This window comes from Acipenser ruthenus, chromosome 7, assembly GCF_902713425.1.
Source record: "Acipenser ruthenus chromosome 7, fAciRut3.2 maternal haplotype, whole genome shotgun sequence".
Lineage (NCBI taxonomy): Eukaryota > Metazoa > Chordata > Actinopteri > Acipenseriformes > Acipenseridae > Acipenser > Acipenser ruthenus.
In genome coordinates, this window is record NC_081195.1 from 26,508,240 (window position 1) to 26,787,805 (window position 279,566).

At 41.4% G+C, this 279,566-nt stretch overlaps 4 protein-coding genes and 1 long non-coding RNA gene across 7 annotated transcripts; 3 read left to right on the forward strand and 2 right to left on the reverse strand.

Moving 5' to 3' along the window:
- Positions 1-2,087: 2,087 nt before the first annotated feature.
- Positions 2,088-11,424, reverse strand: LOC131737576 (WD repeat-containing protein 87-like). The gene is made up of 6 exons (XM_059027830.1): positions 11,383-11,424; positions 10,528-10,701; positions 8,551-9,693; positions 6,713-8,190; positions 3,377-3,585; positions 2,088-3,019 (listed from the first exon to the last, which is right to left on the reverse strand). The coding sequence occupies exons 1-6, from the start codon at positions 11,422-11,424 to the stop codon at positions 2,088-2,090; spliced, it is 3,978 nt and encodes a 1,325-aa protein (XP_058883813.1).
- Positions 11,425-21,137: 9,713 nt separating this feature from the next.
- On the forward strand, positions 21,138-146,472 carry LOC117415563 (signal-induced proliferation-associated 1-like protein 3). The gene is given in 29 exon segments (XM_059026718.1): positions 21,138-21,391; positions 59,061-59,123; positions 85,327-85,949; positions 85,952-86,080; positions 86,082-86,422; positions 86,424-86,640; positions 86,642-86,706; positions 86,708-87,111; positions 88,011-88,087; positions 88,089-88,142; positions 89,866-90,055; positions 90,988-90,991; positions 91,896-92,065; positions 93,100-93,203; positions 97,290-97,447; positions 97,637-98,213; positions 101,402-101,676; positions 108,383-108,625; positions 109,623-109,772; positions 112,602-112,726; positions 115,257-115,369; positions 117,118-117,563; positions 121,002-121,196; positions 127,104-127,266; positions 131,927-132,113; positions 132,699-132,845; positions 135,769-135,901; positions 138,845-138,926; positions 139,663-146,472. Coding segments are annotated over 27 exon segments (5,226 nt in total). The 5' UTR covers positions 21,138-21,391; positions 59,061-59,123; positions 85,327-85,616; the 3' UTR covers positions 139,807-146,472.
- A 15,873-nt stretch (positions 146,473-162,345) lies between these two features.
- On the forward strand, positions 162,346-167,834 carry LOC117415148 (uncharacterized). Its single transcript, XR_004546380.3, has 4 exons — positions 162,346-162,875; positions 163,386-163,582; positions 164,216-164,291; positions 165,118-167,834. It is a non-coding gene; the product is annotated as an uncharacterized LOC117415148 (long non-coding RNA).
- Positions 167,835-167,919: 85 nt separating this feature from the next.
- LOC117415168 (zinc finger protein neuro-d4-like) lies at positions 167,920-250,497 on the reverse strand. Of its 3 annotated transcripts, none has more exons than XM_034025169.3 (12): positions 250,388-250,497; positions 234,867-234,896; positions 232,481-232,641; positions 231,370-231,477; positions 223,768-223,895; positions 216,195-216,284; positions 215,741-215,819; positions 213,465-213,596; positions 192,606-192,725; positions 182,430-182,542; positions 177,689-177,770; positions 167,920-175,976 (listed from the first exon to the last, which is right to left on the reverse strand). In XM_034025169.3, exons 1-12 carry the CDS (start codon positions 250,495-250,497, stop codon positions 175,906-175,908), a joined length of 1,224 nt encoding a protein of 407 aa, XP_033881060.1. In that variant the 3' UTR covers positions 167,920-175,905. The 3 variants fall into 3 exon arrangements, with proteins under 3 accessions (XP_033881060.1, XP_058882702.1, XP_033881061.1); XM_059026719.1 differs by having other exon boundaries at positions 231,385-231,477; positions 250,388-250,483; XM_034025170.3 differs by lacking the exon at positions 192,606-192,725.
- Positions 250,498-260,491: 9,994 nt separating this feature from the next.
- LOC117414729 (zinc finger FYVE domain-containing protein 1-like) lies at positions 260,492-274,984 on the forward strand. Its single transcript, XM_034024503.3, has 11 exons — positions 260,492-260,763; positions 264,335-264,839; positions 265,942-266,159; positions 266,382-266,488; positions 266,951-267,059; positions 267,937-268,034; positions 269,160-269,277; positions 270,621-270,791; positions 271,122-271,305; positions 273,213-273,311; positions 274,016-274,984. The coding sequence occupies exons 1-11, from the start codon at positions 260,644-260,646 to the stop codon at positions 274,246-274,248; spliced, it is 1,962 nt and encodes a 653-aa protein (XP_033880394.1). The 5' UTR covers positions 260,492-260,643; the 3' UTR covers positions 274,249-274,984.
- The last annotated feature ends 4,582 nt before the right edge of the window (positions 274,985-279,566 follow it).

Here is a 279,566-nt window from a genome sequence, read left to right on the forward strand (position 1 = left end):
TAGAATTAATTTTACTTTAGAATTTGGTATTGTTGCATCATTTGTGAATTAAAAAAAAAAAAGTTCCACCATTTTTACACTGGGCAGTCAGTAGATATGTTTAGTTCAAATCCCTCATTTTTTCTGCTTTGTGCACTGCCAAGACAAGAATCTAAATATATCAGTGACTTTTGATGAACAAGGACTACAGTAAATATATATTTTTTAAATAGTTAAAAATCTTTTAAATAGTAAAAATTGTATTATTTAAGATGGAAAGGTGACATACTCAGAAGGAAACTACAACTTGCAGAATACACTTCACCAAACAGGGTCTAATTACAATAAGCAGGCCAATAAATAGCCTAATTAGGTGCTAAAATCAATTAGGGAGTTTCTTTCTCCAGGCAGCTGATCGTGACAAGGGGTTTCAGAGGTTTTATACAGTATAATATTGACAGGTGTTAAACCTCCCATTGTCAGCCATCTGTCACAGGAAGGCTAAGATATTCACTGGCTGTTGTTCTTGTTGAGATGCTGACAGGTGCATATGATGAGCACACAAAGAGCTTCCATCTGTGGGTACACAGGGAAGCTTAGAGGACGCGGTGGATTAAGCAGGAGGAGGTCATGGTTTTGTGTTTGTCAAAGGTACAGCTAGTCAAAAGCTATTTGGGCAGCTTAACCCTTTGAAGACTTTTTGTTCGTCATCACTGAGGAAAAACACGAAATTACTGTGCAAATTTACACTGTAAAAAAAAGGGCAGCTCCGTTGCTTCAGTTTTATTTGAGTTTCTGTGTTCAGTTTTATTTGAGTTTTGTTAGATGTTTCCCAGCATTTAGTCCATGGTGATGTTTTATTCTATAACTTTTATAAATATTCTATAACATATTCTATAACTTATTATATATTTTATTATTATATAAATGTCACTAAAGCTCAGTTTTGTTTTGTTTTTAAATCGATCTTCCTGCAGTGATTTAGAGGACAGACCTCAAACCCTGGTACACTAGAGCAGACATTTTGAATAGAGCTTTGAAATAGACATGTGTAAAAAGTTGGATGTTAATGAACAGAAAAATGACAGGTACTTTATTTAAACAGTTGTAGCAACACGTAGGGACGTATAACGTTATATTTCTTGGAGCCTCGCTACTTACTCTTTAATATCATATTGTTCTGTTTAATTCTTAATTGTTGTTTCTGTTTAGATCATGCCAGTAACTATTCCAGCAAAACTGGTTTTGGAAATTCAGAAGTGAGGTGGGGGAAGCATATAAGCGTTGCTCTGTACACTAATGCCCAAAGTTGAAGCATTGCACAATGAAGCCTGTGTAATACTGACATGCTTCCCCAGTCTTGAGATTTTCAGAAGATTTTTAATTTGCTAGTAGTGAAACTCTGAAAATATAAAGGTTATTTCGACTGTACAAAACCAAAGGGCCTCAGGCTTTAGAGTTCTGAGTTTTTAAAAGAGCACAACAACTATAACTAAACAATGGAGACACTGCAAGTTTGGAATTCCAGTGAAAGCGTACATACAGAATATGAGCTTCCGTTATACATGGCAGAAAACTCTATCTCGTGGATATTCTCAATAACAGAGTATCATTTTTTGCAAAGCCAACAAGTGAGAGCAGTGGTAAAATGTTATTATTTAAGATGGAAAGGTGACAAACCTAGGAAGGAAACTACAACTCCCAGAATACACCACCAAGCACTCAACAGTTTTACCTGTACAGGTACTGTACACACAAGGGAAAGTTTTTTTTTTATTTTAAATATAGGTTACACTGTGATGTGTTAAGATTTGTATTGGCATTGTCATCATCATAATTTAATTTAGTTTCAAGTCTTTTGAGTTATGAATTATTTTTTACATGAGATACAACTGCAGACATTGCTAGGATTGCATTTGTAAGGCTTCACAGTCCTCGTGTTGTTGTCTGTGTGATCCAGTTTTACACCCTAAGATGAATGATGCAGTAAAGACCTTGAATACTGGACCATTGCCATAACTACAAATTGAGTCATATTCTGGATATAAAACCAGTAATTACCACTGTTGAATCTCTGATAAAAAAAAACAACAAAAACAACACAAGTTTCAGTGATTTGTCAATGTGAAATTCATTTTTGGGATATCCCTGGGCGGAGTTTTCAGGCCGGTGGTCCAATCAAGCTCTAGCATTCCGTATCCGCAGTCCCCGTCCGGGGTCGCGGTCTGGAAGCTTTGTTGCCAGGACAGCGGGAACTCGAGGTGGAAGCGAGACTCCGGCCTGGCATTGGGGTCCCGCACCAGGATCCTGTGCAGGACTCTCTGCCCTGGAGCAACATCTCTGATCTGGCCAAGCACACTCACCACCTCCTGTTTTTTTTTAGTTGAGACCGCAGTGGAACACTGAGAGGAAACATTTCCTCTCCTCATCGGAGACTTCAGACCATACATAGAGACCAGCTCATAGAGACTTTCCCGCCATGAACTTGGGCTGGTGTTGCATGTCGTGGGGTCAATCTTGATAAAAACAGAGGCCTGTCCGGCTTTATCCAAGGCGGCTTTCCGAATTGAGGGAAAATCAGTGACTGATTGACTGCTGATGAATGGCCTGCGAGTTGCTTTGGGTTCGCTCTGTTTCTTTAATGCAGAGTCAGACACCTGCATGGGCTCCAAAACAGACATCTGCTGGCCTGCTTCTGGTGACACTTTTCCGGAGAGTCCTTTATGCAGCTCATGGGGTTTCGCCTTTGAGATGTACATGTGGATTGCCATTGAGTCCATGAGTTTGCTTCCCTTCCTTTGTAACGGGGGCAGTCTCACTCTTGAACTAGATTCTATCGCCTTCAGTGATCTCTGTTTCTTTTTCTTTTTCCCTTGCTCACTACCTCTTCCTGTCGCTGTCCCTCTCCCTCTCCTTGTCTCACTTGTCCCCAGTGTGTATTTGGGCTTGGAGATGCCATCTCCATAATCTGTGTCATCCTGTTGGGGCACAAAGTCTGGCCTCTCTTGTGGAAAGTTCATCAAGCTGAGGGGGCCAGGCACTATATAGTGTGGAGACATGAAAAATAGATTAAGGTTTTGAAGATATGGCAGCAGTCTTTCTTCAAAAGATGTGCAAGATAATGTTTTGTAAATAGAACCCAGTACAACTTATAAAAAACACTGAAAGCAAAGCCTGATTTAAAAGAACAGCACTATAACACTGAAAACAAAACTACAGTGCAGACTTACTCACAAAGACACTGAGACACATATTGTAGACCAATGAATAACTGTGTTCTTAACTTCCCAGTTGCAGTCTGGGATAAACAAACCATGACTAGTTTTGATCCAACTTGCACCTACATCTTAATAAAGTGCCTTTTCCCTGTACTGTAGTAGTAGGTAGGGAAGCATACCTTGGCCACAAATGCTTGTGTCTCCATCCAGGTCCCCTGTATAGGACAGCCCTTGTGCTTGTGTAGGGAGGGAATCTGCTTCCGGTAATCTCTCTACTTCTGTGGACCGGGACGTGTCCTTCAGGACTGGGCCCCCCGGCCCCTTCAGCGTCAGGTCCTCCTGGAGTTTTTCCTCCAGCTCCTGAAGGAGCCGAATGGAAAACCCTGCCCTGGAAATGAGGACGATTCCCTGATTAGCTGCCTAGAAAGTTTAAATTTGACACAACCAAATAAAGGAACACTTTAAGCACTAGAATTGCATAATGTTTCCTTTTTGTATCTGTTTATTATCCCATCATACAGTATGTGTTCCTAATCATCATTCGATACTGTTTCTACACACATTGATATTTGGCATGTTTAATAAAGTCATCAGCATTTTTTTTACCTCTAAGCAAACCTGATTTGTGTAAAGATTGATTGGCTGAATGGCCTCTTGTTCGTAAATGTCCTACCATCTTAGTTGAAAGTAATTTCATTGATTATATACTTTTCTGTAGAACATTATCTTTTAGGGTTTCAATCTTATAATAGCCTGGCTATTTTACAGCTTGTTTTTTTCTTTCATTCCTAACAACCCCTTTGCCTAGGGCAAACTGGACTATGAAGCACTGCATCAGAGTAAGGATCCACAATCAAAACACAGCTATATTAGTCAGAGCACAAGCTCACTTGTTACAATAGATTTTTTAGAAAGATGTACAAACTATATCAAATTACAAAGCATTTGGCTCCAGTGCAAAGTTATTAAAGGTGAAAGTAAAAAAGTGAGCGAAACCATCAAACATCAAGAGCAAAACACTTACATTGAAATAACAAATGCAAAATTGACAAGGGTCACCATTCAAAAAAATAAATTAGAATTTCCAAGCACTTCCCATTTCTGGTTACTAGATTCTAAATCCACACTGAGCATCAATATTCAAGAAATATAATTTCAATGCACCACACTATCATTTTGCAAACAGTATTTGGCAAAGTAATGTGAATGCAGCTGGTTTGTATGCACTTACGAGTCCCACTACTGTCACTCTACAAACATTTAAGTTGTACGGTAATCTTAAATGTTATATTATATCTTTATTTATCAAAGTTAACCTTTGTGAAGAGCCCACTGGACTAGCAAAACAAAATGGTTTTATTTTGTGAATATAAAGGAATACAAAAGAAACTTAAATTCAGCGACAAACGTTTGGACTAGAACGTCTGGTTTCGCCCTGTAGTGCAAGATCAGCACTAAACAATCTCTCTGAATCCAGACAGAAGACTATTTCAAGATTTTGAAAAAAGACTTCTAATTGAAACGTTTCTTGTAATATTTCTAAATTCAGCGCTGTTCAATAGTCAGTTGATAGCATCAACTACGACACTCAAGGACATGTGTATTTACTTAACAACACATAACAACAGCAAAGTGAGAGTGACTTTGTGTTATTCTTCAGAATACAGTTTGGCATGCTTGAACTAGATGCAGGTGAAACGTTATTGAAATAATTTGAAAACTCTTGTCTGGAAAGCTTGGATCCTGCTTGCTGGCGTTGCAAGTTATTTTTTGCACTTCTAACGAAGTGAAATCCCCTCCGTTACATAACAGCCACGAATGCTATGTTCTAAACATTGTTGGAGTGTTTGTGTGCTGCAGGGGTTAAAGGTGGGCGTGTGCATGACTAGAGGGAGCGTGCATAATGTTAGTGTATTGAACTATTATTGTTTATGTACTGGTTTTAACCTGGCTGTGAATAGTTATATATTTATATTGGATTATTTTAAGGGGGAGAAGCTAGGAGTGTTGAATGTGTTGTATGCGCTCTGTGTGCTGCCATTGCTGGTAGTGTCACGTGAGCTGTTCAGTGTGTTGATATGTCAATAAATCCTGTTTGCCTGCGGGAGGCATATCAACTTCAACCTCATCTCCGGCCTGTCACTCAGCAGCGAGCGCACGCACCCACACGGCAGATGGCTACTCTGTCACAAGCATTAATACCCTTATCTTTCTAAACAAAGGATTTAGGGGAGCTCCCTAATAAAAGCTGAATCTTAAAACAATAATTGTGTGAATATAGTAATTGTTACAGCTGTGTACAATGGTATTTAAAACAGGATTAATTCATCTTACTTTTTATATATCCGCCCTGACTCTGATCCCACCACAGTCAGATATGTGACGGATTACTGTATTTGCAATACTCCTGTGTCACTGACCTCTTATTTAAGTGCAACATCTAGCACTGGTCGCTCACAGCACTGAGTGCTCATTACAGACATTCTATCCACAGGTTGAGTCCATGGACACACCTTGCCACCCATGATAATTAGTCTGAATCTCATTTTCAGTAGCACACTTTTGGGGATTTTCAAACCAGAGTTGCTGAGTACAGCATCTCTTGAACAAATACAAGGAATAGAAAGATCTTTTATGAATAAATTCATAAACAAAAGGGTCAGTCCACATAAAGATTAAAATTCCTTGAACTAGCACTTTTTTTAGAAAATGCAAAATTTGTGTTTGTGTGTTGAGAGGACTAAAACCAGATTACAGCAATACGTATTAGAAAATAATTTGGTGCGATCAGCCAATTAGCTTCCAGCTTTAGCAGGCTTCTAACAGACAGTAGCTGTGATGTTAGTACATCAGCTGTGATTCAAATCCAGTTCTTCCGTTTTCACTTTCCAGCTTCACACATCAGCGTAGATCAGTAATTGATTAGTTGCTGCTCATCTTAAATCTGAGCTATTATAGGCTCAGAATATGCTCTGCAACCTATCTCTTGTGTTTCAACAACAGTAAGCCGCTCCAACCCCATGGACTGCTCGCTGTGCCATCCACTCATCTGACTCGTTTCAATTCACTGACTTGAAACATATTTATTTTCTTGCAATATAAATGTTCTTCTTTCACTAAACTAGATTGTATTCAGACCCCAGCGATAATAGTCTATAATATGTTTATATGGTCAGTATGTTTTTATTTAAGAAAAACTATAGTACCCTCTTAAGTAGAAAACATAATTACAACCCTAACGACCACAAAAACACATGTAATATGTGAGGTACATTGAGGAGAACTTCTAGTCAGAGTTTCTTTTACTGTACTATTACTACATATTCTTCCATTTTAGATTTTTTACAGGTATGGATGAGGTCCCGTTTACCCTAAACGTGTGCAGGTGTTTCTATTTTGAGGTCTAACCTCTAAAGACACACAAACAGTGATATAGATAGTTAGAGACAGGGAGATAGGTAGAGAAGGTAGATCGGTAGAGAAGAGACAGGCAGAGACGCTAAGACTGTACTTACGGGAATCCTTGGAGCAGCTTTTCCAGCCTGTACAGCAAGGTCTCTTTGCTTTGGATTGTGGTCAGCTTCTTCAGCAGTGCCCTGACCAGTGTTCTCACTGGGGCATCGTGGTCCATCAAGCCCTGGGCAAGATTGGGCACCATGTTCTCAGCAAGGTAATTCAGTTGATCGAGGGTCTTCCAAGCCTCCAGCTTCTTCCAATTGCTCCTCTCGTCAGTGGTGTCTGCCAGAAGCCTTTTGATGATATCATCTTTGGAGTTCTTTAGGATAGTGTAAGTCTGTGTAATACTGAGCAAAGCATCGGTGCAAAAGCAATACACTGTGGATGAATCAGTATGCATTGTCAGCAAAATAGCTTGAATGACATTATCTACGTCTATGACAAAGGGCTTGTGGGAGAGCCAGTCGCTTAAGGCTATTCTTGTAAGCAGGTCTAGTTCTTTCTTTTCTGCGTACTCCTGACACATATCATCACTGTAGATGGTTTCATGATCATCCTCTGCTTGTGCTTCATCGTATTCATCCAAATACTCTTTCAAAAAAATGGTTCTAGATGAACCATACTCAATGTCAGCTTCTTTAAAACGCGCCATGAGTTGGCTGGGGTCGTATTTTTGTTTGTCAGTGCCAGGAAGACTGGTTGGATATTTATATTTTTCTATCCAAGCCCTGATCACTGAATTGGGAATGTAACCATCAGGAGCGACAGGCCATTTTCTGAAGTAGGGCGCAAACTCTTTATCCCAGGTGCGAGGCTTGCTTTCAGAAATCACTATTTCCTTGTATTCCAGATCTTGGTGATCTTTGATGGGCGTATCTGCGCTGAATTCCTCTTCCTTTGATGTGTCTTCTGGTTGTCCATGAAGATGTTCTGAAGCTGGGTACACCTTTTCAGCTTCTATCCTGGGAGGCTTTTCCATTTTATTATCCACCTCTTGCCTTAACGTAGCTGGCAGGAGTTCTGCGGTCAGTTCCTTTCTGGATCTTTTCAAATATTTCCCAGGCACTACTTGTACCCGTGGACTCACAGGGAATTTCTTCTCGACTAACGATGTGTCAGGGTCCTCTGTGCAGGACTTTTTTGAGTCTAAGTAATACTTTGGAACTAAGACAACATCAAGATGCTTGAGTGACTGGGGCTTGAAAGGCAAGGGGTCTTCAATGGCATCGTCCTGTACTTCCTTACATATCAGTGTCTTCAGGTAGTCACCTGTAAGGTACTTGAAGCAGGGTATGTAATAGGTATTGCTGTTAGAATTGGCGAGTAGGTCTCCCCTTTGGTTAGCGAAGCAAACATAGCTCAGATGACCTTGTAACTTCAGCTCAGCCAGCATGTTCCCTCTCAGGTCCCATATTTTTATCGACCCCTCTGTGCCTCCAGTCACAATGACCTTCAGAGCAGCGCAGTAGTCAATCGATGACACTTGAAGCGTGTGGGTCTCCTCTGTCTCCAGGCACTCACAGGGGCTGCCTGTTATCTTGAAAAGCATGAGAGTGTTTTTCCCTGATATTGTGCAAACATGACCGGGGATCAGCCTGATGTAAAGGTGCTTGCAGCTGCAGGCTATGCTGGTGGATGGAATCAGATCTATATGATTGTCTTTTCTGCTGATAAACCACAGGCTGATGCAGTCATCGGTCCCATAGGAACACAACTGGGCTGATGCATTCCTTTCAACCTGATCAGTAGAAAGGCTACTCATTTGTAAAATCTTACCATCGTGAGCCTTTTTTCCATGCATTGAAAAAGTCCTTGGCAAGAGGAGCATTATCTTACCACTTTGGTGGCCGCTAAAAATCAGACAAGGACTGCTATGTTTGCTTTGAGTTATCCTCACAGCTTGTAGGCACAAGACCCCTTCCGCTTGATCTTGGGACGTTATCAAAAAATATTTGGCAGGAGTCGGGCACATGGAGGTGTCCAGTACAAGCATCTCTGATGATCCGGTGGCAATAAACATTTCTTCCCGCTGTGGGTCGTAGGCATAGTCTGTGGCCTTCTCTAAGATCAGAAAAGGCCAGGAGAGGAATATGAGCTCTCCCGTCACAGGAGATAGGAAGCGCACTATACCATCTTTAGTGATGGCTAGCATCCTGGCCTTAGTAGGAGTGCACTGGACTCGATACATCTTCTGCAGGGGGCAGTCAGTGGCATTAAATAGCTGGTAGAAGGTCCTTAGGTTCCAAATGGAGAAGGAATAGGGCATGTGGCAGAGGAATAAGTCATCATCTATGGACTGGAGCTGCAAGATCTCATCATCCATAATCAGCCTCTGAAGCAGCTCCCCGGAGAAATTCCACTCCTTGACTGAGCGGTCTGTGGATGCCGTCAGGAAAGAGTGAACTTTGGGACGTATGAGCAGGCTGGTGATGGCCCCTGAGTGAGCTTTGAACTCCTGCAAGAGGTTTCGGTTTTCCCGACTCCAGATCTGAACGTACCCAGAAGCGTCCCCAGTGTACAGGTACCTCTGGACCCAGTACGGGGAGCAGCACTTCAGTGTGCCGTAGCTGGATCCCTGGAACGGTTTGGTCTCAACTTTCTTCCAGTAGTCAAAGGCAAGTATTCTGTTTCCACAGAGAGCAAACATAGAGTTGGACTGTCTCTCGGTGATCAGGTAATTCACAAACTCACCCCTCTCTAGGGAGCAGGAACTCCAGTCAAGAACTTTAGAAATGGCAATAAACGAGTGCTGCTCCTGTTTGAAAGACCAGAAGACTATATGTCCGATACAGCCAGTGATGAGCTCCTCTGTCTCCTCATTGTAATGCATGCTGATCACAGAGCTTGGGCACTGGACGCAGGTCAGAAATGTTAGATCTTGCACTATATCCCCGTACAGTCGGAGAGTTATATCATCGCAGTAAGCAACAAACAGCCGATGGCTTGTTATGAACACAAGTTTTTCAATATAGAAGTCCATCTCCATCGGGAAAGTCTTGTACTTGACCAGTTGCTCATCATTTTGAAGCCACACTTTTATCTGTAATTAAGATTGACAAGAACAGTTAGCACACATTGTTATATTGTAAAATGTTGTTGTGCAACATTTTAGGTTAATAGATTGGATTTTGTCATATGAACCAATTTTGGAGACTTACTGCCTTATTTTCAAAGCATTTCTTCCATTTTTTAAATTAGGCTAAATCATGTTAATGGTACAAAATGAGATAGTAAACACACATAGAGTGCTTAAAATGATTTGAAATACATAGATTCATTGTTTGGCTTTAGTTTTTTTTAAAGACTGGAGTAAACATGTTGAAAACATGGCCCTTAAAAAGATTTATGTATAGCTATTTTCATAATTTTACTTTAATCTCCTGCTATTACATTCAAAACAAAAAGAACATCCAACAGAAATGTATTTGCTACTGAAATCTCACGCCACCCGGCTTCTTGACCGAAACCAGAAATCCAGCATGATGACTGGAGAGAGAGGGGTGCTGACTGGAGATGAGACGTTTCTATATAACATACTTATGTATTAACAGCAAGGCAAACGTTGCACAAACTCTGAGGGGTACAACTAGCAATCTACAGACAGTATCGAACTGTCAGAGTTCATGCAACGGAACACAGCACTACAGCCTAGCGTTAGATCATAATAATCCTGCATGCATATATTTTTTGTCAAATGTCAAAAATATTGCAGTGGCTACTTTTGTATATTTTTATACCCATACACCTATAAACGAAACGTAAAGTCGCCGTAAATGAAACAAGAAGAAACAGTGTGACCTAGAGAAGCACACTGGTGCCAAAGTCTCTTGAAGTGTAAGGGCGGGGTACTAATCCTCTGTGGAGCCGTGTGTACCTCGTGTTGCTCTAGCGTGTACCCCCACTGAAACGCTACGATGATGTTGTTCAGCTGGGTCTTGTAGAAAGTAAGGGTCCGCATGTAGTTTGGGGCGCTGCTGATGCTGAACATCGATTCCGGGCTGGAGTCCAGGTAGACCACGCCTCCCTCCTCATCAGCACTCCCGCCTTCCTGACAACAACAAGACAGACATGGTGCTGCAGCCACACTGTAGACTACTCTGGCATGCAAAAACATGAAAAAATACAGTCGCAGACAAAAGTACTGGCACCCTACACTTAATCATTCAAGAAAACATGTTTAATGCAAGCATTTAGTGAACATTAGCCACTAATTAACATGACAAAGACCGGAATACACCATTTCTAGTAGTTTAACAAACAATCTTTATTAAAAAAAATAAATCACTAAGCCATTTGAAATATTTCTTCATGATGAAAGTATTGTAAAAATGCAACATAGCTAATTTAAAAATACATTAATTGATTGAAAACCATTTTGCAATAATTAAGCTGTATTATAAAGTCAATGGCCAGAAACAGGAGGTCATTATTTCCAACATCCGTTGAAGAAGAACGTTTCGGCTACACAGCAGATGATGGTCAAGAAACAGGAGTTGGATTCGAGTTTGAGAAAAGCACTCATAGCAAACTAAACTACAACAAGGACATGGCTACAGAACAGTATCGAAGAAATAAGGGGGACCAAAATCCACAATCACAGCCATAATCAAGAAGTATTGCCGAACAAATTCTCTGAAACGCTTGAAAGAAATGGAGGGCCAAAGAAAATGAGGTAGTAAATAGCTTCATATGTCATTTTAATTTTTTTTTTTCTTTTTATTGCCCTTACTGTTTCATGATATTTGTGGTTCTGTGTTCTGTTGATCCCCATATTGACTCAATCTGTCTTTGAGCTGCTTTGTGTCAGCGATAGAGCCCGTCGATGAAGGCTCTACCAAGGTCAACTACCACAGGGTAGAGCCTTCATTGAGAGGGCACACTCACTATTAGAAAATGATTTTTCTCATTATTTTCTTTACAAAAATATATATTTAAAACCTAGATTTACCTTGAACTTGTAATGATTTGTCAGGTACCCTTCAACTGACAAAAGCTTTAGGAAACTAGTCCCAAAAATGTTCATAAATGATCACACACATAATTAGAAAAAAAAAACTTTATATAAACAAAAAACGCTTTTACTTGTCTGAGCTGCTTATAGTTTCGAGCTGACAGGTTGTGATTGGCTGATTGGCTGATTGGCAGTTGCAGGTAGAGGATTGGTTGCTTTGGTCAATGCAAAGTATTGATTGGCTGGTTTTGGTAGATTATAAAATACATTTGGACCAATTGGGTCTTTGTTTAGTATCTCCTGTACGAATAGATGTGAACTGAGCTTTCATTACCACAAGTCAAAATTAAGAAGTCGGTACCCAGCGTAAAGGAATAACTGCTAGGCAGTGACCTGAGGGCATCAGATAATTCAAGGGCATTTGCCAAGCACTCCCACCTTTCACTTCCAGAGCTCGGCAACTCTACGAAATCAAGCCACTCTGACCCTAACCCAACTCAACCCTAACCTTAAGCAACCCCAACCTAAAACCTAACCTCAAACTCAATACCTAACCCTAAACCTAACCATTAAGAATCATCTGATGCCCTCAGGACACTTTCTTGTGGCTATTCCGTTGTGCTGCAGCCGGCACTTGCGCTGATTGATTTTAAATTTGATTCACAGGTGATGCGCTGGCGTTCCAGCGGGCCTCTACTGTCTATTCAGGCCCATAGAGCTGGAAGCTGATTGGCTGATGATACTGAATTGTTTCTCAGACTACCTGCTTACTAAATATCATGGTATGGCTAAATAGATACTATTTTGCTGATCAAATACAAATTATTTTCACAAGCCAGCTGAAGCTGAACCCAAAAATGTACAAAACTACTACACAGCTCATATTTTCAATTCAGCCTTTATTCAAATATTCAATTAATGCACACATGTAGAGTAACAGATTATTAATTAAGAGTTGTGAATGTATTAACCATTCACAGTGTGACCCTGAGCAAGTCACTTCACCTCCTTGTGCTCCATCCTGCGGATATGAGATGTTAAATCAATGTCCTATTGGAAGTGACTCTGCATATAATGCGCAGTTCACAGCCTACCTCTGTAAAGCGCTTTGTGATGGTGGTCCAATATGGAAGGCGCCATATAAAAATAAAGATGTTTTTGTTTTGTTTTATTTACTCCAAAAATGTTTTTCAGTATGGGAGACAGATACAACTTCAAATGTGATGCGATACTGAATTAAGTGATTATTATTATGGGTAGTCATAGCAGCAGCAGTCATTAGCATTAATAGTATTATCTCGGTGAATAAAAAGTATACAACATTGAATCTTTTATGTATATATATATTTACCTCAGAGATGCGTAGCTTTTGTATTAATTGAGGATAAAGGTCTTTCCATTCTGGAATAATCCTTTTCAACGAAGACATTCCTAGCCACGCTTATCAGGCAAAACCAAAAAACGTATTCGCGAAGTTACCAGTGGTTATTTGACTGCGCCATACTGTGAATCCATTTCCAGTTTGTTTGCCCAGTACAACAGCGTTCCACTTACCGCGCGCACTCACGCGTTCTTTGCGTGGAAACGAAAACAGAACCCGAAATGGGCGAAAGCAGCACGTGCACGTAACAATCGGGCGTCAAGAACCAACCAGAAAACGGACAGCCCCGGAGCGCGTGTGAAAGTACTGTAGGTGAAATTAAATGGGTTACAATGGAAACAAATACTAGAGAGATTGAGCCGTCCTCATCTTTATATAGTGGACCAGAAACGGACTGAATTATTATTATTATTATTATTATTATTATTATTATTATTATTATTATTATTATTATTATTATGCTACTAACAAAAACAGTTTACAGGTACTGGACAAATAATAACAACTCTTGCCATAAAACGCGGAGGGAGCAAGTTTTTTTTTATTATTATTTTTTTTTTTACATTTTTCTTGTGGGATGCATATAATTAGAATTTCTGTTTTTCTGTTTCTATTAATTTCATTTTTCGGTGCTTTTTTATAGCTATTTTCGAGTTTTATGTAAATGGTTTTTTTTTTCGTCGTTTTCGCTTTTTACTGTATGAAATTATTGTTTTCGGCTACTTTTGTTTTTTGTGTCACAATAGACCTATGTATAGTAATGTAATGTTGTTGAAGCTGACACCCTGGGATCCTTCAAGAAGCTGCTTGATGAGATTCTTTGATCAATAAGCTACTAACAACCAAACGAGCAAGAATGGCCTCCTCTCGTTTGTAACCTTTCTTATCTTTCTTATGTTAACTCGACAGGACTTGCACACTTATAAGTACCTTCTTTCCTTTGCTGTCTTCCACAACGAAATCCCTATGGTCACGGGCACATTCTTCTGCGGTTTTTGTGTGTTTAGGCTTTTTTTTTTTACATTTCGCCACCATTTTCAATTCTGTTTTAAATCCCACGAGCGCGTAAATACCACCTATAGGGCTGTAATATAAATCTTGCGAGGAGGAACATCACGTTTTAAATCTCCCATTACATTATCTCGACTGGCCCTCAATAATGTTGAACACCTGATCTGTACTGTTGAAACAGAAATAGATCACCGGTGCGATCTTACATCAAACATGTCAGACCTGCTGTCTTTCCCATCGTAACTGAAACCCCAGGCAGGCGGACAAGGCAACTGAGACACAGGAGATGCTGAGGTAGACAATCACCTGACAACTGTACTAATTCTATCCCTTTGCTATATTTTCACAGTACACCATTGCATCAGTGGTCTCGTTTGATACAAAGATAACGCCGCTTGTGTGTTAATCCACCTCTACATTTGCCAATTTTTGCAATGTTATTTACATCCGTTCAAAATAAAACGGACACACAGTGTATGTATTTCATTAATATCTCATTGGTAGAGTCATCGTTGTCAAAATATACACAGTTTACATTAGTGACATTTTTTTTTAAATGGTTTCCATTTTGCTCCAAAGTAATAAAGGGTAGTTTTAACCCATATGCTGTAGAATTGTGAACAAAACTTGTGGGCAAAAATTGGGCAAACATATTTATGCCTATGTAACGGGCAGTGTGTGTGACTCTTTAGCATAGTGGTTGAAATGCTCGGTTGCCATCGCCGATTCGTGTCTAGTCTCCTGTCACACATATTTCTAATATTATTAAAATAAAAATAACACCATGTCCATAATTAGCATTATAACGAGAGCAACTACAACTATCTACTCAAAGGCACAATTTAGAATTGCATTGTCCTCTGCAATACTGGAAAGATGAAAACACACTAAATATTAATATATGGTGATATTTCTAAGAACTATGCGAGAAAAAAAAAACCCTTAAATATAATCAAATTTGGAAGCGAGTTATAGAAATTAAATCTATCTATCTGTCTATCTATCTATCTATTTTTATATACATACATACATACATACATACATATAGATAGATAGATAGACAGACATATATATATATATATATATATATATATATATATATATATATATATATATATATATATATATATATATATATTCCAGGAAACCGTTTATTAATGGATGGAAAATTTCAGTTAAAAAGGAATAAAGATACTGTAATTCCTACAGTTACATAAACCAACCACAAGAGGGCGCCCAGCACCAGTTCTGTCTGTACATATTAATATTTAAACAAAAAACACATTTACAATTTGGTTTTCACTTTTTGCCAACCTCATTTAATTGGTTTATTGATAAAAAAAAAAAAAAAAGTGTTTAAACGTAACATAACTAATGGTCATTGCCCTCAGTATAAAATGTAGATTCTGTCTTATGTAGACATTGTTTTTGTAGTAAAGTGTACTAATAAGTTCCTTTTGCAGCCAGCTGTATGGGTACTATTGTTTATCAGCTGACTTAATTGGGCCCTACTGAACAGGGAGCTCCTGTTGTGGTGCCAGTGTGTGACAATAAACAGTCTTTGTGTGCCACCGTCTGTCTGGCACACACTGCCCGGACTGCATGCTCTTTCACGTGTGGGGAGAGGGTTTGGTGCTCCAGGCGTGTGTCGGTTTGGGAGTGATCAGGGTGTGGTCATTATCCATACACAGCGGCACACTGGTTTCTGTCAGGCTTATATTAAAGCTGAGTGATACAAATGAATGATTTATTGTTTCACCTTTAATGGAACGATCACAGGGGTCATTTCTCCTACTCTGCATGCATCTCCAGGGTTCAGGGTGTTCAGCATTATGAGAGGTGATAAATATTAACAGCTGGTATTGTTTAAAGGTGGCACTCACATTAAAACATGGATGCAAAGTAGGAAAAATTGCCTTAAAATCCGCAAAATTTCACAATTGGGCATTTCATAGGATTTGACACACATGGAAATAAGAATGTGGCAGGAGATAAGTTCATTTCAAATCTATCCTGCGGTAGTCCCATTAAAGGTGACGTCACTGTAGGCAAAATGCCCACCTTAGTCTTTGCACTGAATGTAGACAGCAACAGTCTCCATAGCTTCTGAAACTTCATTTTCAGCTTTCACTGCTCAAGGCTTCTCCATGACTGCTTAATAAGAGCAGTTTACCAGGAGTTAGATATGAGCGTTAATCCCAGGGCAATTAGACACTTGAAAGGCACAAGGCAGCCTCCCCCCCAGCAAATGAGGATATCAGGATAAGCAGGATATCAAAGGGGCATCGCAGGGGAGTTTTAATGACTTCTTCCTCTTGCGCTGGGCTTAAAAAATAAAGAAGAAAGAAAAGCACAACTCAAAATCGAGTTGTATTCTTGTAAAATTGTGCACTGTGCACCCGAGATTAAAGAAAGTGCAAGCAAGGTAAATATTGAAGCAGCAGTGTGGAGTAGTGGTTAGGGGCTCTGGACTCTTGGCCGGAGGGGTGTGGGTTCAATCCCTGGTGGGTGACACTGCTGCTGTACCCTTGAGCAAGGTACTTTATTTAGATTGCTCCAGTAAAAACCCAACTGTGTAAATGGGTAATTGTATGTAAAAATAATGTGATATCTTGTAACAATTGTAAGTCGCCCTGGATAAGGGTGTCTGCTAAGAGTTAAATAATAATAATAACTGGGTCAGATTTACAAAGCTTTTTGCTCCAGCTTCTTGTGAGAAACAAACTTAGATGCATATTTAAGAAAAGAAAAAGAAAAACAGGTGGAAACTTTTAAAAAGCTCTGTGAATTTGTTCTTTTTGATAATATCCATATTATAATGTTATTTGCAGTTACAGTTAGCAATTACTTAAACAACAAATGTAACTCGTTACAGTTACAGATAGTTACTTCTCAGGCACATTTACATTTTAAAGAAATATATTTTCCGGTTTGGTCAGAGTGCAGCTCGAAATATTCTTTGAAGATCCAGCCATCGAACCCACTCGTTCCCTCCTCTGCACAATTTACCACAGAGCTGCGTAACTTTATAAACGTTCACTGCAGTAAATCTGCAGTTGTCCCATGCGTTACCTGTGGTTATACTTTGCTTTCACTATAGTTTAGCTTGGTTTGCCACATCTTTTAATATGCTTTACCTTACATCTCTGAGCTTTTCAATGCTTACTTATGCTTAACTATGCTTTTTAACAGCTTTATCACACTTTACTATGCTTTTACTAACAGAAAGTGTCTTTATAAAAGTAAGAGCCAGCGCCAGCTTTACACATGTCTAAGAGCAGCACATGTAACATATCAAAAAATAAAGGAAACACAGTAACTGCATAATATTAGTAAGATGTATTGAAAACGATCACAAGAGCCATACTAAGATGAGGTGATAGAAAAAAAGTCATTCGAATCTATACTTGTTCTTAAATATTAAGCATTGAGCGTCAGCACCTCGTTGTTTATCTGCAGCTTTGCAGTTTAACTTGAGCAGGGTTTGTGCTGAAGGTGAAACAGCTTAGCAGCTTAGGCAGTCTGACCCCTTGAGCCAGCCTGCTCCTACATTAACTACATGTTCAGAACAGCTGGATGTGCAGCGTGGCCATATGGAATCTATAAACAGCAGTCTGATAATGAGCTGGGAGTCACTGACCTTCACACCTCTCTGTGGCTGCCCCGGGCATGTTGCTGCTACACGTGGCATCCAGCTTGAGTCTGATCAGGAGGGTGCTTCCCTGGTACAGGAGCAGCTTGAGTCTGATCAGGAGGGTGCTTCCCTGGTGCAGGAGCTCCTCAAGTCTGATCAGGAGGGTGCTTCCCTAGTACAGGAGCAGCTTGAGTCTGATCAGGAGGGTGCTTCCCTGGTACAGGAGCAGCTTGAGTCTGATCAGGAGGGTGCTTCCCTGGTACAGGAGCAGCTTGAGTCTGATCATGAGGGTGCTTCCCTGGTACAGGAGCAGCTTGAGTCTGATCAGGAGGGTGCTTCCCTGGTACAGCAGCTGCTTGAGTCTGATCAGGAGGGTGCTTCCCTGGTACAGGAGCAGCTTGAGTCTGATCAGGAGGGTGCTTCCCTGGTACAGCAGCAGCTCGAGTCTGATCAGTATCTCAAAGCGCTGTACAATACAAAGCAAAGAAAATCACAATAAAATACATTCGGGATCCCAAGGCGTGTCACATACACAAAACTGCCTACAATTAGACCATTCAATTAAAAAACAGCAATTCAAAAGAGATTAAAAAACAAACATGGTTTTAATTGTAATAAATAAATAAATAATACAAAAAATTGTATCAATAAAACAATTTTAAAATGTTTTTAAAAAATGTAATACAATTTGAATTTTAAAACAGGACAAAAAGAAAATGCATTTTAGATTGTAAAATAGCAACACTAAGATAGAAAAACTATTTTATAAAAAAATGTGTTATTGAAGAATATAGATAGATAGATAGATAGATAGATAGATAGATAGATAGATAGATAGATAGATAGATATAACAAAATATACTGTATTTGTTTATCTAACAAAACACATTTTATGTACAAAAATGTTTACTAGATTATATTGACAAATGCATTTCTAATATATATTGATCTATTCCATTTATGTGGCAAAATTCTTTATGAGGGTTATAGTTTGAACTGTATTCTGAATTTAAGTAAAATAAATAAATAAAGGAATTCAGATAAGTTCCTTGATTTTAGTGATTTGATTAATATGTGTTGAGTGTCTGCTGCCTCATTGTAAATTGTTTAATAATACTAGCTACCAAACATACATTTTTAAAAATTATCCCCCAAAAGTGAATCGTATCCATGAAGTATCCAATTGCTTCCCATTCACCCTTTAAAATCCTCAGAGAATTATACTGAGTGTGTGACTAGATTACCAGCACCACAGGTCTTCCTAAATCCACATAAAACATGGGCGGCTTTTACAAGATTCTCAATGCTTACTATTCAAATTTATTTTTAAATTCATTTGTGTTTTAATGTTCTTACTCAATGGCAAAAAAGTTACAACCCTACTACAGTTATTAGGCATATTATATAGAAAGAATATATATGAGATTTAATGAAAAACTAAAATCTTTTAAATAACGGCTTTTGTATATAAATCTGAAAAATCGATCCCAAATATATGAAATATAGTTTCATTACTGTAAAGCAGGCTAGTATATTATCTGAGAGCCTCTAGTGCTTGCAAATGGTAACACAATATTTTATCTCAATGATTACCCATACACAGAAAGTCATTATGTTTTGGTTAATAAGAAAAATTGCCACCCCCCCAACTAACATCGATTCCACTCCTATAATGAGAATGTCACAAACAGAGATTCAGCTTGGTATTCTGTGACCTTGACCTGGGGGTCAAAAGTCAAAGGTTGATTCCCACAATCTTTGTATATGTTGTAGTCCATCTGTGTGACAATGACTTCCATAACCTACATAGTTTGAGTTATGGAGCGTGAAAGATGCATGGACGGACAGAAAGCATCATTTTTAAATTCTGCGCCTCACTTTGCAGGCTGTAGATAAATACCACCTAGAACACTGTGCAGTATTTCTTACATCCACTAGGGGCAGAGTGCTACAAGGAGACAGGCTACACTCTTACACTGTACCAGCTGAGAGAGAAGACATGTCTGAGAGCTTAGTAGAAACCACTGGGGTGATAACTGGAAATGAAAATGAAGTGCACAGTGATTGCAAACAAGAGGGACACCCTGATAGAGATACAGTAGTTTGTGAGCATTGTGAGAATCGCCTCAGGTTTAATGTACACGAGAGGGTGCTGCAGGGTTTGCAGCGTTAATAGTGCCGCTCTTGGACTCAAACTAGCTTCATGTGAATCTCCTAAGTGCATCCAGTCAACTTCAAATAAAGCAGCATTCTCAAAGCAGAGCGTAATTACACAGGGAATACAGCGTCAGTCACACTCCATACACGGATGATAATTGCTGCCACCAGATCTTCCTGTGACTGCAGATCTCTTCACCCAGTGGTTTTACTGCATTTTGGGTAGAAGTGCTTTTCACTGGCATGACAAAGCCATTGTCAATCTAATTTTAGATTAAAAAAGAAAAGAGTAGAATCGAACTGACAGCTGCAGTGTCTTGCGACCTTGCTGTAGTATTCCAATGCATTCTCTGGTGTTGCCTGTAGTGCTTTCTACATTCTATATAGGGCAGCAGTGTGGAGTAGTGGTTAGGGATCTGGACTCTTGACCAGAGGGTCGTGGGTTCAATCCCAGGTGGGGGACACTGCTGTTGTACCCTTGAGCAAGGTACTTCACCTCGATTGCTCCAGTAAAAACCCAACTGTATAAATGGGTAATTGTATGTAAAAATAATATGATAACCTGTAACAATTGTAAGTCGTCCTGGATAAGGGCGTCTGATAAGAAATAAATAATAATAATTACAGTACTCCCAAAAAGAAAAGTGGACAGCTTTCTGGACAAGAGGTCCTCCGTGCTCTCTTGATCAGAAACCTTACTTTGGATGTAGGCAAAATAATTTGACAATACGTTTATTAAAATAACTGACTCTGGGATTTGTTTGAAACCATTTTAATATCACTTAAAGTCATTGTAGCTAGCTAAATAATTCCATTAATCGTAGCCATTTTGCACTTCCATGAGCTACACAGGCCTCAGTTGTGCAGTTTTAAAATAAGCGCGGTCGAGCACACATTTTAAAACCTGATCTGTGGTGCTGCTGTAGGTTACAGGAGGCTCTCGGTCTCTCTGCCTTATTCCTGGGTTACCTGTGTGTCCTTGCACTCCCAGGGTCATTTCACCTCAGCAGTGTTATCTGGATCATGTTACTGGCTGAAAGCTTGTCAGTCAACAGGGGAAGCAGCTGACTGGTTATTGACAGGAAAGAACCCAGTGAAGTGGTGGGGCCATTTCTCCAGGTGAAATGACTCAGGATTGCAAGTGTCTTGTATGGATGTTATAAACTCGTACAGGTAACAAGCACAGGTTTGCTGTCAAAACAATAATCCTTAAACTGTATTAAAACATTACATTGCAGTAAAATATTTCATAGAACCAACCAAATAGGACAGCCATCAAAGTTACGCTGAACTCACTCTCCTCTATTTAGTTTCATAAACCCTTGACGGTGCAAGGACATTCATGTGTTCCTGTGCCTATGAAGTGATGCAAAGAGCGAGAATGACGCCCCCTCGCGGTCAGCGCAGTGTGCAGGTTGGCGACGCAGGCGCAGTGTGACCGGGCTGGCTTGTTGGGGAGAGGAGACTAGCTTGCTCGAGAGAGACCAGGCGTGTGCGTTGCGGAGTATAAGTCAAATTTAACTGGAGGAATCGGAATTCTATACAGCACAATTGACCTACACTACACCGACTTTCATATTTTATAACTATGGGAAACGAAACAGGTAAGAAGTGAGACATCGGAGCTCTTTTAAACTTGATAAATGTAGCTTTTTAACTGATACAGTAGCACAGCCAGTATAATTACTACTTACAGTAACACTGTTAATCCGTGAATATGTTTTAAGATCGGACGTTTCTTTCACGTTAAGCTTGGCACAAAGTAATTGCATGTTTGCATAATCGTTTCTTTGTGGTGTTGTTTTTATTAGTTTCATTCGATTCAAATTGTCGGTGCTTTTTATGTGTGTTTTTTTTATTTTATTTTATTATTATAATGATATATAAAAGCCCTTCCTGGTCTGTTTTAGCACAGTGCGCAGCCTCCAGCTTTGCACGGCACTGTGGGGTTTGCAGTTTTCCAAAGGTAGGTTGAACGTTGCATTCGATTAGGCGAGCCCCCTAACAATACTAGTACAAGAAGTGATCATTGCATTGGCTTGCCATATGTCACTCCAAGTAGTAATGTAAATAACGACTTGGAGGATCGCAGTGGGATTGTGTCCAGTTGGACAACAGTTTGCTCAGTATCACCTCGTGTTCGAGAAAGTTGTGCATTCACCGCTGGAGACTCCAGGAATACTTTCCAGTTGGAACTGATACAGCAGCGTACGCCGAACTGACAACACAGAAGCAGGATTTTAGTATTTAATGTGGTTGATATACCAACACAGGCAATCGGCTGAATGGCTAGGTATTAATTCAGCTGGTACTAGTTTGTTACACGTTATGTTAACACTGTAAAGAACCGATAAAAAATACATTGTAAGCGCTGTGAATTTTAAAGCATGGCTTTTAATTGCAGGGATTGAAAATAAAAAATGTTGTGAAATTATGTCGTAATTTAGTTGGAAAAAAAAAAAAAACTACGACCTCCCTCCACAAACAAACACAGCTGTCATCATCAAACTGCAAGTCAAGCGTTGAGAGGTTCGAGGTTCAATAACTGTACCTGGCTTTTTCTATCAGTGTTTACATGTGCCATGGGAAAATTGGTCTTTTCTTTTCCTGGCGAATTTCTCTTTGCTTACCGGTATTGTGTGTTAATTTTTTTTCGGTTTGTTTGGGGGTAAATCTATTTCCTAAACAAACTGTATGCAGCTAAATTATCTTTTGAGTCTACAGTATAAGACATTTTAACAGGATTGAAACGGTACATACACGTATAACAGAGTTAAACTTTTATTTAAGCCCGTATTCAAATGATCGTCACAGGGTGTTAACAATTACATAATAATAATTAAAAAAAAAATTTTGAAAGAGTTCCTTAATTTGTTTACGTTCCGTATTTGAGCTGCCGCGAGGCATTGTCTGCCCCTCAATTTCCTGTTGGAAACCTGTGTGCCCTGAACCGGAACTGCCTTTCAGTACACAAACGGGACAGCCAGCAAGGTCTGTGTCATGAAATAATGAGTGGACTAGTATTGTGTCAGGTGGCTGATGTGTATTAACGGGTGTTACGTTTAATTTAAGGTGAAACCTGTTTGGAGTATTGACAGCCACATATCCCATAGCGAGAACTCCAATAAAATCTAAATAGATGACTAAAATGTTAATGTATGAGCCTGCACTGGAAAAGAAACATGAGTGCTAAACACACACACTGTAAAGTCACTTTAACCACTGTGTAAACACACATATGTAACATGCGTATTTACAGTAATGTCCAAACCTTCACACAACATTTTAAATTACGACTCATAATGTGTACTTTGTGGGTAGAGTCAGACCGAGGCACTTGAAAATATCGAGTGATTTATTTGAAAATGATTAAATAATTTGGTTTTCCCAGGCAACACTTAAAAAGTACATCAAATATGATGCATAGAGACACATAATAGCCAGCACAATTCTTATTAAAAAATGCCAACATTAGCAATTTGTTTGTTGCCACGTACGATAGGCTACGCATGCCTGTGTCTAATTCCAGTGCAGTGTCTATGCCCCCATGGTAATTCTATCAGCCCTGTACTTTAATGACCAGATTAGATTGTTAGAACTTGCTTCAGATTCCAGAGTTTGCAGCTGTATTGACTGTGCTGGGGGTGGGACTTGAGTTTCTCTTTCTTTTGGGACAGAAAGCTGTTGGTTTAGCTAGAAAATATATATCTACTGATTTCATTACCATAATGAACAAGCCCCTGGCTAAAGAGTGAAGTGTTGGCAGAATGTGAATGATGGGGTATTTCGAGGTCACTAACGCAAGGGGAAATGCAGATGGCTTTTACTGCAGTTTGATTATAACTTTGAGTCCATATGTTAGTGTCTAATTCAGTGTTAGCCAGCACCAGCGCTTGGTGATTAGGTATTCCCTAGTGGTGTAACAATTCAAGTATCGATGAATCATGATACCATCTTTGCAATATGTATCATATCGTAATTGAGGTGTATGGGGTTGCTATCATGATACAAGACCACAGCACAGCTCATTGTAGTTCACTGAAGGCTCTTGAATGAAGGATGTTTAATGCTTGGTATGAACACATACTCTGTATGCATCATACAATTAGGCCATCAGGACTATTGTGCTACATATTGTATTGCAGCATTCCAGCCCTAGTGTTAACATACACATATTATAATCCTGTCCTAGGTGCTGGGTGCATGCTTCAGCTAGCTTTGCTAACTAGCTGTTCACTCAACCTTTACAGTGAACTCGGAGATACCCACCACTGAACTCGTTCAGTATGCCATTAACTTGCTTTGCTGTTCCGAGTTTATAGTACTACATTCTGTGTTGGATACTAAATGGCTGGATCTACTGTAGACGTGCACATTTCCTAAATGTTAGTTTTACCCTTGTGTTCGTGTGTGTCTAGATTGTGAAGTTTTATGTAGTTTTTTTTTTAAATGTTTTTTCCCTTACAAATGTTAATTGCAGTGTAGTTTTGCAATTTTCCCATGATTATACTATGCATTTCCCACAGTGTACCCTGGTTTGCCATGTTGTTTTTTTTTTTAAATGTGCTTTACCATACCCCTCTGGGCTTTACAATGCCTTCACTGTGCTTTATTACACTTTGCCTTGCTTTTACTGTTGTAAATGTTTATAAGGGGGTTGCTGTAGTTATCATTCAATGTGGAAGCGCTAGTTTGTGATATTCCTATTGATAATTTAGTTTTAGAAATGTGTCTCTGTGTTTAGCATCATTGTGCAAAACTGCACTGCTGGGAACGTTTCTGTAAAGATACACTAATAGTGGGTAGGTCTATCTTGTTAGCAGCACCTCCTGATGAAAGGAAGGTTCAATAAAAGATGCTCTTCTGCAGCAGTGCCTGTGGACATGACAGGAAGACGTTAACGCATTGGCTCGTTCACTTGCCTGCAAGAAATGCTGGCTGTGAGCGAACGACAGCTGGGTAGCAGGGAGCTCCGAAAGGCAGACGTTGGGGGCAGGAAGGCCTGTCAGATAACAGCCGAAATGATTCCCTTCATGTGGGGAGGAGCTGTGCAATGCTGAGAGAGAGAGAGGGGAAGAGAGGGTGCTGACAGATTCATTGCTGTCCTTAGCCCTTGTCAGCCACCCCATTAAGAGAACAGATTGGAGCCAGGTTCTGTGCTACAGCCGGCTTCACTGTGAGAAGAGGATTGTACCCACCGTGGAGATGTAGGGGGTGAAGTCACACAGAGAACACGAGGAGGTGGAATCACACAGATAACACAGAGGAGGCGGAGTCATACAGAGGAGGCAGTCACACAGAGAACCCGAGGAGGCGGAGTCACACAGAGAACCCGAGGAGGCGGAGTCACACAGAGAACCCGAGGAGGCGGAGTCACACAGAGAACACGAGGCGGAGTCACAGAGAACACAAGGAGGCGGAGTCACACAGGACACGAGGAGGCGGAGTCACACAGAGAACATGAGGAGACAGAGTCACACAGAGAACTCGGAGGCGGAGTCACACAGGACACGAGGAGGCGGCGTCACATAGAGAACGTGAGGAGACGGAGTCACACAGAGAACTCGGAGGCGGAGTCACACAGAGAACTCGGAGGCGGAGTCACACAGAGAACTCGGAGGCGGAGTCACATAGAGAACGTGAGGAGGTGGAGTCACATAGAGAATGTGATGCCTCGGTCCTCCTTCACAGCAGCAACAGCACATGGTCACACTCTCTGTTACCACAGGGTGTCATATAGTCAAGTGCAGGAGGGTCGGGGGTTAGATTCAGTTTAATAATGTTGAAACTGAAAGGTTAAACACGTTAAAGATTTACATTTTGAATGTGTCTCACCACTCAGATAACCCATAAGCACCCAATGTAGGGTTCGTGTCTTTGTCAGGTCTGTGTACACTGTATAGATACTGCTGTATACACACACCAGCCCTATTTAACGTACAAGTCTGATAACGATTCAACATCTAGATCGCGTTAAAACTGAACTGTCTGCACCCCTACCAGAGGGCTCCAGATATTTGAAATGAGTTTGTCAGGTCAGACCTCACAGCCGGTAGTGGTGCTGAATTTGGAAAGAGGGAAGCTCTTTGTTAAAACATAGCATTCAGATCTTTATCTCCTTTACCCAGCAGGTAAGTGGAATACCTTCCATTGGTATGATCTGCACCAGAGCAGGCATTGTTCACCTGGTATATGATATGCTGTTGAATCAACAGTGCTCACTAACTCAGCAGCATTGGTGGAATTCCTTTTTAGAGCTTGCATGTCTACTTCATGTATCGTTTCATATGCCAGGTCACCTGCTAGAAAAGGGATGCGTTTCCTCTCCAGAGACAGACTTACTCTTAGTTTTGCTAATCTTTTAAGCTGCAGATCATTCCTCAGACCACAGCACATGAAGAACACTTGCAGAGGCTGTCCAGCTCACCCCTGTGTTAAACTCGGGTGGGTTTAGTGTTGTGCTTGATTACCCTAAAGCCACACTCGCTGTGCTGTCAGAGAGGCACTGGGCACGGTGTACACGTCCATGTTTATTTGCATGTCCTTATTTACATCAGTGCTCAAATCTGTGTTTTACGACCTTTCATTAAAGCTACACTGACTTTTTTTAATCTCATCGCTGCGATCCTCTTACAGAAGTTTTGTAAAAGTATATGTTTGTGTGATATGGAAAATCAAATGATATTTGTTTACATTTTAAATATTAAAGCACCACCAGTCCCTGTAGAATTCTGTGGAGCGATTTGAGGGGTGTGATTACTACATTACATATTATTTTTGGCAGTTGGAAGCCATCGGAATAACAATAATGCTTAACCCTGGGTACAAAGGTTTTGCCATACAGGAAACACAGTAGAGAAATTCACAGGGTCACACCTCCAGGAAGATGATGTGTTCAGAGTACAGCAGCACTAATAGTAAGAGAATGCATATGACACACTCAGCAGTCGTAGGGCAGCAGTGTGGAGTAGTGGTTAGGGCTCTGGACTCTTGACCAGAGGGTCGTGGGTTCAATCTCAGGTGGGGGACACTGCTGCTGTACCCTTGAGCAAGGTACTTTACCTAGATTGCTCCAGTAAACTGTATAAATGGGTAGTTGTACGTAAAAAAATAATGTGATATCTGTATAATGTGAAATAATGTATAATGTGATATCTTGTAACAATTGTAAGTCGACCTGGATAAGGGCATCCGCTAAGAAATAAATAATAATAATAATAATAATAATAATAGTGAGACAGTGCATGTGACACTCTCAGTTCCCTTCTGCTCATATCTCGGTAGCTATCGATGAATGTTGAGTTTGTTATTGGATTGACAAAAGCAGGGCGGACATTAACTAATTGAAACAATGTATCAGAGACCTTTGCTATGGGCTACTATTCTTAATGCTCTGACTAAGCCATGCTTAAAGGTCAGTGATATTGTCAATTTCCATTAACAATAAAAATGTTTGTTTTCACTACTGAATTTTCTGTTGTTTAACCATAGCCTCACAGTACTATGCCACCATTGTTTAAAGAACGTGTGAACCCTCTTAAAACGATCCCAGTCCCAGTCATTCTCTTGAAACGCCCTTCTGCAGCAGCAGTACAGCACAGCCCACATATTGCACAGTCTCTGTTTGTTTTTGTAGGACTCACCAGACAAGAAGGGACCGTGAGAAATTGTAAAAGTCAAAAAAAAAAAAAAAAAAATTAAGCAGCCTAAAAACTTGATTTACACTTTATTTTATCAGTGGTTTATTAATCGAATCAAAATAAATAATGCTCAGGTCTGCACAGGTTTACAGTTTTAAATGCTAAGCAATTTTTTTTTTACTCTATTAAAGACACATCAGATTCCTCTGTGTTCAAATCATAATAAATTCAAATCACATTTAACATTTCATGTGGTGGTTATTGCAGCTGAGGGGAACAGTTTATGCAATGCTGTCCTTTGAATTGACTCAAAAAAAATACAGCAAGGAGTTCATTGTATTGCTGTGAAGTCTAAAATGAATGAGAAAAAAAAAATGGATTCAACTGTTGGTGCCCAGACCGCGCTTGTGTTTTGTGAGAAGCAGTAGGTGTTTGGCACAGTTTGCTGGCTTGGGCAGTGTTTGAAATTGGGACTTGTTCAACCTGAAAACATAACCATCTGCTAGTGTGTGTGTGTGTGTGTGTGTGTGTGTGTTATTATTTTTTATTTATTTAAAACCACATTTTTTTCTCTAATGAAAACTGTTTCAGTAAAAAAAAAAGCTGTGAAAATGTGGGTTGTTTTGACAGCGACTTTTAAGTAGTGACTTTTAAAGTATTTGTCGTTTTCTCAGAGTAAGCAGAAATCAAACAGAAGCCCTGTGAAACGTTTCTCAGACAAACAGGATCTGAAAAGGCATTTTTCCTTGGATTGTTTTTGAACCTTTTTGTTTGTTTGTTTTCAGTTTTGAAGCCTTTCTCCTGAGCTAAATTAACACAATCTTTTCCTAAAAAGAAAACACAAAATAGATTTTTTAAAAAAAGATAAAAAAAAATACCAGCAGGCTATTTAAAGTGTACATAAGGACCTTTTTATTTGATTGTGTTACATGTTCCCATGTGTTGCTACAACTGTTTGCGTAAGGTGTGTGCATTGTTTCAATTGTTTTTTTTTTTGACATTTTGACCACTTTTTTTGAAACTTTTAAATTGCATTCCCTGCTCAAGATGGCTTCCCATGTACCTGCATGGATCTCTCAGAACTACATTTCCCATCACCCTCCTGCTCACATATGTAACTGAGATGGATTTATCAGTGAGCAGGAGGATGATGGGAAATGTAGTTCTGAGTGGTCAATTAATACTTTGCATATGCCTCTTAATGATTCTTTTCCATAAACATTCAATTTAAGCAGGGCAAAGAAAACATGGATCCTGTGATATGGGTGTACTGTATTTGTAAACAATTGCATTGTGACTGCTGCACAGTGTAACTTGATGTGACTTTTTAATCTTCCATGCCGGGACCCAGCCCAGTCCGCAGCAGATCTCTGTGTCTGCCTGCTCCGGGAGCCTGAATGCTGGCCTCCCTCGAGTCTGTAATGGGTTAACTCAGGGCTGACACCATTTCCACTATCAATGGCCTACACTGCACCAAGGGGGCTTCAGATTGGAACATTGGAACTGGAATTGGAATTCTGTTTAGTTTTTCAGCACAGCGCCAGTCTCTGCATTTCGGGTTCCATGGCTGTTCTCTCGGTGTACCCGTATTATTATTGTTTGCCCTTTTGATTTGATTGAAGCAGTTTGGAGCGTGTGTCTCATTCCTACCCCAGGTGTTCTGTGTGGTCCAGGCTCTCCCAGGCATATCAAGCAGATGCTGCAGTCTGACTCATCCGTGCTTTCTGCTGTGCACACAGCCCCAAGACGACACAGAACAACCAAAGAAAAGAGTATAACTGCTAACTAGGGAGGAAGTCGCAGTGGATGGGACTACAAACATGATTTCAGGAGTTCCAGGACAACGCAGGAGCAAATGTTAATGTGTTTCTTGTAAACACTGCAGGGGGGTCTGGAACACTTAATATTCGTGATTATGGGGGCGCATTTATAGCTGGACTTGCTGAGAATATTGTTTTGTAGCAGGGATTTGAACACATGTCAGAAGTAAACTGGGAACAGCAGAAATTGAAGTTTTCTGGGTGGCCTTTCTTATAATTGTATAAAAACCTAAATGCCGAGTCTGACGCATTAACTGTCTGGAGGGAAAAAATGAAGTGGGCTTGCACTCTGCTTTGTGAGAAAATAATTTAATTTCAAAAACCTGTTTAGAAAGACAGTCAAGATGGATTGCGTTTTCCGATTGGTGCTGTTTTCAATTTAGAGGCTTTCTTGAGTGCGGGGAGTCGTTTACTCTGGTAGAGGCTGTAGTTGAAGCAGCTCTGAACACAGGGCTTTGTAGAGCAATGCAATTATAGTTCTGCTGTCTTGGTTGTTAGCAGTGGTTAACGGTTAAGGTGTTTCACGTTTCTTTTCTCCAGCAGTTCAGTAACATTACAGTCATAGCGTTTGGATGTGCGAAGCAGTAATCAGACTGATCTTCCTTCCCCATTAACAACACAGAAGCTGTGTTTGTATTTCTCCAAACACAGCAGTCTGTTGGAGCCGTGTGGTTTTGTTGTCAAGCAAGGTAGGAAAGAAGCTTGTCTACCAACAACAAACCAACACAGAACCAAACCTGGAGAGAAACGGTCAGCCGTGTCTGCTTTCTATAAACGACAATAGAGTGCTGGGCCAGCGGATATGCGTTTAAGATTAAGACAAGAATTCCAATCGCCGTTCATCTGCAAAACGTTATCAAAGCCCTGATATGTGAAAAATATCCCAGAAGTAAGAAAGACCTTACTTTACCCTTCAATTAACTAAAAAAACAAAGGATGACGTACTTTAGTTGCGGTTAAAAATAATTGTGTGTATTTCAGGTGATTATTTTTTTAGTAATCCTGCCAGTTTAATTCTCTTTTTACATTCCACATAACAAAAACTAGGATTGCAACATATAAAAAAAACAAAACGTTGATGGCTATACAAGACATTTCTTTTGCAAGTTGGGCCAATGTTGGAAAACGTGAAGCATTGTGCCTACTCTGTATCATCTAGCAGCAGACAGAACCGGACCCCGATTGACTCGCTCCTGAATCTGAAGCAGCACCGGCAACTTCACATGCCTGTAGAGATCACTATTTGGCAGCTAGTGCGTGCTCAGCCTAATCTGGACTCTAAAATGTGTTTTCTCAGCCAGAAGTAAATAGGGGCTGAAGATCGCACAGTGTACAGTGTGTCACACCGTTATATATCTGGTGAACCGCTTATCCAATTGTCATGAAGCCTGTTAATTTGCTTAAGTTATTGAGTGTATCAGATTCTGGGGATGTATGTAGGTGTTTGTTGGACTATTCATCCAGGTCTGCATATATCTGGAGAATTGTTGGACGACAACGCAGCTCTGGGCAACTTACAGGCAGGCCCGCAGGTGCCCGGTTAGACTACAGGGGTCGCTGGTGCGCAGTGAACCGAGGACACCCTGGCCGACCTAAGCATTCCCCTCACCCCCCGGGCAGCGCTCAGCCAATTGTGCGCCGCCCCCTGGGAGCTCCCGTCTACGGTCGGCAATAGAATAGCCTGGACTCGAACCGTCGAACTCCAGGCTATAGGGCGCATCCTGCACTGCACTCAGAGTGCCTTTACCAGATGTGCCACTCGGAAGCCCCGGGAATTGCTTATTAAACGATTCTTCTTCTATACTATTGTTTCTGATATATGTCAGCTTTTTGATTACACTGTTTTGATTGTACGGCGTGGCGGGGCACAGTGTATTCCTGTGTTTCCAGGCTGGTTTCTGCTTCCCGGAGAGCGGTCCAGCAGTTGATCTTGCACCTGGCTGTGGCTGGAATGATACCAGGGAGAAGGGTGCTGCTTACCTGTTAAAGAAAGGAAACCCTTTTCTTTACAGTAGAATGTGTTTTATTTATTATCAGTGTCATGTATGCATTGGTTTGCATGGTATCTGTTTGATTCAGTCATGTATACATGTTGCTGAATGAACAAATACAAACACGGTCATTTTTACCACCAGGTACATTTCAAGCAGTGTTTGTACAATATCGAACGTTTGTCCCAGTGCATACTGGAAGCAGTATTCGGATATCATTTCCATCCCCGTGATTCATGCCATCTGTCACTGTCAGGAGGGCTCTGATTGCATTGCGAGTGACCAGAATTTGGCTTTCATTAAAGTGATGAATGTGAAGTTCTGTGGGCAGGTAGCTGGCGCAGTGCATAAAGGACTGGGGGGTCTGATACTGCACTGGGGGCAGACTAAACTGCATCCTCAGCAACTTTCCTGAGCGCCAACATTCATCACGAACACCGCATGTATGTAAACCCAGAATGCAAAGCTTGCTCTTTAGCTCAAAGGAGAAGGCATGCCAGAGTTTGCGTTATGGTAATTTGTACGACTCAACCAGTAATGAATATGCTTGTTCTTGTAACCAGCTCACAATGCAAGCCCCATGCCTCTCTGAAATCCTGCCTGCCTTTCTCAGCCTGATTGGGGCTGTGAGTTTATGCACGGTGGGGTTATGTAATGCCTGTGGTACAGTCTCTCTCTGTAGTCTGCTTGTGTTCTCAGGGAAAGAATGAGAAACAGCCAGGCAGCACAGCACCATGTGACTGCCACAGCTCTGCAGGCATGTTTCCAGTGTAGCTGGCTGCTCTCTCATTCACAAAGTACTAGTCTTTGAAGGAAATCAGCAGTCTTATATTTTCACAACTTGATACCCATTCAGACTGGAAGTTTAACCCTGTGGTGCCAACTGCGTGGTCCAGATAGCAGACAGAAGTAAGCCGATGTTTTCTGTTTTTCTTTTTGTTTCATTTTCAACACCTTTGTGTGTCCTTTTCGGGTTTTATCTAATTTTACTGACTAATCCAGGTACTAATTGTCAGAGGTGCTCTCAGAAATGCCCTACTGGCATATCAGACAGGTAGTAATCAACTATAATCGATGCGTTGAATACTGTGTTCTTCATCAGCAAGGAGAAAGAATACATGCCTTAAGAAAATGTTACTAAAATGCTCGGCAAAAATATGTAGACTGTTCACGAAAGCCTTCAAATACAAATATGCATGTGATAGTTACCCATTCACAGTGGAAACCAGAGGGGCTGTGTTGGAGTTATCCCCCCCCCCCAATGTTTTACTGCTTGGGGAGAGTTTGCAGGCACCTGTTTGTTAGGCTCAAGATTAAATGGGGAGGGGGTGGTCTGTTGCAAAACCCAACCATGAAAAAGTCATTGAGGAATAGTACAGTAATTGCACTAAAATGTAAAGAATCTCTGAATTGCATTTCTTATCTCTGTGCCTGAAGACATGGTTCTTAGTACAAATCAGCCTTTGTTTTGGTATTTTCAAGCCAACATGTTGGACCTGTAGTTTGAGATGCCCTTCAGTGCCTCAGGGCTTCCTGCTAACTCTTCGGAGCACAGTGCAGTGTGATGCGAGGCCTGATCCACTGTGCTGGGCGCTGTGTTCCTCCCATCGCATAGTGTTTGTCTGGCATGGCCTTGTTAGACAAGAATAGCACGTTTTATTTTGGGAGACTGTAATTATGTGGTAGGGAAATTGTCTAAAAGGAAATTTTCGTCAATACCATATTTTCTGAGTGAGTCACCAGTACTTGGTGACTCAGCAGCAGAGTGACTCCCTTTTCTAACATGTTGAAACATACCATGCAACCATTATCAACCCGAAAACCACCCGATACTCATGATCTTCTATCACTAGAATACAACCAGACTCAATGAAATACAGATGCACATGCTGATTGAGTGAGTGTTTGGTATTATTAATCCTACTTCTTTGGTAAGAAGTCAGTGTCAGGTTAATCTATTCTGTCTGTGCTGTAAATTGTATGTAGGGTCTCTGCTTGCTGTTAGAAGTCAAAGTGAAGCTCATAATGATTTCTGTTATAATAAAAGAACCATAGACACACTACGTATGAACTATTTATAAATCGCAGAAAAAAAACAGTTTGCACTGCGGAACTACTATGAAACATAAAAAAGTGTGTTTTTTTTCATATGTTCAGTTACATCGATCCGCAAGATCTATACAGTGGGATTTTGAAAAATTCTTAACAGTTGGTTTGTCGTTAGTAATTTCTAATTCGGTGGGACTGGATCGCTTCTAACTCCCGTTGTGCTACTGCAGTCTAAAGTTCAGAAGGGAATGGTTGTTACACAGCAGAGTCCAGACTAGTTTCATCTTCTTCTGATAAACCTACATTACAGGGCTTATCTTCCACTTCCTCTGCCTTGGTAAGCATTGTTACCTGCTCTACAAGCAGAAGAGCCTTTAGCAATACACCAGAACAAAACCAAACTGCAAAGATGTTGTTTCTATCCGCAAGCGTATAACAAATAAAGGACTGTCTGCTTGTATTTGCAGTACAATGTCTGCTTCAAGTAAAGTTTACTAACACCAAATACAGTAATACCTGCTTGGGTAATCTGCCTATGGATTTTTAAAGCAGGTAAACAAGTTAGTCTGGTGACAGGTTTATTGCTAACAAGCCTCAATGTGTTTAGATTTGTTTCAATTACTTCCTCCAATTGTTTGGCCAACTTCAGTATTTAATAAGCTATTGGGACAGACATCTTGATCTGCTAGTTTGCTGTATTGACGGCTCTTGGCACAGCAGTTTCATACACCTGCCTCCGCGGGTGAGCTTTCTTTCAGCTCTTTGTTCTCGAGTGGAATGGGCAGGGTGCTCTGACCCTTCAGAGTACAGTAGATTAGTCCACAGCAGGAAATCACACAACCCAGGACCAGCTGGACGTCAAGTGGCGACAGACAGGGCAGGAGACCCAGAGAGAGTGGCGAGGAATGGGCTACCAAGCCACGATGCTGATGCTGAGTTAATGAGTTCCTTTAAGATCTGACTTGACTGTTTTTGGATCAATCATCTATGAAGAAGAGGACAAGCATTGATCAAATGGGCTCTTGCTAGAAAATGTTCTTTAATGGTCACAATCTGACACCTTGACCGACAGCTGGGGCCAGGATTGAATGGCAGAGAGGGGTGGATGTTCAGATGAGGATTGTTCAGGTGCATTGTCGGGGGTCATTGATATTGTCCCTCCCTTTACGAGCGCTAGAATTTTCTTATATTGCTCAGCAACTGAGCTCTCGATGACAAGATCATAGTCTAGTTTATTCCCCCTCGCCCTATCACAGCAAGCCTGGGCAAAGCTTCTTTCTGCTGGGGGGAGAATTCCTGCTTTGCCTTGATGCTGAATAGTTTTTTTTTTAGCCTGTTGCTGAATTAAATGCCATAAAATGTGATGTGCTCTCCACTGTCTGAGCTGCTTTGGTTCACTTGGCCTGCTGTTCGCTTGGCTAATCAATTACAGCACGAAAGCACATTCAGTGACCTTGGGGCTGGATCCATTTTCAAATCAGCAGTCTTACACAATCCGATTTCATTTTGAGTTGAATCCTAATTTGTTTTGATGTCTCCTCAGCACAGTCTTTCCCATTGTACTCTACTCTATCAGGAAGCAGCCGATGTTGACACCCCAGTTTATTTATTCCCCGATGATGATGCATTCTAATTAGTGCTGGGACGACCACAGGATTTTCATGTTTGGATATTCGTTCATAATTTGAATATTCGTTCATATTTGCTCAGAACGCAGGCAGAGACAGCATAGAAGCAGCGGCAGGGGGCGTGGCCCCTGTGTGTGTGCCTTTATTTTACAGCAAGACGTTACAATATGTAACAGGAGTAAAGAATATGTTGTGTAGGACTTACTTTACCCCAGTGAATTAACTACAAAACAAAGGAGGCCAAATAGCAATTCAAGTTAAACGTTGCTGTGTTTGTTCCTCAAATATATAGTACATTAAGTTGACAATGCATTTTATTTATTTTTTACTTTTTTTTAATTCCTTACCATTGCCGTTTCTTCGCAGTAAACAGCGGCCATCGACACATTTTCATAAAGTAATAACATGAGTTTTACTTGTGCTGAACAAGCTACAAAACACTTCAAATAAAACAAACATGGACATGGCGTTGTAAAATGGAAGGGGGAAAAAACCATTTTGGTTCTTGTTTATTACATTCCACATAACAGAAAGTCACAACAAAAAATATAATATATACAATCTATATCAAAATACAATCTATATTTCCAGCAAGTTGAACACTGTTTAAGCGAGGTCCCATGAGATTCTGACTCGCTGTAAAGCAGCACAATGCTTTTTTTTGGTTTGCTTACTTTTTGCTGTCTAAAACTTTTAAATAGAGGCTCAAGAGCTGCTGTGTTGATCCTGTGTATTTTTTTGTATTATTTTTTTTATATATATTACTCGCATCACACAGAGCTCTTTTTCATTTGCCATTTTTGAATGGCAACTTCTGGTGAGGTGGTAAATAAGTGTGAGGTACTTTTGTTATTTTGTAGCGAATACGAACACATGATTTTAGTATGAGGATACATGTCAAAAAATATTCGTTAGAACATTCGGATATTTGTCCCAGCGCTACTCCTATATACTGTAACATACGTTTTGTTGAAATGGACCATACGCATTGAGACTGTATATTAACTCTTTCAACACTTTATAGAACAATTTACTGCACATTTGTTTGAAGGGCAGGGCCAGCTTCATTTTGTCCGATTGATGAATAGTGTCACAGACATGGAGCAGCATAGTGGATTGGAGATGAAAGGTGTCAGTCAGAGGTCATTATACATCTCCTTTTTAGAAATGTTTTGCTGTACTTTTCATACAGTATAAAGACAATAACACAGGGTTTATAAAGGCAACCTCTTACCCAGCTCTGATTCACTATCATGAAAAATGTCTGAGGGGGCAAAAGTAACCAGCTTTTAAATTCTGTTTGTCCTCCTGAGCTGAACAATACAGCCTAGTTTGAGTGTCATAATAACCTCCTGCTGTTGCAAGTGGTGCTGGACGACAAACTGTTTGGTTAGTAGTGAGAAGCAGAGTTAAGAGTTCAAGCTGCTTTTGTAATAACAGAAATGATTGCCATCAAGCTTTCTCTGTGATGATGCACAGAAGGCTACACTGTGGAAGGATGTGATATTCTAAACCAACAGAATCATGTTTTAGTATAAAATGAACCCGATTGCGGGAGACTGCAGCTTTAAGTCAACGAATGAGAAACATCTCATCCTCTCGCTGTGCCTCAGGGAATGCTGGACCTTGTGCCGGATTCTGAGAATTGCTTTGGAAGTCTTGCATTCCACAGCTTTGTTGTTCATTAGTCTCCATTTCATTTTTACCTGAGCAGCATGAAAGGCTTTCTGTTTAACCCCAACAGCTTCCTTGGTGTGCTTGGCTGGCTGCAGTCACTTGATTTATAAGCGCTATTCATTATGTTAGTACATTCTGCTAACAAAATGTGGAGTTTTAGCAATGGGTAACTCATCTCAAGTGGACCGAAACCTGGAGAGTTTCCTCCATTTGTGGTTGATACAAAAACATTTTTTTTCTTCTACATTTTACTGTGTTGAACTGGGGAGACAACCTTTATGACAAGTACGTTTTTTAGTGATTCTACTGTGACCCCCCCCCCCCCTTTATTCTGGAAATGCATGTACATTTTAATTCTTCTTAAGCAGATAGTCTTTCATAACATTACCAAATATTCACTGCAATTGACCGTAATGTGTATTGCACTACAGTGTTGAGCATTGCTGGTAGGCAATGTGCCTGGTGCACTAGCCTGCCTCTTTCTAGAGTGCCCAGACTCTGCATGATGAATGGCACCCTGCACGCCCTGCTTCTTCTGGTTTAGTTTGTTTGTTTAGTCTTTGCACCGCCGTGCACACTCAGTTTCCAGGCCCTGGTTGTTGTTGTTGCGTGTGGTTTGGAGAAAAGCCTTCCTTCTGTGTGTTCTGCAGCAGAGCGTGACGTAGATCAGATTCATTTGATTATGGAGCCCAAGCAATCAGTTTTGTTCTTTTATAGGCTTGCAGCTGTGTGGAGACTGAAACAGGCAGACACAATCTCTGATAACATATGATCATTCAACTTTTTTATCTCCTGAATTTTGTGCCCCAGTAAACACCTGGGTTTGTCGAGTATTCCGGATATGCCTTTTCCCATCAGCCACTGGGGCTCAATACTGTAGGACATTGAGCTGATAGTCTCTTCTAGAGGAAGCTAGACGTGTGTTAAACTAGAACATAAGAACATTTACAAACGAGAGGAGGCCATTGGGACCATCTGTGCTTGACCGGTACCTACTGTAGTGATTCCCGTTATTCAGCATCAACAGCATGACTAGGCAGCCCATTCCAGCCCCCCTCACCACTCTCTGTGTGAAGAAGAGTCTCCTTCAACAACATGACTAGGCAGCCCATTCCAGCCCCCCTCACCACTCTCTGTGTGAAGAAGAGTCTCCTTCAACAACATGACTAGGCAGCCCATTCCATACCCTTGCCACTCTCTGTGTGAAGAACTGTCTCCTTCCCTCTGTTCTAAGTCTGTCTCTAATTAATTTCCAGCAGTGTCCTCTGGTCCTGGTTTCTGTGCTGCGCCAGGCTAGGTTTAACACCTATTAATATTTTTAAGACATCAATAAAGTCCTCCTAATTCCTCTTGACTCAGGAACAAAAACAGAAGCCACAATAGAGGGCTTCAGGGTTATTTTACAATGAGAGAAGTTGTTGAGGGAAGTGCAAAATGTATAATGGATCCAGCTTAGGATGCACATGCAACACTTCTATTGTATGTCTTTATTCAAGTTAAAAAGTTATTACTTTATGAAAATGTGTCAATGGCCACTTTGCTTATTGTGAAGACACAACACTGGCAGGGATTATATAAAAATGCATTGTCTAGTTAATTAACTGTTTTTGCCTGAAATACACACTACTGGATATGATCCTTTGTATTGTAGTTCACTCACTGGGGTAAAATGAGGCTTTTACAACCTGTATCCAGGTGTCTGTGTGGGTTGTGACGTTAAGAGGCTATTTACAGTATCATTTCAAAGTAGAATTTGCTTTGAGCTCTTTCAGCTGTTATCCGTGGTGCTGTCTAATGTTTAAAGAAGCTGACGGGGAGTTTTGAGGAAGCCACTTTAAAGCTGGTCATTAAAATGAATGCTGTTTCTGATCCCTGCAGTACTTCATTGCATCCTCAGGCACGGTATGATTGCCACTCACATCGTCTGCTGTGTCTGGTTCAGAGTGTGCTCTAACGGGAAGGTGCGTTGAGTCTAGTGTTAGATTTAGCCTCCTCATCAAAGATCAAACAGGCCTACACTCTTCACACAGCTCGGCAGCTTTGAGCTGATATATTGCAGTGTTTGGATTGAATGCTTTGAATACAGGAGCAGAGCAGGAATTAGAGACCGCCCAGCTTGCATCATAAATCATTTTGATAATCAGTTTAATTGTAAAATTCTCCTCCAGGGTCACACATATAAAAGCATTCATGTTACAAGACAGTACAGAGTGTGCACAGTTAATCCACATCATCTTCATAACGTGATGAAACTTTCATTATAACCCTTTTTTAGTCATTAACATGTTATAGAAATTACCACAGTAGAGAAAATTAACTGATTTATATTGTTAAAAAACACTAGGCTCACATGCTCATGGAAATGAGGTAAAAGAAGCTCAGTCTACAGTAGGGACCAACTCACACGAGTCAAAAGTCAAACTAGCATTCAGAAATTGTGTAATTAAACTGTAGTGCTGAAACAGTGCTCCATGTTTAATATGACATACCAAATATATTTCATCCATAACTTCAAACACTCACACATAAGGGAAGCCTTATATGAAACTAAGGGGTTGAATTGATCGACCTAAGTCGGAGTAAGCCACATCTGAATCTGTTTGGAGCAGTGCATTGCCAGGGAATCCACCTGGACTGCATTAATGTTATTGTCAAGGGTAAGCCCGGGATACCCAGGGACAGATGTCTGATGCAGTCCTGGGTGATTCACCAGCATCGGGGGTATTATATATATATATATATATATATATATATATATATATATATAATATCAGATCAAACGCAGCGGTCCTGTGAAATGCTAGGGAATGAATCTGCTGTACGAAGATTTTAACATTTAGAACAAGTTAAACACATATTTATCCCTCCACTGAAAGGTAAAGTGTACTTCATTATTGTCACTAACATGAAAGAAATCTAGGAGTGGCCCAAAACAAGGGAGTATTCATTCAAAGGTTTGTCCTGTTAGATCAAACGTAGCGTGAAAATATAAATAGATTGCTTGAATCGTAATGCAGTTGCTTTTGTGGTTTTATCAGTTTATCAGTGTAACCAACTACTTTGTGCAGAAAAACAAAGAGTTTCTGTGAAAAGACAGATTTATCTTTTTATCTGCTGAGCTTTTAAAGGAATTCTTTGTATCCCAAGTGCTGTTGCATTTTGTAGCGTGTATCATCCCTTGATCCCATGTGCTCTTTATTATTGAATACTCTGTCAGCACTTGTGGATATTTTATAAAGTCAACAGCATATTTTACCTCTGAGTCAATGCACAACTAAGGGCTTGTATACAAATGACCAGCAGGGATACACTGAGGGTGATCACCTGTTATTTCTGCATTACAATTCTGTAACTGTTTCAGGGGGGAAGAAATTACCGGTGCACTTCCTAGTGGCATTGTTTTAATACAGACCTCCAGAAACACCCTGAAAGGATAAATATGCTTCCTGTAACAGTAACAAAATGACATCTAAGAACATGGAACTCCCTCTGTCCAGGCTGTCCACTTACTTTCTAGCTGTGTCTGTTGGTCCTGGTTTCTGTGCGCAGTGTTGCTAGCTGACAGCCAAGTCTCTCTTAGTTCCTCTGTGGTGTAGGCTAAACTGATTCAGTTCCCTCATTCATAACCGCTCATTGCTGGATCATTAATCATCTGCGGGCTGCTCTGAGAGTGTTGCTGTCCTTTTTGATGATTTCACATAGAAGCATGCTTCTGTGTAATTCATCTCCACTACCTGGCTGTGTCCTTTCTTTCAACAACAGCTGTGCTTGAGGGGGACTTGTACAGCAAAAAAAAAAACACCAGTTAATCAATGATGTGGATTAGAAGCAGTCCTTTAGAAATCGCTGCGATGAGGGCTCCCCCAGTGGGGGTTTGATTGGGCTGAGTGTATCGTTATGCAGTCTAGGGCTTTCCCTGCCCCCACTTTCATACTACTGGCCAGTCCCTTCAGCAAGTTGCACACTCAAGCAAATCTGCAAACTGTGGCTAAATAGCAGTAACGATCTCAAACCACAAGGACCTCAAATGTGAAAATATAGGAAATGATCAAGTACGAAATGACAGCAACACATTCCTTATGTGGAAGTTGTGGTTTTTGGCTTGTGTGGTAGTGGAAGGCAGGACATAGAGGTTAGGCAGTACTTTGATACTGGTTCACAAAAAAGGTTATTGGTGAGATTCTGGGCTTATTTGTGTTTATATCCAACTTTATAATCTATTCAAACATAAAAAAATGAGGGGTACTATAATGATTTGTTGTGTGTTGATGAATCATGATATTTTCTTTACATAATATATTGCATAGTAATAGAGATTTGTATGGATTGCATTATAAATCCATGTTCAGCCCAGCACTACACTTTAAAAAAAAAAAAAAAATCTAACAAAATGTAAGAAATCTACTTTTGTTTGAGAACCACAGTATATGTTTAAGAAGTATATGGAAGAAGTATAATTGAATCCAAAAAACGTTGGCTTTTCTAAACTTTTTTTCAGTATTTAAGTGTAGCTAAAATACATTCCTTGACGTTGATCTGCTATGGAAGAATGCAATGACACTGTAAAATCAATTACAGTAGAGAAATATTTGACAGAATAGAAATTGATTATCCGTGGATTACATTAGATATAGTTTTGATCAGAAATGTTTGCAAACAGGTTCTACAGTATATAACATTAATATAAAGATCAGAACTTTTATTTCATTCTCTTTTAAAGAAGAATAGTGCTCGATTCTGATGAAACGAGTGCAATCGCAGACTCAGTGGTTAAAGTCAAACGCGTCTGTCCAGTAGGGCGTGGCTTCTCCAAAAGTGATTCTGATCAACATAAAAACCCAGCGCAGGCGTGTTTAGTGGCGCAGTGACAGCGCCCAGCCAATCAGAGTAGGTTGGGGAATCTGCTATCCAATCAGGGCCAGGCAACAATCCCTTTAAGAGACAGAATGCGCTCATGGAATATTTCCCAGGGCCAACCGTCTTGGTCTTATTGTATTACTCTTGCTCTTATTGTATTACTTGTACTGTAACACTTGAAATGTATTTGCTTACGATTGTAAGTCACCCTGGATAAGGGCGTCAGCTAAGAAATAAATAATAATAATAATAATAATAATTTGTGTATGTTTCAGTATTTAAGATACCGTTGGGTCCTAACATTTATTAGCAAAATAAATAATAAAAAAAAAAGTTTTAGTAGTTAAAAATAATCTAGTTATGTGTTAATCCTGCTTGTGCTGTTTGTTCAGTTATTTGTTCACAGTGTGTGTTCATAAAGTCAAAGCCTCCTTCTCCTGCTTTTAGAAGAGATGCGACGTGCCTGTGTTGTTACTGTGATGTGCCTAAATGAAGTTGCTGATACTAATCAGACTGCGTGCAGGTGTTTGATTTCAACTCGTCATTCAAAACAGAGACTAATTGCTATAGTATTGTGGTTACTGTATTGCCACTGATAGCAAACACTTTCTCGATTTTTTTTTTTTTTTTTTTAATCTTTATTTGCTGTGCTAAATTTAAACAAATAGATAGGACAGCGAGGAAGCAAAATATTTTGTAATTCAAATTTACTTATTTAAAATAACTTTGGCGGAAATATCTCTTCTTAACAACTCTACTGTTGAGCAGAGACATTTCTGGCAAATAAAAAATAAATAAGTAAATTTGGTCCTGTAACCATCTAGCAGGGAGACTCGTGTCCAATTACACCCTGTGGTCTTTCCTGGGTTCAGACTGGTTTGAGTTTGTTTGTATATAAAACAGGTCACGTTAATGTCCCTGTGTTGTCACTAATCGGACTGAGCAGACTGAAATACTCCATTCAATGCAGAATTCCAGTATATAATCTAGGTCTACTCGGAAAGAGAATCTGTTGACTGCCGCATGATTTAGGAAGCAGTCCACACAGGTCCTCAGACAGCACTGAAAACCAGGAAGGATGTTGCTTATTTGACCTCTGAACCCTTTGATGAGGCAGGGCTTAAAGTGTCCAATGAACATGAATCTTCATTCAACCTGTGCTTGTTCTGCAGGTCACAATGTCAAACAGCACTGTAACAGACTGGTTTGCCTGCGCAATTACTGTCTTTAATGTCAATGATTAGCAGACCCTACTAACCCTGTCATTAATGGTGGTGGTTTATGGCAGTGTCAGGGCTTGCAGTTTGAGCTTTACAGAAATAACAGGACAGGCTGGAGGCGTTGAGACTGAACTGCTCCCTCACCCCCCAAGAGAAAGGGTGCTCCCTGCAGTCCAGGGCAGGCTTGAGGCATGGAGACTGAACTGCTCCCTCCATCACTCCTAAGAGAAAGGGTGCTCCCTCCAGTCCAGGGCTGGCTTGAGGCATGGAGACTAAATTGCTACCTCCCTCACCTCCTAAAGAAAGGGTGCTCCCTCTAGTCCAGGGCAGGCTTGAGGCATGGAGACTGAACTGCTCCCTCCCTCCCTCACCCCCCTAAGAGAAAGGGGGCTCCTCCAGTCCTGGGCAGGCTTGAGGCATGGGGACTGAACTGCTCCCTCCCTCACCCCTAAGAGAAAGGGTGCTCCCTGCAGTCCAGGGCGGGCATGAGGCATTGCAGGGCAGTTTGTGTATGCTCTCATTGCCACTGCTTGCTCTTGCCCTTGCTCTGTGTATAAATTAGGACAGCAGTTCTTTCTCAGTCTCCATTGCTGCCAAGCCTGCAGTTTGTGCTGCACAGGAGAGTTCTTAATGACTGAGAACGGCTTGGATTCCACACCACCGTTTCCAATTCCATTTCTCGTGCCAGCAAGAAAACAGAAATGGATTTGAGTCCCTGTGAAATATGGCAGGCTAGTGCAGTACAGTGTTGGAGGAGTGCAACTGAACAGCCATATAAACTGGTCTCTTGAGACTAATCTATAACACATTCACAGACCTGGGGTCTGCTATATTATTAATGGTGCTTAACTTTCCATTTGTACCCTTAATTTGCAAGCCATTAGTGCACTGACTTGATCTTTGAGCCTAATCAGACACCACTGCACATAAGAATTCACCGACAGTCCACTATTGATCCAGTTACTTTGCTCACGCTCGCATTTACAACATGTGCTGTGTGAACTTGAAAGCAGGTCATTGAAAGCAATCATGCTGAAACATTGCTAAGTACTTTACATAATTGTTTCTACATGAAAGGCAAGTTTCTTTCAGGGATGAAAGCAGTGGTTGAATTACACGATTTGGCAGAAACGTGACATTAAGGCAAGCCACGTGATGTAGTCGGTTCATAGAATTCTGCCTCTGGATTTGAATCTAGCTTGAAGTCTCTTTTACTGACCTTATAAAAGTCTGCCGCTGATATTACTGCAGTTTTACCCCATGCTTTTCCCAGGGTTATACTATGCATTTGCCATAGATTGTCCTGGTTTGCCATGTTTATTAATATACTTTACCATACCGCTATCCTTTACCATGCTTTCACTGTGCTTTCTTACACTGTGCTCTAAGTAAACTTTTAGCCAGAATACAACATAAGGCCAGTAATGGAAGTATGTTTTAATGCCTTTAAACAGTAAGTATGTTTTAATGCCTTTAAACAGTAAGTATGTTTTAATGCCTTTAAACAGTAAGTCCAAACTGCTGTGTTGACAGCAGTTAATCACAGTGTAAAATAATTTTATTTGGCTCGGTTTCCAGTTCATTTTGCCAAACCCAGTTACAGGACTTACTGTATAATTTGTTTGACAAACAAGTAATCAGACAAAGTAAACATCCAAGTAGTTTGGGAAAAAAAAGCCTTTCAGTTTTCTAGGTTACTGGTCGTGGAACAAACTGAAACTTACTTTCTTGATACTTTTAAGGAGTTAAAACTAAAAATTGACACCTATGTAGCTGAGACATGTTTTTGTTCTGGACGGTGATCCTAAATAGTTTCTTGTAATCAGGTCTCCCTTGGAAAAATATTTTAGTCTCAACGGGACTTTCCTGGTTAAATAAATAAACTTCAATAAAGTAATAATGAGAAATGAACTATTAACCAATTAATCAATTATTGAACGCCATAGATTCTGTTTGGCGTTAAATATTTCTTGATCGAATAGTCACACTGCTGCCCATTGGAGCCTCATGCTTCACACCGGGGCTGCCATCAGGGAGTCCAGCACAGTGCCTGTTTTTAAATCAAAACTGAGAACAAATTTCTTTTAGTTTCGTGCTTCCAGCATGTTAAGTGTATTGAGAAGGCCATGACGGTTACGTGCACGATACAAATCAAAGACTACTGTTGTATTACTAGCACATGTGTGTCTACATTTTCTTTCTTCTTGCTTTTTAATAATAACGTTGTCCTAATGCATCTGTTATATTTATTCTAATATTAATATGTGTGTGTGTTTTCCTTCTTGCTTTTTGAATACTAAAGTATTCCCAAAGCTTTGGTTATTGTTGATTTGAATGCCTGTTAGATATTGGATTAGGAAATGCGTTTGCTGATTCATTAACGGTAATTTGTCTGACTTCTGTGGCAGAGTGGCTGATTGCTAAAGCCCGTGTGCTGCACACAGATCAGTTACCCAGAGCTATCCGCTTGCAGGCTGGAAATGCAGCTGCAGTGAGAATGCTTGGGCTGGGAGGGGTGTCAGATACAGGGCAGTGATGCTGGCCATGCAGGGCACTGTTTCTTATGGGTCTGCCTTGAATGCTGGTATTCAGGAGACCAGGAGTAAAGTGAAACTTGTGTGAGTTGATTCAATGAGACTCCATAAATATTCATCAGCTGTTTTCTTCCTCTCCATGTTTCTATTTCTGGGTTCTGTCAGTTGGTCCTGGAGGGCCGCTGTCCCTCCTGGTTTTTGTTCTAACTATACACTAAATTGATTAATTGGACCAATTAAGCTTCTAATAAGCACTTAATTGGTCCAATTAAGTAATTTAGGGTACAGCTGGAACAAAAACCAGGAGGGACAGCAGCCCTCCAGGACCAGGGTTGAGTAGCCCTGTTCTAGGTAGTGTCCAGTCTGTGTGAAGAGAGAGAGGCTGTCAGTTGTAGTGTGTAAAAGCATTTTGTTTGTGTGTGTTTAAGATTTATTTTGTTTAATCGGTAAACAGCTTAGCTGTCCAACGTGCTAGTCAGGGATTGGAAAAAAAGCAGTTAGTACTTAACATGTGTGAGTTAGGTTTTTGTTTTTGTTTTTGTTTTGTCTTCATTTCTTTTATTTCTATAAATAACAAAATTGCACATAAGTAAAAATATTTCACACATGCTAAAAAGCTTAAACAAGATTTTTTTTTGCCAATTTCAAAGACAGTTTTCTTTTTGTGCACTTTTTTTTTTAAACACGATTTTATCTCGGTGAGAAAGCGCGGTAAAAACATGCAGTCCCGTACACACTGTTAATTCATAGTGCTGTGATGTTAATAAAGCAACCACAATATAGTTTAACGACTCCCTCTGAGATACGATATTTTCTCATATCCGATGGACCCATGAAGTCGGATATGGCAGTTCTGCTGTAATCTGTGTTCACTAGATCTGCTGGCTCTTGTTTTCATAAAGACACTTGCTCTGATCTGACCTGGGTTCTATATGTCTATGGCAGGCAACTATAACACAAAGGCAGCCCCCTGAACTCGGATTCGTAACACAGACAATAGCAAAAAGTTACTGCAAAAAGAACCACTCTCTAAGGAGACAGTAAAAAACAAAATAACTGTACATGGGAAGTTACTTCCTCGTGAACTTTTTGGTAAGTTGTGATGTGAGTTTGAGAGGTTCATTTGAGAGCTGGTGTTCAGAATGGGCCATTGTAGAGTCTGATGTTTTCAGAACTTTCGTTTTTGCAGACAGTGTCCTAAACCACGAGCTTTGATAGCAACAGTCAGCAGACGCTATGGCTGCGGAAGGGAGCCTCCACTTTCCCTTTGTATACTCTGCAAACCGCTATAATGCAAGGCTTGCCACCGGTGTACTGTTTCCAGTGAATACCTATAGCAGCAGCAGCAGGGTTTGAAGGGAGAATGTAACATTTAAGGGCTATGCACACCAGACGTGAATGAAGCGAGCGAGTGAATAAAAAATAATTAAACCTATTGATTTAAATGGAGCAATGCACACCGCAGCCGTAGCGAGCAGTGCGAGCGAATTTAGAAATACATTTGTTTTAGTTCTATTTGGGCCACAAGCTATATGCGTCGCAATGGACCAATCAGAAATAAGGTCAAAGGTAGCGCCTGTGAGACTGTGACTGTCTCGCTCATGCAGAGATTACCACAATGAGAGAATGCAGCAGTGTGGAGGAGTGGTTAGGGCTCTGGACTCTTGACTGGAGGGTCATGGGTTCAATCCCAGGGGGGGGGGGACACTGCTGCTGTACCCTTGAGCAAGGTACTTTACCTAGATTGCTCCAGTAAAAACCCAACTGTATAAATGGGTAATTATATGTAAAAATAATGTGATATTTTGTAACAATTGTAAGTCGCCCTGGATAAGGGCGTCTGCTAAGAAATAAATAATAATAATAATAATAATAATAATAATAATAATAATAATAATAATAATAATAATAATAATAATAGTAATAATAGTAATAATAATAATAATAATAATTTAAAAAAAAATGGACATCAATGAGAATTTAATTATTAAAGTTGAAAAATATAATGTTCTTTATGATGCCAGTGTCCGTGGCTATAAAGACAATAAAAGAACGCCACATGGCAAGAAATAGCAGAACAATTGGAAATTAATGGCACGTCATCTCTTTATTTCACTTTAATTGTAGTCAGAGTGAAGGGGAGCACCACACACTGGTTTTGTATTTCTGGAAAATGATGTTCCTTTGTTTTAATAATGTTGACCAATAATAACAATCACATGAGGTCTTTAACAAGCCGGTGGTATTTCCTGAACTGTTTCCTTTTTTTAGTGAGTGGTGTACATCATACTCTGTTTCTTTGTGTTTTATTCATTTTATTTCGTCTCCACAAAAGGAGACAGTCTTTTCTTTTCATGACTAGCTGCAGTTTTTTTTTTTGTACTCTTTATTCACCTCACGTTCGTTCGTTCGTGTCCGGTGTACGTGCTTTATTCACCTCGCGTTCGTTCGTTCGTGTCCGGTGTGCGTGCTTTATTCACCTCGCGTTCGCTCGTTCGTGTCCGGTGTGCGTGCTTTATTCACCTCGCGTTCGCTCGTTCGTGTCCGGTGTACGTGCTTTATTCACCTCGCGTTCGTTCGTTCGTGTCCGGTGTACGTGCTTTATTCACCTCGCGTTCGTTCGTTCGTGTCCGGTGTGCGTGCTTTATTCACCTCGCGTTCGCTCGTTCGTGTCCGGTGTGCGTGCTTTATTCACCTCGCGTTCGCTCGTTCGTGTCCGGTGTGCGTGCTTTATTCACCTCGCGTTCGTTCGTTCGTGTCCGGTGTGCGTGCTTTATTCACCTCGCGTTCGCTCGTTCGTGTCCCGGTGTGCGTGCTTTATTCACCTCGCGTTCGCTCGTTCGTGTCCCGGTGTGCGTGCTTTATTCACCTCGCGTTCGTTCGTTCGTGTCCGGTGTGCGTGCTTTATTCACCTTGCGTTCGCTCGTTCGTGTCCGGTGTGCGTGCTTTATTCACCTCGCGTTCGTTCGTTCGTGTCCGGTGTGCGTGCTTTATTCACCTCGCGTTCGCTCGTTCGTGTCCGGTGTGCGTGCTTTATTCACCTCGCGTTCGCTCGTTCGTGTCCCGGTGTGCGTGCTTTATTCACCTCGCGTTCGTTCGTTCGTTCGTGTCCGGTGTGCGTGCTTTATTCACCTTGCGTTCGTTCGTTCGTGTCCGGTGTGCGTGCTTTATTCACCTCGCGTTCGCTCGTTCGTGTCCGGTGTGCGTGCTTTATTCACCTCGCGTTCGTTCGTTCGTTCGTGTCCGGTGTGCGTGCTTTATTCACCTCGCGTTCGTTCGTTCGTGTCCGGTGTGCGTGCTTTATTCACCTTGCGTTCGCTCGTTCGTGTCCGGTGTGCGTGCTTTATTCACCTTGCGTTCGCTCGTTCGTGTCCGGTGTGCGTGCTTTATTCACCTCGCGTTCGTTCGTTCGTGTCCGGTGTGCGTGCTTTATTCACCTCGCGTTCGTTCGTTCGTGTCCGGTGTGCGTGCTTTATTCACCTTGCGTTCGCTCGTTCGTGTCCGGTGTGCGTGCTTTATTCACCTTGCGTTCGCTCGTTCGTGTCCGGTGTGCGTGCTTTATTCACCTTGCGTTCGTTCGTTCGTGTCCGGTGTGCGTGCTTTATTCACCTCGCGTTCGTTCGTTCGTTCGTGTCCGGTGTGCGTGCTTTATTCACCTCGCGTTCGTTCGTTCGTGTCCGGTGTGCGTGCTTTATTCACCTCGCGTTCGCTCGTTCGTGTCCGGTGTGCGTGCTTTATTCACCTCGCGTTCGTTCGTTCGTTCGTGTCCGGTGTGCGTGCTTTATTCACCTTGCGTTCGTTCGTTCGTGTCCGGTGTGCGTGCTTTATTCACCTCGCGTTCGCTCGTTCGTGTCCGGTGTGCGTGCTTTATTCACCTCGCGTTCGTTCGTTCGTTCGTGTCCGGTGTGCGTGCTTTATTCACCTCGCGTTCGTTCGTTCGTTCGTGTCCGGTGTGCGTGCTTTATTCACCTCGCGTTCGCTCGTTCGTGTCCGGTGTGCGTGCTTTATTCACCTCGCGTTCGTTCGTTCGTTCGTGTCCGGTGTGCGTGCTTTATTCACCTCGCGTTCGCTCGTTCGTGTCCGGTGTGCGTGCTTTATTCACCTCGCGTTCGTTCGTTCGTTCGTGTCCGGTGTGCGTGCTTTATTCACCTCGCGTTCGTTCGTTCGTGTCCCGGTGTGCGTGCTTTATTCACCTCGCGTTCGTTCGTTCGTGTCCGGTGTGCGTGCTTTATTCACCTCGCGTTCGCTCGTTCGTGTCCCGGTGTGCGTGCTTTATTCACCTCGCGTTCGTTCGTTCGTGTCCGGTGTGCGTGCTTTATTCACCTCGCGTTCGCTCGTTCGTGTCCGGTGTGCGTGCTTTATTCACCTCGCGTTCGCTCGTGTCCCGGTGTGCGTGCTTTATTCACCTCGTGTTCGTTCGTTCGTGTCCGGTGTGCGTGCTTTATTCACCTCGCGTTCGTTCGTTCGTGTCCGGTGTGCGTGCTTTATTCACCTCGCGTTCGTTCGTTCGTGTCCGGTGTGCGTGCTTTATTCACCTCGCGTTCGTTCGTTCGTGTCCGGTGTGCGTGCTTTATTCACCTCGTGTTCGTTCGTTCGTGTCCGGTGTGCGTGCTTTATTCACCTCGCGTTCGTTCGTTCGTGTCCGGTGTGCGTGCTTTATTCACCTCGCGTTCGTTCGTTCGTGTCCGGTGTGCGTGCTTTATTCACCTCGCGTTCGCTCGTTCGTGTCCGGTGTGCGTGCTTTATTCACCTCGCGTTCGCTCGTTCGTGTCCGGTGTGCGTGCTTTATTCACCTCGCGTTCGCTCGTTCGTGTCCCGGTGTGCGTGCTTTATTCACCTCGCGTTCGTTCGTTCGCGTCCGGTGTGCATAGCCCTTAACATTCACAGAGGGGACAGAACACTTGTAGTACCACCTGCACGGTGTATTTGCATATCGCTGTGAATGAGCCTGTCATTGAGAGGCAGGATTCATGAACTGCACAAAGTCAAATGCTAATTACCATCAGGGCCATCTGTTGCAGTGTTCACTGATAGATGAACAGCGTGTGTTGAGGGAGGCCATCAGCACAAAGAGCATAAAGTCAAATGTTAAGATGTTAAGACTTAAACACATTATCATTTTTTTATTTTTTTTTAATATATACTGACATTGCTATGAACTGTTTAAGAATGTGACCCCCCCCCCCCCCCCCATGCGTATTATAAGGTTGTGGTTGTTGCAAAACACCACACAAGAAGATCATTGTACCATTGGTACAATGTGGTGCAGTAATGGATGCAGGATGAAGCTTGCCTTTTGGTCTCTTCACTTTGCTTTTATATTATCTGTCTGTCTGTCTGTCTGTCTGTCTGTCTGTCTGTCTGTATCTCAAGTGAAATAAACACAGGACCTCAAAAGGCAAGAAGCACTCAGTAGAATGTGTGTTACTTACTGCAGATGTCATTCATACATTGGTTTCCTTTGTCTTGGATCGGACTGCTATTAGTGTGCGTGTCCATTGATGCCTCTTTTCCACTGTACCTCCTCGCAGAGGCCACACCGAGCCCTCACGGTGCGGTTAAGGGGGCCCTGGGTTGTTTTTCCACTGCAGAGCCAAGCCGTGCTACTGACGTCACACACAACGAAAGACATTTATTAATTATTGCTATTAATTATCTCAGTTTGCCAAAAGATGTGCAAGCAAATGGTGTTCAAAAACTAATAGACCAACGGTCCAGCTGTATCTTGTATCGCTATATTTTGTAAATATATTTAGGAATTTCTTTATAATCCACAAAAATATGATTTAAAAAAAAAATAAAAAATCTGCGCGAGCGCAACGAGAGCTGTGGTTGTATGTAAGGTACAGCTGCACAGGATTTTGTTTGACTATTTTTGTAAATAAGTTTAGAATTGTTTTATTTTCTGCATTTTTTTTCTTTATATTAATTTAATGTAGTTCATGCAGTTGCACTTTCTTCAAGCAGCAATGCTTTCTTTCCTAAGCCTGTTATTAAAGTAAAACCGGTCATGGTTTAGAATAAACTGGTTCTACAGCCTGATCTTCGCAAGCTCCGATACTGAGAATAACGACACGTGACCCGGAACGCAACAACACATCCTATCCTTGCCGACTCTCTTCATGCCCATCTGTGGCGGAGTGTCCCGCCCCTATTTATTATTATTTGTATTTTTGTTTGCGGCGCGGGTAAAAGCGCCGCGTCTTTTATTGTTATATTTAAAAACCTCGTGAGGATGCATGGCTGATCAGCTACTGATTATTTAACTAGCTGACAGTCATGCATCCTTACCAAACGCGTGCAGACTCTGGCCGGGGGATAATAAGATAATTACCAACTAGTTAAATCCCTCGGCCAGAGTATATAAACCAGCAGCACTCTGCACTCGGGGTGTGGAGTGTTCGAGAGTGGAGAACGGGAGAGAGAGAGGAAGAAAACAATTGCTAAAACGTGCTGGAGTATCCAGCACGAAACTTACTTGTTTGTTTATTCGTTCGGCCCTCGTGCCCTTTTGTTTGGTGTTTTGTTAAATCTTTTGTTTTTGTTTTGTTTATTAAATACGCTGAGTGCACCAGCACTCAGCTTCAACCGCCCATCCACTGTTTTGGTTTGAGTTACTTCCTGGTCCGTGACGTCATCCACATCACCACTGCGAGCCAGACTGCCACATATGGTGTCCTGCGTGGGACAAACAACGCCTCCACCGTCGTGGGAGGACTGCTTGCCCCTCCCACCTCCACCAGCAGAGGGAGAATGCCTGCTGGTTCTGCCTCAACCGCCGTGGGAGGACTGCTTGCCCCTCCCACCTCCACCAGCAGAGGGTGAATGCCTGCTGGTTCCGCCTCCACCGTCGTGGGAGGACTGCTTGCCCCTCCCACCTCCACCAGCAGAGGGTGAATGCCTGCTGGTTCTGCCTCAACCGCCGTGGGAGGACTGCTTGCCCCTCCCACCTCCACCAGCAGAGGGTGAATGCCTGCTGGTTCCGCCTCCACCGTCGTGGGAGGACTGCTTGCCCCTCCCACCTCCACCAGCAGAGGATGAATGCCTGCTGGTTCTGCCTCAACCGTCGTGGGAGGACTGCTTGCCCCTCCCACCTCCACCAGCAGAGGATGAATGCCTGCTGGTTCTGCCTCAACCGTCGTGGGAGGACTGCTTGCCCCTCCCACCTCCACCAGCAGAGGATGAATACCTGCTGGTTCCGCCTCAGCCGCCGTGGGAGGACTGCTTGCCACTCCCAGCTCCACCAGCAGAGGGTGAATACCTGCTGGTTCCGTCTCAGCCGCCGTGGGAGGACTGCTTTCCCCTCCCACCTCCACCAGCAGAGGGTGAATACCTGCTGGTTCCACATCCACCGTCATGGGAAGGACTGCTCCTGCCCTGCCTCGCACCACCCAGGGATGCCTGCTTCGCATCGCCTGGGGCTGCCTGTTGCTCCGCATCACCTGGAGAGCCACCAGCTACAGAGAACGAGGGAGAAGTGGAGCTCCCGCTGCCGCCTCCATGGCCAGGGGCTCCCCTCCCGAGTTCACCTCCCGAGGGTCCGCTGCCGCTGCAGTCGCCTGGGGTCGCCAGGGATCCTGCTTCGCCTGGGGTCACTACACTGTGGTCGGAGCCCCACGGAGGGGAGCTGCCGGCCATGAAGAAAGGGGGGGAGGTCAGGAGACCAGCTCCCCCAGCCGCACTTTCGCGGCCGGAGATCATGTGGTCAGAGCCCCACGGAGGGGAACTGCTGGCCGTGAAGAGGAGGGGGGAGGTCAGGAGACCAGCTCCCCCAGCCGCACTTTCGCGGCAGGAGTTTGGGTGGTCAGAGCCCCACGGAGGGGAACTGCTGGCCATGAAGAGGAAGGGGAAGGTCAGGAGACCAGCTCCCCCAGCCGCACTTTCGCGGCCGGAGATCATGTGGTCAGAGCCCCACGGAGGGGAACTGCTGGCCGTGAAGAGGAGGGGGGAGGTCAGGAGACCAGCTCCCCCAGCCGCACTTTCGCGGCAGGAAATACTGTGGCTGGAGCCCCATGAAGGGCAGCTGCCAGCCATGAAGAAGGGGGGGGAGGTCAGGAGACCAGCTTCCCCCGCAGCAATTTCGCTGCAGGAGAAAGGGTGGCCAGAGCCCCACGGAGGGGAGCTGTCGGCCATGAAGAAGGGGGGGCAGGTCTGGAGACCACCCCCAAAATTTTTTTGGCCAGAGGAGCCGGCCGGTGCGCGGGCCATTGGAACGCTACGGCTGTTTGGGTGGGAGGAGGACATCCCACCGTGGCCGCCACCTTTGGTCCGCTGCTGCCCCTGTTCCTGCGCCGGGACTGCTAACCGGGACTTTGGGGACTAAGGGGGGAGGTGGCCGAAAAGGCCATGTGTGCTGCGCACAAGGGGGGGCATGTGTGGCGGAGTGTCCCGCCCCTATTTATTATTATTTGTATTTTTGTTTGCGGCGCGGGTAAAAGCGCCGCGTCTTTTATTGTTATATTTAAAAACCTCGTGAGGATGCATGGCTGATCAGCTACTGATTATTTAACTAGCTGACAGTCATGCATCCTTACCAAACGCGTGCAGACTCTGGCCGGGGGATAATAAGATAATTACCAACTAGTTAAATCCCTCGGCCAGAGTATATAAACCAGCAGCACTCTGCACTCGGGGTGTGGAGTGTTCGAGAGTGGAGAACGGGAGAGAGAGAGGAAGAAAACAATTGCTAAAACGTGCTGGAGTATCCAGCACGAAACTTACTTGTTTGTTTATTCGTTCGGCCCTCGTGCCCTTTTGTTTGGTGTTTTGTTAAATCTTTTGTTTTTGTTTTGTTTATTAAATACGCTGAGTGCACCAGCACTCAGCTTCAACCGCCCATCCACTGTTTTGGTTTGAGTTACTTCCTGGTCCGTGACGTCATCCACATCACCACTGCGAGCCAGACTGCCACACCATCTCTCTGCTGCTGCTGCTGCACTGCATACCTGAAGATAGCAAGTCAGGAATGAAACCTTAGTTAGAAAAAACAGACAAAAAATAGGGGTGTTTTGGATGGGTTTGGTTTTAAGAGCTTTGAAGACTGCTTGGAGTATCACCACCTGGGATTTCATCAGCATGTACTGGAATGGTCTCTGAACGGGACAGAGTGAATCCGAACTGTAAATCTACCTCCCGACCTGGGAGGGCGCTGAGTAAGGTTGGTGGTACGCCTTCACAGGGCTGGGCCGACTCAATGGCAGGACGGAACCGGAAGTCGGACGTCTTGGTGAAAGGCTGCTGAACGGCTCTATTGTGATCAGCTGTGTTGCGATTGGCTAGAGTGTGGCGACGTGCTGATCACAGGGAGGAGTTTGGCAGTACAAAGGGGACGCAGCTGTGTGAGTAAGGCTCCTTGCGCTGACGTTACCAAAGCAGAGTGCTGTGTTTGTGTGAGCAGACGGAGACGGGTTCGGAAGCTGAAGCTACGGAGCCAGCACGACCACCTGGAGCACCTGGAGCACCTGCACTGCCACCTGTCGCAGCACTCACAGCAATTGCCTTACACACCCCTACAGCACGTGTGTGTACTTTAGAACTTTATTTATTGTTTAGTGTTTTATTGGTTTTGGGAACTCAAACTAACTGCAGTTCCCCAGTGCCATTGCTGGGAAGAGGGGAGTGTTATATTTAATTAAGGATTTTTGTAAATACACCTTTTGTTATGGACATTAGATCATTACCCGCACCACTCACGTCCTGCCATGGTCTTATCAAGTTTATTAGTGATTCATTCATCAATATATCAATGTGTTTTTATCAGACAGTTACTGTCTTTTGTATAGTACCAGTGAAATGTGAAAACATTTTTGACTACTGTACAGACTTGTTGGCTAGAAATCTTTACATTTGTCATTTTACTCAGCCACCCTTAAAGTGTTGGTTTGCTGTAACCTGATTCAGGGTAGATCAGGTAGGTAGGTAGGGTTTTTTTACAATGTTTTTCAAGTTTGCTGGTACAAAGATCATGTTTTCTGTATCAGGTCTCCAAAGTAGGGTTGTGTATTAAACGTTATTGTATTAAAAACATGAGAATAACTATAGGGTGCATGTGAATGTATTATGGACCGTGTTTCATTTAGTATTTTTATTTGAACCTAGTTTTTATGCACTTAACTTTGTTTCTCGTGCTGGAAATTGATGTTTAAAGCTAGTAGGGGATAGTAGTGTAACCCACATCTCAAAGATCACCTGCAAGGAACTGGGGGAGGCTCAGGGCTGAAGGGCAGGGTTAGTGGACAAGTTCATGCAGAAAGTAACCTACAGTATATCCTATAGATTCTTCATACACTTTTGCAAAACATTTGCAATGTTAATGCTTTTGTGCTAACTACAGTAATTATTTTTGTACGAGAAGGCTAAAATGCGGCCCAAAACAGAACCTTAAGCCTCCATTGGTTCTCTCTTGTATTAAGCACAGCTTTCCAGTTTTAAATAAGGAACATCACATTACAATAAATAATAATAATAACGAAGTTGTTTTTATAAGCACTGTAGGAAGTGTTTAAAACTGCTGCCAGAGACTTCCAGGGAAGTGTAACGCTTTCCTAGAGATTAATACAAATGTATTTTGTTAATGTTGATATTGACAGACCTACCATTTTCATATACCACAGAGAGAAAGTGCTAGTGACTACATTACACCAATTCTACACCGCTATAAACCTTGCCAGTGCTCTTAACTTAGCAGTGAGTGTGTGTCTGTATGTGGAGGCACAGTGAGAGAATGCAGCAGTGTGGAGTAGTGGTTCGGGCTCTGGACTCTTGACCGGAGCGTTGTGGGTTCAATCCCAGGTGGGGGACACTACTGCTGTACCCTTGAGCAAGGTACTTTACCTAGATTGCTCCAGTAAAAACCCAACTGTATAAATGGGTATGTAAAAATAATGTGTAAAAAATAATGTAATTGTATGTAAAAATAATGTGGTATCCTGTAACAATTGTAAGTCGCCCTGAATAAGGGCGTCTGCTAAGAAATAAATAATAATGATAAAGCACTGGCTGAGACGGAAGCTTTACTTTTGTTTTTGCAGTCACTGCTTCCAAAATACTGCTGGTACTAAAGTTTGAGTGCAATTTCAATCAAACCCTGGGGGTTTATAGATAATGCAGGGATTGGAAATGGATAGGCTGGATCCTGAGGGGACAGGAGCAGGGCTCAGCTGGTCGCCATGGCGACAGTGTTGAGATTAAGAGGACTTGGTATTTGGGATTGCGCTTAATGACAGGTTTTAGGTCCTTGGGGAGGATCAACAGCACTGCGAGTCGGAGCAGGAGGGTGACAGGAAATGAAAACGCACCCTTTATCATACAGGGATCCAACTGGGGAACTGAACTTCTAGAAGTATAAGACTAGTTTGTGTGTGTGTGTAAAGGAATATTAAAATACATTTTAAAATATTAAGATGTCATATAAGTAAAAAAGAGAAGATAGATGTAGAGATACTGTAGTCATTTTCCTAATCGAATATTGGACAGGTTATAATTGCCAATAACTGATGCATCGAGAACACTTTAGCATTGAAAAGCAAAATGTGCAGACTCTTCCCAATGTAATAATGCATTGACAACATGTTGTTATCAAAGCAAGACGCACAAAACAATAGGCTCAGCATGAAAGCCTTCTAATACAACTGCAAACATGCCCATGCTTATAATGTCATATATCAGCGAGGCCACCAGGGCGACCAATCGATTTAAATACGATAAATAATCATTCTTATTATCAGAAGTGAGTTCGTTGCGATGTTTGCGTACGTGCGTCCGTCCGTGTGACCTAGCTGTGAGCTTTTCAACTCCTCGGGCTGAAATTCTTTGTTGCATCTCCCTCTTTCATCAGCCTTGTTTTCATTGCCGTGTGAAGAGTCTTCTCAGCCCTTTGCTGACCGTCTCCAGGCCATGTTGCTCTTGCTGCTGGCTGCCACTATCACAGCACATTTCCGTCTTTTAGCATTGGGATGTTTCAAGTAGCGTTTTAAAAAAAGATGTGTTTAAGGCAACTTCTGTATCCTATTTCTTTTTCAAACTGGATGATTGCTACACTATGAATGTATTTGATGTGTGGTTGATTTACTCCCCTGTCCACTGGCCCCTGCAGTTTCCTAGCATCACTTTTAAACAGATCTAATGCATTAACTCCCAGCACCTCCTTTCCTAAGTGAATGCTGTATGGCACGCTGGAACAAGAAATCAAAGCACATGGGCTTGTGAAGCATTCCACAGCAGCTCTGCATTAAAGTGATTGCAGCTTACAAAAAACTCCTGAGTGAAACTTGGAACCTAAAAGGTACAGGTGAACAATGTGTCTACCCTTCAAAGAGACACCACCCCCCCACAAAGGTACTGCATCAGTTTTACACAACCCCAGATGATGCACAGTACAGTATCCTACTCAAGAGAACTTGACTCAAGAGAACTTTACTTCATCAAAGCCTTGACAGGTGTCAGTCTATTTAGAAGCCTGGTAATGGAAGATGATGAATTGTGTGCAGTTGGAATGCCTTGTCCAGCAGTTGTCTTGCAGGAGTTGTAAGATAACCGTATCTGTAATGGCCTGATGTCTTACAATAGTAATGCCAGAAGTCCAGGTCTGTGGACAGCACAGTGCTGTATGTGTTGGTGTGTAGGAGAGTCCAGGTCTGTGGACACTGCAGTGCTGGGTGTGTGAAGGAGAGTCCAGGTCTGTGGACAGCACAGTGCTGGATGTGTTGGTGTGTAGGAGAGACCGGATCTGTGGACAGCACAGTGCTGTATGTGTTGGTGTGTAGGAGAGTACAGGTCTGTGGACAGCACAGTGTTGGATGTGCGTTGTGTGTTATTTTAACAGTCTGAAGGCAGGTGCCAATGTGTCAGGTCAGCTCTCGTCACGTCGCTGGCCCTGCAGTGACTCCATTGTGTTCTCGTACTCGCGGCTCTGCTTTGTCTCAGTCAGGGTTGAGGCAGACACGCACAGGCTCGCGTTCAGCAGCATTAATCCACATCACTGCCCGGCGATGTTCACCCCGGAGGCTGTCTTCTTAAGCAGACCCTCTGCTGCTGTGAGGGAGGTGCCCTGGATGGGAGTGCTGTTTAAATTCAGGGAAAAAACTGCGAATTGGGATTTTCATGCAAGCATTTTGTAAACTTGGTTAGTCTCAGCCTTCAACCCAAGGACAAGGGTTTATTAAGTAGGAATTTTGCCTACAAGTGGCAGCCAGTTTTTCTACCATAGGTAGGTTTGCAGAAATGACCATGTTTATTGCCACATTCTTATGTTTTCCAAGTGTATCAAATCCTACAGTACATGGGCCCAATTTTTATCATTTTAAAGTTTTTCTTCCCTTTTTCCATTTTTTAATGCAGGCGTCTTCAAACAATATCATCTTTTAATATTAATCTCGTAATGCTAAACAACAGACTGCAGACTGCAGTTCATCTTATAGACCCATGTTCTTTTGAATGAAAATAATTTGTACTAAATGTACATATAAGCACTTTTAAGGCACAGTAAAGGTTGTGTCACGTATAATTGAATCCGTGCTTCCCTAAACGATGGCTGAAATGATACTTGACGTGCTGAGATCCGACATGAAGAATAAAGAGGAGGGAGCATCAACTGAGCACACTGCGATCTTTAGAAGAAAAATCTCTTTCTTTTAGCGCATGTTCCAGAGAAAGTTGAAAAAAATAACTGACTTTTCAAAGTTTACAAATTAAAATTTCAATAACTGTAGTATCTTGGCTCCCCTTTAATAACGATACAAAGAAAAATGCCGTTTCCATTGCAGTGTTATGTGGGTGATCAGCACTGTGATAAAGGTCCAAAATGAATTGATCTTGTCATGTGCCAAAGCTGACATTTCTCTTTTTTGTTTTGTTTAGGTTGTGCAAGATGCTGTCAGAGTTGTATACATCACTAGAGAAGGAGGACTGCACTGAAAACTGGTAAGCAAATTAACAATGACCAAGGATACACCAGTGCATCAAACCAAACGTAACTGGTATAGAGATGGCACTGGTAAAGATGGCATTAAGGTTGGGTTGCTGGTGATTTTCTGCTGTTTTTATTTTTTATTTTGCTGATCTTAAAACTGAAGTTGTGTGTCTGTGTGCTCCTCTGTTGGAACTGGAAAAAGCGTATTAATTTATTTTGCAACATTTATTTTACAAGGATGACAGTCCTTATTTTGAGTGGTGGAGGAGTTGCACTCGGGGTATTCAGTAAGGCCAGAGGCACCCTGTCCACAGAGCTACCAGGACCTCAGTGTAGCAGCTCATCCAGAGCAGATCCACTCCTACAGCAGACTGCACTGACAGCATGCTGAAGCATTGCTGGAGCTCCGGCCTCAGAGCTTCCTCTTCATCGGCCTGTACAGCATGGCAGGCTTGGGGAGCGCTTTGTTTGTAAAAAGCTGTTGGGGTTATATAAAGTGAAACAAAAGAGCAAGAAAAATCATGTTCTGTTTGCGATTCCATAGCCCGTACAAGCCAGCCTCTCGGTCTTGGCTGAACACAACATGGGCAGGGGGCATTAGATTCATTCTCTAGAAACAACAGGAGGCTGTTCTGCCTTTGTCTGCATTTGTAAAGCCCAGTGTAGTATTTAAAACAGCGCCTTTCCCTTACTAGGGATACATTCATGCCACACTTTTACATTTCCATATAATTAGAGACCTGAGCGCACCAAAACCTGGGCTCTGTCTGTCTGTTTTCTCTCCTTGTCTACAGTGCTCGACGGGAAAATACAATATCACAGAAGTTTTAAACCTATTGACCAACGTCAGCTCCAGCTCCTTTACACTGGAGTTAATGTACTTTCTCCTCCTATCTGAACTACATTATCGAAAACATTTCTAAATGTATCTGGAACGTAAAAACATCAGCAGTGTTTTTTTTAGCCTTGTTTTGTGTAGCGCTCGCATTAAAAAATGAAAGCAAAAAATGGTCATAAACTTCAACTGTGGGTTTTCTCTCATAGAAAGAGGTCTGTTCTTTAATCAGCAGCTCTTTGTATTTCTTAGTACAGTGGCTTATTTACATGAGATTAACAATGTACTGCAAGTCTCTTTAGACCTCTTCAAAAGGAACTTCCACAGTAAGTGCTGTTGATTCGAAAGCCTAGTGATGTTGAACTGCACAGCACAATGCACAAAGGATACTGGGGGTAATTGTATCCAAGGTAGAGTATTGACTGTTATGCCTAGTAATTAGACCTCTTTGCAAGTAAGGATTAAACTACATAGGGAGGAAGAGGTACCACAGTGGATTCGTGCATAGCCTTTCACCTCTGGAGTCCCGGGTTCAAACCTGGATGGTGGGACCTTGTGCTGTGGAGTTATATGCTATTATTTTCAGTGCAATTATTTCCATTTCAATATTTGTCCATTTCGTAAATTCAGTTTACATTCCCTTTCCATTTGTATATTATTATTATTATTATTATTATTATTATTATTATTTATTTCTTAGCAGACGCCCTTATCCAGGGCGACTTACAATCGCAAGCAAATACAAATACATTCAAGTGTTACAATATAAGTCATACAATAAGAACAAGAAATACAATAATTCTCAAGTGTGACAAACCACAATTCAATAATACAGCAGATAATAGTGAAAGTTACATCATATATTAGAACAATACAGAAAGCAGACTTTACTGTTTTAAAATATCTTAAAAAAAAAAAAAAAAAAAAAGGTTAGTGGGTACTCAAATGTTTCACCTTGCATTGTGGGAGCAGTAGTCATTTGTTGAACTCTGTGCTGTTTAAAACTGCCTCAAAAAAACTACAGATTCCAGGTTGCACTGTACTAATAAGACTTCCTCCATTTCTCAAGCTCTGTCATGCCCAGAAAGAGCACAGGACATCACATTTCACTTTCTGTTATCATTCAGCCAGCAGGGAAACATGTCTCCATTTCACATACCAGATTTCCATTCGTACTCCTCTGAAGTGAGACACTATATCCATTTAAACATGTATTACAAAGCTAAAGAGAAATGCATGGCACACACACTAACAGACAGGGATTGTATGTGTTGTGGTTATCTGAAATGGAACAAAAATCTAGCAGGACTGGCAGAACCACTATTTCACTTGGCAGTCGTGTTGTGACAGTTTGAAGTCTATTGTGACAAAGATGTAGTAAACAGATACCTAGGAATTTTATTTTTTGCAAATGTGATTGTGGTGCACTGCAACACATTGTGTCCAGTTTTCATCCCTTCGCTACAAAATACATTATTGAACTTGACAGTACAGAGGTCAACTAGGCTGATCCCGGGACTCAATGGCATGAGCTAGGAGGAACAGTTACAAGAATTCACTCACTCCTGTTTTACACCTCCATTAGCTAAATAGGTCTCAAATGTGCAGTTTTGAAAGAAATATATACAGCACACATGTATTTTCATTTTAAAACCTGATATGTGGTGGTAGTCTCAGTTAAAGGAAGGTCTCAGTTTCTATGCCTTATTCTCAGGTTATCTGCAGTGGATCATTTCACCTCAGCGGTGGGTCAAAGCATGTTACTGGTTTAATGCCTGTCAGTCAACAGGGGAAGCAGCTGATTGGTTATTGACAGGGGAGGGGAGGGAAGGGAAATGAACCAGGAAGTGCAAGACAGTCTAAAAGCATAGCTTGTAAGCAGATTTCTTTAACGTAGATAAAGCATGTTTGATATAGCATGTGTTCCTTTCAAAGCTGCACATTTGACACCTATACAATGAATGGATGTGCATGACAGAGGCAGTGTATGGAACTATTTTGTAAGCTACAGTCACTTTAGTTAACTTGTAATCAAAACCTAAATGGTAATGATAGTTAACCCAAGTCACTTCAGATCTAGCACAGAGAGTAGGACAAGGGGAAAGGAAGTTAGCACGTTAACACAGTTATATTTGTATGGACTAGCCTAAGTAGTAGCATCTAAAACACTAGGAACATAATAAAAGTAGATTCTGTCCTATTGCATTAAAGATGTAGATTCCCTTGGGGCATGTGGGTGAATGGTGTTGATGGGCTCTTCGTGTTCCCAAACTTTCATTATGTTCTTATGATGGTTAATACGGACATACAAGCCTTTGCTACTACAGTAGATTCAATAACATTGCTGGTAATGAAACATGTTAGGCAGCAGCAGTTATAAATGCTCTTTGGTTATTAATTGGAAATAACATTTCTGGTCTTGGTCACAGTACATTGGCCAGTTTCATTTAGAAATCTGCATAATGTAATATTTAAGGCGGCAGTGTGAAACCAACTGAAAAAAATAATCTTCCTCTTGGGATTTCCAGACCATTTGTATTCCAGTCATTGCTTGTAAGGTACAGTTTTAGCTCTGTGACAGTCCTCACCACAGTACCGTCCGTTCAGTGAGATCAACTGGTGTTTCCGACGGTCTCCCCTGGTAAAGGCACGGCCACGCGGTGTGCAGGGGGAGTCACAGTCAGGGGAGCGCAGGGGTCCTCGAGGGTCTCCCCTGGTAAAGGCACGGCCACGTGGTGTGCAGGGGGAAGTCACACAGTCAGGGGAGAGCAGGGGTCCCTGAGGGTCTCCCCTTGTAAAGCCACGGCCGTGTGGTGTGCAGGGGGAGTCACAGTCAGGGGAGCGCAGGGGTCCTCGAGGGTCTCCCCTGGTAAAGGCACGGCCGTGTGGTGTGCAGGGGGAGTCACAGTCAGGGGAGCGCAGGGGTCCTCGAGGGTCTCCCCTGGTAAAGGCACGGCCGTGTGGTGTGCAGGGGGAGTCACAGTCAGGGGAGCGCAGGGGTCCTCGAGGGTCTCCCCTGGTAAAGGCACGGCCGCGTGGTGTGCAGGGGGAGTCAGTCAGGGGAGCGCAGGGGTCCTCGAGGGTCTCCCCTGGTAAAGCCACGCCGTGTGGTGTGCAGGGGGAGTCAGTCAGGGGAACGCAGGTTCCTGTCCTGACTGTGCAAAGTCAGTGGTTTTCGCGGGGGATTTCCAGGGGGAGCGTTGCATTGGCTCTGGAGCTCCCGTTGGGTAGGGAGTCAAAACCAGCAGGACTGTTTCTCCTCACCTCGCTAGAGTGGACCTTACCGGCCAGGCGACCTAATAAGCTCAGATGGACACCTACAGGGCTGGCTTTGTCTGGTAGCTCGCTGACATCCGCCCTCGGGTTCCTGGGTGTAAAAGAGGAAGCTGGCTCGGTCGTGGGATCGGAGGACGCCCGCTGAACCTTCAGTTCTCCTGAACTGTGTGGGGAATGACTGGGGAGAGAATCAGGGTAAAATAATTTGGCAATCTAAATGTAGATATACAGTATATAAAAAGCATAGTGGAAGCATGTTAAAGTGTAGATAAACATTGTAATGCACAGAGAGTTTGATAAAGCATATTAAACAACCATGGCACACTGCAGTAAACTATGCTTCCCCATACCTTGCTGGTCTTTGCAATGCTTTGTTCCACACTGCAGTGCTTCTCCTATGGTAATGCTATCCAATACCCCTTTCACACAAAAAGGCTGCTACTGAGCTGTCTCGGAGACGTTAAAAGAATTATTTAAAATACCCTTTCACACAGCACGAAATTGCGCAATCTATGCCGGTATAATACCGTCATAACCCTTTCACACAGCCAAAGGGATCATGCGAGTACAACTTTCAAACCTGTCAGTCAACAGATTGTTTTCATGGAAACGGAAACCAAACAAAATCACAAAACAAAAAGGCGCCGTCGTTTGTCAAAGAAGTAAATTTGACTATTTTGTTTTCGTTAAATTTTATGTTATACAATGTAACAACCTGCTAAGTGTCAAATTGCAGGCGCTTCAGGCACAATGTACATTGCGTGTTTTATTTTGCTAAGAAGGGATACAATATATTTAAAAGAAAGAAAACTGTAGTGTACTGTAAACTTTCCTGTGCTCCCTCTGTGTTTTGTCCTCTCTATTAATATGCAGACAATTTAAATAAAAATATTTAAGTGGGGAAGCATTATTAATATTATTTTCATTCAGCCGTCTGATACCAACTGCAGTGTTGTGGGCTTGTCAGAACTTTTGTCAAGGTGTGTCTATTAAGGATCCTAGTGATATCAGTAACCCATTCCACACCCTCACCCCTCTGTGTGAAGAAGGGGTTCCTACCCTCGGTCCTAAGTATCCACTTCATCTCCAACAATTGCTATTTTTGTACATTACAGATTGAATTTCCTCACATACCAAAAAAAAAATAGACTGGAGTAAAGAACCGTTGTCTAATGAATTATTTAATTAATTAAATGTCTGCTCAAACAGCACAACCAAAAATGCTGTACTTTTTCTGTATAAAAGTCACTGTAATAAAATATGAACATGTCTTCATTCGTTATCTTGGGCAAACAAGTTTTCCAGGACATTAGTACTACATACTTCCACTGTTTGCTTTCAAGCACACCCTCCCATGAGGCAGGCATGTTAGCCATAGCGAAACCATCTGAAACTGCATTCTGAGCAATACGGTGAATGACTGACAGGGTGCAGGGTCCTGCTCGCTGTTGCTATGACAGTGAGTTTAACAAGCTCTGCTCATGACATGTTAACATGCATGGTATTTAAGACTAGTATAAAGAACGACACAGCGTTTTATATAGATAACGCAACACAGATCTGCACTTTTATAGATGAGTTGGAGTTTATTTTCTTCCTTCAAAACACTCGCCAACCTTAAAAAACCTTTATAGACAGTGAGACACACAGGGGTGAGGGTGTGCAATGGGTTACCTAGCCATGTTGCTGATGCTGAATTATTGGAATTATTTAAGACCTGACTTGATGATTCGGATGAGCACTGAAGGGCTGAATGGCCTCTACTGGACTGAAAAAAGATAAATAAATCTGCTTTATTTCAAGGCCCACTTTTGTGCTAGATATAATACAGTTCTAAAAAATGGTCTGGTACTAAAAACGTACTCCATAGAAACAACACCAGCACAGGAACAGCTGCAGTACAGAAGGCTGAAGGGATAGTTCCTTATTAAATGTTATGTATAATAAACACTGCATTAAGAAAAAGCAATACCATTTTAAAAATGTAGGATTCAATTCACACTTGTTTTTTGACACCATTGTACCATGTGTTTGACTCGACTCTCCTAGCGACTACTGGAAAGATTTCGTAATAAACGTGATGCCTTGAAACTGTATTTGATTTATAACTGGATTTTCCTGAATGTTCAAACGATTAATCTTGAACATTATTGCAAGGCTGCTAGCCACTCAAATATCGCATATTAAGAAGCAATCGATTGAGTTCAGTATCAATGTGAATCAGATTAGTTCTGTCCTAATGTGTTTATGGAATAGACACTAAGTAAGTCACCTCACATTGTGGAGGTACTACTGTCTAAATAAAATAGCCAGCACATATAAACTATAATACACTCAGGAGTGCCTCATTTAGAAATCCTAATAGAAACAAAGAAAAACTCAATGACAAACTCTTCCACTAGAAGTCTTATAAGGTTAGGGTTAGATCTAGGTCAGAAAAACGAATCAAACTGAATTTATTTCATTTATTTGAGTATTTCTAGACCGAATTATAAACTTTTAACATTTGGATAACGTTAAAACTCTATCCTCTTAACACCCCAGTGCATATCTAGCTTCCAGTGTGCTGTATAATATATCACAGCATCTAAAGGTCTGTCGTAGAGAGCATGCCTGCGCAGGAGTCCTGATCCTCAGCACTGTTCTGTAATGTGGGGCACAGTACCACGGGTGTGCCTGTCCATTGAATGACATTCTTCACTGTGCTGGTATGCATGTTGGTCATAAGCTTGGTTGGTTTTCAATCTGGGCAGCCAAGCTTAATAAAAAGGATTTCTTCTGTCATTCAGTCTATAGAATAGGAGAGCCAATAAGCCCACTAAATATTGTCTCCAGAGCTCTGTGCAAAGTGCTGTCTGACTTTGACTGTGAACACTTCATTATCCAGCTGGATGTGAAGCAGTTTTCATTGGAATCAAACCACGACATCAACTTTATAACCGGATCCAGAACTCTAAACACTCCATGGTAGACTAGGTAGTAATAGTAAAATACAGTATTTAGAGATAAATTATTTGTGAGCCTCAATTAAACATTCTTTGCTCTATTAATCACCCTGATACCCTATTCACAGCCTCACGCAGCCAGCTACCCAGGGACGTTGCTACACTAAACACCTCTTCCTGCTGGATTTGTCTTGTGGTGAGGCATCTTTTTGATTTCAAGTTTTCTCAATGCATGCGTTCCGTTTATGCACGTGCTGTTTTTCATTTGTGTTTGAAGGCACTTATGAAGTGTCTACACACTTTTTATTTTTGCTTCTTTCTTTCTGAATAAAAAAATAGTTATTTTTGATTGTTACTGTACCTGTATGATATTCCATTAGGAACATGTTTGCTGGTTGCATCTCTAATTGTATCATCTCAATAGTTTGTAAAGTAAAAATCTGAGAGGAAAGAGAAAATCTAGCTGCATCCCTGGCAGTCATTGTACAAACCTCACTCCAGAAATCCAATTATAGAAGCAGGCCCTTGATGGTTGAAAATTGACCTTTTTGCTGGAATAATTACTACAGTAAACCTGGTAATTAATGATGTAAGCAGAAACAATTACAAATGAGAGAGAACCCACATGGTAGTAAGAGTGATCTTGAAGAAACGCCAGGAGAAACCAGACTCATCACAAGGCTTAAAGGGTGCATAAGGACCTCTTTATTTTATTGTGTTACATGTTCCCATGTGTTGCTGTTTACCTAAGACAGGGAATGCAATTTGAAATTTTGAAAAAGTGGTCAAAATGTAAAAAAATATAATAATAATTGAAACAATACACACACCTTACGTAAACAGCAACACATGGGAACATGTAACACAATAAAATAAAAAGGTCCTTGTGTACCCTTTAAAGGAACGAGCTTTGAAGATTGAGAGAACTGGATTTATTCAGCCTAGAACAAGGAAGCATTAGGTGGACTTGATTGAAGTCTTTAAAATCAAAAGGGTTGAAAAAGTTAACCTAGCCAGGCACAGCGCAGAAACCAGGACCAGAGGACACAGTTGGAATGGAAGTGGAGACGCTTCTTCACACATGATGTTGATGCTGTTTAACTGAGACCCTCCAAGACCTGACTTGGCTGTGTGGCTTGGCTGTGTGACGCTTATTCTTCATTCAGGATCTATTTGTTGAATTACTTTGAGCTGTGCTGTGCTTTTGATCTTGTATCAATTGACGATACGTATTGTGCAGGTACCTCTATTACGATACAATATATAATGTAAAGAAAGTACCACGATTCATCGGTACACAATAAACCACTTTAAACAAAACAGTATCATGAACTCAAACTGATTACCATGTACCAACGACAGCTTTAGACGAAGAAAGAGAAGGTTGACAGACTGTGTGCCCGGTTGTTTGGAGTATTTGCTTAAATTTTAAAAAGGACAGTGCATCCATTAGGCTTGTTTGCATTAACTGTGTCTGGTGTATGTTGGGATGTAGATGATGTAATTCTGTATTTTAATGGGGTGATTATTAGGTATGAAGAGGTCATTTGGTACTGTACACATCTTTTGAAACTTGCATGAGATCGGTTTAACCCTTCATGCTCCTTAGCCAGAAATCATTTACAACCATAATCCTCCAGCTCCTCACTGATCACTCGCAGTCATTCAAGTGTACGGGGGATCGCCTTGCTACAGCACAGTCAATGCTCCTGAGCGACAAGCTTCATTGTGATGCTCAACTGGACAGACAGCACTCCTACTGAGAGAGACTAGTCTTCTATGTGCATCCATCCTCAAACATTAGAGTGCCCTTGTGACAGGATGGCTGGGTGGACAGAGACTCGGAGACAGTAAAACTGAAGTTTAAGCGCTGCCGCACATTTTTAATAAACACAAAATAAAGGTTTAACAAAAACAATCACGAACCACAAAAATGAAAAACACAAAACCCTCACCCAAGCAGTGCTATCACAGTGAGTTCTTTTTAAACAAACATTTCAGGCCCCTGTGTCTCTCTCCCAGGCTCCCTTATATACCATGTGGCCAGGGTTGATTGAGAACTAATAATTCAATCAACACCTGGCTACATTCTGCACATGTATTTGGCAGGGATAGGAATTAACCCTATTCCTGCCAACCACCACCACAAACACACCCAAGACAACCAGGGCTGGAATCTTAATTTCCAGCCCTGCCATATCTAACATACACTTCCATATTTACACATTCAGGGCTTCTGCCCTGCCACAGCCCTCTACAGCAGTAGCACCCGCCACCAGCCACAACTTATTTTTGAGAATGGATTGGTTTTTCTTGACAGCGCACAGCTGTGTTTTGTATCGCACGTCTCTTCACCATTAAGGAATCGGCCAACGGCCCGTTTTCCTCCCCCGCGGCTGGCAGGGCTCCCAGGTGAGTGTGCGGAGCAGATCCCGGGTGTGCCAGGCTTATGCTTGACATTTATAAACAAACAAACGCTACTGTAGTCTGTTCTGAACCACAAAACCTGCTTGAAGTGCAGTCGACAGTGACAGAGGCCGAGTGTACCGTATTCCCTGGATCAGCTACTATAGTACATTAAACAGATTTCATATATCCTGGAGGTTCTTTACAATATTTAGGACTAAGTGTCCCTCTGGAGTGGCTGCTGGCATGGATTGACACACAGTTCATTGCTCAGAGCCCCAGGATCTTGCACGCTGTTTCTTGTGGTAATGATATCTGCAGATTGGCTGAGTGGACTTTTTTTTTACTCCCTGGGGCAGTGTTGCGCAATCTCTGCCGGCACAAGTGTGTATGTGTTGGTGTGGGGAATAATGGGTTAGCACGAAGGAGGTTAAAATGATTCATTAATGATTAATTAAGGATCCAGCCACAGGTGTATAAATAGGGTGATCGCGGTTGTTAGTGAGTAAGGATAGGGTTGATGTCGGTGTTGGAGGTGGAGGTTTCTGTTCCGTGTTCCGTGTTGTATTTACACCGGGTTCATGTTTATTTATGTTTGAGTTTTTGTTGAACCTGTTTATTTTGGCCACTGTGCCTTTTTGTTTTGTTTCAGTGTAAACACCATTGCCAGTGATGCTGTCCTGCCACAGGGGGCGCCAGAGTGGGACAGACGTGCCCTTCACATTTTTATGATGTTTGCAAACACACATGTGTGAGGATTAGCTTAAGCCTTATATATCAGCAAATTATAATTGTTTTCCTTTCCTTGCTCTTAAAACCTTTTCTCATGCCAATGCTCTCTGGGGATACATCCAGCTGGATAGAACTGCTTATTAAATTGTGATAATACCATATACTGGTGATCTAGTTTCTGGTGGCTCTTATTTTGGATTCCAGCCATGATGAGGATGCTTGTTACCTGCTTGTTTTTTAATATATTCTTCTCCTGTACTGTGCTTGTTACAGCAGCCATCTGCCCATAGGGGAGCGTCATTATGTAGGACTTTATATACAATCATTCACAATTCTGAGCATGCAAAATATAGAGATGCATTTCCAGTATACAGTATTGTACAGATTCTGTGGGGTTTATTCAATTGATCTGAACATGATGCAACTGAACATGATGCAACTGCCGCCTTCCTGGCTGTCTTACGTATTTTATTATCAGAAATACACTAGAGACACTCCTGCACAGTTTGCACAGTATCTTGCCTCTGTTTATACCAATTGAATAAACGCTTGCACAGTACTGCAGCTTTCCCCCGTGAATTCTGTACTGGTTTATTTAAATAAGCAGAGAATGCAAAACAAACATTGATACTGTCCTTTGTAAAAACAGTGTGGACTTTCACCAGAGAGTTTCATGCTGTCATGGGTAGTTTAACCTTCAGAATCCAGTGGAATTCATCACAGCAGTGTGGGAAGTGTCTCTGACTCCCCTTCCTCAGCCTGTGCAGAACAATTTAATGATTCACTTTTTTCAATGATGACCAATACCATTTCCCTCTGATTCTGTGACTAAACCCAATATAATAATAATAATTGATAATAATAGTAATAATACTAAAAAGCTGGTTACCCATCCTCTAAAAATCCCTGGTGGTAATGACAGAAGTTTGTGTTTTTTAAGATTCCAACAGAAACCCCTTTGATCACTGCGTGTTAAGTTTCCTGTCTGTGAATCTCTTGCATTGATGTTTCCTTCTCAAACCCTATAGAGCTCACACAAACTGTTTTAAAAACATTTTTAAAAATTAAAATAAAAAATGACCGATGGAGATATAAAAGCTGAGCTTCTGGGGTCGTTTTTAATTTTGAATCTCCTTGCCTATCTAACTGTCTGCTCCCCAATGTTAAAAACACTGGAAGGATTTATACAGAGTTAAGGGGTGACGGTCTTAAGATCTGCCACTGTTACAATCACGAGATCTCCTAGCTGACACATTCCTTCTGTTGAATGGAAGACATCCATTTCATATTTTGCACAAATGAATGCATACATTTAAAGGACTTTAGACAAACATATGTGCAGTGTTGTACAGAAATATTTTCAGTTGCACCTGGAAACCACATGCAAATGCTTGTATGACAATCCATGCAAGGGTCCTGATGGGCTACTTGTATGATGCATAATAATATCAAGAGATCATTTAATGATGGACCATTTATAAACTGCAATGAACTATGTTGTGCTTTGGGTATCATTATGACAGACGATACGTACAATAGCTCCTATTACGGTATGATATATCATGTAAAGAAAGTGTCACGATACACAATGAATCGGTACAACCCTACTAATAATATACAGAAAGAAAGGGGGGAGTGCTGCTCTAGTAGTAATTGCACAGTAATGTGAGTGATACAGCTGCTCCAGTGCGCTGTGCCATTAGGACTGATTGTGTGGAGCCCAGCAGCCCTCCTCCCTCTCCTGCAGGTGTTGAAGCCTTGATCACCTGCTTAGTGTGCTGGCTCCCTCACTGCTACGCTTTCATAAGGCGGGTCCTGTTCCACTCCTCTGATCTTTATTGTTAAACAATTTGAGAGGGAAACGGTTTGGGATTAAGTGTTAACCCATGAACCTGCTTAACCAAGTATCCGCTCTGCAGTTTATCACAAATCTCAAGAGCCCCTCAATTAATTAGTCATTTAGCAGACGCTTTTATCCAAAGCGACTTACAGTACAGAGACTCGGGGGGTGAACAATGCATCACAACTGCTGCTGCTGCAGAGTCACTTACAATAGGACCTTGTTTGTCGGAGGTTAAGTGACTTGCTCAGGATCACACACAGTGAGTCAGTGGCTGGGATTGAACCAGCAACCTCCTGGTAACAAGCCCCTTTGTTTAACCGCTGGACCACCAAGCCTCCCATACAGGCTAGACTTACTGAAACTTTGGGTGGAAAACTGTGATTGTATAGCTACAATCATGTTGCATTCAGACTGCAGTTGGAATTTGACAGATGCTATATTCTGATTCACGGTTCTTCAGTAAAAAAATCCTTTGTAAATGTGTGTGTGTGTCTAGAGTAATTAATTAACATGTACTAAAATTTACCTCAAGTGAAGTAAGTTACTGTAGAATTTAAAACTAGGGATGGGTTTTCCTTGTCGTGTAATGTGCTGTATGTACAGTGTAATGCAGTGTCCTGAAAACAGGGTGAGCTTGCCATTAACACTGCAACGCTGAAGGAAATAAAGTCATTGCAATTTACTGTGTTCTCAGTCTAAATCTGTGTTTTAATGTCATTTTAGTGTCATGAACTTTTTCTTATTTTTAGTGTTGAAAGCTTTCTAACGAGATTGAAGAAACTCGGGACGCTTATGCGTTGTTCACGTCTGTCTATCAGTCACCACACAGTGAACACAATACACTAACTGCCTTGATCTTCAGCATCTTCACTACACACTCAAGCTGCTATAGACATTTCAGATGCAGAGGTTTCCATTTTGATGTATGCCTTTGACTCTCCTAAAATAAACACTTTGTACATGTTGGCTGTAATCGATCAAAGTCTGAGAGATGATACAACTGAATTAGATCAAAACTGAAGAATTGTGTCTTCAACATGACTATTATCAATAAGAAACAGTGATCCTAATAATGTGTGCCTAACAGTACACAATCAAATACACATTCATGAAGACAAGTCTAACTGTAGACTTCACTTGGGTGCTGTTCTGTTTGTTTAACTTTTGCTTTTTGAAATGTCAGTGTTACTCTACAGTAGCTTTAGCTAATGACTCAAGTGATTAAATGTAGCTTCAGATAAAGTACAGGGTACAGATCGGCAGTTTGGTTTGGAGTATGTCTACTGGAACTCCTGTGCAATCAATATCTCAAAAAGCTAGATAAATAAACAAGCTTTTCTGTGGCTCTGGAGTGGGAATATGAATATTGCACAACTAGATCTTCGTCTCTCATGTTCTAACTGCAGCTTTCTCCCTGGATAGTACCTCTCTCATGTTCTAACTGCAGCTTTCTCTCTGGATAGTACCTCTCTCATGTTCTAACTGCAGCTTTCTCCCTGGATAGTACCTCTCTCATGTTCTAACTGCAGCTTTCTCCCTGGATAGTACCTCTCTCATGTTCTAACTGCAGCTTTCTCTCTGGATAGTACCTCTCTCATGTTCTAACTGCAGCTTTCTCTCTGGATAGTACCTCTCTCATGTTCTAACTGCAGCTTTCTCTCTGGATAGTACCTCTCTCATGTTCTAACTGCAGCTTTCTCTCTGGATAGTACCTCTCTCATGTTCTAACTGCAGCTTTCTCCCTGGATAGTACCTCTCTCATGTTCTAACTGCAGCTTTCTCCCTGGATAGTACCTCTCTCATGTTCTAACTGCAGCTTTCTCCCTGGATAGTACCTCTCTCATGTTCTAACTGCAGCTTTCTCCCTGGATAGTACCTCTCTCATGTTCTAACTGCAGCTTTCTCCCTGGATAGTACATCTCTCATGTTCTCTTTATGTCCTCGTGGACAGATCCGTTCTCTACAACAGGGAGGAGAGAGGAACAAAAAAATCTAGGTATTATTAATTTCTTAGCTGACGCCCTTATCCAGGGCGACTTACAATTGTTACAAGATATCACCTTATTTTTACATACAATTACCCATTTATACAGTTGGGTTTTTACTGAAGCAATCTAGGTAAAGTACCTTGCTCAAGGGTACAGCAGCAGTGTCCCCACCGGGGATTGAACCCACGACCCTCCGGTCAAGAGTCCAGAGCCCTAACCACTACTCCACACTGATTGAATACCGAGAGTAAGGTTTCAAAACAATTAATAATCAAGACGTATCAAATTATCGATAATATCACAATAATCGTTTATTGTTCCAAGAGAAGAAGCGAAACTGTATACTATAAACCAATGACCCACTTAGAAACAAAAGTTTCATTAACATGTTTTAAAACATTTTATTTTCCTTTTCCGCATACTAACTGTACATGAAAGTGGTCAGTGACATCTTATAACAATCCAATTCCTTAACTGTTCCCTATTGCTGAGGCATTTAATCACCCTGCTCTTTCAAAACCTCCCCCTCCAGGCTGGCTGTTCAGTTTGTCTTCATGTTTTCCACAATGGCTGTAAAAGCTCTGGAATGAATCTGGAATCCCCTGAGCAGACACTTGGAAAGCTGTTAGCAAACACCTTTTCTGAGATACAATCAAGAAGTGTTTAATTAATACAGCAACAGACAAGGAAGGAAGTCGTCCGATTAATAAAACAAAGCACAACACTTTATAATGAGTGTCAGAGGACCCTGCTCGTAAAAATGTAACTTGTACTAGCAAGTGGCTTTATTTTTAGCTGAATGAATTTCTTGTAATTCTCTTTTATTTATGGCACACGAGTTCTAAGTGGTGGTGTTACGGTAATTCGCTTCCCTCTGACGCCTGGGCAAGTGTTATTGACATCACAGAACAACCATCTAATTCAGTCAGTAGTGATCAGTTATTTGATGAGCATGGAGACTGAACTGCTTCTTCCCTCACCTCCTAAGAGAAAGGGTGCTCCCTCCAGTCCACAGCAGGCTTGAGGCATGGAGACTGAAGTGCTCCCTCCCTCACCTCCTAAGAGAAAGGGTGCTCCCTCCAGTCTTGAGGTATGAGACTGAACTGCTCCTGTATCTCTCTCACCACCTAAGGCACGGGACAGTGCAGTGTATAGGAACAGTTGCTGTGTTGTGGTACCTTGTCTTTTTTATATTAGTAACGGTCAGTACCATCCAGATTAAAGACATGTATTGCCAGCAAAACCACAGGAAATTCGGTCCAAAGATGCAGATCCCTAGATGTTGCTGGCTTTTATGTCTATAGGAGCACTTTGACTGATCAAGTCTGCATTACATATTTCTGTGGCAAACAACTAGAACTGAAGAGCAGCTCCTGAACTCGGGTGAAAGAATAGAAAACAAACCCACTGTTTGAGTTAATGCAATGAGGCCCACTCAGAATGACTGCAAATATTATAGAAAGGGTCAGGGACAGGAATATAATACAAAGCTATCAAAATGATCTAACAAAGGGTAGTGTTTCTCTGAGAGCCTCTTGTGTTTGCACGGACATAAAGCCAGAAAAAGTTATTCCACATACTGTGAGTACATGTCGTCATGGTGATTAGGGGTGTATCGATTCACTGTGTGTCGATGAATCGGGATGCTTTCCTTACATGACATGTCATATTGTAATAGAGGTGTATGTCGTTTGCATTGCGATACAAGACCAAAAGCACAGCACACCTCATTGTAGTTCACCAAGTGCTTGAATGAAGAATGAAGAATGAGTGAGTTCTGTAGTTGTTATCGTTAAATGATCGTTTGTATCGTTTGTATGTATCATAAAAGTAGCCCATCAGGGCCATCGCATGTATCGTGATATGTATGGTATCACAGCCTGCATATCGTGATACGTATCATATTGTGACGTCAGTGTATCGTTGCACCCCTCATGGTGATCTTGTGACACTTGTTAGCAGGCTATCTTGGGGACCGCTCCCCTGAATGCTCTGAAACTTTTGTTCGGAGATGTTATTTCACAGTGTAAGTTTTATTGGAAGGTGGTGGTGTAAGTGGAAGTTTATAGGTATGTGGTAGTGTTGGTGTAAGTGGAAGTTTATAGGTATGTGGTAGTGTAAGTATACGTTTTTAGAGAGGGTGTGTTAGTGGTGGAGTCGTTTGAAACGCCCCCCTCCTTTCACCTCTTCCCGTCCCTCAGCTCTCCGGGCTGCATGCTGTTGGATCCGTCACTCCCAGCCCCCTTCACTCTGTACAGATCAGTAGTCACGCCCCCATGCACCCTGGGGAAAAGGGTGAGGCTAACTCCAACCCTATTGAGGACTGACTGCATTGCCGGTGTTGTGTTTAGGTACAAACGGATTGCTGACAGAGTATTATTCAGGGACAGATAGCAGCTTAGCCTTTGTATTTGACTGCCTCCATAAAGACACCCTTATGAGGGGTGAGTTTAGTCACCATTCTCCCTTTGTCTTGCACACTTTTGCCTATGAGTCAGTCCCAGTGCCCTTTCTCCAATTTGGTTTCCAGAGAAGAAGGGGTTAAAAGCAATCTTCCATTTTTTTTTGCTTTGTGGTTCTATTTTTTACCCAGCTGTGGGGAGGAAATATAAGAAACAAGAAAGAGCATGTCTTTTAGTTTTTTCCTCCGGGGGTAATTTCCGTTTGCAGACACAAAGAAGTGACTTGCAGGATGAACATGAATAATTCCAACAGTCATTTATCCAGTTCTTTCATTGCAGTGCAGTGCAGTACAGTACAGTAAAGCTCTTTATGCTTCAGTGTTCTTTTGAAGGCTTCTGTCTATTCACAGTGCAGAGGCCTGGGGCACACACATCTATAGACTAGCTCTAGGACTCTTCTTTTCAACTTGTCTTATCTTGATTACTTTTCAATGCAGTGCAGGCATTATCTCATGATCAAGACCAGTTCTGCAGTAAAACACAGTTATGTTTCTTCTACAGTAAAAGAAGAATGCTGTATTTATTTGCATTGTTTTTTTTAACTCTTTCAGCACTGCTTGGAAAAATACAGTTACTGCACTCAAAACTGCAGACTCCCAGTGCAGCCCTGGAGAAATACCCCTCTCAGCACAGGAGAGCAGTTAACCAGACCCTGGTCTATCTCTGTGTATGACTTTAAGATACGGCAGCTATTTATTTTAGAAACAGAGGTCTTACTGTTTATTCCCAAAATGTTAAAGACTGTGTTTTTTTTTTTTTTTCAAACACATTTTGGTTTATTAAATAAATGTTTCTTTACTCTTTTCAACTGTTATAGAGAGGGTTTATTAGTTTATTCACAATATTCAAAGCACTGATTTAACCTGAGACTTAGTGCCATAGTTTCAAAGTATTTCCTCCAGTCTTTAATTAACTCCTATTTTAAAGGAGAAAAAATGTTACAAAATGAGAAACACACACCTTCCGAACGCTGAAGAGAACTTGCACTACAGTACTTTGTTGTTTGGTTCTAGCTGTAAAATTAACAGGCGTTTTACCCCTTTGAAAAACAGTAGGAGTTAAAGACTGGTGTAAACGCTTTGAAAATATGGCCCATGAGTCTTCAAAAAACAGTCCTTAAATGATTCTTAAAGTTGTAAATAACATCCTTTGTGCTGAAGACTTGAATTTAATTGAATTAGTATGCTGTGATTGTTATACATTTAGCACTCACATATCCGACCCTATAAAATTTTGACTTCAGTGACGGTTAAGCGCATGTGACGCATATCTGATTATTTCATTTTGGCCGGTTCCAACCCTTGTCTGTTTTTCAGGGAACACAAAAAAGATACAATGTCAAAAATACATATCTGAAAGGACCGTGTTTAAAAATGAGTAGGCTTCCATTTAGATGTACTGTATTGGTTTTGTTGGCACAGTACTATATTTTCAACACAAGAAGTATTTTAATTCAGAACGATATGCTTCTGAAAATATCACTTGCCAAAACTAAAGAGAAGACATGTTAACTGTAATACAGTACATACTTTTAAATCCATTGTAGCGGTATGTAAAATTTCCCATTAACGACCTAACAGCAAAATGAAATCTAAATGTTATCCATGCACAGAACTGCGTAAAATGTAAAAGGAAATGTCATTTAGCAAAACCAAAAGATAAAAAAAAAACAACAGTTTCCTGAATTAAAACAGTATCCCAAGTCAGTATTCAAAAGTGCAGAATATAGTGCTCAATGAGGCCCTAATGTCACAGTTCACTTGCAAATGAAAATGCACTAAAGCAACAAAAGATCACAGATTAAAAGAAATACATAACAGTATCTAAAACTGTTTAATGATTAACTGTTACATTACCCTAGCTTGTTTCTTTCGCTTTGTTTTGGCTGCATTTTCGTCAGGTGAAACTGGAGGAAACGTTGTGTAACTGCACAATAAAGACAGACTGATTTGGCATTACAGAATTAAAATTAAAACAAATTAAAAACGCAGGCTGTGATGGATAATCTTCTAAATTGTAACATTGAAGAGATGGGCTTTGCATCAGAAAACTGGTGACGGAGTCTGAAATCGCGTGTGACGGGCAAGTGCATTAATTTGTTACATATATATAACGGGGATTGATTTTATTCTTAATACAAGGACGGTAAAACGCGACTGACGTGCATCTGGGTAACAAATATCCCAGGTCTGACTGTGTTGATGACCGTTTTCAGTAAACACCACAGAACTAATAAAATAGAATGTACTTCCGGAATGTTACAACTATTTTAAACCAGGTTTGGTAGGTGGTGGTGTTGACGCGGAGCCACTGTATCAGTTTTGCAGTGTTACTGTTGTTTTTTTGTTTTTTTTTTGTAACAAATACTTGAAAGTTACATCACAATAAGCCAGCGTGTCTTAACAGTAGCTGAAATACGTAGTTTACATGACTCAGGGTTTCTCTGGCTGTTGTTTTAGTTACTAGTGACCTTTCAATAAACTAGTCACTGGAGAAAGTCAGTCGTCACTACTAGTACAAAACTGCAGTCCTCAAGGGGTGTAACGCGTCTTGTTTTTATTCCACCTGTACATTAAATTACTATAATATAGTTAGACAGATATATAAACCGTTGTGCAATGCATTACTCATGCATCATAACAGAATGTATTTTGCTTCCTTGTTTATTTTGCAGCTTTCGCAATTGTTTTGCAATATAACATGGCAATAAAACACATCACAACAGAAAGATTCCAGTATAATTTGTATAGCCTACCACGTGCTTTTCATATAAAAAATAAATCCTATTCATTTTAGGTTTTCCTTCTCTAAATACAAGGAATAGTGCAATATATTACAGGCAGTAACTAAAATCCTATTTAAAAACACTGAAGAGGATTCTCAACAGCTCTGCGATCCATTCAAACCATAACCCTGCTCTCTTTGTCTCTGCACCAATATTGGAAAGCCTTCTCAAAGGCAAATTCAGAAATGTTCTGGAGATTGATTGGGCGTGTCCACAGACATGTGCATTAGCAGGTTTACACGTGTCACTTTAAGCTGATTTCTTGGATCTGTTTTTATTGCATTGTAGCGGCTGAAACCACTCTCGCAGCCAACTGTTCACATCGGCGCTACATTTACAATGAAGGCGATGTTAGTTCTACTGGGAAAGCTAGGTGGCACTAGTGAGGTACTGGTAGTAATTAACAGGTTTTGGTTTGGGACTGAAAATATAGAGACTTTATTGGAGATCTATGAAGTCAATGAAAGCAAATCGGGGCTAATTTCATGGTAACCTCTGACGTGGCTGTTAAGTGACATCTTACTTTATATGCATGAATTGAATGTGTCTTGCCTGATTTTGCTGGAACATAATTCAATCCCCAAAGTGTGTTCTTCTTGGCAAGGTACTATGCAGTGTGCATGGCTGATATAACAGCTTCCTTTTCTCTGCTGAAGGTATTGACGATGGCACGCTCTGTACATGGCTGCATTGCTCATGCTTCTGTGGCAGCAGCGTGGTCTTTTGTACACCTGTGTTTTGTTAAATGCATTATTTCCCTAATGATATAGTGGAGGTGTACGTACTGTACAGAATGTATCTTGCACTCTGGAGTTTTACATACAGTATGAACTGGGTGAGCTTGTGTGGCTTCCTGTCGTTCATTAATACTCTTACAGTATGTTCTTGTGTACTGTGGAGAGCTGCAGTCTTGGACCAGCTTGTTGAGAGTATTGGTATATGGGGTCGCTCTGTGTCTTTCTGTTTGGCTGGCAGTATGTTCGTAAGTCACTTTTTTTTACACATATCTCAGTAAGTGATTGCTCCAGTTCTTGCTCAGTAGTCGATTTATAGGGACGATTTGCAGATGAACCTGCAATTCCACAACAGTCCTAAACATGGAGGATCCATCTTGTTGTGGTTCTGTTGCTCCACTGTTCTGAATATGTCCAGGCCAGGCTCACAGGATGACACGAGAGCACAGGTATAAAATGCAAACGCAAGATGTCGTATATTGTATGCCTGTGGAGTTAAAATTATCTGTCATGAAAATTGCTGTGAATTTGCTACTGGCTTTCCTCTACACAACCTTAATAAATGTGCAGCTGAATGTGTGAAGTTGCTGTGAGTGTCTCGCTGTTACAATGCCAGCTTTGTGCTCAGCGAGCCTTGCTGTTGTGTGCACAGGGTCATACTCACAGAATGACTCTATAAAGCAGCGCAGCTGAGCGTACACTGCCCAATAGGAAACAGCAGATGAACAGTGCTGGCTGGTTCCACCCTGGAAGCACTACAGTACCTAATGTTACCGTAGGGAAGGCTGTCCCAAATTAGTGCTAATCAGAGACTGATTGAGCAGATCTGTTTGCAATAGATTTTAATCTACTTGTCAGAATGGGAGAAAATTGAAAGCAGCTTTACTGTGACTCATGGCATCGATCCCCCCAGGACACGCTCACGCACACGCACACGCACAGACACACACACGCACACGCACAGACACACACGCACACACACACACACAGAGCTGTGTTCACACTGCTCTGGGGTCACGCGTACAGTCAAAACGTTCGGAAACTTGCTTTCTTGGAAGATTAGCCTTTTTGCTGGCAGAGCTCCCATGTTGAAACAAATTCCTTTTACAGACTTCCTATGTTAGATAATTTTTTTCCGGTTTGGAGAATGGGGTCTATTCATCAGAAAGGGGAATGAGTGAAAAACTCTAGTCTTGGATTGGTAGTATTCAAACATAGGCTAGACCTTGTTTCTAAAAGCTTTTCCTGTGCTTGTAAAAGAGTGACTTCCAATATAGCTATTATGAGACGTTTATCTAGTTTCTGGTTTTTGAAAACAGAAGGCAATCATTTGGATTGAAAAAAAAAAAGGGGTTTACGTTTGCTCCAGCAATAATATTTTGTCTTCTCGCATCCTGGGGCAAAAATATTCTGGAAAGAGAAAGTGAAAATTCACTCATTATCCCCGTCTGGTAATGTGCAGTCGGGCTTACGTACTGTATCTGTGTCACGCGTTATATTTTTGATATTTTTTAACAATATTTAGTGTAGATTCTAGGGGTGTGTGGGGTGTCTGTCCATACATCTGTCCCTCAGTGTGTCACCTACATTATTGAAGCTGTCTGCGTTCATTTGGAGAAGCAGGACTTGTCTGTTGCCAGTCACTGCCTCCTGTGTGTGTAAGCTGTTCACACAAAGCCATGTATACAGACGCTTCCACAGGAAAATCATTCTTATCCATGCCCGTAACATCTGTCAGCTTGCTGCACCTGGCACATGCATATGTTCTGGGACTGGGCCGTCAAGGCTGGTTTTGGGAGCTATGAGGCTTTGGTGTTATGATTGGATTATAGTTTTCTGTTATATTTTACTGAATGATGACTCAATCGATTGATCTTTATTTGACTCTGTTTAGGACTCTGCTAGTGCAATGAACAGCTACAGAATTAGTATTTTATATGTTTGGATCACACTGGTCAGCCGTCCTTGACTCTGTGTGTTTGGATCACACTGCTCCGCTGTCCTTGGCTCTGTGTGTTTGGATCACACTGGTCAGCTGTCCTTGGCTCTGTGTGTTTGGATCACACTGGTCAGCTGTCCTTGACTCTGTGTGTTTGGATCACACTGGTCAGCTGTCCTTGGCTCTGTGTGTTTGGATCACACAGGTCAGCTGTCCTTGGCTCTGTGTGTTTGGATCACACTGGTCAGCTGTCCTTGACTCTGTGTGTTTGGATCACACTGGTCAGCTGACCTTGACTCTGTGTGTTTGGATTAGGGATATGTATTTTGGTACAATTCTATGAACGTTTAAATGCTATACAGTGTCAGCGTTTAAACCATATCTACACACACACACACACACTCTTTATATTACACTCTGAGGTATACTGACAACCCTGGTTAGTATTTTCTAAGCAAAGAAACCCTAAATAAGCAAATAACGTTTAAACATCGTAAAGACTTAACTACAAAGTAAATAAAAAATTTAAAAAAACACGTACTCACCAAAGTATATATTGAAATGTTTATATTGAAATGTCCTCTTCAATAGATATAATAGGATTTTTGAGAAATATATTGCTTGAGTACTTGAACATTACAATTTCTGAGTACTCGAATCCAACGCCAGTCTTCTCTACATACTAGTGTACATAAACCTCGACCCAGGATAAAACCCGCCCCAGTATCAATCTTTCTGTTGCACCAATTAGAAAAGCTACTTGGAGGCAATTGCCAAACCCCTTCCTTTTTATAACATCTGCCCTTACTGTGGCACCACAGCAGGCGGATACTGATGTATATGATGATACATACTAAAGTGAATACATTAAAAAATGTGGATTTAGTGAAATTTGTCTCGTGACTGGTTATATGTCTAGCATATTATTCAACGTTTAACCACTTCTATAGAGTTTAAATGTTTTAAACGTTTAAAATTCCCATCCCTAGTTTGGATCACACTGGACAGCTCCCCTTGGCTCTGTATGTTCATCTTGAGTGGACCACACACGGCCAGCCTCAATCGGGCTGGACCAATCACAGAAGAGGTATTTAGTCTCTACCGCCTTCGCCAACCTCATATAGACGGTTTAATGTTTAAAAGAAAAACATTTTTCTATGAATTCAGAGTCAGGCTTGGAGTTTATTCTTATGCTTGAGAATGCTCTGTAACATTTTGTACCAGCATCGTGTTACATCTTTGTAAATATTTTCAAATAAAAAACAATATTATTAACTTCCGTACCTGTGTTAACACACAATCTGTTGATACACACTAATTGGTAGATCAACACCTTTTATGTGGGGCACCAAAAATGATATTAAATGATATTAAAAAAACTAACCTCCCCATGAAGAACTCCCTGCTGTTCTACAAAGAGAAGAGAGGCTGTTCTTGTCCTGCATCTGCAGCTGTGTGCATTGAAACGGTCCTCCAGGGCCAAGTCTGTCTGGCAGAGACAGGATGTGAGCGAGCTAGTCATTAACCAGGGGGGCTTCTATCCTCTCCACAGGGACAGGGAGGCAGAAAATTAACAGGAGAAGAGGACAAGCTGGAGAATACTGTACAACTACTCACACAGCACTTCCATGCATCATTTTCCAAAACAGCCAATACATCGACGTCCTTGAAAAAAAGTCATCGAAACTAACAGAAGTAAAACATTTAGAGCTAATGTACTGAACAGCTACTAAATTATTAAACAGTACTGCGTTAATTAAATGACATCATGTCAAAAACCAACAAATAATAACAATGTCAATAATCCCTTTATACGGAAACCCTGGGTTTTAGGGTTGGTAGAAGATCACCCACATTATTACTGTTGCAGTTTTAAAGCAGGGACACCCATAATTTATTTTCATAAAAAGTTGCAAATACTGTACAGGTGATAACAGATTGATTGCTGGTATGAATAGAGCTGAGTGAGAGAGAGCCAACACTGTTAAAAACATATTGGTTGTAGATGAGTTTGCACCAGTCTAGAAAGAGGTGCTTTGTGTGTGTTTAATGAGCACTCATGAAAGGTGCTGCATTGGTAGCACAGACTAGTCGTATATCCACAGAGCAGGTATATCTCCCCATGTTGATATTCAGTGCTGGAGGGCCCAGGCTTTCTCTTAGGCAGTGTGAGAACAGTTAATTCTCCATGCCCATCCACCCTCTCAGGGAAGCTTGACAGAGGTCTCCTATGCCAGTGAAACACTCCACAGGGATCCTCCATGACTGAGCAAGGGAGCCTGGGATGCTTCTAGTCAGTGAAACACTCCACAGGGATCCTCCATGACTGAGCAAGGGAGCCTGGGATGCTTCTAGCCAGTGAAACACTCCACAGGGGGATCCATTACTGAGCAAGGGAGTCTGGGACACTTATTTGCAAAGCTGTTTTTTAGAACAGGAATCCTAGCTTGGCTCAAACGAATTGAACAAGTTGTGGAACTGAAAACCATTGTGCTCTCATATAAAATGTGTATTTACTATGCTTTTCAACGATCCATAAACACTTTGAAACCACGGATGAAAGCTTCCTGCTTTCTGTAAAGCTGTTTTTGGCAGAGGCATTTAATCAGTGTTGTTGTATTCCTGACATGATGAGGCTGAATTAGGAACTTCTTCACAATGTATTGAAACAGTTATGTAAGATTTCTATACAAAGATGCACATGATGTAACTTGTATCTCATCGGAGAGTCACAGCAGAGGATGATCCACCCACTCATTCCATTGGTTTAGCACCAAGCCATGCCCACACTAAGTAAAGAGTACTTTAAGGCCTTTAAGCTACACATACAGTGTGGATTCTTTTTTTTCCATTCTTACATAGAAAGTAATACAATTCTGTGTTATTGTATTTGTGTTATACAGCAAACTCACTCATCGTTAGATCAGCTGAACCATTAAGACCACTCAAACAGCGTGTGCATGTGTACTGACATCTGCCAAATGCCTCCCTCCCAGTTGGGATGCAAAATCTCAAGGGATGAGCAGAAACAAACAATCAGACAAAAAACAAAGCCTGAACTGCTGTTCTACCACACACTAGTGGAATGCCCACAGATGTGTCGACTGGCTTCATTCCCTGGTTGTGTAATGACACCGTTGTGCTGCTTTGCACTGAAGCGTGAGTAGAGTTTGCTTTTCTTTTACTAGATACTCTTTAATGCTGCTGTTTTTATTAGTGTTCGGTGGTTCATTTGTTTTTTTCTTTCTTTTCATTCTTTATATTGGGTCATTCCAGCACGAGTGCTTAATGATACTTTACACAAATCCATATTTGATTGATAAAATGGTGCCAGGCAGGTGGTGTGTGCATTGCAAAAGAAGCAGATGGTAAAAATGCCCTTTTGAAAGGGGCAACCTTGACAAACAATGTTCTAATCTTAAAGCATGTTTGGAGAGTTCTCCTGAGATATAAATTTGGTTTCAGGTTGAGTAACTCCAGATGGCAACTTGAGCTGGAATGACCCTATTAAAAAACCAGGAGACCCTTGGAAAGGAGATGTTCATTCTCAATGGGGTTTTCCTGGTAGAATACTTGTATGCAGACCAAGTACGATAGCGAGAGGTTGCTAAGGGCGGCTGGGGTCCCGGTGGATATCTCAAGACTGGGGCTCTGACTTCACCTCAGGAGGCCTGTGTTCAGATTTACCAAACCAGTGGAGTTCTGCCAGTCCCAGTTGCTAAACACTGTACGTGAACCAACCCCCACTATGCAATGTCTTGTGTATGAAATGTTGCTAAAAATATTCAAATCATCATAATATATATATATATAATATATATTAACAGCACTGCCAGATTTTTCTTCATAACATGCCTAAGAAAAAATATACGTGGGTACCATTGCTGTTATTGAGTCACTGTCTTCTAGGAACCTACAAACTACCATTGATTTAGTGCAGTTATGATTTCTATTGGTGCCTTGAGCTGTAACACTAATACAATGCATATGTCTTACTGATTGAGGAGTGTGTGACATGGAGGAGACACTAGCACTAAAAAGAACACCATCATGTCAATTAAAACATTTCTAACAGTTTTGTCTGGCAGGAATGTTGCCACGCCCTGCGTCTTGTTCTCCTACTGAAGTGACTAACACACGTCATTTGAGCTTAGCATGTGTCTCTCGTATGTTGGCATCTACAATATTAATATTTTGTCAGCTGTGCTTTTCTCAAGACACTATTTATTTATGTGCTTTTTTGTTCTTTCTTTTTTTTTTTATTTACAGGACTTTCTCTCTTAAACCGTGGGTTAGCAGCTTGACAATGAGACCCAAGGATTAAAGGGTTAATAGCATTGTGAGAAATACAACAAAGAACTTTGGGGTGAATGAGTCCGAGGCAGAAGCATGCAAACGGAGGGCAGTAGGAGAGACTGCAGTCCTGGATATTGTGTTTTGCAGCTGCTGTTTCTTCAACACAATCAGTTCTTCACATTCCTTGAAAGCAGAGCACGTTGAGGGGGCATTTAAACAGAGATGAGTGGCACTTTCTCGGCACTAGCAGAGCTTTTGAATTCATGCGGACTATGACCAGTTATCGAGCTGTTCAGAATGACCTCATGGTGGGCCCAGTGTTAGGAGGGTGTGTGGAGATTTCGGGGGGCGATTACTGCCCGCCGCATTTCCGGAATGGAAACGCTCCCCAGATGCAACATGACGCTGGACTGCCCCGTCTCAGCAGTGGCACTCCGGCCGTGCCCAAAATGGGGGTGCGTGCCCGGATTAAAGACTGGCCTCCCAGGAGAGAGCTCTCCAAAGAGTCAGTTCTGTCCAGTCCCTTACATGAAGCGGACCAGGGGTCGCAGGTGTGTCCGGGACCTCGCTCCCCACAGCCACAACGGACAGAGTCCTTCGGGGGGACCCCTCGTCCGGAGGGTTTAGGGGTCGCCAGAGGATCCCCCGGTGCCGCTCTAAAGATGTGGAGTTTCAGGATGGCTGGCCGCGTTCCCCTGGCAAACGATTTGCCCCTCTGTGGAATCGGAAGTAACAGTGAGATCACTCTTAGTGAGCATGACACAGAGGCTCCTGAGCCTGCCAGGGGGACCAAGCACATGGCGACAGGAATGCCTTTGTTCAGAGAGTACGGCAGCACCTCCTCCATCGACGTGCAGGGAATCTCAGAGCAGAGCTTCTTCGAGATGCTCAATGAATTCCGCCAGGAACTGCCAGACCAGCGGAGTGCTGCGCCGGACAAACTCCACGAGCTTCTGAGGGCAGACGCCAGTGCAGCAAACTCCAGCCTCAATCTTAGCAGCACTGCCTCCAAAACTGACCTGAGGAACGGGCAACCTAAAGAGGAGGCCAGGCCACTGCAGAAGACAGAGCTGCGAGCGGGCGAGGAAGAAAAGCGGGAAGTCTGATGGGAGTGGCAGCACAGATTCCTCAATCTTCAGGAAACTGCTTAGCCGTGGTGAGACGGACACACCAGGCAAGGCTGGCTTCGACCAGGAAGAAGGCAGGATCCAGGAGCCCACGTGCAAACCCTGGGTGTGCCCAAAAAGCTTTGCCCACTATGACGTGCAGAGCATCCTCTTTGACGTGCTTTCAAGTGGCAGCAAACCGCGACTATGTGGCTCAGAGGAAGAATACCACAACAGGAGCCTCGGCCTGCTTCAGCTACTTCCCTGGCTGTCACCAGAGCTCTTGGGCTAGGGGGCCTGGAGCCCACCTTCATGAGCACAGAGGACTTGAACTATAAGGAGAACCTGGAGCCTGATCTGGGGGACTGTCAAAGCAACAACCTCCTGCTCAGCTGCCCTCACTTCCGAAACGAGATCGGCGGGGCGGGGGAACGCAACGTCAGCTTTTTGAAGTCGTCGGCAGGATTCTCCGGAAGAGGCGAAGGAGGCTTCATCGAGCCGTCTGTCAACATGCACTGCACCAATGCCAGCATCTCCATGCTGGAGATTCCCAGCGAGCTGCAGAGCTGCCGGCTGGAGCGGCTGAAGCACTACAGCATGGAGCACGTGACATGGTGAGCGCAGTACTACCAGGGCTACTTCCACAGCAAGGGTAAGAGCACATAGGGGTGCAGTACTACCAGGGCTACTTCCACAGCAAGGGTAAGAGCACATAGGGGTGCAGTACTACCAGGGCTACTTCCACAGCAAGGGTAAGAGCACATGGGGGTGCGGTACTACCAGGGCTACTTCCACAGCAAGGGTAGGAGCACATGGGGGTGCGGTACTGCTATACTACTATGGTGTGATTGTATGGGAGGAATAAGAAACGGGAACCAAGTTTTAGTTTGTCTTAAGGAAGTGGTCCATTATCAAGAGAGATTACAGCAGGGTCAGTACATGCAACCTCCTGAACAGATAAATCCTTCAAATTGGTTAGGAATGTATGTTTCACAGTAGCACTGTACAGTGGCCTTATTAATCAGAGTGGTCACAATATAGCTAAAGCAGCCTCCAAGACTATAACTGAAAAGGAAAATTTACATTTGCTAAGGAAACTTGGAGCCGTTCAAAACTACCTGAATCATTACCATAAGAATAGGAACGAAAGAAAATGTACAAACGAAGAATCCATTAGGCCCACCAGTGCTTGTCCGGTTCCTCAGTATTTAACATTAGTAGGTGACCTATTCCAAACCCTCACAGTGTGTAAAGTGTCCATTCCCTCAAGTCAAACTTCAATGTATACATTAATTTCTAGGTTTTTATTAATGGTTTATCAGTTATCCAGTTGTAAATGTACATGCATATGTTAACTCCCCTAACTTAAGTGGAAAACATACTGCACAAGGGCCTCTATAGTCCATTAGTATTGAAATGCATAGGCTTCATGAAGTTTGGAGTTGTTTTTTGCTAAAAAGAAAATGCCCATTCCTCATCTTGTCTGCAGTACAGTGTGATAAATTGCTTTATTTTTTCACCCAGCTCATCAGTGGCTCTTATTGTTTTCAGAGCATTTTAACTATTTTGGAACGGATGAGAAGCTGGGTCCAGTAGCTATCAGCAATAAGAGGGAGAAACTGGAGGATACGAAAGGAGCACAAGGACCAGTATCAATACCGGCTCATCTTCAGAACTAGCGAGGTGAGAGAGGATACATATCCCAGATCAATACCGGCTCATCTTCAGAACTAGCGAGGTGAGAGAGGATACATATCCCAGATCAATACCGGCTCATCTTCAGAAACTAGCGAGGTGAGAGAGGATACATATCCCACATCAATACCAGCTCATCTTCAGAACTAGCAAGGTGAGAGAGGATACATATCCCAGATCAATACCGGCTCATCTTCAGAACTAGCGAGGTGAGAGAGGATACATATCCCAGATCAATACCGGCTCATCTTCAGAACTAGCGAGGTGAGAGAGGATACATATCCCAGATCAATACCGGCTCATCTTCAGAACTAGCGAGGTGAGAGAGGACACACGTCCCAGATGAGATGCATTTGGAGGCTCTGTCCAGACACTTTACATTTTTAACTGTGTCTTCAGGTAGTGTTATTTGTGGGTGTCAGAGAGTGAATCATGGCTATATAAATATGTAATGAATTCAGCGTGGTTGAGCTAATGAAGGCAGTATCAATCTTACAGGGCTAGAATCATACAGGGACTGAGGGACCACACAGAAACTTTCCCCCGGAAAGAAACATAAACCCTGTCACTGTATATCTGAGGGGCTCAGTTCATTTCAGACTTGTGTGGAATGCAATATTGAAGGTAGTTCCTGATGCTGCTGCTAATACCGTGGCAGGGTGTGTTGTTATTCCAATAAACCCAGGGTATTACCCGAGCCCAGTCTTACACACTCACTCTTTTGTTAGTTTGGAAAATTGTGGTTCAACACCACTGAGAGGTCAGGCCAATTAAAACTACACATTTCCTTTTAAAAGAAAGATCCTTAACGTGACTGCTTAGGTCTTAGCATGCAGTTGCAAGTGCAATCTGGAGGCAGTGGGTAATTCAGTAAGTTTAGCAAGTATCTGGGGACAAAAGGGATTTTAAACTGCTTTGTGGAAAGCCAAAGGTAACGAGTTGTTCAGTTTTTAATTGAATGTTCTGTTTTGTTAGGATTGAGTCACAAAGTTATAAAGCTGTGTTGTTAACCTCACACATCTCCAATTCGATTGCGAATGCAGCTGCCTCTATTCCACACAGTAACCTTAAAATCTTAAAAACGTCTTCATTTTCCAGCACCCAAGTATGATGCAGTAGTACACGATTAAAGTTAGGGGGCCTGTTTGGAGCTGTCTGCAAAATTGCTAGACATGTCCCCGTCTTGCTGACCGTATGTCACAGATGTGTGGAGTGAAGCAAACAGTTATTGTGCACTAGAGCAGCCATTTTGAAAAGAGCTTTGAAACATACTTTAAAGTGATAAGTGTAAAAAAGTTGTCCGGATGCTAATGATGTAAAGAAAAATGACAGGTACTTTATTTAAACAGTTGTAGCGACACGTGGAGACGTGTAAAGCTATATTTCTCGGAACCCCACTACTTACTCTTTAAATAAAACACATAAATAAATTATTTATTATTATTATTATTATTATTATTATTATTATTATTTCTTTCTTAGACGCCCTTACCCAGGGCAACTTACAGTTGTATACAAAAAATAACATATCAAGAATTACAGTACAATTAAGAGCAAGATACAAAATACAGTGACTTCAGTCCTAACATTTCTGACAGGATAGTAGAAATGGTAGTTCCTTAAATATCCAGTAACAAATGGTTTCCAAGACACTGTTTCCAAGACACTGTGCTTTGGGACCGTTGGGGTGACCTGTCTCTGTGCTTTCCAGCTGCTGACTCTTCGAGGGGCGATCCTAGAGGACGCTGTGCCCTCCACCTCGAAGCATGGCACGGTGCGGGGGCTGCCCCTCAAAGATGTGCTGGAGTACGTCATCCCTGAGCTCAGCACCCCCTGCCTGCGGCTGGCACTCAGCACCCCCAAAGTGACGGAGCAGCTGCTGAAACTCGACGAGCAAGGGGGTGAGGGGCACCTGGAGTCTGCACTGTACACGAAAATCTATTAGCAAAGAATAAATCAACTGAATGATAACGAAACAAGGAGTGAAGACGTGAATGCAGCTGTCAGCTTTAATTAGAGGTGTTCTAGCTAATGAAATGATCAAGTAAACTGTACCTGCCATGCTCATCCGTTTGCTATATATAGTCTTCATTTTAAAACATTTACACTATTATGCTGGTTTAAAGAAAGTTCTCAGTTTGCTTGCCTTAAGATCATGTCACCTTGGCTTTGGATTCAAAGCATGTTGGTTAAGGACAGGAATGCGGCGCTGAGTTTCTTTCTCCAGGTGAAAAGACCTCTGACAACTTTCTTTAGCCTTGATCTCATTTTTTTTAAATGCAAATACATGTTTGTACAGTGCTCCTTTATATCGCTATAGTGGAGAGCCATAGTTGAAAGACTGAGCTCTTAGTGTTCTGCCTTATAACGGTTATGAAAGTGCTCCTGTAATGGCATTGTGCTACCTGCACATAAAATTGCATTTATTCTAATAGCTATAACCTTTTGCTGTAATTGTAGCTAACAAAACAATTCCATGAATCTTAGCCATTTTGCTCTTGCATGAGCTACTCTACACAGGTCTCAAGTGCGCAATTTGTTAATAAATGCATGCTACTACACACATGCATTTTCATTGAAAAACATGATCCCTGGTACTATTTCAGCTTAGTGGAAGCTCTCTGTATCTGTGCCTTATTCTTGGGTTATCTGTTTGTTCTTGCAGTCCCAGGCTCATTTCACCTCAGCAGAGTCTTCTGGGTGAAAGCATGCAACTGAAACATATCAGTCAGTAGGGAAAGCAAGTGGTTGGTTATTGACAGGAAGGAAGTCAGTGAAGGGCTGCAAAATCATTTCACTGTCCAGGTCAAATTGCCTAGCAAAACAGTAAAAGTATGGCTTGTAAATAGAAATTCCTTTAAGTGTAGCACCAGATATAAGTACAGTGCTCCCTCGCGATAAGGCTCTCATGTTATAACGCGCCTTGGATATAACGCTCCTACATCATGTCCCCCAATTCCCTATACTAGTGATTCATGCAATATTTCTACAATAAATACAGTACCGGTGTTGTTCAAACTATAAACAACTTCTCAGTCTAACTTCCGTTTCTGTCTCTCCCTTTTGATACAGTATCTGAACTGAAGAAAAGCTGCGCTGGCACTTTATAACAGACATCTTATTCAGCATTTATTTTATATCGCTTCAGTCCCCGCTCTGGCAGCCAAACCTGGGGCGAGCCCATTCCCTCTTCCCCTCGCCCGACCCGCTCTCCTTCTCACACTTGGTTTGCTTGTCCATCGCTTCGAACTGAACTCCCGACCGCCGTTTAGCCAGGCTATTTATAGTTTAAAAACTGCTAATTAAAATGATCCACGAGTGGGAATGTTACCCTTTTTTTTTTTTTGTAAATAATATAGCATTGATTACATGGTGCTTTATGCATGGTTAATTCATGGAAAGTTACATTTTTGCTTCACTATATGTGCATTATAGAGAGGGAGTTATTTTATTTTGTATTTTAGTCAGATGTGTGTTTTGTGGCCCTCCCCCCCCCCCGTTTATAACACTCTTTGGTTAGAGTGCTCATATTGTGTGTCCCCCGAGACCCACGTTATAGCGAGGGAGCAACTGTAGTTAAAATGAAAATACATGTGTTTCTTTCAAAACTGCACACTTGAGATCATATTGGGAATGGATGTGCATGGTGGAGACAGTGTATGGTACTATTTTGTTAGCTGCAGTTGCTATAAGAGTGCCAGACTGGGCTCTTCTGACGGTTGTCTGTGGGTTACAGCTCAGTAAGAAGCACAAAGTGGGGATCCTGTTCTGCAAAGCCGCTCAGAGCACAGAGGAGGAGATGTACAACAACGAGGAGGCAAGTCCTGGCTTCGAGGATTTCCTGTCCCTGCTGGGGGAGAAGGTGTGCCTGAAGGGCTTCCCCAAGTACGCTGCCCAGCTGGATACCAAGAGTGAGTGCATCCCTCCCACTCCCCTGCTGTTATTAAACACCTGGGCTTCACTTTCCATTAGTCATGCTGTGCACAGCCCTGGCTCAGAGGCATTTTAACCCATTGAATCCTGCCCCTGAAGCTGTGTCTCTTAAAGTACATGTTGCTAACAAAACAATCCAGTAAATCTTAACTAATGTGTATTGCCATCATTTCGTAGGTCTGCCTAAATGAAAAGCCCACACATTACAGGAAAGGTGCATTTTTAATGGCAGTTTATTTGAAGCTGTTGGAGAAGAATATTTATCGAACGCTCCTTGCAGATACTTCAGTGCTGTACTTCCAGTCAACTTCATAAAGTCACATGAAGGAAAAACAGTGATTGGCACTCAAATATGAGTCAATGCGTCCGGCTTCTGACAGTGTGAGTTCTTTTAAAGAAGATAAATGACAAACATCTATTTCAGTGCACTCAGGCAGAGTCATTGTCTTCTGAAATGTTCAGAATTGTTTTCCTGCGAGGGCTCAAACTCTTAGACGTTCACCAGTTTTATTATTTACAAATGCTATAAAAAAATATAATTAAAAATCCAACACGCGTTGGACCTAATGTGTGCTTCTTTCATATAAGAAACTGATATCTAGAAGCGATGCTAATACTAATTAGATGAGATTTACTGTGAATTATTTTGTTCGCTATATGTACTTTGGTTACCAGGAAGTCGGGTACAGCACTGGACTGAAAACAGGCCCTCATAGGAAGCTGTTGCTTTTAATGTCTAACAAAGAAAACAAAGGCTAAAAATCTTTCCAGTGTAGGAATTTCATGTAAAATTTGCAAAATTAAAAAACACTTTTAGTTCATTTGAAAGTAAACTGTGGTGTATTTACAAACTAGACATGTCTTCTGAGAGGCCACAGGGGTGTATTGACTGAAACAGGACATTAAATGCAAAGTGATTCTAAACAAAAGGAATATATTTGTTCGGATATTTTATTTAACAATTTTCAAATGCTGTTTGAAATGCATATATATTTGTGTTTTTTTTTTTTAGCGGATTCGACTGGGACTCACTCGCTGTACACGTCCTATCAGGGTTACGAGATCATGTTTCACGTCTCGACAATGCTTCCGTACACGCCAAACAACCGTCAGCAGGTACGCACAGGGGAATCTCTTGAGATTGTACACTAAAGCAGCACTGTGTGTCCTGCTTCTGAATCACTAAACTCTCTGAATAGCTCTGGGGCTGTGAACTAGAACCAAATGAATAGGTGCAGTCAGCTAATCAAATATCACACAGGTAACAATCAGTGCATTAGAACACTCTCGATCTTTCAAAAGCAAGAAGCAAATATAATGTACAAAATCCTTCAAATACAACTGAAAGCATGCATGTGCATATTAGTGTACACAGTAATACAGTGTAGGCATTGAAAACTACTAAAAGAAACCTTATTCATTCAATGATAAGTGTTTCTTTCGCAACGTCTTAAGACATATATCATTGCTTCTTTTAGTATTTCTAGTGTTTAATAGGTATGGTTTATATATGCATGGAGAGCATGCAAAAATGTTATGTGAGCCTTTCAATATACAACTGAGAAATGCCTATGCTGGTAAAATAATCCATGTGTGAGGCTTGGGGCACCAGGGCTAGTCATCCAGCTGTCAGTGTGAGGCTCATAAAATAAAAGTCATGGTAATCTGTAATTGATTAATCACTGCACTGTTGTATCTCTAGATGCTGAGCAATATACAATACGATAGTGTAGAGAGCACTCCTGTGTCTAAATCAGTAGCTTCTGGCTAATTTACGCTTGGATTCCTCACTCCCTCACCCATATTAAATAGGAGGTGTTTCCCAGCCGTATTAGCTGTGAACTCATGCCAGTGAGTAATGCTGCAGCATGTCATATTTGATTACCCAAAGTACTGCAAGTATAGTTGAAATGCAACGTTTCAGGGAGCTATGCAAAGAAGTGTGACGTCCAGGGTAAATGTCACACATTTTTTGCTTTGCTTTCATCAGCTTGCAATTGTTTGAATCAGATCGCAGCGTAGTCTTCTTTGTTCATGACTGAATAGATTCAATTCTTTTAGCCTGTCTGCATACGACATGCCTTTTAAACCCAGGATAATCTTGGTTGCTCTTAATGATTCCAGAAGTTAGTTTGAGCCCTCTTGACAAAACTGTTAGGACTGTTTTAAATGATTTTTTTTGTTTATTTAAACCCAGCTTACATTTCACAAAACCATATATATATATATATATATAGCACTTTTCTCAAAGTCACAATTCACAGAATGACAGTCATTGAGCCTTTCATTCGCTTGTATTTTACATCAAGCGAGTGTCACATTGTTACCTGAAGCTTAGCATGACCTTTCCTTATCTGAACTGTAAAAGGAATTGCTGTCTCTGTCTGCAGATCTCCTGCTCAGATGAAAGCCGTGTGCTCTCCTCACAGGCTTGTCGTGTGGATCAGAGTGTTTTATAGACTTCGTGTTTGTCTGTTACTTGTCATGGTGTCCTGCTGGTTTCTCCATCTGAATGTTGTTGCACACTGCTTTGTAACTAAGTGGTCTTATTTTTTCCATGTGTCGGCCCACTTGTGCAATTTTGCACATTTTTCCTACTTTGCATCCATTGTGTTAATGTGAGCGCCATCTTCAAACAAAGAACACTAGTCTTCATTATCATCTTACAGAGCCTTGTCCATTGCGACAGTAATGCAGGACAGTAGAGGTAGCTCCAGCTGTGAGAATGTAACAAATCTACAGTGTTCGATTCCCCAACTTTCACGACTCACGTTAGGCATCTTGACACCGGAGGACCCCCTACCCATTCCCAAACCCAATGTGACATTTTGCTCTCCATGCATCCCTCCCCTTTCCTTCTATAACGGTACACACTGTTAGCATGGGCATTGCAATTGAAGATCGTAGCTGTACGATTCAGCTCATAAGACTAAGGGGTGATATGATCAATCTGTAACTAGCCAGAATTCCCTGGTACTGGGTTCTCGAGTGGCGCATCCGGTAAAGGCACTCTGTGTGAAGTGCAGGATGTGCCCTATAGCCTGGAGATCGCCAGTTCGGGTCCAGGCTATTCCACTGCCGACCGTAGACGGGAGCTCCCAGGGGGCAGCGCACAATTGGCCGAGCGTCGCCCGGGGGGAGGGAGGGTCAGGTCGGCCAGGGTGTCCTCGGCTCACTGCGCACCAGCGACCCCTGTAGACTGGCCGGGCGCCTGCGGGCCTGCCTGTAAGTTACCCAGAGCTGTGTGGTCCTCCGACTATGTACCTCTGAGGTGGCTACATGGCGGGCCTTCAGAGTGAAAAGGAGCTGACGGCTGATGGCACACGTTTCGGAGGATGCGGGTGTCCATCTTCGTCTCTCGCGGGGGGTGGCAGCGGTGAGTCGAGTTGAAATAAAAATAATAAATATAAATAAATAATAAATAATAAAATAAAAACAGGCTTTCCAAATTGGGGAGAAAATGAGAAAAATAATTGCAGATTCCAAATTAAAACAACAAAAAAAAAAGAATTCCCTGGTATTATAAAATGTTAGGGATAAGGTTATCCAATAGTCATGTCTAACACTACTGAGTGCAAAATAATTCAAACTGCGATTTGAAAGTGTATGTTTTTAAGCTGAAATTGGCTCATCATTTAGAAGGCACTCCACTGCAGATGTTGAGTAATGTAACTCCTATACATTCCTGGCTGCATGTGAAGATCTGGTGAGCGTCACAGCTGCAGATTTCAGGAAGACTTTGTCACAGTATGACTTGATCCACTCTGCATACTGTCTGGGGCTAGCTTGCATGCTGTAGGCTTTGGTTGCTAACCTGCTATTAATAGCCGTCTCTTAGTGTCGCCCTGTGCTTGTTTGAGGCTGCTGTGCTAATGAGAGAGGGGATTCAGCTGAGGCACAATGAGAAATGGCATAGCTGTCATCCATCCTCAATCATCAAACATTCATAAACCAGACTGTCAGCTGCACTAATCACTTGTTTTCGTGAACAAAATCATACGTGTCCCTTCTGTTTTCCCTGTAGTCAGTGAAATTGAAACGGAGAGCTCAGCCTCTTATTGCAGTGCTGCAACACCACCAAACAACTTTGACAAGGACAGATCACATGCTGTTTGTATAGTCCATTAGCCTTTACAAATAAGAAGTCATCCTAAATACATATTAGTACAGTAGGTATTCCCATATTAAAAGGGCCAGATAAAACGGATGGGCTAGTACTGTATCACACACTCTTTTAAATATGTAGATCTGGATGATGATAATAGTTCAGCTTCAGTATGTTCTGTTTCCTGAGGATGTTTGTTTCCATAGCTTTGTTCCTTTCTTTTAAAAGGTTATTTAGTAAATGAAAGATACTGTAAATGGCACAGTTGGCTGATGCTCTAACCTTTCACTAATATTGAAATTAGTTTATTGCAAATTTTGGGGTTGATTCAGCTTAGTAACTTATGTTTAGTAAATATTAAGAATATAAGAACAGAAAATGTACGAACAAGAGCAGACCGTTCAGTCCATCTAAGCTCCTCTGGTTCCTAACTGCTGATTTATCTCGAAAGTGGTCAAGTTGGGTTTTAAAAGACCCCAGTGGTTCTGCCTCAACAACATGATGACAGGAGGCAGCCCCTTCCATCCCCTCATCTCTGTGTGAACAAGTGTCTCCTACCCTCTAAGTCTATCTCCACTTCATTTCCAACTGTGTTCTCTGGTAATGGTGTATGTACTGTGCTTACATTTTTGGTTAACTTAACTCCTTTTTAAGATTTAAAAAATACTTCAATCATGTCCCTCCCTAATTTGTTCTTTGATCTAGGCTATACTCTACATAAATAAAGTCCATAGATTTAACAGAACAATCCTAATAAATCTTATCCAATATGTACAGTGCCTTTTATATATGAGGGTGTTCCAAAGAGTGTTTATTTTTCACATTCATTGGCCAGCTTTTTAAGGTGACTTAATAAGCTGGCCAAGATTTTAATTCAGAGCTCGTCACAGCAACACCATGTTTAAGCCATAATATATATATATATATATATATATATATATATATATATATATATATATATATATATATACATGTTAATATTATATAACTAGTCTCACATGACATAGGTAAAACTTTGGGTTCTGAAATTAAACTTCACTTTTTTCAAGTTCAGTTTTTTAGGAAATTAAATGGAGCACCCTTGTTTTGTATTTCAGCTCCTCCGTAAAAGGCACATAGGAAACGACATTGTCACGATCATCTTCCAGGAGCCCGATGCACTGCCTTTCACCCCCCAGAACATCCGCTCCCACTTCCAGCACGTGTTTGTCATCGTCCGAGTGCACAGCCCTTGCACAGAGAACGTCTGCTACAGGTGGGGCCATCTCCAAACTTCTCTAAACTAAATACTCTATGAACGTTCATGGAATTATGTTATGAGGATGGCTGTAAACAACCCACTCTTCCCCAATCGCTGCTCATTATGGAAATAACGACAGTACTGTGTGTCCTCTATTTATCTGATTTAAAAATACTGCACTTTTCCTTTTTTTTTTCCCCGCAGTGTGGCGGTAACAAGATCAAAAGATGTGCCTCCGTTTGGACCCCTGATCCCATGTGGAGTGACGTTCCGCCGTTCCGAGGTATTCCGGGACTTCCTGCTGGCCAAGGTGATTAACGCTGAGAACGCAGCGCACAAGTCGGAGAAGTTCCACACCATGGCGACTCGCACGCGCCAGGAGTACCTCAAAGACCTGGCAGAGAACTGCGTCTCCAACACCCCCATCGACTCAACGGGGAAGTTCAACCTCATCTCTCTGACCTCCAAGAAGAAAGAGAAGACCCGGGCGCGTGAGGGTGCGGAGCTGGGCAGTCTGGCCGCCATCACTTGGCGCGTCTCCTCTCAGGACTTCAGCCGCGCGGAGGAGATCGACTGCACCCTGGGCATCTCCAACGAGTTTGTGGTGCTGATCGACCAGGACACCAAGGAGGTGGTCTTCAACTGCTTCTGCGGAGACGTCATCGGCTGGACCCCTGATCGACTCGCCATCAAGATCTTCTACGGCCGCGGAGACCACATCTTCATCAGGGTGCCCGAAGACAGAGCAGAGGACATCAGGGAGATGGTGCAGAGGCTCAAGGTGAGAAGGCTTTTTCATAACCAAACCAAACTCATGTAAAACCATTTCAGGAACAAGAGAACGTAAGGAAATTCATGAATGTGTGTAACACATTTGGCCCATCTGTTCTTGTTTGGGTTTTTAGTGGTTGGTTTATCTCAAAAACATTGTTAGTTCTTAAAGGATCCCAATGATTCATCATCAGAAACATGGTGAGGTAACCAATTCCATACCCTCACCACTCTCTGTGTGAAGAACCCAAACCAATACTTTAAGTGCAGCACAGAAACCAAGACCAGAGGTCACAGCTGGAGATTAAATGGAGATAGACTTAGAACAGATGAGACACTTCTTCACACAGAACGTCATCAGGATATGGAATAGGTTGCCTAATTGCTATGCTGTTGATGCTGAATCACTTGGATCCTTTAAAAAGTTTTGAGATCAGTGAGCTACTAGGAACCGGACAAGCACTGATGGGCTGAAAGACCTCCTCTAGTTAGTAGACTGTACATTCTCATGTTGCTACAATTGTACATTCTCATGTTGCTGTGATTGTGCGTGCTCATGTTGCTGTGATTGTACGTGCTCATGTTGCTGTGATTGTACGTGCTCATGTTGCTGTGATTGTGCGTGCTCATGTTGCTGTGATTGTACGTGCTCATGTTGCTGTGATTGTACGTGCTCATGTTGCTGTGATTGTACGTTCTCATGTTGCTGTGATTGTACGTTCTCATGTTGCTGTGATTGTGCGTGCTCATGTTGCTGTGATTGTTTGTGTACGTTCTCATGTTGCTGTGATTGTTTGTGTATGTTCTCATGTTGCTGTGATTGTACGTGCTCATGTTGCTGTGATTGTACGTTCTCATGTTGCTGTGATTGTACGTGCTCATGTTGCTGTGATTGTGCGTGCTCATGTTGCTGTGATTGTACATTCTCATGTTGCTGTGATTGTACGTTCTCATGTTGCTGTGATTGTACGTGCTCATGTTGCTGTGATTGTACGTTCTCATGTTGCTGTGATTGTACGTTCTCATGTTGCTGTGATTGTACGTTCTCATGTTGCTGTGATTGTACGTGCTCATGTTGCTGTGATTGTTTGTGTACGTTCTCATGGTGCTGTGATTGTGCGTGCTCATGTTGCTGTGATTGTTTGTGTATGTTCTCATGTTGCTGTGATTGTACGTGCTCATGTTGCTGTGATTGTACGTTCTCATGTTGCTGTGATTGTACGTGCTCATGTTGCTGTGATTGTGCGTGCTCATGTTGCTGTGATTGTGCGTGCTCATGTTGCTGTGATTGTACATTCTCATGTTGCTGTGATTGTGCGTGCTCATGTTGCTGTGATTGTACGTTCTCATGTTGCTGTGATTGTTTGTGTACGTGCTCATGTTGCTGTGATTGTACGTGCTCATGTTGCTGTGATTGTACATTCTCATGTTGCTGTGATTGTACGTTCTCATGTTGCTGTGATTGTACGTGCTCATGTTGCTGTGATTGTGCGTGCTCATGTTGCTGTGATTGTGCGTGCTCATGTTGCTGTGATTGTGCGTGCTCATGTTGCTGTGATTGTGCGTGCTCATGTTGCTGTGATTGTACGTGCTCATGTTGCTGTGATTGTACGTTCTCATGTTGCTGTGATTGTACGTTCTCATGTTGCTGTGATTGTACGTTCTCATGTTGCTGTGATTGTACGTGCTCATGTTGCTGTGATTGTGCGTGCTCATGTTGCTGTGATTGTGCGTGCTCATGTTGCTGTGATTGTACGTTCTCATGTTGCTGTGATTGTACGTGCTCATGTTGCTGTGATTGTGCGTGCTCATGTTGCTGTGATTGTGCGTGCTCATGTTGCTGTGATTGTGCGTGCTCATGTTGCTGTGATTGTGCGTGCTCATGTTGCTGTGATTGTACGTTCTCATGTTGCTGTGATTGTACGTTCTCATGTTGCTGTGATTGTACGTGCTCATGTTGCTGTGATTGTACGTGCTCATGTTGCTGTGATTGTGCGTGCTCATGTTGCTGTGATTGTGCGTGCTCATGTTGCTGTGATTGTACGTTCTCATGTTGCTGTGATTGTTTGTGTACATGCTCATGTTGCTGTGATTGTTTGTGTACGTGCTCATGTTGCTGTGATTGTACGTGCTCATGTTGCTGTGATTGTACATTCTCATGTTGCTGTGATTGTGTGTGCTCATGTTGCTGTGATTGTACGTTCTCATGTTGCTGTGATTGTACGTGCTCATGTTGCTGTGATTGTACGTTCTCATGTTGCTGTGATTGTACGTTCTCATGTTGCTGTGATTGTGCGTGCTCATGTTGCTGTGATTGTACGTTCTCATGTTGCTGTGATTGTTTGTGTACGTGCTCATGTTGCTGTGATTGTACGTGCTCATGTTGCTGTGATTGTACATTCTCATGTTGCTGTGATTGTGTGTGCTCATGTTGCTGTGATTGTACGTGCTCATGTTGCTGTGATTGTACGTTCTCATGTTGCTGTGATTGTACGTTCTCATGTTGCTGTGATTGTACGTGCTCATGTTGCTGTGATTGTACGTTCTCATGTTGCTGTGATTGTACGTGCTCATGTTGCTGTGATTGTACGTTCTCATGTTGCTGTGATTGTTTGTGTACGTTCTCATGTTGCTGTGATTGTACGTGCTCATGTTGCTGTGATTGTACGTTCTCATGTTGCTGTGATTGTACGTTCTCATGTTGCTGTGATTGTACGTTCTCATGTTGCTGTGATAGTACGTGCTCATGTTGCTGTGATTGTGCGTGCTCATGTTGCTGTGATTGTACGTTCTCATGTTGCTGTGATTGTACGTGCTCATGTTGCTGTGATTGTACGTGCTCGTGTTGCTGTGATTGTACGTTCTCATGTTGCTGTGATTGTACGTGCTCGTGTTGCTGTGATTGTACGTGCTCATGTTGCTGTGATTGTACGTTCTCATGTTGCTGTGATTGTACGTGCTCATGTTGCTGTGATTGTTTGTGTACGTTCTCATGTTGCTGTGATTGTTTGTGTACGTTCTCATGTTGCTGTGATTGTGCGTGCTCATGTTGCTGTGATTGTTTGTGTACGTTCTCATGTTGCTGTGATTGTGCGTGCTCATGTTGCTGTGATTGTTTGTGTACGTTCTCATGTTGCTGTGATTGTACATTCTCATGTTGCTGTGATTCCCGCTCCTCACTCTGCTCGGGTTGCGCAGGTCATGACGAGTGGATGCGAGACGGTGGACATGACGCTGCGGCGGAACGGACTGGGCCAGCTGGGCTTCCACGTGAAGTTCGACGGCACGGTGGCCGAGGTGGAGGAGTACGGGTTCGCCTGGCAGGCAGGGCTGAGGCAGGGCAGCCGATTGGTGGAGATCTGCAAGGTCGCCGTGGTGACGCTGACACACGACCAGATGATCGACCTCCTGAGGACCTCCGTCACCGTCAAGGTGGTGATCATCCCGCCCCTTGACGACGGCGCGCCACGCAGGTAGCTTTGGGGTTTACTAGTCAATTACTGATTTGTTCGGGATAACCCTTACAAAAGTTTACCACGATAAATTTCTATGGAAATTCTGTAGTTCTCTCATGCTTGGCCCTTGGTTATACTATGCATACTGTAGTTTATTGTGGTTTGCCTTTTTTATGTGCCTTACACTGCTTATCTGCTTTACAATGCTTGCACTGTGCTTTATTACACTTTGCTATGCTGTTACTAGGGTAAACTTCATAAGGGAAGCCAATTGAAATATTATTATTTATTTCTTAGCAGACGCCCTTATCCAAGACGACTTACAATTGTTACGAGATATCACATTATACATTATTTCACATTATACAGATATCACATTATTTTACATACAATTAACCATTTACACAGTTGGGTTTTTACTGGAGCAATCTTGGTAAAGTACCTTGCTCAAGGGTACAACAGCAGTGTCCCCCACTGGGGATTGAACCCACAACCCTCCGGTCAAGAGTCCAGGGCCCTAACCACCACTCCACACATATATCAAAAATTTAAAACTAGCACACTGTGTTTGCATCTGTGCAGATTCTGTATTATTTATGGTTTCAATGGGAGAAAATTATACCCAGTACAATATTACATAATGTATTGTTATTGTTTTTAGATATTCGTGTTGTATTTATTTTACTGCCATCACATTTCCAAGTGTTAAAAATTTCAATTTTTACCTTATCATTGTGAAATATGTAAATGTCAAATATAGGTCAGCTGTAGTGTTTATACTGTGGGATGTGTGCAGTGTCAGGTTATTTCTCTAATATTTATTCAACATCTTTTCCATACACACATGCATATTGTGCACATGTACTGTTGTCTCCCAAATAAATGTTGGAGCGCAGGTGTGCAGAACTGTCCCCCTGAGGCTTGCTTCCCTCATCCTTGAAAAGCAGGCTCCAGTGTTAGCTCCAGTTAAGTGTACTCAGTGTCAGAAGCCAAACTGGGATTCAAACCCAGACAGTTCCCACTTGACCACACACATCATGACCAGCTAGAGCAGTGACACCTCTTTTCTATTCTTTTTTTAAAAAATCTGTATGATAAATGTGATACTCATACTTGCAAAAGATGAGTAAATTGTTACTGATGAACACGACTTACTGATGGAATCCATTGGTCAAAAACCACCATCCATGTCATTGTTTCCAGGAAGGATACCAGGTCTCTTAGTAGAACTCCAGCAGAGAGTCCATCATACATCAGCTGTTAGAGATACACCCAGGCTACAGGCCCCCTGTGGTACACCCAGGCTACAGGCCCCCTGTGGTACACCCAGGCTACAGGTCCCCTGTGATACACCCAGGCCACAGGTCCCCTGTGATACACCCAGGCCGCAGGCCCCCTGTGATACACCCAGGCCGCAGGCCCCCTGTGATACACCGAGGCCGCAGGCCCCCTGTGATACACCCAGGCCGCAGGCCCCCTGTGATACACCCAGGCCGCAGGCCCCCTGTGATACACCCAGGCCGCAGGCCCCCTGTGATACACCCAGGCCGCAGGCCCCCTGTGATACACCCAGGCCGCAGGCCCCCTGTGATACACCCAGGCCGCAGGCCCCCTGTGATACACCCAGGCCGCAGGCCCCCTGTGATACACCGAGGCCGCAGGCCCCCTGTGATACACCCAGGCCGCAGGCCCCCTGTGATACACCCAGGCCGCAGGCCCCCTGTGATACACCCAGGCCGCAGGCCCCCTGTGATACACCCAGGCCGCAGGCCCCCTGTGATACACCCAGGCCACAGGCCCCCTGTGATACACCCAGGCCGCAGGCCCCCTGTGATACACCCAGGCCGCAGGCCCCCTTTGATACACCCAGGCCGCAGGCCCCCTGTGATACACCCAGGCCGCAGGCCCCCTGTGATACACCCAGGCCACAGGCCCCCGGTGATACACCCAGGCCGCAGGCCCCCTGTGATACACCCAGGCCGCAGGCCCCCTATGATACACCCAGGCCGCAGGCCCCCTGTGATACACCCAGGAAGCAGGCTCTGGGAAGCTCAGGCAGAGCAGTGACCTGTGGTGCCGTTGGAGGGGAATTCAAGCCCTGGTTTGAGTATTCACTCAATGGGCTTGGTGGTACATTGGTGGTTAATAATAGGCAGATACATTTTGTAGTGTTTGACCGGGTTCTTTATTGGAAAACCATGAAACCTGTTAATTATACAACAGCTGTCCAGTGTCAACAATAGGAAAGTGTCCGGTTGATTGACACCCATTTCAGCAGCTCGTCTCAAGCAAAGAACACACTGGAAATAATCGCATTTATTAGCAAAGCCCCTGCAACCCGTCGAGTCAGCTCAGTAATAAATACAATATACTAAAAGGCGAGTGTTTCTAATAAACAAACAGCAGAGCTCAAGAAGATTGGAATGCTATCCGAAATATCCTCGGAGGAAAAGGTTTAGATTCTCACACTTAACGACTGAAGAATGATCACAGCGCTTTGAGCTGAAATGGTTGCAAGCAGCTTAGCTCTTTAGGAGTCTTGCATGTTTTGCAAAATCTGCCGGAACAGATTGAGCCTGAAGAAGTGCTTCTTAAAGATTTCATGTTCTAGGAGTGTTTTGAGGTGGTGAGCTGTTGTTTTGTCATGAACACGCCTTCTTCTTGAATGTAGAGGACATGTTGGAACATTTCTGAGGTGTGAGCTATGAGTGTAAGTAGCAGCAACAAGCGAGAGCGCATTTTATTTCAGAGGTGGATGCAGTAAATATGCTCTGTTTTGCTGTCAGATGCTGTAGCGTGGTTCTGCAAGTGTCTGGCTTTAGTGATACAACAGTGCGATCTCCAGTTATAGTAGCATTAATAATGGATTAGCAGCTGCTTATAAAAGGTTTGTTTGCAATATGCTGCATGCGTACTATATATATATATATATATATATATATATATATATATATATATATATATATATATATATATATATATATATGTGTGTGTGTTTTCGAATGGTATTGCGATTTAGTGTTTTGCAATAACAGCATGTGTTACTGTATCACTGGATGAAGATGGAATTTAAGAGAGCTCTGTTTCTGAAATGTGGCAAAGATTTAATAATAAAACCCAAGTGTTTTTTTTTTTTTCTGTGATTTTCCATTGCCTGGACTGCATGTGCAAGACCTCCTGGTGCGATTGTGCTATTGTCTGTCTTCATTGGCAGTGCAAGCAACGCTAATGTAGTTCAGTGAAGAAGTAGGCCAGTGTTGTAGTGTGTGTTCATACCAGTTTGTCAAGCAAGGTACCAAGATTTAAGAAAATAAAAAGTGTGAAATGTTTCACTAAGCGAGGTGTGAAAAGGCAATGGCTGAAAGCATTCTTATCGGAAGTTGTAGAAAATTGTTATTTAATGGATCTGCTGTCAAGTGAAAGTTACCCTCGATTTAGACCCCAAATAGTTTCTTTATTTTAGATCAACCAGCTGCTAGGAACTGGACGAGCACTGATGGGTTCCTTCTAAATGTACTCCTTCTCTCAGAAAGGATTTCCAGACTCTGGTTGGCTTATGATGTCTACAATGCTGCAGAACCACTCCTCTGAATTTGATGGAGCTTTGCATGGATATTTGTTACAAGGAGTTATTCCACCGCCAGAGAAAGCAGGACATGAGGACCCACACTGCACCTGATCTGCTGTAGGATAAATCTCGGAGACTGCTTGTCCAATTTCATGCTAAGCTAGTCTGCTCCACGTGCTGTTGCTGTAGGTCATTGTGGCTTCCTTTTTCTGACACCTGTCCTGGATCATGTATGACCCTGGAAGTTGTTTTGAAACTCCATTGCGTGCTGCATTATAATCAAGTTACGAGAATATTAGTCTGGTGATGTAGAGCATGACATTTTTGTCTGCACCCTTGGGCTGCATTGTCCAAAACAGTAAAGGGCAGTTTTAATGAAGAATGGTAGAAGAGCTATTTGTTTTTTAAATCACCATTTATTAGATTCAAGGCATGTCTGAAAAAAATGCTTTGAGCTGCAGGTTTTTTTTAACCCAAAACTATGCATAGTGAGCTGTTGTGTATCCTGGTTCAGTGGTAACCTCTGTATGATGATTATAATGATGAGGTGTTCTTTTTGTAACTACAATTATTTTTTGTTTGTATAGTCTTTAAGGTTCAGAAAAAGTTCAATGCAGGATTCTATAACAGTCTAAGACTCACTTGAGATGTAAGGCGGCACAGGGCTGCCTCAGGGTTGCCTTTTATCATATGTGAACGCTCCAAAAAAGATCCAGGATCAGCCTAGATTTAGGTCACCGGCCTTTGCATATCTATATGCATGCAAAGCACTTTTTGTAGCTCAGTAGCAGGGATCATAGGAATCCGTTTGCTGTGGAATAACAAGGAAAAACGCGGATTTTCTATGATGTCAGAGGTTTTTTTGTTTGGGGAGGGGCAAAAAACATGCAAGGCTTTTTTTTTGTTTGTTTGGTAATAACCAAATCAATACACGTATAATATATAAACATTAACACAGGCAACTTGGCTTTAAATTTTCATAAACATACCTGACTAATAAAACTGCTTCCAGTATTCAAGTTCAATGTTGAATGAGGCTTCAGTTTACTTCAGTATCCAGAGCTGTTCAAAGATGCAGAAAACAAGAACAATCACCCCTAAAGATCATGTCTAGGAGTTTGGCAAGGATGAATTTCACGTCGATGGTAATGTGCTGTTTTGTACTTCATGCAGCAAGGCTGTAGATTACACTCGCAGGCACACCATTGTAGAACACATGGGAAGCGCTAAACATACACTGAATGAAAGGAAACCACAGCAAACTTGGAAATCTATGCTGTGTTCAACGCCAGCATCTCACAACAATCTGGGAACTATTTGTAATATTTGAAGTAAAAAACAAAAAACGTAAGTTTGTTTGTTTTATTGATTAATGGCGCTGGTAAGCTTGTAACTTGCTTAGAATTTGAAAGTGTAATAATTAGTATTTTCACTGTAATATTTCAATGCCTTGTATTATTATTGTTAATGTTGTTCTACTGGCGATAGAGCCGTGGTTTGTTATGTATCGTGCATGTTGTTGAGCAAAGTGTATTTGATATATGACGGTGTATTGCTGTATTTAGATGAGGGTGAGGGTTTTGTTATAGCCATATGTTCAGTAATCTTCTAAGAGAAGGGGTGATGCTAATGTTCAGTCTTTACTGGTAATGGTTAGGGACTAGAGAATAGTAAGGACAATGATAATAATAACTAGTAAACGACAGAATGGTTTAACGATCGTGTTTATTCATGCAGGAAATTCGTATAAATGAGAAGAAACATGTAATACATGAATGTTTATTGTAAATGGAATGAATGTTAAATAATTTTTGTATAAAATGATTCCAGGTGTAACCGGTTATTGAATAATGAATTCATTATTATGTTTCCAGTCGTATTAAGTGGTCAGTCGTGAGCTTGTCTTGTGAACGTCAGTCCTTGTACGTACAGCCTGTTAGTCATTTGCAATCTGACTGAAGTACCCGTTTCGAAAATAAATATTCATACCTGTATACATTAGCAAGTTGTTGTTTCCTGCGTACCTCTGTGTTCTTGAGAGAATAATGTGCTTGTGGGTGGGGGTAAGCTCGGGCCGTCACCCCTTTACACACCATATTATTTTATTTCAATATATACCATTGAAAAATATATATATGTTAATAAGAAACATAATCTGCTACAAATCAATGATTACTGTATATCTCGGTAGCTCTTCCATTCTGAGTGCAGGCTATCGTTCCGTTAAAAAAAAAAAAAAAAAAAAAAAAAAAAACATTCACCACATTTTAGGCCTGCTTTTCAGTCACACATGTGAACACGCAAAAACGCCTCAAACTGCGGGGTTGCAGACCTAAATATTCAGCAGGCCCTGAGGCGGCCCTGCGCCAGCACAGTAGTGTAAACGGGGTCTAACTGTTAAAGTGAGCATGGATGGCTGTACAGTCTAGCAGTAAGAATGAACTGGTTTATACATAACTACCTTCAAGCACAGCCTGCTGTAGCAATACGAGTAACCATGGTTACGTGTGCAGCCTTCAAAAATGGCCTAGAATGGAAGCAGGAGAGATCCACATCCTAGCACAGGACAGACACTCCACTTACCAGCCCATAACAAGCATGTGCAATACATATTTACTGTATGCAACTGGCAAACTGGATTTCAGTTAAATTGTACATCTAAAGAATATTTTCCATGTAATCAGTTTCACGACAGCTGTGTGTTCGTGTTCTGTTCCATGCCGTTGATTTCCAGAGAATCTCAATATTCGATAAGAACCACACCAGCTTCACATGCTCTCCACACCCCAGCGTGGTGACACGATACAGCACTGAAGCCTGGACTCCCCTTAATACAATCCGAGTACAGTACGCAGTTTAATTTTCTGACTTGCACATCAAAAAACAGGGACAGTGAATTAATAAAGGGCTCTTATACAGTTAAATATAATGCTTGTATTGTACTATCAACATGGCCTAACTGTGTATTATTGAGTTGTTAAAGCACTGTAGTATGGCATAATAAACTTTACGCTTGTGTACAGTCGTAAGGTATTGTTAGGTAGCCACTGAAGTTCACACAACTGTTAGTGGGGCTCCCGATCTTGATAGCAGTAAGAATCACATTCGGTTCAGTGTAACACTAAGCCCAGGTCTCAGAGATGTCGTGTGTTCCAGGGGCTTCTCTGAAGAGTATGAGATGAAGACAATGGAGCAGAAGCCTGAGCCGGAGAGCGTGCCCGCTGGGTACAGGGTGGCCTACCGAAGCCCTGCCTGGCAGTGGTCAAGCCCCTCCTCCCAGAATGCCTTGCAGCCCCAGAGATGGGCGTCGCCGGGGAGGCCACAGCAGCCCATGGGCCGGCCGCAGAAGCCAGGGGCACCGATTCCATACAGAGAACCACAGCCAGTGCAGAGCAAACGGTAAGCAGTGTGGTGCAGCTGGTTAATGCACCAGCCTTTCACCTCTGTCACAAGTGAAGTAAGGGTTATAATCTCAATTTAGCCCATCCCACACTTCAGCACTACTGGCACAGATCAACTTCATATACCATCTCAAACATTCCAAGGATTGTATGGGCATAGGAACTGAACTGCTCCCTCACCCCCCCTAAGAGAAAGGGTGCTCCCTCCAGTACAGGGCAGGCTTGAGGCATCGAGACTGAACTACTCCCTCCCTCACCCCCTCTTTTTCAGCGCTCTTTTTTTCTTTACTCACTCAGTCTTTTCCAGATCAGTGGGGGGCATGTGGCGCAGTGGGTACCTCAGAACAGCATGGCAGGGAGCAGGGTTATGTATTTTAATGTATTAGCATTGTTTTTTACTGTTTGTATTTAATGTACTATGCCCTGTATCTCACTGTATTTAATGTATTATGCATTGTTCCTCACTGTCTTGTAAAGCGCTTTGTGATGGTGGTCCACTATGAAGGTGCTATATAAAATAAAGAATGATTATTAAGGTCAGGTTTGTTGAGGGGCATTGGAGATTCTACAGTGATAAAGGATGTAGTCATTTCAGCTTTACAATGCTGAAGCATGTTTTTACTTTGAAAAACTGGAAGAATAAATCCTGTTTGTCTGGTTTACCCTTCAGCAGTTCTGGGATTATACTCTTCTTGCAATAACCAAGTTTCATGGGGTTTTGTTGCATACTTTTGTGTAATTCTGCCTCTTGGCTGATGTCTCTTATATTGTGATGCAAAAATACAACTAATTAAATTTTGTAATCCAACATTCTTGCTTTGAATTTTAAAATACTGTTTTGGAACTTCAGAACTCTCAGTCTGCTAAGTGTTGGCAGTGCTTTGTGAAACTGGCCCCAGAGTTATGCTGTGCATTGTATTGTGAATGTATTGTATACCTTTTCTACCTGAAGATATTTGTGTCCAATCTGGTAACTGACTGACTTGTCTTTTCAGGCCTGTGAGTTTCCCTGAAACCCCCTATAGCAACACATCCCCAGGAGGGGGCGACAGAGGGCAGCCCTACAGGAACACCTCGGGTAGCTTCTCGACCCCGGGCTCCAGCGCAGGGGCGGCGCTCACCCGCTACAAACAGTCCTCCGACAGGTGTGCCTTTAGATAGTATCTGCATCGCAAAGAGACTCCATTGTGTTAGGAATGCATTTCCACTGATTCATCAAACCCTATGTCGTTTTTGTTTCAACCAAGTTACAATGGAATGTGTCACAATTGAAGCCATCCATGCATCTTGCAAATAAGAGACTTAAATAACTGTGTCCGAGTATCAGACCATGTTACTGCAACATCGTCCCAGCATTTGCAGTGTCTTGCAAAAACTAGCTGGCGTGACCTACTACTGTTTAATGTATATGCTTGAAAATGAACCATGTTTGTACTTATTGTGTATCTTTTAGAAAATAGACAGTAGGAGGCACTTCTTTACACAGAAGATGCTGAATCACTGAGATCTTTTAAGACCCAACTGAGATCAATCAGCTACTAGGAAGTGGACGAGCATTGATGGGCCACATGGCCTACTCTAGTTTGTAAAGTTTATTCTGATGTTATTAAACAGTGTGCAATTTAATGAACCCCTTTATATTCATATTTATGAGAACTTGGGAAGTGTTACCAATATTTATTACCCCAGCAGTACATGACAGTTTTATATAAGTGATAGAAAAGTTGCAGTAAAGTCTTCATGCCAGGACTATGTATTGTCAGAGCTCCACACTGGTGCACTAGTACAGTATTGGTGCATCGGAGTCCCTTTCAGATGGCATTTTGCAGGCATATCATGGTCTGGTGATGCCTTAGTAGTGCCAGTGCTCCTTGTGGTGAATCCTGATATTTGCATTGCACTGTGTCTCAGTGCCACACAACACATTCACTGTCAACATGCTTGTGAAACTCATACAGAACAGCCACTACAGTACACTTACAACACACTGTATTAAACTTGCTACACTAATTAGAGTAGTATTAATGTAACAGATTGTATTTGCGATGTCCCGGTATTTTACTGTGTGCGTTTGTGTGCATTCCTATTATTTTGCACAAGATTGCTCTGAGCATAATCAGACCGGTTAGTCAATACAGCTTACCCGCCATCAGTGCAAGTTCAGTCTCGCCTCCCCTTTGTGCTCCTACATGTGTATGTAAAAAAAAAAACTTAGTATTGCAATGGCATACTATTTAGCATATACAATTTAAAACAGGTTGCTCTGCTTTTCCACTTATGACCTGTGCTGTTATTGTCTGTAACATAACTAGCGTTGTCTGTCTCAAAAAGAATCTCTACAAGGGAACAGTGATCAGCTATTCTGCTCAGGGGCACTGTCAAGTCCTTTCTATTGATTTTGACCACCCTTTCTCTTAGGGGCGAGGGAGCACTTCACTTCAGTTTCGGTAATTGGCCCAACTGGCTATTTTTCAGCTACCGAAATAATGTTTCATATAACAAGCCCCCCAGAGGTGAAAGGTCAGTGAACAAGGCTGTCCAAGCAATGGCTCTTGAGCTAAAAACAACTCACTCAGCTCCACAGTAGAAAGAATGGCTCTTTGGTAAAGTGCAGTATCAAATTCAAGTGTTTGAAAAGCCTATAAAGGCTTTAAGGGTTGTCTTTGGCAGAAGCCTGTCAAAATGCAGCAGCATGGAAGTGTTTAAACATGGTTAATGGGCACCAATATACATATTTTAAAAATAAATAATTATGGCTGCAACTAAGTCAGCATTTAGGTTTAGTAAACAACCTTATTTTATGTTAGTCTTTCTTTATATATATATATATATAGTTTTATCTCTTTTAACCAAAAAGACTAGTGCATTGACAGAAAGGATGTTAAATATGATTCTAATAACATACTATATATTTTACGAGCCTGCAGATGCATAAAAAATGATTTCATGCCTCAGTTGTTTTGGTTTTGGAGGTCTCCGGGCTTGTTTATATCCAGATCAAATATCCTGTCCTTTAAGCCCATCCTCTTATCTCTGCTCCCCAATGGAAGATCATATTGAATTAGAGAGAGGTTTTTGTAGCTCTTCTGTACGCAAAGAGAATTTTCTCATGAATTTGTTTTTCTCCAGATTTTTTTTGGCTTTTATTTAAATATGTAGTGGAGTAAACACTATTTAATACTTTAATAAAGGCTGCTGTCACTTTCAGTAAACGGTAAAGTCTGCATGGCAATTTGTGAAACCTATTTTTTTCAACATCTTTCCCTTGCATGACTCTTTTGAATGCAGCACTACAGATAGTTCTGAAAGCATATATGGAATCTGTGACCTAAAAAAAAACATTGCTGCAGATTATGTTCTTGCAGATTATTTTCTCAAACACAGAACATGCTTTTCAATGGCATTACATACAAAGACATTTACAAACGAGAAGGAGGCAATTTGAAAGCGTACCCTCTATCTTTAGTAAATCTAATTGAAGCCTAACTCTTTAGGCGATTGCTAATTCATGTTTAAGAAACGCTGTTGATTTGCATATTAATGGTGCACCACTCAACTCATTTATCATATTTGTGAAGCACCTCTGTTTCAAGACAGACTCCAGTCTGAATCTGCATGTATTAAAAATGTAGGCTTCATTCTTAAAGGTGCTTTCAGCTGAGTTTTTAGTACCAGTATTTTCGCTTTCATGTTTTTGATTATTGTGTTTGACTTAATCCAGCTGCTTTCTAGCAATCCCCATCTGAAATGTACCCCCTATAGACAAAACAATATAATGCAAGACAACACAATGCAATATTCACAGGCCTAGTTTGGGGCTGGCTTCTATACAGAGCCAGGGTCCACTCACCCTGTCACAAGCATGTAGTCCTGCAAGGTTAATTCATCTATTACCATTAGGAATGGTGATCGTCTGATATTCTAAACATCGCTGGTGTATTTGACTGAGTGTCTTGTTTTGTGTGTGTCTGCAGGTACGGCACACCGCAGCGACCTCTGATCGGCTACGAGCAGCAAGTCAGCCATGAAGTGATGTCAAGTGGAGACTCGTCATCCGGCTTTACCAGCCAGGAGAGCACCATGGAGAGGACTAAACCAGGTACAGTGCAGGCAGGGCTCCACAGACTCACGAAGAGCACTAAACCAGGCACAGTGCAGGCAGGGCTCCACAGACTCACGAAGAGCACTAAACCAGGCACAGTGCAGGCAGGGCTCCACAGACTCACGAAGAGCACTAAACCAGGCACAGTGCAGGCAGGGCTCCACAGACTCATGAAGAGCACTAAACCAGGTACAGTGCAGGCAGGGCTCCACAGACTCACGAAGAGCACTAAACCAGGTACAGTGCAGGCAGGGCTCCACAGACTCATGAAGAGCACTAAACCAGGCACAGTGCAGGCAGGGCTCCACAGACTCATGAAGAGCACTAAACCAGGTACAGTGCAGGCAGGGCTCCACAGACTCACGAAGAGCACTAAACCAGGTACAGTGCAGGCAGGGCTCCACAGACTCATGAAGAGCACTAAACCAGGCACAGTGCAGGCAGGGCTCCACAGACTCATGAAGAGCACTAAACCAGGTACAGTGCAGGCAGGGCTCCACAGACTCATGAAGAGCACTAAACCAGGTACAGTGCAGGCAGGGCTCAACACACTCATGAAGAGCACTGAACCAGGCACAGTGCAGGCAGGGCTCCACAGACTCATGAAGAGCACTAAACCAGGCACAGTGCAGGCAGGGCTCCACAGACTCATGAAGAGCACTAAACCAGGCACAGTGCAGGCAGGGCTCCACAAACTCATGAAGAGAACTAAACCAGGCACAGTGCAGGCAGGGTTCCACAGACTCATGAAGAGCACTAAACCAGGCGCAGTGCAGGCAGGGCTCCACAGACTCATGAAGAGCACTAAACCGGGCACAGTGCAGGCAGGGCTCCACAGACTCATGAAGAGTACTAAACCAGGCACAGTGCGGGCAGGGCTCCACAGACTCATGAAGAGAACTAAATTATATTTCAGTGCTCATGACTTTACATTCCAGTGGGGAAAAGTGGTTTGCTAACAAGGGACGTGCCTCAATGGGCCAAATGGCCTTTTCTCGTTCTCAAACTTTTCTTATGCTGAGTGGCAATGGGACAGCTGCTGTGCTAGACCGGCATTTATTTTTTAAAAGTAATATAACACAACATTTTAGCAGTGCACGTCCATTTCCTGATCGAACATGGGAAAGGTAGTAATCGATCAATGCATTGAGAACATTTTAGTATTGCAAAAGAACAAGTAAACTTGTTTCAAAAGCCTTCAAATGTTATTAGATTCTATGCTGTTGCAAGAAAAACAGAATACTCTTGTAATCTTCATGCTCATGTGTATGAATGTACACATATATTCTTGAAATACAAGCCTTCCTACTTCATAATTCTTTCCTATCTTCAGCTTTTGTAAAGACACCACTGGCTTTTAAGTTGGTTCAAGGTTCAAACCAATAACAGAAGAATTTTAATTTTTTTTAAAGATCATAAAAATGAAAATACAAGAAAAACAAACCCTTGCTGATATAAACCTCACAAAGTTGTACAATGTTCAGTGGGAGAAACAAGCTGCTTTACCCCAATGATGTAGTCGTCATTGATGTATAGATATGATATATTTAAATCAAACAGTATTATGTGAAATTAAAGGTACTATTGCCAGGCTTTAAAAATATTATTATTATTATTATTATTATTATTATTATTGTTATTATTATTATTATTATTTGTTCATAGTAACTCTGTAAAGCTCTGTGATAGGACCATGACCTGGTAAAGTCACGGCTGTGTGGTGTGCAGGGTCATGCAGTCAGGGGAGTCCAGGTTCACATGCTGGCTGTGCAAAGTCTCGCATTGGTTCTGGTGCTGTAGCTGGTTAGGGAGGCAAAACATCCAGGGACTGTTTCTCCTTATCGGACACTCCCGGGCTGTTGTGGGGGAATTGCTAGGGTGATGGAGCGTAATTAGACATAGATGCACAATAATATGGAACTAAATTATCAAGCCCATTTTATTAGAAACTGATCAGAATAATTTGTGTCACAAGCGCTTTTTATATAGGGTAAAGGGTGTATGCTGTTTTGTTTTTAATAATGTACCTTTTATTTCAAATTAGTATCTAAAAGCACTCGAAAAAGAGAAAATAAGAAAGACACAATAACAGTTATAATAATAATAATAATAATAATAATAATAATAATAATAATAATAATAAAAACAGTAGATAAGAAAAATTAGTAAAATACAATCAAACATCGAAATAAAGTGGTCAAGAAAATAAAGTAAATAAAACAATTATACTTTAAAAATTCATGGGTAAAAAGGCACAACTATAAAAGTATTGTTTTAACCTCTGCCTACTGTAAAACAATTGATTGACTCAGCGTTGCTGAATCTAAAGCTCCTCCCTTGTTATTTTAGCCACAGGGAGGCCAGCATTATTTACAGAGTTTCTATTTGTTTTGCAGTGTTTTTGGAAGCGAAGCACACAGCCACAGACATTAAGAGCTGTGTTCAAGTGGACTGGCTGGTGGTTTTGAGTTTTCTGGTGACTCTGTTTCTTTACCACGTGACGGTTCGATGCTTTCTTTAATTGCAGAGCCTCTGTGGCACGTGCCACCGCCATCACGGGTCCCAGGCATGAACAGTGCCCCGAAACACGCCAACAGACAGGAGATGCCAGCCAAGGACTCTCCCAACAGACATTCCAGAGTGAGTCACCCACCTCGAGCATTCTCCTCTGTATAGACATCATCCCGTACATAGAACATAGTTCAACATGTTTAATAGTAATTCATGAGTACAATCTTCATAATGTGTGATAATGTAATAGTGCAGGGTGACTCTTATTATAACAGAATCATTTCACACAGTTTGAACAGACAGAACTGCCCAAACTGCACCAGATGACACCCCTTGTAATAATAAGACACTCTACACAGCGAATTAACTTAGAGACAGTGTTTTTACAGTCTTTGTGAAATCTTATACTGTAAATTTCATGTAAAATGAAAATTATTTAGCAAAAAATAATATCCAATTCAAAGTAGATTCTTAAATGTAATGGAAGTTGACTAATAAATTGTAATATAAATAAATAATAGATAACCCTAGTTGCTAGGATTTAGCACAGAGGATGAGAGGGCATAAATGGAAAATAAGTTTAGAACAGAAGGTAGGAAGCAATTTTTACACAGTGAGCTATAAATTAATAGCCTAGCAGGTGAAGTAGCAGCATCTAAAACACTAGGAACAATCAACCAAGTCCCCAACGTTCTCTTGAATGCCACAATAATCCCTTTCACATTCATTTTGAATCCAAATTGAATGCAAAAATGAAAAGAATCTTGAATGAATGCTTTTTGATTCCAAGTCATTTTGACGTGCCACCATTTTGCTGTCATTTGAAGATTTAACTTGGAACTGCAATTCTTCTAATCCAAACCCAACAAACACCACCACACACAGTGCAGAAGTTGGGCTTTAAAAAAAAGCCAAAAAGCCAAACAGTCAAAGTCTCTCAGTATTTTGTTTGCTTTTATTTAGCATTAGAAATATGCAACCAAAGAATGTCCTGACCAAGTGTCGTCGTCATTGATTTAACAGTTCCCTAGCAAAGTGTAAAAATGGGTGCCTCCTGTGTGTTCTTGTTGAAGAGGATAATTATGTAGTTTTCTCTAGTTGATAAAATGATATTAGATTTTTTGTACTAGAGGGTTCTCGACTCCAATATGACTCGCTCATTATCTAGTCATCTTTCCTGAAGCAGCTTTTTGCAAACGTTTGTTTTGCGCACATATTTTTGGAATGTGTCGTATATCTTTATTTCCTTTAAACTGACTTTGATTGAGCATATACCGTACATTTAAACCAACAGTTACTGGTACGTTTTCTGTGATTCAGAATGCATCATAGAGGAGGTCAGGCACTTGTTTGATAATTACTATTTTAATCACATAATTAGGTCAATTCTTTTTAGAATATCGCTTCAGGTTATGTTTTGTCAAGTTGCACTTGACATGGGCAAAGCCCTGCCTGTTTCTGCATCATCGTCCACAAATCTAATGTTTCCAAATAATAAAAAAAAAAAACATATAACAAGCTACAGTCTACCCAAGACTCAAACGATGTGCTCTTGTATTTAAAACAAGCCCTGCACTTACCATTGCTGTACATATCCCTGCAATATTGATGAGTATATCATTTTTTTTATATTGTTTATATTTGTATTTGTTCCAGTTAATTAATAACCAATCCATAATTATTTAACACTCTATAGTGTTACATTTAGAAATACCAAAATAAACCTAATAAATTCAATGACAAACTTTTTGACCAGAAGAAAATGCTTGTCATTGAATTTACTACTAGTTTCCCAGTCAGTAGCCCAGTATAAATATATATATTTTCAAACCCCAGCCGTGGTGTCAGTATCTGAGCTTCTTGTTTCTAATTCCCAGGGTGAAGCCCAGTACTCAAGCCCTTCCAGCAGCAACACTCTGTCCAGCAACGCGTCGAGCAGCCACAGTGACGAGCGCTGGTTCGACTCTGGGGACCCCGCGGAGGCTGACCAGGACGCCATGGCCAAGGGGGGCTCCAGCGACAGCGGGATCGATGCCAGCACCCTGTACACACCCAGCCCCAACTCCACGGGGGTGAAGCCGGGCCGCCCCCTGCCCAGCGCACACCAGCGAGACCAACCCCAGAAACCCATCCCAGCCTCGGCCACCTACAGCAGCCTCCAGGAGCACACCATCCGCGCTGTGGAGAGGGACAAGAGGAGAGAGTCGTCCCCAGCTATCGGCATCTCCCCGCAGGTCAAGGGCTACCGGACACAGGCCTACGCCCTGCCAGGAGCCAGCAGCACCCCCGCCCTGACCACCGGCCAAGGGTTTAAACAGGCCAGGTAAAGCAGTCAAGGCCCGGCACTAAAGAGGTTTATTACAGCCTGTGATTGTATTCCTGCTTGTTGATTCATGAGCCATGTAGCCAAGTGAGGTCATGATGAGCTTGTATAGCACACTGGTGAGACCGCATATAGAATACAAGGCTCAATTATTATTATCATTATTTATTTCTTAGCAGACACCCTTATCCAGGGTGACTTACAATCGGCCTGTCAATCCATTACCACTGGATGAAGAGAGACTAGTTAAAGTAATGTGAATCTGAATTTATTTAGCCTAGATCAAAGAAATAGAGGGGGGGGGGGGGGGGGGGACCAGATTGAAGTCTGTAAAATCTTAAAAGGTGTTGGCAAGGTTAACCCTAACCAATACTTTAAGCGCAGCATAGAAATTAAGTGGAGATAGACTTAGGACAGAGGTTAGGAGATGCTTCTTCACACAAAAAAGTCAAGTGGGTGTGGAATGGGTCATGTTGTGGATGCTGCATCATTGGGATCCTAAGACCCAATTTGACAAAGATTTTAAAATGAATGTTCTTACCTCCAGTCAGCATTCACATGTAAAGAAACAAGGAAAAGCCACATGGATGAGTACTGGGGGACCCAGTGGAGGCAGAACAGCAAAACAGAAATGGATTTTTAAACCTTTAAGTCTCCTTTAAAAAGAGATTGTGACCATCTCCAAAGAGCTAGTATCCTGCATATTGAGGGTTTCAAATGGGCAACCTACAGTTCTGGCCAAAAGTTTTGCATCACCTAGAATTTTAGGATTGAGACATTAATTTAAAAAAAACTAAAAAAAACTATATGAACATAATTTAGATATTTTATTTAACATCGTGTAATCAAAGAAATTACAAAATGATATCGCAAAAGTCTACCGGAAGCCATAATAGTAGTACAGTATTTAATGTTAGATTGTTTCAATTTTTGTCAGTTTGTCGTTAAGTATATGGAAAACTTCAAAGCAGTATGCAGTTCAATGTGTTAATGTAACATTATTCAACAGGTTTCGTTCGACTTTATGAAGCAAAATTTGTTAATTCTATGGGGTGATGCAAAACTTTTGGCCAGAGCAGTAGACATATTCTTGAGGCAGAATCACTGGGATCCTTTAAGACCAGACTTGACAAAGTTCTGAGATCAATCAGCTGCTAGGAACCAGACGAGCACTGATGGGCCGAACGGCTTGCTGTCGTTTTGTAAATTCTTATGTTCTTATATTAGCAGTATACCCCTAATCAACCAATATGAGATCATTTGGACCCTGATGTACATATACTACTATAGATCCAGACCATCCAACTGATATATCCTGGACCGTTGCACTTTAAATAAATTCACTGGCCAGTTACCCATAGTGTTATGCAGTACTAAATTATGCAGGCTGTCAATGCCCTAAATCCCTATAAATCCCTATATTTGAAGGATTGACCTATATTTTTCTTGAATGTGCGGTTTTCCCCAATAATCCTATAAACAATTCCTCTGTGCTGTGTCAGGATGGTGGTGAGCAGTGCCTGGAAAGTGACTCCTCTGTCTGACGTTCAGATTGTGTTATTCTGTGTACAGCCTGTGTGTTCTTACAGAGCAGCAGAACTTGCTGCTTTTTGTCAATTTTCCAGGCATGGGGAATGTAAGTGCTGCCAGAAATGTAAATCTAAAATTTTAAAACTGTTATTATGCAGTTTTAAAACAAATACAAAGAAAAGCAGGACCATTTTCTGACACTGTGTTCTCAAACTTTAATTGTTATACCGACCAGCACAGTTTGTATTGCTGGACATTTGACACATTTTCCCCGTTCAAACTTTAAGTGCTGTATTTTCCGTGCATGTTTCAGATTAATCAGCTGTGATGTAGCGTGTTAGTGTACAGTGTGGTGCTGATCTGTACCTCCAGTTCTATTAAGATGTATTGAATGTTTCTGGTGTGGGCACTGCTGCATGGTTTCTGGTATGGGCACTGCTGCATGGTTTCTGGTGTGGGCACTGCTGCGTGGTTTCTGGTATGGGCACTGCTGCATGGTTTCTGGTGTGGGCACTGCTGCTTGGTTTCTGGTGTGGGCACTGCTGCGTGGTTTCTGGTATGGGCACTGCTGCGTGGTTTCTGGTGTGGGCACTGCTGCGTGGTTTCTGGTGTGGGCACTGCTGCATGGTTTCTGGTGTGGGCACTGCTGCGTGGTTTCTGGTGTGGGCACTGCTGCGTGGTTTCTGGTATGGGCACTGCTGCATGGTTTATGGTGTGGGCACTGCTGCATGGTTTCTGGTGTGGGCACTGCTGCGTGGTTTCTGGTATGGGCACTGCTGCGTGGTTTCTGGTGTGGGCACTGCTGCTTGGTTTCTGGTGTGGGCACTGCTGCGTGGTTTCTGGTGTGGGCACTGCTGCGTGGTTTCTGGTGTGGGCACTGCTGCATGGTTTCTGGTGTGGGCACTGCTGCGTGGTTTCTGGTGTGGGCACTGCTGCGTGGTTTCTGGTGTGGGCACTGCTGCATGGTTTCTGGTGTGGGCACTGCTGCATGGTTTCTGGTATGGGTACTGCTGCATGGTTTCTGGTGTGGGCACTGCTGCATGGTTTCTGGTGTGATCACTGCTGCGTGGTTTCTGGTATGGGCACTGCTGCATGGTTTCTGGTGTGGGCACTGCTGCGTGGTTTCTGGTGTGGGCACTGCTGCATGGTTTCTGGTATGGGCACTGCTGAATGGTTTCTGGTGTCATCACTGCTGCATGGTTTCTGGTGTGGGCACTGCTGCGTGGTTTCTTGTGTGGGCACTGCTGCGTGGTTTCTGGTATGGGCACTGCTGCGTGGTTTCTGGGCGAGTCAGTCAGTTAGGGTAACAGAGGTTCATGTCCCGGTTGTGCTAGATGCGTGTAAAATGCTCTGGGTTTATTTAACCTCCCCACACCACACTACAGCAACCCCTGCTGACCAGGTAGCCTGGTCTCACCACCGTCTGACCTCCAGGGTGTAATGCAATGGGATTGGAGGGCACCCTCTGACCTTCACTTCCTCTGAACTCTGTGGGGGGGATGCCGTGGTGAGGGACCATAATTGGACATTCAAAGTTGGGGAGAAAACCCAAGGTGAAATAATGACATTTGAAAAATGGTTAAGAATTGTGTACAAAACAATATGCTTAAAGCCCCCTTTCATATAAATCTCTTAGTAACATTTTACCACACAGAGTGATGAGTCTGTTTGCTTTGTTCCGTGCCTGTGGGTCCTGCTGGCGAGTGACATCAGGAATGGGAATCATCAGACGGCTTTAAAGGCAGATTAAAAGCTTTTCTTTTTAATCAGGCGTCCGGCTGAGATGCTGGATTTCTTTCCCTTCTCACTACGCTCAGTTCTTTAGTCTGCTCCACATGAAAGATGCCTCACCACCTCGTGTGGGGTTGTGCTTAACGGATCCCTGTGTGGCGCTGTTGTGAATTGCAGGGTTGGCTTCACCCCTCAAGGCTACAAGACGCCAGTGCTGGACAAGCCCAAGCCCATGAAGGGATCCCAGTCTGGGTGCCACCAGCTCTCTACCTCGATACCCAAGTCCTTCTACTCCAAGAATAAGCACGTCACAGGCTGGAAGAAAAGCGAGGACGCCCTGGCCCGGCCCAGCACCTTCACCGACCACAAGAAGTAAGAAAGCAACCGAGACACTAGGCTTGAGCAGTCACTGTCACTTATCAGTCTGCAACCCAGACACTAGGCTTGAGCAGTCACTGTCACTTATCAATCTGCAACCGAGACACTAGGCTTGAGCAGTCACTGTCACTTATCAATCTGCAACGGAGGCACTAGGCTTGAGCAGTCACTGTCACTTATCAGTTTGCTGAAAATTATTACATTTTGATTATTACCTAATTTTAATGAGCTGTAAAATTGTCTTGATCTTGTCTTGGGCTTTACTATTTTTAATTGAAAGCAAACTAGAAATATTGATGAATGCACATTTGTCTCACATGTACACCAAGCTTCAAAGGCTTGGGAACTTTCAGAGACATATATATTTTCAATAAGTGTTTCAGAGACGTATATATTTTCAATAAGTGTTTCAGAGACATATATATTTTTAATAAGTGTTTCAGAGACATATATATTTTTAATAACAGTGTTTCATGGCATTTGGTTCTCCAAAGAAATGCATTCTATAATACAGCTATCTGGTAGAGAAACAACGGGTATTAAGAACTTGTCAACAACAAATCATTTCACTTGGGATAAATGTACACCTCTGTGCAGTACTTAAGTAACTATTAGCATCTATCGGTCAGCACAGTCTTTTACAGGTAATAAATAGTTAATACTAAAACTGATCACTAATTCTGTGATCCTCACTCACTAAACTTCCCTAGTAGTGGTGCCCCCTTTCACTGTCTCGGTGAAACAAGTTTCAGGTATGAACATTCAGAGTTTGAAAGTAGAGGATTTTCTCAAACATACATTTACACAGGGCTAGATTCAAAGCGGTTTACTCTAAATTACCATTTTTTTTCAGTAATGTTACCAAACCAGAATGAAACAGTTCAGACGTTTAAGTAGTCTGTAGTTTCATTCTCATTTAAATATGTGAATTGTTGTGCTAATGAGTAAATAGCTTGGATATTCTCAGTAGTCTTGTGTCTTTACTCTGTATACTTGTATGGTTATGTTTCTGTAGAGAACCCTGGTCTGCTCTTTGGAAAGTGTCTTTAGTCTTTGTTTGTGTAGATTTTGAAAGGGATCTCAGTAACGATGGAATGGTTTGAAATACTTGATACAATAGCAGCACTGCTTCCTTACATAAAACAGATTCAGTTCAGTCTTGGAGATCTGCATATATATATATATAGTATATATATCAACGGTATGTATAGTGTTGAGTCCCGAGTCCTTGAAACAAACTCAAATCAGTTTTAAACTAGTGGTATTAGTGTAGGAACATTTTACCTAAAGAATGTTGTCTGATATCCCTCAGGAGAAAAAGCACAAATAATAGTAAATAAAATGATTTTGATTTATTTTTTCTAGCTAGATTATTCTATTCCCCTGCCTTTTTCAACTTGTCTATCACTATCTTCTTTTCTTTTAGTATTGGAATTGGAATTGGAATTGGAATTGGAATTGGAATTGGAATTGGAACTGGAATTGGAATTCTGTTTGAATGTACTTGAAGTTTATAGATAAGCTTCAAGTTCAAGTTTGTGGGCGTTGTTTTGCACTTTCAACTTTGACTTCAATTCGGGTAAAATCTGATTTAGACATTGCTGGAACTGTATATATACTGTGTTTTTAAATAGTACATTTAGTATTATTTATTTTGCAAAACAGAAACGTTATGTTTCACTGTCATTGCATTTCCACTTTTATTAAGTTTGTTATACAGTGATGCATTTGTGAGATTGTGCTTCACTTCATTTGATTTCAGATAACAATGTTTTTTTCTCTTTTACACAAACATTTTATATTGATGTATTTCCCCATTGTGTGGGTTCATAATGGAATAAAAAGTGAAGTTCACACAGACAGAGATTTCGAGGTGGACGTTGCTTTATAATACTGTATAGTTGGTTCCTTATAAAGGAACCACATCCTCCTTGCCTGTGATCCTCCCTGTATAAATACAAAGAAATTCAAGACTGTACGTCAAACAATAAACAAAGGTCTATTATATCAGGAGCCGGGTGATGCAGTGTGTCACAGTGCTTTTCTGCTTGTTTATTTTTTAACTTAGAGTGGGTGTCTCTCAAAAGAGGTTAAAGAGAGTAACTGACCTTTTTTATGATGCTTGTTTTATGAGTGGTTCCAATTTCAATTACTTGGAGTCCTGTGTTTCTAGTCTATGTAAAGGTGCATCCACCTGAGTTGAGGAGCTGCTATACAGTTTGAGTTGTCTGCCATTGGCTTGTGAATCATATTCAAGATCAGACAAAGTCTACAGAAGTAAGAGCCAGTGCCATCTAGTGATCTGCCACTGCAAAGCTTCCTTTAGTTTTGCTGGCAATTCACTGCAATGCATTGATGTTACTAATAGATACGCTGGCTGGTCTAGATGACATTACAGGACTAGAGGAGACAAACATCAGACTGAGGGTACATAAGAACACAAGAGAATTTATGAATGGGAGGGGGCCATTTGGCCAATCTAACCTCTTTCGTTTCCTAGTAGCTGATTATTCTGAAAGGATCCCAATGATTCAGCCTCAACAGCATGACTAGGTAGCCCAATCCATCCCCTCACCACTCTCTGTGTAAAGAATTGTCTCCTACTCTGTGTCCTAAGTTTATCTCCACTTCATTTCCAACGGTCTCCTCTGGTCCTGGTTTTTGTGCTGTGCTTAAAGTATTGGTTAGGGTTTAACTATGTGAATTTTAACTCCTTTTAAGACTTGTCATGTCCCCCTTAATTATTCTTTGTTCAAGGCTGAAGGAGACACTTCTTTACAGATTGGTGAGGCTGTGGAATGGGTTACCTAGCCACACTGTTGATGCTGAATCATTCCTTGGTCATTCCTAAGGCTAGTAGGAACTGGACAAGCTTTCATGGCCTGAATGGCCTCTTGTTCATCACAGTCAACTTGAAAGAGCTTCTCCTGAATTGCCAAAGCACCTTAATAAACAGATCTTATTAAAATTAAAATAAATGCAAACAAGAAGAAAATGTAATTTGAAGATACTCACTCTTTAGATAATAGGGAAGAGTTGCAATAAATACATAATTTAATAAAATACAGATTCTGGTCTGTGTGGGGCAGGGGAATCATACAGTGCGGTGGTCTGGGAATGCTGAGTAATATTACGCACACTTCCTAAGGTTGAGTTAGGCTTTGTCATCCCGTCTCTCAGGAAAACCTGCGAGGAATGTTTTTTGGCCATGAATCTCATCAAGGAAACTGGGCCCAGTCACCCAGGGGAGGCAAGCCAAAGACAGAAAGGGAAAATTATGTACGGTTGTGAAAGCACTCAGTCCCTGGTCTGACACTAATTTGACAATCCATCGAGATAAAATGCCCTCAACTCCTACTAATTCATCCTTGCTGATGCTATCTGCAGAGGAAGCAAAGGGCAATCGCTTCACATTTACCAGTAATTCTTGACATATTTGTGTTTCAACAAAACGTTTTATCATGTAAACGTGGTTAGAATGATTCAGAGGAGTGAAAAACGTGTCAGGAAACTGACTTGTGCGGAATAGTTGGTGTAGTGGATATCCAAGCCCATATTCCATATGAGGGCAGCAGTGTGGAGTAGTGGTTAGGGCTCTGGACTCTTGACCGGAGGGTTGTGGGTTCAATCCCCAGTGGGGGACACTGCTGTTGTACCCTTGAGCAAGGTACTTTACCTAGATTGCTCCAGTAAAAACCCAACTGTTAAATGGGTAATTGTATGTAAAATAATGTGATATCTGTATAATGTGAAATAATGTATAATGTGATATCTTGTAACAATTGTAAGTCGCCCTGGATAAGGGCGTCTGCTAAGAAATAAATAATAATAATAATAATAATAATTCCTGATGCAGTAAGTGAATTATTGCATTAGATTGAAGATTAAGTTAAATCTGTAAAGAATGACTGTTTACAAACGATATCAAATGTAACATGCTTTACCATCCAGCTCTGGTGGTGAGGGAGGACAAAAAAGGTGAAGGGTTTTGTAAAGCTCCACATTTAGTGCTCTTTGTTTTAGATTACTGTATGAAATTTAAAGGACAAGGGTATATAAGATGGGAATTTTGCCTAAAACGGACGGCCAAAAATAAAATATTTGCTGTAGAAGTTGCTTTACCTTTAACCCTGTAAGAACCGGGATGGTGTTAACACGGTCATACTGAAGTGGGCTTCTAGGACCGCGATCGTGTAAACACAATAAAAAAAGCACTTTGTTTTGATGACTTACAGGGACATCCCATAGAAAATGCTTGGTCCATATAGTATATGTGTTTATCAAATCCTATGAAGGCCTGGTTTTCCTACTTTCGTCTCTTGTCTAATGTGAGCGTCTTTATTTTGCAGAAATGAGCAATCGAACAATTCTGCAAATAGACCCTGTGGTAGTTCCATTAGAGGTGAAGCCACTTCTCTCTGATTTAATTGGTTTCAGGGGTCCACCGGCTGTGTAATATTGTATCTCATTACACTACATTGTCGTTGCCTTATTAACATCAAGGCATTATAAATGAACAATGTCAGTGTGTCTAAAGCACCACAGTACGATACTGCACATATGCAAATCAGTGAACATGATTGCAAAACAAAGCACTGTAATTCCTTGCTTGTTTTCTTTTATTGAACGCGGTTAAACTGAGCAGTTACGTGAAGTGACAGCATGTACAAAGTGAATCTGAATTTAGTGTTTTAGACCCATAATAAAATGTGCATTGATCAGTTTCCATCTGTATTGTTCATTGGCATGTGCCAGAGGTCCATCAGTTAATAGAGGGTATGGTATCTTACAGAATTGTATATATGACAGGTTCCACTGGATTTCATTCTTGGCCCTCACCTGTAGACTTATACTCTTGTCCTTTTAAGGACTAATACAACCTCAGAAAGCAACAGAAAACACTTCCCTACCAGTAGGAGCAGTTTAGTCTCCATGCTTCAAACCTGCACTGGACTGGAGAGAGCACCCTTTCTCTTAGGAATGAGAGAGCAGTTCAGTCTCCATGCCTCAAGCCTGCCCTGGACTGGAGGGAGCACCCTTTCTCTTAGGGGGTGAAGGAGCTCTTTCTGAAAGGTGTACATTAGTGCCAATTGTGATGGTTTAGGGAACTGGTATGAGATGAGCAGAACTCTTTTCACACAGATCCCAGTTTTGCATGAGGATGACTGAGTTACAGTAAACACCAGCTCTTCATAAACAGCTTTGAGTCTCGATTGGAGCCATCCATGTCTGTGAATTAGCTCGTCAGTAATTAGTAACAGCTGACATGGACCTGTGGCTTCAGAGTCAGTTCAGGCAATTTGATTGCGGTTTGCAATTTGCTAAATTAAAATCAGTTCCTGAGAGAGGAGTTTGAACCATATCCCTCTTCTCTTTTATGGGTATGAATTCAAATAATTCAAATTGAAACCAGACCGAGGTTTAGCTGCAGGGCATGTTCTTGTCTGAACCTCGGTTTTCTGACTTCAGAAGTCAATGTGAATTTTATATACTGCTGCTTCTTCAAAGGATTTGTCTTTTTAAGGCTTTTTTTTTTTCCTGAAGCAATGAAAAGGTTCGCCTCTTAGTAAGTTCAGGGTCACAGACAAAGGGATGTGTATTTGTGGCCAGACACTGAAAGAAGCTAAGCAACGAGAAACAGCATAGTACTGTAGGTCTAGAAAAAAAAATTAAAAAATCTTTAGAAACTGTAATGAATGCTGAAAATACCTGAAGCTATCAGTGCTGTAGTCTCTGAAGGTCTCTGTTAAATCTGGGTTATTTGACAAGGGCTGGTGCTCTGCAGTTGATTCCATATACCCGTTCCTCTCAGAGAGGCACAGGACTGACTGGCAGAAGTAGTGTGGTCGTCCAGGTCCCCTGTCCCCAAAAACGTCTTCATCTTTTGTATTCTTTTTCCAGGCAAATTGAAGTGAACTCCAAGAACGTTTTTGGCCAGCCAAGGTTGAGAGCTTCTCTGCGGGATTTGAGATCCCCGCGGAAAACCTACAAGTCAACCATCGAAGACGACCTGAAGAAGCTTATCATCATGGACTGTCCAGGATCCGACCAAGACTGGGACGGGGTAAGAATCATGCTCACAGCAAGGCTACAGGACAGGGTAAGAGTCACACTCACAGCAAGGCTACAGGACAGGGTAAGAGTCACACTCACAGCAAGGCTACAGGACAGGGTAAGAGTCACACTCCCAAGGCTACAGGACAGGGTAAGAGTCACAGTCACAGCAAGGCTACAGAACAGGGTAAGAGTCACACTCCCAAGGCTACAGGACAGGGTAAGAGTCACACTCACAGCAAGGCTACAGGACAGGGTAAGAGTCACACTCCCAGCAAGACTACAGGACAGGGTAAGAGTCACACTCCCAAGGCTACAGGACAGGGTAAGAGTCACACTCCCAAGGCTACAGGACAGGGTAAGAGTCACAGTCACAGCAAGGCTACAGAACAGGGTAAGAGTCACACTCACAGCAAGGCTACAGGACAGGGTAAGAGTCACACTCACAGCAAGGCTACAGGACAGGGTAAGAGTCACACTCCCAGCAAGACTACAGGACAGGGTAAGAGTCACACTCACAGCAAGGCTACAGGACAGGGTAAGAGTCACACTCCCAGCAAGACTACAGGACAGGGTAAGAGTCACACTCCCAGCAAGGCTACAGGACAGGGTAAGAGTCACACTCACAGCAAGGCTACAGGACAGGGTAAGAGTCACACTCCCAAGGCTACAGGACAGGGTAAGAGTCACACTCACAGCAAGGCTACAGGACAGGGTAAGAGTCACACTCCCAAGGCTACAGGACAGGGTAAGAGTCACACTCACAGCAAGCCTACAGGACAGGGTAAGAGTCACACTCCCAAGGCTACAGGACAGGGTAAGAGTCACACTCACAGCAAGGCTACAGGACAGGGTAAGAGTCACACTCCCAAGGCTACAGGACAGGGTAAGAGTCACACTCACAGCAAGCCTACAGGACAGGGTAAGAGTCACACTCCCAAGGCTACAGGACAGGGTAAGAGTCACACTCACAGCAAGGCTACAGGACAGGGTAAGAGTCACACTCACAGCAAGGCTACAGGACAGGGTAAGAGTCACACTCACAGCAAGGCTACAGGACAGGGTAAGAGTCACACTCCCAAGGCTGCAGGACAGGGTAAGAGTCACACTCCCAGCAAGACTACAGGACAGGGTAAGAGTCACACTCACTGCAAGGCTACAGAACAGACGCAATGAGTTTCATGAAATATGGGACCCATTTTATCTTACTTGGCTCAGGAGTTATATTGTTGTTGTGTTTTTTTGTTTTTTTATGTATGTATTTATTTGTTTATTTCAATATTGCTTTTTTTCCCATTCTGTATACCAGGCCTGCATTTGCTACTATATTGTGACATGTGTATGTTTGTGTGTATTTATGTATACATACACACACACACACACACACACACACACACACGCATATATAGATATAGATATTGATAGATATATATGTGTGATGGAAACCCTGTTTTTTTTCCCTTTTCCTCATTTTACACAGCTTGTTTAAGTAATAATAATACTATTAGCTGGTATAGTCTATAGCATGTTTCCCTGTGGAGGGATGGGTGTTTTAAGGAAGGGTTTGTTTGTTTGTTTTGTTTTGTTCTGTATTAACACAAAAAAGAACAAACAAAACAGGAACAAAATGAACAGGTTAAACAAAAACAAGTCAAGCACCAGGCATTCGCCTTCACTGACTCTCGCCTAAACTTCAGTTATTGACTCAAGGCCCAAGCCACATTCCCCACGTGGATTCTGGCAGGGATAACATTAACCCCATTCCCTGCCAAGCTTAAATTCAAGATAATAAATCTGTATCTAAACCCAACACCAAAATCACACTATTTACACATGTAGTAGTTAGATAACTCCATAATATTATCTGTGGTGCACTTCCCATTGTAAATGTGTGTGTGGAAATTCAAAATAAACACATGTTATAGCAGACATGCATTATCATTTTAAAAAATTCCCTGCCCTGGTTGGTTAATGACAGGAAAGAAGGTGTTTAAAGGGATGTGGACATGTTCAATCTCCAGATGACCAAGGAATTGCAAGACAGCCTGAAAGTGACAGATGCAGACGGCTTTCTTTAACCAGAAATTCCCAATGAAAATGTGCATGTTTACTGTTTTAAACTGCACATGTGAGACCCATAGAGTGCATGGAAGTTTGCAGATATTATTTTGTGAGCTTTTAAATACTTTAATGGTCGTAAAAGTCATGCCAAACTTCCTGCCAAACAGAACTGCTCAACAATAATCATTTGCATTCTGGTACCATTTTAAAGCCAGTGCACTCTCTGTGCTGTGTTCTGTTTGGAGGGGCTGGCAATGGCTGCTGTGTGTGTGGGGGCCTGGTGATGACTTCTCTGTGTGTGGAGCTCTGATGTTAATGTTTATTTAATGGTTCTCGTGGCTCTCTGATCATGTGCCAGCATGCCTGCCGAGTGCATTCCATGAATGACAGGAGCCAGAAGTTCTGGTTTGTGAGTAAACTCAGGGACAATAACACAATGACACTATTGTATGTTGCTGCCAGTAGAGACAAGAACAGTCTTTTCCCTTGGGGTGAGATACGTAGAAGCTGTGTGGAAGCTGACTCCTATAGTCCGTTTTAATTATTATCATTATTATTATTATTATTATTATTATTATTATTATTATTATTATTATTATTATTATTATTTATTTCTTAGCAGACGCCCTTATCCAGGGCGACTTACAATTGTTACAAGATATCACATTATTTTTACATACAATTACCCATTTATACAGTTGGGTTTTTACTGGAGCAATCTAGGTAAAGTACCTTGCTCAAGGGTACAGCAGCAGTGTCCCCCATCTGGGATTGAACCCACGACCCTCCGGTCAAGAGTCCAGGGCCCTAAACACTACTCAACACTGCTTAAAGTTATATAATGTAGTCTCATACTGAATGCGTTTATGCAGGATTGTCTAAATAATGCAGTAGCATTATTTATTTAAAATGTTCCTTTCTTTTTAAAAATAGTAATTACGGTATGATAGAGTGTGGTTATTGCTTGATAATGGGATCATTTCTGGGGTTTGTATATAAGTGATAAGCAACAATGCATGAAATAATTCACCCTTTCAAGTAGTGCTGGGACAAATATTCAAACAAACAGTGCTTGAAATGTACTGTACAGAAGAGTGTTTCTCTCCTTTCTGTAACAGGTGATTGGGTGCCAAGATTATTTTACTCCAGACAGATTTTTGTACAGCAATAAACTATGAAAACGTTTGTTTTGTAGCTAATTCAAAATGAAATGTTGGAATATGAGTTTAAATTTTGAAACCTATTCAAATCTGAAAACCCTGTGTTCATCCCACGTAAAACATTTCAGCTGATATTCATTCAAGGACTTTCACAGAGACTGTGGTTTCTTATTATGAGTTCACAGTTCTCTGTGTTTTACCACAGCTGAACTGAAAAAGGAATTTAATGAAAAAATCATCACAGAAATAAAGGTTCAGACAATGCTGCCTAAACGCATTCAGTATGAGACTACATTATATAACTTTAAACAGTACTCTGCAGTGGCACCCAGAGGCCCGTGCTGAGGTGTGTGTTGTAGTTCTCATCGCGCTGAGGTGGGTGTTGTAGTTCTCGTCGTGCTGAGGTGTGTGTTGTAGTTCTCGTCGTGCTGAGGTGTGTGTTGTAGTTCTCGTCGTGCTGAGGTGTGTGTTGTAGTTCTCATCGTGCTGAGGTGGGTGTTGTAGTTCTCGTCGTGCTGAGGTGGGTGTTGTAGTTCTCGTCATGCTGACCGTGCTGAGGTGTGTGTTGTAGTTCTCGTCGTGCTGAGGTGTGTGTTGTAGTTCTCGTCGTGCTGAGGTGTGTGTTGTAGTTCTCGTCGTGCTGAGGTGGGTGTTGTAGTTTTCGTCATGCTGACCGTGCTGAGGTGGGTGTTGTAGTTCTCATCGTGCTGAGGTGGGTGTTGTAGTTCTCATCGTGCTGAGGTGGGTGTTGTAGTTCGTCGTGCTGAGGTGGGAGTTGTAGTTCTCGTTGTGCTGAGGTGGGAGTTGTAGTTCTCGTTGTGCTGAGGTGGGTGTTGTAGTTCTCGTTGTGCTGAGGTGTGTGTTGTAGTTCTCGTCGTGCTGAGGTGTGTGTTGTAGTTCTCGTCGTGCTGAGGTGTGTGTTGTAGTTCTCGTCGCGCTGAGGTGTGTGTTGTAGTTCTCGTCGTGCTGAGGTGGGTGTTGTAGTTCTCGTCGTGCTGAGGTGGGTGTTGTAGTTCTCTTCGTGCTGAGGTGGGTGTTGTAGTTCTCGTCGTGCTGAGGTGGGTGTTGTAGTTCTCGTCGTGCTGAGGTGTGTGTTGTAGTTCTCGTCGTGCTGAGGTGTGTGTTGTAGTTCTCGTCGTGCTGAGGTGGGTGTTGTAGTTCTCGTCGTGCTGAGGTGGGTGTTGTAGTTCTCTTCGTGCTGAGGTGTGTGTTGTGGTTCTCGTCATGCTGAGGTGTGTGTTGTAGTTCTCGTCGTGCTGAGGTGGGTGTTGTAGTTTTCGTCATGCTGACCGTGCTGAGGTGTGTGTTGTAGTTCTCGTCGTGCTGAGGTGTGTGTTGTAGCTCTCATCGTGCTGAGGTGGGTGTTGTAGCTCTCATCATGCTGAGGTGGGTGTTGTAGTTCTCATCATGCTGACCGTGTTTTATACTGTTCTGTTTTGTTGTCTGCAGTCCCAGAGAAAGCCTCTGCAGCGCACGTTCTCTGACGAGAGTATCTGCAGCGGCCGCAGGGACCCAAGCTACGCCAGCGCCCAGCTGTTTGACCCGCCGCTGCCCAGCGACTTCCTGTTCACCAGCACTCTGCCCAGCCGCAGGCAGCACCAGCCTCAAGTGGTCACCAGCCTGCCAGAGAAGAAGTGTAAGGACTGCCAGCTGTTTATAAAAGCACTGTGCTTTAGAAATGAGTGCATCACCTGCTATTGTGTGTTCTGTGTTAGGTTATGATTAGGGTTAGGGTTGAGTTAGGGTTAGGGTTGGGGAGGGGGGTTCTGTTCAAGTAGAAACCACATTTTATCACAGTTCTCATGGTCCTTAAATGGTGCTTGGTTAGGACATTCTTGCATACAGTCATACAGCAATTGTTTTAAGCTGAAATCCAAAATTACAATAAGGAAGGTTGCATATTTTAAGTGCTATTGCCCCTATGTTTTCTATGACAATGCGTGATTTTTCTGGGTATATCTTGACCATTGCTAGTTAAGCCTTATACAGCAATATTTTATATTTCACTAACTTGGTTTATTCACGGTTAGACCATGCTGACAGTAAATCGAAATGTACTGTACCATATAAGGGCCCATCACTAGTTCACTGTTTTCAATATTTCAAGTTTTCTGATGCGTAAGTCAGGTAACAGAGTGAGTTTAGATATTTTGCACATGCTGCACTAAGCGTTGCAGGAAGTTTTCTGTTGTTCACCGAGGTGACTGGTGGTTTCCTGCAGCGAATATCTCTGCGTCGGAACTGTCCCTGACGGAGGTGCGAGACAAGACCCCGCTCCGACGCCCCGACCCCGGGATGATGCCCCTCCCGGACACCGCCTCCGGCCTGGAGTGGTCCAGCCTGGTCAACGCTGCCAAAGCATACGAAGGTAGGGAGCAGACACTCAGGACAGGGACAGCTCTGTTTAAAGTGATCGCAGTGAACAAGCAATCCCATCCCGACACCCAGCAACAAATACCATTTATCCAATTGTCATTACATTTTTCATTCCCATTTCTTATTCTTTACTGTTGATATAAGTCATGATCACGTTTTTGTTATAATGCTTTAATTTTGCTTTGGCAGGGGGTGTATGTTACTGACATGCTGTATTAACAGTAACTGCACAGGCTGCAGTGTGCAGATTACCTGCACAGCAGATCTGCTGTACTCATTGTATTCCTCTGCACAGGCTGCAGTGTGCAGATTATCTGCTGTAGTCAGACTGGAGCTGGAAGTGAGATTTGGAAAAAATATGTAAACCAAAAAAAACGTATAAAATTAGACAAACGTCTTTTGTAAAAGTCCTTTCCTGTTTTAAAAGGTGTGTTATAATATAGTTTAATTTCCTAAACTTTTTAAACATGTTTAAATGCTAAAACCTTGACATACCTGGGGTGTTGGTAACCACTCAAATAACCCAGAGCAAGAAGCCCTCCAATACAATTTAAAACAATCGTAATGTGTTCAAGACTGCGTGTGTACAACACTAATGGGCATATGGAATAGACGAGGAATGAATTCTGAATAACATTACATTCTATAAGAAGGTATTGCTGTCTAAAAACTAAGGCCTTAAATCATATTTCTGAAAACATTTAAGCAATGTGCATTTTATCGTTTGGATAACATTTACGTGTTTAAACGTTTATGTAAAAAACAATACAATGTTTTGGTGGGGGCAATCTTTTGATTAAATTGGTATTACCTCTTTGTCCACTCTATTGAAAGACGTTGCTGTTGATTAATGCAGTCAGTGCAGGCAGGGGATTGGGAGGGGTGCTATAAAGCAGCTATTGTCAGGCACACAGAGGCGCCTCTCATCTCAAACACCTGACACTCTTGTCACCTGAACCGCGTCCCTCTCTCCCACACAATGCGGAGTCGCTGGAATCCCAGGAGATGCCCAGGGGTCATGTGATTGTGCTGCACTGACACTCAGTCCGAGCTCTCAGACTGTGAGAGGAACCCTGCTGCCTTATTCACCTTCCACACTCAATCCGAGCTCTTTAAATTCCAGGAGCTTTTAAAATGATGTGAGCCTCGCTATATTATATTCTGAGCCTCAAAGAGGTGAACAATTTCAAAAAGCAGACGTCAGATAACTGAAGGTTTTCCGTCTTATTAACTACAGGGGACCCGTCTTATTATCAGAGAGTAGTGAAGTACAGTACCTACTAAAAGATAATACAACTTTAAAACTTGTGAGTTAATAATAATAATAATAATAATAATAATAATAATAATGATAATAATAATGATGCAACACTAAGGATTGGATATGTAAACAGAGGCCCAGTTCCCAATTGACCCCACCCTCCCTTTGTAAGTAATGGCTCCCTTTGTAAGTAATGGCTATGGAGCACCATTTGTGCCAAAACTATCGGGCCGTTAGTTTGTCAATTTGTTTGTCAATTCTTGAATTTGTCAATTAGTTTGTCAATTTTTTTGTGAATTTGCTTGTCAATTTGAGAATTGGTCAATTTGTCCAGCAATTAGTCCTTAAATTTGTCAATTCATACAGTAATTCATAAACGTATTTGTTAATTCATTTAATAATGAATTAACATTAATTAATTTGTAAATTAATTAATACGAAAGGCTGTACAGACCTGCACATTTCCAATCAACCAGACAAACTTCCCAACGACCAGACAAACTTCCAACTGTCAATCTCGCACTGTGTGAAAAAAATGCGACCTTTCTAGCCAATGGGAGCACACACTAATATTTTAATCAACGAAAATCAAGCCTCACTCAAAACTGCTTCAGCCAATAATAATAACAAGATACTCGCGTCCGCTGATTTTCAATGGAGACTTCCGTCTCACTGCGCGCAAAGCATTGTGGTATATAGAGAGTTAATGCGTACGAGATGTTGCTGGTTTTCGCCATGTTAAAAAAAATGCCGGTAGTTTGTTTACTGTACTACATTGCTGTGTCTTGATAATATTTTATGTTGTTATGTATTTCTAAAGTAACCGGTGTTACCGGACTGTTAAATGATTTAATCAATACGCTTCTTTAGAGCGATGTTTCTGCGCATGCGCCAGCGAACGGGACAGTGCTCAGAAAATAGCATTTTTCATAATAACTACGTATTGTCATAATTTGCTAATGTTGCCATTTTCTTCAAAAGGCCTTGGGCAAATGTGAAATATACTTCCAAAGTTTTATGCATTTTTTTTTAACATGGCAAACCAGCAACATTTTGAACGCCTGCATTGACTCCATAGAATTGTTTAGCCTAACTCTCTATATACCACAATGCTTTGCACGCAGTGAGACGGAAGTCTCCATTGAAAATCAGCGGACGCGAGTATCATTTTCATTGATTAAAATATTAGTGTGTGCTCCCATTGGCTAGAAAGGTCGCATTTTTTTCACACAGTGCGATATTGACAGTTGGAAGTTTGTCTGGTCGTTGGGAAGTTTGTCTGGTTGATTGGAAATGTGCAGGTCTGTACAGCCTTTTGTATTAATGAATTTACAAATTAATTAATGAATTATTAGATGAATTAACAAATACGTTTATGAATTACTGTATGAATTGACAAATTTATGGACTAATTGCTGGACAAATTGACCAATTCACAAATTCACAAATTGACAAACAAATTGACAAACTAACGTCCCGATAGTTTTGGCACAAATGGCACTCCATAAATGGCACCCCCTGTGTTGTCTTGTATGATAATGGCACCCCCTGTGTTGTCTTGTATGATAATGGCACCCCCTGTGTTGTCTTGTATGATAATGACACCCCCTGTGTTGTCTTGAATGATAATGGCACTCCCTGTGTTGTCTTGCAGTTCAGAGGACAGTGTCGCTGTTTTCCCTCAATGATCCCTCCCTGGGATGTGAGGTGAGGTCATCACTCAGCCCAGTGCACACGCTCGCAGCCCCAGAGAGGCTGGCCACTCCCAGGATCACACCTCCCATCAGGTACTGTGGCAGCTATGACAACTACACTACAACAAGCATTTACATTGATATAGTGCCTTTCATCACAAGGATTCCACAACGCTACACACACACGCACGTACGCACACACACACACACACGCACACACACAAAATTAACAATTAAACCATTGCATTAAAAAAATATAGAATTTAATAAAACAGAAATGATGTGATAAAAAATGTGGTTTTCATTGTAACATTTGAAAAACTAAGATAAAAAAGCTGGTTTGTAGAAAAATGTAAATAGTATTAAAAAGAAAAAAAAATATTACACATGATTGAGATGAGAAAAATGCAGCCCTCCCTGTTTATCTGGCTTGCACCTCAAACACCGGTGAAGCACTGAACACAGTGACTTAGTGGCGGGCCCATATACCCCAATGTTGCATTGTTCTGTTGCTGCTGTGGAGATTGGAAGTATTTTAGGAGTGGTGGAGCGAGTGTGTTATACAGCCTCATTATAACCTCGTTTGATTTGCACTCTGGACTATAAGATAGCATTCTGTTTGACCTCCTCACACTGTCTGGTTGCTGACAGCGATGATGAATCGATTTGCTCTTGTTTATTCAACTCATCTTCAAAGTGATTGAAACCGCTGGGCTGTATTTTGATGTTGGATACCAGTTAATAATGGCTGAGAGATGTAAAGCCATGTAATATGTATGGCACACCATGGAATTGGCAGCCCTCCGTGGGCAGAGAGTACAGTACGTGTTAAATGGTCTGTAGCTCAGACATGTTTTTAACAAGCTCTCTGTTCGTTTCACTGTTCCCTGGAGTCTCTGGTCCTGTCTTTGCCTGAAGCGGAGTTGCCATTAGCTCCCCTCAAAGTGCAATGGTTTTCATAATACTGCATCGCCTTACATTGTCCAGCCATTCCCAACTGTCAAACTATTGTTTTTACTAAGATGAACTGAATAAACACTGGGGAGGCGAGCATTTCAATACAGTAGAAAGCATTTACCTTCTGACTAAGGCTGCAAATCTTTAAACCTGTAAACAAAAATACAAACCCTAAACATCTGAGTGTTTTCCAAAACGTTAAACAGAATATCTTTTTATTAACCTTCATCGTTGCTAGTGTCACACTGTACAGTAGTGAGAGGACTCACTGGGTATAATCAGTGTCACAGGGTAAGTGCTGTGCGGCTGTTTTGTTTTGTTTTGGTCTCATGGGCCTCGGTCACCCTTAAGGGAATAAGTAATGGGAGCAAAACATTATTTGCTAAATGCCCAATTTAAAGTTTACCACAGTCATTTTGCAGTTCTCCTATGTTTTAATATAGTATTTTATATTTAGTATAGTATGCCATGCTTATTAACCCTTAGCGGTCCATTTATTCAGCGCGTCTCAGGCGCGTCAGGTCCAGTTTATTTTCACACGCGCAGTTTATTTTAGACGCGCTGTTTAAAACAGGTTTAAAAGGCACCGCATATCAACAGGACACTCAGTACTGCATCTCCAGCCCTGCCCCACCCCTTGTTCGCTGTATTTTTCACATACCTCTTCATAGTCGTGCATACCGATAAATCATCTCCTGATCACTCGTTTTATCACCAAACTCCTCAATAATGCGATCCAAGTCATTATTTTATTACTATAACATTTAAAAAAAGCTCTGCAAATGTCTGTGATATTCTTTGAGCGCTGGATGCAGAAGCAGCTATCTTGTTTGTTTATGTCCATGTTATCTATGTGATGCCGAGGCTCTCTGTATTCATGAGATACGCCTCCTTTTTTTTCGGCTTCTCTCGGCTCCTATCGATCTCACTCAGCCATTGAATGGTTTTCGCAGCTTTTTCTGGAGAAAAAAACGACTAGAGACCTGTTTTTTACGTCTTTTTGATGATGTCGGACAGGGTCCGACATTGGACCGGAAAGGGAAAATTGCGATGTCGGACCAGGTCCGACATAGGACCGCAAAGGGTTATATGCTTTACCATACCTCTCTGGGTATGCTGTCCCTACTGTTAAAACTACCTTTGGGGAACAAAGTGAACTAAGTCTGGTTCTGATAGCTATACAAAACAAATCATTAACAGACACCAGAAAATGTATGTTAAATTGATCGTTTCATGTTTAGATATTGGAGCTGTAAAAATGTCGGACACAATGTAACAAAGATTCCTCACTGCTCAGTTATACGTGAAGCGTGGAACAGTTGGTCAGTCTTTGTAAAAAGTAACATTTGCTATACCAGCTGGGTCCTTTCCAGACAGACACTGCACCTTTCAACAAGGGTAGAGGAGTCTGTAGCTCTGTCAGCAGATGGATCTGGGTGTCGGTGACAGTGATTTGCAGGAATCGGTAAAGGTAGCCTGTGGCAGATATCAGTCCAGTGATGGTGCACTGTAGTCAGCCAGGAGAGCTAACAGCTGTGTGTTTTAATGCATATGCTCTGTATCCTGTGAAAGAATTTGCATAACACTTGTTTGTGTCTTTTGATATGAACGCAATGGCAGTGCCATCTCTAAACAAACTTTGGGTTATGGGTCAGGTGGGCGCTCATGTATCCAGTCCCAGTTAATTCTACTGGGGCAGTAGTAACATCCTGGAGTCTACTAGCCAGCTCCCGGCAAATCGCATATGTTATGCAGGGATGGAAATAAGACTCCCATTGAATAGCAGTTTGATCCTTTCCTGGTTTTACTATGTGTTTTAACAAGACACACCTCAGCTTGCTGCCTATACACTGTGGCTAATCAAGCTGGTAGTAAAACCTGTAATGGGTGAAACTGCTCTGCAACTGGAGTCTGATTTCCATCCCTGCTATGGGTTTCCTCTGTAACAGTTGTGAAGCTTCACAGGGTTGATGTGGAGACTCAACCTGACTATACAAGGGATGTGACAAGAAACTCTGCTATTGTGATAAAGATGAGTTCTCTCCATGGCTAGTAATTGTACCTTTCTGTTTCTTTTAGTGAGGAGATTCCAGGTGACCTGAAGGGGCGGCTGTATCAGTTAGAGGTCATGCTGAAACAGCTCCATAGCGACCTGGAGAAGGTAAGCGACTCTAACTATTGGGATTTGCACATGATAATAAATGCTTTGAGGTCATTAGGGTTCAAATACTGCTGTACTCAATAAACAATTCCAGGACCACTGCTGTGTTCCAATTAAGGCATAATCTACAGTTAACATAAGAAATGTTCTGAATAAGAAGGAATCATTCAGCTCATTCATGCTTCTCCGCTTCTTAGTAGCAGATTTATCCAGCAAGTAGTCATGTCTTTAATCCAGTGATTCAGCAGCAGCAGCAGCAACAGCATGGTCAGGTAACCCTTCTACACCCTCACCACTCTCTGTGTGAAGAAGTGTCTCCTCCCCTCTGTCCTACATGTGTCTCCACTTCAATTTCCTGGTTTCTGTGCTGGAATTAAAGTACTGGCTTTGGTTAACTTTATGAACCCCTATTTTACTGGAGATATTCGCTGTCTAGTGCACAGGGTGGTCCAGACATACTGTGCTCTATACTTATTTTATGAAGCGGATGTTCAAACTGGTTCCTGTCTATAGTCTGTCAGTCATATTTCTTCTTGTTCAAGGCTAAATAGGTTCAGTTCATTCAACCAAATGTGAATGGACAGCCCAGAACAGAGTTGTGTGTCCCGGTCCAGAGGGGGTGCCTACGAAAGCTGTTGGTATCCAGCATGACTCCCTTCTCTTTATTGTGACAAGAAATATGGCTGAGGCTTTTCTTTTACATCAAATACAATCTCTGTTTGTGTTTGTACTTCAGGAGAAGCAAGACAAGGTCATCCTGTTGACAGAAGTGTCGACCCTGAGAGAGAACAACCAACGTCTTCAGAAGGAATCTGTGTCGGCCAACGAGCAGCTGAAAAAGTTCAGCCACATCTACACCAGCTCCGTGGAGAGGAAGTAGCAGCAGCTGCGCAAGCCGGTCCTCTTTACTTCCTGTTTGAAGCCAGTCCGGTTTACTGCTATTGCGGGGCACATGTCTTAATACAGTGTCAAAGCACTTAATGACCAGACAGGTATCACAAATGAAACAATAAATAATAAAAGAGAAACGAAAGCGGTTTAACATTTGAACTTCAGAATTTAAAGTTTAAACCACTTAATGTCTGTGCAGCTCAACATATTTATTAGCAGGAGAGAATAACAGAGGATTTATTTGTGGTTCCGTTCTCTCACCAACCACCAGGATGTTTGTCTGCAGGTACCAAATCATTGCTGGAAAAAAAATCAGAAAAGCAAGAGCAGCTTCAGGAACGGGCATCAGAATTTGAATGGAGTGCAAATCTCCTCAAAAACTTCTCTGATTTCATCTGGAAATCGACAGACATCATCCGGCTTTTTGTGTTTCTTAACAAGCAGCATTTCGAAAGACCAGTTTGACTATTGAGGTAAACGGGTTTCCAGACTGACTCGGAGCAGCGTTGTGTCCTGACATCAAACAATTTGCATCTGGGATTTGAAAAAGCAAGGAAGTAGGAAAAAAAAAACACCAATAAGGAATTCTGGAGGCCTCCACACAGCCAGCCACACAGGTGTGCTTGGAGCAGGTGCTTTTATTTTTATGGGCAGTCTTAAGTCTGTGAAAACAGACGTTTTCTTTTTTTAAACCTTAAATTTGCTTCCAAATGAAGCGTGAGTTTTTTTTGTTGTTGTTTTTTTTGTTCTTGTTTTTGTGCATCATTTCTAAATAGTCCAATATCATAACTGCTTTATATGTTTGCATATTTAATTTCAGTTGTTTTTTTTTTTTTAATGGTACTGTAGTGTAAACCTCACGGTATTGCTCTAACACATTGCATACACACATTGTACACCGATCAGAGCCGGGTAGCCTCCAGATGCCACTGTTGTGCTGCAAGCCTAATTCTGACCCGTTCATGTACCATCTTCTGCTGTGAGAGGGAATAGCAGGACATAGGAATGCACTGTACTCGTAGCCAGCATCCTTACAAAACACTGCAACTTCAATAAGCTATGGCAACTGAATGAGGCTGATTTGCTGAAACAAAACCACACTGTGACTCATTGTGATCGTGACTTTTTCTGGGTACAGCAGGGTCCATTTGAAGTCGCTGATACTTGCTGATTACAACGGCATCCAAAATATTTTGAGTTACAGGAACTGCTTTTGAAATCCATGGAAAAAGAGAAATCAAAAACCTGTATATTCCAGCGCTATAAGGGTCTGCCTGTAAGGGTCGCACAGTCTCGAGGGAGGATCCACTGACTGCTGTACCATTTAAAGCAAAAAAACAGCTACATGCCCAAGTGGAGTGCACTAGGAGACATACATATATATATAGTTTATATGTTGTACTATGGTCTAGACTTGGGATAGAGTATAATAGGGTGGTATGAATAATAATAATACAAATACTAAAGCTTTATATTTCAGATACTTTAAAAATGACTTTGTAATAGTTTTAAAATCTGCACTAAAAGATGTTTATTGCAGAAAGCCAGTTTTTGTATGTTTGATATCAAAATCGTCATGTCATGACTTTGTTAGTCTAATAACTGACCCCTTTTCCCTTCTCTACGATGAGGCTTGAGAGTTTGTGTACAGTAATAATGAGTTCAATTCTAATGTGCTTTTAAAACAAACCAACAAACAGTGAAATCTGCACTTTCTCGTGCATGGTTTAAAATCTTATCAGGATTCAGTGATCGAGAATGGCTCAGGAAGATACAGTATCAATAAGTATATGTTTAATTGTAAATGTTCTTTAGAAAACACTATATTTGTATAAAACGGTTCATTGTTTGTAATTCCTTTTTATGTGAATTTCTGAAGATTTTTTTTTTTTTTTTGAGAAAGTGAAAAAAGAATGCCAGTCAAAATTGACACCACAAACCGTGCTCGTGTTTGACTTAAAAGAGATCAATAATAGACATGTGGCAATCGTCTGAAATGAAATGCAGTATAGTGAATAACAAGCACCTGCACAAGCAAGAGTAAACAAACCAAACAGAAAAGTATATCTGAAATGCAGTTTGGAGTAGACAGACTTGTTTGTTCATAAAGAACTCAAGCAGGATTCTGAACCTCACAGATCCTTATTATCTCACAGTGGATGACCTCTAAAAGCAAGACCTGAAACTCGATATAAATGCCGACATCAATTTCAAGTTACATAAGCGATCAAGTCCAAAATATATCCTTAAAACACAAAGAAAATAAAGCACAGAAACAACTGTATGAGGTTTTGATTTTATACCGACTTTAAAAATGGACTTTGTGGGATTTGAAAAAAAAAAAAAACATTGAATAGAAATGACGGTAACAGTCACAAAACATTTAGGAACGATTTACTGAAAACAAAATCTCATCCTCGGTCTTAACCATATATCTTGCATAAAATCAGTAACTTGGTTAGAAATATTTTGGGATATTTTTACATGTTAAACACAGACTGTACTGCCGATGTTAGAAATATGTACAATAGTCATTACACGGTGGACAAACCTTGATAAACCAGCAGGCCTTTACTGTACCCAGTGCATCACATCTCTGATTGGGACAGGCATGTGAGAGGAGTGCACGTTCCCCTCATGCAGTAAGACGATGTGTGTCGCTCGTGTACCTTGTGGCCACTCTTACAGCTGTTCTCATGATTGTGGTACTTTGCCATTCAGTTAATAGTGTAGCCAATTATTTGAGCTTTTGTTTGAAATCTTTCAATTAAAACCAGTCGAACTCCTTGTGGCTTCCCCCCTGTTCCCATTAACATTGCCTTCTCAGCATCCCTGTGTTGTAAAGCACGCTGTTTAGTTAGTCTAATTGGCCTGCTTGTTGAGTCCTGTGTAAAAAACAAAAGGGAGTAAATATGCTGTCAATGTTTTTTTTAATGAACGAGATAAGGCCATTTGGCTCATCTGGTTTTGTAAAGGCAGGTTCTTAAAGGGGTCCCATGATTTAGTATCCAGATAACAGCAGATATGAATACTTTTGCACCCCTCTTCATAAAACTTTAAGGATCGTTTTAAATGATGATAAACTTCGTACCCGCTCAGAAACAATTGAAAGGGGTTTCATGAACAGCAAACTTTAATCAATAAAAACGGGCTTTAAAACAAATCAGTCCTTCACAAAACATTCCTTAAAATCTCTTTTTCTAGAGGGAGTGTTTCATTGGCTGTGGTACTCCTCCGGGTGAGGGAGGGGAATCATCTGGGCTTGTTACTCCTCACTGCGCCACAGCGGACCCAGTGCGGTCCAGCTCGGGGCTCTTGAGTCGTATACGGGCCATTGACATCCGAAATACAGCTTACGATTTATAGATGTCCCGATGTGTGTTTATTTATTCTTTTATCTACTGTTCTCACCAGCATTTTTAGTTTTAGTAAACTTAAGCCTATTTCCGTTTATAACCTGAAATGTTTATACGTTATTCGGTTTGAGATTTTCAGACTCTTTAGGAGCACAGGCTATGTTAGTTCTAATAGCGTTCAGACAGCTTTAAATTGTGCCTGTGTTTAAATCTGCTGCTATTTAGATAATCTGTATCTTCCAAACAACTTTCCAGTTTTATTTTATTAGAAAAAACTACAACGATAAGCGAGCTTTACAAATTGTGTGTGTGTGTGTGTGTGTGTGTGTGTGTATATATATATATATGTATGTATATTCTTCTGCAGTGTAATATACAGCCTAGGCAGATCTGGGTATCTGTAGGACGATACAGGATCCTGAGGAGTCTCACTGAACAAAGGGAAGGCAGTGCACTTATGTGCGTCTGGGACTGGGTTCATTTTTTCGCCAAAGAATGTGATCCTTCTGTTTTTGTCAACAGCGTTTTATTGTTGCTATTATTATTATTATTATTATTATTATTATTATTATTATTATTATTATTATTATTATTATAATTTATACTGTATTTTAGGACATAAAAATATTGTAACGGTAACAAAAAAAAACTGGAATTTTAAAGAGAATGAGAAATAATTTTTATAGGAAACTTATACAGAACTCAGAAGAACACTTAAACGTCTATACTGTATGTGTTTGTATGTAAATCTGTGACGTGACTATTTTGGCATAAGCTGCACTGTTAATGTCTTTAATATTTTTTTCTTCTTATTGTTTTTTGTTAATGTTATTTAAGCCCAGACTTCCCACTAGCCTGGGTTCGATTCACAAAGCTGGAGCTCATTCATTATTTAAAAACCATTGGGAGTCCAGAACGGTTTCAGGAATATCAAACCTGATTGTATTCATAAAAACAGAATTTGAATCACTCATGACTTAGCTATGTAAATAGAAACCATTGTTTCCAAAAACGATGGCTGGATAGTTTGGTTCTAGTAGAAGTTGCCATACCCCTTTTTTTAAAAATCGTGTTTATTTGGACCTTCTCTTCATGTAACTATTTTACCATTGCTGTCTTATTAAACATTTAAAGACCTCCTGCTGCAACTGCAAAGCTTTTCACTTCTGCTTACAAAAATGTGATGACCTAGTGTCATAGTTTTGAGACCAGCACTCGGCTAATCAATAACCTAGAGCACATGGATATCTGCAAACTGAATTCTGTTGAAAAAAAAAAACCCAGAAACTGCAATCGCAGTACCCAGAAACACTACAGCAAGTAGAGACGATGTTGTAAAGATACATATTTATAAGAGCGACAGTGTTAGGGGTGTAGCCAGCCTTTAACGCAAACACACAAGAGCATGTTCTTAAAGAGCATCTGCTCTGCATGAACAGCTTTTAATCGTTTTCTCTTCTGTATCCACAGTTACCTGCGTACCATACTGTGTGTCAGTGTTTTGTGCACTAAACACTGGGTGTAGGCTTTTAAAAAGCAATCATTCAGCCATGTGTCCCAACAGTGTGCAGCAGATCAGTCCTCTCCTGTGTGGCTCACAGATACCAGAGTCCTGTTTCCTTTGCTAGATCAGTGTCATTCCAGCTGTGCAGGAGACTGGTACTGAACTGCATTCCAACACTGAGGCAATCTCTGCTGTAGTACCTGTGACGAATGAAAAGTTTATCACAGATTTTACATAGGCAGCAGTTTCTGAGTTTATGATATTGCACTAAGTACATATTCATCATGTAATGAACTGTTCAAGTTACTTTCTTAGATGTCTTGAATACAATAGCAAATAGAAACTTAAAAAAAAAATGAATTGCGTTTGCTTTACGATGTTGCACTAAAACATTAAACACTATCCATAAATGTACAGTACCTAACAGACACTTGCACAACACAATTATGATGCATTGCTCCACTACTCCACACTGGGCAGCAGTGTGAAGTAGTGGTTAGGGCTCTTGACCGGAGCGTCGTGGGTTCAATCCCAGGTGGGGGACACTACTGCTGTACCCTTGAGCAAGGCACTTTACCTAGATTGCTCCAGTAAAAACCCAACTGTATAAATGGGTAATTGTATGTAAAAATAATGTGATATCAAAAATAATGTGTAACAATTGTAAGTTGCCCTGGATAAGGGCGTCTGCTAAGAAATAAATAATAATAAAATAATAAATAATTGCTTATTGCTGGCTATATCAGTTCATGATGACATACCTGGTGTCAGTATCGCTGAAGCAGTTCCACCATATTCAGGTGAATGTTTTGTTGACCATGTTTGGAATTACTGGAAACTCTGAGGTGATGCAATAGCTGATGGCCACCAATGAATATTTACACATTTGATATATTTGAGAGAGATGATGTATATATTTTGTAGCAACCCTATACAAATCTGTAACATTTTGCTACAGAGCTCCTTAATAAAAGAGCCCCAGCTGTATAATGTTGGGTAAACAGACCCAGAAATAGTCAGAAGGTTAGGCTACACCCCGGACAGGCTGATCTGTAATAAAGCAGTTTTTTATTTGTAGTAATTTATATGCATTGATTACACTAGTAATTAGGGGTGTGCTGATACTCCTAATTGCCTTTAAGAACTATTAATGAGCAGGTAATAAATAAATCTATTCATTGATGTGTTGATTAAAAAAAAAAAAAACTGTCCTTCCCTCAGTGGGTACCAATCAATGACAATTAAGTTCTGCATTGAGTGTTTTAAAAGTGTGTTAAACAAATCTTACATCTTCACCTTGCAAAGTATGGTTTAAAAGGAATCAATTCAACTCAAGCTGTTGCTGAAAAATGCGTAATATTACAGTTCTTTATTTATTACAAAATGGCAACTTTTACAAAGGGGGCGTGTCATCCTCTTGAAGTTTATTTGTTGTTATTTTAAACCATTGTCCTTGTTGTATAAAATAGTTGTTTTTTATGCATTCTTTGTAGCACAATATGTTTAAGTGTACATGTTTCCTTTTATGTAGATGATAACTTTGCTTTGACATAATTGTGTGTTTGAAATATTGGAGACATATTCTGTTTATTAAGTAGTGTACATTAAATAGTGTAAATGATCTTGTTTTCATTCTTATTTTATAAAAACAAATTCATACAGGTGAGATCTATATTTAATTTTGTGGTTGTTTTGATTCTATCTGTTTGCTGATAAATAAATAAACTTTTTTCACATCTTTAGTTGAATGGGTATGTACAAGAAGGAGGACAATAAAATAAATGTTTCCTACAAACTAGCTTGTCTTGTTTGAAATGGTTTTTAATGCACTGTATTCAGCTGTGCATTGTAACACTGCTCCCCTTTTTCCAGGCTGTAGTTGGGAGCCATAATTAAGAGACTGCTGCAGTATTTTATTCAGCCTTATACAAGAATATAAGTACTACTGGAATGACATTGTGAGGCTAACGGGAGCCATGACTGTACCGCATTATAGCCGGTTCTGCATTAAAAAGGGCCTTGTATTAACAAGAGATCATTGCAGAAGGATTTGACAAGCCCTGCCATAACACTGTCAGTATGCCAGGTACGCTGCAGAGCCCCTCAGTGGATGTATGAACCTCGTGGCACAGGACGCTCTCCTGTGTGTGGGGAAACTCCAATCCAGGCTTGTAGAGTCTGCACAGATTATTCGTGTTGCATGATGGCACCACCGATGCCATGCAGCCGACACCATGCTGGTACTGCAGGTACAGGTCTGCAGCCAGGCGCTAGGGTGCTGTGCCCACATTGCCTCCTTCATGAGGTATTTAGGAGACCAAAGCACCTTCCACTGCTGACAGATTTCCCTCGCCAGGATGAGCAAAGTGGTGACGGGCAAGATTGCTCGTAGTCTCCTCAGGAACGACGGACTGATCGCTTGGCTGCTCTCCCGGGTTCCTTTACAAACCGGGGCTTATCAGAGGTCTTAGTCTCTTTGGTTCAGGATGCTGTTAAACCCTGTCTGTGCATCTCCTCCCGGTTAGAGTGCACTGAGACTAGGAGAGGTGACCCTATCCACCTCCTCATCTCCTCCTGGTTAGAGTGCACTGAGACTAGGAGAGATGACCCTATCCACCTCCTCATCTCCTCCCGGTTAGAGTGCACTGAGACTAGGAGAGATGTCCCTATCCACCTCCTCATCTCCTCCCGGTTAGAGTGCACTGAGACTAGGAGAGGTGACCCTATCCACCTCTTCACCTCCTCCTGGTTAGAGTGCACTGAGACTAGGAGAGGTGACCCTATCCACCTCCTCATCTCCTCCCGGTTAGAGTGCACTGAGACTAGGAGAGATGTCCCTATCCACCTCCTCATCTCCTCCCGGTTAGAGTGCACTGAGACTAGGAGAGGTGACCCTATCCACCTCTTCACCTCCTCCTGGTTAGAGTGCACTGAGACTAGGAGAGGTGACCCTATCCACCACCTCATCTCCTCCTGGTTAGAGTGCACTGAGACTAGGAGAGGTGACCCTATCCACCACCTCATCTCCTCCTAGTTAGAGTGCACTGAGACTAGGAGAGGTGACCCTATCCACCTCCTCATCTCCTCCCGGTTAGAGTGCACTGAGACTAGGAGAGGTGACCCTATCCACCACCTCATCTCCTCCTGGTTAGAGTGCACTGAGACTAGGAGAGGTGACCCTATCCACCTCCTCATCTCCTCCCGGTTAGAGTGCACTGAGACTAGGAGAGGTGACCCTATCCACCACCTCATCTCCTCCCGGTTAGAGTGCACTGAGACTAGGAGAGGTGACCCTATCCACCTCCTCATCTCCTCCCGGTTAGAGTGCACTGAGACTAGGAGAGGTGACCCTATCCACCACCTCATCTCCTCCCGGTTAGAGTGCACTGAGACTAGGAGAGGTGACCCTATCCACCTCCTCATCTCCTCCCGGTTAGAGTGCACTGAGACTAGGAGAGGTGACCCTATCCACCTCCTCATCTCCTCCCGGTTAGAGTGCACTGAGACTAGGAGAGGTGACCCTATCCACCTCCTCATCTCCTCCCGGTTAGAGTGCACTGAGACTAGGAGAGGTGACCCTATCCACCACCTCATCTCCTCCCGGTTAGAGTGCACTGAGACTAGGAGAGGTGACCCTATCCACCACCTCATCTCCTCCCGGTTAGAGTGCACTGAGACTAGGAGAGGTGACCCTATCCACCTCCTCATCTCCTCCCGGTTAGAGTGCACTGAGACTAGGAGAGGTGACCCTATCCACCACCTCATCTCCTCCTGGTTAGAGTGCACTGAGACTAGGAGAGGTGACCCTATCCACCTCCTCATCTCCTCCCGGTTAGAGTGCACTGAGACTAGGAGAGGTGACCCTATCCACCACCTCATCTCCTCCTGGTTAGAGTGCACTGAGACTAGGAGAGGTGACCCTATCCACCTCCTCATCTCCTCCTGGTTAGAGTGCACTGAGACTAGGAGAGGTGACCCTATCCACCTCCTCATCTCCTCCTGGTTAGAGTGCACTGAGACTAGGAGAGGTGACCCTATCCACCTCCTCATCTCCTCCCGGTTAGAGTGCACTGAGACTAGGAGAGGTGACCCTATCCACCTCCTCACCTCCTCCTGGTTAGAGTGCACTGAGACTAGGAGAGGTGACCCTATCCACCTCTTAATCTCCTCCCGGTTAGAGTGCACTGAGACTAGGAGAGGTGACCCTATCCACCTCCTCATCTCCTCCCGGTTAGAGTGCACTGAGACTAGGAGAGGTGACCCTATCCACCACCTCATCTCCTCCCGGTTAGAGTGCACTGAGACTAGGAGAGGTGACCCTATCCACCTCCTCATCTCCTCCCGGTTAGAGTGCACTGAGACTAGGAGAGGTGACCCTATCCACCACCTCATCTCCTCTCGGTTAGAGTGCACTGAGACTAGGAGAGGTGACCCTATCCACCTCCTCACCTCCTCCTGGTTAGAGTGCACTGAGACTAGGAGAGGTGACCCTATCCACCTCTTAATCTCCTCCCGGTTAGAGTGCACTGAGACTAGGAGAGGTGACCCTATCCACCTCCTCATCCCCTCTGGCAGAGTTTGCCCATGTGCTGGTTTCAGCACACTGGACCAGCGTGTCTTTGTGTGTTACTATTGGAGGCCTTCCACAGAGCAGTTAATACGTTCAGGATGATCCACACACAGGTCTGCAGTCACCCATTTATGGACACCAGTGTTTGGTGTAGGGTATCCGAATGAGACAGGGTTTACCCAGGATTCATGTCGGGTAAACTGATTCCTCCAGCGCACACACGGGGGGCCCCAGTTGTGGTCTTAGTATCCCCCTGGAGGACTGCTTGGACTCCAAGGGAGACTGACGTTCTCACTGCCACAAACCACAATCTGCCACAGCCTCTCATGAAGATAGAGGCTTCACTATGAATATTTGCAGTAAATGTGCCTAATAACAGTGACACAGCTAGCAAGCTCACTTTAGTCTTTCTTCAATTAAGAAGCCACTGGTTCTTGATTTTCAACGGTGTTGATTATGTCTGTTGAGCCAGTTACCCCTTCCTGAGCTCCAGACATCTTTAGAGAAATCAGTTTCCTCGATCGATGATCTCAGCGTGAACACTCTTTCTTGCTGGTTCTGTAACATTAGCAGTTTGTTGTTCTTGTTACTAAATGAGGTGCAAACAGCCTGGTGGGGAATGTGCTGTGAGTATGTTCTCACATGTCCAGCATGCATTTATCAGAGAGTAACTCAAACTAAACTCCTGTGTATAGATCCCACACCTTCTTGATTGTCTGGTTAGTTTGACATTGAATTAGTTACTTCTGTTTTAAACAACCAGGATAGACCTCAGAACATACCCAAGGTTTTAAACTCTTCCAAGCAATGGTATCATTGGTCTCCCCTTTCTTATGATGGTGGTTCTTTCCTTGTATTTTTCATACAGATAGAAGACAGCACTGCAGTTGAAACAGGTGCTGCTACTTCTTGAATTAATTGCTCCCTTCGATGTCATTCACATGTTCTAACTGCCAACAGACCATGTGACCTACAGCAAAGGGACCAGAATCGGGTGCAAATTTGGTGCTATGGCGGTTTGTGTCATGTAGGAAGTTTAACTGCAGATTCTGGATGTAAACACTCGTTGAAGAGCAGGTCTTGATAATTTAGCACCATTAGGCTCTCTGGTGCTAAACTTTCAAAACAGTTAAGCACCCATTTTCAAAGCGATTTGCACCCCTGAGTATGCTGCAGTTTATCTATAGGGCTGCATTTAATTTATCAGGAATTAAGTTAAAAATAAGAACCAACTTAAATTATTGTCTTAATTTACTAGTTTAGATTTTTTTTATTTACATGTTATTACATTGACAACAAACATAAGGAAATTTGGTGGATCTCAAGTCAAGTCAGCTTTAAAGGATCCCAATATATCAAAATGACTAGGTAGCCTATTCCATCCCCTCCCCACTCTCTGTGTGAAGAGGTGTCTCCTTCAACAACATGACTAGGCAGCCCATTCCATCCTCTCCCACTCTCTGTGTGAAGAAGTGTCTCCTTCAACAACATGACTAGGCAGCCCATTCCATCCCCTCACCACTCTCTCTGTGAAGAAGAGTCTCCTTCCCTCTGTCCTGTATAAAAAGGAAGCAAAATCCTTTGTTTGTTAGAGGAGAGGAGAGGGTTGTGATTGTTGTATTGTTTTGCAACAGGGTAGTGAAGGCTAATGCCCAGCCTACAAGGGTGTTGTTCTTTTGTTTATATCTTTTGTTTTGGCTCTTCTGCCTGTTTTGGTTGTTCCTTTATTATTATTATTATTTGTTTATTTAGCAGACGCCTTTATCCAAGGCGACTTACAGATACTAGGGTGTGTGAACTATGCATCAGCTGCAGAGTCACTTACAACTACGTCTCACCCGAAAGACGGAGCACAAGGAGGTTAAGTGACTTGCTCAGGGTCACACAATGAGTCAGTGGCTGAGGTGGGATTTGAACCGGAGACCTTCTGGTTACAAGCCCGTTTCTTAAACCACTGGACCATACAGCCTCCAGTTCCTGTTTATTTTTGTTTTTATATAGGCACTTAACCTGCAGCTTTCTGTCTGTGTCTAATTATTATTATTATTATTATTATTTATTTCTTAGCAGACGCCCTTATCCAGGACGACTTACAATCGTAAGCAAATACATTTCAAGTGTTACAGTACAAGTAATACAATAAGAGCAAGATAAATACAATGACTTTGGTTCAAGTAAGTACAAGTGTGACAAAATACAATTCAATAATACAGCAGATAACAGTGACAGTGATAGTTACATCAAGATATGATTAAATACAAAATACTACAGATTAAACACTTGGCAGATTACAGTACTCTGAAGTACAGGATTAAATGCAGTAAAATAGGGAACAGATAAGAGCAAATAAAGCGCATTTAAGGAAGGGTGATAGTGTCCCAGGGGAAAAACAGAGGAGTTCTACAGGTGCTGTCTGAAGAGGTGAGTCTTAAGGAGGCGCCGGAATGTGGTCAGGGACTGGGCGGTCCTGACATCTGTAGGAAGGTCATTCCACCACTGCGGAGTGAGGGTGGAGAAGGAGCGGGCTCTGGAGGCAGGGGAGCGTAAAGGAGGTAGAGCCAGTCTTCTAGTGCAGGCGGAGCGGAGAGGTCGAGTGGGGGTGTAGGGAGAGATGAGGGTCTGGAGGTAGCTGGGTGCAGTCTGGTCAAGGCATCTGTAGGCTAGTACAAGAGTCTTGAACTGGATGCGAGCGGTGATCGGTAGCCAGTGGAGTGAGTGGAGTAGTGGAGTAGCGTGGGAGAAGCGAGGCAGAGAGAACACCAGGCGGGCAGCGGAGTTCTGGATGAGCTGGAGCGGACGGGTGGCGGATGCAGGGAGGCCAGCCAGGAGGGAGTTGCAGTAGTCTAGGTGGGAGAGTACCAAGGCCTGGACCAGGAGCTGGGTGGCGTAGTTGGTGAGGAAGGGTCGGATTCTTCGGATGTTGCTCAGGAAGAATCGGCAAGTGAGTGCCAGAGTGGAGATGTGCTGGGAATAAGAGAGGCAGGGGTCCAGGGTGACTCCGAGGTTCTTAGCGGAGGAGGGAGAGAGTGTGGTAGATTCCAGAGGAACAGAGATAGAGAGATCAGAGGAGGGGGAGGAGGAGGAGGGAAAGAAAAGGAGGTCAGATTTAGAGAGGTTGAGTTTGAGGTGATGCGAGTGCATCCAGGAGGAAATAGCAGACAGACAGGTAGAGATACGGGAGGAGATGGTGGAGTCAGAGGTGGGGAAGGAGAGGAAAATCTGAGCATCATCAGCATAGAAATGGTATGAGAAACCATAGGATGCGATGAGGGGGCCCAGGGAGCGGGTGTAGAGAGAGAACAGGAGAGCACCCAAGACTGACCCTTGGGGGACTCCTGTTAAGAGAGGGTGAGGTGTGGGGGTTGCTCCACGCCAGGTTACCTGGTAAGTGCGGTTGGAGAGGTAGGAGGAGAACCAGGCCAGAGCAGTGCCAGAAATCCCCAGGTCAGCGAGAGATGATAGTAGAATAGAGTGATCAACAGTGTCAAAGGCAGCAGAGAGGTCGAGGAGAATTAGGACAGAGGAGAGAGAGGCAGCTCGGGCACACTTAAGTGAGTTGGTGACAGACAGGAGGGCGGTTTCAGTGGAGTGGGCAGAGCGGAAGCCAGATTGGAGAGGGTCGAGCAGAGAGTGGTTGGACAGAAAAGCAGAGAGCTGGTGGTGTACAGTCCACTCAAGGGTTTTGGAGAGGAAGGGTAGGAGGGAGACAGGACGGTAGCTCTGGAGGGAGGTGGGGTTGAGGGTAGGTTTTTTGAGGAGGGGAGTCATAGAGGCTTTTTTGAAGGCAGAGGGAAAGAGACCAGAAAGTAGAGAGGTGTTGAGAAGGGAGGAGATAAAGGGAAGTAGAGCAGGAGCAGCAGCTTGAAAGAGGTTAGTGGGGAGGGGGTCCAGAGCACACGTGGTGGGTTTGTGACCCTGGAGCAGGGAGGAGAGGTCAGAGTCTGAGAGGGGCAAGAAGGTGGAGAAGGAGGGTGAGTTAGTAGGGGATGCAGTGGGTGTAGGGGTTGGAGCAGGAGGGGGTGCGGGGGAGGGAGAGGTGTTAAAGAGTTTGCGGATATCTGAGATTTTAGAAGAGAAGAAGGAGACAAAGTCAACAGGGGAGATAGAGGAGGGAGAAGGAGGGGGAGAGGGTTTAGGAGGGAGGAGAAGGTAGAGAATAGTTTACGTGGGTTGTTAGTGGAGGCTTGGATTACAGATTGGAAATAAGTATATTTAGCAGAGGAGAGAGTAGAGGAGAAGGAGCAGAGGAGAGTGCGGTAAAGGTCTAGGGCAGCAGGGAGTTTGGTTCTCTTCCATTTCTTTTCAGCAGATCGCAGTGTGATTCTTGCCGAGCGGAGCGCAGAGGAGAGCCAGGGATGGGGAGGGGAGGGGCGAGCAGGACGGGAGGTGAGGGGACAGAGGGAGTCGAGGGAGGAGGTGAGGGAGGAGAAGAGGGTGGAGGTAGCAGAGTCTACGGAGAGTTGTGAAAAGGAGTCGATAGGAGGGAGGTGAGAGAGAGCAGTGGAGGCAAGGACAGAGGAGGAGAGAGAGCGGAAGTTACGATGAGAGGTGGCAGTGGGGGTAGGAGGAGCAGGGAGAGAGGGGAGAGACAGAGAAAAAGAGATGAAATAGTGATCAGAGAGGTCCAGGGGGGTGACAGAGAGGGTGGAGGGGCAGCAGGCCCTGGAGAAGGTGAGGTCCAGTTGACGGACAGCTTTGTGGGTAGGAGGGGATGGAGAGAGACAGAAGTCAAAGGAGTGAAGGAGAGGGAGGAATCCGGCAGAGTGGCTGGGGTTGGAGAGATGGATGTTGAAGTCACCTAACAGGACAGTTGGGGTAGACAGAGAGGGGAGGGAGGAGTTTAGAAAGTCGAGTTCATCCAGAAAGTGAGCGAGAGGCCCAGGGGGGCGGTACAGTACAATGAGCAGGAGTTGACAGGGAGAGGTTAGTTGGACTGCATGAAATTCAACGGTATTAACAGAGAGTGAGGAGAGATTGGAGGGGACAGAAAAGAGTAGGGAGGGAGAGAGGAGAAGACCAGTCCCACCTCCCCGTCCAGTGAGACGCGGGGTATGGGACAGGACGTAGAGAGAGGACAGGGCAGCAGGAGTTACAGTGTTATCAGGGGACAGCCAGGTTTCAGTGAGAGCAAGGAAATCGAGAGAGAGGTGGGAGGCAAAGGCAGAGATGAAATCAGCTTTGTTAGCAGAAGAGTGACAGTTCCAGAGTGCACCAGAGAGTGTGCGGGAGGGGGGGAGAGGCAGAGGGATGAGGTTAGAGGGGTTGGAGGAGCAGCAGCGGAGAGAGGGCAGCGGAGAGAGGGCAGAGGATGAGGACGAGGCTTCCTGACGGTAGCCAGCCTGGGCGTGATGCTACCCTGTCACAGGGACGTTTGTTCTTCCTTTTCTGGTTACTGCCAAGAGATTGGTTTAACATTCAATGTGGCAAACATTGTTACTAACTATAACTTGTAAATATACATTACTGTTCATATTCATTTGAGTTCAGTCCATTCCTTTTTGGTATAGTATAGTTTCTGGTTTGTCTACTCTTCTTTAAAAATTCAATTAATCCTTGTTAAACCAATCGTGTATCTCAAATGCAACTGAGAACCCCCTAATTTAATGTCGCTGGGATTCATCTATGTGTGTGGTTTCCAAATTGGCCACTAGATGGGGTAGTTCACTGTATTTACTCACTTGTGTGTTGATGTGAAGCAGTGTATTCTCTGGGTGTTTTTGTCTAGTATGGATAATAAGTTCTGCTATAAATAATGCACACATACAGCCCTATTGTAAAGTAATGAGTTTCAGTGGTCCAGACTATAATGAGATTTCAGTTTGACCATGGACACGTGATGCAGCTCTCTTTTCAATCTAAATCACCACATTTCCACTGCAACCCTATGAAAACTGCATTTGTCATTTATATTAAGCTTCCTTGTGCAGCTGTGTGCAGTCAGTGGAAATCATTGCAGGGAGTAAATCTGTGTACGTGTAATAACAGGTTTGAAGAACTGACACTGTGATATATAAATGCTAGTCTCCAATAAGAACTTAAGAACATTTTCGAATGAGAGGCGGCCATTTAAGATCGTCCGGTTCCCAGCAGCTGATTGATCTCAGAAATTTGTCAAGTCGGGTCTTAAAGGATCCCAGTGGTTCAGCATCAACAGCGTGACTCACCCATTCCACACCCTCCCCACTCTGTATGTGAAGAAGAGTCTCCTCCACCCTGTGCTTAGTCTGTCTCCACGCTGTGTCCAGCAGTGTCCTCTGTGCCACTTCACAAGTCTCTTCTTCAGATGGAAGTGGACATTTTAAGAAACAGGTGTGGGTTTTAATTGTCTGACAACACCTGTTTCTTTAAACTTCCACATAGACCCGAAAAAGAGACTTGTGAGGTCTTTAAAACTAGCATTACAGGATAGATAGATAGATAGATAGATATATAGATAGATAGATAGATAATGAGTCTAAAACTAATGATCGAACATCTGATACAATAACTGCTAAACGTCTGATTTTCATGCTTTTTAATCACCTGTGTTTAACTGGAGTTGTACCTGTGTGCTTTTCTGTGCCCTGCTCATCTTCTGCTTTCTCTGACCTGAATAGCACTAATCTTGCACTACCTTACCTAAGGTAACATTAAGTAGTCCACTATATAAGGGCTGATTAGAATATGTGTGTTTTCAATGTTTTTTTATTATTATAATACTGTGACTCCAGAATATCCTCCCTTGTAGCCAGGACTGACTCAAAGAGAGACCCACGCAGATTCCTGGGTCACTAAAGCTTAAATACAAATTAGGACATTGCAAAATTTACATTTTAGTACATTTGAATGGATAGGCCATTTTCACAAAATGTTCAGGATTGTTTTGAGAAAAGCTCGTTTTGATTAAATCTAGTGTTTCGTTTTTTTATAATTTGAAAGAATTGTTCAATCTTATAGCATGTTTATAAACACTCCTTAAAGCAGTCTTTGTTTTGTGAATAGAGTCTTTATTACGCTATCCATACTACCTAAATAATGTGCAGTTATCATGCTGCAATGGATGCCCATCTAGTGGCTGATGAGTTAATAACACTGACGTTTCGATCAGTATAGACCCATATCTACCTTTCCACTGCAGAGCTGCTCTTGAGTTGAATGGTAAGCATTTGTCTTGTAATGGACATGTACAGCCTCATCTCTTTATTAACTACATCTTAAACTGTTACACGCCCCGAAATACTGCAATGTCTTCTGCACCTCACCCCAGACATGTGGAGAGTTTCAGAAGTATTGCTCTGACTGCGCTCTTTGTGAAGGGCTGATATCTGAGCTCTTCGTTCACAGCCCTTCCGGTGTTTCAGCGGTTGTTTAGGCATTCAATTGTTCAATTGTAATCTGCAGGAAAAGGGTTGTAATCCCAATTGATTTCCATCACATATCTGATACAAAGGAAGAGATACATCATTCAGTGGAGCTCAAGTATAGTTTGCAAGCACACCACTTGATTTTGCAATTTCAGACTTAAATTGAATTCCTAGTCAATACCTTAGTGCGGAATGAGAAAAATGCAACAATCAGGATTGCTGTTTGGAACAGTCAGAAATGTCTGATTTCTTCACAGTCTAGGCTAGTTAAAGGACTATTGGTAACGAGAATAGCGTATTAGTAACAACACAGAGTGATTTTAATGTCAAAAGATTCTGCGGCATTTGGAATCCGCTCCTGTGTGTTCGGAGATTGAATATTTGTCTTGCTTACTCTATAGATTCCTCTGTGTAGCATGGTTCAAGCACACTGGACTAATAAGATGGTACAGCTGGTGTATTTGTAATGAGGAAGCATTGTAAAGCATGCATAATAAGATGTGCTTGAATTCGTTTTATTTCCATTATCATACTGTGTATTATGTTTCTCTTGCAGTACAGATTGCTTTAGTTATCCATGCTTTTGTCCACGCAGGCTGAGAAATGAAACATCTTTGAAGGATCTGGGTGTGACAGAGAATGAGTGTCAGTTTTTTTTGGCTCACGACTGGTTTGAAATCAAAAGTGTTTATAATCAAAATGGTGTAGGGCACGAATTAGTCCAAACAAGTAAAAAGATAGAATGCCCGCACACTTACGAAGCTCTGCATCTTTTATTTAGTTTAAAAACACCATGCCATCAGGTAAGATCAACGTTTCGATCTACAAAAGATCTTCATCAAGATATCTTCAATTCAATTTCTAAATTATTTTTTATGTCAATTAATATTTGACAGGGATTGGCACTAAAATATTTTACTGTTTACAAAATACCTTTTTTATTTTAAATAGTATTTTCAGAGACTATTTTTTAAATACATTTTTATTTTTTTTAATGGAAAACTATTTTGTAAATATTTTTTTTAAATATAATTTTTAGAGATATATATATATATATACTGTATATTAGATCAACTTGATGTATACCTTGTGTTCTTCTGTACCTGGGTAATGAAGTCCCTGATAACATCTGTCCCTCTGCATGTCACACTGACATTTTTGTATAATCACTTTTCTAATTGTCGTGAATCTTGGTGTTAACGTTATTTAGCATAAGTTACTGAGCGTATTGGATTCTGGTTTTTCAGTCGTGATGCAACACCTTTGGCTGTAGCTGTAGGGTAGTACAAGGTATGATGTTTAAAAGTAAAAATACATGTGGTGCTAGACGTGTGCTTCATTCTAAACTGCACATTAGAGACATAAGCAATGGAAGTGCAAGGCAGCCAGGATTAATAGAGTCAGCTACAATCAGTGTAATGTGGTTAGATGGGAAAAACAAGTGGAGATTTCCAAGTGTCCTCCATGGATAACCCGGGTGGCTCTTTGTGTAGAGATGTCTGTTAGAACAGGGGTCACCGCCTCCCCTACTGTGTACTGTATGCCTTTCCCTGAAGTCCTTGAGATGGACCAGGCTCTCCTGCTGAGCAGCCACTGAACTGTCAGCATTTATTCTGGAATTACATGTTAAGCTTCATTGGGATTTTGTCTACAAGCAAGTATCAGAATGAAATGTTTTGACATAGAGTCTTTCTTACTTAATGTTGTCTTGGAATATACAAAGCGGTCAATTCTAGCATTTATAATCTTGAATTCTCTTCACAGCTCCGCCCTGCTCATCGATCCCAAAGCTGTGGCTCACGCCTGCATTGGCTCCCGGCATGTTTGCAGTAGATTCATCTTGGCACCGCGCCCGTACAGCTTGACATTAAAGACTCTGACAAGCAGTTCAACGTTCTTTGCACTGGCTCCTTTAAACATGTTCAGTTTTTTTCTGCACCTCTCTTTGTAATAGCGGTCCAGCGATCTTCCCAGTCTGTGTGTGTTTCTAACACCTCTGCCTCACTGGCCAGTCACTTTACTTCATTAATTATCAAATATCTGTGTCTGCTGTTCTAGGTATACTATACTATTGTTGGGAGCTTTATTCCAGATAAAGACAGAAAATAGAACGAGGTACTCTGAAAGGTAGAATAAACAGTGTGTACAAAGTAACCCCCCCTTTCAAGACATTTGGGTCCCAATTCTTTTTTCATCACATCCTTGAAACTTTTTTTTTTTAAAGATTGAGCTCAAGAGTTTCACAGCAGTAATTTCTCCATTAAAGACCATGACATTACCATTAGTTCCCACGAGGGACTTTTCCGTCATCAATGTGAGAGGTGTGATTATTAGTCTACTTTCTACCCAAGTGTGAGCTTCTCAGCTGACAGTTCATTGTGATGTGCTGGTTGAGTTCATTGCTGCTGCTAATGAGCTGCAATGAGTCAATGTTTTTTTCCCATTATAGAGAAGCTCACACAGGTTTTGAAAGTGGGATTAATAATCACCTTTATTCTCACACTGATAATGCAAAAGGCTCTTGTGGCAAACTAACACTTTGTCTTCAGTAGAGGACATGTTGCAACCGTGCTCAAACTTAAAACAAAAACAAAACAAGAACTGGAAACGAAATATCATTAGTACGTAGGTGAAAGAATGGTTTCATTTTATACAATCCACCTTTAACTTCCCTCTGCATGGACTTAGTGAATTCTTCTCTGAAGTATTTTCATCTCGCGTTCTTCTCTTGTTGTTGGATTCAGTGCCTGACTGTCTGTGTATGTCCTGTATATACAGTACCTCTCTGATATTCAGATACTACACATATAATTCAGCTGGGAATACCATGCTAACAATGTTAACAGCAGGGCTGCTTCGGAAATAATTGCATGAGCTCATGTGAGCTCTTGTCTTTTCAAAGAGCTCGCCATTTTTGCACTTACTGTATTTTTAGGGGGAATTGATTAAATCCAATCATTTTGCATTTCAAACATGCCCATTTTCCATTTCAATCAATAAAGGCTCTGATTAGGATTAAATCTTGATCTCCCACAAATTGATTTTTTAAATTAAAGAGTTAAACCCGATTTCACCCAGAAATGTGTTGAATAAATTGAGTTATGAAGATGCTTCCATTAATGTTGTGTAGTTATTTTACATGTAAAGGACTTTCTCGTTACCAATGGCAAAGATTTATTTTGTAAACTGGCTGTATTTAATAGAGGTATATTAAAATGGGAAACAGATGCAGTTTTATTTATTTGGAGTATGACAAAGAAACATTTTCTTCTGACTGTGGATGAAAAAAAACTAATTAAAAAATTGTAAATTCAGCTACATTTTGTAACCCAAAAACAATACTGATACAAGTGAACACATATGTACAGACACACATTCATGTATACATTGAAACCCTATGGTTTGTTTTCCGTTTTTCTCATTTTTACACAGCTTATTTTAAACAATGGCAAACACTCTGTACTAAGTTCCCCTGTGGATTGGGTGAGTTTTAAGGCAGGGTTCTGCTTGTCTGTTTTGATTTTGATACTTTAATGATCTAAATATACATTTCCATTTTTCAAACTGCAACAAAAAAGGCCTTACTGAGTCTATGCATGTTGTTATAATAAAACAGTACGCTGTGTTTTGTGTTAACATTATAATGTCTCTCATTTCTGTTGTTAGATCTATATGTGTCGCTAGTTTCATCATTTTGGCAATACAAAAAAAAACAATGCATATTTGATATGAAAACCCCTCTTCTAGTTGGTAGGGTGGCACACGTACAGCAATAACTGTTCTTATTGCACTGTCCTAGTGCCACTAGGAGGGCTCAGCTGAGTGTTGCTCATCCCTGCAGGAGGGGTCGGGGTGGCTAATGAAGGGAGACACAAAGCCGTGTCACCAGATTGGAAATGAGACAGGGCAGACAGGAGGATATCTATCTGGAATGAAGCCGGGGTAATAGTGTGTCTGTGGAGCCCCAGCCCTCGTTAATCTCTATCTGAGACTGGCTCACACTATTTCCTTTTCTTATGGGGGTGTGGGTGCATAATGCAATGCCCTTGTCTTATAGATTTCTAAAAGATATTTAGATATGTTTAGATCTTTTTTTTGTATTCATTTATTTTTATTTTGGCATCCATTTAAGATGCAGAATTGGCAGGCTCCATTATTATTATTAAACAGCAAAGGTTGCACAAGCAGTAGCAATGTAAGGGAATGATTTAGCACCCATAGGCAAGCTGCTCTGGATTGGAGGGAGCACCCTTTCTCTTAGGGAGTGAGGGAGGGAGCAGTTCAGTCTTCATGCCTCAAGCCTGCCCTGGACTGGAAGGGCCACTCTTTCTCTTAGGGGGTGATGGAGGGAGAGAGCAGTCCAGTCTCAATGCATCAAAACTGCTGTTATCTTAATAGGACCCCTGCTGGTAATGTACTTTCATATAGTACAAATATACAGGAATGTCAAACTTATTGTAATGCCAGATTCTAATAAAATGTCTATGGAGGGGAAATGTGAAGTCAGTTTCTACAGTGTGTGTTGCTGTGATTCTTTGTACCGTTTTTAAAAAAAAAAGCTACTGCCAGCACTTTAAGACATTGTTCACTACTGTTAAACACTGAATAGACCAACGACAAATGTTTACATTAGAAGACTTTTTCAATGCCTTCTTTTTTATGGTTTTAAAATGCTAAATTACTAAATAATAAAAGAACCATAAAATTCAGTGTCCACACGTTGTGACCAATGTACAGAACAGTTTGTTTTTGTCCATTGAGTAACCCGTATCAAAGTTTACCACAGTAAATTTTCATGCTAATTTACATTTTTTCCCATGGTTATATTATGCATTTAACATAGCATGGTTTTCAGTGTTTTTTTATATGCTTTACCATATCTCTCTGAGCTTTCACTATGCCTGGTTACACTTGGCTATGCTTTTACTATGGTACATTTTTATAAGGGAAGGTCTAAAGACCTGATTCTATTCGTACAGATTTGTCTCTGAGACATAGCTTTGTGCTTCAGACTCATTTATACCATGTTTTCATGAACCACAGAACCCAGGTACGTCCTCGAGTTGCCCCCCACACCTCCGTTTTCATGTTTTTAAATTACTTGAGGTGGCTCCCACTTGTGATGGGAGCCCAAACTATCTGGTCTGATTTCACTCCTCGGGCTGGCCTGAATTCTAAAGTCTGAACTTCACCTTGTTTCGACTCGAGTGCGCCCGAATTGATCTGAAGTCTCCCAGAACTCAAGTCGGTGAAAAAGGAGGCGTTTCCATGCTTTTCAGCAATTTCAGTGATTTGGGTTTGTAAGCAGTGTTATAAAAACTTGTTATTAATACTGCAGGGGGTTCCGTGGAAAATCTCCCTGGTACAGCGTTGCACCGCGGGTTATCGGTCAGTAGAAAGGGAGAAGTTAATAATAGGAGAAAATGGGAAACCTCAGGGATACATATTTAAATGGAAACTTCATTTCCATCTTCATGGGCTGGTCTTCTTAGAATGAATAGCTCTATCATGCATTTCAAGACAGTGGTGTAGCCAACACAGGTTTCTAAAGAAGGATCCTATAATAAAAGATGGGCTTCAATTATCTTCCACTTCGATGAGAGAATTATATTGCGCTTCCAGCCCCAAAAATATATAAGAAGAAATAACTGTTTTATTTTTCATCTTTCCATGCCGGAATATTTTGTCACAAAACTCCAAATCTTCTTCTGTTCTTATGTTCTCTGGTTTCCTGATCTGTTGTCGGTCAACAGTTATTATTTCTGGCGCTTCACACAGATTAACAACCTTGTTGTCACGGCAACCCTTTCCAGCCGAGAGTGCTGCTTCTCTGTGATTGGCTCTGTCTGGGAGATGCTTTAATGTACTCATCTCGTTTGCTTAGATTTCTCTGCCTTTTTCATCTGATTTCCCTGCTTTGGGGATGAAGAGCCGTCTCGGGTCACAGTAATGAACACTGCAGATGATTGCAGAGAGTGGTGGAGGCTTGGCGCGCAGACTTGGATTAGTTGAATTTTTAGGGGGCTGGTTGAGGCCTGTATTTTTTTGATTGTTGATACTGAAATATATGGGGTGAGACAACTCTTTAAGAGGAATGGAGAAGCAGGCCAGATATTGAGAATCACCAGTCAAGCAAGAGAGGCAGGTTATGAGTCATTAACCATTCCAAACCATTCCCAAAACTCTAAATTATCCTCTGTGTTTCTAATTACCCAAGTGTTGGAAGGGGGCTTATTGAGAATTAAACATGTCTTGAGTGCATTTCTCTGCTAGCTGCCTGAATTGGTGAGTAAATGTATGCTTTTGAGGAGCTTAACAAATTGGCCATTTGAGAAGAGAAGTTGAATTGTGCATATAAAGGCAAAGTTGTTGCTCAATCATATGCTGCCTGCAGTGTAGTCTGGGCTTTGCCATGAATCAGAGTTAATTCAGTCTGAATCATGTACAAGTATTTGTTATTATTAGTAAGTATTCATTTAGGAATGTTAATATTGAAATTGTTTTTGAATATTCAGGTTTCTATGGTAAAATAATGCAATGCAATGTATTTTGATTGTGCCATTACAGAGATTTAACATGAAACCAGCATGCCATTATTTTTTATTGTTCACAATATGACTCATTCAGATTTGGACTGCAAAATCACACGGATGAAAGCGCCAGAGAGTGATGTCATTTATGTTATACATGTTCGATTTGTCTGATTATCCCCTCCTGTTTTTAAACATACAAAGCATATCTGTGAAATACAGTATTGTGTCCAGTGACTTTGTAATGCAGTACTTCTTTATCTAGACTAATCACAGAAGGGCTTAAAGGACGGAGCTACGAAGACAGGCTGAACGAACTGAATCTGTTTAGCCTGGAACAAAGAAGAATCAGGAGGACACGACTGAAGTCTTTAAAATCTGAAAAGGAGTTGACATAGTTGGAAATGAAGTGGAGAATGACTTGGACAGAGGGGAAGGAAACACTTCTTCACACAGAGAATGGTGAGGGGATGCAATGGTTTAACTAAGGCGGGATTTCATGAGGTGAACAGACTCAGACACGTTCGGCTTGTTCAATGTGGAACAGGAACAGGTTTTAGTCTGTTCGTGAAATCAGTTTGTTCTATTCGTCCTGTTCTAGCATCGTGGCTGACAGCGATTTGGGGATGCTGTTTGTGATGATTTTGTGTTCAGTCAGAAAGATCCAAGCAGTATTTATATAATATGTAATAAACTAAAACATTAATAATATTATTATGGGTCAAATATATACAAACAAATCTCGCTATACAGTACAGACCATCGTAAATCGATTCTATGTTTACTGCTGTTTGCCAGTATTGCAAGTGCAGTTGTCATTTGTCTAATAGAATACAGAAAATCAGCATTACAGCTGTGGCCAAGACTTTTGTGTTACCCTAAAGAATGAACTAATTGAATAATGTTACATTAACATATTGAATTACATACCACTTTGTAGTTTTCCATATATTTAACAAAAAAAAAACTGACAAATTAAAAAATGTGACACAAAATACTACTGTACTACTATTATGGTTTCTGGTAGACTTTTTTAAATATAATCTTGTAGTTTCTTTGATTACATGTTAGGTAAAAGATATATTTTTTAATTAGGTCAGACTGGGCTGAACAAGCGGGACACGGTCCATGGCAGGAAGATGGAACGGTTTCGCCAAATCAGATTGTACAGGTCTGTTCAGTCTGTTGTGTCTCACAAAATTACGCCTTTAGCCATGTTGTCGATGTTGAATTAAATGGATCCTTTTGACACCAAACTTGACAATGTTTTGAGATCTATCAGCTACTAGGAACCAGACGAGCATTGATGGGCCACATGGCCTGCTCTATTTTATTGTAAAATCACCACTTTGCTGAGGCAGGATCTTTTAAGACCTCAATAACTTGGAACGGGATGAGCACTGATGGGCCAGCTGGCCACTTTTCTTTCGTAAACTTTCTTATGTTCTACAGTACAAAGTGATTTTATAAAAGTGTATTTCTTTTTTAGGTGCACTTGACAGCAAACTGTGGAGACAGATTGCTGCCAAGTCTGGAAATCATTTCAGAATCTTATTTCAGAGACAATATAGGTGCAACACTCTCCTGCACCTCGGGACCACAATGACTTCCTGTGTTAGCCATAGGGGGTCTCTGAGAGTCTTCCTGTGTAAAGGAAGGGAACCATTTTTGACAGAACCTGTCAAAAAAGTCTGAACTGTGTTCATTTTCCCTAGTGAGACAATACAGCCCCCATTATAGTGACTGAAAGGGTTAATAATACAACATCTAAGATGATGCAGTGTTTCATCCCCACAGGGGATCTTCATTATATAAATTGGAAGCTGCATTCTGTAACACTAAAATAATTAGTTTCTGAATTATAATGGTATCTTTCAAATAATGACTTAGTAGTTTATTTATTTAATTTTTGTTTTAAATTATTGTGCCAAATTATTTTATGCCTGATTTTCTCTCCAATTTAGAATATCCAATTATTTTTTTTCTACCCACTACAGCAATGCCCCACACAGCTCAGGAGACCTGAAGGTTCAGCAGGCGTCCTCCGATCCAACGACAGAACCAGCTTCCTCTTCTATACTTTATTATTATTATTTGTTTATTTAGCAGATGCCTTTATCCAAGGCGACTTACAGAGACTAGGGTGTGTGAACTATGCATCAGCTGCAGAACCACTTAGAATTACGTCTCACCCGACAGACGCTTAACACAGAGGTTAAGTGACTAGCTCAGGGTCACACAATGAGTCAGTGGCTGAGGTGGGATTTGAACCGGGGACCTCCTGGTTACAAGCCCTTTTCTTTAACCACTGAACCACACTGCCTCCTCACCCAGGAACTTGAGAGCAGATGTCAGAGAGCTACCAGCCTCTGGAGGATAAAGGCCAGCCCAGCAGGTGTCCACACTGGGCTCACTAGACGTCTGGCCAGTAGGGTCCGCTGTGATGAGGAGAAAGAGTCCCTGCTGGTTTTGCCCCCCTGACCTGCAGGAGCGTCAATGCGACGCTCCCTTCAAAATCTCCAGCGAAGACTGGTGACTTCGCACATCCAGGATGCGAACTCCCCTGGCTGTATGACCCTCTGCACACCATACAGCCATGCTTTTACCAGGTGAGCCATTAGGGGATCCCCTATGGTTAAATATTTTAAATGATTCTCAATGATTATTAATACCATTCTATTGGAATTCCTATCGATGTGTGGTGACATACAGTAGGTCTCCCTAAGTGTCACATTTCTACACACACACACACAAAAGTATCTAAAGGTGTTGCCAGTTTATTACGAAGTTGGGTCTTTTGGTGAAAATCAACCTGCATATATTCCGAAATAAATACTGAAAGAAATGACAAACCAGGGCCAACACCAGGCTATATGAATGGGAGAGCTGTAGTATGAGCTCAGAAGCAGAGTCCCAGCAAACTGAAATAACACAACTGCACTGAACTGTTTCAGAAGAAAATGCCGCTCTTTAGACCACAACAAAAGCAGAAAACATAAGTGTGTTACCAAACATCCAAGCTACCACAGGCTGAGAAGGACTTCTGTAATCATCTTGAGAGAAGCCCTGAAATAAAAACATCCACTTCTCAGCGCGCAGGAGGGAGTCGTGATGGTTCAAGTGTATGGAAACAGGGTGCTTATGACACTACTGGGTTGCCATGGAGACTCCGGGTCACCAAGGGGGGGTGTACCATAATGGGCTTATTGAGTTCGCTTTCCCCTGCATCATCCTTTATTTCATTATAATAAAGGTGTGCTTTTATGAAAGTAGTGCTCATTAACTTTCAAGGATAGCGAGCAACCAGCAGGGAGGAAATGTAATGTCAAGTACAGTGCTGCTCCTTAAGAATCGATACATTCTAGAGAATTGATCCATCAGCTGGCTTTATAATGTGTCATTAGGTAGTAAATGAATGAATTAAAGTCAGCAATAACAATACATGATTTTGCCAACTGCAAAAAGAATAGCAGTTTAGTAGATAAGTTCAATCCTGGCACCCACTGAGTACTGGCTCCGATTTGGGTTTTACATGGTGCTTGTTAAGCACACTTTCCCAGCACTACATCGCTTCCCTTAGGGTAGAAGCCTCACCTGAATGGAGGGGCCCTTCAACACCTGGTGAGAATATGGTCAGGCTCGATTGGATACCTAATTGCCAGTATAAGATGCCCTGTCTTCAGCCTTGTCCATCACAACATTACCCTCTCTCCTGGATGTACTCTTACCTATCATGACGCATGCAGTCTGTTTTCTATGATGGATGCAGTGCTGACGCAAACACAGTCACTTGCGGTGTCCCTCAAGGGTCTGTTCTTGGGCCTCTTCTCTTTGACATCTACATGCTTCCCTTGGGTCACCTCATCCGCCAGCACAGCCTCATATTTCACTCCTATGCAGATGACATCCAGCTCTACCTAAAACTCAACCCTGGATGTCCCTCGGCCATGGTCTGGCTCTCAGCTTGCATCCAAGACATTGAGGCCTGGATGTTTGCCAATTTTCTTCAGCTCAACACTAACAAATCTGAACATCTTCTAGTAGGATCGAAAACTCAACTCAAGAATCTCAATATTGCTGCCTTGAACCTTGGAAACTGTCTGCTGCTGCCTTCCCCCACTGTACGAAGCCTTGGTGTACTTCTGGATAGTAACCTATCCTTTGATGCCCAAATCTCCTCTGTAGTCAAATCCTCCTTCTACCACCTGCGAAACACCTCAAAGGTCTGTCCCTACCTTTCCCTCCCGGATGCAGAGATACTCTGCCATGCAGTCATCTCCTCTCGACTACTGCAACTCAGTAAAAAACAGTCGCTCGTTTCAAATCAACTCTCAAGACCAACTTGTTCTCGCTTGCTTTCAATGCTCTTTAAGCCTGATATCTGTTATTAGCTGTTGTCTAAATTGCTATTTCAGGTTTTTCACTCCATCTTATTCGTATGATTCTGTATGACACACGCATCCACAGTGTTTAGAATTCACATCCTTGCCCTGTATTTAATGTAATATGCCTGTAGTTAATGTATTTACATTGTAATATGCCTGTATCTAATGTATTTGCATTGTTTTTTACTGTTTGTATTTAATGTGCTATGTCCTGTATTTCACTGTATTTAATGTATTATGCATTGTTCCTCACTATCTTGTAAAGCGCTTTGTGATGGTGGTCCACTATGAAAGGCGCTATGTAAAATAAATATTGATTGATTGATGAATGCTGGGTTATAAAACAAAACAGAAAAAAATAGCTTTATAATCATGAAGCAGTTCAGACACACAAGAAGAAAACAACACGCAAAATAAGGGAGCAACTTTTATTTCTCTGAAATGAACACAAAGAATCATTAAAACCTAATCTTAAAAGTTGAATGTTTTTACATATTATAATTATGCTTATTATCATTTTTCTTCATTATTTAAAAGCATTCCATTAAGGACAAATTAAAGAGATTTGATCTCTAAAACAGATTCACTTCATTTTCCAACACACGATTACAAAAAGAAAGAAACAAACAAAAAAAAACATACACATTGCAAGCAAGAAGACAGCACGCTAATATACAAGAGGAACCTAATTTGCAATAACAAGGCATCCTCCGATTGGGCCGCACCGACCAGGAGACCACAGAGGAAAGAACGGAATTGATTAAATACGAAAGCGTATGTTACAGGCATCGCGTTTCAATCCTCAACACAAAGGTCTAAATAGAAAAGCAAGACCTCAAGGCAGTCCAGATCGGCTGAGGAGTGTGAAATGCTGCGGGACTTTGTGAACTCTGGGGTGTCTGGCAATACAGTGCAACCTCAATATTAAGGGCAGTCCAGGGACCATAGGAGCTGGCATTATTACTGAAGTTAAACAGCAAGAATTTTACTATGAAGCTGTTTATTTTAGTTTTTGTTCTATGCAAATAGTGTAATTTACTGGTTTAGTGTCCAATAGTTCTGTATCTGTGGGTAACAGGTTTGATTTAGTTAGTACAAAGTTGTATTTAATGTACTATGACAGTAGTCATTCGGAACCACAATGAGTTGGTAGTGTATGTGCCACCAGTCAATCACCAGCATAGGAAAAGCCATGCTATTTTTTCCTGCTTTATAATTACCCAGTGATTTTTACTGGCTTATCCATAAAATAATTTTCAGTTGACAATCGCAAGCTAAAAGTAGAGTGAAAACTGAGCCTTTTATCCAGAATTTCTCAATCCAGCGAAATGGACTGCCTCTTACACTAATCCCGCAATCAGCAGACACTCACTCAGGGTTTCAATATTCCCGCTACTGTGGGCTCCAACAATACCAGGACTTCATGAGGATTTTCCTGCCATAAGCCAGGAATAACCCCAAAATGCAGAAAGTGGGGATGATTTTTAACATTCACTTAACTGTATCTCTTTAAAAAATATTTAGATATTGGAAACTTGTTACATTGTAAATCAATGCTTTAACACAAGAATGCTATTTCAGAAAGACATCCCCTTGAAAACGTGTTAATCAGAATGCCAAGGCCATGCCAGGCTGCTAAGAGGTGGATCCTTCAAAGAATCCACTGTGTTCAGCTTGACTGTTTCTGGTCAGTTAGTAGTTCTGATCTGTTTTGCTAATAACAGTCAATAAGGGTTCATACTAACTGTGGACTCGATTCCATTGCAACGTCATGCTATATCGCTCTAGACTTCACATAAACTGCCAATCATGATGTTTGAATATTTTTAAGTGCTCCAGTATAAAGTTTTTTTGTACACACAATTTTTACAGCACCTTTTAATACCAAGTACTCTCTGTGCAAAGACTCAGAATGCAAAAAAGGTAGATTGGGGAAGCACCAGCTTTCAAATTAGGATAATAGAATAACACACAGTAAGCCAGCATGCACAGATCCACATGCTTCAGATACACACACCATGAGAACTAACCATTCCCCTTACTCTGTCATGCTGTTTGTAATAATTCTGGGTGGTTGCTCACCTTTAAAATGTTTCCCATAGTAAATGCATACTGAAGTTTAATAAAGCTAAGTGAAAGCATTGTAAAGCACAGAGAGGTATGGTGCAGCATATTAAAGAACATGGCAGACCAGGCTAAACTATGGTAAATGCAGAGTATAATCACAGGAAAAGCATGGGAACTGCAGAAATATTGTGCACATTTACTGTGGCGAACTTTTATAAGGGAGGACCCAGTTGACAAGAAGAAGAGAGGTATGTGTGATGCAAAACATGACAGCTTAAATGTAAGCTTCCCTAACACCTATTACATTACAGTATATTGCATTACATTGTAGTGCAATTCATAATGTTTTAATTCATTCACAGTAGGGGGGGGGGGCTTTATGGAAAATTAAGGATCCTAATTATATCAGTATCACCTCAGGATCTGAATCAATTTTTGCTAGGTACATATTTATTATGATCAATAACAATGCTGAGATTTTAAAAAAAAAATTAAAAAAACTGCATTGGCAAGTTTTTAGCAACTAGCTCCCTACAATACTGTTGGTAAAAACCTTTGTGTGATTAAAGATGCAGCTTTTCAGCTCATGAGTATAATATACTCATGAGCTGAAAATATACTATTTACATTTGTTTTTTAATGAATGGCAATTCGTACAGGTGTGTTAGGACATTTCATATAGAAAAACAGTGATGAGAAAACACTTTGTCTGCCCACTTTGTTATGAAATAAGAAAGTCTCAGGATGGTAAAGGGGTTTTGCTAACGAGTAAGGGCTGTAGCTATCATCCAGAACTATTAAACACTCAAGTGCTCAATTCAGAAAGACTAAAAGAAAGTTTCCCACAACAAACATTTCAACTAGAAGTCTTTTTCAATGTCTTGAAAAGTTAGTACTTGTAAAAGGGCAGCAGCTAACCCTTCGTAGTATCTGCTGGTAGCATACGCAGATATTTAATACTGTTACCTTCTCATGATGTTTGCTACCATTCAGAGTATTTCTATTTCTCCAATATTGAATAGAGATCAACATTCAGCTGAATTCTGTTAGGTGTCTTTGGTCTTCGATGTCCTCATCAAGAAAGCAGCCACACAATTCTGATATCAAAGACCATGGATATTTTGGATTTTACAGCAACACCAGACTACAGTTTAAATGGATACAGGGAAATATGAATAGAACTAAGCATTGGAGAAACATGAAAAACAAACCAAATGATTGCAGAGATCCTCAAAGGTCAGACGGTAAGGTAATATGTAAAAGGCTGGCATATATACCTTATTAGACCTGTGAATGTTAAAATACCCACATGTGAAAATCAGTGCAAATGGGTTAATTGTCACATACAGCTTATATATCATGTAGGTACCATACAGATAACCACATACAGTCCTTTTAATGTCACTGCAAAGAGACTGAGGAACAATTGTGACAATACACAGTTTATCAGGAGTTCACCAAAAACCTAGAAAATGCCATTAACCATAACCCTATCCATAATAAGCAAATCCTAACCCTTAGGCACACAACCCTAACCCTAATGCATAGAACCCTAACTCTAACCTTAATGCACACTCCCTAAACCAGCACACAACCCTAACCCTAACCCTAACTCTAACTCTAACATTAACATGCAAACACTAACCCTAACCCTAACCCTAACCCTAACTCTAACTCTAACATTAACATGCAAACACTAACCCCAATCCTAACTCTATCACTAACCCTAACTCTATCTCTAACCCTAACATGCAAACACTAACCCTAACATGCAAACTCTAACCCTAACATGCAAACTCTAACCCTAACCCTAACTCTAACCCTAACATGCAACCACTAACCCTAACCCTAACTCTATCTCTAACCCTAACATGCAAACACTAACCCTAACCCTAACTCTATCTCTAACCCTAACATGCAAACACTAACCCTAATCCTAACTCTAACCCTAACATGCAAACCCTAACCATAACCCTAAATCTAACATGCAAACACAAACCCTAACCATAACCCTAACTCTATCTCTAACCCTAACATGCAAACACTAACCCTAATCCTAACTCTATCACTAACCCTAACTCTATCTCTAACCCTAACATGCAAACACTAACCCTAACATGCAAACTCTAACCCTAACCCTAACTCTAACCCTAACATGCAAACACTAACCCTAACCCTAACTCTATCTCTAACCCTAACATGCAAACACTAACCCTAATCCTAACTCTATCACTAACCCTAACTCTATCTCTAACCCTAACATGCAAACACTAACCCTAACATGCAAACACTAACCCTAACATGCAAACTCTAACCCTAACTCTAACCCTAACATGCAAACACTAACCCTAACCCTAACTCTATCTCTAACCCTAACATGCAAACCCTAACCCTAATCCTAACTCTATCACTAACCCTAACTCTATCTCTAACCCTAACATGCAAACTCTAACCCTAACTCTAACTCTAACCCTAACATGCAAACACTAACTCTAACCTTAACCCTAACTCTAATGTGCAAACACTAGCCCTAAGCCTATCTATAACCCAAATGAACAGAATCTTATTGTACAAATCCTAACTCTAACAGCACCTGTAGAACTCCTCTGTTGTATCCTGGGACACTATCACCCTTCATTTAAATATGCTTTATTTTGCTCTTATCTGCCCCCTATTTTACTGCATTTAATCCTGTACCTCAGAATATTGTAATCTGCCAAGTGTTTAATCTGTAGTATTTTGTACTTAATCATATCCTGATGTAACTATCACTATTTAATCATATCCTGATGTAACTTTCACTATTATCTGCTGTATTATTGAATTGTGGTTTGTCACACTTGAGAATTATTGTATTTCTTGTTCTTATTGTATGACTTATATTGTAACACTTGAATGTATTTGTATTTGCTTGCGATTGTAAGTCGCCCTGGATAAGGGCGTCTGCTAAGAAATAAATAATAATAATAATAATAATACAACAAATATTCTTCTTTTGCTGTGAAAGGCAAAATATAGTACTAGGTGCTGATTCATATTTTTTATTCTATATGCAGTCTACACTAAATGTACAACACGTTTTAATATAAAAACAAATGAAAGCCGTAAACACACGTATTGCGTTGTTCAGTACGCTATCATACTTTATATTTGTAAAATATCAATTTTTAACAGCAACTTCATAAGCTTTCTAATAGTATGCTTTCATTAAGTAACATTAAGTGGCCTGGAAATTAGCTGTATGGTAACTAAGTATGATTAATAACCAAAGTGATACTAATAGGAGCTTGTACCCATTGACCCCCATTGGACCCATTGACCCCATTGGACCCATTGTACTCATTGACCCCCATTGACGCACATTGGACCCATTGACCCCTATTACTGTCTGGGACATTTTAATGTGGTGATAATAAGAGGACATTAACAGGAGTGATATTAAACAGGTTTAACTGTATGTAAAACAATCTCTGCCTTCAAATGTACAAATGGAGAGAACTCCCATTTCCCAGACTGTATTGTGTATTATAGCTATACTATGTAGTATGAAAAGAGTTGACTATAAAGAGGTGAATATAAAGGACCTGAGGCCAGCAGCCATTCCCAAGCAGGCATCCTGTTATCAGGGATTTTAAGAGAGATATCTTACTGCCTTGTCTTACCAGCAATACTTGAACAGAAGAGCATCACAAATATCGCCTGTCAAATACAGTTGCGTGAATTAATTAACCAGTTTTTACGTGTGTCTGATTTTTTGTGGACATTCAAACTTACCATCAATCACAAGAAATTCAACCAAGTGTCAAGCTACACCCCTCTCCCTTTCCAGCTTTCAGAATTGGCTTTAACCAAAACAAAATAGAAGATCAAACTCTAACACGAACACTTTGAATGTTAATAAACCCTAGATAATTAAGAGAGCACATCTTCCAAACCGTCGTCCCTCTAACGAGCCCTGGCACCTGTCCTATAGCTGCCTCCTTTAAGTGCCTGATCAAAAAACATTCAGTCCAAGATATTCTGGCATGTAATGAAAACAGCAACTTCCAAACGTCGTTTTTAATTAGGGAAAACCAGACCTGTCCAGCCTTGTTACCTTAAAATGCCATTCAAAGCAAAAAAATCCAATACGTTTAACTTGACTGCACACCGCTTCAATATTTTTCTGTTCATTAAACAGGCTACAGTACATGTTTAAACACTTTCATATCATTTGTTTTTGCACCTAAAACTACTGAATGTCCAGCCTTCATTTCTACATCAAGCCGCATTGAGACAGCAAGAGCCAGCCGCTGCACAGTCCTTGGATAAACCATTGTGAATAGGGGTGTTTTTATACCTTCAGGGACCAGTTGGAATGTCAGAATACCTTGGTCCACCCTACTTTCTGAGAACGTGTAAAGGGACCGGATGTCTCAGAGATCTGAAACACAAGGATGGTGTGGTTCTGGCCTGCACTCAATGCACACTTCCCTTCATTCCTCAGAACAGCACGCGAAGCACACACGAAAATAATCTCTTATAGGCTTGCAAGCTAACTGCAAGCTAGCTTAAACCTTGACCTGTACAAAAAACAAATATTCTTCATCAGCTTGCAGCGAGCATACTGTACTGGCAGGCCATGTAAACTTTCTCTTATTTTTTTTCTCAAGATCATTTTATAATTTACATTTTATAATAAAAAAAAGGTAGAAAAATCTTGGGTGTGTTATAAATAAATTATTGCAAATTAAGTGTGCTTTTCTTCTTTAGTAACAACATGCAAAGCAACATACAGAAATGAACTCCGTTTTTAAAACAGAGTGTAATTAAGTTCAGACATACATTTATAGCACATCAATTTCAACCCACTTCTCAGCACTGCAATATTGGCTATATAATGCTGTACTAGAGTAGACAGATGGATAATACTGATTATAATGCCAGCTAGGACAGCCAGGAATATGCACAAATCCAAACACTCCTCTTTAAGGTGTTACTGGTTACCTTGGAAATTCAGTTCTAAATGAATCATCACGTGTGTGCTAATCCACTCGTCTAGCCACGCGTGTGTCGTGTCAACTGGCAAAACAAAACAATACAGTGTGGCACTGTGTACGTTGGCACCTTCCTGAAAGCTCTGTATTAAACAAAGGCACTGAATTTCAAGGAGGATAATATAATGGTTCTCTGTGTGCAATGCAAACAATAATAAACTGTGTGGGAAGTAATAAACTCAATATAATGTGTCAATCCCTCCCTTATTATTTTTACATATCACCTATGCATTATTTGTAGAGGAAACAGACATTTTTTAAACTCGATTCTAAATTAATAAGAACAAGTTTACAGAGTATTTTACACAGCAGAGTTGTTAAAAAAATTCAGCTGTGATTTTAACTGACTGGTCTGTGGTTGATCAAATAATGGAGACTCCCTAGAGACTACTAAAGATAAGATCTGACAATATTTCTGATGTGCATGTTATTGTCATCCAAGATAACCAGTTACCACTTTAAAGGGTGTGACAATGTTACTGCACATCCATAGTGATTGGTGTAGTGTTTGTTTGTTTTTTTTCTCAGCAAATATACAGTCTGTTTAATAGTAGACGTAAATAAAATGAAGAGGAGGAATTTGTACACATGAGTTTTAGGGACAGAAAGACTGTCAATCTAGCCTAGTGGTTATATCTGAGGATTATGAAAAAACTCTGAAATTTCACTGGGATGCCAGTTTTCAACTTTTTACAAAGACTGGTTTCACAGACCTAGCACTAATCTTGAACTGACTAATGTTACATTGGATAAGACAGGCCAAGAGCTAAACAGAGCCTGTGAAAGCAGCGAAAGACACAACAGGATTCTCAGGGTGTGGCTACGAGAAACCCATGCCAAGACAACTGAACTTATATCTACAAATTGTTCCAATGCTGAGAAATGTTTTATTTTTTTAAATGGAAAAAAATCTCTGGAAGTGTACAGAGCTGTATTCACAAAGCAGTAGTGCATGGATAATAAGTATGTTGCATTAACCTAAAATCTTCCATGCATTTACCAGCCTATTCATGCTTTATGAATACGGCCCTCACTAGACCAGATTTCCCTTACTCCAGTGAAAGTTTGCACAAAGTTCAGTGTTTCATCTCTAGCACGCTTGGAATAACACTTCTGAGACTCGTTTGTGTTTCTAAAAAGGCCTGCAAACTTTCCTCTGGAACATCAGTAAATCTGTACCTCTGTCTTGCAATTCTGGAATGTGAATAACCTGTTAGAATGTTTGTTTGTTTAAAAAGACCCAGCAAAACCAGCAGGAGAGGCGTGTCCGGTGCCAGTGATGCGGTGTGGACGGGGCTTAAGTCAGGGTGATGTAAGCCGATGCCTTCTCCTTCAGTTGCCGCAGACAGAGGTGGCAACTCCAGCTCCCTACAAGCAGGCAAAAGATACAAGTGAGTAAGTAAGTCAGCAACATCCACCCACCACTCGCCACGGCTGTGAATCCAAGAACAGCGCGATCAATGTGATGAACAAGGTGGTGACCGTGTCATATAGCAACAGTGTGTACAGAATAATATAGAATAAGAAACGCCAGTGAATAATACATATTGGATAAGTGGTAAGACCTAGATGTCATCTGGTAAGCGAATGAGATGTTAGTATCATGGTTTAGTATGTAGAGTTGTGCTCTGACGGTGCATGTAAAAATCTGACATGCAGATGGACGGATTTACAGAGAGACACCTTCAGAATAAACCTGACTTACAGATGGACAATGTACATACAGACAGATACCAGAAAGAGTCCAATACTGTTCAACCACATCACCAAAGGGGCACTGTGGCCCTGGAGACAGTAAAAAGAGCAACCAGACTAATCCCAGGACTGAGCTATGAAGATAAGGTGAAAGAAGTGAATCTCTTAGCCTGGAACAAAGAAGAATCAGGAGGGACATGACTGAAGTCTTTAACATCTCTTCAAAGGAGTTGATATAGTTAACCCAAACTAAGAATTTAAGTGCAATACAGAAACAGGACAAGAGAAGACCGTTGGAAATTAAGTGACTCAGGACAGAGGGAAGGAGACACTTCTTCACACAGAGAGTGGTGAGGGGATGGAATGGGCTGCCTAGTCATGTTGTTGAAGGAGACACTTCTTCACACAGAGAGTGGTGAGGGGATGGAATGGGCTGCCTAGTCATGTTGTTGAAGGAGACACTTCTTCACACAGAGTGGTGAGGGTATGGAATGGGCTACCTAGTCATGTTGTTGAGGCAGAATCACTTGGATCCTTTAGACCGGGCTTGACAAAGCTCTGAGATCAATCAGCTGCTAGGAACCGGACGAGCTTAGATGGGCAGAATGGCTTCCTCTTGATAGTAAATCTTGGCAAGTTCTTATATATTCTTATTAATGTTTATACCAAAATTTCATCACAAATCAGTAAGTGTTAAGTCTGGTATAAGTCTCCACTATATCTTTGTCAATAATAAAAGCCTTTATTTAATTTGATTGGACAATGAAGCCTCCTCTAATTCCCTATTCTGGTCTGGTGGGTCAGTCCCACTTGACGATGAATGCTCTGGGGGTCCAGAGATCAAAACTTATTCCAATTCGGTTTAATTGACTAAATCAAAATCATTTGTAAAAATCTTCTTTTTAAGATTCCATTTTTAAATCTGGTCTTGTTTGGTCAACCTCCAAAGAATCTGATGGTGGTATAATGTTATAAGGATGACAATGACATTTTCAGTTACCTATGCACTAAAAATGATAAACGATCATCTTAAATCGTGTTTTAATTTCCTTGGATTGCAACATAGCATAGTCCAGCTTGTGTTGTGTTTCATAGTTGGTATGAATACTCTTACTATTATATGTAGGGGTAATTTTTAATAAAAGAGTCCCTCATTGAAGGATCTTTTGATCTTCTCATACAAACCCCTCATGACCATCACATGTATGATGATACATCTCGCACTGTGGCTGAGTTTTGCGGTATGTATTGTTTTATGATGTTAGTGTATCAGTGCACCTCTTGCTCCATTCCTAACTGCTTCTTCTTTTTCTCGCTTTGATGTTTTGTCTCAATGCCCTTCTATTTGTCTCAGTGAAGATGACGAACTCTCCCGAAGCACTCACCTTCCGGGGGCTCGGCCATGGGGGGGCTCAGGCAGTACATGTGGTATCCTCGGTCACAGTCATCACAGAACAGCAGCTGATCCTGCACACAATGACAAGGCTCAGCTCATACCCCTCCTTCACACTGTGTTATACCAGCACAAGCAGAAACACACATATGTGATACATACAGCTATGGACAAGAGCTTTGCATCACCCTGTAGAAGCAACTCATTTTGCTTCATAAAGACTAACGAAACAGGCTGAACAATGTTACGTTAACATATTGAATTACATACCGCTTTGTAGTTTTCCATATACTTAACGAAAAACTGTCCAAAATATTTTAAAGCATTTACTCCAGTGGGTTTGTGAATGGTAGTGTGGTGTGCACTGTGTTACTCACGTCGTTCTCGTAGGAGGTGGAGCGTGGGTTTATGAATGGTAGTGTGGTGTGTGCTGTGTTACTCACGTCGTTCTCAGAGGAGGTGGAGCGTGGGTTTGTGAATGGTAGTGTGGTGTGTTACTCACGTCGTTCTCGGAGGAGGCGGAGCGTGGGTTTGTGAATGGTAGTGTGGTGTGTGCTGTGTTACTCACGTCGTTCTTGGAGGAGGTGGAGCGTGGGTTTGTGAATGGTAGTGTGCTGTGTTACTCATGTCGTTCTCGGAGGAGGCGGAGCGTGGGTTTGTGAATGGTAGTGTGGTGTGTGCTGTGTTACTCACGTCGTTCTCGGACGAGGTGGAGCGTGGGTTTGTGAATGGTAGTGTGGTGTGTGCTGTGTTACTCACGTCGTTCTCGGACGAGGTGGAGCGTGGGTTTGTGAATGGTAGTGTGGTGTGTGCTGTGTTACTCACGTCGTTCTCGGAGGAGGTGGAGCGTGGGTTTGTGAATGGTAGTGTGGTGTGTGCTGTGTTACTCACGTCGTTCTCAGAGGAGGCGGAGCGTGGGTTTGTGAATGGTAGTGTGGTGTGTGCTGTGTTACTCACGTCGTTCTCGGAGGAGGTGGAGCGTGGGTTTGTGAATGGTAGTGTGGTGTGTGCTGTGTTACTCACGTCGTTCTCGGACGAGGTGGAGCGTGGGTTTGTGAATGGTAGTGTGGTGTGTGCTGTGTTACTCACGTCGTTCTCGGAGGAGGTGGAGCGTGGGTTTGTGAATGGTAGTGTGGTGTGTGCTGTGTTACTCACGTCGTTCTCAGAGGAGGCGGAGCGTGGGTTTGTGAATGGTAGTGTGGTGTGTGCTGTGTTACTCACGTCGTTCTCGGAGGAGGTGGAGCGTGGGTTTGTGAATGGTAGTGTGGTGTGTGCTGTGTTACTCACGTCGTTCTCGGAGGAGGTGGAGCGTGGGTTTGTGAATGGTAGTGTGCTGTGTTACTCACGTCGTTCTCAGAGGAGGTGGAGCGTGGGTTTGTGAATGGTAGTGTGGTGTGTGCTGTGTTACTCACGTTGTTCTCGGAGGAGGTAGAGTGTGGGTTTGTGAATGGTAGTGTGGTGTGTGCTGTGTTACTCACGTCGTTCTCGGAGGAGGTGGAGCGTGGGTTTGTGAATGGTAGTGTGGTGTGTGCTGTGTTACTCACGTCGTTCTCGGAGGAGGTGGAGCGTGGGTTTGTGAATGGTAGTGTGGTGTGTGTTACTCACGTCGTTCTCAGAGGAGGTGGAGCGTGGGTTTGTGAATGGTAGTGTGGTGTGTGCTGTGTTACTCACGTCATTCTCAGAGGTGGAGCGTGGGTTTGTGAATGGTAGTGTGGTGTGTGCTGTGTTACTCACGTCATTCTCAGAGGTGGAGCGTGGGTTTGTGAATGGTAGTGTGGTGTGCACTGTGTTACGTCGTTCTCAGAGGTGGAGCGTGGGTTTATGAATGGTAGTGTGGTGTGCGCTGTGTTACTCACGTCGTTCTCGGAGGAGGTGGAGCGTGGGTTTGTGAATGGTAGTGTGCTGTGTTACTCACGTCGTTCTCGGACGAGGTGGAGCGTGGGTTTGTGAATGGTAGTGTGGTGTGTGCTGTGTTACTCACGTCGTTCTCGGAGGAGGTGGAGCGTGGGTTTGTGAATGGTAGTGTGCTGTGTTACTCACGTCGTTCTCGGACGAGGTGGAGCGTGGGTTTGTGAATGGTAGTGTGGTGTGTGCTGTGTTACTCACGTCGTTCTCGGAGGAGGTGGAGCGTGGGTTTGTGAATGGTAGTGTGGTGTGTGCTGTGTTACTCACGTCGTTCTCAGAGGAGGCGGAGCGTGGGTTTGTGAATGGTAGTGTGGTGTGTGCTGTGTTACTCACGTCTTTCTCGGACGAGGTGGAGCGTGGGTTTGTGAATGGTAGTGTGGTGTGTGCTGTGTTACTCACGTCGTTCTCGGAGGAGGTGGAGCGTGGGTTTGTGAATGGTAGTGTGCTGTGTTACTCACGTCATTCTCGGAGGAGGTAGAGTGTGGGTTTGTGAATGGTAGTGTGGTGTGTGCTGTGTTACTCACGTCGTTCTCGGAGGAGGTGGAGCGTGGGTTTGTGAATGGTAGTGTGGTGTGTGCTGTGTTACTCACGTCGTTCTCGGAGGAGGCGGAGCGTGGGTTTGTGAATGGTAGTGTGGTGTGTGCTGTGTTACTCACGTCGTTCTCGGAGGAGGCGGAGCGTGGGTTTGTGAATGGTAGTGTGGTGTGTGCTGTGTTACTCACGTCGTTCTTGGAGGAGATGGAGCGTGGGTTTGTGAATGGTAGTGTGCTGTGTTACTCACGTCGTTCTCGGAGGAGGTGGAGCGTGGGTTTGTGAATGGTAGTGTGGTGTGTGCTGTGTTACTCACGTCGTTCTCAGAGGTGGAGCGTGGGTTTGTGAATGGTAGTGTGGTGTGTGTTACTCACGTCGTTCTCGGAGGAGGTGGAGCGTGGGTTTGTGAATGGTAGTGTGGTAGTGTGCTGTGTTACTCACGTCGTTCTCGGAGGATGTGGAGCGTGGGTTTGTGAATGGTAGTGTGGTGTGTGCTGTGTTACTCACGTCGTTCTCAGAGGTGGAGCGTGGGTTTGTGAATGGTAGTGTGGTGTGTGTTACTCACGTCGTTCTCGGAGGAGGTGGAGCGTGGGTTTGTGAATGGTAGTGTGGTGTGTGCTGTGTTACTCACGTCGTTCTCGGAGGAGGTGGAGCGTGGGTTTGTGAATGGTAGTGTGGTGTGTGCTGTGTTACTCACGTCGTTCTCAGAGGAGGTGGAGCGTGGGTTTGTGAATGGTAGTGTGCTGTGTTACTCACGTTGTTCTCGGAGGAGGTGGAGCGTGGGTTTGTGAATGGTAGTGTGGTGTGTGCTGTGTTACTCACGTTGTTCTCGGAGGAGGTAGAGTGTGGGTTTGTGAATGGTAGTGTGCTGTGTGCTGTGTTACTCACGTCGTTCTCGGAGGAGGTGGAGCGTGGGTTTGTGAATGGTAGTGTGGTGTGTGCTGTGTTACTCACGTTGTTCTCGGAGGAGGTAGAGTGTGGGTTTGTGAATGGTAGTGTGGTGTGTGCTGTGTTACTCACGTTGTTCTCGGAGGAGGTGGAGTGTGGGTTTGTGAATGGTAGTGTGGTGTGTGTTACTCACGTCGTTCTCAGAGGAGGTGGAGCGTGGGTTTGTGAATGGTAGTGTGGTGTGTGCTGTGTTACTCACGTTGTTCTCGGAGGAGGTAGAGTGTGGGTTTGTGAATGGTAGTGTGGTGTGTGCTGTGTTACTCACGTCGTTCTCGGAGGAGGTGGAGCGTGGGTTTGTGAATGGTAGTGTGGTGTGTGTTACTCACGTCGTTCTCAGAGGAGGTGGAGCGTGGGTTTGTGAATGGTAGTGTGGTGTGTGCTGTGTTACTCACGTCATTCTCAGAGGTGGAGCGTGGGTTTGTGAATGGTAGTGTGGTGTGTGCTGTGTTACTCACGTCATTCTCAGAGGTGGAGCGTGGGTTTGTGAATGGTAGTGTGGTGTGCACTGTGTTACGTCGTTCTCAGAGGTGGAGCGTGGGTTTATGAATGGTAGTGTGGTGTGCGCTGTGTTACTCACGTTGTTCTCGGAGGAGGTGGAGCGTGGGTTTGTGAATGGTAGTGTGGTGTGTGTTACTCACGTCGTTCTCGGAGGAGGTGGAGCGTGGGTTTGTGAATGGTAGTGTGGTGTGTGCTGTGTTACTCACGTCGTTCTCGTAGGAGGTGGAGCGTGGGTTTGTGAATGGTAGTGTGGTGTGTGCTGTGTTACTCACGTCGTTCTCGGAGGAGGTGGAGCGTGGGTTTGTGAATGGTAGTGTGGTGTGTGCTGTGTTACTCACGTCGTTCTCGGAGGAGGTGGAGCGTGGGTTTGTGAATGGTAGTGTGGTGTGTGTTACTCACGTTGTTCTCGGAGGAGGTGGAGCGTGGGATTGTGAATGGTAGTGTGGTGTGTGCTGTGTTACTCACGTCGTTCTCAGAGGAGGTGGAGCGTGGGTTTGTGAATGGTAGTGTGGTGTGTGTTACTCACGTCGTTCTCGGAGGAGGTGGAGCGTGGGTTTGTGAATGGTAGTGTGCTGTGTGCTGTGTTACTCACGTCGTTCTCGGAGGAGGTGGAGCGTGGGTTTGTGAATGGTAGTGTGGTGTGTGCTGTGTTACTCACGTCGTTCTCAGAGGAGGTGGAGCGTGGGTTTGTGAATGGTAGTGTGGTGTGTGCTGTGTTACTCACGTTGTTCTCGGAGGAGGTAGAGTGTGGGTTTGTGAATGGTAGTGTGGTGTGCGCTGTGTTACTCACGTTGTTCTCGGAGGAGGTGGAGTGTGGGTTTGTGAATGGTAGTGTGGTGTGTGTTACTCACGTCGTTCTCGGAGGTGCCGCACAGGCTGCAGGACTTGCACTCGATGCACTGCCAGCGGTACGTCCGCACAGCCGCCGTCATGTTCACTGTGAACTGCAGGCACGAGGGGTGACCTGCAGGGGGCGCAATAAACACACACAGTTACTTGTTTTGCCGATTGCCTTTCTTTTACGTCAGGATTGTGTTCTGAATTTATTTCATCAGTCTGATCTGATCGAGAAGATGGAAAAGATGGTTATTTATCAGCAATTTCAGAAAACTGTTACAGCTTCAGATGTCACTTTACAGTATTTCTGATGTTTGCAGTTATTGGGAGTGGTTCTCTGGTCTGATGCTCCAATATTAAGTTTTTAGCCCTTTCTCTAGACCTGGATTTACCTGGTTTTGAACTTGCTTTGAGCTTATCTGGAGAATTCTGACTGCCTAGCACTCAACAGACTACCTCGTTCCACTCACATCATGTGACTATGTGACCTTTGAACTCTGCTGGCCCAACCTACTCCCTATACTGTAGAGTAGGTGGGGCCAGCCAAGTTGGAAGGCCCTTTTGTCACTTGATTTGAATAGAATGAGGAAGCCTGTTCAGTCCTAGGCAGATCCAGACAAGCTCACAGACAGGCACAAACAGGTAACTGTATAACTGCAAGATCATTTACAAGTTTTCTTCATGTAAATGTTTCTTGGAATTTAAAGGTAGAATCGATATTGTTTTTTTTGTTTTTTGTTTTGCATTATACAATAAACGCTGGCATTGTGTGTTAAAAAGCTGTTACCCTCATGTCAGCAGGTGTCCACAGCTGCTGCGTACAAAGGAACAGAAATCCAGTTTCTCACACAAACCTATCCCATGGCCAACCAACCCCCAACTCATTAACAGCATTACACCAGCAGTCAGCTGTTTGCGATATCTCCTAAACCACTAACCCATACTACCATAACCACTATCCATGGTATGATACAGTCAAGGTAGAAAGTTGCCTTTATTAATGGCATTGTATTTGATTTAAGACGTTTAGTTCAACAACTCAATTCAAAATCCGAGCTCTCAGTGTGATGAACAAGTTGATGACCATGATCTATACCAACACTATGTACAGAATAAAAAAGACTAAGAAATTGCAATGAAATGTTTGATGAAAATATGGATAAGTGGTATTCAGGACCTAGATGTCATTAGGTATTGAAATGGGCTGTCAGTATCATGGTAACGTATATTAAAATTGCTTTTTTTTGTGTGCAGTAACTTCATGTGTTCTCAAGATACATGCAAAAAGGTAATTGTGACACACAGACACACACCTCCATATATATCCACAGAATAGAATACTCTCAATAACTTATTTCTATTGATAACTAGGTTTCATCACAAATTGATAAGCGGTTTTCCAGATATATGGAAAAATAGGTAACACTTTATATAAAGGTGCTGTTTATTAATGTTTTATAAATATATAATAGATGCTTAATAACTATGCTATAGAGTGTTAATAAAGCATTGTAGATAGTTTATAACCATACAATAGCCATAGATGGAATTACAGTTTTATAAAGGGGACAGTTTCTAGCCAAACTTTAAACTTTGGGATGTTTAAACGTAATTCCGTCTGTGGCTATTGCATGGTTATAAACCAACTATAATGCTCTGTTATTATTATTATTATTTATTTCTTAGCAGACGCCCTTATCCAGGGCGACTTACAATTGTTACAAGATATCACATTATACATTATTTCACATTATACAGATATCACATTATTTTACATACAATTACCCATATACAGTTGGGTTTTTACTGGAGCAATCTAGGTAAAGTACCTTGCTCAAGGGTACAACAGCAGTGTTCCCCACTGGGGATTGAACCCACAACCCTCCGGTCAAGAGTCCAGAGCCCTAACCACTACTCCACACTGCTGTTAACACTCTATAACATAGTTATTAAGTATCTATTATATATTTAGAAAACATTAATACACAGCACCTTAATATAAAGTGTTACCGAAAAATGTACAGAGAGACAAATGAACATTTTAAAGTTCCCTTAACCCTTTGTAGTCCATTTATTAAGTGTGCGTCAGGCGCGTCAGGTCCAATTTATTTTCACACGCGCAGTTAATTTTAGACGCGCTGTTTAAAAGTATTTTTTTTCCACAGTCAAACAGGTTTAAAAGGCCCTGCATATCAACAAAGCACACACTAGGCATCTCCAGCCTCGCCCCACCCTTTCGTTCGCTATAGCTTTCACATATGCTAATAAATAAATAATAATAATAATAGTCGTACATACCGATCAATCATCTCCTGATCACTCGTTTTATTACCAGAAGCCTCAATAATGCGATCCAAGTCATTATTTTATTACTATAACATCTCAAAAAAGCTCTGGAAATGTCCGTGATATTCTCTGAGCGCTGATGCAGTCACAGTCAGCTTGTTTCCTTATGGCCGCCATTATCTGATGCCAGGGGCAAGTATTCATGAGATACACACTTTTTTTGGCTTGTCTCGGCTCCTGTCGCTCCCACATGGCCATTAAATGGTTTTCTCTGCTTTTTCAGTAGAAAAAACGACTAGAAAGCCGTTTTTTGCGTCTTTTTGATGATGTCGGGCAGGGTCCAATATTGGACCGGTTAGGAATAATTGCAATGTCGGACCAGGTCCGACATAGGACCGCAAAGGGTTAAAGAATTTTTAACTAGTAGACAATCTTGACCATATTTTGCGAGGCTTCTTTATTTGCTAACTGGGTATATCGTTTTGTAGTTTGACATTCACTTTGCGACTTGATTCAAATGAAAACACTGTCCATGTACTGTATACAGTAGACCTGTCACAGAAGCAGTGCCAAAACAAAATAAGAAATAAGAAATTAGTACAAAAAAAAGAAAAACCATGGAAAACCAAAAAAAATGTTTAGTCAAATCCACAGCTCAGATTGTAGGTTTTCTGTTGTTGTTGCTAGGTAATGTAATTAGCACAGCACAAAAGAGTTTTTAAAATGTCAAGGTTTGTGAGGAGTCCATTGTTTGCAGGTGGCTCTAGTACCCGATGTAATCACCATGTGTTTATACTCGTGGTGGTTGTGAAGCTTTCAGAAACACACCAGCGGTGGAGAAATTTACTCACAGCAAGATACAAGATCAATATAAAGACCACTTCACAATTAAGATCAGTATAAAGACCACTTCACAGTTAAGATCAGTATAAAGACCACTTCACAATTAAGATCAGTATAAAGACCACTTCACAATTAAGATCAGTATAAAGACCACTTCACAAGTAAGATCAGTATAAAGACCACTTCACAATTAAGATCAGTATAAAGACCACTTCACAATTAAGATCAGTATCAAGACCACTTCACAATTAAGATCAGTATCAAGACCACTTCACAATTAAGATCAGTATAAAGACCACTTCACAATTAAGATCAGTATAAAGACCAGCTCACAATTAAGATCAGTATAAAGACCACTTCACAATTAAGATCAGTATAAAGACCAGCTCACAATTAAGATCAGTATAAAGACCACTTCACAATTAAGATCAGTATAAAGACCAGCTCACAATTAAGATCAGTATAAAAACCAGCTCACAATTAAGATCAGTATAAAGACCAGCTCACAATTAAGATCAGTATAAAGACCACTTCACAATTAAGATCAGTATAAAGACCAGCTCACAATTAAGATCAGTATAAAGACCACTTCACAATTAAAGCCTCTATTTACAGTCCCAGTTTGCACCTATAGAATCAAAATTCTACCTTTTTAATTTGTTCAAGGAATTATTAATGCCATTTTGGTCCATATTTGGTGGCAAGAATATCCAGTAACTACAATCTGATTGCTAATGTTTACTGCAAACACCAAGCAGATTCTGAGAGAGTTCTCTGCTGAATCCCAAATCATTTAACTATACCTGCCAACATAGTATTAGCAATAACATGGCATCCATTTTGGTTCTTGTGATGGTTTGACAAGTACTGAATCCGGGACACCATTGGAACAAGCTGTGGTGCGCAATGTTTTTTCCCCTGCTTGCCAAATGAAATAAATACATTTGCTGACACTGACAAATATGTGTGGAAGAAATGCTGGATTTATTGAGAAATTAACTAAAACATAAAACGGCAATGCAAATATTTAACATGTCTACTTTCTTTTCTTTCTTCCTTGTTAACCAGGGATTTATCCTGACCTATGACTGGTTTGCATCACAAATGATTACATACAGCTGGATGAGAGCACAGTGGAAGCAGTCTAGTTAGGTGATTTTCTGAATAAATTACCCACATCTTGTAATTAACACTGTAAGATTGAACCCACTGTAAGCATTGTAACTGCCAGTTAAGATTTTTTGTAGCTTCTAAATTACCGTCTGACTCGTTAGATGGACCTGGTGATGAATCGGTTTATACACTTCTCAATAATCAACTCTGTTCTTTCATTTAAAACTGTTATATAACTACTGCTGCTCATTGTTACCATAACATGTTAAATATTTATTTTCCAAGAACTATTAGAGAAAGCTGCCTGTCAGGTTAAGAGTCCCATTCACCCATGAGCTTTGTGCTCACTAAGTGAGCTGTCTCTCTCATGGAACTCTCTTTAGACATCCACACGCTGTCATGTTGGGTCAGTGCTTTGATCACTTGTCTCAAAGCTGCACAGCCTGCTTCACAAACTGTTCCTACAGCTTACAGGAGTGATAAAACCTTCTCTCACAAACCATAAACAAAACTAAATATTTACATTAACAATGAGACTGCGGAGACCCTGTGCTGGTAAGCCGTTATTGACTTCAGAATATCTTTTAAATAAATGAAGTGCCAGCAGACTGAGAGACCACCCATATCCTACTGGGGGTGCTTAGATTACAGCTTGGGACGCAAGTGTTGCAGCACCTAGAATGTGAGGATAATACAAAAAAATCTATGAAATCCAACCCAAACTACACCCTGCCCAATGCAGTTACACTGATCAATGTGTTAAATATTCCTTCAGTAAACAGCTCCTTGCTTACTCCATATAAATATACCGTAAGTGTAATATACATGGTTTAGTCCCTTATAAAAGTTTATCACAGTAACCTTGCAAAGTATTTTTGCAGTTGCCTATGCTTTCCCATGGTTATACTTTGCATTTACCATAGCTTACCATTGTTTGCCATGTTTTTAAATATGCTTTACCATACCTCTCTGTGCTCTACCATGCTTTCATTATGCTTATACTTAGCTGTGCTTTTACTATGGAACACTTTTTAGAGGGAAATATGTCCATTCATTAAGCAAAGCGGAGGTTCTGGCAGCGATCTCATTTTAACGGATAACGGATCTGGAACCTTCAGCCAGAGCCAAGCAAGTGGTGAAGTCTGTCCTAGCGGGACTAATACAGGCTTGCAACAGGGAGAAGCTGCTGTAGTACAGAATAAATAGTATACTCAGCCATGGGATGTGATAGACTGCCAATTTACACCACAGCATGTGCTACAAGTCAGACTTAGATTTTTTTTGTCCAACCTCTGTTTAACGTTGAAGAACAAAATAGATTATTTTTATAATACCACCCTTCACGTGCATTAAATTAGAAAATAGGGTTAATATCACATTTAGAATTTACATATGATTATTATTATTATTATTATTATTATTATTATTATTATTATTATTATTATTATTATTATTATCCTGTATTGATTTTAGCAAATTATCTTACATGAAATATATATCACACTTTTTCAGCCAATTTCATGTTAAACCCAGGACAATACCGGGTCTAGCAATAGGATTTATTATTCCATTTACAGTATTCATTCAGAATAAAAGCATATACAATATATATATCAGAATTTTGAAAGTATATTTGTGCCAATTTGAAAGAATATTCACACCACTCAAAGCACTGGTGGACATATATATCCTGTATATATACATATATACATATCAATAAAACCCTTTTCACCTTCTTAACCCAAAGAGCAGAGGATACCAGCTATAAAAAATATCACACATGAAATATACATCCAACTGCTGTTGCCTATTGTCACTGTTACAACCAAGAACCATGCAATAGCACATGTCTAAAATTATTAGAGAAATCATTTGTTAACCTGTGAAATTCATTTTCATGAACAATTTCAGATGAGGCTGATTGGGGGTCTGTGTCTGGGAAAGTGCCACGCTTTTATTTCATTCTTCTCTGAAAATGTCCTGCTCTGTGAGCTTTTTAATCACAGCACTTCTGCAACTGCTGCTGTCTGATGAAATGTCAAACTGCAATTCCACCACAGCTTATTAAAAAAAAAAAAAAAAAAAAACTATTGTGTTGAGACTGCTTTGTTTGAGTGCTTGGGGGCTGGGGCTGTGCGTGTGTGTGTGTGTGGGGGGGGATCTTCTACAGAGACAGACGAGTCTATTGAGATAAACAGATGTCAGATCATTTTTTAGACCAATAAAATATGTGTCTTCCATTATAAAAGTTCCCCATAGTAAAAGCCTAGGAAAGTGTAATAAAGCATTGTGAAGGCATAGGTAAGCATTGTAAAGCCCAGAGCTATAGGAAGCCCTATTTAAAACCATGGGAAGCCATGTTACACTATGGTATGCACAGTTACTATGGTACAAGCTGCACAGTTTCCATGCACATTTATCGTGGCGTAGCTTAGCCATGTAAAGCACATATATGATATAGCAAATTTAAAAACATGACAAACCATGCTGAACTATGGTCAAAGCACTGGAAAATCTATATTCTACAAACATAATGACAAACAGTTTGCAATCCTTAAAACCTGCATGAGACCTCATGACCACAACATGGAAGTAAAGGCAATACGCACCGCAAGGAGAACAAATACAATTAAACAACGTACACAGGGGCAAACACGCTTGAGTCATAGAAAAACACCAACGCTCACCCCTCGGGTAAGCCTGCCTGTATTAACTGATTCTTGTTAATCACGTTAATGTTACAAAATGAAAAGTGCAACGTCTTGAGAAGCCTAATAGAACTTAAGATATATAACTTAGTTGCTTGATTCAAGCTCTGTAAAATGAACAGACGTTTTACCTCTTTAAAACAACAGGAGTTAATTAAAGACTGGAGGAAATGCTTTGAGAATACAATAATAACACAAATTGTAACAGTCTTTATTTTTAATATGTCCCATTGTGCTGTACAGAAGAACGCTGTGATGTGCAGGGCTTTATTTCAGTCCTGGATTATTTCCAGCACAGTGTATGTTCATCAATGCATATCTCCCTGTGGGCCAAGGATAGTAACTCATCATGGCTGGGATTTGAACTTGCAAGCTGCAGATTGCATGAGTCAGTCTGCACCCCAGGAGACTATGGTGGGCTTATCAAGCATTAACCCTTTCAGGCCTGGTGGGACCCTCAAGGTCCTGCCATACCATACTATCTCCATTCCTCTGGAATCTACCACACTCCTCTCTCCCCTCCTCCTCAGCTAAGAACCTCGGAGTCACCCTGGACCCCTGCCTCTCTTATTCCCAGCACATCTCCACTCTGGCACGCACTTGCCGATTCTTCCTGAACAACATACAAAGAATCCGACCCTTCCTCACCAACTACACTACCCAGCTCCTGGTCCAGGCCCTGGTACTCTCCCGCCTAAACTACTGCAATTCCCTCCTGGCTGGCCTCCCTGCGTCCGCCACCCATCCGCTCCAGCTCATCCAGAACTCCGCTGCTCGCGTGGTGTTCACTCTACCTCGCTTCTCCCACGCAACTCCACTGCTCCGCTCACTCCACTGGCTCCCGATCACCACTCGCATCCAGTTCAAGACACTTGTACTCGCCTACAGATGCCTTGACCAGACTGCACCCAGCTACCTCCAGACCCTCATCTCTCCCTACACCCCCACTCGACCTCTCCGCTCCTCCTGCACTAGAAGACTGGCTCTACCTCCTCTACGCTCCCCTGCCTCCAGAGCCCACTCTTTCTCCACCCTCGCCCCGCAGTGGTGGAATGACCTTCCTACAGATGTCAGGACTGCCCAGTCCCTGACCACCTTCCAGCGCCTCCTCAAGACTCACCTCTTCAGACAGCACCTGTACAACTCCTCTTTTCCCTCTGGACACTTATCACTCTTCCTTAAATGCACTTTACTTGCTCTTATCTGCTCCCTATTTTACTGCATTTAATCCTGTACTTTAGAGTACTGTAATCTGTCACAAGTGTTATTTAATCTTTAGTATTTAGTATTTAATTATATCCTGATGTAACTATCACTGACACTGTTATCTGCTCCGTTATTGGATTGTATTTTGTCATATACTTGTACTTGCTAGAACCGAAGTCATTCTATTTTATCTTGCTCTTAATTGTATTAATACTTGTATTGTGATTCTTGAAATGTATTTTTGTTTACGACTGTAAGTCGCCCTGGATAAGGGCGTCTGCTAAGAAATAAATAATAATAATAATAATAATAATAATACCTTAGCACCGTATGTTAACATAAGGGTTCTGTATTGTAGTGATAAAAGGCATTAAAGAACAATATTATATCGACTGTGCTGGTATACGAGCGAGTACAAACATGCACAAACACAAGTAGTTATTTTTCAATATGTGGGGTTCAGAGTTCTTAAAGTATTAACGTCTCATTTGCCAAAATGTATGTCTAAAGCATATCAATAAAGGAGTTCCTTTTTGGATGATGTAACAGCTCGACAAAAATAATTCAGGAATGAAAGTGTTAAAATAAAGAATGAACCCACACCCAACCTCCAACATGTGAAAATAAATGAACTGAACCATTAGATGAGAAGACGATAGTCAAAAAGTCTATTTGTCTTCCACTGTAGGGGTTGCACAATATATTTATTTTGCTATTCTTCTATTTTTTGGAAGTGCTGTAAACTTCATTATTACTAACTTTATCAAACTTTAAAATCACCCCCCCCCCTATCAAATTATGGTATCCATTTGGAAAATGGAACATGTGAAATGTTTGCAAGTAAGCAATTGTCACATTAAACATTTCCATATTAAACCCATATACAGTACAGTACTCAGTGTATACTTTATAGATGCAAACATACCGGGGCATCTGTAGGTTCAAGTTTGCACAGACATTCCTGTGTTACAGTTTACTGTGTATCAGATCTTGGGTATCACTCATTTATTAAACTGTTCAGTTAATTGAGGAGGCTGTGTATTTGCAACTAATATGTTTACAGCTCAATGTACTGTCGCTTCAAAGCAGTAAAAGGAAAAACAAATGTACTTTTTGATTACAGAAACAAAAGTCTTTCAAGTGCAATGCTACCAAAAAGACCAGAGTCAAAATAATCAACGATCAATTGACATACATATTTCATTATTTAAGGCAGCCAGGGACCAACAAATGCCTCATTGTCCCTTACCATTGCACATTATTTCTGCAGTTTAAGACTATTGATTTACTGTGTTTTACAATGGTTTACCATGCTTTACCATGCCTCTGTTCATTGGTGCATTTCAATATCAGGATCTGGGAGTGGGTTCTGCTCCTTGCCTCCTTGTTCTTCATAAGAACATAAAACTGAGAGCTGGCCATTCATGCTTCATGCTCCACCAGATCTTAGTGTCTGATTTATCACAAATGTGAAGCCGAGTCTTAACGGATCCAAGGGGTTCAGCATCAGGACCATGGCCAGACATCACCCTTCTGCAACAGTACTGGTGCTCTCCTTGAAATGAGCACTGTAGGATGGGAAAAGAAAACCAGCATTGTTGCAGTAGGGAGTGTGATCTGGAGACACTGCGATCCTTAGATCCAAAGGTGACGTAATGTATTTCTTGTAAACTTTGCAGGATGTTTTTTATTATTACCTTTATACTGTTCTAAGCTTTGTTGTTGGCCTAATTTGCCTTGGTCACAGTTAGAGCAAAGTGCTGGTTGAATGAAAACATAAGAAAATGTACGAAGGAGAGGAGCCCATTCAGCCAATCGAAGCTCTAGTAGTTGATTGATCTCAAAATTTGTCAAGTTGGGTCTTAAAGGATCCAAGTGATTCTGCCTCAACAACATTACTAGCTAACCCAGAATCTTCACGTCATTTCACAGGCAACAATAGGTGTGGACCAGTGGAAAATGTATCACAAGCAATGCAAAGTAATCCAGTAAATGCAATAAAGTTGGCTGGGCTCCGAGGAGGTGCGCCCTTACCTGAGCGCCCGCAGTCTGCACAGGAGATCAGGTCTTCAGGACAGCCTGTCTTCTTGGAGCCGCCCAAACAGAAATCACAATACCCGTTCGGAATGACCGATCCATCAGGGGCTTTCTTGGCTGAAAACAGAATTGGGCACCGTTGAGAAGCGGACTCCATAGAAGAGCTGCACTCTCACTATAGACAGAGAGAACTGCAGTTTGATCAAAGCCAATTTCAACCAAATCACAGTCAAGAAAATCCCTGTTGGATGTTGCATTACCCAGTCTGTAACCAAACCAACCCAAAATATCCCCCATTGAGGCGCAAACGTGCTCCCCCACTGAGACTTCTTCTGCATGCAGATGAACACCAGGACTGAAGGAGATATAATAATTCAAATATTTATTGTAATTCATGCCAAAGAACACCAGCATGTTACAAAACATCTCGCCAACACAGACACCATAAAATTAGAATTCAATAACTCTCTAAGCTCCCCACTTTGATGTCCTTTGAATGACCCAACACAGCCAGCTCTGTTTTATCACTGGACATAATTAAAGTATAGCAGAAAGTAGAGGAAAGTACCTGTCCTGACTGTCAAAACAGCAGTCAATTCAAAATGACCCTCATGAAAAAGATTACAGCAACCTGCTTTGCATCCAACAGAATAACATCACATGTAAGAAATGTCTGGAAAACCAGCCATGGCCTTCTATAAGGTTTTAGTACCATGTGTAGTAACAGATATCTGTGTTGACTTTCATAAGGCTCAAGTATGCAAAGGCATGCTCATACCTACAAATGGATGAACAGTTCTCAAGAATTGCTGATACAAATGTGTGACATGTACATATAGATATAGTATATAGATACTATAGATACAGATATAGTACCTGTGTCTTTTTGGAGGATAGTTTCCATTTACTCCTGTTGTGGTGAAAAAAATTAAGCTGACAAATGGTTTTTGATTCAAAAACACTTTATATACAAGAAAGGTATACCTCCAATACAATCACGAGATTCAGACTTTGGACAAGGCCTCAGTACAGCTCAGTGCATATGTTTGTATCAGAAAGCACGGACATCCATGGAGTCAATTCGAAAGAGATGAAAAGACTGTCAAAACTTTACAATGTTTGGTATTTATACCTTTGTAAACAATTGTTGACTCCCCTTCAACCCGACTGGTTTCTGTCCAATAATTGAGCTAGTCTCTCTCTCATCACACACAGTGAGCCAACCACATACTTCCTCTGTGGGAAAGGGGGCGTGCTCTCTGACCTTATGGTCCACCATGTGCTACATTGAGCAGGGCGCATCCATGTTATCTTTTAATGTACCTTCCCCCCATCTGTGTCTTTGAGTCATGCTAGGCTATGCAGAACTGCACGTAGCTGGTTTTGCCAATGGGAAATGAAAAGAACTCAAAACTTACACAATACTGTATAGAAACGTAATATAACAGCATATTAAAGCAATTGAATTACTAAGCACATTAAAACGACTGTAAACAACACATTCACACACAATTTAAACATAATGATTAAAAACAACTTAACTATAAATGACACACACATACACATAATGCAAAACTTATAATTAATAACATAATTAATACCTCATGCAGAAAACCATTACTACATTGTTTGTTGCCTCACCACACAATAAACAAGAGACAACCAAGCCAATTAGATGCTACCGAGGTGCAGCACACTGACGCCTGACCAGCAGGGGTCACTGGAGTGCAATCAGGTGGATTGTTTCCTGTCAATTTTTCTATCCAAGCCAGAGGAGGGCAAGGGCCGATGTAGTGTACTGAGCGCCTGTCACAAAGACGGCCGGAGTGGGTGGCGTCAGACCAGAGCCAGGAAATAAATAAACAGAGAGATGTGGTTTGGTGAAGCTGAGCGTGTGATCGCGCTCAGCATTTAATAATTAACAAACAGAAAATAAAAGGTTTTAAACACAAAAACAGGACACGGCACTTGTAGCCAAAATAAACAGACAAACAAAACGAACTAACACTTAACAAACGGTGCACGGAGACAAACAAACACGGTGAGAACAAACACTTTACGTTTTATTTTGCTTTTCTTTCTCCTTCTCCTTCTCTATCTCCCGTTCTCCACTCTCGAACACCCAACCACCAGTGAATGAAACGTGCATCTATTTATACTGCTGTGCTGGGATTCAATTACTAATTAATTATTCACTTGAATCCCAGCACGTGAATTAATTCTGTGCAACCCCGTGCTCACATATTACATTTAACCAGCACGTGAAGTGATTTGTGCCCTCCTCGTGCCTAAATACAAATCTACATTTTAAATCACACGTGAAACACAGACCCGTTTATATCCCGTGTATCAATCTCTATACACCAACATTAACACACGCACGCAACATACAACACATAACACACAAAATACACACAGGGGCGGGGCACATTGCCACAGCGCCTCAGAACTCCAACGAGCAAGCTCCTGACCATCTGACTGGTACCTGGTAGTGCCTTTACTGAGTGAGACTTTAGGGGCCTACAGTATATCTGCACATTCTGATACCCCCAACAACATGTTTCATCATGACTGGATAGTGCTTCTGTAATTGTGATGTGCCACGTGCACATGGGCATCTCCACTATAACGTGTTTCATCATGACTGGATAGTGCTTCTGTAATTGTGATGTGCTACGTACACATGGGCATCTCCACTATATCCAGTTGCGAGCAGGGGCCAGTCAGAAATACACGCCTCCCCTTATTAAGCTGTGTTATAAATGCCCTGCATTTAAGTTAAATATCCCAGTCTAAAGGAGATTCAATATTAAAATTAAATTCATTTAAGAGCAAAACACAAATATGAAAGCGTTGTAATTGCAGAAAGCGTGGCCCCACAGACTACTTTGAACTCATCAGTTATTTAGAGTGGGTTTCTTGGACGATAGTTCTTTTTTTTAAATCAACAGCCAGACTTTCCTCCCTAGTTTGTAGTTCTCCCTCCCACACACTGTTTCTGTTTATCTCTGTCTGCAGTTCATTGATGGCTTTTAAATAAAAAGTCATACTGCTGTTCTCTCACGCAGAACTGCTGCAGTGGGGAGCTGATCCCTTTTATCTTTTGATGGCTGTCAGAAAAAGGATTAGCACAGATAAGACAGTCGTCAATATTATGTTTTCAGTACAATAATAAGAACATAAGAACATAAGAAAGTTTACAAATGAGAGGAAGCCATTCGGCCCATCTTGCTCGTTTGGTTGTTAGTAGCTTATTGATCCCAGAATCTCATCAAGCAACTTCTTGAAGGATCCCAGGGTGTCAGCTTCAACAACACTACTGGGGAGTTGGTTCCAGACTCCCACAATTCTCTGTGTAAAAAAGTGCCTCCTATTTTCTGTTCTGAATGCCCCTTTATCTAATCTCCATTTCTTTTTTCATGTCGAAAAAGTCTCTTGGGTCGACATTGTCAATACCTTTTAGAATTTTGAAAGCTTAAATCAGATTACCGCGTAGTCTTCTTTGTTCAAGACTGAATAGATTCAATTATTTTAGCTTGTCTGCATATGACATACCTTTTAAACCCAGAATACATTTTGGTCGCTCTTCTTTGCACTCTTTCTAGAGCAGCAATATCCTTTTTGTAATGAGGTGACCAGAACTGAACACAGTATTCTAGATGAGGTCTTACTAATGCACTGTAAAGTTTTAACATTACTTCCCTTGATTTGAATTCAACACTTTTCACTATATATCCGAGCATCCTGTTGGCCTTTTGTATAGCTTCCCCACATTGCCTAGATGAAGACATTTCTGAGTCAACATAAACTCCTAGATCTTTTTCATAGATTCCTTCTTCAATTTCAGTTTGCCTGCGTGCAGTACCTTACACTTTTCTCTATTAAATGTAATTTGCCATGTGTCTGCCCAGTTCTGAATGCTGTCTAGATCATTTTGAATGACCTTTGCTGCTGCAACGGTGTTTGCCACTCCTCCTATTTTTGTGTCATGTGCAAATTTAACAAGTTTGCTTACTATACCAGAATCTAAGTCACTAATGTAGATTAGGAAGAGCAGAGGACCTAATACTGATCCCTGTGGTACTCCACTGGTTACCTCGCTCCATTTTCAGGTTTCTCCTCTAATCAGTACTTTCTGTTACATGTAAACTACTCCCTAATCCATGTGCATGCATTTCCTTGAATCCCTACTGCATTCGGTTTGAAAGCTTTCTGGAAATCTAAATAAACCATGTAGTATGCTTTGCAATTATCCATTGTCGATGTTGCATCCTCAAAAAAATCAAGCAGGTTAGTTAGACACGATCTCCCTTTCCTAAAACCATGCAGACTGTCTCCCAGGATACTGTTACCATATAGGTAATTTTCCATTTTGGATCTTATTACAGTTTCCATGTTACGTATAATAGAAGTCAGGTTTACTGGTCTGTAGTTACCTGGTTCGGTTTTGTCTCCCTTTTTGTGGATCGGTATTACGTTTGCTATTTTCCAGTCTGTCGGTACAACCCCTGTCTCAAGAGACTGTTGCATGAGCTTGCTTAGCGGTTTGTAAATAACTTATTTTATTTCTTTGAGTACTATTGGGAGTACACACTTTTTTTATAATATATATATATATATATTTTTTTCTTCATTATATTATGCAAAAACCATTACTATAATACATTAGTTTGGATTTGAGTGTAAATAACATAGCTGCCTTCTTGTAAGGCTACATCTCTGGTTAAATCCTTTGGCCACTCCCTTAATCCTGTTTATATAGGTAAACCAATATGCAACATGTGGAGTTTGAAATATATTTTTTGTATGGCTAAATCATTAAACTAGTGTCTGATCCCTGGTGTTTATACACTGCTTTGCCTTTGACCAACATTATGTAAAAATACTAGGTTTGCTACCATATCCTATTGTTTCTAATTGCATTACTTCTACCAGAAAACCTTTCTATACTGTTTTTAAAGAAACCACTAGTCATGGGAGGTTTCATGAATATCAAACAGACATTAAAAACGTGGGCCTGCATTTAACAAGAATAAAAGGAAAGCCGAGATGACACAGCGTGCAATATTGGACACAGTCTACTGTGGAGGTTTCTGTCTTCCTGTCGGTGTGTGAGGCAAGACTACAGCATGCTGAGCCTGTCCAGTGCCCAAGGGCTGTGGAGGTTTCTCTGTCTTAACAGAGCTTCATCAGGTTACTCCACTGCTCAACTCAGACTGCACCAAGCCACTTGGGAAGTTGCTTTTCCCCAGGAGCTTGTTGATAATCCCTCCTAGAACTCCTCCCCCTGACTTGCAGATACAACAGGGCGAGATTCCCTAGACCCGGCCTCATTTACTACTGTTGGTACCAGCATTTAAAGCAGTCAGACTTCTGCAATGAACTGGTTACTCAGCTGAATTGACAACTCCTAACAAGTAGCCAATTAACTGTGTTTTTTATGGTACAAAAGTGCTTATTTCACAGCACTTCATGGTCTAAAAATAGACATTTCACAATTAAACATGATATTTATTTATTTATTTATTTCTTTATGCAGGAAATTAACCCATTTACAAGGGGGTCCTGTCACACACAGACACAATAATAATACAGCTGGTTTTATTTATTAATTTTTTTCAATGTGGACTAAAAGAAAAGCAATGGCAAGGGGTTCTAAGCAAATCCCCAATATGCTCTTTATAACCAAAAAATGAGAGGTTATCAAATCCCATTCTTAAACCATGTGAAAAAGTGTTCCAGGTTTTTGGGAGTCGATAAGAAAAAGCCAATTTTCCTAATCGTGTCCGTATCCTTGGGATTACCAAACTACAAGAATCATGAGATCGCAAACTATACTCACACACAATAGCAGCATTCTTCTGTGCAATTGTACTAGAAATGGCAATGTTATTAAAAGCTCATGGAGTCCAGAGACCCCAGTTTTAAAACACAATTCAGTCATCACATTATTATGGGAATTTTGTGGATGTGGAAAATATCAGCAGGTAGAAGCAGGAGCTGTTTCCTGTGGTTCAGAGTGGCCTTGGTGTCTCACAAAGAAGGCTTCAAGGAGGTTGATGTGTAGGGTTACCGTATGACTCCATGTTCAATGAGACAGTTCAAGCTTTTCAACCTCCATCGCAATGCTTTCTGGTACGTGTTACCTGTCAGGTACCTTTCATACCAGGACTAGGCTTACCAGCATGGATTGGGGTGTTAAAAAAACTGTCCCAGTGAATATGGAGTCATATGGTAACCCTATTTGTGTGCCTGCAGCTCAGACTTCCTTAGCAGTTAAGAACATGGTAAATCAATAAGGTCCGAGTGTGCAGAATGGTATTGTGGGACACAGCAACTTTCAAAAGGCTATATTGCCATTTCGAATTTATGGATTTGATATAATAGCACTTTATCTTCCATTAACTGTTGCCATAACTGTCCAAGTAGTCTATTATCTAGCAGGGAAAGGCTGTGAAGCAATGGGAAGCAAGGGAAGCAATTCTCTGAATTCAGCTGTTTAAACTATACTTTCTGTATAGAAGGAACTCCTGAGTGGAATAGCTACCGTACTCCATGAATATTCACAGTGCATCCTCTGTATAGCACAGTGATATGCATGAGAAAGCTGAATTACAATCATGTGCTAGAAATGCATTACTGTGTGGAAACTGGAATCGTATGCCACCAGTTATTTGCTTATTTGCATCTCTCTCTCTCTCTCTCTCTCTCTCTCTCTCTCTCTCTCTCTCTCTCTCTCTCTCTCTCTCTCTCTCTCTCTCTCTCTCTCTCTCTCTCTCTCTCTCTCTCTCTCTCTCTCTCTCTCTCTATATATATATATATATATATATTCCCAGGGCCTTAAACAGTTACAGCTTTAAAAGATCCTTACACCCAAGTGCAATTTACACAAGCTAATGGAAAATTCACACTGATAATGTAACTAAATGAGTATAGCCACTTATTAAACCTAACAGCGTTTTCTAGAAGGCTGAAGACAAAAGCAACCTACACTGTGCTGTGTCTATGACATGTTTGCTGCAGAGCATAATTACTTGCCATTGGTTCTTTATGAGTTAAATTCAAATGCTTGGTGTGTGATTTTCATGAGGGAAGGTGTTTGGGACATTTGTTGTTTTGATAATAATTCAGACTAGTACGCCTTGTATCTATTTCACGATGCTGGTCCATGCATTTGTGTCGTGTAGGGTTTACTGTTGCAACGCCCTGTTTGCTGGTTTCTCTAATAAGGCATTGTCTCCACTGCAGATGGAAAATGCAGCTCACAAAAACTAAGGATGAACACTCCTCTCCAATAGTCTTTTCTTTGCACCAGATATAAAAATGTTGCTCTGAGCTTTTAAAGCTGTACATGGTCTTGATCCTGCCTATCTGTCTGAGCAATTGTCACTGCCTGTAGTTTACTTTCTCATGACACAGGGTTGACACCTCCTAGAGTCAATTTGTGTACAAATGACAAAATAGCTTTTAGCTGCTCCGAGATGATGGAATGGCTTTCCACTTGATATTAGGGATGCCGAGTCTGTCCGTGGAGTCCCAGTCAAGGGAGCGCAGGGGTACCAGAGGGTCTCCCCTGGTAAAGGCATGGCATATTAAGCGCTTTGGGAAGAATTGTCTTCTGTTTGTAATGCTGTTGTCTTATCTTACTACTACTAACCTTCACTGGATATTTCATCAGTCTAAACCCAAATACACAGCAGTACAGAAAGGGTTAAGATTCAAAGCATCACTTAAAAAAAATACTTGATATAAGCAGATACTGATGAAGGTATTATAAATCATTCAAGCGGTTTTCTACAGCAGGTTTATAAAACATAGCTCTGTGCAGTTTTAGTGGCAGATCTCCAACAACTGAACATATTATTATTACTTGTTTATTTAGCAGATGCCTTCATCCAAGGCGACTTACAGAGACTAGGGTGTGTGAGCTATGCATCCACTGCAGAGTCACTTACAACTACGTCTCACCCGAAAGACGGAGCACAAGGAGGTTAAGTGACTTGCTCAGAGTCACACAATGAGCCAGTGGCTGAGGTGAGATTTGAACCAGGGGCCTCCTGGTTATAAGCCATTTTCTTTAACCACACAGCCTCTCTATATTGCTTAGCAAAAAAAAAGTTGTAGCTGATTGATCTCAAAACGTCAAGTCTTAAACGATCCCAGTGATTCAGCCTCAGCAACATGGCTGGGTAACCCATTCCATCCCCTCACCACTCTCAGTGTGTCTCCAGTATTGAGTTTAAAGGATTGAACAATGTGAAGACTTTAATCAAGTCTCCCCTAATTCTTCTTTATTCTAGGCTAAATAGATTCAGTTCAATCTTCAGTCTTCACAGCTCATTCCTTTAAGCCCTGGGATTAGTCTGGCTGCTCTTAGTTGGACAAGTGCTTTTGCTAATGTGTTGACAGGACCTGAAGCTTGTCATGTCACCTCATTACATGATATACTTTTTGAACAATTGCAAACACCATGGCAGCCCATGGAGTCCCGACACCCTATTGACAGTGATCTGACAGGTATCTCTAATTAGCTGTCCAATCCCTGTATATGGCAGATGTTTCGTCATGCTCCATGTATAAAGCAGGCTGGTTGGCAGTCATCATTTGGGAAGGCACGCTAAGCAGATGGGACTGCAGTTCAACATCTCATTGTCAATTCAAAGCAAGTTTTTAATGAATATGAAAGGATCTGGAAACAGATTGATACACATGCCTCTCTCTCTCTCTCTCTCTCTCTCTCTCTCTCTCTCTCTCTCTCTCTCTCTCTCTCTCTCTCTCTCTCTCTCTATATATATATATATATATATATATATATATATATATCTATCTACAGGACAAATAATCACATTGTATCCATGAATACTGGAATTTCACAGAAATTCTGGACAAATATATAGAATGTTGCTGACAAATCCTACACTCAGTGAAATGATCATACAGGATATTAGTGTTGGTAAAACAAAAGAGGGATTATATTAAAACTCTCAGATAGGTATGTAAAGTGGATGTTTTGCATTTCGTTATTTTATTTTGTTTCGCCCACTGAACACAAATACGATTTTGTAAGTTTTATATCGGCAAGGTTTTTTCCCTTGTATTTTTATTTTCTTGACGGAATACAGACTGATTCTTGAGCTGCTTTATAAACGCCTTAGTTACATGTTCCATAAACACTGTTGCTGTAGCCTGTTATTATCATGTATAGATGCATTATTGATTGTGTATAACAGTTTACCAAAGCGTTTAGCTGAAGCAGATCAAAGAATGACACGTTTTGATAAATCAGACCCATGTGTCATTATTGTATTGTCATCATTTCCCGGTAATTCACAAATTTGGTTCATTCACGGCTAGGCCATGTCGACAGTCAATTTTCTGTACTATCCTGTATTAGGTCCCTTCACTAACTCACGGTTTTCAATATGATTTCTTGATGTGTGAGTCAGATAGTGGAATAACGAGGGAGCACTGTATAATTCAAAGTTGGGTGTAGAATTGAAAAGGCAATGGCTCCAATCCAAGGTCATACCAAAGGCTATATTTACAAAGATTGTTGGCAAAGTGCAAAAGGCTATCCAAATATTCTCATCTGTAATATGTATAATGTGTGAAAGAGTAGGTTGCAAAATGTAGGTCATGAATTTGTAAGGTTATATTGTTTTACGGTTTTCGTGGATTTCAGGATTTCCATCAAAAGTACCCATTGCTATGTAAAATGTATAGTAGTTTACTGTGAAAAGTCAAATTTCTAAAACAATAGTGTAAATATACATATTTGAGCAATTAAAAATAAACTCAGCAAACATTTGCTTTACAGACACGCCACCTGTCAGTTAGGAACCTGGCAGCTGGTTTCGTTTAAGCAGTCTTGGATGTAATATATAATTCATGCTGCCATTTTGTTTTAGAGTGCCCTATATGCCAGATGTATATAAAACTAGGATGGTTCTCATTGACAAATCGAAGGCTTTATCACTGGTATTGCTTCGTTTTTAAAGTTATTAAAGGTATGGTTCCCAATTATCTTAGTACTTTGGTCAGAAAGGTCAATACTAACCAGATGAATGCATGTATGCATTATACAGTGAAGAGCTTGCCAGTGGGTGACTTTTGAGCCATGTATAACTCATTCACCTCCACATTAAGGCTCTGTTGAAGTATCTAATTCAAAGGTTTTAATGTTTTTGAAAAAAGACTGCAAGGACATAGTCTAAGGTAGAAAGCATTTTTAATGCACAGAAAACTAACTGCAGTAGTGCCTAACTGTAGTTGCTGTTAAGGCTGAAAGAAGTGGATCTATTTAGTCTGGGACAAAGAAGAATCAGGTGGGGCATGACGGAAGTCTTTAAAATCTTCAAAGGCGTTGATAAAGTTAACCCTAAACAATACTTTAGGTACAGCACAGGATCAGAGGACACAGCTGGAAATTAAATGGAGCTACACTTAGGACAGAGGGGAGGAGACACTTCTTCACACAGAGAGTGGTGAGGGGATGGAATGGGTTACTTAGTCATGTTGTTGAGGCAGAATCACTAGGATCCTTCAAGACCCAACGTCACAAAGTTCTGAGATCAGTCAGCTACTAGGAACTGGACGTGCTCAGTTGGGACAAATGGCCTCCTCTCATTCTTACATTTTTTTACATTTCTTATGTTCTAAAGTAGTAAAATGTAAAACACTGGGAACATTTAAAAAAAAACTAGATTCTTTGCTTTTAAATGAGTTCCCCCAGTATTGTGTGCTAACAGGGGGTGAGCCTTGATGTTCTTATGTTCTTTGTCAGCTTTCAGTAAAATATATATATATTTTTTTTCTTATTTATATATATTTTCTATAACTCTATAAGAACGTCTTGGTAGTCGCTACGGCAATTTTAGGCAAAAAGATTGGACAACTCTGGTATAGTATCTGGAATAGTGGCTGGTATAGTGGTTGATCTAATTGAATCCAAATTTCCCAAAAACCTGAAAATGATTTAACAAACGAATAAATAATCAAACAGTATGAGATGAGAAAATCGTTCTGCTCTGACGATAATTCCGCTGGGCACTATGCAGTGTATTCCATAAGGTCGACAGAAATAAATACTGCATCTCCAGCAACCCTTAAAGAAATATAAAAACAACCCATGTATTTCTGGCAGTGCATCAGTGCAGCAAAGTGTGAAAATATCGACTGTGCAGTTCTGTCACCTTGCAGCCTAATGAGGAGAGAAGGAGGTGAGAACAGAAGAGATTTATTGCAGAGAAGGCTCTGCATTATAACTTTGCAGGCTGACTCCCCAACATGACAAATGAAGTGAATTACAGCACACCAAGCTGTCTGAATGCTTCGGCTCCTGCTGTGAATATTACAGTATCCATCCACGCCAGCTCCCTGCTACCCACTTCATTCTGAGTGCAGTATCGATAACTGCAGCCAAGCACACTGATGCTTTAGTGGGAAGGGGGTGACCGTCAGAAACTGTATATAAATAACTTCAGACTGTATCAAACTATGGGGCTTGCTTAGAAAGTGATGGAAGACACGTTTTGGAACATAAAAATAAATTTTAATTTTGGGCAAATTTACATAAATGAGCAAAATGCAGCATAACATTCAGCTGATCTTCAAATGCAAAGAGAATTTACATTTTTGAAAATGATCAAATTGAGCACTCAAAATCCAGACGTTTGAAAGTAAAGGTTGGTTGTAATTTTTTTTTTTTTCGAGAACATTTTGGAGTGGATAACTGAAAAAAAAGATCATATTAATTAAGATGTTTACTGTATAATTTGCTACATTTTTTGAAAGAAAAACAGTCCATTTTGCAAAGCTGTTATCTCAGAAGGGGAATTTAAGGATAAAATGATAGATTCTTCTAATTTGACCGGGTTCGAATGTCATGGAAAGCGTCTTTAATAAATTCACTTTACACACCTTACACATCTATTCAAGACTCTTCACACATTTTGTCAGTTTGCATGCTCTGCATTTCTGGAGTTCTGTTTTACTGTTTCATTTCAGTAAACTCTTAATTTCTAATTTGCACACATTTCATCTGTTTTTTGTCAAACATCAGGGTGTCACATTGTTTGATGTGTGGTGCAGATAAGTGGGGTGCGGCTGCCAGAACAGTGGACTCCCTAATAGGAAAAATATATAATATTGCCTGTGAGGTCTAACTTATGGGATACCCTGTATGTTAAAAAATAACAGGTATGGGGCTCCCGAGTGACGCATCCTATCGCTTGGAGATCGCAGGTTCAAATCCAAGCCATGCCACTGCCGACCGTGGACGGGTTCCCAGGGGGTGCTGCCCGGGCGGGGCAGGGGTTAGGTCGGCTGGGGATTCCTTGGCTCACTGCACACCAGAGACCCCTGTGGCTGGCAGGACGCCTGCAGGCCGGCCTATACGCAATTCAGAACTGCGTGGTCCTCCGACGCTGTAAGTTCTGGATATGGCTGCACGCCGGGTTTGCAGAGTGAAAAAAGCACACAGTTGACGACACTCGTTTCAGAGGACGCAAGTGCTCGTCTTCATCTCTCCTGAGTCAGTTCGGGGTTGCTGCGCTGAGCCAGGTTGAATAATAATTGGACATTCCAAAATTGGGTGAAAAATTGGAAAATGAATAAAAATAATTGTATAACCATATGGGAGCTGAACCACTGCTAGATAGATAGATAGATAGATAGATAGATAGATAGATAGATAGATAGATAGATAGATAGATAGTTGTGGTATGCCAATCAGTACGATTGGTGACAACATGATCAAAATGCAGGTAAAGATGAAATACAATCTAAAGGTATCTGCTGTGCTCCTGCCAGCCCTGCCCGTGCCAGCAGAGCAGCCCTGCTGGCAAGAGTGAAAGAGATTCCTTTCACCTAGACATGGCTAAGCATGGATTATCCCTTTTAATCCACAGCTGGTGCTTGAGACTTCATTAGTTTCACCATACTGCGTGGCACCATCGGAGTAGGGGGTCAAAGATAACAAAAAATATATGACATGTGTGAACAGACATATGTATGTGTATCTCTACCACATTTCTTTGAGGGATTATACCTTAAAGAATGCTCTTACCAAGTTCCATCACAGTTTAATAAGCAGTTCTCTAGATGTAACAGAAAGTAGGGGGTAGCAGGTACAGTACTAAAGGAAGCCAAGCTGCTGAAATAGTCAGGTTAGTGAAGGAAAGGCTCAGAACTGCAGATCTGCTGTTGAAACCACTGATAACATAACCTAATCTTTTATAATCTTTAACCCCTTGAAAGGGACTAAAGACAAGAATTCTCCAAATGCTACAATCCTCAAATTAATGCAAATTCAAAGTTAAACCCAACCTTAACTGAACAGTGCATTTTGTGGCTGGATTTGAATAATGTAGAAACACTACATTTCAATGACAAATGTTTTGACTTGCAGCTGGAATTTTGAATGATCTCCTAATGAAATGAATTCAAGAAAGATTTCTAAATTAGATCTGGTTATTGAATACGAGACATCTTTCTACACCTGTATAATAATGCTTACAAAATCAATTGCAAATAAATCAACTGATTGCCTCTGCAAAAATCCCATGTGTATGTTTATATAATGTTTCTTATAAATGCAATCTGATCAACTGGTTAGTGAAGGCAGGTTTTGCAATACCATGATCATATCTATCTAAGGAAACATTAGTTAGTCCAAGATTGGTGCTAATCAGGGTCTGGGAAACCAGCCGTTTATGTCTGAAATATTCTCAACCTAACTCAAGCAACCAAACAGGCCCTTGCCAGTGAGATGTGTTAAAACGGTACAGGGTTTTTAAGTTATGTATTCCCACACATGGGTATAATGTTTCATAACGCTGCTCTACCTGTAGTTACCGCTGTGTTCTGTGGTATTAAGGCTTTCTGTTCATACTCTGGTCCCTCCCTGTAGCAGTGCTGGCCAGACTGTATTAGTTGTGCCAGTGTACAAACAGGCTGCGTTGTGTGACTCACTGGTGTTACGGATTCAGCCCTCTCTGTGAGCTGAGATGAGGTTAAAAGTTCAAACCACGAATACAGACAAGCCTGGCTCTTTTGTATTGTGGTTAAGATGCTTGCTTGCAGTGTCAGAGGTTGTTGGTTCACACCCAGCCTCCTCACTGTCACACATATGACACTGACCTAGAAGGCTGTCTGCCTTTTCAATATAATGGAACTCTAATACAGTAGAACACAAAGAATATTATAGAAGCCACAAGGGAGTGCAATTCGTATCACCCAACGCCCTGGACAACAAGATTTGTGTAACGTATAACAAGTTTTGCCGTTATACTGTGCCCATCAGACAAGTAGTTTTTATTTATTAATTTTTCCTACGTTAGTTCTGTTGCTAGAAAGACACACAAGTTTCTGATAACTGAATTGCAGAAGTCCACCAAAGCACAAACATTTTAAAAAGTGTTTACATCCCAACTCTATCACTTCTGATTGGCTGGCTATGGAAGAAGCTGATCTTCTATTGGTTACAAAGAAACCCAGAAATGGCTGCGAAGAAAGTCTCTTGTAATGCACAGACGAATCTTTTAAACTTAAGCTATTATTTACATTTTTTGTAAATTGGCGAATCTATGCTTGTTTAATATATTGCATATATATATCTGTTTATTTCACTTTACCGCCCCTAAATGTATCACTAAAGTGGCTGAGAAATTGTCCAGCGCCACTTCAACCCTTTCCCTGCTCTTTCTGTCAACAAGCTACACCAATGAAATGCAATCTACAGTACAGTACAAAGCCCTGCATCCAAATAGGCTTGTGTGCAGTGCCCCAGATAAACTTTACACATTGAAAAAATATGAATTACGCATGATATGTGTAAAGAATACGCATAGCAATTTTGCTGCACAGCTTGAGTTTGCAAGTTATCAAGCTTCTTGTACTTTGCTGGTTCCTGGCGTCTCAATGGTCAGTTGTGAATATACTGCCCGCGGTAGCTAGAGAATGGATCAGCCAACTGTAGCCTGCCTGGGAATTGGAAGAACCATGTGACCTATAAGTCTGGGTTTATAAAAATCCCAAAAATAAATACATACATTTAAATAAAAAAAGATATATATATATATGTTTGAGTCCACTCACTTGCAATGATTGTTTGTGACTGGTGAATAAGAGAGCGGTAGGATTTATCTGCGCCGTTTTAATCCACCTCAACCAAATCTACCAATGTACCAATGTATCTGTAAATCTATATAATAAATACAATATATTCTGTATTTGGAGAGAGTTGGGGTGCTTTATGTTGCTATAGCAAGACGACCAATAAGGAATACAATGTTATCGTTTCTTTATTTGCATTTTCACAGTATTGGTGACGTTTTTTTAAATATTAGAAATAGGCGATATTCTATGTGCGTGCAGGCCTTCTGCAGCGTTGTAATTAATCTATATATATACAGACGTGCTCAAATTTGTTGGTACCCTTACAGCTCATTGAAATAATGCTTCATTCCTCCTGAAAAGTGATGAAATTAAAAGCTATTTTATCATGTATACTTGCATGCCTTTGGTATGTCATAGAATAAAGCAAAGAAGCTGTGAAAAGAGATTAATTATTGCTTATTCTACAAAGATATACTAAAATGGCCTGGACACATAACTGGATTATAGTGATATTTCAAACTAATTAGTTTCTTTAATTAGTATCACACATGTCTCCAATCTTGTAATCAGTCATTCAGCCTATTTAAATAGAGAAAAGTAGTCACTGTGCTTTTTGGTATCATTGTGTGCACCACACTGAACATGGACCAGAGAAAGCAAAGGAGAGTGTTGTCTGAGGAGATCAGAAAGAAAATAATAGACAAGCATGGTAAAGGTAAAGGCTACAAGACCATCTCCAAGCAGCTTGATGTTCCTGTGACAACAGTTGCAAATATTATTAAGAAGTTTAAGGTTCATGGAACTGCAGCCAACCTCCCTGGGCGCGGCCGCAAGAGGAAAATCGACCCCAGATTGAACAGAAGGATAGTGCGAATGGTAGAAAAAGAACCAAGGATAACTGCCAAAGAGATACAAGCTGAACTCCAAGGTGAAGGTACGTCAGTTTCTGATCGCACCATCCATCGCTTTTTGAGCGAAAGTGGGCTCCATGGAAGAAGACCCAGGAGGACTCCACTTTTGAAAGAAAAACTTAAAAAAGCCAGACTGGAATTTGCTAAAATAAATATTGACAAGCCACAATCCTTCTGGGAGAATGTCCTTTGGACAATGAGTCAAAACTGGAGCTTTTTGGCAAGTCACATCAGCTCTATGTTCACAGACGAAAAAATGAAGCTTTCAAAGAAAAGAACACCACACCTACAGTGAAACATGGAGGAGGCTCGGTTATGTTTTGGGGCTGCTTTGCTGCGCCTGGCACAGGGTGCCTTGAATCTGTGCAGGGCACAATGAAATCTCAAGACTATCAAGGCATTCTGGAGCGAAACGTACTGCCCAGTGTCAGAAAGCTCTGTCTCAGTCGCAGGTCATGGGTCCTCCAACAGGATAATGACCCAAAACACACAGCTAAAAGCACTCAAGAATGGATAAGAACAAAACATTGGACTATTCTGAAGTGGCCTTCTATGAGTCCTGATCTGAATCCTATCGAACATCTATGGAAAGAGCTGAAACTTGCAGTCTGGAGAAGGCACCCATAAAACCTGAGACAGCTGGAGCAGTTTGCTCAGGAAAAGTGGGCCAAACTACCTGTTAACAGGTACAGAAGTCTCATTGAGAGCTACAGAAAATGTTTGATTGCAGTGATTGCCTCTAAAGGTTGTGCAACAAAATATTAGGTTAGCGGTCCCATCATTTTTGTCCATGCCATTTTCATTTGTTTTATTATTTACAATATTATGTTGAATAAAAAATCAAAAGCAAAGTCTGATTTCTATTAAATATGGAATAAACAATGGTGGATGCCAATTACTTTTGTCAGTTTCAAGTTATTTCAGAGAAAATTGTGCATTCTTTGTTTTTTGTGGAGGGGTACCAACAAATTTGAGCACGTCCGTATATTTCTTTGTAATTCTAAAGGCAGAGAAAAATCAAATGGCACAGTGTTGTTAATCTGCCTCTCGCGCTTTCCCTCTCGCTCAGTAATTGAAATGGTAAATCAAACAGAGAAATATTAAACCTGAAACTGCTCTTTCTGTCTGTGTGTCGTCCCGACCACACACACACACACACACACACTCACATAGGCGCAACATATTCACATATTCCTTAGGATCAAGATGGCTTGTTGCCATGACAACATTGTTGCTATGCAACACCGATTTCTCTTCCTGCTTTGTTATGAAGCAGCACTGTAATAGAATCTTGTGCAGGGTATTCCTCTTGTTTGACTGAGGGCCCTTGCAGTACTGTACTGTACTGTATTGTTTTACTGTGGGTGTACTGGATGCATGTACACAGCTGAACAAAGACAACCTGATTCTAGTTACAAAAGAGATCATCCTGTTTCAAGCAGAATTAAACTGTCCCTCAACCCAGTATAATAATAATAATAATAATAATAATAATAATAATAATAATAATAATAATAATAATGCAAGAGATTATGTGGCCTTTATCACATGGTCAACTTTTATAAGGGTACACATACATGGTTCTGGGGGTACGCATGTGTTTGTTATATAAATACTGCAGTCTGGCTATCGGGGTGCCTGTGACTCTTACTGCTCCATTCTCCTCTGCAATGCTTTAATCCACACAGAGTATCCTGACCACACCATGCCATGCATTTTAATGTGCTGTTCATTTCAGCTCTGACTCTAACATGGAAACAATAATACGGCAGCCAACTGCAGCCTCATCGACTGGCAGAATATTCTGTGCCATTTACCAAATAAATTGAAAAAAAAAAAAAAAAAAAAACGCATTACAATTCTGTCAGCCTGCGCAACAATTCTATATGTGAGATGAAAGTAACTGTAACCTAGTTTCAGAGGAAACCCGTCTAGACAGAAATAGAGGCAGGGAGCAGAAGCGAGCGTACTTTATATTCAGCTGTCACTCATAAAGGTTTTATGATTAATAATTGATGAATTATTTATAAGTGTCTTTTATAGGGTTATTTGCTGCATAAAATAAAAGCATCAACCTTCCTCTGGTATGGTATTTTTTCATTTCTATATTCATTTCTAGCATAAAGAGAGGCTCATACATACTGTATAGATGCCTGGGGGAAGTACACAAAGAAGTAATTAGGTTTTCACACATATTTTGCACATTCTTGTGTTGCTGATCATTCCATTGACATAAATCTGATCATATATATACATATATATATATGGGTAAGAACATATTATCCCAAAATATCCAAAACCAAAACAGGAGACATTATTACTGCATATTATTATCATGACAATATTTCTGACCTATATAGTATGTTATTTTATATATTTCATGTTTCTTAAAAACATTTTCTGTTTTTACCAATACCTTGGTTCTTTCACTGAAAGTAAAGGCAACTCTGTGAGGTTTCTGTCAATAAGTAACAGATGTATGTATACTGCCTTGGTTTTTATATTTCACTAATGAATTCACACTTTTTCTAGAGTCTCCTTCACAAATGTCCTGGACTGGATATTCACTCATTTCAGTTCACAACATGACACGAGAATGTTAATAATAATAATAATAATAATAATAATAATAATAATAATAATAATAATAATAAAACCTATTTTATGGAATTATAAAAATATGGAATCCTGGACCATGCAAATAAAGTTATTTGCATATTACATCACATATCCCTAACCCTGGCTGCATCCTGACTTGGAGAGATCCTTTCCCTTTTTATCGGTGCTCATTTAAACTGCAGACTGCAGATTCTCACACTGCAGCCAGACATGCATCATCCCACAAGAACACAAAAGCAGACCAAAGAAAAAGTTCCCTGTGAAGACATCCCAGATGCACGAGCTGACAAGAGAGTCTGGAGACACTGATAGCGATTCGCTTTTTATTGTGTTTTTAAAAATAGAAAACTATTCGCTTTAACAAAAGTCGTTCTATATAGTATTAAAAAAATAAATACATTTGGCTGCTGTGATAATTCTAGGTTAAAATCAGCCCCTCCGGGTTATGGTGATTTATACATAAATCATAAATATATAATATCACCAGAAAAATTTGATGCAAAAAACTGCAACATTCTATAATTATCCTGAAGATAGCACTGTATCAGAAAGTATCATACTAGCCTGCAGCTGCTGAAGCATGATCTGGCTTGCAATCTTTATTTTCTTCTGTTTAGTTTTTGTTTTATATTGAAGCAGTTCTTTCTAAATTAACATTATAATAAGGTTAAAGGGACCTCATGAGATGGTGAAACCGTCTGAACAGAATCAGCTAAATATGTTTAAAAATATACACAGCAGCTTTCAAGAGCAGTCTCTTCTTCAGATGAGAAGTTGAAATTGAAGACAAAGAAAATCCTCCCATTTTTGTGTTCTTGAAAGCTAGTGTATATTCTTAGACATATTTCAGCTGACCCTATAAAAAGGTATCCCCAAAAAGCTCTTGTTCATACATCTTGCATGTGGACCAGCACGTATGTTCACACGTTACTCAGTAACACTGTAAATTACTATTTTTAGTTGTAACTTCTACTATCCCTTTGAAAAAGGTTGCCCTGTGTTGCATGTGCCTCTTTTGTAAATTCATCATTCTTGGAAGTAAATAGCTACGTAAAACAAGCAATGTTATACAGGTGTCTCTGTGTGCAGTAAGGGCTGTGTCTCTGTGTGCAGTAAGGGCTGTGTCTCTGTGTGCAGTAAGGGCTGTGTCTCTGTGTGCAGTAAGGGCTGTGTCTCTGTGTGCAGTAAGGGCTGTGTCTCTGTGTGCAGTAAGGGCTGTGTCTCTGTGTGCAGTAAGGGCTGTGTCTCTGTGTGCAGTAAGGGCTGTGTCTCTGTGTGCAGTAAGGGCTGTGTCTCTGTGTGCAGTAAGGGTTGTGTCTCTGTGTGCAGTAAGGGCTGTGTCTCTGTGTGCAGTAAGGGCTGTGTCTCTGTGTGCAGTAAGGGCTGTGTCTCTGTGTGCAGTAAGGGCTGTGTCTCTGTGTGCAGTAAGGGCTGTGTCTCTGTGTGCAGTAAGGGCTGTGTCTCTGTGTGCAGTAAGGGCTGTGTCTCTGTGTGCAGTAAGGGTTGTGTCTCTGTGTGCAGTAAGGGCTGTGTCTCTGTGTGCAGTAAGGGCTGTGTCTCTGTGTGCAGTAAGGGCTGTGTCTCTGTGTGCAGTAAGGGCTGTGTCTCTGTGTGCAGTAAGGGCTGTGTCTCTGTGTGCAGTAAGGGTTGTGTCTCTGTGTGCAGTAAGGGCTGTGTCTCTGTGTGCAGTAAGGGCTGTGTCTCTGTGTGCAGTAAGGGCTATGTCTCTGTGTGCAGTAAGGGCTGTGTCTCTGTGTGCAGTAAGGGCTGTGTCTCTGTGTGCAGTAAGGGCTATGTCTCTGTGTGCAGTAAGGGCTGTGTCTCTGTGTGCAGTAAGGGCTGTGTCTCTGTGTGCAGTAAGGGTTGTGTCTCTGTGTGCAGTAAGGGCTGTGTCTCTGTGTGCAGTAAGGGCTGTGTCTCTGTGTGCAGTAAGGGCTGTGTCTCTGTGTGCAGTAAGGGCTGTGTCTCTGTGTGCAGTAAGGGCTGTGTCTCTGTGTGCAGTAAGGGTTGTGTCTCTGTGTGCAGTAAGGGCTGTGTCTCTGTGTGCAGTAAGGGCTGTGTCTCTGTGTGCAGTAAGGGCTGTGTCTCTGTGTGCAGTAAGGGCTGTGTCTCTGTGTGCAGTAAGGGCTGTGTCTCTGTGTGCAGTAAGGGCTGTGTCTCTGTGTGCAGTAAGGGCTGTGGCGTGCCTTTGTGTGCTGTTGTTACTCACGCTTGTGGTTGTTCTTCCGGTGGAAGGGCAGCGTGTGCCGCTCCGAGTCCTCCTCTCCCTCCTCGTCTGCCAGGTGGGTGTGGGTGTAGTGGTAGCTCAACCCCGGGCGGTTTTTATAGCGCTTCCCACAGACTGCACAACAACACAACAGGACACAAAGGGTTAAAACCAGCACAGCCACAGACTCCACTCTGGGCACCTGTGGGCCTTTCCTAGTGAAGAACTTAATGACCTGTTTGACATCCAGTGGGATCATACTTTTCATAATGTTTAATACTAGGTCTATCAAGCAAGAAATAGTTGTTATTATTATTATTGAATATACAAAAAAGACAGCAGGCATTAAATACAATTTTACTATAATGTGTGTATCTTCCAACTAGGATGTGATGGCAAAATGTATAAGGTAAGATTTACTGGAATTATTTTGTTACTTTAAGGGAGAAGTCAAGAGTCCAGGGCAGCTGGGGGGCATGATTGAGTGTGATAAGGCTATAACAGACACAGTGAATAAGTACTGTACACAGATATAACCACTGAGGACGCTGAAAAGAGGCAACGAAAAGATTTTAAGCACAAAAGTATGATTCTGAGTGCAGCTGTGCAAAGTATGCTGTTATCTGGCAAAAAAAGGGAAAATATGTTTTATTGCCTGAGAAAGTGTCAATGAAACAGACCTCACCTGTCTCGCGCAAGCAGGAGTTGTCTGGTCAAGACATTGCTGACACACACAGATAAGCCAGCAACTAAGCTTTGCACACAAGGGGTGTAAAAACTACATAAAACAGTAGCACTTGGAGGTGCATTCGAGAAGCATCCTCCATGAACACACCCCAGCGTCGTGTCCGCTGCTTCTTCCACAAACTGGTACTGATATCATTGCTTCACTTCTGTTAATAACTAGTGGCCTCATTACTGTGTCTAACGATAATGACTGAGCTGTAAAAGTGTGTCTTTGTGATTATTGGAATCAATAAAGGAAACTTGATAAATTCTGCTTAAATCCTTGTTGTGTGCGCTCCTTCACATAAATAATTGAGTTTCCTTACAACGCAGTTAATTTAACTGTCATATAAAAAATATAATAAGGTGATTTTGAAAGGGATTTATATTCTCTGTATTTTCCTACTATGTATTTTCTTACTTGTTTAATATCCTGTTACTATACTGACAGTGTGTTCATGAGAATGGTTCACAATCGACTCGTCCCAAACTAGCTCAGCCTCAGCACTGTCGGATGCAAGTGAAATCACAGGCAAATCCTCTCGGATTACAGTGAAATCACAGGCAAATCCTCTCGGATTACAGTGAAATCACAGGCAAATCCTCTTGGATTACAGAGAAATCACAGGCAAATCCTCGGATTACAGTGAGATCACAGGCATATCCTCGGATTACAGTGAAATCACAGGCAAATCCTCTCGGATTACAGAGAAATCACAGGCAAATCCTCGGATTACAGTGAGATCACAGGCATATCCTCGGATTACAGTGAAATCACAGGCAAATCCTCTCAGATTACAGTGAAATCACAGGCAAATCTGGTCACACTGATGAATAATAATCACAATCAGAATCATAGCTTCACTAACCTTTACAAAGGCAGCAAGCAAATTAAAAGGCAAACAACTGTATATGTGTTGAGTTACACTTCAAAATAATAATAATAATAATAATAATGCTATGTTCCATTTTATATACAATAAATACAGTACAATTTGTCCTCTGAGTTCTGATTTTCAGTATGCTTGGATAGTAGTTTAAATATAGCAGCTGCATCCATCCCGTTTCAGATCGTTGTATAACAGGTGAATTGTAGGCTACTGCACTACTGCTGCTGACAATAACAATGACAGAAATCATAATATACTGTATGTTGTGTGTGTATCAAATAAAGCAATAGGCTTTTAAATTTCAAAACACTGTAAAACACGTCTGAGTTTAAATAAAAGAACATAACTGGATTGACGTGTGCTTTATTTGCAATCTTGGATTGTAATTTCATTCCTAGTGTTGCCACAGAGGAATGATAAAATGCTATGCAAGAAATCACTTGAACCAATTCAATTGGATATGACAGGTTCTATTGTATTCCTACATATCATTACTGCACAGGACCCGGTACTGTAAGGTGTGATAGCAAAACTGCCAAGAACGGTAAAAGACCATTTACAAGCCTTGTGGGTGGATTTTCACTTTCTCCTCTCCACTGCTCTACTGAAATACACACGCACCCCTGCCTGCGGTCCAGCCCCCACAGGTAGAGGGGTACTCACTGTCACAGACGTAGGGCTTGTCTCTGTCCTCCAGGGAGGCCGGCTCCTGCCTCTTCCTCATGCCGCCAATCCCACAGGCCTGCATGCAACAACGAGAGGTCAGCAGTGAGGGGGCATTCAGAGACTTTTCCAAGAGGGAACATTGTGAAAGGCTGAATTGATTTATTTTATAGGATACCAATATATTAATTGTAGTTAGCGAAATAATTTCATAAAATGTTGCCCGCCATGCAATTTCATTCACATCTGGGTGTAAAATGTGCAGTTTTGAAAGAAGCACCTGCTATAGCAAACATGTACTTCCAATGTCTGGAACTCAGAAGGCTCTAACTGCACATTGGAGAACTACACAGTGAGGGATGTGCTATTACTGTGTTAGCACTGTGATGTAAGTGTGTTAAATAAAGCCCTGCATGTGAAGTCTAGCTGGTCTCGTCACAGTCGGTGTCCTTACCCGGCCTTTGGTCTTGCTCTTGCGCTTGGGCACGTCATCCTCGAGCTCCTCCATTTCCAGCTCATGAGGGAAGTCGCCCACCAGCAGCTTCTGTAAGGAGACAGCAGGGTTATAGAGCGTCATTGGGGTACCCCAGGAACATTCACGCAGATGAGTCGGAGTAAAACATATGACCCCAAAAAGGTCAAGTTCATTATATACAGCCACCCTCAAGAGTTAATTAAACAGGGAACTCTGTGACCTTCTGTGGAGTGTTCCTTTACCATGTCTGCGTTCTGTATTTAGTTACAGATTAATTTTAATAAATGTTCGTATTTGGGACGTATCTGATGCTCAGAGGAGGAGAAGGAGGAGTAATAACAGGCTTGCATCACAGTGAGTCACCCCGCTGAATTCCTGTGCTGTTTCCAGTTGACTGCAGTGCTGATAAAGGTAACTGTGCCTCAGTGGTCCCACTGATCGTCAGTGGTTTATACAGCTGGTACCAGTTCACTTTCTTATTCATCCCAGTCAAAATCTAAATGTACCCATGTTGCCGTTTCTCGGGGGTTTCATGTTTTAGTTAGACGGTTATGACTTGTGTGGGATGTTTTATGGTTTGAAAGGTACTTGCAGGTAAAGTGCAGGTTTCCTGAGCAATTCGAAACAATTCTCTCGCACAAGGAAAGTACACCTGCTAGTGGTGCTTATAAGCAACCCTTCTCACCACCTGAACAACTTGCTAAAGGGTTTTCATATTAAAGGTATAGAGCGGCAATCAGAAACCAATTACCTGCGAATTTCCAACGGGAAATAACCAACACTAATACCCATTGAGGAAACTAGTATTATTATTACAAGCGGAGTGAGGCTTCAGAAAAGGTGCCATCGATCAATGACTGTTTACCGAGGCTCACAAAATACAAATTCAATTAATGGAATAATTGTTGATTCTTACTAAAGGGGAAACGTCATGACCCTGTAATGCCCTGTAATGTGTGTTAGCAAGCTGAATTAAACAATCTGGAGCTTGTATTTCACAATTCAATATTTGGCCCTGTGTGCTTACCCTCCATGTCTCCTTTCCAGCTTGCTAGCTGGGCAGCGTTTACAATTACATTATACTTCAGTTGGAGAGCTGAGCTTGTTTGGAGAAGCATGGATCCTGCAATAGGGTTTGATTGCGCTGACACAGAGACAACAGCGCCTTGTACTGACGGCTTTATCAGCCCAAAAAAGTAGAAAGGCTTAACACTAGAACGACCAAGGCGGTCATTTTGACCGTTTTTGGAATTTCAATTTAAATTGCGGTGCATGGATTTAAGATAAGGAGCTGTGCTTTCCTGACTTTTCTTAAATATATGGAACTTGTAGCCATGTGTTGAAGTTTGATTATATCAGTCTGCATTCCTCAAGTGAGCAGTCTGTTGACATTTCTATTGTTGCAATGTGCCTCCTGATAGCCCATCAATCAGCCTTGACAGCTCACGGCGCCAGGCTGTCTATCTGCAGTCTGGTTACTATACAAGTTACTCGTTTTTCTAAGAAATTCATTGTTACTCCAATACATATTGAAAATGGATCGCAGAAGACGCAGGACAGCAAAGCAGTGTTTGGAATTACTGCAAATTTTACCAAACAACGATTCTGATGCAGCAGAGACAGACAATGACGAATCTGGCTCTGAAGCAGACTGGGTTTGCGAAGATGAATCTGCCGGCAACAGTGACATCAAGATGATCCCTGGTCAATGCCCTTGGAGGAATTGGATGCTTTCATAGTACTAGTATATGCTCGTGGAGCATTTGGTGCCAGAAGCCTGGGTTACTGTTGATAGCTGTGCCAAATGCGCAAAGACAGTCTGCAGTAAGTGCACTGCCTATTTTGAAAAGCGCAGGACCTGTGTGATTTGTGCCAGCACTTAGACTATGTAAACGATTGTAAATGAAGCCCATTCTGTTCAAATGTTTATTTATTCATGTCATTTCAATTATAGTATGTCTGTGTATAAACTCATAGGTTCGGTTGCGTATATGTGCTTTGTTATGTAGGCAATATAAACCAATTTATTAAAAAAATTATTGATACGTATTTACATTGTTTCAGTTGTACAATGTTGTATGTACATGATATACCTGTATATACACATATTTATTTTCAGATATTTGTTTATTTCATTTTTTACCATCTTTTGAGGATGCACTTTACATAATATGTCTGTATATAAACACATTTCTGTTCAAATGTCCATTTATTTACAGTTTCGGTTGTGTAGATGCTTTATATGACGTTCCTGAATAAAACTACGGCTTATATTCAATTGTTTGTCCTTTCATTATAATATTTATGTTGTTTATAATACGTCGGTCAAATTGACTGCTCATGGTTGTTCTAGGTATGTCTATAAATACGGTTGTTCTAGTGTTAAAAAGCCTGACTTTCCATTCAGTTTCAGTCAAGCAGAGGGCTCATTATAAAGCAGTGTTTTCACACTTCACACCCACTTCCCCCTATTGTAACAATGCAATGTACTCAGAAACGAATATGCCTTTGAAATGGAGCAGCAGCCAAACTACTTAACACAGTCCTGTAGGGCAATCACTGCATCATTAACATGGCTGGTTATTATTTCTCAGATGGGGATTTAATTTAACAAATGAGTGGGATGATAACATTCGTCCACTTTTTAGAAGTAAGACTGGCTGGGATGTGACTAAGATGCATCCAGACTGACTCTACACGTGCAAGAAGCCAGCAGGCCTCTCTCATTCATACAGGTTGGTCTTGTCGCAGGTTGGCTCCATTTCAAAAATTTATGAGATTTTTCCTCATCGATTAATACTACTCCATTGGCCGTGCTTTTGAGTTTGGCGCTTTAGCAACATTGTTTGGAGGCGTCCCCAACATCATACCTGGGTTTGGGATCTTGTGCAATTGTTTTTCTTAAACCTGACAAATAAATACAACTCTGTGGTGTGGATCCACTGAAAAATGTTATGCAGCCTGAAATCCCTCCCTTCCCTTCTCTATTTTGAAAATGCCCCTTCACACTTTACAATTATGGCATTTCATACTGTTCATATGAATCTGTGAGGAATGCATCACAGGTGAACATTACTGAGCAGTACTGTCCAGGTCTGCTCTGTTCAGCTCCACATATCTGATCAGAACCCAGGCCTAGCTCTACAGCAGCCATCCTCCCAGCTCTAATTGCAGTAGCCAGTCCCATCTCTAACACTATCAGCAGTAGCCAGTCCCATCTCTAACACTATCTGCAGTAGCCAGCCCATCTCTAAGCATCTCTGCTACAATTTTTTTCCTGTGTGTTTGTTTGTAATAGCAAGGCTCATTATTGTCTGCTCCAGGGTATAAAAACAAAGAAACAAACAGAGATGTTGACCTCAATCACATTACAAACACACTGTGTGAGTTTTTGCCTCCTAGACATGTCTGGGAAATCTAGGTCTGAAGATGCAACGTCACAATGCTGACTGCACAAATGTCTTGTTCATCAAATCGCATGATTCATACTGGAAGCACAGATGAATGGAAAACTCAGATATACAGCTATGGCCAAATATTTAGCATTACCTACAATTTTAGGATTTAGACATAATAATAAAAAAACATATATGAACATCATTTAGATCTTTTATTTACATCTTGTAATCAGAAACTACAAAATTATATTGAAAAAGCCTACCGGAAGCCATATTAGTAGTAGAGTATTTCAAGTTAGATTTCGAAATGTCACATTTTTCCATTTTTGTCAGTTTTTCGATAAGTATATGGAAAACTACAAAGCGGTATGCAATTCAGTAAGTTAACGTAACATTATTCAGCAGGTTTCATTCGACTTTATGAAGGAAAAGTAGTTCATTCTATAGGGTGATGCAGAACTTTTGGTCATAGCTGTAGGCAGCAAAATAGGTTTGCACCCAAAACATAGGAGTTAAAATCTGCTGAAACATGTATAAATGTACAGAAACTCAAATTAGTTTATTTATTTCATGGCATTTAGTGTGAATTAGCCATGATTGATCTTGGTGGACAGAATCACAGAATACATTATTAAATTATTAAATTATTAATTATTATTAAAACTACTATTAATCATAACATTTAAAAAAAAAAATCATATGAAAAATGTCTGTTTCACATTGAAAAAGCCTTTTCATCTGACAAAGTAACCTTTTCAAAACGTGCATTTTAATTAAGGCAATGTAGTTGAAAATGCATTATAAATCATGAAGCCATTCTTAACGCAGACGTGTGCATCACCTGACAAACATGCTAAAGACACGGATAATACCACAGCATTAACTGTGTGTTGTGATCTTTTTTTCATTCATAATCGGTGGCTATGTACAGATGACCCTGCCTCTTAGTAAGAGTGTCAGTATCTTTTCCTCATGGTCCACTCTTACCATAAGAGACAGAGTCAACTGTACTTACTTTACAGTAGCCCATATTCAAAGCAGTGGGAATAAAACAGGATTAAACTAAGTGTTCCTCAACACCCTGCAGTGTTTACAAGAAACATATTACTTCACATTTACTGTATCCCGTGTCATCCATATTTTTTTTCAACATATTCCTGATTATTTCAAAATTTTGTTATTTACACATCATAGGTAAATAAACTACAGAAGTAGTTTTTTTTTCAAATTTTACTCAAAAATATTCATCAAGGAGAACAATGTTTTCTTTTACACAATACACATCGCAGTGTATCCAGTTCATACTCCCTCCTGTAACAATGCTGGGGCTCGGATATAAATGATTGGTGTATTGCCGGGGGAACCACGGTCTGGATACACTGCGATCCTTAGAAGACTTTTCTCCTGGCGAACGCTCCCTAGTAAATACTGAGTATTGCCCAGTTGATTTATGACCAATTCATTCATTTCAAAAGAAATGAAAAAAATAAAATGCTGCGATAAGAACAAGGGACACAGCAAATGTAATGGGTTGTAAACTCTGCAGGGTGTTCTGTAACACTTGCAGTGTGTTTATAAAATTGGATTTTGAAATGTTATTTACTTAAACAACGTTTTACTAATTTGCTTTGGCAAATTAAGAATACAATTCGATCAGCCTGTGAAAATCAAGGAGGATCACTTCAGAAAAAAAACAGGATATTTTTAATGGATCTGTTGGTGAAAAAACAGTGCATTTTGTCATTTCCATTCAAAGTTTTCAAAATTAGGCCCATTATTTTTCAAAAGGCCTAAAAACTGTAATGTGTCTACCTCGCAAAACAAATAATATTTAACATGACCTCACTGTTGTCTTTTTTGTGATAATTGCCATCACTCTATAGTCTGATAGCTTTTCAACAATGGGGGGAAATCAATAGTCAGATAATACACGGCATTACAAGAAAATATACAAGGGCCACAGTGTAAATATAGCTACTGTCCCTGTAATATATTCTCTACGAATGTTCAAGCTAATGTTGGAACAATTGATTTGTTTCGTTTTGATTGTATTGAAAAATGACTATTGATAATGATATTATCTGCAACTTTCGAGTGAGGCTAAAAACAGATCAAAGCTTCTATTACAAAGATGTTTTGTCTCTCTCTTCCTGGAGACAATCAATGTGCCCATAAAGAGATGCCGGGCGCTGTTACGTACCATGCAATTAAACTGTGTGGTACGTAACAGTGTCTCCTTCCCTCTGTCTTAAGTCTGTCCCCACTTTCCAACTGTGTTCTCTGGTTTCTGTGTTGCACTTAGAGTATTGCCAAAGGTTAATATGGGCTCACACCAGAAAATTATTTATTTATATAGTCCCTTATATTAAAAAAAAGTATTACTGAAAACCAATCTATTCTTTTAAATTACCCTTTTTTATTATTTTTTATGAAGATTTCCCGTTTGGCCACGATTGGTGGTGACGTCAGCCCAGGCAGGAGACACACACAGTACTACAGGGTATGAAGCGCTGTTACACCAATTTCATAATAAATAAACAGTTTGTACAAACAAAACAAAACATTTTTGAAAAGCAAAACAGCGCGGTGGCCAAAACAGACAGACAAAACAGACAGTGAACAAACGAGTATCGTGCTGGTTTAAAGCCAGCACGAGTAGCAATTGTTTGTTTTTACAAATCTTACTGTCTCTCTCACGTTGAGTGGCTGATCTACTCTTTTATACAGCTGTGCCTGGCCTCGATTGCTTGTTAATAATTCAGATCGAGCCCAGGCACATTCTGCACGTGATTTGGCAGGAATACAAAACAAATACAAAATACACACAGACAGTCTACTATTTGAATATATTTCCGTGTATGCTTGTATATTTGCATGTGGGCCAGACCATCGTATACAGGAGTGTGACACGTGTTGAGATGCTTTGGGATGCTGTGTGTCTGTTTTGGAGTTCAAAGAGAAGTTTGTAATGCTTATTGTCCTAGTAATGGCTGCTTTTTGTATAACTTTCCACACAAAAGGAACATCAGTTATTTTCAGACTTCAGGAGAACCCTGTTGCCTAACCACATTCACACATTACAGAATGCTGTAACAACAGAAGAACTTTTATGAACAAGAGGAGGCCCCTAGTCGCTGATTGATGTTAGAATTGTGTCAAGTCCGTTCTTAAAGGATCCCAGTGATTCAGCACCTACAACATGGCTAGTTAACCCATTCCACCACTCTCTGTGTGAAGAAGTGTCTCTGTCTCAAGCCAGTCTCCTGGTTTCTGTGCTAACTTCAAAGTATTGGTTCAGGTAAACTCTGTCAACTCTTTTTAAGATATAAAGGACTTCAGGTAAGTCCCCCACCTTATTGTTCTTTGTGTAGGCTTGTGACAGTCTGGCTCGCAGTGGTGTGGTGGATGACGTCACGGACCAGGAAGTAACTGACTCCAAAACAGTGGATGGGCGGGTGAAACCGAGTGCAAAAGCACTCAGCGTATTTAATAATAAACAAACAAAAGATTTAAACAAAATACAAACAAAAGGGCACGAGGGCCAAACGAATAAATAAACAAACAAGTAAGTGCCGTGCTGGATAATCCAGCACGTATTAGCAATTGTTTTTTAAATGTTATTCCTTCTCTCCGCTCCCCGTACTCTCTACTCCAACACCCCAACCTCAAATGCAGAGAGCTGCAGGTTTATATACTCTGGCCGAGGGATTAACTAGTTGGTAATTATCTTATTATCCCTCGGCCAGAGTCTGCACGCGTTTGGTAAGGATGCATGACTGTCAGCTATTTAAATAATCAGTAGCTGATCAGCCATGCATCCTCACAGGGTTTTTAAATAATAATAAAAGACGCGGCGCTTTTACCCGCGCCGCAAACAAAAATACAAATAATAATAAATAGGGGCGGGACACTCCGCCACAAGGCTAAATACATTCAGTTACACTCAATCCTCAGAGACCATTCCATTAAGCCCTGGCATTAGTCTGCTTGCTCTTCACTGGACTCTCTCCGAAGCCACAGTGTCCTTTTGGTAATGGAGTGACCAGAATGGAGCCCAGTATTCTAACTGCAGCCTCACTAGTGTGTTATATAGCCTCACCCTAGCCTCAATGGGAGGCTTGGTAAAGGTGTCTCAGTGTTTGCGATGTCCTCACCTGACACTCGCTCATGCTCTCCTCCTCCTTGGTCTCCACCTTCTTGTCCAGGGTCTCGGCGCTGAGCAGGGACTCCAGCACAGGCCCCTCGGGCAGACTGCTCTCCTTCTTCAGAACTGCGTCGCAGTCTGCAAGCACAGGGCAGGAAGACAGCTCAAAACACACAGCAATAACACAGCTCAAACACACAGCACAGCAACACACAGCAATAACACAGCTCCATACACACAGCAATAACACAGCTCAAACACACAGCACAGCAACACACAGCCATAACACAGCTCCATACACACAGCAATAACACAGCTCAAACACACAGCACAGCAACACACAGCAATAACACAACTCAAACACGCAGCACAGTAACACACAGCACAGCAACACACAGCACAGCAACACACAGCACAGCAACACACAGCACAGCAACACACAGCCATAACACAGCTCAAACACACAGTACAGCAATAACACAGCAATAACACAGCTCAAACACACAGCACAGCAACACACAGCCATAACACAACTCAAACACGCAGCACAGCAACACACAGCACAGCAACACACAGCAATAACACAGCTCAAACACACAGCACAGCAACACACAGCCATAACACAGCTCAAACACACAGCACAGCAATAACACAGCTCCATACACACAGCAATAACACAGCTCAAACACACAGCACAGCAACACACAGCAATAACACAGCTCAAACACACAGCACAGCAACACACAGCCATAACACAGCTCAAACACACAGCACAGCAATAACACAGCTCCATACACACAGCAATAACACAGCTCAAACACACAGCACAGCAACACACAGCAATAACACAGCTCAAACACACAGCACAGCAACACACAGCCATAACACAGCTCAAACACACAGCACAGCAATAACACAGCTCCATACACACAGCAATAACACAGCTCAAACACACAGCACAGCAACACACAGCAATAACACAGCTCCATACACACAGCAATAACACAGCTCAAACACACAGCATAGCAACACACAGCCATAACACAGCTCAAACACACAGCACAGCAACACACAGCAATAACACAGCTCAAACACACAGTACAGTAACTTTGTGCTCGAATGTTCCAATATTATTAAAAAAATTAAACGAAAAATAAATGGTAACCAGCTATTTAAACACATTTTCTCAAATCAACAGTGTCGAAAGTACCCTTGCCGTTTACTAGAGATTTTTAATTTCATTTTGAACTTGGACCACACTATAATGCATTCTCAATGTTCTGGCTCCCGGTGTTAGAAATGGATTTGACTCCCAGTACACAAAGGGTAATGACAGACAGCAATAATACAGCTGAATATCACATCAAATTAAACTAGTGCTGGAACAAACACACGTTTATCAACTTTTAATAATCTTTCAAAATTCAAACAAATATTATTTTACTTTGAATTACCTGGTAAACAGGGTCAAAGTAACAGACTACAAACACGAAGGTCTGCAGAGGCACACAAGACCCCAGACCCCTCTAGATCGATCTGAATGGAAAAGGTGTATTTGTGTTGCAATTGGGGTGTTATTGAACTAGAGAAGAGTTGCCAGGAGCAACAGCTTGGAAGGAATATTTATGTAAAAATGTCTGAAATCAAGTCTCGAGGTAACCCAATTCTTCTTTGTTCCTGGCTAAATAGATCTCTGCCTGTCTTTGTAGCTCAGTCCCTGGGATTAGTCTGGTTGCTCTTCGCTAGACTCTCTCCCGGGCCACAGTCTCCTTTTTGTATTGTTGCAATTGCTGCTTTCAATTGATACTTTTGCAATTACTACTGGAAAATGCATTTGCACTTTATTGTACTTTTTTTTATCAGAATATCAACAGTCCCAAAAGTGCCATTGTATTTTAATGGATACAAATAAAAGCAAATTACATATTGTTTACGGCATTACCAAAAGCTTGAATACAAACAAAATTATAGTTAAGTGAGTGAGAGCGATAACTTTACAATTGCTACTGGAAAATGCTGTTGTACTTCAAAATACTTGTAGAGGACCACTGCAATGCTGCATTAAAAGGTCATCGATACTTGTACTGCTATAAATACTAGAATATTTGTTTTATTATTGTGGTGTCGGAGACTGAGCGCGGGAGCTCAAAAAACACAGAAAACTCTTTTTTTCTGCATCTTATTAGGACCTGTCTACCAGGTGTAGGGTTATGTTCTCCTGGTATACCCTGGTGTGGGCATGTTCTCCTGGTATACCCTGGTGTGGGACGTGTTCTCCTGGTATACCCTGGTGTGGGGTGTGTTCTCCTGGTATATCCTGGTGTGGGGCTTGTTCTCCTGGTATACCCTGGTGTGGGTGTGTTCTCCTGGTATACCCTGGTGTGGGCTTGTTCTCCTGGTATACCCTGGTGTGGGCTTGTTCTCCTGGTATACCCTAGTGTGGGCATGTTCTCCTGGTATACCCTGGTGTGGGTGTGTTCTCCTGGTATACCCTGGTGTGGGGCATGTTCTCTTGGTATACCCTGGTGTGGGCATGTTCTCCTGGTATACCCTGGTGTGGGCATGTTCTCCTGGTATACCCTGGTGTGGGGCGTGTTCTCCTGGTATACCCACCACAATCTCCAGATCTCAATCCAACTGAGCATGTTTCAACAACGTATTCGTCATCACACTCCTCTGTCTATCTCTCTGTAACAACTGCATGCAGTCATAATGACTGAATGGATCAGCTTCCCTCAAGACACCTTCCAGCACCTAGTGGAGTCTGCCACAAGGCTGTGATCAGGGCAAACCGTGGCATAACGCGATGTTAGGTTCTGATAAAGTGGCCAGGCAGTGTATATGCTATGATTCTCTAAGCACTCCTGTGTGTCTAGTTGTGTGACAACGCACTCACTCTCTGTTTAGGGGCTGATGCCCTTAAACAATCATTTTTTCCAGACAAAATGTTAAGTCTACAGTAATTGTAAAGCTGTAATTAAATGATTTTGAAACCTGACTCACATCTCTGCAACCATTGGCTGAAAACAGACCACAGCTTCTCTGAATAAAAGATTAACCCAGTTTCAGAGGGACACAGCTGGGTTTATTGAATGCAATAAAAAGAAAAGTTCAACCATTTTAGGGACTTACCTGGATGTATAGCTTTTCATGGGTATCACTCCCATAGATTCAATCAAATAATACAGCAGTGTTATTTCCCTGTTTTATGGCGCTATTCAATTATACTTCCAGAACACTACGCCAGTGTAAAAACATTCTGTAAGTCCTTAAATAAATTAAAAAATCTGGCAGTGCGTCAATAATGCTATTCACACAGCTTAGACTCGAGTTATTTATGAGTACAATCAGATTTGATATTCCTGAACCTGTTCTGGACTCCTGGGGGTCTCATTATCAACAGTAAAGAACAGTTTCATTAAAAAACAGACTCTGAAAACACATTCTTTAAGGCTTTGTGTATGTCTTTAAAAAGCAGGGAAATATGGTGAATTGCAGCATAAAAAACAGTGAAAGATAGCATTAACAATGACATTATCAATACAATACTCACAATCAAGGCTGTTAAAAGAGATTTTTTGCAGTGACTTTCCACTAATACCTGAGAAGAGACACTGAGGTGTTGAAAGCTAGTGTTGGTAAACCACAGGTCATCTCACAAAGAGCATCAAATCATCAATTAGAATTAAATACTTAACCTTTTAACAAATAAAGGACTTTTTCAGTGGATATAAAATTAGTTGTCTATAAAGTTCCGTTCTATACAAGGTTTGGAGAAGCTTCTTTCAGTATATCGAAAAAGAGGATTATAGCTGCCTAATTTCTTTGATTCGGTTCTCTGACATACTGACCCATCCCCCATAAAACATGCGTCAGAAGATTTGTGAATGTCCAGCAGAAAAAGGGGTGAGCTTCAGTACAGAGATAAATATGCAAAATATCATCTCCATAACTGCAGTGCGAAGAATTCAGATTCAATCCACTCCCTGTTCTTTCTATGCCCATGATACCATCCTACAAAACAGGTGGCTATTTTTTTTAAATAGACCTATTTTAAGAATGGCAGTCCAGCAGAAGTCTGTTCTGTATTTGTAATATATTGTGTAAGGTGGTAATTCTCCTGCTCTGTGCCTGCCTGTGCACTAATGAAATCTCAGCCCAGCTCCGTGTCATGTCTCCAGGGAGGGAGACTGTATTACTGATAGGGCTCTGACGTCAAGCACCACGAATACATCCCACTAGCACTTCTGACATTGCCATACCTGCTCATTAAGAGAGAGAAAATGAACAGCACAGGGCTTGAAATCATCTCTGAACCCTCACAGTAAACTTGGTTAAATAGATGCCTAATTCTGACAGTGATCCTAATAGTACACTTAGCTAAATAGATGCCTAATTCTGACAGTGATCCTAATAGTAGCTTAGATCTTGTCCCACCAGTATCAGACGGCAGATTCAAAACCTGACCAAATTACAGACAACGTGGCTGCTACTGAGGGCTGCGTTCTCAATGGACTTCACTCAATTGCCATGAGTGCAATTTTATAGAAAGGAAAAGTGCATACAAAATGAAATAATAATAAATTATTAAGGGGCTTAAAGCGGGATTAAGTTGTTTTTATTCGTTTTATAATTGTAAAAAAAAAGCCTCCCTGGAGCTGAGCCAGTGATAACCCACTCCCCAGCCCTGCCCTGTATCACCTCCCTGAGTCAGGGCCAGTGATAACCCACTCCCCAGCCCTGCCCTGTATCACCTCCCTGAGTCAGGGCCAGTGATAACCCACTCCCCAGCCCTGCCCAGTATCACCTCCCTGAGTCAGGGCCAGTGATAACCCACTCCCCAGCCCTGCCCTGTATCACCTTCCTGAGTCAGGGCCAGTGATAACCCACTCCCCAGCCCTGCCCTGTATCACCTCCCGGAGTCAGGGCCAGTGATAACCCACTCCCCAGCACTGCCCTGTATCACCTCCCTGAGTCAGGGCCAGTGACAACCCACTCCCCAGCCCTGCCCTGTATCACCTCCCTGGAGCTGAGCCAGTGATAACCCACTCCCCAGCCCTGCTCTGTATCATCTCCCTGAGTCAGGGCCAGTGATAACCCACTCCCCAGCCCTGCCCTGTATCACCTTCCTGAGTCAGGGCCAGTGATAACCCACTCCCCAGCCCTGCCCTGTATCACCTCCCTGAGTCAGGGCCAGTGATAACCCACTCCCCAGCACTGCCCTGTATCACCTCCCTGAGTCAGGGCCAGTGATAATCCACTCCCCAGCCCTGCCCTGTATCACCTCCCTGGAGCTGAGCCAGTGATAACCCACTCCCCAGCCCTGCTCTGTATCACCTCCCTGAGTCAGGGCCAGTGATAACCCACTCCCCAGCCCTGCCCTGTATCACCTCCCTGAGTCAGGGCCAGTGATAACCCACTCCCCAGCCCTGCTCTGTATCACCTCCCTGGGGCTGTGCCAGTGATAACCCACTCCCCAGCCCTGCCCTGTATCACCTCCCTGGAGCTGAGCCAGTGATAACCCACTCCCCAGCCCTGCCCTGTATCACCTTCCTGAGTCAGGGCCAGTGATAACCCACTCCCCAGCCCTGCCCTGTACCACCTCCCTGAATCAGGGCCAGTGATAACCCACTCCCCAGCCCTGCCCTGTATCACCTCCCTGGGGCTGTGCCAGTGATAACCCACTCCCCAGCCCTGCCCTGTATCACCTCCCTGGAGCTGAGCCAGTGATAACCCACTCCCCAGCCCTGCTCTGTATCACCTCCCTGAGTCAGGGCCAGTGATAACCCACTCCCCAGCCCTGCCCTGTATCACCTCCCTGGAGCTGAGCCAGTGATAACCCACTCCCCAGCCCTGCCCTGTATCACCTCCCTGGGGCTGTGCCAGTGATAACCCACTCCCCAGCCCTGCTCTGTATCACCTCCCTGGAGCTGAGCCAGTGATAACCCACTCCCCAGCCCTGCTCTGTATCACTCCCTGGGGCTGGGCCAGTGATAACCCACTCCCCAGCCCTGCCCTGTATCACCTCCCTGAGTCAGGGCCAGTGATAACCCACTCCCCGGCCCTGCCCTGTATCACCTTCCTGGGGCTGTGCCAGTGATAACCCACTCCCCAGCCCTGCCCTGTATCACCTCCCTGGAGCTGAGCCAGTGATAACCCACTCCCCGGCCCTGCCCTGTATCACCTTCCTGGGGCTGTGCCAGTGATAAACCACTCCCCAGCCCTGCCCTGTATCACCTCCCTGGAGCTGAGCCAGTGATAACCCACTCCCCAGCCCTGCCCTGTATCACCTCCCTGAGTCAGGGCCAGTGATAACCCACTCCCCAGCCCTGCCCTGTATCACCTCCCTGGAGCTGTGCCAGTGATAACCCACTCCCCAGCCCTGCTCTGTATCACTCCCTGCGGCTGGGCCAGCTCCTTGTCAGAGGGCCAGGTATCGGATCCCCCTCCCTCTCCACATCAGTATGTATCAGTAGGGTATACACAAACAAATAGATGGTACAATTTAAACATTTAATTTAAAAGGTATTCCAAACACTGCAAAGCACATGATGCACACTGTGATTAATAATCTTTTTATATAGTTCACTGTACCTCCAGGTATCAGAAAGGATACAAAAAATACTTTCACATAAATGAGAAATGCATTTCCAGATGATGTGACACTATAACCTCCAGACATCCTGAGAATGGCACTGCGTAAAGAAACCTGCCAGAAACGTCATTCTCAAGTGCTAACCCTTCCAGTCAGTCAGCACAAACCCCAAGCCTGCTGCGGAGGTTCAGTCTCCAGTAGGTCAGCCTTCATGCTCACTAACACTGGCCTCTCTTTTCGAGACTGCCCACCTGCAATGGTTTCTAATTGTGCCAAAGCTGGGACCCACAAACTGGTCACTTAAGACCAAAGTCTACCAAGGTAAAAGGCTAGAACATTAACTCACTGCGGCACCGAACCTGTCTTGACCTGTTTACACTGACCTATTTAGTGAGCAAGGAATGACAAAGGAACTCCATGAAAACACGAAGAAAGACTTCTAGTTGAATGTATTTATCTTGCAGTATTTCTAAATTTAGCACAATTGAGTGCTTGATAGTTATGGATGAGCAATGAACATAACATAACACTTGAGCCACAGTAAAGTCTGTGCAGACGTGCTCGGTTTTACTTTGATTTATTATTATTTCATGTTATCTAATAAAAATAATTGATACTGTAATTCAAGAAATCCTCTGGACAGTTTTAGAGACATTCTCTTAATCAACAGTTCATCTGTAACGAGTAAACACTCCATAGTTCTAAATTTAGAAATACTAAAATAACAGTTTTCTGAAAGACATTGAAAAGGACTTCTAGTCGATGTGTTTGTCATTCAACTCTCTAGAACTTTTCAATAGTTCCCCAAAAGAAAGTGAATTTGTGTGTGTTATGACACACTGGCGTTATGACTCTGAGCTCTGCAGGTGAGATGTAAGAAGCTGTAAGTTTGGGGAGTGCATGGTCCCTGGTTCTGTCCCAGCCTCCCCGTGGTGCTGGTGCTGTGGCTCGGATTGCCACAGCGAGGCCAGTCCTCTGTGCCACTGCCTCCCCAGACACACTGCTCCGGGCTCTTACCTATTTTAAACTCACAAGGTCTCAGCCGGGGGTCCTCCAGGATGTTGAGCCGTCTCTTCTTGCGCCAGCAGCGGGCAGGGTAAGTGTAGATCTGTCCCGGGGCTAACCCTACGAAAAACAAGAGGGCAGGGTTTGACTTAAACCATCACCCAATGTATTAGAACACCCCATTGCTTCTGTAGTTTTGATTTATTGGGCATTTGAAATCAAACCACTGCAACTGAAACCCTTGGACAATTGTGAAAATAGGCAAATTAGTCATTGTCTAATTTAATTCATTACTTTAATAGGCCACACTTGTAATTCATTTAAAATAGTAAGAGAAAAGGAACATGCAGCCACAAATGGTCAAATGCAGGAGCATTACAGAAATACAGAACGCTTCATGGCCTGGCACCTGATTATCTAAAAGAGCTTTTGTCCCTGCATGTACCAAGACGTGCTTTAAGGTTGGCTGATTCTGGTCTTCTGTCCCCCCCCCAAAGATTAAGACAAAAAGGAAAGGAGAGAGGTTTCAGTTACAATGCTCCCAGATTGTGGAGCAAACTACCATCTGACACTAGAGATGAATGTTATAGTATGAATGTTACAGTAACTTGTTTTAATTGGATTGTAAAGCGTTTTGACATACTTACTTTTAGTACTGATTACTGAAATTGAAATTCTCACACCCAGAGTTAAAGGATATAAACGAGGTGTTCTAATACATTTGCACACTACTGTATTTGACTATTTTTCGCTCAAGTATTTGAGTAATCTTTCTGCCTTGGCACTATGAACCTCAGGCATAGAGACTGAACTACTCCCACCAAGAGTGCTGGAATAGTTCGTAAGCATGGTAAATAATGGGCTAAGCAAAAACAACAAAAGAGGACAGGACAGCTCTTAAATATCTATTTAAGTGTCTCTAATTGTGTAATGGTGAATTGTGGGTATTACTCCACTGTGTGTCTCCTGTAACTTCTTAATCACAGTTTCATGAAACGCTGCTCTCTATGAAACAGGCTTCATTAGCCCGACTTATCAAAGCCAGAAGAGCTGCAGCTCTCTCAGGTTTGAATGCTAGCAGCCCAGCTTGCACTGAGTGTGTGAGCAGCAGCTGCAGTGGTACCTGGTCCCCGGTGACTCTTCTCCATCCAGATGTAGCAGTTGTTCTGAGCCACGCCGGTCTGTGAGTCCAGGAAGGGCAGTCTCATGCTGCGCTCGGCACACAGGCGAGTGTTGTAGCTGCGGCAGTGTTCGATGGCCTCGCGGTAAAACTCCTCCCCCAGGCTGGAACACACACAGCGGAGTAAACACAACCGCGAACCCTGCTCATTAGCGCTATTCATTCTCTTCCTAACACACCTGAGTTGCAATCAAATATTCACATGATTTATCACTTAAAGAAAGATACACAGAAGTTTGTCTGGGAATGAGAACTACAGCAGGGATAGAAACTATAAATTGTGATTAGCGTTTTTCTTTTTTTTTTTTTAATGAAAGGAAATAAAACCAATTACAGTTCTAAAATGTTTGCTGATTTGGTAAATGCTAGATGTGTTTTTCATTTCTAGCCCAGTGCGTCATATATCAAATAACATTTGTAATGTCAATACTGGTTAGAATGACTGGCACAAGTTAGGTGAAGAAATATTCCTAGCTGCTTCAGTTAAACTCGCAACTTCCAGTTCTACATTCCATAACTTTAGAAAAGTCCATTCAATGACTCAAGTCTTCATGCTGTGAGAACTGTTCATGCGTTTTAAGTCTGGTTCAGATTTTTCATATACAACCGATTTGTAATAAACAAAACTATACATTATTCAATCTTTGCATTGCAGGAGAGTGTTATTAGAAATAGATACACATGTCATTTGTTCAGACTTAATGTTCAAAGTGTATTGCTACTGAGTACAGCAGTATGTCTGTCTGCCATTTCTGTGCACTGTGTCAGTCTGTCAATTAAACAGCTGCACGTATTGCTGTGGTCATGGAAGTAATCGGTTCAGAGGTTTCAATAGCTAATGCTATGACCTACAACCCTTAATGTCTGGAAGGGCCTAGTTGAAAGTTGTGAGCACCTTCCTGGATGACAGAAGATCACACATTGTCTCTCACACATGAGTCTTCTTGGGATTTCGTTTTTTGAATTTGGAAAGAGATTAAATGAGCACAGAATTGCAAAAAAATCCCTCTGTATAAGCACTACAACTGAACTATATATCTGACATGTAGATCTCTGACAGACGGTTGAAACGCTTGGAAAACATGTAAACTCAACACAATTAACATCCCTGCTCAGTCATTGGTAAGGCTGTATCACCAATTTCACAATTTCTGTGAAATGTACCCATTGCCGTGTAACATGTAGTTAACCATGAAAATTCACATTTCTGAAAGAATAGTGTAAATATACATATTTTGTATCACTTAAAGATAAATACAGCTAATGTGTACCTTATTGATGCACTACCTGTTACAATGCATTTAGGACTCTTGCAGAGGTACATGATTGAACACACACTGCATAGAGCTGCACAATTTCTTTAAAATGTCTTAAACGAAAAAGACATCAGCTGCATCAAAGATCGGAAATATTTCTGCTGAAGATCGCTCTGTCCAGGACAAGAAGGGGACATTTCACGTGATATTTTTACATGGATTTATGTTTTTATTTAGTTTGATAATTCACTGATGGTGAAAATAAAATGTCTTTAAAAGGTGGACATAAAAAACAAAATATTCTATTATTTAGCATTGACTGTTTTTCAGCTCAATCCAGACGGTTGTCATGCTGATGCGCTGGGGAGGCCGCACTGTGGTTGATCCCCGGAGCCAGCATTGCAGCCGTTGTGTGTGCTGATGCGCTAGGGAGGCAATAAGCTGATCCCTGGAGCCAGCATTACACTTCAGCCATCAACACCAGACAGAAGGATATCTACATCATCATATGGAAGGAAACGCAAATGGATGGAGACACCTATGGATCACATTAGTTACTGTAAAGCTACGTCTTAGTTGGTGCTTATCTTGGCGAGAGCCGAGTTCAAATCAACATGAAGTTTTAACATCTACTCTCATGTAATGGAAATCAGGTAAGCATTTCAATATTTAAGAACATTTGTATAATAGCTCTAGAGAAAATGATACATTTAGAATGTAACAGCACCAATATTATGTTTAATTGTGAAATATCTTGAACTACCTATTTTTAAACCGTGAAATGCAGTGAAATAAACATTTTTTTTACAGTGAAAAAAATACAGCTTTTTTTTAAATAATTGAAACAATGCATTTTGTGTACCAAGGTTCTAGACAGTATATTTCTGACTGTAATAAACCAAAGGAGGTCCTGTTTAAATGATTCAAATGACAGCGGTATTTAGATCCGCAGCCAATGAGAGCAGATCATTTTATTATGAATCGAGTTAATTATTGCTCCCTACAAGTTTTCCCTACAGCTAAAAAGAGATTTAAATTTCACACAGAAAGCTGACGCCAGTAAAGTTACTTACCTGTTTTTCATCACCGTTCCACTGGATTGTCTGTAAGGAAACAGACAAAAATATACTGTGTAAGAAGTTTATATTGCTCTTCAACAACCCCAGCTCCTCCAACAGCTTCACAGTCCCGACTAACAATCTGGAACCACTTCAAGGTAAGGTACAGTAAGGAAGTCCAAGATTAGTGCTAATCAGGACCTCTGAAACAACCTGAAAGTCCTGTGGAAAAGAAAAAAATGCAGGTTAAAAGCAACAGTTTAAAAAGCTTTGCGGTGTTAGGGAGTATTAAACTGGTCTGGAGTACAGTATGAGAGGGCTGTAAGCAAGTGCAGCTTGAGAGAAGAGCAGTGTATCCCAGAAACAGAGAGTATGGATGGGCACTGAGGGGTGGGCTGAGTGAGCGAGATAATGCAAACCCTTACAGAGCAGCACAAAGGGTTTGTAGTCAATGGGTTGCACCGATTGGGTTAATAACACATTAAATGTGTTATGCAAAACACATGGAGCAAACATCTACGCAAACTTACCCTAGGCAAAATCACCCTCTAGCCAAGAAAACGCATCAAACTCTCTCTCCTGTCAGGGTGTGGTGCTGGATCAGAAAGACTCTACAGAACACCAGTTAGATCTGCTGCGTTTTCCATCGTGACTGGTGAGTTACTCAGCTATGAGATCTGCTGCGTTCTCCATCGTGACTGGTGAGTTACTCAGCTATGAGATCTGCTGCGTTCTCCATCGTGACTGGTGAGTTACTCAGCTATGAGATGTGCTGCGTTATACATCGTGACTGGTGAGCTACTCAGCTATGAGATGTGCTGCGTTCTCCATCGTGACTGGTGAGTTACTCAGCTATGAGATGTGCTGCGTTCTCCATCGTGACTGGTGAGTTACTCAGCTATGAGATGTGCTGCGTTCTCCATCGTGACTGGTGAGTTACTCAGTTATGAGATGTGCTGCGTTCTCCATCGTGACTGGTGAGTTACTCAGCTATGAGATGTGCTGCGTTCTCCATCGTGACTGGTGAGTTACTCAGCTATGAGATGTGCTGCGTTCTCCATCGTGACTGGTGAGTTACTCAGCTATGAGATCTGCTGCGTTCTCCATCGTGATTGGTGAGTTACTCAGCTATGAGATGTGCTGCGTTCTCCATCGTGACTGGTGAGTTACTCAGCTATGAGATGTGCTGCGTTCTCCGTCGTGACTGGTGAGTTACTCAGCTATGAGAGCAACGGCCTTTTACATGAATGTGAGTTCTCCTGTACATTTAAGATGTTTCAATTTTTTTATTTATAGTGTCGAATTAACCATTTCCTCTATTTTTTCACCTGTTTAAAATGCCCAATTTGAATGTTACCCCACCATTGTAACCCAGGTACCAGCCGCAGGAGAAGTAAAGATCAATTGATGTCCTCTGTTGCCTGTCTACTCATTGCCTCCTTCACCAGGCGACCCCACCCTGGAGGTCAGAGTTAGGCCTGGCTAGACTGTCTGGTCGCTCCGGAGGATGAGGTGACCCAAACCCAGTCAATGCCAGTCAGCCTCCCTGCACACTCCAATTTGGCACCACCGGGATTCAAACTAGCAAGCACTGGACAAACGTTTTGAATCACCTAGAATTTTAGGATTGAGACATAATTTTAAAAAAAATAAACAACTACCGGTATATGAACATCATTTTTATCTTTTATTTAACATTGTGTAATCAAAGAAACTATAAAATAAAAATGGCAAAAGTCTACCAGAAGCCATAATAGTAGTACAGTGTTTCATGCTAGATTTTGAAATGTTACATTTTTCAATTTTTGGCAGTTTTTTGTTAAGTATATGGAAAACTACAGCGCGATATGTAATTCAATATGTTAACGTAACAGCAGGTTTCATTCAACTTTATGAAGCAAAATTGGTTAATTCTACAGGGTGATGCAAAACTTTTGGCATAGCTGTATGTAGCCCAGAAATCATTATTTAAACAGTAAAAGTCTTTGTCCAGTACAGCGGGCATTTGTATTGAACTGTAGTTTATACCCAGCATCGTGCAATGCTGCCTAAACTGAAGTGGACTTCTTTAACTCAAAGGTTAAACCCATAGGTTACTGACTCAATACTAAACCTGCAAACTGATGTGTGTTCAGCGTCAGTCCCAGTGCCAGAAAATGAAATAGGGCAACAAGAATGAGCTTTTTCTGAAACAATCCTAACCCTAAAACTTGAGTAGAGGAACATTACCTAGTTTCATGTTTTTAAAATAACACTAAAAGATAATTATAGATATAATAAGATCCCTTCAGTAGTCAGACAGCTAACTTTGATAGATAATAATAATAAATTAATATTTAATGGAACAGCATCACATAATAAATGTCTATGCACTAGTAGTTACAAATTGGATGGTTCCCAAGATATACATTCAATAAACCAGCAGCACAGCCAATCATTCAGAATTATGGCCACACCCTTCGTCATTCTACATTCCTAAAAATGGATGCGATTTTGGAATACTTGTGAGATAGTTTGATTTTTAAGAGACCATTACTTTTCATAATAAGATATTTCGTAAGTCACAGGCCTGGGTGGGAGAGATGGGAAATAAATGTTCCACCCAATTCTGTTTCAAGGCTGGTGACATCATAAGATTGACAGCCAGTGTGTGTCATTGCAAAGTGTTCTTCAATTCAGACACAGCAAAAGTCTAAACATATACTGAACTTAGATTTCTTTTAGTATTAACTATGTTTTTTCAATAGTTCCCCAACCAAAGGACTAAAAGCTGATACATTCTTAATAAATTTGTGTGACATAAGAACATAAGAAAGTTTACAATCGAGAGGAGTCCATGTGGCCCATCTTTCTCGTTTGGTTGTTAGTAGCTTATTGTTCCCAGAATCTCATCAAGCAGCTTCTTGAAGGGTCCCAGGGTGTTATAATTAAGGCTGTATGTTTTTCATGGTTATCACAGATTTCACAATTTCCGTGACATTCACCCATTGCTGTATAATACAGTATGTAGTTCCCATGAACATTCCCATTTCTGAAAGAATAGTGTAACATATTTTATATCACTTAAAAATAAATACAGAAAAATTTGCCTTAGTGACGCACTGCCTGTTATACTGCATTTAGGAACCTGGCAGCCGGTTTAGTTTGCTTCCGGTAAATGATTGAACACACACTGGATAGAGCTGCACAATGTCTTTAAAATGTCTTCAATGAAAAAGACACCGGCTGCATCAAAGATCTGAAATATTTCGACTAAAGATCGCTCTGTCCAGAACAAGAAGGGGACAATTCACGTGTCTGTTGTTACTTTGACATTTATTTATGTTTTTATTTGGTTTGATAATGGTGAAAATAGAATGTCTTTAAAAGATGGAAAAGGAAATAGTCTACAATTTAGCATGTACTGTTTTTCAGGTAGGCATTTCAATATTTAGGACTGTTTGTTGTATGATGACTCTATTTTGAATGTGACGGCTTTTTTCTGCTTTAATAAATATTATGTTTAATTATGAAATATCTTGAAATACCTATTGTTTGACTGTCCAATGCAGTGAAATAAGCCATTCTTTAAGATGAAGAATAATACAGCCCGAATCATGACCTATATTCTGATAACCTCAAGAACAGATGTGCTGGAATATTTCTATTTCAATTTCAGCTTTGTGAAACTATGTTGGATTGTTAGTGAACTTGCAAATAAATGACCCACCTGCTTGAAAACCATACTGTTAGTTGGATGGGAAAATGTTTATTTGCACGTAAAGAATTATATTATGTGAAGATTGGGAGGCTGTGTGATCCAGTGGTAAAAGAAAAGGGCTTGTAACCAGGACGTCCCCGGTTCAAATCCCACCTCAGCCACTGACTCACTGTGTGACCTTGAGCAAGTCACTTAACCTCCTTGTGCTCCGTCTTTCGGGTGAGATGTAATTGTAAGTGACTCTGCAGCTGATGCATAGTTCACACACCCTAGTCTCTGTAAGTCGCCTTCGATAAAGGTGTCTGCTAAATAAACAAATAATAATAATAATAATAATAATAATATATAATAATAATAATAATAATAATAACTAAGTTTTAGGCTACCAATAATCAGTATAATAATTAGAATTAATAGTGGAAAATGCTGCCAATCTCTCTGTTGGGAAGAAGGTTCCCAGCCCAGAATAAAGAAAAGGAGACTGTCACTCTCTAAACCAGGAGGGCTATCCTTGCCTGTTCTTGAGGTATATTATTTGGCTGCAAGGCTGTATTCAGTCCAATACTGGATTTTCAAACATGTTAATGCCAGATGTGCCCACATGAAACCATTCGGAAAACAATCTGACTATTCACTCCTCACTGGTCTCATTTTTTTTTTTAAAACAGCTATTTTACATACAGTAAATGTATGGTTTAAAAATGTTCAGGATTAGACCATGACTATTTAAAACTGGAGGATATTCCGCCCACAAAATAGGAAAAGCTTGGTATCAACACTGCAGGACATCTCTCAGAATTATTATTATTATTATTATTATTATTTATTTCTTAGCAGACGCCCTTATCCAGGGCGACTTACAATCGTAAGCAAATACACACTGACACACTGTCCTTTGACACAGCACAATCAGTCACAATACAATATAGCAAGGGAACTTTCAGTTCTTTCAAATAAGACAAGTTCTCAAAATGACCACAAAATACCATACACTATTAGAAAATGATTCAGTACAGTCAGCCAATCAGCTTCCAGCTCTAGCGGGCACTAATAGACAATAGCATACGTCCAATCGAATAAATATTATTCGATTAAATATGATTGCTGCATCCTAAGCCATACAAAAAGACCATGAAACCGCAGTGCGCAAATAAAAATGAAAGCATAAATAAACGGACAATATTAGCCCTACATTTGTGCCCTTTTTTACATACAATATAGTATCCCAAAGCTCTAACAATAAAACATATAATGACCATACAGACATCACAGATCACAGAAATAAGAAAAAAAAAACTATAAAATGCATACAATTAAAAAAAGAAAGAAAAAAGACATTAAAATAGCAGGTCACAAATAAGAAATTAACACAACAAAATGTATGCAATAAAATAAAGAACATAAGGCTTTGTATTATAGCCTAATAAAAACAGGGGTGGTGTGTATTTGTAAACACTGTGATATGATATTAAACAATTTTCGCATTGTATTATAAGGTTTCACAATTAATCGAGAGATCTTGCTCGGAATGCAGGATCGATGAGAGAGGCAGCATCTGTTGTGTGATGTTGTTTAGTTTGTCAGTTTTGGAAGGAAAACAAAACAAGGTCAGCTATTGTACTAATTTTTACTTAGTTTATTTTAGAAATGTCATAACTAAATCAACACATGTTATAACATTCTTTAAAAAAAATGAAATGCAATCTCCCTTTAAAAACCAGTTGCCACATCAAATTCAGTTCGCGATGCTGCTTGTCAATTTCAGTAGGCTTCTGTTTAGCCAGAGAGCACGTGCAGACACGGAACAAGGAAAACTATGGGGTGCCATGTGTAAAAAAAAGTGTTAATATTTAACATGCCTTTTTTTCCAGATTTAACTTAAATCTTGTATTTTTTCCCCAGATTTACAAATGTTGTGAAAATAAAGAAATATTTTTTTAAATGTGTACATTCAGATATAATTTATAAATCTAGTTACAAGATTTAACATTTAGCTAAATATTTAACTAAATATTAAATCTCTTAACAAGATTTAACATTTAGCTAAATATTTAACTAAATATTAAATCTCTTAACAAGATTTAACATTTAGCTAAATATTTAACTAAATCCTAAATCTCTTAACAAGATTTAACATTCAGCTAAATATTTAACTGGTCAGCTAAATCTGGAGTTTGTATGCAAATGAGCTCTGTCTGCTTTGTGCGTTCACACAATTTGATTGGCTGTTGTAATGTTAATCGGTGAATATGCAAATTTCAGCATTACAAGAGCCAATCAACTTGCGTGAAAGCACAAAGCAGGTGGAGCTCATTTGCATGCAAGATTTAAGTTAAATCTGGGAAAAAAAGAAGCTTTTTTTTACACATGGCACCCCATAGAAAACATGCATCGGGAACATTAAACATTACACGTATTGGTGAGAAATAAAATAGGCTACTATCAAGATAAATAACAATGAAGATGGAGTGTGAGAAATGGCGTTTCACCCCTGAGTCTAACACCGGTTATAATTCTTTTTTTCTGGTATGTGATCGCATTTTTCAAACAATAGTGTAAAACAACTATTTAGCAATACGCTGCAGCCGTTCTCAGACCCCAACATTTTATATGAACTGAAGATCTTGTTTGCTACGCGGCTTCCGGAAAATCGCATCAGCGAAAACGTGGCTGCATACAGTGGTCAGTTTTTCAGATTGATAGCGGTGTAGCCCGTCATCAGCAAAAAATATTTAGGGTCAGTCGGGTACCCGAACCACACATATTTTTTTATTTGGTCTTATTATTCATCAGCCAATCTGCGCCCCCCTCAGGTCAGCACCCTGTGCGGCCTCACTGCTCGCACCCCCCATGGTACGGCCCTGATCTAAACCAAGTCATTCCAATTGAATGAGTGCAATTGAATAAAGCCAGTGTGAAAGGTACCCGGACTGATGCCTCTATACCTTGATTGCTGGAGTGATGCACTCTGTGCCACTCAGATAAAAAGGCTCCTCATAATCATGCAATAACCACACAGAAGATATTTGTATGAGAGCGAGTTTAACAGACATAGCCAAATCTAATCTTAAAGGACTACTAGAGACTAGGAGTCAATGATAGATAGATATCAATAGAACGACCATTAAAAATCCTTTAAATTGATGTAAGGCACGGCAGGGTCAGATAAACAATGCGCAATTGAGACACGATAAATGCAAAGAGTAGAAACATGCAAAAATGTCTAAGACTTTTGCACAGCAGTGTGTGTATATATATATATATATATATATATATATATATATATATATATATATATATATACACAGTGGCTCTCAAAAGTATTCACCCCCCTTGGACTTTTCCACATTTTATTATGTTACAACATGGAATCAAAATGGATTTAATTAGGAGTTTTTGCCACTGATCAGCACAAAAAAGTCCATAATGTCAAAGTGAAAAATAAAATCTACAAATTGTTCTAAATTAATTACAAATATAAAACAGAAAATAATTGATTGCATAAGTATTCACCCCCTTTGCTATGGCACACCTAAATAAGCTCTGGTGCAACCAATTGTCTTTAGAAGTCACATAATTAGTTGAATGGAGTCCACCTGTGTGCAATTAAGGTGTTTCACATGATTTCAGGTTAAACACACCTGTCTCTGGGAGGTCCCACAGTTGGTTAGTACATTTCCTAACAAAAACTACATCATGAAGATGAAGAAACATCCAAAGCAAATCCAGAATAAGGTTCTTCAAAAGCACAAATCAGGGGTAGGATATAAGAACATTTCCAAGGCATTGAATATCCCCCGGAGCACAGTAAAGTCCATTATTAAGAAATGGAGAGAATATGGCACAACTGTGAATCTGTCTGGAACAGGCCATCCTCAAAAACTGAGTATCCGTGCGAGAAGGGCACTAGTCAGGGAGGCCACCAAGAGGCCTATGGCAACTCTAAAGGAGTTACAGTCTTCCACGGCTGATCTGGGAGACACTGTGCATACGGCAACAATAGCCCGGGTGCTTCACAAAACTGGCTTTTATGGGAGAGTGGCAAAAAGAAAGCCACTGTTGAAAAAAACTCACATCAAATCTTGGCTAGAGTTTGCCAGAAGGCATGTGGGAGACTCTGAGACCAAGTGGAAGAAGATTCTATGGTCTGAGGAGACCAAAATAGAGCTTTTTGGCCTCAACGCTACGCGCTATGTTTGGCGCAAGCCTAACACCGCACATCATCCTGAGAACACCATCCCTACTGTGAAGCATGGTGGTGGCAGCATCATGCTATGGGGATGCTTCTCTGTGTCAGGGCCTGGAAAGCTCGTGAAGATAGAGGGCAAAATGGATGCAGCAAAGTACAGAGAAATCCTGGAGGAAAACCTGTTGAAGTCTGCAAGAGACCTGGGACTTGGGAGAAGATTCATCTTCCAGCAGAACAATGACCCCAAACATACAGCCAAAGCCACACTGGAGTGGCTTAAAAACAAAAAGGTCAATGTCCTGGAGTGGCCCAGTCAAAGCCCGGACCTCAATCCAATTGAGAATATGTGGAAAGAGTTGAAAATTGCTGTTCACCAAAGGTTCCCATCCAACTTGACGGAGCTTGAGCAATTTTACAAAGAAGAATGGGCAAAAATTGCAATGTCCAGATGTGCAAAGTTGGTAGAGACTTATCCAAATAGACTCATGGCTGTAATTGCTGCCAAAGGTGCCTCTACCAAATATTGACTCAAGGGAGTGAATACTTATGCAATCAATTATTTTATGTTTTGTATTTGTAATTAATTTAGAACAATTTGTAGATTTTATTTTTCACTTTGACATTATGAACTTTTTTTGTGTTGATCAGTGGCAAAAACTCCTAATTAAATCCATTTTGATTCCATGTTGTAACACAATAAAATGTGGAAAAGTCCAAGGGGGGTGAATACTGCAATATATATATATATATATATATATATATATATATTTGCAGGTATATATATATATATATATTTGCAGGTAGTTGTAGTTGGCACATTTATCTTCCCAGCTGAAGGACTTTCATAGTTTACCCTTGAGGAAAGATAAACAGAACCGAAATTCCAGTGGTGGCGACTTCAATTTGCAACAATATGGCGTACAGATCTTGAGAATATCAAAGCTATAAATTCTCTCAAGCTTTTAAAGTATTAAGCGCATGATGTATTAATATGCTCCAGCATCCAGCAGCCCAAGGTTTTAGCCTTTGTGCCACGGAAAGCACTAGAAATGCAAAGCAGTCTGCTCATCATACACCATCATGAGGAGCCAGGCTGAGATGAAGCTATAGGAATACGCCTGGCTCTCAGACACTCAATAATAAGCTGACAGCTGTAGAAAATGGCTTGCTGTCTCATATCGGTACCGCTGCCTATCCTTGAAAACAACCCAGACATTTCTTTGTGCAAGAAAGGGGAGGTTGTGAAATGCGAAAGGCGGTTGAACAAATCAGGTGCAATTACTGCAGGACCAGCTGCAGAAAATATCCTGCACTCCTGGATAAAAGTACATTATTATCCCTTATATTGTATGTACTGTAACACCTTGGCTAAAGGAAACCTCAGTATTCAGGCTACTACATTACAGTCTCAAATGTTTAGCCCCCTTCAGTGTTCAGGCCAGCGCAGTACTCAGTGTTAAGGTTAGGGTTGTCCCTGTTTTTGTTGGATGGGTTGGTTTTGAGGAAAGGGTCCGAGGATTTCAATATGCCTTCCCTAAAAGATTCCAGTTTGTAATCTTATGCTTCCACATCCATGTAGACTCCTACAGGAACGCCACAATGCCAGGATGGCAAGCTGAGCACAAGCTAGATCAGGGATGTCCAATCACGGTCCTGGAGGGCTATTCCACTGCAGGTCTAACAGGGTCTGGAATGGATGCAGACTTCATTGGTTCAGTTAAACAATTTAGAATTTAAATTTGGAAGAAAGATTGGCTTCTTGGGATCTGCATTAAGAGCCAACTTTGGCCACCCCTGAGTTAGATAAATCAGGATACAACATTACTGCAATAAACACACAACATTAATTGGTTGTCAATACTATAGTAGTAATATTATCAATGTTACCTATTGGGTGAATACAGGATTTCTAAAGAGAGTTTAAACTTGTCCCGATTTTTTTGTACCTGAGAATTGCCAAATCTAATTAAGGTCACCATCTCCAGTCCCAGAATTATTTGAAATGATCTCTCTATGAACCCCAACATGCTGTAAATGCAATCCATGTCTGCAACACAATGTAGCTTTTAATTTAGATTTTTTTTTTCTTTAGATCAGTTTGCCTAAAATGCAATTTAAATAAATAACATCTAACCATTAAATTAAACTAAGAGCCCTTTTATATAATGAAAATCCTAACGTATTCATTTTGTGCAAAAAATTCTCCTTTGTAGCCACCCCTTATTCAGGCCACAGTTTGTCGGTCCCTTGGCTGGTCTTAATAGTGAGTCTGTGTTGTATTTGCAGTACAATGGGTTAAGTTAACTATGGCTTTTACAAAGCTTTACAATATTTGTATGTGTCTCACAATACCACGAATACCATGAATACTTTCAATGCACCTATACTATGCTTTAGCCATAACAATATCATAAATTATTCCAATCTAGTCTTGCCTTGAATGCTATTCACTATGCCTGTTCAAATTATCGGAACTGAAAAAAAATATATTTTCACAACAGGAAATTCTGTAAAAACATTTTCAACTTGATAAGGGGAGCTCTTTTCACATTGTCCTGTGGTTGTTTGTATGATTTCCTGCAGAAACACGTACATGTGAATTATACGAGATTGTCAACCAGTCAAGGCTGCAGGGAGACAAAGCCTTCACTCCCAACAAGCCATTTCTATGCATCGCTTCTTCCAGGCTGTGTTAGAACTTACAAATATCAGAGTATCCTCTAAATGCCTTGTTTGAATATTCTGTTTCTTATCCCCTTTGTGATGGGAATATAGGCGGTCGAGCTTATGCATGTATAATAAATAACTCTAGAGAAAATGATCAATTCTGAATGTGAAAAATCAATTTGTTATTTTTTTTGTCTGTGTTTAATTGTGAAATATGTGTGTTTACTTGTTAAAAATACCTATTTCTTATCTTGAAAAAAACAGCCCTAGATATAATAAATGATATAATAATGTAAAGATGAAATAAAGTCAGTGAAAATCCAGGTTAAACGGGCCCAATACTTTAAGCGAAGGACAGTAAACCAGGACCAGAGGACACAGTTGATAATTAACTGGAGATTTAGGACAGAGGGAAGGAGACACTTCTTCACATAGAGACTGGTGTGAGGGTATGGAGTGGTCTAACTAGTCATGTTGTTGAGGCAGAATCACTTGGATCCTTTAAGACCCGACTTGACAAAGTTCTGAGATCAATCAGCTGCTAGGAACCGGGTGAGCTTAAAAGGGGCAAATGGCTTTGTCTCTTTCGGAAATGTTGTTCTTATCTTGTAAAATGTGATTTTGTTAAACTGTAAACAACTATTTACATTGATGGTTGAAACGTTTAATCTGTTAAATGCAGAAAAGACACAGCTGCAATAAACATGCCACAGACAGCAGGATCCACACAACTACTGTGGGTGGATTGAATGACAATGGAAAGTCAGTGCAAAGTACAAACAAACAGGAGTTCCAAATTCATGGCAAATGAAGCACAGCCACCATTCCAGACAGGCAAGGGCCCACATGTTAAAGGCTTTGACCAGCTGATGGGAGCTTGTTATCTGAAAAGAGTCCACCACAGCAACGCAATGTATGACTGAAATAGAAGCTGCCACTTCAGAACAGGTGCTTCCACACACTGTGACTCAGCCACCCAGAGTGGAAAAACAGACCGAGGTTCAGAGAAAGATCTCTGCTGGGAGCAGCTCCACCTGGTGCTTTATGGACATGAACCTCACGGTGATCACCCAGGCACAGAGCAGCTGCTGAACCAGCAGTCACTACATATTGGGACAACACCTCACAAACTCACAGCCACTATAATGCACAAGGCCAAGGGTGGAGCCACAGATTATTCATGGCCTCATATTGTCTCACTTTTGTGTTCGTGATATCTAAGATGCAATGTTATATGCAGTGTCTTTTTATAGAGGTTTGTACTGTGCAAGAAGCGATTCTACCACTAGGGCTGTGTTCAAAGGGGTGAAGGTTTCAGGAAATATAGTTTGTATCCATTATTGTGTGATCATGAGTACAAACGTAGTTGAAGCAGACAGCAAACAAGGCAACAAGCATATAAATGGAGCACATTAACTCTGTTATAATGAGACTAGCATGCTGCACGTTTAATTAGGCGAGCAGGGTAAAGTGCTATAGGATGGGCTTCTTGAACGACTCTAACATCATCATGCTGTCAAGCTTCCATTCGATTCAGACAGAAAGATATTAATATATCCTAATAGAATTCGATCAGGAATGTACCTGAACAGGATCTCAAACCAGACCGTATGTGAGTGGCCTTGACCTAATTTTCACTGTGTTAAGAAATTCTTGTTAGCAGGATGTCTCTTGCAAGCTAGACCTTTGGCAGCTTCCCTCCCTATTTTTATCATTTTTTAATGTCACAAAAATGGGTTCAAATCCAGCCAACCAATTACCCTTTTTTTAATTGTTCTGCTATGTGTTTAAAATTAGAAAAAATGATCATTTCATTTTGTGGTTGTGTACCGAGGCTAGATGTAAAAAATGTTCTCTTGACATGTAATCTTAGCCCAACCCCCATGCTTATAGAAAAGACTAATGAAACCACAGATCTTTCCTTCCACCCTCTGCCCCCACTCCTCCTCTCTCTGGGCACCATCATGGCAATTGAAATGCAACGTTAATAAAAGCAAAGTGTTGCATGCTAGAATATAAACACTGAACTGGAAGCAGGCCTGTTAATAAAGTAGGATTAAGGTAGACTTCAAGCTTTTAAAATCCTGAAAGGACTAGACAGACATAATGCTAGCCACTATTTCAAGTGCAGGACCAAAAGACAGTTGGAAATGAGAAGGACTAAGGACAGGGTACTGTAGGAAACGCTGTGTATAGTCATGTTGTTGCTGCTGAGTCACTGAGATCCTTCAAGTTCTGCCATCAGTTACCAGGAGTCGGACGAGCATTGTTGGGCTGAATGGCCTCCTCTCGTTCGTAACAGTTTTTCAGTTCTTATGCTTGCTTCCCTCCCTACCTGCCTTCCTCTCTCTCTCTCTTGCTCTCCCTGCCTCCCTGCCTGCACTCCTTCCCTCCTCACTCAATTTTTTGCCTGCCTCTTTCCCTTGCTGCTTTCTTATCTACATCACTTGGGGTATCCCTCCTGCTTCTAACCTTCTGTCTGTCTGTTTGTCTGTCTGTCTGTCTACCTGTCTGTCTGTTTATCTCTTGCCTGAGCTTATCCACATTTTGTAAAAAATAAATAAGAGCAGAATTTGATTGCCAGGTAATTGAGTATTGCTTGTGCATCAGACAGCTGAGATGTGAGGTTTTGCATCGTATTTACACAGGTGACATACATACAGTTGTATGTTGATTTACTTTGAATGCAAACAGCATTTCATGTTGCTGGTACAGCACATTGAGGCTCTGCATATATTATTTGTATTATGTTCAAATCATTCTCTGTCAGTTCCGACTCCCCTTTACTTTCTGTGGTAGCTGACGTTCCCAAATCAAATTCATCCAGGTGTTTATTACTGATAAAATCCATATAATACCAAAACAGTGCACATGAATGTTTGCGTTTATGTATTGCGTTTGTTTTTTGTGGTTTTTTTTTTTTTTAAGTAATGTAAAATATGACTCTAGTAATGTACATTGTATGGTACTGCATAATCTGTGTGGAATTAATTTATTTCAAATCAGTGAAGCAGGGCAGAGAGAGAGAGAGAGAGAGAGAGAGAGAGAGAGAGAGAGAGAGAGAGAGAGAGAGAGAGAGAGAGAGAGAGAGAGAGAGAGAGAGAGAGAGAGAGAGAGAGAGAGACTCCTGTCGGAAAGGTTAAGGATTGCTCCGTGTGGACAGTGCTGGCTCAGACCTCACTGCCCCGCTGACGGGCGCTTGGCCCGTGCTCTGAAGTAAGTGACAAGCAAGCCGGGTCTTTAGGTTTCCCTCCTTGCCTTGCGAGGTTCCACTGTGAACGGAAACAGAAGCACTGGAGTTCTGGGGATACTGTTTAACAACCCTCTCTCTCCCAGTAACGTTTTTTCAGGCCCTGGTTTTGTTTACTGAACAAGTCCAAATAAGCACGTTGTCACGCGTTTTTCTATATTAAGAAGCATTTGTTATCATTATGTATCAACAATAAGATACAGAAATCATCCCACACGGTCTGAACAAAAAAAAAGCCATCTGTGAATATAAAAACAGCTTGTTTAAATTTAGCAATGCAGTGGAACAATACCTAATTAACCGTATCTTTGCACACATTTTTTATGTGTACGGATATAGCACTACTTTTATTAACGAGACTATTACTGTTACGTTTTCCATTTGGATTCTCTAGACAGCATTTTACGTACTTTGTGAGTTCTAGACTAGAGTATACGACCCCTCGAGGATGGCAGTTATGTACAGCCATGAATCACTGTTTTTATTTATTTAATTATGTTCCCAAAATACACATTTTTCATAGAATCCACAGAAACAGCCGGATATTCACTTCAAAAGTCTGCAATGCATTATGTCCGCATATCTGAAGACAGTAAGTACAGTAACATACACGTACATTAAAGCCTGCAGGGAGAGCAGTACAGTCTTTCGTCCCGATCATGTACCATGGTTCCCAAATCAAATTGTACACGCTGTTCATTTTGCATGTATTCCCTTATTATTCTGACACGATTTAACAATACTGTCTGTTTAATTTGAAGTATGAAACCACAAAGATTGTTTTGGATAACGGTACTGGGATGCATTCCCTAGTGATATGTAACATGTTGCCTCTGCATATGTGCAACATCTAAAACATGTACAGTATAATGCAGGATGATATGCAGCACCCCAAACATCTAGTCTATTGTTAGAAAGGTCATTTGCAGGTAAATAATAAGTAAGTTTCGCAACCACCTATGATATTTCCAGCGCTGTACTGTACACAGAAGCTGCTCTATACAAAGGGTTTCACAACTAGAAACGACACAATGCGATGCAATGCAATTAAATACATATTTTGCATTTTGCAACAACGGGAGACAGTCGACCTGAGCTAGTCCAACAGGGAGGACCATAAACACAAACTTCTTACACCCGTCCACAGTAAAAAAAAATAATAATAATAATAAAATAAATAAAAATGAAAAAATGCCTTATGATATTTCTTATGGAATGCATTTTCATAATATGACCCGTTACAATGATGCCACCCAAATATATAGCGTTAACCAGCAATCATAATACAGACACATCTGCACAACAATGTTATACAGTCCCGTCACCCACACCCGATGAATGCTGCACAGGTAACTCAAATACATTGTTAACATGCAAAAGCGTTTAATCAAATATAGTAAAAAATAAATAAATTAAAATGTGAAAATACGTACATTTCAAATAATGCACACACACACACACATTCCATTAATAATTATGTGCATTCCACCATTGTCATAATTTGTGCACACATGCATAAAAGCATAATTCTAGCTACAATGCAACACAGTACTCAGTAAAAGCCGGCTCGTGTGAAGAATTACATTGTCACTTTCCTTACAATTTTACAGCTTTTATTAATGTACTGTATCTGTGTTATTGATACTTTTGCAAAGCATTACAATGCCAGGTATTTGTAAAACCTTCTAAAATTTCTGACAATTGCAACGGTAGAAAATGTATTTACTTACGATTTCAGAGGGTTTTGAATGACTGTGGCCATTTTGATATAGTATAATACAATGTAACACTGCAGATCGCGGTATAGTACATGTAATATACCAGCAATTTTCAATTTCATTCATTCTCTGGGGCTGCGGCTAGATAAATCGGCCAATCAGAAGCCGAGTGAGCTGACCTGCTCCCCGATGCATCATGGGGATTGAAGTTTTTCGTTAAAATCTTGTCCTTTGTAAGAACAGTACAATGAACTATAACTCCCAGCGCGCATCGCGTTTAACAGTAGAAGAGTCCCGCCTATGACTTTTACCGATTAGCCCCCAAATCTACTGTAATGTTCTGGATGGCCGTAGGTGTTGTCAATCATGGGAGAGACCTCTTTAAAACCGTTCGAAACATCTGGTGACATAAGCTTTGATTATATGTAAGATCGTGGTCGGATCTTGGCATCGTTTAGACACGATTTTATTCACTGGTAATGTTGTTCTGTTTAGTATTTGCTTTATAGATGTATGCAAGTCAGTTGCCCCTTAAAGACTGACATACCTGCTATACCAGGTCGCCGGGTCAGTGATGATCATGAATGGGTCAGATGGATTTCACTTACTAAAGTGGAGTTTTAGGGTTTTATTGAGAGTAAAGGTCAGTACAAATCAATACTGTATCAAAATCCAGTAATACTGGGACCTTAATTCACAAAGCTACTCATGAGTTATTTACAGAATGTTTTTAAAACCTGTATTTATTAATAAAACAAAGTATTCATGAAATATCATGAACCTTCTCTAACAAAGAAAGAGTTAAAGCCAGTGTTTGTATTATTCAGAACAGGTAAAGGAAAGTTGGCTGATGTGTTTTTTGGTCACCTGTCCCTTTTGAGTAAAACGATGAATGTCTGCTGCTCTATCTGTGAACGCACTGTTTCTTAACACTTTGGGTATTATTTAATTGAAAACTATTTATTAATGTTCTAAAATGTCATTTATTTATTAATGAATCTGAACCGCGACTGCACTTCTGTCTGTCTGAAGCCGCAGCTTTACAATCACGTGAGGTGTGGTTAGTCGATTGCCGAATGTTCGGTTTATAACATACCTAAATTGATTACACATTTTAAAAAGTAATCTGTTTGTATCTGTATCATATAATCATAATGTGTTGGAGAAGTTACTTTTAAAAACTAATCTGTTACAGTTACAAGCTACCTGAACACAACTGTAAATAGTTAGAGTCACGTACATGTAATTTACAGGTAGTACGTCGTGGTGTATTGCATGGAAGTGTGGCTTTTAAAAGTTTCTGAAAAGGACAAATCTCACCGTGGACGAAAGCTTCTCTTAGATTCTTGTCTCTTCTATATGATATCAGTGTCTTGCTGTAGACCGGTCTTGCTGTATAATGGTAAAGTTTCTTTGGACGATGTTGTGTATTTCTCTGTTGGTCGGGTGAATGGGCGTCCGCAGGGGAGGGCAACGGGGTCGTCCCCCCCCCCTAAAATCCGAATTTGTTAATTTAGGTGACCCTGCAACAGTGATTGTTGTTGCATAGTTCACAGCTTAGCCTCTGAAAGTTGTCTTGGATAAAGGTGTCTGCTAAATAAATAAAAAAATAATATTATTACATACTGCTAATAAATAAATAAATAACACGTTTAAGCAGGAAACTTGTTTTCATGTCCTTTTTTTTATAATTTTACCCAACTCCCTAAGTTATGCTTAAGTTTAAACTGAGTATAATTAAATAGCTTGCTGCCGGCCATTTACAAGATTGTAACGCTGTGCCTCTAGTGAGGTGTGTCAGTGCTGCGGCTCTGAGACACACAAACCTCTGCACCCGACTATCACACTATCATGCTGTTTAAGTGTGTGTGTTTCTTTTGAAACAGTTCAGGTGCAGTGTGTTTAACATGCACTCGTTACTGCAGTATGATATTTGGCATTCTTTGTTTTATAGTTTCCAGTTTTTCTGCTTGGTTGTGGTTGTTGTTTTTTGCAAAGTATATTTATAATTGTTGATAAAGCACCATTTATGGCTGCTTTTTTTCAACTTTTATTCCTACACGTTCCTGTGTGGTTAAAATAATTCTACAGGTATGGAGACAGTATCTCAAGCGTATTCTCAAATTCCCTTTACTGTGCAGCACAGTCTGAGCTCTTGAATTAAATAAAGATAGAAAAGGGGAAACGCAACCTGAAAATGATAAGGATCTCTGCTGCCATCCGGACCTGTGCCGGCTTGAGTCTGAGTTGTAAATGGAACACCTTTCCCACCCCCTCTAGAATTAATTCTGCAGACACCTGAGTGTTTATATATATATATATATATATATATATATATATATATATATATATATATATAGCAAAAATACATACAGTATATCAAAATGCCTTCAGTCAATTCACAAAATGACTGATTTTAGGAGCATACCATTACACTATTTGCCTGTTCTACTGAGTCATTTCACGAAATGTCTAAAAGTTTCAGGCATTTCGTGAAATTACTGCCGTTAAGGGCATTCTGTTACACTATTTGACTGATTAAAAGGTTAATTAAAAGTGTGTTAGCGTTGATTACATTAATTTTTAAAATGTCATCTTTTCAGAATGTTTACTGCATTTCTTGTGGTTTATATAAGAGATGATTATAATGAGAGATTATAATGATTATAATGAGAGATGCTTCTCTCATGGTATAGGGGATTCAGTTTGGGCCGCCAGAACTTCATAGTCCCAAACTACACAGAATGGGTCTCTTATACCAGAAGGTTCATAAGGGGCGCCTCTCACAGTATATTTTATGCAGTAGACTTCAACAAAAGAACATCATAATAATCCAAATATTTTAGCACAGTATATTTTAATTAGTTCTTTTATGCATTATTGTGGGAACAACTTATCCATACTGGATACAATTCAAATGCAGCAAAAACGTGTGGGAGTGAAACCTCAGCCATTAACTACGTATATTTATGTCCACTATATGAATTCTGTTGTATTTGCATCATGTTTTATTCTAATATATGTAACGGCCAAAGTCTGACGTCAGCCAAAGACGTCAATGACCGGACACTGTTGTCAGAGCCCAACAGCAATGGCCAATGACAGCATTGGCCAGTCATTCACATCATTGGCCGGTCATTCACATCATGGGCCGGTCATTCACACCATTGGCTGGTCATTCACATCATGGGCCTGTCATTCACATCATTGGCCTGTCATTCACATCATTGGCTGTCATTCACATCATTGGCCTGTCATTCACATCATTGGCCTGTCATTCACATCATTGGCCTGTCATTCACATCATTGGCCTGTCATTCACATCATTGGCCGGTCATTCACATCATTGGCCGATTTTGTCATAAATAACAACATTGGCCGGGCAATGACGACATTGCCCAGTAGTAGGTGGTCAATGTTGAAACAATCGTAAATACAGATACTAAAATATACTGGAGGTAAAAATTAAAAAAAACCCTGGCCCTGTATATTTTAGAATACTTAATTGCTTTATTCAACAACATGTATTCAATATTTAAGAGAACCAACTATACAGATTTAAATTAACAAATCAGACGCCATTTTAGAAACTAGCGACATCAATTTATAACAAACAGCTCTATAAATCAAACACATTCTCAATTCTTATTTCTAAATAAGAGAAGACAAATAACAGAGATACAACATACACCTCACTGAAAACAGAAGAACTGCAAATAGCAAAATGAAACAGGAAAATGTATCAAACTCAAAAGACTGTTTATTTACACAATATTTGCGAATGCTTGGAATGAAAAGAAAGAGAAAAATAACAAAAACAGGTTACTAGCAGATTGAAAAAAAAAATGTCCCGAAAATCAAACTGCTGTATACAGTCTTTGTTTAAACATCCCGAAATATCCAGTCCCCCAAAAATATATTTTTAATCCCAAAAATAACTAGGGGAAAAAAACAATGCAAAAAGTAAAAACAGCTTGGTCTCCGGTAATCCAAATCGAGAAGGAGGGTTCTTCACCACCTGAAAGTTGGTTACTTATTCCCGGTTCCTTATTTGCGATGTAGTTTATCTCTGTAGTTTATGCAGCGAGTCCTTTATCTCTGTGTTTTAACTCACTTACACATCTTGCTCAATTAATATATTGCTACTATTTAAAAAATAATCGCTCCTTCTTTAAATATATATATATATATATATATATATATATATATATATATATATATATATATATATATATATATATATATATATATATATATATTATAATTACAAAATTGTATCAGCAATAGTGGTACCCTATATTACCTGCTTGTTTTGCCCCATTTACCCCATTAGACGCCTTGCTCACTAAATATCTAGGTATCCCTAGATAGGTTATCGTCTCCTCTTTGCAAAAACACTAAAGATTTTAGTTAGCAAGCCGCACCCCACGAGCAGCAGCACCCCAAAATGTAGCCCTTTATAACCAATACAGAACGCATGGGGGCACATCTTTGGATGCCCCATGTACCTCCTTAGACGCCTTGCTCACTAAATATCGAGGTATCCCTAGATAGGTTATTGTCTCCTCTTTGCAAAAACACTAAAGATTTTAGTGAGGAAACCAGTGCCTCATGCTACACGGCTCGATGCCTCAGTGCTTTGGCCCTGTCGATGCTCCAAAGATCCTGTATGCCCTAACGGCCAATGCAGGATCACAGAAGTTCACCTGAAAAAGGTGTACGCCATGGAAGCACAGGTCACACGCCTGGCTAACACAGGAGGCCTTTTGATGGCCTGTCTGGATGGCATGCTACGCTTGGTTACCCTCCCTGAGTTGCTAGCTTCGGAGTTACAAGCAGAGAGAAGCTTTACAAAAAGTATGAGAAGTTGCCAAAGTATGAGATACCAAAGGAGGAATACAATGAGACTATTGATGAGATCAGAAAGGCAAGCCAAGATCCCAAATCAAAGTCAAGACATGCCTACTGTCTGTTTGCAAAGTAAGTACTGGATACCATTCTGTTTTTTTAAACCTTTTGCCCACATTATCAATTATTTCTCTTTAGAGTTTAATGAAAGTGATATTACTGTATGCAGTGTGGAGTAGTGGTTAGGGCTCTGGACTCCTGAGCGGGTTCAAATCTCAGGTGGGACACGGCTGCTTTACTCTTGTGCAAGGTAATTTACCAGTAAAAACCCAACTGTATAAATGGATACCGGAATTTGTATGTAAAATAACTAATTGTAAGTCGCTTTGGAAAAAGGCGTCAGCTAAATAAATAAATATTTATAAATTATAATTACAATTATCCAAATATGCTGCAACATTACCATTTAGTTACTTTATATTTCTCTCTTTGCAGGTATGAAATTCTACAGTGTGGTGACATTGAGAAGCTAATCAAGAAGCGACAGACTAAAGATGATGTCATACGATGTCATCGAGAGAGCACACATGGCGGTCGTGACCGTGTCATAAAACACTTATCAGAGAACATCACAAGAGAGGCTATTCAACTCTTCATAGCCTTCTGTCTAGAGTGCCAGGAAAAGAGAAAGCACCCCATGACCAAAGGTGTTGTCGTCAAACCAATCCTAAGCTGTGAGTACTTATCGCGAGGTCAAGTTGATCTCATCGATATGCAGTCCATGTCTCAAGGCAACTTCAAATGGATAATGGTGTACCAGGACCACCTCACCAAATTTTGCGTTCTCCGCCCCTTACATCAAATAGCGACAATGGAACTGAATTCACTGCTCCAGTAATCTGAGAACTAAAGCTTTTCTGGCCTCAGATCAGCCTGGTTCATGGAAAACCAAGACATCCTCAAAGCTAGGGGTCAGTGGAACACGCCAATGGGGATATTAAGGATATGCTCGTAGCATGGATGGCAGACAGTAATTCACAGGACTGGACCGTGGGAATTCGCTTTGTCCAGTTCACCAAGAACACTGCCCATCACTCTGGAATAAAACGTACGCCATACACAGCTCTATTTGGTACTGATCCCAAATGTGGACTTACCTCAACCTCTCTTCCATGGGAGATCATCGACCACCTGCAGGGTGAGGATGACCTGCTCTCGGTTTTACAGGCAGAACGCATGGTAAAGTGCAGCCGAACAGAACTGGAGACAATGTGGCCGTCCCCATCCCCATGGTTGATCGAGGCAGAGGAGATCCACGCAACATGCTGGGTGTCATCATAGACAGAGATGAGAATGATCAGTATAGTGTAGCTGTGAAAAGTGGAATCCTCCAGGAATCAGTCGGACTTGTGTCCCCAGAAACTTCTTACTGATCAGGCTATTAATAGGGATAAGCTTGTGTCACTGCGTGAGGCTGTTATCCAGTGTTCTCTTGGTGGTCAAGGTTTTGTAAAATATAGTTGTAGTGGACCAAAGAAATGTAAAATAAACAGATGCAGATGTTACAAAGCAAAACTAAAGTGTAACAGATGATATCACAATATTCTCAACTGTCAAAATAAGTGTTAGTTCTGTGAAGTGATGTGTATTACTGTATGGGTTTGTCAGTTTGACCAACTGACTAACTACTATTTTCAAGCATTTCACGAACTGCCTGATTTCACAATATGACTGTAACATTTAAAGTTAGGCCTACACGTTTAAACTGTTCACTTTGTTGTCAGTCGTGTTATTTTAAATTGTGTTCAAGTTATCAAAGTTGTTAGTATTTTAAATAAAATTCTTTATGCGGTTCACTCTCTGCTTAATAACTCACTGATATAAACTAAGTTGAGTAAGCCCCCCACAAAAAGCAACACAGAGCTTTAGAACTGGCAGGAAAAAATATTGCTCACCAGAGATTATGAAAAATACTGCATGGGGTAGTGTGTGATAAATGGGAATTTAATGCATGGATAGCATCCCACCCCAAGGGTGGGCATTAAATTCTCATTGCACACTACCTTATGCAGCATTATATATATATATATATATATATATATATATATATATATATATATATATATATATATATGGTAAATTGATATTACACGTTATATTAACATTTACCATATTATTAAATATGTATTTTATTGAGCTTTGGTAAGTAGTTCCCAAGATGTAGCTGTCAAATGGCACTATGCTGGGGATAATAAATAAAACGACTGAATTATTGACCTTAAAAGCTTTTCAGAAACTTGTAGATATTGCTTTCCAGAAGTACACTGTAGAATAGACATACGAACTGACACCAAGCCAGCACAAGGAAGTGCATAAAATAATGACTCCTGATGTAAGATAACATGTTTAGTAGCTTCTATTATAAACAAAATAATGTTGTATATATATATATATATATATATATATATATACAGACGTGCTCAAATTTGTTGGTATCCTTACAGCTCATTGAAATAATGCTTCATTCATCCTGAAATGTGATGAAATTAAAAGCTATTTTATCATGTATACTTGCATGCCTTTGGTATGTCATAGAATAAAGCAAAGAAGCTGTGAAAAGAGATGATTTATTGCTTATTCTACAAAGATATTCTAAAATGGCCTGGACACATTTGTTGGTACCCCTTAGAAAAGATAATAAATAATTGGATTATAGTGATATTTCAAACTAATTAGTTTCTTTAATTAGTATCACACATGTCTCCAATCTTGTAATCAGTCATTCAGCCTATTTAAATGGAGAAAAGTAGTCACTGTGCTGTTTGGTATCATTGTTTGCACCACACTGAACATGGACCAGAGAAAGCAAAGGAGAGAGTTGTCTGAGGAGATCAGAAAGAAAATAATAGACAAGCATGGTAAAGGTAAAGGCTACAAGACCATCTCCAAGCTGCTTGATGTTCCTGTGACAACAGTTGCAAATATTATTAAGAAGTTTAAGGTCCATGGAACTGTAGCCAACCTCCCTGGGCGCGGCCGCAAGAGGAAAATCGACCCCAGATTGAATAGAAGGATAGTGTGAATGGTAGAAAAAGAACCAAGGATAACTGCCAAAGAGATACAAGCTGAACTCCAAGGTGAAGGTAAGTCAGTTTCTGATCGCACCATCCGTTGCTTTTTGAGCGAAAGTGGGCTCCATGGAAGAAGACCCAGGAGGACTCCACTTTTGAAAGAAAAACATAAAAAAGCCAGACTGGAATTTGCTAAAATGCATATTGACAAGCCACAATCCTTCTGGGAGAATGTCCTTTGGATAGATGAGTCAAAACTGGGGCTTTTTGGCAAGTCACATCAGCTCTATGTTCACAGACGAAAAAATGAAGCTTTCAAAGAAAAGAACACCATACCTACAGTGAAACATGGAGGAGGCTCGGTTATGTTTTGGGGCTGCTTTGCTGCGCCTAGCACAGGGTGCTTTGAATCTGTGCAGGGCACAATGAAATCTCAAGACTATCAAGGCATTCTGGAGCGAAACGTACTGCCCAGTGTCAGAAAGCTCTGTCTCAGTCGCAGGTCATGGGTCCTCCAACAGGATAATGACCCAAAACTCACAGCTAAAAGCACCCAAGAATGGATAAGAACAAAACATTGGACTATTCTGAAGTGGCCTTCTATGAGTCCTGATCTGAATCCTATCGAACATCTATGGAAAGAGCTGAAACTTGCAGTCTGGAGAAGGCACCCATCAAACCTGAGACAGCTGGAGCAGTTTGCTCAGGAAGAGTGGGCCAAACTACCTGTTAACAGGTGCAGAAGTCTCATTGAAAGCTACAGAAAACGTTTGATTGCAGTGATTGCCTCTAAAGGTTGTGCAACAAAATATTAGGTTAGCGGTCCCATCATTTTTGTCCATGCCATTTTCATTTGGTTTATTATTTATAATATTATGTTGAATAAAAAATCAAAAGCAAAGTCTGATTTCTATTAAATGTGGAATAAACAATGGTGGATGCCAATTACTTTTGTCAGTTTCAAGTTATTTCAGAGAAAATTGTGCATTCTTTGTTTTTTGTGGAGGGGTACCAACAAATTTGAGCACGTCTGTATATATATATATATATATATATATATATATATATATATATATATATATATATATATATATATATATATATATATATATATATATATCCACATTACTGTACAGGATACAAGCTGTGACAAGTTATTTATGGCAATGGCTCATGAATATTTAAAGAAGAGAGAAAGGAATTATTGTTCATAATAGATGTTCTGTGATTCAAGAGCAAAATGATTTAGCTTCTCATTATTCAATTAAAAATGGATGCCAAATGGATTATTTTGATAATACGCAAAATATGCAGATTAGTTCTAATTAAATCTAAACAAATTAATTTATAACCGAAAAGATTGCTATCTTACTTTAAAAAAAAATTGTAAATGAGTCATTCTTGCAAAATAATGTAATTTGAGTGTAAAATGAATCCTGAAATGAGAAGGCATTTCACACATTTCAGGATATTATACCTGCTTTTGTATTTGTTTATTAAACAGCAAAATCACAGAACGCTTAGTGATATTGTTATTGTTAACGTATTGTTTAATTGTTATTTTGCTGAAACTGACACGTGGTAGTAATATAGTGTGTTTTGATTGGTGATTTGTTCTTTAAATTGAGGGGCTGGGTGGTTGGGACAGGAGAGTGAGGGAGACTATGTGGCTCTGTAATAAATGTTGTTAACTGAGTCTACAACTAGTTTATTAAAGCTTTTTACTGACATACACACGTCGTATAAACATGCTGGTATTTCAGCAGTCCTTACAGCAAACATACGCAGGAGGGTTAGCAAGGTGTGTGGATGGGTGATGTGTGTGTGGCCTTGATATCTGCACTGCAGAACAGGAGCAGTTTCTACACTGAAACGGTACACCGCCGAATGATTTATAAGATTGAAGTGTTGCCTACAAGTGACGCTAAAAATGAAATATTTAATAAGGAGATTGTTTCACTTTAATGGAACTACAGAACCATAGGGTATGTTTGCGGAAATTAACGTGTCTGTTGCCACATGTCTATTGGCCAATACTTGTAGGCAGAATTCCCGTTCTATAAACTTTCATTTAAAACGCCTTGGACTGGCCAACAGACAGAAATGTATTTACAGTAGTCCTGGGCTGAATGTATTCAGACCCCGCTGTGCATCTGGCCATTCCTTCGTATCCCCGCTGGGTGGCGCAGTTTCCTCACACACGGTGGTGATTATCTTCTACCTCTTGCTTGCTTGCTGTATTGTTGCTGGGGCTTGTGGGAAATAAACATGGAAACTGATACGCTGTTTGTGTGCTCATGGTATCAACTTTGACAAGGATGGCAAACTGATCAAATGGTGTGAATCGCCATGTCAGATCTTCTGCTCAGAGAAATGGAGGAGCTCACTCTATACCAACCGAAAAGGGAGGGCGAGGAGGCGGGAAACGGCAGGAGTTTCCTCTTGGTGGACGAAAACGAGAATCTGCAGGTAGGGGAAATAATATGCCATTAGTACACAGAGTATTCAAAATAAACAGCAAACAGCAAAACCCACACAATGTATCGGACGTAATGTGTTTCTCGGTACTACAACAACAAATCACACGGGCTGTTGTTTATTAAGTCAAAGAAGAAATGTCTAATTTCAAAACATTATTATTTATTGTATTAAGTTTCTGTTTGTTTACACACCGCGCCGAAAGCGAAACTGGGTTTGGGGGTTTGTTTGGTTGTCAGTTTTATGTTATTAAAATAGTCATATTTGAGTTATTTATAGACACACACAATATTATAACACTGAACGACAACAATAGACTTGAGATTACACTGGGAGAGAGAGACAAAAGTGGCAGAGTCTGTTTAAAAATCACACTGTTCCAACAATACAAGTAATTCGGGACATTAAAACGGATACAGCAATTTAAACGAACATGCTATTTTTAGGAAAACAACACAACCGTAAGGATTTCATTAATTTGTTGCCATGACATTACCAACCCAGGCTTATGTCATTGCGTCATCATCACGTGTGATAACACGGACGCGGGACTCGAGTGAGCCTTCACCAAAAATAAAGAAATGCTGATCGTATTTAGTCTTGCCTCTTATTTCTTATTGTAAATGTATTGGCGAATACTGCTTCAAAGTTCCCATTTAGTTGCAAAAAAATAAAAATAAAGCAGATGTGTGTTTGCCAAACAATAGCATTACAACCATTGCCTTGCATGATTTGCGCGTTTAAATGGTTGAATGTTATTGTCAAACACACATCTAGTACAGTGGGTTGGGTGTTTTCAGTGTTTGAGGAGATGCGTTGTTGTAACACGCTGCAATTGTGTGTGTGTGTGTGTTTTCTCGTCCAATGGAAATGTTGCCTTTAGGTGAAGACCATGAATATATCTATGACATATTCACAAGAGAAGTTGTTTCACCCTTACTGGAACTCCCAAAAGGGAATATTGACAGAAACGCACGCGTCTGTTAAATGTGTTTCGAATCCTATCAGACCCACTAATTTCCCAAGTGTGCATCCGTGGAATTATTATCAGCTCAATCTTCAAGCACTCCAGTCTGTTTAGCATTAAGAGATGTGATAAATATTGAAAGTTAATGTCGTTTTTAAGATCACGTTAAATGGGTGCAAAGTAGGTACAATTGCCTTTTAAATGATCACATTTGTGGGCAAAGATAGGATTTGATACACATGGAGAAAAATAAAGGCAATAGGTTAATGCATTGTCACCTACAGTGTGTTTAAATAGAAGCAGTCCAAATCTGCAGGAAAATGTGCCAATTTAACACAACTAGAAGCGAACAGCTTGGTTATATATTCCAGGTCCCTTTAGCAATCTGTTCGATATGAGGACGATCCTTTGAAGACTGAGGATTCTGCGATTCCAGAGGAATTCTATTATCCATAGATTTGGCCTGCCTGTAGTTATAAATATCCTTAGTGGGTGATGTCATGTAATGTAATACAGGAGTGAACTACGCACCAGGATTTACAGGTTATCAATTCAAGAATTGCTGATTAAGACGTAGATAGTGGTTAAATTGGTTCAGTTAAGTAATTTAGGGTGTGGTTTAACAAACACAGCACCTGGACGAATGGCTGCCCTGCTATAGTCTTATTGTGATGGTATTCGCATTCCCATGGTGCCCTGGTTCTGCACACTGTTTCACTTCTTGCTAAACTGACTGGCTGCCCCACCAGTCCTGATATATACATGATAATGATGATTAACCAATGCCTGTAGTTATCCCCTACTAGGGATGCAGCAGCAGTGCTAAGCCAATTTGGCAACTCCAGTCCAGGTCTTTGTTCCAACCATTAGTCCGTAATTATGAAATCTTTTAATTAAGAATCCCTGACGCTACTTCAGCTGCTAATTTCTCATGACCCATGTTAGATGATGAAATCTAACAGTACCTTTTACTTTCACCTGTGAGCTGAGGGGCTGCCGTATTGCAGTCGTGTTACTCTCAGGTGATTAAGAGATAATTGGCTCCCTACTCAGGACATAACTGTATTCTAGGATTCTCTGTCAGGTTTGATTGTGGCTCTCATACAAGGAAAGTTAACCCTTTGCGACAATGTTACAAAGCTGCCATTGGCACAGTGTCAAAGCCTTGTGTCTCAGAAACCATCAGGAAGTGACTTAACATGTTGGTGACCTGACAAAGGTCGTAATATTTAGTTCAGGTGCATTCCAAAAAATGTCATCATTCTGCATTTTTCATAAATGAAAACAGCCGGTTGTCACTGCCCTCGTGGAATGGAATGTCTTATTAAAACGTTTTTTCCTGTTTTTAAAGAGGGGACGGTTATCTACAAAGGGGTATCCAGGTGTGCAGTACACAAGCATTCTGATCAGGATCAATGGGTGTTAAATCTCCCAATCCCTCTTTTGTTATTCCTAGAAAATGGATAATATCCTCTCTTGAAGAGTGGACAGTCATGTATCCAGGGATATCAGGTTATTTTAATAGGGAAGTGGTTTGAGGGTAAAACAGGAAGCCAGTGTCCCTCCCCAAGTATCACAGACCAGCAGGTTTAATACTATTTTGAGTCACTGTTCAAGGAATTGGCTAATCCACTGGAAGAATTCTGGAAATTCCCTGATCCACCTAGTCTACATATTGCTCAGATTGTAGAAGGCAGAATCCTGTTAGTTGAAAAGTGTTTGTTTAGCTAAACCAAACTATTTGCCTTTTGTAACCTTTTGATGGTCAAATACAAGTACAGCATTGTATTCTTTAACATGTACACATTTCCCTGTTTACCTTAAAGTAAATATAGCCAATAAAATAATTTCAGTAAAAAAAATATAATATGTATTACCATCATTTAGTAAATCTCACATTTTCCTGAAGTGTTCTCCAACAGTTTAAAATAAATTACCATTAAAAAGTCTAATTCATCTTTACTGTAATGTGTGCATTCCAAAAAATAGTGTCAAAAAAACCCTACAAGTGCTCTGGCTTTGTGTTCCGTGTGCCATCATGGGTTGTTATTTCTTGCTTCGCATTGTACTGTAGGCTGTACCGCTATCAGTGTATATATTGAAAAAACCAAAAAAGGTACATAAACTGGCACATGCATTAAAAGACTTTTCTGACCTTACACAGGTCATGTTTTGGTACGTGTACCACATTATGACGGTGTATAACATTCGGCCCTACACCGGTACTGAAGAAACGTTTTTAAAAAATCTGCGTATCTGATCAGTTATACTACATCGAGTCTGTAATGTTGAGGTGAACTGAATGCATTTATAAGTTTTGCATTTATTTTTAACAGAAAGCTGTTTTTGCTTGTTTGAAGAGACCGTAATATGTGTACAGTAAACAAACATGCTTAATTTTTGATAAAACTAAATAACTAATAATACTTCTTATTATGCAAGTCCAAGAGCAGCCGAGGGAAAAAGGTACAATTATTCAGAGCAGATTTACCAGGGGCCTGATAGTTCAAACTCCTGTAGCTCTGAAACCCCAGACTCTGCATTTGTTGCTGGCAGTGCCATCCCCTTTAAGACAGACTGCCCTCCGCTCTGCAGGTACAGGATGAGCTGGATTTCCTGGAGAGGCTGGACTGCCGGGCGGTGGAGGGGGTCAAGGTGCTCTCCGTCTTCGGGAACACGGGCGACGGGAAGTCCCACACGCTGAACCACTGCCTGTTCGGAGGGGAGGAGGTGTTCCCCACCTCACCCCTGCAGGACTCCTGCACCGTGGGGGTGTGGGCGGCCTTTGAGCCTGCGCTGGGGCTGGTGGCGCTGGACACAGAGGGGCTCCTGGGCGCCAGCGGCAATCAGAACCAGCGCATGCGACTGCTGCTCAAGGTGCTGGCGGTGTCGGACGTGGTGGTCTACCGCACGCGGGCCGAGCGGCTGCACAACGACATGTTCCAGTTCCTGGGCAGCGCCTCCAGCGCCTACCTACGCCACTTCACCCGCGAGCTCCGTGCCCTCTCAAGCCGCTGCGGGCTAGAGGTGCCCCTGTCTAGCCTGGGCCCAGCCATCATCGTCTTCCAAGAGACCTCCCGCACCAGGCTGCTCGGCTGGGGTAGGTGCTGCTGCACAGGGACCGCTTCAAGTGTGTGTGGAAGCGTTCAGTGGCTCCCTCGAATCAAGCGGAGAGTGGATTTCATTATCGCTCACTCTTTGCTGTGTCAAGCCAGTGAGCGAAATGATTTGGGTCTGTCCTACATAGAGTGCAAGAAAAAGTACACACCCATCATGATTAGAGGTAGCCCCCGAACACTTAAACATATTAAAAGTTATTAAATCTAGATTGAAAAAAAAAATGCACACCAGAGCTTGTTAACGATACACTGTGGCTAATCAAGCTTCTAATAAAGCCTGGAATAAGTGAAAACTGCTGTTCAACAGGAGTCTTATTTCCATCCCTGTTCATGTAGATTATGTGGTTTAAAAGTTATGAATTCTTTGCCATTGACATTCTGAGTGAGAGATCTACACTCAGTGAAATTGTAAGTGTAGTTACTGCTAATAGGATCCAATGGGGACGTGATTGTAACAGCATTTTAACGTATGATATTTCCAGTCATTCTGATTAGTTCTGAGTTCCGTTGCTCGAATATTGAATTGTATTGTTTTTTGTTTTTTATACAACCTGGGACAGTGCTTTGAACTGTATTGAAAAGTCCAGTAGCTTTGCAGGAACTTCTGTTTTCTCTCATACTTCCTCATTCCTGTTATGGCTACCGGTAGTGAGCTATGAGGACAGGTTAAAAATATGAAATCTCTCAGCTTAGAAAAAGAGGGGAACTTTAAATGGTGTAAAGCTAACCCAAGTCTCACATTTAACACAGAGTAAGACAAGAGGCCATACATGGGAGGGGAGTACAATTTAGAACAGAATGTAGGAAGCACAAAGAGTAAATAAAAAATAGGAGCATCTAAAACGTACATGAAAATGAGATTCTGTCCAGTTTAATTAGATGCTCTTAGCAGGGGCAGATGGTGTGCTGGAAGAGAGTGCTGAACGCCCTCTTCTCGTTCCCTTTTCCCACGTTCTTCTGTAACGAGCAAACCCAGCTATTAACTTAATCTGCCACTTCAGGACACATACAGAACAGTGCAGAGTGACTGCGTGCGGTTTGGATCAGGTGAAACTCGCCTGTTTGTGTGTGTGTGTGTTTCAGAGAGCAGCACGCCCGGTCAGGCAGACATCCTGCTGCAGAAGCGCTTCCACGAGCTGGGGCTGTCCACCGAGGCGTTCAGCTCCGTGCAGTACGTGGGCACGCAGACCGTCAGCCCCCCCACAGACTACTCAGGGCTGCTGAGCGCCCTCAAACAGCAAGTGAGCAACACAGCCACGCGCTCGCCCAGACCCCCTGCCATCGTCTACAGTGCACTGCAGGTAAACACCAGCACACCCTGAGAAAAGTGTGATGCAGCACAGCGGAAGCATGGTAAAGCACAGGCAATCATTGTAAAGCACAGAGGTATAGTAAAAGTATGGCTTTTTTATTTTTTGTAGTCGTATTCAGGTGCAAATGCCAGAAGTTCCATGCAGACGTGATGCTCAGTTTAAATGTGGTGTTGATGGCAGCGTCTTGTTTTCGTGTTGGTTTGCGTTCAGGCTCTGAGTGAGCGGTTCTGCGGAGAGATCTCGGATGAGAAAATCAACCTGTACTGCTTCTTCCCTGACGAGTATTTCACCTGCTCCTCCGTCTGTCTGAGCTGTGGGTAAGCTGGGGCACCACTGCATTTCGTTTTGTTTTCCATCATTTTAGAACGCTTATGTAATTTTAGAGCGATATGTAATTCAGTATGTTAGCGTAATATTATTTAGCAGGTTTAATTTGACTTTATGATGAAAATTCTATCGGGTGATACAAAACTTTTGGTCATAGCTGTATTTCAAGTACTGCAAACAGGAAATATCTGCAGCAACTTCATTTTGTGGATGTCTCACAATGGACATATTTAAAGCAACAAATATTTGCCCTTGTAAACTATACATATGCTGTATATAAACTGGATTGAGTAATTTTGTAGCATGTATATTTTGCAGATTTTTAACAAAAGCGAAATTAGTGAATATTTCTTGCCAGCAAACGTTTCATGTTTTGCAGCATTTGTTAAAAAGGCACAGGCGCAATCCTAATTAATAAGTGTAACTCCCTGTGCTTGTGTTGTGTGGCTCAGGGTGCGCTGTAAGAATGGCATGAATCACCTGAGAGACAACATTCCTCACCTGGCTGAGGGCCTGTGCCAGTATGCACACCAGTACAACAACAAGGTGCTCATCTGTAAGGTAAGAACCGCCACTGGGAACGGCGGACAAGACCTGACTGACCCTGCGGTCGAGATGGGGGTGAGGGGGTGTTTAGGAGACCCTGACTGACCCTGCGGTCGAGATGGGGGTGTTTAGGAGACCCTGACTGACCCTGCGGTCGAGATGGGGGTGAGGGGGTGTTTAGGAGACCCTAACTGACCCTGCGGTCGAGATGGGGGTGAGGGGGTGTTTAGGAGACCCTGACTGACCCTGCGGTCGAGATGGGGGTGTTTAGGAGACCCTGACTGACCCTGCGGTCGAGATGGGGGTGAGGGGGTGTTTAGGAGACCCTGACTGACCCTGCGGTCGAGATGGGGGTGAGGGGGTGTTTAGGAGACCCTGACTGATGCTGTTTATGACTGATACATTCCTTAGAAACATCCAGATACATTTCTCAGAACATTAGTTGAGTCGATCTACATGTGATGTGGTTGTTTATTATTATTATTATTATTATTATTATTATTATTATTATTATTATTATTATTATTATTATTATTTATTTCTTAGCAGATGCCCTTATCCAGGGCGACTTACAATTGTTACAAGATATCACATTATTTTTACATACAATTACCCATTTATACAGTTGGGTTTTTACTGGAGCAATCTAGGTAAAGTACCTTGCTCAAGGGTACAGCAGCAGTGTCCCCCACCTGTGATTGAACCCACGACCCTCTGGTCAAGAGTCCAGAGCCCTAACCACTACTCCACACTGCTGCCCTGTTTAATATTGGTTGCACATTTAAACAAAACCTTTGAAAACCATTATAAATTTCAAAACAAATAATTGAAGAGGTGGGGGGGGGGTCAACATGGATATATTTAATCCCTGTTGGAATCGTTTTCTTCTCAGAAATGCTACGAAGGAGGCAGGGAGGTGATTGTGATCCCTAAAACATCAGCGTCCAATGAGAATCCCTGGCTTGGACTGGCCATGTATGCCTGGTCAGGGTAGGTGACATTTATTTCAGCCGTATGTTAATGCACTCTAATCAGATTCCTATCAGAGTATCATTGTTATTCCTGCTCAGGGTACACACCCCCGCTGGCAGGGATGTGGGAGTCTTGTAGTTGTGCTTGCGTATATTACGCTTTAGAGTTTTGCACATACAGTTCTTTAACCAGATACTCCTTCTGAGCTGATGTGCACCAGCATTAACCAATGCTATTTTCATGTTATACCCCCACCCTCACTGTCCTCCATCTCCGAATGCACCCAGCCAAGCACATGTGGGCAAGATACTCCAAACCAATTACATGAAGAAAACAACTTCTTAAAGGGGAAGTGTTGTATTGTGGTTGTAGTGCGGTCCAGAGCTCATCTCTAAAAATGTGCTTTACACATGTCCCCCAAACTGGAATCGACCCACCGTACTAAGTCAAGAGAGGGCTATTACCAGACAGAACAAGCCTGTTTGTTTCAGAGCCCCTGCAGGTGTGAGATGTGACAATAGCAGCTTGATCATGTGACAGTAGCAGCTTGATCATGTGACAGTAGCAGCTTGATCAGCAGGGTATTGCTGAATCATCGGCCAGCATCAGGTCCCCAGACACTCGCAGCAAACACACAACCTGGGGCTTGACACCAGCTGAATTCAGCGACTAAATTAGATGAAATGCTGTCTGGTTTTTCAATGAAGCCTTCCAGGCGCCTGTCACAATGTAACATCATTAAAAGAGAGCTCAGTAGCACAGATATCAGAGATACCTGGGGCTCGTTTCACAAAGCAAATCTAAGTAGCTGCTAAATCCAATTTAAAAAAAAAATAATTTAAAAATGCATTTAGGAAAATAACACGTTTATCCTTTAATGATGTAGACTGGCTGAGTGGATTTCTATTAAACTTTATCCTTCTGTCTTTAAATTTTTTGAAACTGGTTCAGATGAGATAGCTTGCTAGCAAGCAGCCTGTTAAGTGCTGGCAGTGGCAGTGAATCTGGCCCATGGATGCCTGGCGCACAGCAGTCAGTTGTATATACAGCTGTGGTGGGGCTGATCGCAGTCAGTAGAGAAGTGAATTTTTTGTTTTATTTATTAATATGCCTGTCCGTGACCTAGCTGTCCCGTTCTCTCAGGTACGTGCTGGAGTGCCCTTGCTGTGGGATTATCTACCGCAGCCGGCAGTACTGGATTGGGAACCAGGACCCGGAGAGCTGTGTGGTGCGGCCCGAGGTCAAGCACGTCTGGCCTGGGGTGAGGATCGGCTGCCTTCGCACTGTCCAGACCCCTGCCATACAACCATGTCAGCTGTGCCATTCTCAATGTCAATACTGCTGACAGCATGCCTGAGGCATTCCGGAATTCCCTTCAAAGTCGATTCCAAACCGATTGGTGACATACCTCAGCCACTTGCAGTATTCCCTGGAAAACATCAACAACATTCATTTTTTACAAGCCAGTTGTTTGAATAAAAGTTTGCTGTGATTCGATTTTGTAGCTAAACGGCAAAGCAGGGGTTATAGGCTGGGCTGGATTTTTTTTCTGCTATAAATGGCTTATTTCACAGCACTTTATAGTCTAAAAATAGATGTTTCAACATAATATTTATCAAAACAGAAAAAATAGCATCGTCACATTCAAAATTGATAATTCCTCTACAGTTACTATACAACAAATGTTTCTAAATATTTAAATGCTTCCCTGAACAACAGTAAATGAGAAATTGTAGAATTGTTTTTTTATGACACATTCAAAAACAGACATTCTGTTTTTGAATTTTCAAAGAAAAAAAAAAAATCACCAGACATGATGTGAAATGTCCCCTTTCTGTGCTGGACAGAGCAATCTTTCACAGAAATATTTTTAATCTTTAAAGCAAAGCAGCTGATGATTTTGTAGCAGGTAGTGCGTCAGTAAAGCAAACGTATGCTGTATTATTTATTTAAGTGATAAAAAAATGTTTATTTACACTATTTCAGAAAAGTGAATTTTCACAGGGAGCTACATATTACACGGGAATGGGCACATTCTGTGATCACCATGAACAAAATACAGCTATATTTACAGGATGGCTTGTAGCGACACTAAATATGTAAACGGCTAGTTCTACTTGTAATGATATTCCCTTAGGCACAGGCATATGACATCCTATAACCCATAATAAGAGTAATGATACTACATGGTCTTCTGCTCTTATACCTGAAGCAGGAGGCTTTTTTACATGGACAAGCGTCTGTTGTTTATTGCTTATCTTGTATTACCAGACATTTTTAAAGCTGAAGTTGCACATTTTATCTTTTGCCATTTGATTTACCGGTGTTATGCTAAATGCACAGAACAGAATTGTTTGTATTAAAATATATCTTTATCGGAATTGGAAAACAATAATAGTAAATATAGGATAGGTCACAACAGGATTTATAGTGAAGTACGCTGCCAGATTAGATGCTGTTTCATTGTCATTGATTGCTAACTCAATAACTGAATGGATGAGGGGAAAGACAGTGTATTGTAAATTCACTTTTTACTTTGAATCCCATGTTTAAGGGAAGTGCCCACCTCAGTACTGAAACTGACATCCTTCCTTTCTGTTTCAGAGCGAGACGTTCTTGACGGACCATCAGAACGCAGCGCAGCGCATGCTGGACGGGATGAACTTCGTGATCCAGTCTGTCTCTGATTACAGCTCAGGACCCACCAAAGCTGTCACAGCCTGGATCACTGACCAGGTGGCGCCGCCCTACTGGAGACCAAATGCAGACATTACTGTAAGGAATCTATTTCTCTCTCTCTCCTAACGGTTTACCACGGTCATTCTGCACATTCATGCTTTTCCCATGGCTATACAATGCATTTAATATAGTTTATCATGGTTTGCTATGCTTTAGCATACCTCTCTGAGCTTTACAATGCTTACCTGTGCTGTACCATGCTTTCACTTTGCTTTATATTTTACACTTTGCAATGGTTTTACTTTGGTAAACTTTTTAAAGGGTATCTCTTATTATTTAGGACATCAGTCAGTGAATACAGGCAGGATGCAGGTATGTTTGGTACCTCTTTGTGATGCTGTGTTGATGAGGAGCTCTTGTCTGCAGGCCTGCTCGGGGTGTAAGAAGCTGTTTGAAGAGCCCGAGAGGAAGCACCACTGCCGGGCCTGCGGGGAGGGCTTCTGCCAGGCCTGCTCCAGCAAGACCATGCCGGTTCCAGAGAGGGGCTGGGGCAGCACGCTTGTCCGCGTCTGCGATTCCTGCTACCGCCAAGGAGGAGGGGGGAGCGACGGTGAGATGAGATGGTGTCACTGCACTCTCACTCTCTATCACTACGCTCTCTCTCCCTGCACTCTCACTCTCACTGGATCTCACAGCAATCTCTATCGCTGCACTCGCTCCTTGCACTCTCACTCTCACTGCAATCTCACAGCGCTCTCTCTATCTGCACTCTCACGCTCCCTGCAATCTCACAGCGCTCTCTCTCTCTCTCTCTCTCTCTGCACTCTCACTGGATCTCACAGCAATCTCTATCGCTGCACTTGCGCCTTGCACTCTCACTCTCACTGCACTCTCACTCTCCCTGCAATCTCACAGCGCTCTCTCTCTCTCTGTGCACTCTCACTGGATCTCACAGCAATCTCTATCGCTGCACTCGCTCCTTGCACTCTCACTCTCACTGCACTCTCACTCTCCCTGCAATCTCACAGTGCTCTCTCTCTCTCTCTCTCTCTCTCTCTCTGCACTCTCACTGGATCTCACAGCAATCTCTATCGCTGCACTCGCTCCTTGCACTCTCACTCCCACTGCGATCTCTGTGTTCTCTCTCTCTCTGCTCTCTCACTCTCCCTGCAATCACAGCGCTCTCTCTCTCTCTCTCTGCACTCTCACTCTCCCTGCAATCTCACAGCGCTCTCTCTCTCTCTCTCTGCACTCTCACTCTCCCTGCAATCTCACAGCGCTCTCTCTCTGCACACTCACTCTCCCTGCAATCTCACAGCGCTCTCTCTCTCTGCAATCTCACAGCGCACTCTCACTCTCCCTGCAATCTCACAGCTCTCTCTCTCTCTGCACTCTCACTCTCCCTGCAATCTCACAGCGCTCTCTCTCACTCTCTCTGCAATCTCACAGTGCTCTCTCTCTCTCTCTGCACTCTCACTCTCCCTGCAATCTCACAGCACTCTCTCTCTCTCTGCAATCTCACAGCACTCTCTCTCTGCACTCTCACTCTCCCTGCAATCTCACAGCGCTCTCTCTCTCTCTGCACTCTCACTCTCCCTGCAATCTCACAGCGCTCTCTCTCTCTCTCTCTGTGCACTCTCACTGGATCTCACACCAATCTCTATCACTGCACTCGCTCCTTGCACTCTCACTCCCACTGCGATCTCTCAGTGTTCTCTCTCTCTGCACTCACTCTCCCTGCAATCTCACAGCGCTCTCTCTCTCTGCACTCTCACTCTCCCTGCAATCTCACAGCGCTCTCTCTCTCTCTGCACTCTCACTCTCCCTGCAATCTCACAGCGCTCTCTCTCTCTCTCTGCACTCTCACTGGATCTCACAGCAATCTCTATCACTGCACTCGCTCCTTGCACTCTCACTCCCACTGCGATCTCTCAGCGTTCTCTCTCTCTCTGCAATCTTACTGCCCAATAGGTAATGTGAAGTGCTGCAGTCCTTACCTAGGAAAATCTATTTTCTTGCCCCTTACTGGCTGCATTATAATTGACCCCTTTTTCTTGTGTCAATCTTTTGTGTCTCTGCTTTACATAAATCTGTACGTCCCAGATTATTCAGCAGTGCTGAGAGAAAGAAATAAACTGTTTCTTCCTGGTCTAATACAAACTGCTGCTAGACATTTGGAGAGATAGGAAAGTAGACATTCACACAATTGAGGAGTAATTGCATACCAGGTGGGAGCAAGTACCACAGTTCATGTGGACAGTGTCCCAGCCTCCCCACTGTGAGGGGGTGTATTAAACCTGTATTACATAGCTTATTATGGATCCCAAGTACTAGACATGTTTTAAAAGCAACCATCTTGGAACCACCTGACATGGAATGGCACAAATCACATTAAAAGAAGATGAACACACCTGAAGTTTATTACAGTTATAAAATATACTGTAAAGTGAAACAGCCTCCCCCCTCTATAATCAGGCTGTAAGATTATTCTAGTGACACAATGTTTTCATTTTGTAGTTCCCAGGACTGAACCGGTGGGTCTGATGGCTCGCAAGGTGACAGAGGTGGCTCAGAGCACGGTGGACTTTGTTTCTACTGCGATGGACTATCCTCTCGGTAAGGATCTCCCAATGTAACCCCTTCAGAAGATGCAGAAAGGAGAATGAGATTGCAGTTGGTCTGCTATTAAACAGCATCTCTTACTTGTTAGTGATATGCTGTTCTGGTGAATTTATATAATTTAAGTATTAACCAAATAAACCCGCAGTAGAAAACTGTGGCAATTCACTAACCCGAATGAATGCTGGAGCAGTTAAAGTGTGGGCAGCTTTGCAGAGCAGTTCACAGCAATGCCCCTGGTGTGGAAATAAATCAATACAAGTCTATATTTAACAGCGCTTAGAACTACTCAAAACTACTGCAAATACAGCATCAAAAAGGTTTTGCCATTTAACAGAACATTGGGTTATCAAGGGAATTGAGGATGGCTTCCACACTGAAGTCTGCGGGATGCTGGATCTGTGCAAGGGAGACCGTACTGGTAAGAGGGTGCATGCTGACCTCTCTGAGTGGACCCCTTTCACACTGTTCCTTGGTCCACTGATGGTGCTCCTGGCACCACTGGCCGTGCCAACATGCTCTTTTCAATCAAAAAGGCTGCTGTTAACCCTGCCTTTCTGACTTTCACGCATGGAAGCGCTTAACTTAGATAGCAGGAGTTTCGAAGTGTGTGTCCACCCCCTGTACATGTGCAGTAATATTGCACTGACCCTGCATTTTAAAAGAGGATTGCTTCTTATCCTGTTCTGTTGTGTGTGCAGGTTTCGTGAAGGGAGTGGCCCGGCCTGACTACTGGGTACCAGACCACGAGATCCAGCAATGTGGGCACTGCAGTAAAGCGTTCTCCGCCAGGATGTCGAAGCACCACTGCCGGGCCTGCGGGGGCGGGTTCTGTGCCCAGTGCTCGAGCGAGCGGCGCCCAGTGCCGTCCCGCGGCTGGGACCACCCTGTGCGGGTCTGCATCCACTGCAGCCAGAACAAAGGGGAGCTGTAGGCAAGCCACTTGGGCAGTGTGTTAGCTTTCCCTTTTAAAGTGAGTCAGATTTTCTGTTGCTGTTGATAGGCCCAGGGACTGGTTGTTCAAACTTTTCAGACCTTAGAAAAAACATAAAACCTGGTCTGGTGAAAATACAGGAAGCATGTTGGGTTTCAGTGAGGCAAGAAAAAACTCTAGAATAAACCTTTGCTGGGTTTCTCATTGACTTTTTAATGTTAGAATCTGGAGACAGAGTGTGAACCCACAGAGCACTTCTGAAATCATTGTTCACAGGCAACAACAGGTTTTACCATAGACATGATTCCCAGCACAGCTAACAAGGGGTCAGGACAGAATGTTCTATCAGGGATTGTGAAAGTTCACCCTGTTTTAATTAGGTTGGTTTGATTCATTTTTAATATTGTTGCTGTTTTGAATTCAAGCCATGCAAAATAGAAAACATAATGAATACACAATTGGGAAATGGTTAACTAGTTAATCTTTGTACAGTGATACATAAAACAAGAACTGCTTTGGATAATCCATTTCTATGTACATAGTAATTAGTATGTATTATTAATAATAATAATAATAATAATAATAATAATAATAATAATAATAATATGCACCTTTCTTTTTCCAGCTTTGGTATGTAAGTCAGCTGTATATTTTTTATCTAAGTTTAAAGAAATGCCACAAAAGAATGAAACATTTTTGTAATGAGTTGATATGAATAATAAATACTTTTAAATGACGCATGCTAATTTGGTTGATTTATTTGCATGAAGTGTCATGAATATTCTAGCATAGATGCTCCGGGACAGCAGGTTGTCTCTAAACTTGCTTGTTAACAGCGTTTAGCAGTGGAGGAATCCAGGAGTAATTGCTTATAAATGAGATTGTTAATGGCAGTGAGTCTTCATGGAATTTAAAGACTATTAAGTGGTATTTTGGCTTTGTGCCACAAGGTGGTGCTACCATAGCGTGGGATCCACTGTTAGATACAGAACATTTCTCATATCAGTAATTTAAATGTTCATCGTAACAGATTACTTTTTAAAAGTAAAAACAGTTACAAGCTCCTTGAAGAATGTTTTAACTACAGTCGGCACTCTCATATCCGACCCTATAAAATTTGACTTCGGTGACTGTGGTTAAATGATTGTGACGCATATCTGATTATTTCATTTTGGCCCGTTCCAACCGTTGTCTGTTTTTTCAGGGAACACAAAAAAAGATACAATGTCAGAAACACATAGCTGAATGGACTGTGTTTTAAAATAAGCAGGCTTTCATTTAGATGTGCTGTATTGGTTTTGTTGGTACAGTGCTATATTTTAAACAGAAGTATTTTAATTAACAACGATATGGTTCTGAAAATATCACTTGTCAAATGAGATGACACATGGACTGTAATACAGTACATACTTTTAAATCTGGTACATATTGTTGCAGTATGTAAACATCCCTGTTAACCACCTAACAGCATAATGAAATTAAAATGTTACCCATGCACAGAACTTTGTAAAATGTGAAGGCAATGCAATTTAGCAAAAGATTAAAAAAAAAAAAAAAAAAAAAGTTTCCATGATTCAAACAGTATCCAAAGTCAGTATTCAAAAGTGCAGTATATAGAGCTCGCTAAGGCCCTAATGTCACCGTTCACTTGCAAAGGAAAATGCACAAAAGCAACTAAAGATCACAGATTTAAAAAAAAACAAACAAAAATAACATAACAGTATCTAAAACTGTTTAATGATGAACTGTTTTATATTACAGTAGCTGGTCTTGCTCGCTTTGTTGCTGCATTTTCGTCAGGTCAAACTAGATGAAGCGCTGTGTAACTGCACAGTGTATAGACAGACTGATCTGGCATAATGAGAAAAAAAAACATTTTACAGAGATTTGTTTTCAGTTTGGTCAGGCTGCAGCTCGAAATATTCTTCAAAGAACCAGCTCCCTCGTTCTCTCCTCTGATGCTGTTTGCTAGCAAGATGAAAAGCTCTTTGAAGTGGCATGTAATGGTTGACTTGTGGGTTCTGATTTCCATGCTATGCATTAGCCTTAGTCCTTTTTTTTTTTTTAAATGTAACTAAAAGTAACCTCATTCTTTGTTGGATATAAAATCTACCTGCATTACCTGTCTGAAAAAGGAATGTTTCCATCTTCTAGACCCTTGTCCTTTTGACTTGGGCTACAAGCCTCAGCTATTGATCAGAGTGACGTTTGCAGCGCCTGCATGGATTCAGTCGGATGTGAGTGACATACTACAGTGTTTTATTTTAAAAGAGCGCGTCTCTTCAGTCTGTGAGAATCTGAAGCAGCATAGCGTGTTTTTTATGGATTGCCTGTGAAGATAAATCTAAAATGAATCAGCTTTGCTCTACAGCTGCAGTACGGTCTGCACATGTTCTGTCCTGACACAAACAATGTGTCTGAAGAATAAATAACTCTGCTTCCTGCTGCGCTCAGTTACTCAGGAGTTTGTGGTGGGAAGTTTCTATGTAACACAATTTTTGTTCCTGGGTAGTAAGTGTTATTTCCTAATTGCTTATGCCTCAAAAGTATAGAAAATGGCTATTATTCCCCACAAACTTTGCTTTTGTGACCAGGACAGTGATCTTTTGAAATTTACCTATTTCCAATGAGAAAACGGGCGAATTTGTGTCTTTTCGTTCACATAAAATCAGAAAAAAACAACATATGAATCCAAATTAACATGTATTTATACTAAAGTAATACAAAAATGACTACAAAAGATTTAGAAGTGAGTAGTCTTTTTGGTTGGGGTAGTATGGGTTTCTCTCCTCAGCTCCACCTCTGAAATTGTCATCTGGATCTACAATGTCTTCCTCGCTCTCTGACTTGCTGCTCTCTTCTAAAGACGGCTGCTCTCTCTCCGGAGGAGTGGGTACGGGGAGCTCATGGCAGTGTGGCACCGGGGCGATGGACGAAGGAAGGTCCGGATACGTGATAGCAGGTGCATTCTTGCCAGTCCGACGTTTGGAAGGGTCCACCATGCAGAAGTAGCAGTTGCTTGAGTGGTCAGTGGGTTCTCGCCAAATTCTTGGGATAGCGAACTTCATGGCTCTCTTTTCCCCTCTGTACCATCCTACAAAAATACATTTATTTCACCCATGACTAATGTGTAAGAGATTCTCGCAGCATTTTTCATATATGATATATTTTTTCAATAACATTGAAAATTGTAAAACATTTTAAAATTAAAAACTTTTACAATTTTAAAAATTTTAACAAATTTTATAACATAAAATTCCGAGCAACAATTGTCCATCTTACCTTCCAGAGATTTTTTGCAGTGCTCGCAGGTGAAATGAGGTGCCCAGGGTTTGTCTTGATCCCCGACAGGCATGCCGAAATATGCCTTGTAGGCCTCACACATCTTAGCAGATGCTTCCACGGAGTACTTTTTCGCTCTTGTCTTGATAAATTGGCCGCAGACATAGCAAAATGCGTCTGCCGGATGCTTGCAGCCTCTTGATGCCATCTCAGAAAAATGCAGATATGTATCCACTTAGGCAGCTGGAACTAAACTGAATTGGTGGGCTTAAGGCCCCTGTACTTATACTACTATTTATATTACTGGAAAGTTCTAGAAAGTTCTAGAAGTTACTCCAAGTTTACTCAGCACTGAATCTATCTGGAATGTTCTGGAAAATAGGTAAATTTCAAAATATCACTGTCCTGGTCACAAAAGCAAAGTTTGTGGGGAATAATAGCCATTTTCTATACTTTTGAGGCATAAGCAATTAGGAAATAACACTTACTACCCAGGAACAAAAAAAAAAAAAAAATTGTTACACGGTGATATCAATCGAGGGGGAAAGAAAACCAGCATAGAAGTGTTTCTTCCTTTTCCAGTGCAGACAATACTGAGAGTACATTAGAGGGGAGGGGGGTGACTTTAAATCTGCAGTGATCCCATCTTCAATGATCCCAAGCTAATACTATAGCTAACAAATTAATGCAATACATTTTCATAACCATTTTGCACTCCCATTAGCTAAATCGGTCTCATGTGCAGTTTTAAAATAAACACAAGAAAGCACGCTTGTATTTTCATTTTAAAACATGATCTCTGGTACTGTGTTGGGTTAAAGGAAGTTTTCAGTTTGTATGACTTATTCTCAGGTTATCTGTTCACTCTTGCACTTCCTGGGTTGTTTGTTTCACATTAGCAGTGTCTTCTGGGTCATGGAACCAGAAGTAACCAAAACCAGCTGGTCTGGTTCTGTAAGTGTTTTATTAGACAAAGTCTCAGTCTCAGTGTTGTTTTCTATTTTTGCACTAGGGGGAGACATTTAATGCTAATGTATATGCAAGACGTTTGGCTCCTATTACTATTTTTAATACCTCCATTAAAACTGCAAACTCTCTGCGGCAGCAAGCACTATGCAGCCGGTACTGTCGAATGATAATGAACTGCAGAGGACCTGTCCTAAATGCTGCACAGCTCCTCATACAGTTGCATTTCTACATAGTGTTATTACATTGCTATATTAGCATGCTGAGGTATTATTTAATTAATCATTTTAAAGGAGGGTTAAAATGAAGAATTCAATAATACGACTTAAAAAATAAATGCATGCAGTAGCCTATGCATGTGTGTGTGTATATATATATATATATATTATATATATATATATTTCTCAAACTCGTATGGGTCATACATCTTTAAAAACCACTTTGATGTTTCAATATTTGAATAATGGTTATTATGTGTCGTCATTATACACCCACAACTATGCTGTAATTAACATTTTGCAGAAAGAGATACAGATTTATTCAAGATTAATATATACGAGTACTTTTTAATTCCTAAAATAATTGTGATTATGGCTACAGACTGTATTCTGGTACCGCTACCTCACTTTTGTTAAGGATTACCAAATGACAGCTCTGTTACAAAAGGCACTGCTACTAAATAATCCTATACTGCAATTGTAATGTGTCATGGGTAAAAGTACACTTGAATTGACTGTTTGGTTATGTAAAAATCAGAAGCATATAAAAAAATAATAGCACTAATATATAGTGATGTTAGGGTAATGGTATTTTAAGGTCAAGTTAAATCATATTAAGAAATAATACAAAATATGTGTCTTGTTGTCGTCTCTGCTGGGTTGTGTTTTGTAAGGCATCATTTTTTAAATGAATAGGGTTTCGGTTTCCATAGTTTCAAGAGCATTGTGCTTGCGTGAATGGCAGCCACAGCCACTGACACGGCTCAGAGTCCGGGCATCCAGCAAGTCCGAGCTAGCGGAGCCTGGGGTGCAGAGACGCGCTCCTCCAGGAAGAATTCCGCCTGCTCTGCC

Excerpts from the sequence above, each read along its gene's own strand:
- LOC131737576 (XM_059027830.1), bottom strand. The coding sequence starts at position 11,424 with ATGGGGATCAACAGAACACAGAACCACAAATATCATGAAACA. Across the intron at positions 10,702-11,382 it reads ACCACAAATATCATGAAACA|GAAGGCGGGAGTGCTGATGA; the intron begins GTAAGGGCAATA and ends TGTTGTTGTCAG. Across the intron at positions 8,191-8,550 it reads GGGTCTTGTGCCTACAAGCT|ATAACAGGCAGCCCCTGTGA; the intron begins GTGAGGATAACT and ends ATGCTTTTCAAG.
- LOC117415168 (XM_034025169.3), bottom strand. The coding sequence starts at position 250,497 with ATGAAATTGAAAATTGCTGGTATATTACATGTACTATACCGCGATCTG. Across the intron at positions 231,478-232,480 it reads GAAGAGTCACCGGGGACCAG|GGTTAGCCCCGGGACAGATC; the intron begins GTACCACTGCAG and ends TGTTTTTCGTAG. Across the intron at positions 215,820-216,194 it reads AGAGCAAGACCAAAGGCCGG|GCCTGTGGGATTGGCGGCAT; the intron begins GTAAGGACACCG and ends TGTTGCATGCAG.
- LOC117414729 (XM_034024503.3), top strand. The coding sequence starts at position 260,644 with ATGTCAGATCTTCTGCTCAGAGAAATGGAGGAGCTCACTCTATACCAA. Across the intron at positions 266,160-266,381 it reads TCGTCTACAGTGCACTGCAG|GCTCTGAGTGAGCGGTTCTG; the intron begins GTAAACACCAGC and ends GTTTGCGTTCAG. Across the intron at positions 267,060-267,936 it reads ACAAGGTGCTCATCTGTAAG|AAATGCTACGAAGGAGGCAG; the intron begins GTAAGAACCGCC and ends TTTTCTTCTCAG.